At 39.4% G+C, this 251,079-nt stretch overlaps 1 protein-coding gene and 1 pseudogene across 3 annotated transcripts; both read left to right on the top strand.

The window, feature by feature from the left end:
• Nucleotides 1-69,915: 69,915 nt before the first annotated feature.
• ALDH1A2 (aldehyde dehydrogenase 1 family member A2) lies at nt 69,916-188,501 on the top strand. 3 transcript variants are annotated; one of them, XM_010374260.2, is made up of 13 exons: nt 69,916-70,805; nt 120,511-120,615; nt 120,794-120,934; nt 124,013-124,142; nt 145,474-145,535; nt 147,840-147,968; nt 148,096-148,209; nt 176,289-176,391; nt 178,026-178,210; nt 179,556-179,720; nt 180,442-180,599; nt 180,899-180,973; nt 186,625-188,501. In XM_010374260.2, the coding sequence occupies exons 1-13, from the start codon at nt 70,689-70,691 to the stop codon at nt 186,695-186,697; spliced, it is 1,557 nt and encodes a 518-aa protein (XP_010372562.1). In that variant the 5' UTR covers nt 69,916-70,688; the 3' UTR covers nt 186,698-188,501. The 3 variants fall into 3 exon arrangements, with proteins under 3 accessions (XP_010372562.1, XP_030786265.1, XP_030786264.1); XM_030930404.1 differs by lacking the exon at nt 120,511-120,615 and having other exon boundaries at nt 70,656-70,805; XM_030930405.1 differs by lacking the exons at nt 176,289-176,391; nt 178,026-178,210 and having other exon boundaries at nt 70,584-70,805.
• LOC104670916 lies at nt 159,546-165,153 on the top strand (annotated as a pseudogene).
• Nucleotides 188,502-251,079: the final 62,578 nt, after the last annotated feature.

Raw genomic sequence — 251,079 nt, 5'->3', positions numbered from 1 at the left:
CTTCCAGTATCATTTCAGTGACTTCATGATACCACTCTGAGGTTAGTAAGAACCACAGAGGCCATCCTAGAGATAGAGAAATTAACATACAGGGAGACCATTGCAAGTTTCACACTGCAAGTCACCTCTTTGGTTATGAAACTGGGCTTCATTTGCTAAAGATACTTTAGGATCCAAGAATGAGAAAGATGGAGGAGTCACCTTTTTGGGTTTCTTCTGAAGAAGTATTCCAGTTTGAAGACAATCACTCTTCTTCATTTACCATGAAATATTTAGACATAATACATAGGAAATAAACAATAGCAGCTTGAAATTCTATACTGCATGGAGATTACTGAGCTGGAAAGAGATCTATCAGCATGTATGCCATCCTAATCAAATAAGAAAGTACACCTAACCAAGGGTCCTAGGTTATACCCTTTAAATTTGATAAATTGACATCCTTGCTGGCAACAAACTGTGTTTGGTACTAGCTTCTTGTCCTGCCAAATATTCAAGCCTTGTTTTTCAAAACTGGCTTATCTGAAGAAATAGAATACAGCATTAGTTTCTAAACACCAAGGCGGGCCTAGTTTCTGATTACCAGTGTGGATTCATGGAATTAGTACCCATGCTGTGTGGTTCCTTCCAGTCCTCCCACAGGGAAGCCAGCTCTGCATCAGGCCCTCCCCTAGCTTTGCAAAAAGGGAGGGAGGAGAGGATATGGAGAAAGCAGCTGATGAGAGGCCAAAGGCAGAAGGAGACTTCTGATCTGTAGGTGACATTTAGAATTTAGACTTTAAAAAGTTATAACTTGCCTGAGGCCACACCACTGCGGAACCAGGACAAAACCTCAGCATTTTGGCTTTAATTCCTGGTGAAGTTATCAAAACTACCATTGTCTAGAAGGGTTACCTATGACCATACCATTACCAAGTCCCAGTGGATGGACCAGAGAAACAGGACTTTCTTACTGTGACTACAGCTAATAACATGCAAGAGTGTTCTCTGGTCTTCCCATTCACTCATCTAACAACTATTTATTGCACACTCAGTACATGCCAAGCACTGCACTTAGCAAGAGCACATAGGGTTCTTGCCCTTCACAGAGCCTAGAGTCTAGTGAAGCAGACAGATGTAAGTGAAATAATCCCATACACATAAATACAAAATCACAACTGAGATGTATGCTGCAAAGATGGGGGCCATATTTCTATAAGCAAATATAACAAAAGGATTTGACTTTGTCAGAGAGATCGCTGATGGCTTCTCCAAGGAAATCATGTATGGACTGAGATCAGAAAGAAGTATGGGTTTAACTACATGAAGTGGGGAAGAAAATGCATGTACAAAGGCCTTGGTGGGTTTGGGGGTAGAGGGTAGGGGACAGCATGATGTCTCTCAAAGAATAAGAGAAATTTACTGTGGTTGGCCCCAGAGAGAGTGAAGGAGTACAGCATGCAAAATGAACCCCGAGGTGTGGGCAAGGGTCAGACCTTACTAGGCCTTGTAAGTGGTAGTTAGGGCTAAAAGCTTAAGTCATTGAGGTGGTTTAAGCAGAAATATGACACGATCAGATTAGAGTTTTGAAAAGATCCTCCGAGCTGTGAGGTAGGGAGGGGACTGGAGGGGACTTGGAATGGTCATAGGTAGATCCATTTGGGGGTATTACTGAATTCCAGAACCAGGTGGTAGCTTTGATAATGGAGAAATGGAAGGATCCAAGAGTTCTTTATATCTTAAAATTGGAAGAATTTGGTAGATCAGATGTGGGAGATGAGGAAAAGAGACTGAGAAAGGTTGGTTCCTGGTTCCTAACTTGCTGGGGAAGATGTTGCTGAGCCCTGTGAGAGGAAATCCTGGAAGAGAACCAGAAGTGCAGTGGAAGATCGTTAATTCTGCTTGTGCAAAGTTGAGCCTCAGGGGCTTCTGAGTGACGTAAATTAGGAAGTGATATGGGTCCAGATGAAGAAGGAATGTCTGTGTGTTCATGGTAGTGATAACTGCAGCCTGGAGTGAAGAGGCTCCCTAGGGAGAGAGTTTGAAGAGAGCTAAGAGTTTGATATGGAACATTTCATGCTTAGGTAGAGGAGGATGGAATCTTCATTATTTCTGTTTTTCTACCTTCAATTGACAGTCACACTTCTCACCTCCATCATCACAAACAGCTCATCATCAAACATAGGTTACTCATATAAAATATTCACTGAACAAAATGTTCCAGCCACCTAACAAAATGTTCAAAAGCATTCTAAGAGGGTAAGCAATGAATAGTATTCCTCCTTTCTTCCACCTGAGAGGAGGCCTTTGTCAAAATAGCCTGACTCCAAAGTGCTAACTGGAAGCATAAGGGAGCTTTTAAATTTCGTTCACTCAGAAAAAGTTTTCATTGAATATGTACCGTGTGTCAGGCATAGCATTAAGCAGTGGGAATTTAAAAATGAAAAAAAAAAAAAAAAAAAAAACTCTATTATTAAGGAATTAATAGTCTAAGTGACAAAGACATCTGAATGAATACACCATAGAGTAGAACAGAGTTGTAAGCAAGATACTGAACCAAAATTTCTGTCACCATAGGGACATCTGAGCGCTAACTGCGCATTTGCCAACATACAGAGGAAAGAATGAGTACGGTGACTGCCATCAACAGTTCTCAAGCTGATGAGCTTTCCTGGATGCACTGCTATACTGATTCTCCAGGGCTGGCGTATGCTGTTCTTTTATTAATAGTTCCCTTGGCTCTGCCCCTTCCTACCTTGTCTTCTCCCCAACATTCCATTCTGTGTTTATCTACTTTTGCCTTGCGTAACCATCTTTGCCTACACTCACGCAATCCCAAGACAGAAGCCTGGTGTTTATAAGCATAACCACCTCACACCCTGACCTCACTTCCCCTACACCTCCTCATTCTAAATTCCAGTCCCTCAAAGCCTTCCTCTCCACCTAGTTATTACCTCGTGATTACCCAGGTTAATGATGCACTTCCCAGCATCTCAGGTTCCATTGACCCAGTGACTTTCTTCTACACCCATGTTGCCAAAGCCCAACTCTGGGTATGCCCAACCATCTTTTCCCCCCACCCCCTCAGAATTTCTCTTCCCAGGCTGCTAAATGTTGCTGAAGAAAATCACAAATGTATTGATTGACTCTATTGCAGATAATTGTGATGTAGGATCAGCAGTGGCCCCATGTTCTTAATCTTTTATTTCCAGGTTTCCAGATTTTAGCATGCATTAAAATCAGCTTCACTCAGAGACTGGTTCTGTAGATCTGGGATGGAGCCCAGGAATCTCACAAGCATACTTGATAATTCAGAGCCCATTCTTTGCCCAGCAGCAACCACATACCTCTTCTATGCCCTCCAGCTCACAGTCCCAACCTTCCCACTCAGATGATTACTTTTTTCTCCAAATCCACTGGGAAAGTATAGGTTTCATTGACTGTAAGTCCTTTTATGCTCTTACTCCTAAAAAATTTGCCTTATGTCCTTTAAGTTAAGATACATTGTTTTCTCTGTTGTGTCTTCCAAATTCTTGTTAAGCTTATTTCTGGGCATTTGATATTTATTTGTATTTATTTTTGAAGTTAGGTTGAGATCTCTTTTTTTATTCTATTTTCTAACTGATTATCACAAGCAAAACTCTATTTCTGTGTGTATATCTTCTATCTGCCCACTCTAATTAACTTTCTTTATAGGTTAAAATGGGTTTCTAGTTGATATTGTAGAGAACATTGTTAGTTTTCTACTTGGCATCTATTAAAACTTCTTTCTAGTAGACCAAGTTTTCATTTAAAATATCTGCCTTTCTTTCTATGCAACTGGGCTTTTGGTGGAAGACTGACCATTCTCAGATCTAAGGGTAAACACTGATTAGTCTAAGCCTACAATAATGACTTTCCTCCCCTTGAAAACATGACAAGTTCAAGAAAAATGTGATTTAATTTGGGCCAATGAAATTTGAGAAGATATTAGCTGGGGTTTTGGAAAGAAGGTCCTCATTTCTGTGAAAGCTACAAAAACCCAGTTCTCTGTCATCTACTGGATATGAGCAAGGAAGCTTGTGGCTATTAAAGACAGCCATCCTGAAACCATGGATAGGCAGAGGGCATGAAGGGGAGGAAGGATGACTTGATACAGAATCTAGCAGGGCATGAAAACAGGACATACTTGCATCACTGATGATATTACTTCTGGATCTACCAAACTTGAGGCCTACTCTACCCCAGGGCTTGCAATTATTATATGAACCAATAATAGTTAATATTTTCAAAGCCAATTTGAATGTGTTAATTTCTGTTAATTTCAACATTAAAAGCCTTAACTGGTTTATTAGCTTAGATTTTTGAAGATAGAATATAATATGAACTATAACAACTCATTTTACCTCTTCTAATACTTCAATTTATTTCTTTTTCTTGTCTTATTATATTGGCTGAAGCCATTACAAAAATATTTAATCTTAATAATGAAAATTAGCATTTTTCTATTGTTCCGAAATTTAAAGACAATGCCTCTCTGTGTCATTCAGTAAGTATCATATTTCCTATTATCATGGTTAGTTTTTTGTTAATTACTGAGATTTTTAAAAACAGTAATGAATATGGAATTTTTATCAAATGTCTTGAATATTTAATGAGAAGTTTTCACTTTAAAAACTTTCATTTTTCTTTATGTCATTAGTTAGTTACATTACATTTTAAATGATCTACTGTTGAAACAGCCTTACATTCCTGAAAAGTCTCCTGCTTGGTTGTGATATACATATACTGCTAGATTTAGTTTTCCAATACTTATTTTCGATTTTTTTGCTTGGATATTCATAAGCAAAACTATACAAGGATAGTTCGTGTTGCACTTATCAGACTTTGATATCAGACTAACACTAGCATGTGAACAAATGAACTGCATAGATTTCCATATTTCTCTACCCTATGGAACAGTTTAAATAACCCAAGAATTATCTGTTGGTTAAAAGTTAATGGGTTTTATGTACATGCAAATATGAGCCAAGTCCTCTTTGGCTAGTAGATCTTTGAGAATATTTTAATATCTACTATCATTACTGTCATCTATAGGTCTTAGGTACATTTTAGTCATTTATGGTTTTCTAGAATTTGTTCTACTCAATCTAGAATCTCAGAATTAATAAAACACATATAGTGTATAATGTAAAGCATCGTTTTTCATTTCAAACGTAATCTATTTGTACTTTTCTCTTTTTTCTCCTTGGTCTCAATTGCCAGAAGTGTATCATTTTTATTGTTATTTTTGAAGAACCATGTCTTGATTTTATTTGTCAAAAATAGTTTTGTTTTATTTAAAATTAATTAATATATGATATTCCCTGAATTCCCTTTTCTGTATATTTCTGATTAGGGTGGACCACAAGAGAGATTCTTTTGCAAGGCATGAAGGACAGGTTTGAACAGCAGCCCTGTTGTAGCTCACACATGCCATCACCTATCTGCTTGCTCACCTCTGTGGTGTAAGGCAGCAGGCACACAGCGAACACACCCAGGCCTTCTCCACCTTCCCCTGGGTCCTCCTTCAGTTTCTCTGGCTTCTACACTAGATGTGTACATGTTCAACATCAATATGAAGGGTTCCAGTTTCTGTAGGACATGCATACCATCAAAGTCAGAGGCAACAGGAACCGACACAGGTTTTGACAGGTGTCAATCTGAGACAGCCAAGTATAAGGAGGTCCCTGGAGAACCTCTAACTGGCCTGCACACTGGGAGGAGTGTACACTGAGGTGGAGCCTTGGAAAGTTTGTACCATTTGCAGAGAGGAGGATCTTGGTCTCTCCCGTTCCAGGGTGGTAACCTGGGGATTCAATCTGTGATATGGGGGCTTGTTAACAGGAACCCCTTTCCCTTTGCTGAGTTTTTTCCCTTTTGCCCAATAAATTCCTTTTTTTTTTTTTTTTTTTCACCCTTCAAAGTATCTGTGAGCCTAATCTCTCCTGGCCATGTGACAAGGACCCCGTTTTTAGCTGAGCTAAGGAGAAAGTCCTACAACAAGTGTGTCCTCACGAACTCCATACTGTGTTGGTAGGTTCCGGATTCTTCTTGTTCCCCTTCAAATTACATCCATCTTCTCTTGACTGCCCGCCCTGTGGACATCAAGCATCAGCATCAGACATAAAAACAATAGCCTTATAAGAGACTGCTAAACCATCTCTCACAATTGTGTAAGGTCAATCACTGTAACAGACTCCTTTATACATATATACACACATATATATGTATTTGTATACATATATATATAAGACATATATGTGAGATCCTGCTTCTGTAATTGAACCCTAAGTTATTTATGTAGGCATTTTCACAGCTGTGCAGGCATTTTCATGACAACTTCCTTAAGAGCTACATCTTTTATCAAAGTAAATTGTTATTTTTGAGCTACTAAATGCTTTTTTGTTGTATACTATACTTTGTGTGCCGTTAATATTGTCAGTCCTACTTTTGTGTTTGTTTGCTGTATCTTTGTCCATCCCTCAATTTTAAATTTGTGGAATAAAAATTAGATCTACATTATATTTTATAGTCAATCTTTTAGAATCACCTATTTAGTTTACTAGCAAAATATCATTTTACAAGAGGCTGATATGTATTTAGCTATGTTCCTGACTCTGAGTGAATCTCTACATAATCTATTTCGTTTATTTTTATTTATTTATTTATTTTTAAGACAGAGTCTCACTGTGTCTCCCAGGCTGGAATGCAATGGCACGATCTCTGCTCACTGCAACCTCACCTCCTGGATTCAAGAGATTCTCCTGTCTCAGTCTCCCAAGTAGCTGGGATTACAGGCGCCTGCCACCATGCTCAGCTAATTTTTGCTTTGTTTAAATGGAACTAGATGAGTGAAGTCATGATAAGCAGGTTAATCAGCATATGTTAATAAATAATAACTTTGTATTGCCATTATAATTTACAGAGTTAGTACATAAATAAAATTTTCAACAAAAATTTTAATACATGCTTTTCATTTAACAACCATTCATATTCTAAATGTTACAAATCAACATCTTTGAAACTTAAAAGAAACCTCTCAATATTGTAGGAAAGTTTTTGTCCTTTTTAGTAAACAAAAAAAGCCAACCTTCTGATGACAAGATTTAGAATAAGAATAGATGTAATTTAAATTTTTGTAGCTATAGGCAGTCTTCCCCATTAGCTAGATGAACAAAGGTGACCTGCTACTCCAGCATTTGATATTCTCAAAATTACTTATGGCAAATTTCTGCTACTGAAGTTTGGGAAATTTGGTCTCAATTTTAATCAAAGCTAAATTACATATATTTGGAAATTTTAATAATTTATTTCTAGAAACGTTTTTAGTGTTTTCTGTTTGAATGGTTAAAATTAATAGTGACTGGGCTCCCTATCGTCAGACTCTCCTTCTCCTAGACTGTTTTCAACCATCATCCTAATGCACATATCATTACTCATTTCTCCTTCTTTCATAAACTGTAGAAAAAAGTCAAAATACTGTAGGCCTGCCATCTGTTGTTAGCATAAGATAGATTTCTGAAATAAGACACAACATGCATAAACCATAGAAGAAAATGTTATATTTGACTGTATTAAAATGAAACAATGCCTTTTTATCAAAAGACAACAAAAAGGAGAAAAAAGAGGATATTTGCATCATATATAGCAGACAAAGGCCAATATCTAATATACACATAAAGGAAAAGTAGGCAACCCAATGGGAAGATGGGCAAAAAATCTGAAGAGGCACTTCACAAAGAGGAACCTCAAATAGCCAATAAACATGAAAAATATTCTCTGCTTCACTAGTAATTAAACAAATGCAAATTAAATCCCCAATGAGATTACATTTTATACCAACTGGACTGGCAAAAGCCAAAAAAGAAAAGAAATTGCAGTATCAAGGGTCAGCAAACATGTAGAACTACTACAACACCAACACATTTCTGGTGATAGTGTAAACTGGTAAAATATCTTTTGAATGAAACTAAACCCAATTTGCCAATTTGGTATTACCTAATACATTTTCAGGTGTGTGTACATAATGATCCAGCAATTTCACACCTGGGAATCCACCCTAGAAAAATTATTGCATACATATACCTAGAGAAATATATAAAATGATTCATGACAACACTATTTCTAGTAACAAAATAACTGGAAAAAAATATGTGAATCAACGGTTAAATGAATAAACAGTACATTTTTGTAACAAAGTGCCATAAAGTAGTTAATGGCTTACAATTACACATGACAACATAAGTGAATCCCAGAAATATAACATTGAACAAAAAACATGTTGCAGAAGAACTGTTGGTTGCCATAAACTGAAAGGTGGGTTCACAGGTGTTAATTGTACCATAAATTATTATGTCTTATATTTATTTTATTAATAAAGAGAAAAAAATAAAACAACATTGAAAACATAGCAGAATAAATAAACTTCCTGCTCATGATTCACCTTGTGTCACCTTGTTTGGGGGAGAAATCTTTTAAAAACATAATTTAGTTAGAATATTCCCATTTGTTTATTTATTTAGAGGTGGAGTTTTGCTCTTGTTGCCCAGGCTGGAGTGCAATGGTGCAATCTTGGCTCAGCAACCTCTGCCTCCTGGACTCAAGCGATTCTCCTGCCTCAGCCTCCCAAGTAGTTGGGATTACAGGTGTGTGCCACCACTCTTGGCTAATTTTTGTATTTTTAGTAGGGAAGAGGTTTCACCATGTTGGTCAGGCTGGTCTTGAACTCCTGACCTCAGGTGATCCGCATGCCTCGGCCTCCCAAACTGCTGGGATTACAGGTGTGAGCCACTGCACCCGGTTAATATTCCCTTTTTTAAAACTCAGTAATTCCCCTCTACGTAATAGGTAATGTCCAAACTTTCTAGACTGATATTTAAGTTCTGTCATAAATCTGACTCCTCCATAGTTGCACAAATATGTATCTCAATATTCCCAGCATGAAATACTTCATTTTATCTGAAGGGTGCATATAGATTCTTCCACAGCACTCCTTATTCATTTCTGCCTACAAGTCTTTGCTTGTGCTGTGTCCTCTCATCTGGAAGGCTCCTCTACTGCCTCTCTTTCCATCCAAATTGTACTCACCTCACCTTTTGAAGAATTGGACTTACTAATTCATTTATGAGTCCTTCCCTCACAATTCCATTGAACAGGGAAATCTCCCACAATCAAATATGTATACCACTCACTGTATGAATTACTCACATAGTTTAATCACATCAGTTTCTTCTCTCTTCTTGTGTACTTGTACATATGTATGTATGCATATGTTTTCTCTCTCCAAATAGATTATAAATTCTTCAGAAAAACGAACTATGTTTTATACTTTTTTGGTATGGTCGAAAGGGCTTAGTACAGGTAATGTGTAATACAAAGAAACAAAATTTACCAGTAGCTTGCATAGCAGACATGGTCTTTTCCTTCCTTCTGTGTCCCGAGACTCATGGATCTATGATCCTTTGGTCAGGGGTTGCAGGAGCAACGAAAGGAAGTGTGTGTCTTAGAGGCTGATGAGAGATGGATAAGGCTTTGGGAAAGGATAAGAGAATACAGAGCCACATCCAGGTGGTCATGTCAAATCTTCTGCTTTAGAAAGATCACCTCATTTCAATGTATTCTATTTTCATGAACTAAGAAAACCTAGAAGATTGTTTTTACCAAACACACAAAATATTTTCACAAAAAAATGATAATCACAGAAGTACAATTTAATAAATATGGAGAACCAAGTATGGACAGAATGCTGGGCCTTTCATTAAAATAAATAGCTCTTCACGGTTTATCAAACATTCGCACCAACTATTTTATTTGTATCTCAAAACAATCCTATAAAGTAAAAAGAACAGATATATTGCATATTATATGTATACACGTATATGAATTTCTTGTTTCTTGCCTGTCTCTCCTACTACAGTGTGAATGCCTAAAAATAATGTTGACTGTTAGACTGTTAGATACCCAGTGCCTAATCTTTTTTTTTTTTTTTTTTGGCAGAATCTCACTCTGTAACCCAGGCTGGAGTGCAGTGAGCATGATCTAGGCTCACTGCAACCTCCGTCTCCCAGGTTCAAAATATTCTCGTGCTTCAGCCTCCTGAGTAGCTGGGATTACAGGTGTGTACCATCACGCCCAGCTAATTTTTGTATTTTTAGTACAAATGGGGTTTCCCCATGTTGGCCAGGTTGGTCTCAAACTGACCTCAAGTGACCCCCTTGCCTCAGCCTCCCAAAGTGCTGGGATTACAAGCATGAGCCCCCACACCTGGCCTGATGTGTAATCTTTAATAAACACATGAGAAATTGTGAAGCAAACCCTCACTATACAGTTGAGGAAACTGAAGCTCAAGAAAGAGGACTGACCTGTCGAAAATCATGCAGTTAGTGGAGAGCGAGGATTCAAATCTACACCTCTGGAATCCTGTTCCATTGTACCTTCTGCCATTGCTCAACACAATGGGGAAATCCCATTGCCAAAATTGAAAGGACATTTTGATCATAACTTTTTGTTTGTTATGATTTTTTAAAAAATGTTCAACTTTTTCTAATTTCTTTATGATTGTGCTATTTACATAGAATGAATACACTAAAACTGGGAAAAGGTACCTTAGGTAGAACTGCAACTCTCTGTGAGGGTAAAGCTGAGGCCAAGAGCTTGGTCTTTGTCACTTGGCCTAAATGGACTTCGCAGGCCCAGCCATGTGCGTCTCCCAGTCACACAGCTGATCACACAGGCTGGGAGTGATCCAGTCAAAACTCATCTTCAGAACTGCAAAAACACAAAAGCCTGTGCCTTGATGACAGGGCATTAGCAACAACTGTGCATAAGGTGCCTAGTATTACAACTGCAGTGTTAGTATTTCAGGAGCCTAAATTATTTACCAGGTTACCTGGGAGTTGGGTTGAGGAATCACATTTCCCACACATTAACAGTGGACTAAAACATCTAGGACTTCCATTCTCTGTAAGTCACTGCATTTTTCCACTTCCATTCCCCAACTAGCAGGGGTGCTGAACACAATATCCTGAGAAAGGCATTGAAGTTCCCCTAAATTTCTGAGCATCAGGACAGGAGTACATTGCTCGCTTTTGAAGCTTTGGTAGTGGAAAGCCTCAATGCCTACTGCTTGCCAAATATTAGTCCCGTGTACTCTCTGTATAGTTCTGAGAATCTGGGGATTCCTTCTGGTCCTAGCAACTATCACTCTTTCAGTTGGTTATATTGCCATTCATGTCTGTGAAGGTGCTAGATCATAAATCTCTCCTTCCAGAAGGAACTCAACAAATTTCCATTCCAACTGTTCCATTGAGCAAAGAGGACACAAAAATCAATTGTTATGGCTCTTTTCAATAAAACCCTCCTCTTCTGCTGTCGTATTTGTAACACAATGGAGAGAAACAGCAATGGCCACTGATCTCAGTTAGGTGAACTTTACTTCATCCTCGGGAAAGATGCCATGTCTTTCCTGGTGCCAATATCCTGTGGCTCTCCATAGACTTCCAGGAGACACTGAAGCACATGGGCAAGGAAAGCTTCTCTCATCTCCCAAAACCAGCAAGGCTTATATTATTAATATTATTATTACAATTTAAAAATTAATTTGGAAGCTGTTGAAAATATACTACAATGACCTGTAGAAAATGAAAAACAAAATAATGTCATTTCAAATAGACCATTATCTAGGAAGTCACTGCAGAATATGCCATTGGTACCAAAACCTTTGTTCTTGGTAGTGAATGAAAGGTGTGTTTTTAAATGCCATATTTCTTGATGGAAATACACTCTCAAAAACACCTTGAAATACCTCTGGCTTGATGCAAAGACTTTGGAGATTTTGACCATGTTTGCTCAGGTAGATCTTTTGTAGATGAATCTCAGAATAATTGATCAAATTCCTACAAACCTGAGTGGCTTCAACAGTTAAAATGATAAAAATAGCTAATCAATTAATAATTGTATAAGCAGTAGGAAAAAAATTTAAGTCAGCTCCATTTTGACTGAGTGATCTGAATTGAACATAGTCATGACTGATGTGTGCTTGCCAAAGGGCTCCTTGACTCTGACTTTTATGTCCTCTATGATCTGAGTTCATTGATCTTTTGGGTACAAAGCTGAAGACCATTTGTTTACCCAAACATTTGTTCAGAGAGAATTCGTTTAAGGGAAAGTGAGTTGACTAAATGAAGCAAGGTCACTTTTGGTTTTGTTTGTTTTTGTTTGATCCATGATATCAAAGAGACTGTTGAAATTTGGTATGCTACTAAAGGACATGAAGAAAAACATTGCAATCTGTTTGAAACTAAATGGAAGTCAATAATACCTTTCAAATGAGCATTTTATCTATAATTTTAAAATATTTATTATGTTTGGTACATGAAAGAGGTAAAGTGACATCTTGAAAGTGGTTTAATCCACTAACTTAAAACAAATTGACTGAATGGATTTCCTATATTGTCTATATTATGATATTTTTAAAAATTCATATTGACTCAGTTCAGTTCAGCAAACATTTTTTGAATGTATGGATGCTTAGCACTACGCTAGGCCCTGAATACAGGAAGATAAATGAAAAGCAGCCCTGGCTCTCAAGATGATTTCAATCCAATTAAGAAAACACTTACAGTGTTGGTAAATTTGGTAAATGTATAGAACTTCTATTTTATCAAATACCCCAGGGTGAAATTAGAACAGAGATGAGGACTTGCTGGTTAATAAGTACTCATCTCTTTGTTTAGCAAATGCATTTGCAAAGAAATTAATATAACATTATCTACTTTCTTGCAGAGAGATTCACAAGATCAGAATTTTAGAATTGGAAAAAGTGGTAACATACACATAACCCAACTCCTTTATCATCAATAAGGCAAGAGAGGCTCAGTGACTTCCCTGGAGACAGCTCATGGGGAACCAAGACTAGAATGCTAGAATCAAGGATTCTAATTTCTTTTATTCTTTTGTTTTTGTTTTTGAGACAGAATCTTGCTCTGAAGCCCAGGCTGGAGTACAGTGGCACAATCTCAGCTCACTGCAACCTCCACCTCCCAAGTTCAAGCAATTCTCCTGCCTCAGCCTCCTGAGTAGCTAGGATTACAAGCGTATGCCACCACTGCCCAGCTAATTTTTGTATTTTTAGTAGAAACAGGATTTCCTCTTGTTGGCCAGGCTGGTTGTGAACTCCTGACTTTGTGATCCGCCTGCCTTGGCCTCCCAAAGTGCTGGGCTTACAGACCTGAGCCACCGCACCCGGCCCCTAATTTCTAGTCCTCTCTTCTTTCCTCCAGAATGTGCTGTCCCTCCTTGTTCTGCTATTGATTTTACTCATGAACAGTGGGGCCTCAGGGTCAAAAGTCTGGTTGGAAGAAGAGCTGGGGGACTTGCCTTGGAGTTGTGTTGAGTGCATGACACGGACCCATAGTACTGTTTTGTGAATATACTTTACATAAGATTTGAAAAATGTCAGTTACACTCCTCCAAAATTGGTCCATTATAATTACATTTGGGGAGGATTGAAGGAGATGATGGAAATTGGGAGATTCCTAAAGCCCTACAAGCCACCTCTTGGTGCCACTACTGCTTGTAAAATATAATATTGTCATTTAATTTGCATGCAGTTGAATTAAATGAGCTCTTAGTACATAGAATTTATGGAACTTCTTGCCTCTAAAAAGATGTTAAGGTAAGACTGATTAACTCTCTTACAAAAGGGGATAGGATTGTCCTTTGAGTGGAATCAACTGAGACCCAGGATGTCTTCAGCTTCCCAGATCTGGAAGCTTAATTTTATTGTATTGCCCAAATGTGACTGAGCCCTGGAGAACTGAGTCGTGATACAATATTCACCAGATACTGACTGGCAAACAAGATGACCATTTATTAACTCACATTGTGCAGAACAACCATGATTACCCTGTTGGCTGATCAGTACATGCTTCCTTAGTAGTAAAGTCTATCAGAGAAGCCAAATTACTCTTGGAATCTTGGAAAACATGGATTAGAGTGGAGGGAATGGCTGCCTTAACAACTCACTGTTATTACTGAACTGCTCCTTCCACCCACAGACAGGTTCCCTTCAAGAAAGAACTTGCTCCCCATTCCACTCTCACAGATTCTCTCTCCAGGTTCCAGATCCTCCTGAACTTGATGACTCCGTCTGGTGGCTTTATTTCATACTCCCTTTTCCTCGGCCAGGTTTTCACCTTTCAGTCCATCTGCTTTGGGATTGATATTTCTTTAGATGGTTCCTGGCTCTCAACCCAACTTTCACTCCTGGCTTCTGTCCTTCAGATAACTCTTGGAACTTGTCCCTATCCATTCTGACATCTAGCCCAGCAAACAGAATCTTTCTGTGTCAGAAACGCTAGCATCCTCACTCCTATCATTCTGTTCCAGAAAAGATTCAGACAGTAACCTGATTGATGTACCTATTTCTACTGTGGGGATCTATCTATGGAAGGTACCAGAACATTGTGTTCGTTGGTCATGACTCCATCACCCAAGTGGTGCTGGAGACCATTTCTTTACTCGTGAGAGAGAGAAGAGTATAGGGTTGAGTTCAAAAACCCCCAAGTTAGAGGGCTTGGGTTTCTATTAATATTTCTCTTTCACTACTTAATAGCTATGAATCTTAAGCAAGCTATTAACTGCTTTGCACCCAGTTTCCTTATAGAACATATGAAGATAATAATGGTCCATACCTCATGGGACTCCTCTGAGGAGTAAATGAATTATTTCATATAACACAGTCCATATGACAAACAGGAAGGACACAATACTTGTTACTCTTCTTTTTCTATACTTTTTCTAGATTCCAAGCAGCCCCTTTTCTTTATGACAGCACCATGACCTCAGACATTTCACAATCCTATGGAGTGGGTTATAGTTTCAGAGTAACACCCCCTTGATCTGATGTGGAAGTAGATTAAATTAGATTAGATTAGAAGAGATTAGATAGAATGTGATTGTGGAGGAGCACAATCATATTGTGTAACATCTCCAGGACATACCGCCTAGCAGCTGTCTTAACAAATGACAACAGACACCCCTTACTGAGCATTTTTTTATGTGTCAAGTACTATGCAAATTGCTTTATGAAAATTGTTTTGTAATCTTTTATATGATGATCAGTCAGGTGTGGTCACAAGAGGAGATGCAGGAGAGGCTCAGGGGAAAAAAACAAAGTTTATTATACTCACAGATCCTAGAGACAGACAAGAGGCATGGCAGGCCATGCTACCCCACAAAGTGCTATATACAAGGGAAAGACACTAGGGTGGTTGGGAGGCAGATGACAGTAACAAGGAGAGGGTTAAGTCTTTTTTTTTTTTTTTTTTTTTTTGAGATGAGGTCCTGCTCTGTCATCCAGGCTGGAGTACAGTGGCATGATCAAAGCTCACTGCAGTGTCCAACTCCTGGGCTCAAGCAATCCTATCACCTCAGCCTCCCTCACAGCTGGGATTATAGTCATGTGCCACCACACCCTGCCAATTTTTAATTGTTTGTAGAGACCTTATGGAGGCAAGGTCTCACCACATTGTCCAGGCTGCTCTTGAACTCCTCAGCTCAAGTGATCTTCCCACCTTGGCCTCCCAGTGTTGGGATTACAGGGGTGAGCCACTACAGCCCTAAATGAAGATTTCCAAAGAAAGGGAAAGGCAGGACAGGGGGTACAGTTTAGCATTGGTTATTTTGATAATTTCAGTGGGCTTTAGGATATACAGGGGGTCGTGAGTTGCCTGGCGCCTGGTCCTGGGATGATTAAGGCAGATAAATCTTGCCTCTTGGAGTGTGTGGACCAGATAGAGAAGGTATGGCTCTGGATTGGTTAGTATATCAAAGATGTGCTCCTATGTGAGCCATTTGTTAATCTTTAAGAATTGGCTAGCCCTGGGGGAGCAGTCTCTGCTCAGCTAGCAAGGTTTTCTTAAGATATCAAAAAATCATAAATATGGAAAACTAAAAATAATTTACAATATAAATATTACCACACATAATCTTAGCAATATCTTTGTAAGGAAATATATTGTTATTGCAGTTCTAAAGATAAGAAAAGTAGACTTCCAGGCATTAGGATATTTACCTGGGTGGGCAGTAATTGGAGGAGTCCTGATTTGAATTGAGGTCTTCCTGGTTCTATGTTGGGAAAAGCTGAGTGTTGGGGCAAGCTTGCATGTCTGGCAAAGTAAAAGAGTCTTAGAACATGTCCAGGGTCCAGGGTCTAAAACCTTTTGTGGCCTTTGGAACACCAAGCTCTGTGCTAAAGAGTGATGTACCATAATCTAAGCCTGGGGCATAAAACCCCTTGTGGCTTGGATAGAATCCAGGGCTTGTAGCTCTGGAATGTGTCTAGACTTTCTGGCTCCTTGCTCCTTGCTCTCCAAGGATTGATTGTATCTTGAGTTAAAAGAACCTGCTCTCCATTATCTCAAGTGGCAGAGCATATGCTAAACCATCACAGCTGTAGATCATGTGCTTAATGCAACACTCCCTTTCAACCCCACATTCTCACCATCTGTTTCTTTGTTTGATCACCAATAAATAGTCTGGGCTTCCAGCGCTTGGGGCCTTCACAGCCTCCACACTCCAATGGCCCCCTGGTCCCACTTTATCTCTCAAACTGTCTTTTCTCATTCCTTTAACTCCACTGGACTTCATCACCCCCACGACCTGGTGTTGGGTCCAATCACCCCAACAGTTCCAGGGCTCATACTTTTCTCCAGAATGTTCTATTTTTTTCTGCATACAATTTAGAGTGATCCTTTCCTTAAACTATCTACCTATTGTAGGGGTACCTTTGTATAGACTCCTAAAATAATGACATAGACCTCATTGTCCATTATCAAGTTAGACCAGGTATCTGGAATTTCCTGGGACAGCCCTGGTTGTGTTTTTTCACATTACATTGTCCTGCACTTTGTTTATTTATTTTGCTTCTGTTGTTTATTGTTATTTTGGCCCCGATTCTGAGCCAATGAATTATATTTTTCCATCTTAACATCCCTCTGGCTGAAGACGAACTTACCAGCCTTCCTAGGAACTGAACTGATCCTGGGGTTGAACCTCAGGTAGCAGTCAATTATTATATTGATTAGAAGAACTGGTGGGTACAGATTGGGGGCACCATCCTCACGCCCACCTCTGTGGCATCCATGATGATCCATTTCCAGTCCCTTCCGTGGCTCTACTCAATTCCTTGCTGGGGTAGCCATACCCCAAGTTCTGTTCTTGGCCTCTCTCTTGCTCATTCATGTTTCTCTTCAAGGCTGAGCTCTAGCCTCTGGTTTGCCTCACATGAGTGTTCTCCTTGGGCATTCTAGGTCCTGAGATGAACTGAAGACCTTGAATGGTAGCCTCTGTATCACAGGCTGTACCCCACATTTTTCCCTGCAAACTTTCCTGTCTTCTCACCTTCTCCATATCTTGTTGACATATCCTATTCTCTTGGTCTCCCAGGTTTGAAATCTTGGAGTCACTTTTAATGTAGCCCTGTCCTTAGACTGCAAATTTAGCCATCTACCATAATACCTCTTAGATTTACATTATCTTTCCCTGTCTTACTGACACAGCCCTAAACCTTTTCATTACATGTGTTAAGTATTAAAATAACCTGTCAACTCCAGGGTTTATTAACCTAGGAACTAAACACCCTCTATAAGGTCCACAGATGAGCTTTGATGTGACTACAAAACCCCTGAAATTATTTTTTAAATTCTTGTGTGTTTGTGTGCATACATGTATTTCCTGTGTAAAATAATACTTTTCATCAGCCTCTTAAAGGGGCTTGCATCTGTTTCCTAGTACCAACGTAACAATCACTAAAAATTTAGTGGCTTAAAACAACATAAATTTATTTTCCTACAGTTCTGGAGGACGGAAGTCTAAAATCAAAACTTTGGGAGGGCTTCACTCCTTCTGGAGGCTTCCGCTTCTTTGACCTTCCCAGCTTCCGGATGCCACCAGCATTTGTCAGCCTGTGGTTCCCTCCTTGCAATAGTGCAGCCCTTGCTGATATCGTTACATTGCCTACTCGCTCTGACCTCCTGCCTCTCTCTGATAAGGACCTTTGTGATTACATTGGCCCCACTCAGGTAATCCAGGATAGTCTCCCCATCTCGAGATCCCTAACATTTGCAAAGTCCCCTTTGCCACATACAGTAGCATTAAGGGGTTCCAGGAATTAGAATGTGAATATCTTTGGGAGGCCATTATTCAATCTACCTCAGCAGTCAGTGCCCCAACTACATTCCGAGCCACTGGCTTACCTGATTTTTTAACAATCCAGAAAATTATTTCTCTAATGTCACTCTTATCTTGCCATTCTCTTGCTACATTTACAGTGTCTTCTCTTACCTATCAGATCAATCCACTCTTTGCACCAAGCATTAAAGTCTGTCAGCCAACAAGACCCACTTTATCTCTCCAATCTCATCCCCAACATTCCCCAGCTGGCACATTCTAAGTCATTCCCATGAGAATGCATTGTCACTCTTAACTCTGTGCCTGTTCATGCTGTTTCCCTGCTAAGAATGCTCTGTTATCTCACTTCTCTCCACCAGTGTAATTTCCTCCCTTTTATCAAAGACTTTCTTCCATGTAATTTATCCTTCATGTTTTCCTTTATGAAGTCTTAGAGTTATTACTGACTGATATTATAATCATTTATTATTTTGAATCATCCTCTTGCTGGGGGTGAGTCAATATTCTGAGGGAAAAAGCTTCTTATACGTTCCTTGGAGCACCTAAAGGAGCTTATGAATGAATAATTCCTTTTTATCTGTTTCATCTTTTCTCAGAAAACAATTATCTACCTCAAAACACATTGTGTCCTTCATTCTGGCCCTTTGTCCACCATCTGATGATAGCCATTCTGAAATATGGTCCACCACGTGACCTACACAAAGAAAAAAAAAATGTTCAATGGACAAAATTTTTAAAAGTATTTAACTAAAAATATTAACTTTATTTCAGCTCTTGATATTTAAAAGCCTGAAAGATATTTTGCAGGTATTTCCCCTCATAAAAGACTGAAAATGGCATAACTTAGAGGGCTTTAGAAAGTGAGATTAGGACTGGGTGTGGTGGCTCACACATGTAGTCCCAGCACTTTGGGAGGCCAAGGTAGGTGGATTGCTTGAGCTCAGGAGTTACAGACCAACCTTTGCAACATGGTGAGACCCCATTCTCTGCCAAAAATACAAAAATTAGCCAGGCATGGTAGTATGCACCTATGGTCCCAGCTACTTGGGAGGCTGAGGTGGGAGGATCGCTGGAGCCTGGGAAGTTGATGCTGAAGTGAGTGTGATTGCGCCACTATACTCCAGTCTCAGTAATAAAGCGAGATCCTGTCTCAATAAATAAATAAATAAGGTAAGATTATTTAGCCTATGGTACAGATGGAAAGTGTTGTTTATTTATAGTGAGCTGGAAATACTCCATCTGTCTTTTCCTCTTTCCTGGGGAAAGTCTGTGATTAATAATAGGATCCTTCTACCCTCACCTTCTCCATTTCCTTCTCCTTTTGGCCCCAACTGTAAATTGTCTTATTGTCTCTCTTCTGGTAACCAAATGTCTTTTGTGGCTCTATTTTCAATGGTTCATTCTTTTATATCTCCTCTCCTACCTACATCTCTGGGACAAGAGAAAGAGACCAACCTTTCTGAGTCCTCACTATTTCCTCAACCCTCATTCCTTTGAATTCCAAACTCTTTGGCCACATTGTCCTTCACCTTTTCTAACTTCTTTCATGCTGTGGTCACGGACCTTATATGAATGTCCCAAGAACACCTCAATTCATTCATATAGGAGTTCGCCCTCTTTCCTGTAAAGCCTTTTCTTCCTCCTGTATCCCCAGGGGTCTCCCTAAATGGCATCACCATGACCCAGCCATTTCATCCAGAAACATCTGTAAACTCCTCTCTCCTGCAATCCTCGTATGCAATCCATTAACATGTTCTCTCAATCCTCCATTATTCTTCTAGAATGTTTTCTCTTCTCTTCAGCCCCGCTGCCACAGATATAATCCAGACTCTCAGACTGTCTTGCATGGGCTTAGTACCAAGGTTCCTAATGAATCCTCTGGTCTTGTTCTGCTCCAGCCTGTCCTGCATACTGTTGGAAGACTGACTTGCCAAAGTGCAGACTAGATCATAGAGGTCTTCTGTAGTCATCCTCCCTGCCCACTCCCCTCAATTGGTCGAATCAGTTTTTGTCTCAGTTGAGAGATTAGGTCAAGTGGGACAGAGTAGAGTCTCTGGGTGACTTTTTTTGGGAACCTTTCTCAATCCTTTCCAGATAGAATACGCCACTTCCTCCATTGTACCTCCTCCCACACGTATACTGTATATTCTCCTACCATAGCACTCACAATACCACAACACTCTATTTGTTCACATGCCTGTCTCTGTCTACTAGAATAAAACCTCTTGAAAGCAAGGACTACACAGAAGACAGTGTCTATGCTCTGCCCTACATCCCCATGCTGACTTCTGAGCTTTTCTGCAACTGCAGATGATAGTTATAGAGCATGCTGGCACCTTCCTAGCTCAAGTATTGGTCCACCTGCTTTGCTGGCTGAGGGCTTTCTCCAATGCCATGGGAACTTGCTCTGCACAGCTGCAGAGCAACTCAGAAGTGCCAAGAATGTATTGCTTCCAGGACAAATATCAACCAATGAGAGATAGAAATATGTGGGAAAATACCGCAGCTTCGTGGCCCTTGTTAACACCATTTTGAGGCATGATTTCGTAGAGGATAATCAGAAGAACTGGGCCCCAGTTGTCCACAATGACACAGTCATTAATGCATCCCTTGCTAGCTTTTAATTCCTTCCCTCTCATGATTTCCCCACTCCTCCTCCTGTGCTTCCTGGGAGCACCTCCTGAATAAACTAACTACAGCCTAACACTTGTCTCAATATCTAAGTTAGCGGAGATTCCAAACTAAGACACACAATTTCTTATTCATCTTTTTGGTACATTTTAAATGCTTAATAATAGTTGATCTATAAACAAAGGAATACATTAATGAGGGGTGTAATGATTCCAGAAGCCAGATGGGAAGTTGTCTTAGAGTCAGGGATGATGAGATGGGATGGAACAGTGGGAAGTCAACAGAACTGCCCAAAGTATAACAAGTAGTCAGAAAGAGGCTAGGAACAGAGATTGTACAGAAGAGAGTTGGGGCAAAAATCTAAAAAATGAACCAATAGACAAATTAGTTGGATAGTTGAAGATTAGTATGAACCACAGGGGTCTATTTAGACTGGAAGGGGTGAGGATCACAGTTGGAATGATTTCTTTGAGCAACAGGGCAGAGCAAGGCACACTATGAGACAAGATCTCTTGTTTATAACTGATGCTACATGCATTTCACAGCTTACAACCTCAACCTTCATGAATTGCCCCACTCATCTTTCTAGGCTCATATCTCATCATTTCTCTTAAGAACCCAGCTCTCAGTCCCTGTACATCTATAGTTCAACATATGGTATCCAACTATGTTCTACTATCTCAAGCTTCCACCCCTTTGCCCATGTGATTTCCTTGGCTTAGAAGAGACTTCCCCAACTCAATCATCCTAGCTAACTTATAATTGTCCTTCAAAGCTCAACTCTAATATTATCTCTTCCAGAAAGGTTTTCCTGTTCTCTTCCCCACTATCTCACAAAACCAGGCAACGCTCTTCTTGCACACATAGTACCTGTGCACGGAGCCGAGTGCACCCTCATTGTGGTCTGCTTCTCTGTCTCCTTTACTAAACTGTTCTCTTTCTTGGGAACTTTGCACAAAATCTAACACATTTGGAATGTTTAACACAGAGGATTCTGGATAAATGGCAGCAGCATGGCAGGATAGCTTTTGTCTTCCTAAATCACCACATAAAAACAAAGAGTGGGCCAGGCATGGTGGTTCACGCCTGTAATGCCAGCACTTTGGGAGGCCTCATTTGAGGTCAGGAGTTCAAGACTAGCCTGGCCGACATGGTGAAACCTTGTCTCTACTAAAAATACAAAAATTAGCTGGGCAGGATGGTGCCTGCCTATAATCCCAGATACTCGGGAGGCTGAGGCAGGAGAATCACTTGAACCTGGGAGGCAGAGGTTGCAGTGAGCTGAGATTGCACCACTGCACTCCAGCTTGAGCGGCAGAGCGAGACTGTCTCAAACAAACAAACAAACACAGACTGCCTAGCTAGCAAAACCAAAAATTCATGATCAACAGTTATAGCAAAACTGAGTGACAAGATTTCCCCGACCCCCAAAATATAAACAGGTGGAACAAGCCACTAACCGCTACAATGCTTGAGTCTTATGTGCTTCTGTCAGGGAGGAAGTGAAGCAGAAAGAAGCAAGAAGCCATCAAAACTTGAAAAGAGAAAAACCCTGAATCAGCCAACAGATATCCAACAGAAAACATGGGAAAAGAGCGATATGAAGTCAGCAGCTGACACTGGGAAATTTCAGATCATCTCTAATAATAGGTGAGTGTAAGGGGCCCATGGTGAGGGCCTAGGGGATGGGGAAAGTCCAGCCCCTCATACACTCTCCAAACTGACCCATCAGGGCTCCCTTCCCATTTAAGATCTGACTCCAGGAGAAAGTGCTAGGAGTGGAATCAAAATAGAGATGAAGGCTCAGATAAAAGTGAGTGGGCGGAACAGAATCAGAGTATCCCAGAAGGCAAGCCTTTATATATTTTTTAACACCACCTGAAAACAGCAAGAAGGAGCTTTGTGAAGTTTAAAGAGCTAGCTGAACTTCTTTCTTCTAAATGTTCTTGAAAACAAAGTTGGCCAATCAAATTCACACAGAAATTAATAACAGAAAACTACTGAGGTCAAATTCTATACAAAATTAGTATGAGAAAATGAGATACCCATTTATTAGAAAGGGGGAGATAGCAACTTGAAAATGGAGGAAACTAATGTAATTGTGGAGGTGAGGAGTAATTCATACTTGAGCCAGTGATATAGGGTCAGAACTGAAAAACTGGAAATGTAAGACGTATCGGAGGAATATAATTTCTAGGATCTAAGAGAAGGGCTATATTTGGAAGACTAAGTAGATTTTAAATCTCTCTCAGGTAGGTAATGTGTGATAGGAAGTGTTGTAGTGTTGTTGTTTAGAGAATTTTCCTTTTCTCTTTGAGATGAGGCCTTGCTTTGTCATCCATGCAATCTCAGCCTCCCAAGCAGCTGGAAATACAGGGCGGGTCACCATGCTCAGCTAATTTTTAAAAAAATGTTTGTAGAGATGGGGTCTCCATATGTTGCTCAGACTGGTCTCGAACTCCTGGGCTCATGTGATCCTACTGCCTTGACTTCCCAAAGGGCTGAGACTACAGGCATGAACCATTGCGCCTGACCTAGAGAACTTTCTATGTGCCAGGTACTTGCTTTATACATTTAATTAATATTTTGAAATTCAAATGAAATAAAAATAGTATAGTATATGTAAATAATAATATATGTATTTATTGATATATGTGAATTTTCTATTATAATAAAATTTTAAATTATTGTAAGATTATTGCAAAAGCAATATATAAACATATTAAAGTACTTAATTCATTAATTCAGTTAATTCACAACAGCCTTTAGGAAGTAGATACTACTATTATCTCTACTTTATGGATTATAAATCTAAGGGTAAGGAGGTTAATTCATTTGCCCATAGTCACCCAGAAAACAAGTTGAAGAGCTGGATTTGAACACAGGTAGTTTTGCTACAGAGTCCAAATAATGACACCTGGAACCATTACTTAATAGTTCTGTGATCTCTGGCAATTGTAGCTCTAAGTCTCACTTTTCTCATCATTTTTATAAAATGGGAATAAGAATCCATACATTTTGTGGAAACAATGAAATGAGAAATTGTAGGAAGAGCAGTGCTCACAATCTGTTTCTTTAGGTCTCCCTGCCAGACTCAGAAAAAATGTTCTGTAGACCCATGGTGTTCCTTTGCCTGATATCTCTTCCCCTCTCTTTTTCATCTATTTCAAGTCTACCTGCCCTTCCACTTATTTTCTTCAAGCTTCCTTGACTACACAAGCACTAAATCATCTATGTCTCAGAAAATACAGATCTTAGAGTTTGTGAAGAAGTTAGAACCAAATACTTTGATACTTCTCTATATTAATCCCATTTCATCTGCATGATTCAAACTTATCAGAGCAGTGCCATATATTAAGCACAACATGATAAATAGAGCCAGGCTTCACACGTGCTCTGTAATGAATGCACAGTCCTACTGCTAATCAGCTACCTGATTGTGATCATGTACCAAATAAGTTTCAGTTTCTTCATCTATAAAGCCAGAATAAAAACGAATGCCTTGATGGAAATAAGTTTCATAAAGTATAAATTGATATGCAAATGTCAGGTCATGATTAAATGCTGGTAACTTACCAAAAATGTTAAAAATGAGGCTGGGAGAGGTGGCTTGTAATCCCAGCACTTTGGGAGGCTGAGGCGAGTGTATGGTTCGAGCCTAGCATTTCGAGACCAACCTGGGCATGGTGAAACCCCATCTCTGCAAAAAAAAAAAAAAAAAAAAAAAATTAGTCAGGCATAATGGCACATGACTACAGTCCCAGGTACTCAGGAAGCTGCAGTGAGAGGGTTACTTGGCCCCAGGAGGTTGGGACTGCAGTGAGCCAGGATTGTGCCACTGCACTCCAGCCTGGGTAATCAAGCCTGTCTCAAAACAAAACAAAACAAAAAACTAAAAATGTTTGTTAGTGAAAAAGATGAAAAAAGGACCTCTGAAAATTGTCTCCTCTGTAAAAGCAAAAAGAACACTGGCAAAAATGGTCAGAATCAGCTTTTTACGGGACTCTAAAGTTAACAAGATTTGCAGCAATTCAGGTAAGCATTTATTTAAGAAAAATGGACACATCTCGGTAAGAACAGGAGGCTTGTGGCATTTTAATTTGGACTATTTTCGGCCCCCTTAACAGGTATGTGGTAGTCTTAAAAACCAACAGTGCACAATGATGGTAAAAAGCAGCACCTGGTGGCTACCAGAGAATGAGGTTCTTCAAAGTCCCATTCCCAGAAAATTGTTATTTGATTTTTTTCTGTGGTTTTTGGGCTAATTTTGACGCTCTGTACAAGCAAGAAGTGAAGATAAAAGTGGAGTTGTAACTTTTAGGATGAATGTTAAAGGCATGCTACCAATAAACATACAGAGCCACTAGGCAAAGACTGGGAGACTTAACTGGTTCCAGGCATCTAAGGAAGTTTATTTCCAAACAATGGCTGACCACTAAGATAACTGAGCAGAGACTTCAGGTGGCCATACACAATAAATAATATGGACTTTACAGAATTAGTTCAGAAAGTTTATCAAACAAACAACAATAAATATTGATGAGGGGAGATAATCTGCTTTCTAGAATTTTCACATTATGTTATTTGAAATGTCCAGTTTGCAACAAAAAATTATTGAACATGCAAAAAAATCAAGAAAGTATGGCATATAAATGGGGATAAAAAAGGAACTAATAGAAACTTTTCCTTAAGGAAGCCCAAACATTAGCCTTACCAGTCAAAGACTTTGAATCAGCTATTTAACATGTATCCAAAGAACTAAAGGAAACAATGTCTAAAGAACTAAAAGAAAATATGAAATGACATCTTATCATATAGAGAATATTGATGAATATAGGAATGATAAAAAGAAACCAAATAGAAATTCTGGAGTTACAAATTACAATTACTGAAATGAAAAATTTACCTGAAAGAATCAACAGCATATCTGAGTAATAGAAGAGTCAGTGAACTAGAGATAAATCAATTGAGATTACACAGTCTGAAAACAGAAAGAAAAAAACTGAAGAAAAATGAACAAAGCCTCAGAAACCAGTGGACACAATCAAACATACCAGCATATGCATAAGAGGAGGTCAAGGAGAGAAGGAGAAAAAGGGGCAGAGAGAATATTTAAATAAATAATGTCTATAAACGTCTCAAATTTGTTGAAAACTATTAATATATGCATCAAAGAAGTTCAACAAAGTCCAAATAGGATAAACTCAAAGAGATCCACATCTAGACACATAATTAAACTGCCAAAAGACAAAGACAAAGCAAGAAGAAAGACAGAAGTGACTCATGGTGTCCAAGTGAGTCTCAAAAAGATTGATGGCTGATTTCTCATCAGAAACCAGGGAGGCCAAAAGGCAATGGAATGACATATTGAAAATTCTAAAATAAAAAAAAAAAACTAAGAATTCTTTATCTGGCAACAATATACTTCAAAAATGAAGAAAAAATTAAGATATCCCCAGATAAACAAAAACTGAGAATTTGTTGTTAGAAGATATGCCCTACAAAATACACTAAAGGGACTCTTGCATACTAAAATGGACAGATACTAGATAGTAATATCAATCGACATGAAGAAACAAAAAACCTTTATAAAGTCAACTTAATAGGAAAATATAAAAGGCAGGATAGATATATTTTTTGTTTATAAGTCATTTTTTTTCCTATCTGGTTTTTAAGGCAGCTGCATAAATCAATAATTAAAAATCCATGTTAATGGGCATATAACATATGCATATGTAATTTCTGTGATAATAACAGCACAAAAAAGAAGAGAATAAAGCTATACATGAAAAAAGTTTTTTGTTTGCTAATAAAATTATATTGGTATTAATCTGAGCATTATTGTTATAAATTATGTTAATTGTAATCCCTAGGACAATCACTAAAAATAAATTTTAAAATATAGTATGAAGGAATTAAAATGGTACAATGAAAAATATCTACTTAACACAAAAGTAGGAAGTAATGGAAGGATAAAGAAAGAAAAGAAGGCATAAGACATACAGAAAACAAATAGCAAAATGGCAGACATGAATCCTATCTTATCAGCAATTACATTGAAGGTAAATAGATTAAGCACTCCAATCAGAAGGCAGAGATTGGCAGAATAAATTAAAATAAAACATTAACCAACTGTGTGCTGTCTACAGGAGATATACTTTAGATTCAAAGTCACAGATAGGTTGAAAGTAAAAGAATGAAAAAAGATAAACCATGCAAATAGTAATAAAAACAGAGCTGAAGCAACTATACTAATATCAGATGCAATGGACTGAATGTTTATGTTCCCTCCAAGTTCATATGTTGAAATCCTAACCCCCAAGGTGATGGTATCAAGAGGTGGGGCTTCTGAGAGTTATTAGAGCATGAGGGTAGCATCTTCATGAATAGAATCAATGCCCTTATGAAAGAGACCACAGAGAGAACCCCCTCATCTTTTCCACTATGTGAAGACACAACAAGAAGACAGTTTTCCATTTTCAAACCAAGAAGTAGACTCTTGGCAGACACTGAATCTGCTGGTGCCTTGATCTTGGACTTCCCAGCCTCTAGAACTGTGAGAAATAAATTTCTATTGTTTATATGCTATCTAGTTTTGAAAGTTTTAGATACTAGGATGAAATCACTTTTTTGTTAGACCTCCCCCCCGACAAAAAAAAATAAAGCCAGGAGAGCATGAAGGGGGAGAATTAATGCTTGCATGTCTATGGTAAAAAGTCTGTTTCAACAACTTTATGCAATGACCCCACCAGAAATTCTTTCTTTAGGGCTGTGGAAATTTAGATAAGATGCTCTCAAAAGAACACCTGGCCAGTAATAGCATCTCCACCAATGAACTGACACCAGCTCTGCATTTTTGAGTATTCAAAACCAATAAACTGTGTTTCCAAGCAGTTTATGTGAACTTCCCTTTTTGCTAATCAAAGTTTTTCTTTACTCTCCCCTCTTCAGACATATACGTGGCTTGGCATAGCTGTGCATCTTATAATCCTCATTCTAATCTCAAGTAAATTCAACATATTTGGAGACATTTTTGTTTGCTGTTTCATGTTTGTTGGTTTGGTTTTTTTTTTTTTTTTTTTTTTTTTTTTGGTTCACATAGTCTAGGACAATATATTATAGAGGTCTAAAAGGACTAAGACATTAGAGAAATTAGACTTTAAGGAAAAATTATTGCTGGAGACAAAGAAGGATATTTTACAATAATGAAATTATCAATCAATCAATAAGACATAACAAGTATAAGCACATATGTATTTAGCAATAGAGTCCCAAAATACATTAAGAAAAACTGACAGAATTCAAGAGAGAGATACACATTTCAACAATAATATTTGAGGATATCAGTACCTCACCTTCAATAATGGATATAACAACTAGACAGAAATCACCAAGTAAATAAAAGACTTAAACAACACTATGAACCAACTAGAACTAACAAACATCTGTAGAACACTCAACCCAGCAGCAGATTACACATTCTTCTCAACTGGGCATGGAACATCATACAGGATAGACACTAGGTCAGGTCACAAAACAAGTCAGAAAAAGTTTAAAATGACTGAAAGCATACAACAAAATATGCTCCTCAAACACATTTGAATGAAATTAGAAATCAGTAATATAAAAGAATTTGGAGAATTCATAAAAATTGTGGATCAAACATACTTCTTTTTAAAATTTTCAACTTTTATTTTAGATTCAGGGGGAATAAGCACAGGCTTGTTACAGGGGCATATTGCATGTTGCTGAGGTTTGGGGCATGGATGATTCTGCACTCAGGTAGTGAGCATGGCACCTGATATGTAGTTTTAGCCAATTTCCCCCTTCCTCACTTCCCCCAATAGTCTCCAGTGTCTATTTCTTCCATCTTTATGTCCATGTGTACTCAATGTTTAGCTCCATTTATAAGTGAGAACATGCAATAGGTGGATTTTCAACAAAGTTGACAAAAAATGAGTGATGGGGAAAGGACTCCATATTCAATAAATGGTGCTGGGATAACTGGCTAGCTATATGAAGAAGAATGAAATAGGACCCCTACCTTTCACCATATTCAAAAAATAAGTCAAAATGAATTAAAAATGTAAATGTAAGACCTCAAATTATAAAAATCCTAGAAGAAAACCTAGGAAATTACCTTTCTCAATATCAGCCTTGGCAAATAATTTATGCCTAAGTCCCCAAAAGCAGTTACAACAAAAACAAAAATTGACAAATGAGACCTAATTAAACTAAAGAGCTCTGCACAGCAAAGGAAACTATAGGCAGAGTAAACAGACAACCTACACAATGAGAGAGAATATTCACAAACTATGTATCCAACAAAGGCCTAATATCCAGAATCTATAAGCAACTTAAATAAATCAACAAGAAAAAAAACAAACAAATAATCCTATTTTTAAAAATGGGCAAAGGACATAGACAGACACTTTTGAAAAGAAGACAAGTGGCCAAAAAAAACACATTTAAAAAATGGGCATCAATACTAGTCATCAGAGAAATGAAAATCAAAACCACAATGAGATACCATCTCTCATACCAGTCAGAATGACTATTATTAAAAAGTCAAAAAACAACAGATGCTGGTGAGGCTGTGGAGAAAAGGAAATGCTTATATACTGTTGGTGGTAATATAAGTTAATTCAGTCACTGTGGAAATCAGTTTGGAGATATCTCAAAGAACTAAAAACAGAACTACCATTGGACCCAGGAATCCCATTGCTGGATATATATCCAAAGGAAAATAAATCGTCTACCAAAAAGACATGCACATGTATGTTCATCACAGAGCTATTCACAATAAATAGCAAAGACATGAAATAAACCTAGCTGGATAAAGAAAATGCGATATATATATGTGTGTGTGTATATATAGATATTATACACACCCACACACCATGTATATGTATATTTATATATACACACACACATACTATGGATACCATGGAATACAACACAACCATAAAAAAGACCAAAATCATGTCCATTGCAGTAACATGTATGCAGCTGGCAGCTGTTATCCTAAACAATACACTCCTCGATAATCAATGGGTCAAAGCAGAAATCACAGGGATGTTGGAAAACACTTTGAGATGAAGGAAAACCAAAACACAACATTAAACTTATGGAATGCAGTGAAAAGAGAGGAACTTATAACTACAAATATCAACATTTAAAAAAGAGAAAGACCTCAAATTAATAATTTAACTTTCCATATTAAGAAATTAGAAAAAGAAGATCAAACTAAACATGAAACAAATGCAAGGAAGGAAATAATAAAGATTAGAGCAAAATTAATGAAATAGAGAATAGCGAAACTAGAGAAAATCTATGAAACCCAAAGTTGGTTCTTTGAAAATAATCAATAACATTGAGAAACTATTAGGAAGAATGACCAAGAGAAAGAATCAAATTACTAAAATCAGGATGAATATAAAACATTATTACTGATCTCACAGAAGTACTTTAATATTATGATCAATCATGTGCCAATTAATTAGGTAACCTAAAAAAACGAACAAATTCCTGGAAAGACACAAACTACCAAAACGTATTCATAAAGAAATAGTAAATATGAATAGATCTATAACAAGTAGAGATTGAGTTAGGAAAACAAACAAACAAACAAACAAACAAAACTTCCCACTAAGAACCAGATAACTTCATTAGTGAATTCTACAAAGCATTTAAGGAAGATTAACACCAATTTTTCACCAACTCTTCTAAAAAATAAAACAGGAGGGAAGATTTCTCAAGTCATTTTATGATACCATTATTATCCTGATACCAAAACCACACAAAGACATCAAGAAAAAAAAAAAAACTATAGACAAATATCCCTTAGGAATATAGACACAAAATTCGTCAACAAGTACTAGCATGTTAAGTCCAGAAACATATGAGAAGGATTTATCTCAGGAATACAAAGTATTTTAACATATTAAAATCAAGGTATTTTAAAATATTAACATCAATCAGTGTAATGAGCCATGTTAATAGAATAAAAGATCCAAAAAGCTCAATATTTATCTCAATAGAGGCAGAAAAAGCATTTGATAAAATCTAACATAATACAAATATTTGATATTTTGTAATAAAAGTACTCAACAAACAAGGAACAGAAGGGACATTTATCAATTTCATAAAGCTGAAAAACCCACAGCTAACATCATACTAAATGGTGAAAGACTACGTAGTTTTTCCTTCTAAGTTCAGGAATAAGACAAAATGTCTACTCCTGCCACTTCTATTCAACAGTGTACTGGGGAGTCTAGACAGAATAACCAGGCAAGAAAAAGAAATAAAAGGCATCCAGACTGTAAAAGAAGAAGCATAACTCTCTCTATTCACAGATAATAGGATCTTGTACATGGAAAAGTTAATGAATTATGCACTGAAAAAAATCTATTAAAACAAATAAATTCAGCAAGTTTAAAGAATATAGGATCAACATTAAAAATCAGTTGTATTTCTATATATAACCTATGAACAATTTGATGATGAAAAAGAATTCAATTTACAATAGCATGAAAAATAATTAAATGCTTGGGAATAAATTTAATAAGCAAGTGCAAGACTTGTGTACTGAAAACAACAAAATACCATTAAAACAAACTAAAGGCCCAAATAAATAGGAAAGACATTCTATGTTCATAAATTATAAGATACAACATTACGATGAAAATACTCCCTGAATTGATCTATAGATTCAACACAATCCCTATAAATATCCAGGTCTTTTTGAGCAAAATTTACAAGCTGATTCCAAAATTCACATGATAATGCAAGTGACTCAGAATAGGCAAAACCATTTTGAAAAAGAAGAACAAAGTTAGAGGACTCACATTTCTAAACTTCAAAACTTACTTCAAAGCTACAGTAATCAAGATAGTGTGGGATAAAGATAGATAAATGGGGGCTAAGGATAAGGATAAGATACATAAATCAGTGGAAAAGAATTGAGATTCTAGAAATAAACCCATATATCATGGCCAGTTGATTTTTGACAAGGATGTAAAGACAATTGAATGGAGGAAAGAATAGGCTTTTCAACAAATGGTGCTGAGACAATTGGATATCCACATGCAAAAAAATAAAGTTAGATTCCTACCTCACTTTGCATACAAAATGAGTGATAGACCTAAATGCAAGACCTAAAACTATAATAATCTTGGAAGAGAACATAGGTGTAAATCTTCCTTACCTTGGATTTTGGACAATGATTTCTGAGATGTAATAGCAAAAGCACGATAGACAAAAGAAAAATAGATAAATGTCAGCAAAATTAAAACCTTTTTGCATGAAAGAACACTATCAAGAAAGTGAAAAGACAACTCACAGAATGAGGGAAAATACTTGAAAATCTTATATCTAATAAGGATTTAATATCCAGAATATATAAATAACTCCTACAAATCATCATTAAAAAGGTACCCCAATTTAAGAGTGTGCAAAGGGTTTGAATAGATCTTTCTCTAAAGAAAATATGCAAATGGCTAATCAATGAAAAGATGCTCAACATCATTAATTGTTAGAGAAATGCAAATCAAGACCCCATTGAGACGGCATTTTAATAGCACTAGGATGATGATATAGTTTGGCTCTGTCCCTACCCAAATCTCATCTTAAATTGTAGTTCCCATAATCCCCACGTGTTGTGGGAGGGACTCAGTGGGAGGTAATTGAATCGTGGGAGACTGTTACCCCCATGCTGCTGTTCTTTTGATAATGAGGGAGTTTTCACGAGATCTGATGGTTTTATAAGGGGCTTTTCCTCCTTTTGTTTGCCACTTCTCCTTGCTGCTGCCATGTGAAGAATGATGCATTTGCATTGTAATTATAGGTTTCCTGAGGCCTCCCTGGCCCTGTAGTACTGTGGGTCAATTGAATCTCTTTCCTTTCTAAATCACCCAGTCTCAGGTATGTCTTTATTACCAACGTGAGAATGAGCTAATACAGATGGCTATAATCACGAAAATGGATAATAATAAGTGTTAACAAAGATATGGGGAAATTAGAGCCTTCAAACATTGCTGGTGGAAGTCAAATGGTGCAGCTGTCTTGGAAAACAGTCTGGAAGTTCCTCAACAGCTTAAACATAGAGTTACTATATGACCTGACCATTCCACATCTAGGTCTGTATCCAAAATAATTGAAAATATAAGTCAACACACAAATTTGTACACAAGTATTTAAAGGAACATTATTCATAATAGCTGAAAAGTGGAAACAGCCCAAATGCCCATCGATTGATAATGGATAAACAAAATGTGGTATAATCATACAAAGAAATATTATTCAGCAATAAAGTATGAATGAACCTCAGAAACATTATGTGAAGTGAAAAAAACCAGTCACAAAAAGCCACATGCTGTATGATTCCATTGATATGAAATATCTAGAATAGTTAAATTCATAGAGACAAGAAGCAGATCAGGGGACGGGGAAGGGGAAATGTGAGTTGATTCTAATGTATACACATTTCTTTTAAGAGTGATGAAAATGTTTGGGAATTAAGGAGTGGTGACAGTTGCACAATTTTTAGGAATATACTAAAAATAACTAAATTCTATACTTTAAAAGAGTGAACTTTATCGTATGTGAATTATCTCTCAATTTTTAAAAAATACTTGCTGGATGGCCTGGACCACCTATTACTAATTAATCCACTTCCAAATATGTGTCCCTGAATGTCCAAAGGCACCTTGAATGTCTCTGTTCCAGTGGAAAAAGTGCCTGGTGTATAGCCTGCCTTTAGAATATCTCTGAGATCAGAACCTCCCTCCAGCTCTCTGTGAATTTCAAGTCAGTGTCTGCTCAGATGTGCAACCAAGGTAAGCCCAAATTGAATACAGAGTAATTGGACTGGCTGCTATGGGAACACTGATTGCCCAGGGTCAGATAAAGGTGGGCAGAAACAAATTAAGCACTTGGTTTGGGAGTGTGTTGCAAATCTAGTACACACCTGTGACTCCAGCAGTCAGGAAACCTTGTCCCAGAGGCACCTTCCTGTCAGAGCAGGGCAGGAGCCAACAAGCCAAAACAAAGTCCAAAACATCGCTTTACTAAGGAAGACTAGCAGCCAGAACAAAATCAGAGAAAAAACACACTTAGGTAAATACAGAGCGTGGGGGAAGGACCTGAAATGAGGGATGTGGACAGATGTACTAAAAACCAAATATTATTTACCATGGGAAAAGTACAAAGAACACTAAGTTTGGAGTGGAGAACCTCTTTTACTATTAACTTTGAGTAGTCTTAGGCAGTCCACATTGAGCCTCAGTTTTTTCATTCTGAATTGGAGAGGCTGGACTAAATGATCCCTGAGAATTCTTTTGGCCTTTGGTTACTAAATTACAGGGCATAGACTTGAGAGCCAGACAGCTTGGGTTCAGGTTGTGACTCTTCCACTTACTTACATGTGTGACCTTGGGAAAGTCACTTAACTTCTCTGTGCCTCAGTTTCTTATCTATAAAATGGTAATGGTTATAACACCTGTGATTGTTGCAAAGAATAATTAAATAAATCTAGGTAAAGCACTAAAAATAATGCCTGGCACACAGTAGGTACTGGGCACACATTAGGTATTGTTAATTACCTTCTGCAGTTCCACACGATTCCCCTGCCAGAATTAAAGTAGCACTGAGGACAACTCACCTTCTACTGTGTTTCTTTCTGACATGTACTGCAAAGAAGATACACGAAAGATAAAGGGGAAATCTCTGTTTCCAAAAGCACCATGCTGAGAGAGTACTCTATATCCTTGCATGGAGGCAGAGAAGTCAGGGATTCATTATTATTGACTTGGAGAAATATCTTAAATCGGCATAATTTTTTTTTTTATTTTTATTTTTTAAGAAGGCATCTCACTTTCTGGCCCAGGCGATCTCACTGGGTTCACGCAAGTGAACTGCAAGCTCCGCCTCCCGGGTTCACGCCATTCTCCTGCCTCAGCACTGCTGAGTATCTGGGACTACAGGCGCCCACCACCACATCCTGCTAATTTTTTGTATTTTTAGTAGAGATGGGGTTTCACCGTGTTAGCCAGGATGGTCTCGATCTCCTGACCTCATGATCTGCCCTTCTCAGCCTCCCAAAGTGCTGGGATTACAGGCGTGAGCCACCGCACCCGGCCAAATCAGTGTCATTTTGCTAATAGTTCTATGATGTTGCCTAATTATTTTAAGAAGCCAATTATCAATAGATGCCAAATTTAGTTGTAGTAGGAAACATGCTAAGTGAAATGAGGTATGAAAAAATGGTCTCATTTCAGGGCCTAAGAGTTAAAAAAGAGAAAGATGTCTTTGTGCATGGAAAATGAGGGAATCACGTCCAGCCTTTTTGATCATAGCCTCAATGGTCTTGAGTTGGTTCTGGTTTTGTTAGTTATGTCATTTCTGACCATGGTTTGAGATCTGAGTCCTACGTTCCAGTTTCTTCCACAAAATGGTGAACTGTTGTATTCATGAACAAATCAAAAGGAATAGAAGCCCTTGTTAAAAAGAGATGATGATATCCTTCTTGAATTGAGAAACAGGAGGATCTCAATGACATTATTACAAACCTCAGAGTTAAGAAAATGGAAGCGGCGCCAGGCGCGGTGGCTCACACTTATAATCCCAGCACTTTGGGAGGCCGAGGTGGGCGGATCACGAGGTCAGGAGATCGAGACCATCCTGGCCAACATGGTGAAACCCCGTCTCTACTAAAAATACAAAAATTAGCTGGGTGTAGTGGTGGGGGCCCGTAATCCCTAGTTACTCTGGAGGCTAACGCAGGAGAATGGCTTGCACCCAGGAGGCGGAGGTTACAGTGAGCCAAGATCATGCCACTGCACTCCAGCCTGGAGACAGAGGAAGACTCTGTCTCAAAAAAAAAAAAAGGGGGGGGAGCGGAGCAAGATGGCCGAATAGGAAGAGCTCCAGTCTCCAACTCCCAGCGTGAGCGACACAGAAGACCGGTGATTCTGCATTTTCAACTGAGGTACTGGGGTCATCTCACTGGGGAGTGCCGGACAATTGGTGGTGGTCAGCTGCTGCAGCCCGACCAGCAAGAGCTGAAGCAGGACGAGGCATTGCCTCACCTGGGAAGCACAAGGAGGAAGGGAATCCCTTTTCCTAGCCAGGGGAACTGAGACACACAACACCTGGAAGATCGGGTAATTCCCACCCCAATACTGTGCTTTAAGCAAACGGGCACACCAGAAGACTATACCCACACCTGGCCGGGAGGGTCCCACGGCCACGGAGCCTCCCTCATTGCTAGCACAGCAGTCTGCGATCTAACCGAAACGGCAGCAGCGAGGCTGGGGGAGGGGCGCCCGCCATTGCTGAGGCTTAAGTAGGTAAACAAAGCTGCTGGGAAGCTCGAACTGGGTGGAGCTCACAGCAGCTCAAGGAAACCTGCCTGTCTCTGTAGACTCCACCTCTGGGACAGGGCACAGCTAAACAACAAAAGGGGAAGCAGCAGAGGCCTGTGCAGACGTGAACGACTCTGTCTGACAGCTTTGAAGAGAGCAGTGATCTCCCAACATGGAGGTTGAGATCTGAGAACGGACAGACTGCCTGCTCAAGTGGGTCCCTGACCCTGAGTAGCCTAACTGGGAGACATCCCCCACTAGGGGCAGTCTGACACCCCACACCTCACAGGGTGGAGTACACCCCCGAGAGGAAGCTTCCAAAGTAAGAATCAGACAAGTACACTCGCTGTTCAGCAATATTCTATCTTCTGCAACCTCTGCTGCTGATACCCAGGCAAACAGGGTCTGGAGTGGACCTCAAGCAATCTCCAACAGACCTACAGCTGAGGGTCCTGACTATTAGAAGGAAAACTATCAAACAGGAAGAACACCTATACCAAAACCCCATCAGTACGTCACCATCATCAAAGACCAAAGGCAGATAAAACCACGAAGATGGGGAAGAAGCAGGGCAGAAAAGCCGGAAATTCAAGAAATAAGAGCGCATCTCCCCCTGCAAAGGAGTGCAGCCCATCGCCAGCAACGGATCAAAGCTGGTCAGAGAATGACTTTGATGAAATGAGAGAAGAAGGATTCAGTCCATCAAACTTCTCAGAGCTAAAGGAGGAATTACGTACCCAGCGCAAAGAAACTAAAAATCTTGAAAAAAGAGTGGAAGAATTGATAGCTAGAATAATTAATGCAGAGAAGGTCATAAATGAAATGACAGAGATGAAAACCATGACACGAGGAATACGTGACAAATCCACAAGCTTCAGTAACCGACTCGATCAACTGGAAGAAAGAGTATCAGTGATTGAGGATCAAATGAATGAAATGAAGCGAGAAGAGAAACCAAAAGAAAAAAGAAGAAAAAGAAATGAACAAAGCCTGCAAGAAGTATGGGATTATGGAAAAAGACCAAATCTACGTCTGATTGGGGTGCCTGAAAGTGAGGGGGAAAATGGAACCAAGTTGGAAAACACTCTTCAGGATATCATCCAGGAGGACTTCCCCAACCTAGTAGGGCAGGCCAACATTCAAATTCAGGAAATACAGAGAACACCACAAAGATACTCCTCGAGAAGAGCAACTCCAAGACACATAATTGCCAGATTCACCAAAGTTGAAATGAAGGAAAAAATCTTAAGGGCAGCCAGAGAGAAAGGTCGGGTTACCCACAAAGGGAAGCCCATCAGACTAACAGCAGACCTCTCAGCAGAAACTCTACAAGCCAGAAGAGAGTGGGGGCCAATATTCAACGTTCTTAAAGAAAAGAATTTTCAACCCAGAATTTCATATCCAGCCAAACTAAGTTTCATAAGTGAAGGCGAAATAAAATCCTTTACAGATAAGCAAATGCTTAGAGATTTTGTCACCACCAGGCCTGCCTTACAAGAGACCCTGAAGGAAGCCCTAAACATGGAAAGGAACAACCGGTACCAGCCATTGCAAAAACATGCCAAAATGTAAAGACCATCGAGGCTAGGAAGAAACTGCATCAACTAACGAGCAAAATAACCAGTTACTATCATAAGGGCAGGATCAAGTTCACACATAACAATATTAACCTTAAATGTAAATGGACTAAATGCTCCAATTAAAAGACACAGACTGGCAAACTGGATAAAGAGTCAAGACCCATCAGTCTGCTGTATTCAGGAGACCCATCTCACATGCAGAGACACACATAGGCTCAAAATAAAGGGATGGAGGAAGATCTACCAAGCAAATGGAGAACACAAAAAAGCAGGGGTGGCAATCCTAGTCTCTGATAAAATAGACTTTAAACCATCAAAGATCAAAAGAGACAAAAAAGGCCATTACATAATGGTAAAGGGATCAATTCAACAGGAAGAGCTAACTATCCTAAATATATATGCACCCAATACAGGAGCACCCAGATTCATATAGCAAGTCCTTAGAGACTTACAAAGAGACTTAGACTCCCATACAATAATAATGGGAGACTTCAATACTCCACTGTCAACATTAGACAGATCAACAAGACAGAAAGTTAACAAGGATATCCAGGAATTGAACCCATCTCTGCACCAAGCAGACCTAATAGACATCTATAGAACTCTCCACCCCAAATCAACAGAATATACATTCTTCTCAGCACCACATCGCACTTACTCCAAAATTGACCACATAATTGGAAGTAAAGTACTCCTTAGCAAATGTAAAAGAACAGAAATTATAACAAGCTGTGTCTCAGACCACAGTGCAATCAAACTAGAACTCAGGACTAAGAAACTCAATCAAAACCGCTCAACTACATGGAAACTGAACAACCTGCTCCTGAATGACTACTGGGTACATAACGAAATGAAGGCAGAAATCAAGATGTTCTTTGAAACCAATGAGAACAAAGTTACAACATACCAGAATCTCTGGGACACATTTAAAGCAGTGTGTAGAGGGAAATTTATAGCACTAAATGCCCACAAGAGAAAGCTGGAAAGATCTAAAATTGACACTCTAACATCACAATTAAAAGAACTGGAGAAGCAAGAGCAAACACATTCAAAAGCTAGCAGAAGGCAAGAAATAAGTAAGATCAGAGCAGAACTGAAGGAGATAGAGACACAAAAAACCCTCCAAAAAATCAATGAATCCAGGAGTTGGTTTTTTGAAAAGATCAACAAAATTGACAGACCGCTAGCAAGACTAATAAAGAAGAAAAGAGAGAAGAATCAAATAGACGCAATAAAAAATGATAAAGGGGATATCACCACGGACCCCACAGAAATACAAACTACCATCAGAGAATACTATAAACACCTCTACGCAAATCAACTAGAAACTCTAGAAGAAATGGATAATTTCCTGGACACTTACACTCTTCCAAGACTAAACCAGGAAGAAGTTGAATCCCTGAATAGACCAATAGCAGGCTCTGAAAATGAGGCAATAATTAATAGCCTACCAACCAAAAAAAGTCCAGGACCAGATGGATTCACAGCTGAATTCTACCAGAGGTACAAGGAGGAGCTGGTACCATTCCTTCTGAAACTATTCCAATCAATTGAAAAAGAGAGAATCCTCCCTAACTCATTTTATGAGGCCAACATCATCCTGATACCAAAGCCTGGCAGAGACACAACAAAAAAAGAGAATTTTAGACCAATATCCCTGATGAACATCGATGCAAAAATCCTCAATAAAATACTGGCAAACCGGATTCAGCAGCACATCAAAAAGCTTATCCACTATGATTAAGTGGGCTTCATCCCTGGGATGCAAGGCTGGTTCGACATTCACAAATCAATAAACGTAATCCAGCATATAAACGGAACCAAAGACAAGAACCACATGATTATCTCAATAGATGCAGAAAAGGCTTTTGACAAAATTCAACAGCCCTTCATGCTAAAAACGTTCAATAAATTCGGTATTGATGGAACGTACCTCAAAATAATAAGAGCTATTTATGACAAACCCACAGCTAATATCATACTGAATGGGCAAAAACTGGAAAAATTCCCTTTGTAAACTGGCACAAGACAGGGATGCCCTCTCTTACCACTCCTATTCAACATAGTGTTGGAAGTTCTGGCTAGGGCAGTCAGGCAACAGAAAGAAATCAAGGGTATCCAGTTAGGAAAAGAGGAAGTCAAATTGTCCCTGTTTGCAGATGACATGATTGTATATTTAGAAAACCCCATTGTCTCAGCCCAAAATCTCCTTAAGCTGATAAGCAACTTCAGCAAAGTCTCAGGATACAAAATTAATGTGCAAAAATCACAAGCATTCTTATACACCAGTAACAGACAAACAGAGAGCCAAATCATGAATGACCTTCCATTCACAATTGCTTCAAAGAGAATAAAATACCTAGGAATCCAACTTAAAAGGGATGTAAAGGACGTCTTCAAGGAGAACTACAAACCACTGCTCAGTGAAATAAAAGAGGACACTAACAAATGGAAGAACATACCATGCTCATGGATAGGAAGAATCAATATCGTGAAAATGGCCATACTGCCCAAGGTTATTTATAGATTCAATGCCATCCCCATCAAGCTACCAATGAGTTTCTTCACAGAATTGGAAAAAACTGCTTTAAAGTTCATATGGAACCAAAAAAGTGCCCGCATTGCCAAGACAATCCTATGTCATAAGAACAAAGCTGGAGGCATCACGCTACCTGACTTCAAACTATACTACAAGGCTACAGTAACCAAAACAGCATGGTCCTGGTACCAAAACAGAGATATAGACCAATGGAACAGAACAGAGTCCTCAGAAATAATACCGCACATCTACAGCCATCTGATCTTTGACAAACCTGAGAGAAACAAGAAATGGGGAAAGGATTCCCTATTTAATAAACGGTGCTGGGAAAATTGGCTAGCCATAAGTAGAAAGCTGAAACTGGATCCTTTCCTTACTCCTTATACGAAAATTAATTCAAGATGGATTAGAGACTTAAATGTTAGACCTAATACCATAAAAACCCTAGAAGAAAACCTAGGTAGTACCATTCAGGACATAGGGATGGGCAAGGACTTCATGTCTAAAACACCAAAAGCAACGGCAGCAAAAGCCAAAATTGACAAATGGGATCTAATTAAACTAAAGAGCTTCTGCACAGCAAAAGAAACTACCATCAGAGTGAACAGGCAACCTACAGAATGGGAGAACATTTTTGCAACCTACTCATCTGACAAAGGGCTAATATCCAGAATCTACAAAGAACTCAAACAAGTTTACAAGAAAAAAACAAACAACCCCATCAAAAAGTGGGCAAAGGATATGAACAGACATTTCTCAAAAGAAGACATTCATACAGCCAACAGACACATGAAAAAATGCTCATCATCACTGGCCATCAGAGAGATGCAAATCAAAACCACAATGAGATACCATCTCACGCCAGTTAGAATGGCAATCATTAAAAAGTCAGGAAACAACAGGTGCTGGAGAGGATGTGGAGAAATAGGAACACTTTTACACTGTTGATGGGATTGTAAACTAGTTCAACCATTATGGAAAACAGTATGGCGATTCCTCAAGGATCTAGAACTAGATGTACCATATGACCCAGCCATCCCACTACTGGGTATATACCCAAAGGATTATAAATCATGCTGCTATAAAGACATATGCACACGTATGTTTACTGTGGCACTATTCACAATAGCAAAGACTTGGAATCAACCCAAATGTCCATCTGTGACAGACTGGATTAAGAAAATGTGGCACATATACACCATGGAATATTATGCAGCCATGAAAAAGGATGAGTTTGCGTCCTTTGTAGGGACATGGATGCAGCTGGAAACCATCATTCTTAGCAAACTATCACAAGAACAGAAAACCAAACACCGCATGTTCTCACTCATAGGTGGGAACTGAACAATGACATCACTTGGACTCGGGAAGGGGAACATCACACATCGGGGCCTATCATGGGGAGGGGGGAGGGGGGAAGGATTGCATTGGGAGTTATACCTGATATAAATGACGAATTGATGGGTGCTGACGAGTTGATGGGTGCAGCACACCAACATGGCACGAGTATACATATGTAACAAACCTGCACGTTATGCACATGTACCCTAGAACTTAAAGTATAATTTAAAAAAAAAAAAAAAAAAGGAAAACAAAGAAAATAGAAGAGGCCTAAGAAGGAAACAGAAATGTATATATGTCTAGAATACTGTCTTTAGGAATAAACTTTGCTTAGGAAGGAAAGAATGTATTATTGGAAAGCACTTAACTTCCATCCAGTCTTTGTGGGGACTGAAGTGATACAATTTGGGGACCTTCTCTAAGAAAAATTATACAAAATTAATGCCCCAAAATTTTGATGGGGTCCAATTGATCAGTCTTTTCCTTTACGGTGTTGTATATCTTGTTTAAGAAATCCTACTGAAACTTTGAGGTCATTTCTCTATACAATCTTCTTAGATTTTATAATTTTGATCATTAGGTTTTTAATCATCTAGTGCTGACTTTTATGTCCGGTATAAGATAGGAGTTGAATTTCATTTTTCCCCATTTGGACAACAGTTGTTCCAGCCTCATTTGTTTTCTCACTGTTACCACTGCTCTGCAGCACCCCTCTGTCATTCTTCATGTGGAGGTGTTTCTGGACTCTACAGTCATTTCCAATTGTCTATTTCTTTATCCCTGAACAAATACCACATCAACTCAATTACTATGCCTTTATAATAAATTTTGACTTGTGGTCAACCAAGTCCTCCCATCTTGTTCATCTTCAAGCGTATCTTTGACTTCCTGGGTGCTTTGCATTTCCAGATACATTTTTAGAATCAGTCCCTCAAGTTCCACAAAAGTACTTATTGGGATTTTTATTGGAATTTCATGAATGTTAACCATATGGGGCAAATTAGCATCTTTACAGTATTGTCTTCCAAACCATGAACAAAATATCTCTCATTTAAATGTCTACTTCAAAATCCTTCAGGAAAGTCTTATAAATCTTCCTAAAGTGGTTCTATAGAATCTTTACTTAAATTATTCCTAGGCATTTGATATTTTCAGATTACTAATGGTATCATTTTAAGCATTTTTAATTTTCTATTTGTTGCTAATCTATAGAAATGTATTGATTTTGTATCTATCAACCTTATTAAGTCTAATATTTTAATCATAGATTATTTTGGATTTTATATGCCCAAACATAATACCTATGATTACGTAACTTTCAAACCCTTGTACTTTTTATTTCTTTTTCTTGATTAGTGTACTGCTAGGCCCACAGAAGCCATCTTTTTTTGCTAATGGTCTTAAAGAGAGAGATTTAACTATTTCACTATTAAGTATAATATTGGCTCTAGGTACTTTTTAAAAAGTAAACTTTTTAAAATTAAGAAAATTTCCTTTTATTCCTCATTTGCTAATTTTTCATGATGAATGGATGTTAACATTTATCAGACACTTTGTGCAACTACTGAGATGGTCATATGATTTTTCTTCTGTAATTTGTTAAGATGATAACTTTCGTTATACCGTTTACTAATTTTAAGTTAGCCTTACATTCTTGGGAAAGCTCAACTCATAATTCTTTGAATATACTGCTATATTAAGTTTGCTAATATTATATCTAGAATTTTTGAAACTATATTCATTGGTGAAATTGGCCTATAATTTTTCACTTTTGTAATGTGGTTTTGGGATTTTGGCATTAAAGTTACAAGCTCAGAAAATGAGTCTTTCTCATTTTCTGGAAGCGTTTTTTCCTTGGATGTTATGCAGCATTAGCCATGGGCCTGGACTTTTCTTTGAAATAAGTTTTTTAGCTACTGATTTAATTTCTTTAGTGGTATAGCAACATTCAGATTTCTGTTTCTTCTTAAGTCAATTTTGGCAATTTATGGGGTTTTTAAAGATATTTATCTACTTTATCTACATTTTCAAATGTATTGCAATAAAGTCATGTATAATATATTCTGACGCTTCAAAACCTGCAGCAACTAGAGAAATAACACTTTTATTATTCCTGGTATTAGTTATTTGTATCTTCTCTCTTTTTTCTTAATTAATCACATTAATGGTTTGTCAATTTTATTAATCTTTTCAAAGACTGATCTTTTGGTTTTGTTGACTTTATTGTATGTTTATTTTCTATTTTATTAATGTCTGCTCCAATCTTTATTACTTATTTCCTTCTACTTTATTTGGGTTTAATTTTATACATTTAAAATATTTCTTAAGAAAGATGCTCTCTACACAGTTCCAGAGCCTCTGTTTCCTGGTAGCTTCACTGTGTGGGTTCCTCACATGGTATTTCTAGCAGGAGAACTGGACATTTTAAATGGAATCTCAGAGCTTCAAAAGAGGGAAAAGCAGAAGTTTCCAGGCCTTATTAAAACCTGCTCCCAGAGCTGGCATAGCATCACTTACACGGCCATTTCTTGAATATAGAATTACAAAGCCAGGGCAGATGCAAAGGGAGGGGAATAGCTCTACCTCTCAATGAAATGATTGGTAACTCATTTGTGATTACCTTCAGTTTATCACATTTATCATACATGTATTTTGCTGCACATGTGCATGTTGCTGTCTTTTGTATATACCCATACTCAATATATCCAATTATAAGGTATTTATTTATTTAACTCTATTAAATTAGACTAAACTATTCTCCAAAGTGTGGTATTAATTTACACCATTAATAATGTTTCAGAATTCCTATTGATGAACATCCTTACCAACACTTGATAGAATCAGTCTTTTTTCATTTTAGCCTTTTGGGTGAATATGTAGTAGTTTGATTGTGGCTTCAGTTTACATTTCTCTGATTACTAATGAGGCTGATTCTCTTCCCATATATTAATTAGCTATTTGGATTTCCTTTTTTGTGAAATGTCTTTTCAAGTCTGTGACTCAATTTTTGTTAGATGATCTGTCTTTGCATTTATTTGTATAAGTTCTTGATATATCTGGATATGAGCTTTTACCAGTTATGTATATTGTAAATATCTTCCCTTTATTTTGTGGCTTACCAATGCATTGTCTTCACTGTGTGTCTTCTGATGAATAGTTCTTGATGCTAGTGTATTTCCATTTATTCATCTTTACTTTATAATTAATGCTTTTTGCCCACGTTTAGTCTTTCCCAACCCTAATATTATGAAAACATGAAGTTTTTTTATATTATCTTCTCAAACCTTGATTTAACTTACACATTTAAATCTTCAAACAACCTGGAGTTAATTTCATGTGTAATGTGAGATATTTTTCATCCTGTGTGAGTATCTGTTTGACTTAGCACTGTGTATTAAAAAAAGTGTTGTTTCCCTCATTGCTTTATCATAAACCAAATGTCCATATAGGTATTGATCTTTTATGGTTAGACCATTCTCTTCCATTGACGTGCTGGCATATCCTTGTATCAAGACCATAATGCCTTCATCCTGTAGTTTTAAATAAGTCTTGCTAACTGATAGAATAAGCATTTAATGTCATAAATTTCTTTGTAGGTATAGTTTTAGTTCATCTGAAATTTTTTATAACACTTATTTTTTGGTTATAGGTTAGTTCTATTAGTTACTATTTTTCATTATGATTTTATTTGATCCATTAGTTGTCTAGAGGGGTATTTCAAATGTTAAAATGTAGGAAAATTTAAAAGTTATTTTTGTGTTAATTGCAGAAATTCATTACTCTCTGGTAAAAAAGCATGATCATAATATATCTCATTTAAATTTGTTAAAGCATCAATGTGTGTTCTCCAAATAACCTACCGATTTTTTTTTTTTTTTCTGGATCTATCAATCTGAGAAATTGAGAGTTGTGAGAGAGTTGTGTCAAAATCTCTTACCTTGATGGTGACTTTATCTATTTCTCTTCATGGTTTTGTTAATTTTTACTGCATATGCATTGAAGCCTTACTTGTATATATAATTTTGGAAATGTTATTTTCCTGATGAAATGAACTATTTGTTGGTTAATCTATTTTACTCTGGCATTTTTTTAAAAAAGTCAATTTTGTGTGACATTCTTCTCAGCTAAAAATCCAGCTTCCCTTTGGTATTTCCCTGACCTTTTTTGACAATTTAAAAAAATAATTATTATCTTTCTACAAGTCTTGGAAAATTCTCAGTCAATATTGCCTCTTTCCAGTTCTCTGTTATCCTTTTATGAAATTCCAATCAAACATGTGCTAGTTCTTCACTCTCTAAGCTCCATCTTTTTACCTCTTTCACATACATCATTTTTTGACTCTCTAAACTACAGTCAGGAAATTTTCTTTGATTCTGTCTTTAAGTTTACTAATCCTCTCTTGGTCTATGTCTAATCTATTATTTCAACTTCAAATATCAAATTTTTATTTTCAATTATTATATTTCTTTTCTAAAATTTTATTTGATTTTTTCTGCTTGGTTTTATATAATAGTATTTTTAATTAGTAGTATTTTTAATAGGTGGTATGTTTTTTATATATATATATATATATATATATATAAAACCAAAGTATGTATGTATGTGTGTGTACATACACATATACCTACCTATAGGTATATATATACACACACATACATATACACACACCTACCTATTCCATTCAACTGGAGTGTGTGTGTGTGTGTGTGTATGCATGCTCAGAAAATATTTTATATATGGTATTATATATATATATGCCATTCACTACACGACAATGTTTTGGTCAACAATAAACCACATATAAAATGATAACCCCTTAGATTTTGGTATGTTCTCTTTTCATTTTCATTTGTTTAATTTCCATGTGTTTGTGTATTTTTTGAGGTTCCTCTTGTTATTGATTCTAGTTTTATTCCAATGTGGTCAGAGAAGATACTTGATATAATTTGAACTTTTATGGGAATTTGTTGATCTTGTCTTGTGGCCTAAGATATGGTCTATTCTGGAGAATGTTCCATATGCTGAGAAGAATATGTATTCTGCAGCAGTTGAATGAAATGTTCTATGAACATTTGTGAGAACTACTGGGTCTAGTTTGTAGTTTATCTCCAATATTTCTTTGTTGATTTTCTGTCTGGATGATCTGTCCATTACTGAGAGTGGGGTGTTGAAGTCACCTACTACTGTTGTATCACAGTCTCTCTCTCTCTTTAGATTTATTAGCATTTGCTTTATACAATTGGGGCCTCCTGTGTTGAGGGCATATGTGTTTATACTTGTTATATCCTCTTGCTGAATTGACCCTTTATAAAGTAACCTTCCCATGTTTCTTTTGGTAGCCTTTGATTTGTAGCCTATTTGATCTGATAGAAGTATAGCTACTTCTGCTCATTTTTTGGTTTCCAGTTGCGTGGAGTATCTTTTTCTGCCCTGTCACTTTCAGTCTATGCATGCCTTTCTAGATGAAGTGAGTTTCCTGTGGACAGCATATAGTTGGGTTTTGTTTCCACATTCACTCCGTGCCTTTCAATTGGAGAATTGATAAGCAAAGGCTTACTATTGCCATTTTGTTGCTTGTTTTCTGGTGGCTTTGCAACTACTCTCTTTGTTTCTTACTGTCTTCTGTGGTTAAGCAATTTTATCTGGTAGCATGTTTTAATTTGTTCCTTTATTATTTTCAGTGGATCTATTATAAGTTTTTGCATTGTGGTTACCATGATGCTTACAAAACCATGTACTTTAGTATTGCCTGCACACAAGGATATCCTCCCACATGTATGCGCTATAACCATCAAAATCAGGACATTAACACCAATACATTATTACTGTCTAATCCTCAGTCCCCATTCAGATTTCACTAATTGTCTCAATAGTGTATTTTATAACAAAAAAAGCCATTCTAGAATCATGTGATACATCTAATTGTCATGCTTTCTTAGTCTCCTTCAAATGGGAAGAGTTTCTTGGTCCTTTCTGGCTTTTCTTGATCTTGACACTTTTTAACATTACAAGCCAATTATTTTCTAGAATGTCTCTCAATTTGTGTTAGTTTGATGTCTTTTCATAGTTCAAGTCAGCAAGGACACAATAAATGAGGCAAGATTCTGAGGCTAAGAGTGGAAAGTGAGCTCAAGAATGTAGGTGGAAAGACAAGCCCCAGTCCCAAAGAATGGTTTTCTTAGGAAATGAAAGGTACAAAGAAGATTTTAAAAACAAATGTTGAGACTGATTACAGGGAAGTTAGAGGAGCTTGTGTCCCATGGCCTCATTCTTCATGGCCAGACTTCCTGAAAGACAACTCTGCCTCCACTTCCTCTTCACTCATGCACTCCTGCCCCCACAAATTTAGAGAAGCAATTCCCTCTTTAAAGGTCACCAAGGAATTTATGATTGTAAAATTCTATAGTATTTTCTCGGTATTCATCCTTCTTGACCTTCCTGCAATAACCACGTTATTTTTTTTTCTTTAAATAGCTATATTGAGATAAGATTGAGATAACATATTTTTTCTTTAAACAGCTTTATTGAGATAAGATTTACATATCGTACAATTTATCAAGTAAAGTGTACAATTTAATACCTTTTAGTAAACCTATAGAATTGTGCATTCACTACCACAATCTATTTTAGAATACTTCAAGGAAACACTGCTCTCCTTAGCTTCCAATCCCCAATTCCTCCACCTTCTCCCCCGCCCTGCCCAACCTCTAATCTACTTTCTGTCTCTGTGGAACATTTTATATAAAGGAATCATATAATATGTAGTCTTTTGTGACTGGTTTCTTTCACTTAATGTAATGTTTTCAAGGCTCATTCATATTGCAGTATGTATCAATCCTTCATCTTTTATGGCTAAATAATATTCCATTGTATGGCTATACCACATTTGTGTATCCAGTCATCACTCAATGGACATCTGAGTTGTTTTCACTTTTTGGCTACTGCAAATCATGATATTTCTGTTCATGTTAAAATTCTTCTTTCGGCATTGACACCATTGTATGCCATCTTACTTTGATGATTTTCTGATAACTTTTGAGGAAAGAAAGAATGAATGAAAGCTACCTGACCAGCCTGATATTCAGAAATCTGCATAATATGAATTCATTTTTCTGTCTCTCTTATCTCTGTTACATATTCCCTTAACTAGAGGCAAACCATATTCAGTGATTGGAAGCCTCTGAATTTTTAGATGTTTTTTCCATTTGTCATTCTTGATGACAAAGATATCCTTTCATCTTTTATGGACTAAAATATCATACCAAATCTTTGAGACTTATTTCAAATGCTATCAATAACTTTTCCATAATCCTTCTAAACTAACTTTTACTAAATGTTTATGTTCTTTGTTTCTGCCACTGCTGTACTCTCTTTACTACCAAACTGTTAGTCCTTGAGGACATGGGTTATGTCTTCCCTTTGTGTATCTAAAGCCCCTTGCAAAGTTGATCTATTTTAAATAGGGACCCAATAAATACTTTGAAACATCTAGGGGAAATCATATAAATTGACTCAATGTTTCAAAAGAATATCCAGATAATTGGGGGAAAGTTATTTGGGGATTCTGACTTATCCAGAATCTGAAACTTCAGTTATCTTTAAGTTAAGGCATGACCACAGAAAAGATGATTATTATCTTCTGAATAATTCCTATTATATTCCATGTGAGGTAATGACTCATTGTTTTAAATATACTGTGACTCAACACTAATTCTAAGTCAGTATCTACATATATGAAGCAAATGGTGAGTGACTTTAAAAAATCATTGATTCACTAGACTTAGGGGCACATCATTTCCAAAACAGTACTTTTATTGAAAATAAACAACAGCAACAACAAACCAGTACGACTACACACAGCAGGTAATGCAAAGTGAGGGAGTTCTATAGTCAACTGAATGGAACTACCACGAAGGTCATGATATGCCTGGGTTTGCGGCAGGGGAAGATTTCTAAGACTGATTTTAAAACAGTAAAAAATACATCATTATTCATCCTCGAAAGACTGCTAACTATAACACCACTTATGAGGTATTCTGGCCTATAAAATTTGAACATAAATCTCATCAAGACTCTAGGTCAAGCCCCCATTTTACATGAAATACAGAAGATAGAGGAACAATGGAAAGAAAACTGTAAGTAATCAGCTAAATCCTGAATGTAAACATTCCATGACACAAATATCGTTTTTGTTTTTGAACAAATCAATGTCATAAAGAAAATAACAAGAGATTGAGGACTATTTCAAAACAAAAAAAAACTTAAGAGATATAACAATAAATGCAATATGTGAACCCTGTTTGAATTCTAATTCCAAAAATTGACTATAGAAAGATACCTCTAAGACAACAGAGAACATTTGCATATGGACTGGGTTATAGATTATATTAAGGAATTCCTCTTAATTATGTTAGATAAAATAATGTTCTGGTGGTAAGTTAGAGATACATACTAAAGTTTTAACATGTGGCATAGCTTAATTTTTAGGATTTGCTTTAAAATACTGCAGATAAAGGCTGGGCGCGATGGCTCATGCCTGTAATCTCAGCACTTTGGGAGGCTGAGGCAGGTGGATCATGAGGTCAGCAATTCAAGACCAGCGTGGCCAACATGGTGAAACCCCGTCTCTACTAAAACTACGAAAATTAGCCAGGCACTGTGGCAGGCGCCTGTAATCCCAGCAACTCGGGAGGCTGAGGCAGGAGAATCGCTTGAACCTGGGCTGCAGAGGTTGCAGTGAGCCGAAATCGTGCCACTGCACTCTAGACTGGGTGACAGAGAGAGACTCTGTCTAAAAAAAAAAAATTACTGTAGAAAAATAGTGAAGAGAGGTAAAATGTATTTGGCAAACTGTTGACAAAGGTGGGTAATGGGTACACTGGGGTTTATCAAAATTTCACTCTTCTTTTGAGTATGTTTGAAATTTAACATAATAGAAACTTTTCTTTAAAAAGATTACTAATATGAAAAATTTGGATTTAAGTGAAATATGCCAAGTACTTACTGTGGGTGAGATCCTGTGCTAGGTGTAACATTTTTATACATGATACTTTATATAATTGTCAGTATAATCCTGGGTGGGAGATATTCCTCTCCCTCATTTTATATATGAGGAAGTCAAGGCTTAGAGAGATGGAAGAATTTACGTGGGCTCACAGAGTTGGTCAACAGTGGAATTAGAATGCAGTTGGCCTCAATGACTCTAAATCCAAAGCTCACAGCTATATCACAGCTATTTCATAATCTTATCAATAATCTGAACGTGATTTTAGCCAGATAAATTAAACTCATTATTCTCTTATGTTATTACAGGGAGATAGATCAGACAAGAGGAAATGAAAAAATTGAGGGATTCACTTCTTTCTGTAAGTGGATAAAAATCTTACAAAGAATAAAAAAGTGAAGCAGCAGCAAGTATTACTGATCGAAAGGGACATCAACTTTTGGAAAGGAAAATGTTTTAAGGTAAATAGTAGGACAAGAATGTGTGAAGTTGGTGGATTTTGGGGAAACTTAGAGGAAATGAGACCAGATCATTTTGAAGATTGCTGATACTGAACTGCACTGCCCCATTGCCCCAGTTACACAGCCTTCTCCTGACATTAATAATATGTTAGTGAGAAAAGTCAGTTGCAAATTAGGTAAAACTTTACTAGGGGCCAACCAACATGTTATCTAGCTACCTCCACCTTGGGGAAGGTCTAGGGAGGAGTTTCAGAAGATTTATGCAGTAGACAAAAGATAAGGTCAAATGAAGATGTACTTGGTTTGTAAATAAAACTAACAATACCATACCAGCAAGTCTGAGAATGATTTGGTTGCGCAGTTCTGCCAGACCTTCCACTAATGCAGTCATAATCACTTTAAATAAGCTTAGTATTTGTGAATCCACCTTAGCCCATAGGCTAAAAATAGACCACTGATGCATGGGAAGCAATGCTAGCATTGGAACACTTTCTCCTGGTATGACACCCTTGGAATTAGTTTAGGTTATCAATAACTGATAAAAGTTCCTTTGTGTAACCTTAGGCCATTAATAACTAATAACCAATGTTAGTCTCCTGCCTTAATTTAACCCTGCTGATGACTGCTACCAAGGAGAGTCAAGCCCCCAAAGGTGTTACGACAGGCAGAAGACTGAGTAACAGAATGGTTAGAGTCAGTTGATTAAGTCCACTGCAGGAGTTTGTACCATTATATAAACTTTCTTGCACGTCAGAGCTGAAAGATAGAGAAGATATGAATCAAGGCTTTACTTGCTCTGTCATCCCATTCTTAGCCATTCCTTCCAATTTTCTTCCTTTTCTTTCTATTCAGGTACTCTAATGACTGCCTTGAAAGAGTCAACTTATAGAAATTTTCTTTTTCTTTTTTTTTTTTTTTTGAGACGGAGTCTTGTTCTGTCGCCCAGGCTGGAATGCAAGCTCCGCCTCCTGGGTTCACGCCATTCTCCTGCCTCAGCCTCCCCAGTAGCTGGGACTACAGGCGCCCACCACCTCGCCCAGCTAGTTTTTTTTTTGTATTTTTTAGTAGAGATGGGGTTTCACCGTGTTAGCCAGGATGGTCTTGATCTCCTGACCTTGTGATCCGCCCATCTCGGCCTCCCAAAGTGCTGGGATTACAGGCTTGAGCCACCGCACCCGGCCTAGAAATTTTCAAGTTAAATGATCAGAAGAACCCTTTGAAGTAAAACCATAGGCTGGGCGTGGTGGCTCATGCCTGTAATCCCAACACTTTAGGAAGCTGAAATGGGAGGATTGCTTGAGGCCAGGAGTTTGAGACCAGCTTGGAAACATAGCAATGCCCTGTCTTTGTAATTCTTTTTTAAATTAGCTGGGCATGGTGGTGCATTCCTATAGTCCCAGCCATTTGGGAGGCTGAGGTGGGGGGATCACTTGAGCCCAGGAATTTAAGGTTACCAGGAGCTATGATCGCATCACTATACTCCAGCCTGAGCAACAGAGCAAGACCCTAACAACAAAATAAAACCACAGAAAATGTACGGATTACCCTTGGTATTTTCCAGCAGATCCACTTTCTGGGTTCCACCTGGTTATACGTTGCATGTATGCACATAGGACGATGACAAGTTGCACAGGTGTTCTTCAGGGCTGGCTCTACTTTTCACTTATCTTCCCCTAGAACTCAGCAATCCAGCCGAAAAGACAAGAGGATTTTAAAAGCTACCATATTTCAACCAGGTGTCTATGCAAATCTCCTCCTGCCACAGACAATATCCTTGGGTGATCCTAGGAAATTATATAACACTAGTGAAAGATTACAGCTCCCACCCAGTAGACACATCAAAATAAAATAGGATAAACAGACATGTCTGGACTGAATTGTGCCCTTCCCTTCACCTTAGTTCATGTGTTGAAATCCTAACCCCACTATCTCAGAATGTAACTGTGTTTGGAGACAAGACTTTTAAAGGAGTGATTGAGTTAAAATGAGGCCCTTAGGGTTGCCCTAATCCAACCCGACTGGTCTCCTTATAAGAAGAAGAAATCTGGGCATACAGAGAAATACCAGGGATGTATATGCCCAGAGCAAAGATCACGTGAAGAGGCACAAGATGGTAGCCATCTGCAAGCCAATGAGATAAGCCTCAAAAGTGGCTAACCTGGCCAACTCCTTAATCTTGGACTTTTAGCAAGCAGAATTATGAGAAAATAAATTTCTGTTGTTAAGCTGTCCAGACGATGGTATTTTGTTATGGAAGCCCTAGCAAATCAGTACAAGTCATCACTTATTTTGCCTAGTGACCATAATGATCAAAGAGAGAAAGAGATTCTTCAAGTATTCAAGTATCAGTCAATGGGAACCCTTAAATCTTGATTGGAAAATTAAGATATAAAAGAAAACAAAACAGTTATATATACATATATCCACATATACATATATATGTAAATGTGTGGTATTAAATTGCCATACTGATTCCATAATTATTCAATTAATTTATTATTATTATTTGAGACAGAGTCTTGCTCTGTTGCCCAGGCTGGAGTGTAGTGGTGCAATCTCCACTCACTGCGACCTCCACCTCCTGGGTTCAAGCAATTCTCCTGTCTCAGCCTCCCAAATAGCTGGGATTGCAGGCACCCACCACCATGCCTGGCTAATTTTTGTATTTTTAGTAGAGACAGGGTTTCATCATGTTGGCTGGGCTGGTCTCGAACTCCTGACCTCAGGTGATCTGCCTGCCTGGGCCTCCCAAAGTGTTGGGATTACAGGTGTGAGCCCCTGTGCCCAGCCCATAATTATTTATTTACTGCTGTTAGCTCCCTGGAATTGTGGCAATAATAACAACAACAATAATAATAATGTCTAATGCTTAAATAACATTTACTATGTGTCAAGTACTATATCCACTTATTTAACCTGAGAGAGAGAGAGAGAGAGAGAGAGGAGAGAGAGAGAGAGAGAGAGAGAGAGAGAGATAGGCACTATTATTACCCACATTTAAAAAACAAAGGAACTGAAGCATAGGGAGGTTAAATAATTGTTCCAGGTCACAGAACTAACAAGTGGCAGGGTTAGGATCTGAGCCCAAATAATTGGTTCCAGAATCTGGGTTGCTAAGCATCACGACACCCTGTCAAGTTTTCGCGACCTAGTAGAGAAGGATTGAGATCTATGGTAGGACCTTGCACAGGTCTAGTGAAAGCCTGCCCATGTTAAAAGACTTAGCAGTTAAGATCTAAACAGTCACCCAACCGTTTGAATATGATTGGTCAGTATGTCACTTTGTAGATAAAAACAAATTCAGTAATTATACCTGTGCAGTTTGCCTTCAATTACTGTCTCTGTAAAGCTATGGCCTAAATCTGCCACATTTTCTGGCATATAGCAAAAAGAATTCTGAATTGGAAAGTCAAAATATCTAGCCTCAAGGCTCTGCTTTATCATTATGAGCCACTTAACCTTGAGCATGTCACTTAACTTAGATTGGGGAAGATTGTCTTAACTGTAAAATGAAAAAAAAAAAAAATAAGACTGTGGACTTGATGTGAGGATTGAGTAAGATAATGAGTAAGATTCTGGTAGAGAGAAATTGCTCAATAAATTCCAGAAAAGTTTAATGAAACATCCTACTAAGATGAAAAAGAATGCATGACAGTGAATTTAAGATTTTATTGCCAACGATTCTTAAATTTAGAGATGAGTCTAATATTTGGCAGGAAGAATAAAACATAAATGAGGTGGAGGAAAAATTTTAATTCATTTTCTTTTTGGCCTGCATCACTTTCCTAAATATCCCTTAGATGTTTGCACTCTACCATGTTAAATATGGCAATTAAAGAGTCCTGCTCTAGGTGGTGAAGGCTATCACACATTTAACACTACTTTATGCAACTAAATCATTTGTATTAATAAATACATGGTTATTCCTTCAGTATTTACAATCATCTTTGGGGTCAAATAGTATGCAGTAATGTCAAAGGCATGTGAACCAGAACAGCTCCATTTTGAATAGGAGCTGGGTAAAATGAGGCTGAAACCTACTGGGCTGCATTCCCAGACGGTTAAGGCATTCTAAGTCACAGGATAAGATAGGAGGTCAGCACAAAACACAGGTCATAAAAACCTTGCTGCTAAAACAGGTTGCAGTAAAGGAGCTGGTCAAAACCCACCAAAACCAAGATGGCTACGAGAGTGGTGACCTCTGGTCGTCCTCGCTACTGCACTCCCACCAGCACAATGACAGTTTACAAATACCATGACAATGTCAGGAACTTACCTTTTATGGTCTGAAAAGGGGAGGCATAAATGATCCACCCCTTGTTTAGTATATCATCAAAAAATAACCATAAAAATGAGCAACCAGCAGGTCTCGGGGCTGCTTTGTCTATAGAGTAGCCAGTCTTTTATTAATTTCCTTTCTTAATAAACTTACTTTCACTTTGCACTGCAGACTCATCCTGAATTCTTTCTTGCGAAGATCTAAGAACCTTAGATCTTTGCAAGATCTTAGGTCCCTGGATCACGACCCCTGTCCTGTAACAGTATTAACTATAGTATAGAACCCCAGGACTAAGGTTCCTCCTGAACCTGGATGCTGATGAGCTAGAGGAAGCAGAAAAGTCTAGATAATGAGACTGACATCACGACCTTCAAACGTGGAGAGAAGAAAAGGAGAAAGAAACTGATTAAGAGAAGTAGGATTTTTGCCACTAGACGTCATTAGGGAGGAATGAGGGCATCACGACAATAGACTCTGAAAGTCTAGGATCTGGATATAAGGGAGCAGAAGAAAAGGATGAGTCTCCACAGTGGGGAGTGGTAGAGAATCAGCTCAAGCATTTTGCCTCTCACTTTTTGGTTACATGAAAGTAAAAGAGTTCCAAAACAAAACTAAAATTAAGAAAGTATTCCTTTAAAATGGAAATTGCTTTCCTGCCCTACCATCCCTCCTACATGGCCTGGATAACCGACAGCCTCCTTGAGGTTATCCCAGCCTCTAAGCAGCCCTTCCCCCACCACCTATTTCCATATTGCACCAGGCCTGTCTTTCTCATTTGCAATTCTTAGGCCATTCCCTGATAAACCAAACAAACAAACTAAAAACCACTTTCACTGGTTCCTCAGTGTTTGTTAGTTTTAATTTATAAAGAAAAAAAATTTTTTCTCCCAGCAAGCAATTCCTTGACATGACTTGTATCTGTTATCTTATTGCTGTTTAAAAAATTACCCCCACACTTAGTGGCTTCATACGGCAAGTCATTTATTATCTCTCATGTTTACTGCGGGTAGACATTAGAGCAGAAGACAGTAGGGATGACTTGTTACTGCTCTGCGATGTCTGAAGCCCTGCAAGAAGGCCTCACCTCTAGATGAAGGAATGTAAGCTCCATACTGTGGGATGGAATATGTATCCATGAGGCCATCTTTGGAAAATACAGTCTGTTACATTACTTACTTACCAGCCTACCTTTAAGCATCATTTCCATCTATTCTTTACCATTCATTCTACTCTCTTTCCATACAGTTCTTCTGTTTTTTTTTTCTTTTCTTTGAACATGAGAAACTTTTCAAAGTCTCCTTTCCTTTGTATATGTGGCTTCCTTCACCCTGTTAACACCCAAGTGAAAACCTTCTTATGCTTCCAGTTCAAATTCAATTGCAGCCTCTCTGTAGAGGCTCGTCCTGGCCCAGAGGTTAACAATGCCCTCCCCTAGGCTCCTATCTATGTTATGGATGTCTCCATCATACCGTGTTATCTCTTAGATTTTTTATCCTCACCAGACTGTGGGCAACTCAAAGGGAAGGACCAGGCCTTGTTCATTTTTCTACGAATTCCCCTTTTTCTCTCCTGAATGCCAAATATTTAACACAGTGCTTTGTACAGGTACTGCTCATTAAATGTGTGTTGAATGGCTGAACAAAATTTTAAGGCAATCTTAGGAAAATTATAATTTCAAGGGCAAGTCGGGATTCTTGGTCTTCTATTACAAAAGTTTTTTCACTGCTACTGTTATCTGAAATACTTTATTCTTTTAGGCCTTATATTAATACTTAAGACAGAGCGGAGGGAAAGGCTGGAGAGAACAAATAATGAGTCCAGCAAAACAGTTTTCAGTCAAAGTATGGATGACAACTGCAGAGACATTTCTATGGATCTAGGAAAGAAAGGACTGAGCACAGGAGACCCTGGGGGAAGACCCTGGGGGAAGAAGAGGCAAGGACACTCATGGGAGGAGATAGAAAACAAAACGGGAGGTTGGAAGCACCAGGGATGAGTGCTGCTGGGCTCACAAATTTGCCCTTAGGCAGATCTTGCTCATTTTCAGCTGTCTCTGGACAAATAGAAGCTGGATGCAAAAGTACCCCATGCTCTGCCTGATCCTGGTTCCTCAGCGGCAACACAGTCCCGGATTTTCTTCCCCTCTCCTTCCTTTCTTCCTTCCCACTGCTCAAGAGTTGCAGCTGTTGTGACCTCACAGGGCTGAAGGAGTGGGAGGGAGGCCCCCCACTGCCTGGATCCCACACTCCCAGGAGCCTCAGGGTGAATCTCAGATGGGGCTGTGGCACAGATACCAGTGAGGTGATGATAAGGTCTGCAGTTTCATCCACAGCTATTCTGCTTTCCGGTATCTCCATTCTGATTCTAGCCCTAATTTTCCGGACTTCTGTAACTGATGTGTCTCCCAGGATCTGAGTTTCTTCATCTGTCATAAAAGGTGATGGGCTCCATCAGTGCTTCCCCAAACTGCCTGAGCACAGGGATCCCCTGGGGGATTTCAAGTCATTAAAGACACGGAATCCTGGGCCCTTCCTTGGAGACTGATCCAGCAGGCCCAGGAGGAACCTGGGAATCTCTTTTATTTGCAAGCGATGACATAAGTTTGGGAAAGCCTGGAAAAGATGACTTCTGAGTCCCTGGTTGGACTTGATTGAATCACCTGCTTTCAAATTTTCTCTTTTGGCAGCATAAAGGGTGGACTGAAGTCGGTCAAGTCCAGAAGCAGTAAGAACAAATTATTCCAATAGTCCAGACATCCTCTCCTCCCATCAGTGGCTTAGAGCATTCTTGTTTCTCATATCCTACAGGAACTGATCTGGTGCCCTTTAACTGAAATTCATTCTCATCAGTACATAACTTTGCAGAGCAGCGTATGCTGCTCAAGAGATGCAGAGGACTACAACCAAGGCAGTAGCATTACTGGAGAGAAGGGACTCCATAGGGGGAATAATAGTGAAACAGAAGATGCAGGACTTGATGAGGAGAGGGTTAACAGAGACCACTTTGTATCTTGCAGGGTGTTGTAGCCACTGCAGTGTGAGTGAGCATCTTCAGGCATCTCACAACCCTTTCTTTTTCACCTTCCTTTTCCTATAGTTCTAGGAATTTCTCCCATGCCTAAGGATCCTTTGATTTTATGCACAGACCTTTTGGACCTTTTTCTGCTTTTACCTAGCTGTTTACAATGTTGAATGACAGTGACTTACACATCACACTTCTCTAGGACTTGCTACCATCTAACACCTGTAATACCAGTGTAAACAGGAGACAGAGCATGTGAACTGATTTGCTCTAGCTCCCCCTTCTGCCTAAACAAATTTCTTAACTTGTCATCTGGGCTGGCTTATTTCCTAGGTTTTGCTCCACAGGTGTGCCACACTGTAGCCAAACTTTTCTTTTCCAAAATTTGCCCCAGTCTTCCGACCAATACCCTAATCTTGCCTATGTCCCTTCCTCTCTATCATGCGGGTCCAGGTAAACTCCTTCTGATCCCCACGGGGACATACCACTTTCTCTTTTGGCTCTCCATAGCACTGCACAGCTATTTAGGGACAAGACCATCACTGTGCTCCCTGCTGGCCTGCACAGAGAGCTCCTTGATGTGAAACAATGATTTAAGCATCTTTATACTTTGCAGTACCTAACAGTGTGCTGTGGTTGTTTTTGTTGGATGATGAAGATGTAATGTAATAATAATTTCTCACTTATCCTACAACTTGTTTAGCTCAACTGTGCCCTGATTCTTTATTCCATAGTTTTGTGAATAGCTTTGTAACATAGTTATTTTCCTTTTATATTTTAAAAAAAACCCTAGATCCTCTAATATAAACTTTCGCATATTCTTATGGAAATATGCTGATATTAACATTGACATTTTCTATTGGGAAATGACAGTTTCTCTTGGGAAGCTGGGGACATTTGCAGTGGTTCAACACATTGAATAAGAGAATAATCAGGAATTGAGTTTTGGTTTCCTGGGTCCTGATCCAGTGTCCTTTCAATTATTTAATAAGGTGAACAAACACAAAATTATTGAGATATGGAAACATCAATAATGTGGACACAGCCTGCTAACAATACATGAACACCACTTAAAAATGAAGATCCAATTAATTAATGTACTGAGTTCAAAGTCAAACATGTTTCTGGAACTACTTTGCATATCTTTTCAGAGAGAACTTAAAAAATATTGCGGGCCCTCTCTATCCACGGATTCTGTATCCGTGGATTCAGCCAACCTTGAATGGAAAATATTCTGCAAAACAAAAAAGGATGGTTGTGTCTGTCTTGTCTTTTCTTTTTTTCTTTTCTTTTCCTTTTTCTTTTCTTGAGACAGGCTCTCAGCTGCCCAGACTGGAGTGCAGTGGCACACTCACGGCTCATTGCAGCCTCGACCTCCTGGGCCCAAGTGATCCTCCCACCTCAGGCTCCCTGGTAGCTGGGACTACAGGGATACACCACTATGCCCGGCTAATTTGTGTATTTTTGGTAGAGACACGGTTTTGCCATGTTGCCCAGGCTGGGTGTCTGTTTTTTCTTGTCATTATTCCCTAAACAATATAGTAAAACAACTCTTTACAAAGCACTTACATTGTGTTAGATATTATAAGGAATCTAAAGAAGATTTCAAGTATACAGGAGGATGTGCATAGGTTTTATGCAAATACTATGCTAATTTCTATCAGGGACTTGAGCATCCATGAATTTTGGTATCACTGGTCCTGGAACCAATCCCCTATGGATACCTAGGGACAACTGTATGCAGGAGGGTTATTATAGGACAGTCAACAAAGGAAAACAGTGCAAACTGATTATTTCTGAAAAGGTACATGGAATTGACACAGAGAAACATCAATCTCTTGAGCCTACAGAGAAAAGCAACTCCTTTTATCTAGGCCTACTCCTAATATTTGTGGAAAAAAACCAAATGGAGACCCAGAAACCAGACATTTAAATATTTTACAATCTTAAACTAAACTTAAAAACTGTTAAATATGGCCGGGCGCGGTGGCTCAAGCCTGTAATCCCAGCACTTTGGGAGGCCAAGACGGGCGGATCACGAGGTCAGGAGATCGAGACCATCCTGGCTAAAACGATGAAACCCCGTCTCTACTAAAAAAATACAAAAAACTAGTCGGGCGAGGTGGCGGGCGCCTGTAGTCCCAGCTACTCGGGAGGCTGAGGCAGGAGAATGGCGTAAACCTGGGAGGTGGAGCTTGCAGTGAGCTGAGATCCGGCCACTGCACTCCAGCCTGGGAGACAGAGCAAGACTCCGTCTCAAAAAAAAAAAAAAAAAAAAAAAAAAACAACTGTTAAATATAACGTCCTCTTCTGCTTTGACAAATAGAGCTTCATGTTGGTAAAATGTTTAACTATGTAAAGCTATACTTTTTACTTGACTGAAAACAAAATATCAGGATTGTTGAATTTAATTATGACTGTGTATGTCCTATTGTTCTGCTGATGTGCCAGGATTGTTTGGATAAATAATAAAATAAACATATATATAACTCATAAATTACATATTTATTTGATAAAATGCAATTGTTACATTTATTTCATCAAATCACAATATTGTTATAATCAAGGTTTTCACATAATTTGGTGATATTGACAGTAATACTTTAAAGGATCTTTAAAAAATGAATTATATTTGAAGTATACAAATATGAAGATATTTTCATCAGCAATGTAAACTAATTAAAATGGAAACATTATATTACTTCCCTCATAGTTTTTAAAGTTATCCTTTCTAAAATATTTAAAAATTTTTTTAAATTAAAAGGTAAAATAGAAATTAAAATTAATGAGTACTAAACTTTTAAATACAATTATTAAAATGTTATTTATTCGGTTTTTTAAAATGCAAGTACTTCTTTTAAAAATTTTTATAAGAATAAAACTGTTAGCAATTCTAGAGTTTAATGTGTACCTAGTTGCCCATGTAAAAGGTCAAATTCACACATGTCTAGATCTACATATATAAAAATGTAAGAATATTTTGTTGTTTAATATTGCAAAATATTCCTCAGTCACCATACGGAACTATTGAGAAAACCATGTTAATTTGAGACCACCCTAGAAACTATCAACTAGAACACAAAGAGAAGCAAGAAAATCTAGACACTCAGCATGGCACCTCTGGGAAACAGTTCTCCCACTTTGGAAGAATTGGGTGCATTCATGCTATCTGAGAGGAAGGACGTGATAAGTTCATTAATGTGTCTTTCTCTCACCTTTGTACTCGCACTGCTCAAATGGTGACACCCCATACTCTAATGATGCCAGCTGCTTGACATACTGATCTTCCCAGTATTCCCTGCAAAGGACGCTGTCTTTCTTTTTCTGAACACAGGGCCAGAGATGAGGAGGAGCACTTCCTTCGGGCCTGAACAGTGTTAGTTGTGACAGTGATTGTTTAGGGTTAGAGATGGTGCACACATCTGAAACAGCCTGTGTCAGATCGCAAGTGACAGAGGGTCCCACGTATTCCTTACTGAATTTGCTTTTTGTGTATTTATGACTGCAGGACCCTCTATAGCATGAGTACCAGGGCAGACACACTTCCTACTCAGGTACTACTTGTACCTTCCCCTTCCAGTTCCTCTGAGCACATCAAGTGCCATATTTTTTTGTCTTTTGTTTTCATTTCCTGTGCTCCTTACTAGTGAGAGCAGCATGGGAAAGATTTACTCACACGTATACTTTTTTTTTTTTAGATACTGAAAAGGGTAAAGCACAGTTAAAACACAGTGAATCTAATCTTGTGGGCATAGGTGTATTTGTAAAGTCAATTATGAAGACTTATTATGACAAACAAATTGCAAATTTCTTCAGTCATAAGCAGAATTTATGTTTTCTTTTTCATAACCCCAGGGTATCTAGCCAGTGCTAAGCACATTGAGAGTCCCTCAATATCAAACACATGAATATAGCAGTAATTCATTTTTAGAATATTTGATAACGTGCACTTGACACAAGGATATTGGCACTTTGCATCTGTATAATTCAAGGGAAGAAATACAGACTTTTTATAATCCAAGTGTCACCTTGAACGTAAGGAGTATAAAAATCAACAACAAACTTTTCATGCCTCAGTAGAGTAGCACATACACGACCTCAAATTCTCTTTCTGTCACACTGCAGACATCAGGCCAAAGTGACTTGTTCACCTTCTGTTTTGATGTCGAAGACATCACATACTTTGAAAATGATTTCTGATTATTTTCCCCACAGTTTTGCCATCCTTAAAAACAGTTTTTCAAGTGAATTCTAGCTCTTACCCACCTTTCCTGAAGTGGGTGGCTTTTTATAATTACTAAAAATGATTATTTCTTTATAACCAGAGAAACAAAAAGCTAGAATTTTAATAACTGATATTACACAAATTCATTTTAGATCTCTGAATTATCTAGATTCCAAATATCGCTGACCACAGAACATTAAATTATTCAAAGTATCTGGACATATCTTTAAATCATGAAATCAAGGGAGTTTTGGAGTGATCCTAAGGTATACTAAAGATTTTGTTTGATTTGTGATATTAGTTTTCTCATTTAGTTTATTTTTTCAAGCATTTGTTATGAAAAACACAAGTTAGAAAAACTCCATAATCTGGAGTGACCATCTAGATTTGTACATTTTTGTACTAAAAAATGTCTTTAGATGTTTTTTTTTTGTTCGTTTGTTTGTTTGTTTGCAATTTTGAATTTTGCATTCCTCTACAAGGGCAGGTTTCTCTGGACAACATATTGTCTTTCCTATCTTGGCAAGTCCATAAAACTCCTTAAGAGCAGTACAGTACTCAGAAATGTGAAAATGGAAAATTCGAGCTATTTAATTTATAGAACAGACTCTTTCCTTTCTTCAGAGCAGAAAAGTTTCAGTCATTTCAACTGGCAGGCAGATGTTGCCCTAGTGCTGCCTCCATATTCATTAGCCCATAATGAATCTATTAATTGAATATGTAAGTTTGGCTAATTAGATGTAAGACATTACTTCAGATTTAAAGGGTAATAATAAAAAATTTAAACTGCAACACCAGATCAAGCATTTAAGAGTTGATAAATGTGAACTGGAAAGTGCACAATTCCAATATAAATTAGCTAATTGCCTCTGTTAATTTAGGTGAAATACATTAGCAGAAAGGTCAATCCATTTGAGGCTGGATGTGTTTTTCAAATACTAAATTAAAAATAGCAAATCAAAGAGCACTACAAAGTGGGAAGGCACAGAATCCATTTGCCCAACCCAGAGGTTTAGAGTAGATTCAAGTAACCTCACATGGTTAACTTTCTGGGGGTTAAACAGTGGTTCTCAAACCAGGCTGTGCCTTACTAGACATCAGAAAGTTTGTTTAAAATATCAATGCCTTGGGCCACATCTTAAATTAACTGAAATCTCTGGAGGTGGGACCGGGCATCCATATTGTAAAGCTCCCTAAATTACAATTGGAACCTGGTTTGAAAACCACTGGTCTATTCCATGAAAGTCTGACCCCTTGACTAAACAGGAGTAGGTGGCAACATCTCTCTACAGTAGGTGTGTATGCACTAGAAACATGACATAGTGTTATATGTAATATTCTTAAGTGGAAAAAAAAATAAGCTGCCCTTATTTTCACCTCTATTATCTCTTCCAGCTAGGTCTGTATCAAAGGGTATTATACTTGAGATCATATAACTTGAATTTGGGAAGTGGGAGGTAATCTCAGCTCCAAGTATTTGCTTTTGGAAATTCCAATTTTACAAATTGCTAATTTGGTAGATACCATCAGTTACCTTTACACTAAAAAATGTCAATAAGTTCTTTGTTGGGCTATGCTCTGGAAAATGTTCTCTTTATCTTTTGTGTCACATGTTCCTCATAGCACCCAGAAGATTATAAATGCCCATGCGAGGCCCCTCCAAAAATACTTGTGTGTGGGTTGTGGATGGGCTGTCCCCTTTTAGACATTCTCTTTCACTCTCATTCTGCACTGGATATTCTGATTTCTTTCTTGTCTCATATGACCTGTGAATATTTTCACAGATTGGATTACTGTCATTCCACAGCCTCACTGTGAATTTGAGGGTAGGGATGTGCCACAAAGTTTCTCTGTGTTCTTCATAGACTCTATGTCAATGCTTGGCACGTAATACATGCTCAATGAATGTTTGTTCAATTGAACTTAGTTGATTGACAAACAGAGAAAAAAAAATCCAGGTTCAGGAACTGCAGTCTGAAAGACACAGATGCTCTAAAAGTGGGATTATACAGCCTGAAGCAAGACCCCTCCTTGCCATTTGGTGGTAGATGTCCAAATTGGGTACCTACCCCAGCCCTAAATGCCTCACAGTTTTACTCTATGCCTTTCACACAGCAAACTGTTTGGTTGAGATAAAAGAGGCTGCCATGCCTCCTCTGTTGTCAGGACATCTAAAGTGTTCCTCGTTAGTTATCTTTTCAGTGGCCCATTTCAGCATGTAAAAAGAGTGAGAGACAGTTCACTTAGCCTCATATTCTAGTGAATATAAATACAGATCCCTGCCCCGAATAGTGCCAAAGTTCATGTGAGAATTCCTTATGCCCAAAGATCCTGTAAGTTGAGTGGCTGTATAAGCACAGATGGACTTGAGGAGGAACCTTAAGACTGGGAGGGTCCCATGTTAAGTATTAGGTTGATGCAAAAGTAACTGTGGCTTTTGCCACTACTTTTAAATGGCAAAACTCGCAATTACTTTTGCACCAACCTAATAATAACAGGAGTTATTTGTAGAATTGAGGAATTTTAGAAGGGTAAAAAGAAAAAGGAAAGCTAAAAAATGTGAAATAAAGAAAAACAGCAGACAACTTAGTTACATGCCAAGTACTTATCTGGGCAAAAAGAGAAATAAATTCTGGAATCTGCCTTTTAATAATTCTTCCTCACTCACATGATAAAAACAGCAGCTTCCAATCTGAGACACACTAATGCAAAAATGCAACTTCTTCTGTGACAGAGTGCTCTGAACACTATGTGAGTGGGACCACAGTGTTCTCAGTATTGCACTTTCTATGGTAAATTTGGCTAAGAAACACTTTTGTTCTTTTCCTATAAGTCAAAATAAAGTCCTTCTCCTAAACTAACTAAAATCTAAAATTTGTCTGACTCTAGGAGATTATTTTTTCTCAAGGCAAATTCAAATTAAATGATAACATCTCTTAAGCATTTCTCACCAGTATCAGATAAAAATACATTGAATCCAAGCTATTATGTTTAAATGGACAATACTCACTTGCACATACACACCATCGGCTGTAGGGGGCGCCAATGCATTTCCCTCAGGCCCTTCAGAAAAGGTTGTGTAGCTGGAATTTTAATTTCTTCCTGTGTCTGTTAAGTGTGATTATTGATGAAGTACTGAGCTCATCCCAGTACCCAAATTGAAGCTTCTCGAACATATACGAAATGGAACTGGGCTTTACAACAAAGGTACATCTAGTTCCCAAGTTTAAAATAGTCTCCTGGGGTCCCTGAAAAGTAGAGGATTTAATATATAAAGAAAAGAACTGTGTTTTGTATCAAGACATAGTTTTTTGAGTCATAATAAATTAGGACTCTACTCCCTGCAACTCCAAATACCTCTTCTCATTGAATATAGTGACCAGAGGCCACATCAAGAAATGAGGAACTTAATATGTAGAGAATTTTTATGGTTAATAAATACCACAGTCTCAGCCTCTTTTCTTCTGGATGTTAGAAGGAATAGGATAATTAAATGAGAGGTTAGATCTCGCATAAAAAGTTAATATACAAGTTAAATAAAAATATAAGTAGATTTATTTTATAGAAGTTTTCATAATGGGTCCCAAATACTTCATTAAGCATTTCTGGATAAAAATATGTAAAGCTCTTTATAAGCTTTTGTTAATAAATTAAATACCATTTCTCTATAAATATACCTTGCATTAAGCTTTCCTGTTAGAGTTTTCAGGAAACATTTCAAATAAAGTGGCCAGGCATATCCCATTTGAGATGAATGAGATCATTAGGAAACACTTATACCTGAAATAAGCACTGAGATCATTCTGCATACAACCTAAGGGCCCTAATTTTTTAAATATTTCAAACAATGTGCCTCTTTCAAATCATTACATGTAGAGACATGTAAGGAACTGATTCAATTAGCCCAGAAGAGGGGAATGCTATAATGTGTGATTTATTTTTGAAGATAAATTAAAATGCAAGTGTATCTGTTAGGAAAGGTAGGTTGTCATCATGGTTAGTAATGGGAACAGGAAAGCAATTAAGCAGGGCCACCTGAGGCTGAAATAGCCCCTAAACACAGAAGCTTGATGTTCAAGCTGGACATTCGGTTATTGTCAAAATCAAAAGTGTATCTTCTTTGAGAGGGACCTTTGAGCTACATTTAGTTCCCTTCATTGATTTCTAAAGCACAGTTCTCAACTTACATACTTTCCTCCCCTTAACCGCAGCTAACAAGAAGCCTAAATTGTTATGGTTTCATAACTTAAAGCCGAACTTCACATAAAGCTGATGCCCTAAAATTACAACTTTGCATTCTATTATTCAGGTGAGGAAATATGAGGCAAGAATTTATTTTTCTCCTCTGCAACTCCAGGATATTGGCTCCACCAGGCCTAGTAAATTGTTTTCATAAGGAAATAAATAGAGCATGCTGCAGCTTAGGTTCCCTTATGCAAGGGGTTTCAAACAAGATGTATGCTAAGCAATAAATAATTACAGATGGGGGTGTGGGAGGAGAAACACTGTAAGGGTGGGGAAAAAAACAGTTTCTTAGCCAAATTGGGGGAAAAAGACTGAAATTCAAATTGTTAGAAATCTGAAGGTAGTTGACTGTCATTTTAGAGACAGGGTCTCACTCTGTCACCCAAGCTGGAGTGTAGTGGTGTGATCATAGCTCACCATAACCTTGAACTCCTGCTTCAAGCGATCCTCCTCCTTCAGCCTCCTGAGTAACTAGGGCTAAAGGAATGCACCACCATGCCTCACTATTTTTTTTGGTAGAGGCAGGGTCTTGGTATGTTGTCCAGGCTGGTCTTGAACTCCTGGCCTCAAGCAATCTTACCACCTTGACCTAATTACAGGTGTAAACCACCGCATCTGGCCAAAGATGTCTTCTTAACTACTGTGAAATCTGTAGAGAATATGAGAAAATGCTAAAACAAGATGATAAAAGAAAGAGAAGAGGAAATAAGGCGAGAAGAGGTGTTAAGGCAGCCTTGAAAGTAATAGCCATGTAAATCTTACAAACTGAAACCAAGAAGATGAACACCAAAGAAGCATTTATAATTCACTGTTCTTTTCTGCTAAATCTTGTCCCCACCTTGATTTAAAAAGCTTGAACAACGACCAGGCATGGTGGCTCATGCCTGTAATCCCAGCACTTTGGGAGTCCGAGGAGGTTGGATCACTTGAGGTCAAGAGTTCGAGACCAGTCTGGCCAACACGGTGAAACTCCATCTCTACTAAAAATACAAAAATTAGCTGGGCATGGTGGCGGGTTCCTGTAATCCCAGCTACTCAGGAGGCAGAAGCAGGAGTATCGCTTAAACCCAGGAGGCAGAGGTTGCAGTGAGCCGAGATCATGCCATTGCACTCCAGCCTGGATGACAGTGTAAGACTCTATCTCAAAACAACAACAACAACAACAACAACAACAACAAAACACCTACAAACAGATGGGGAAAAGCAAAACAAAATTTAAGATCAAGAGGAGAAAATGTTCCCTAATCAGAGTGAAGGAAGTTACTTTCACTTATGGTGGAAGTTGTAAAAAGTGCTCTTTTGCTCACATCAACCAACAAAAATTCTTATAAAATAGTTATTATGTATTCTACACTGTTTTAGGAACTGAGGAAGGCACAAAGGAAACAGACTGGAGTGCAAGATCTCCGCTCACTACAACCTCTGCCTCCTGGGTTCAAGCGATTCTCCTGCCTCAGCCTCCTGAGTAGTTGGAATTACAGGCGCCTGCCACCAGGCTCAGCTAATTTTTGTATTTTCAGTAGACATGTGGTTTCACCATGTTGGTTAGGCTGGTCTCGAACTCCTGACCTCAAGTGATCCACCCACCTCAGCCTCCCAAAGGGCTGGGATTACAGGTGTGAGCCACTGTGCCCAGTCTCTATACCTTTTCTATAGTGTTCTTTTTGCTCTTGTTGAAGCCTCCCTTCTCCCTTAAGATCCAGCCAAAGGTCAACTTTCCCAGGGAGTAGGAGTTCTCCTTGGCCGAGCACCCAGCTCATGTTGTTATGGCTCTTTTTTATGTTTTCCCCACAGCCTCTCATAACTAGTGATACGTTTTTCCACAGGTATCACTGTTCCCCCTTGCTGGAACCTTCTCTTTCTCCCCAATGAACTCTAAGATTGTACTTTTTTATTTCTCAATTGTATCTCTAACCTTCTAAGGCTTTGATAAAAGTTTATCTTATGAGCATACACTGTTATTAAGTCATAATTTTTGGCCATAGAAATTCCCTGAGATCCCTCAACCGCCCAAGCTAAGGTCTGTAGTTTCTCCATGAAAACAATTCAGCCAGGTCACTTTGGGTTCTGAGAGGCTGGAACTTATTTCTATAAACCTAATACTAAAATGAAATATTTTTGTCTGTTTTCACTATTGCTTAGCATCCGAGCGCTGAGCATTAGGCAGTTTTAGTTACTGAAAGTATCTAAGGAAAGAAGTTTTCTGGTTGATGCTTAATGTTTTCTTAACACCCAAGAAATGGGACTCCAGCGGGTCTGAAAATGGCATTTTAGACGAGAATCAGGCCGGGCGCAGTGGCTCATGCCTACAATCCCAGCACTTTGGGAGGCTGGCATGGTAGGGTCACTTGAGCCCAGGAGTTCAAGATTACAGTGAGCTATGATGGCGCCACTGCATTCCAGCCTAAGTGAAGGCGTGAGACCCTGTCTCTTCAAACAAAACAGAAAGATGAGAATCAGAGTGTTGCTTGGTAGTGTAGAAAAAGCGTTTATCAACACTGTAGGCCCCTGTCAAGCTTACATTTGGAGTGAGGAGTAAGGAAGGGAAGGGACTTATGCAGGTCTTTGCATTCGGCCCTGATTTAGTCCACGGAGTTCAAAGCCCATTCTGAGGCAAGGTCTCTAGGCTCTTGGTTTACACATGCAGGCTGACCCACAGACTAGAGGGCAGCTTGTTGGACTTCGGAAACACTTAAATTAGGGGGGAGATGGAAGTTCAACCTTAAAGGGACAGTAAAATGAGCCTAAGGTCTGGCGGGACGATAGCTCTCAGCGTGTAAGGAACAGAAAAACAAAATAGGGTTTCTGTAGGTGTGCTGGGGTGAGGAGGGGAAACAGCCGGAAGAAGGGATCCGAGAAGAACGAAAGGAGCCCACGAAGTACGCAACTCCTCCAAAACGCCAGGGACGACCAAGGCCCACATCCTCCCGCCACAGCGCAGGCCGCCCGGGCGGTCCCAGCCGGCAGAGGGCAGCAACTGGGCGGGCGACGCCTGGCAAGGGCCGCCCCGCGCTGACCCGCTAGCGGGGATCCTCATTCTGAGCGCGGGGCGAGGGGGACTCGCACCCACCGCCACCTCTCCCCGACCCTCTGGCCGCCACGCACCCCGGCCCGGCTGAGGGGAGTCGGGAAGAAGGGAAAGAGGGCGTCGCTGCCGAGAGCCCGGCGCCCCTGCCCGGAGGAGAAGAACGGAGGGCGCCCCCCGGGTCTCCGGAAAAGAAGGGGGACGGCGTTCCGTGGGCTCTGGGACGGGGATGGGAGGGACCGTGGGCGACCTGGGAGCCGCCCTCCGCAGTGTGAACTTTCCCGGCCGCTCTCCGCTCCGAGGCAGCACCCGACCGCTCCGGTCCCAGCCAGCCCGTGCCAGCTCCGCTTCCGGGGGCCACGACCCCCTCCCGACTTCGGCCGCGGTGCGCCTCACGCAGACTCTGACCCAGGGAGCCGGAGACCGAGTCCGGTTGGCCGAGGCCCGCGGGCGGCGGCTCAACTTCACGCTCCCGCCGTCGAGGACTGTGGAGGCAGCGTGGGCGTGGGCTGGTCCCAGTGGCCGGGGGGCTGGGGAGCCGGGCGGACTTGACCGTGGGCGCCAAGCGTCCCCTGCCGCGCGGCGCGGGCTTTATGTAAATGGAGGCTGCGCCGGGCGTCCTAGGTAGGATGGACCAGCCCCCCGCGCCTCGGCCCTCACGTCCAATAAGAAGAGCCCCAGCTTGACACCTGCCTATATACAGGCGAGCGCGTCCCCGGTCCGCGGACCGCGCACAGTCCGCACTGCCCCACGCCGCGGGCTAGGGACACCCAGCCTGCCACCATGACTTCCAGCAAGATAGAGATGCCTGGCGAGGTGAAGGCCGACCCGGCCGCCCTCATGGCGTCCCTGCACCTCCTGCCGTCGCCCACGCCCAACCTCGAAATCAAGTACACCAAGGTAAGCGGCCGCCGAGCGTCCGTCGTCCACGGAGACTTTCTAGAACCTTCTTTCCTCTCCCGGATCTCTTTAGCGGATGAGAGCGGCGTGATGGGGACGGGGGGGGGGCTGGGGTCGCCGGGGCCAGCCTGTCATCCCTGCTCAGCAGAGGGACCCCCTGCCTGTCTTAGGGACTTGGGCGTTTGAAGCGCCTCCGCGGCCTTAGGACGCCTTGGGGACTTTCCCCAAACTGAAACGCAGCGCTGAGCGGCCGCCGTCAAAGGCTCCTGCCCCGGACTCGGTCTGAAGTTGGTTTCTGTCCGATTCTCCCGGTCCCGACTGCCGCGGGGAAGAGGTCGGAACCGCTTCGTGTCCTCAGATGGAGGCCGGGGTTCCCCGTCCGCTTGGCCACGCCGCCTGGCAGTCGCTTCTCTGTCCCTTTGAGGCCGCTCGGCTGCTGGTCCCAATCAGGTCCTCCGCAGCCCGGAGGGTGCTGAGGGGCTTTCCCGTAAGAAATTGTCAAGATACCAGCGCTCAGGCCGGTTTGACAAATTTCACAGAAACCTGACTGATAAGTACAGTAGATCCAACGTCAGCGTTTCGTGTGAATTTTGTAGGCAGTGGCAGTTTTCCTGGGAAACTTAAAAGGTTTTAAAATTTGTTAGCATGTTCGGTTTTAAAGTGAAGAACTTATTTTTTTTTTATAACGAACTTTGACATCTTGGGTTTGCTAAGGAGGATTTTTGTTGTTGTTGCATCGCATAAAAATATGCGTCTGCTACCTAATGTAAAATGAATATACTTTCCACAAATTCGGCATAGAAAAAAATGACCAATTACAAACATGGGTGTATTGTAATGCTACAACATTTTGAGGGAGGTGGTGAGAGAGAGAGATGGGATTCAAAACCACGTTTCTTGGAGTTCATTTTGTAGTTCTCTGGTTTGATTTTCTAGTCCTTTCAGTACATTTCTACACCCAACTTCTCCCAATTAACTCAAACGCGTGGACGCACATGCATATGGTTAAAGGTTGATTAAAGATGTATTCCGTCATGCTTTTTTACAAGATAAATTTTGTAGAGAAGTAAATTGTTTGCATCTGGCTTAATGGTTGAACGAGATATACAAGAAACAACATCAGAATATTGAGATTTTACTTGCATTGAGTTTTAGCTTACAAATCAGGGCGATTTGTGTTTTCAATGTCGATTTAGATGGATTTAAGGTACCTGCTAGCTTTTTTAGATGGTGTGACAAATTTTTCAAAGCCGTTTTAATGAGAGGTCGTTAATGGTTATAGCCTTTTAGGCATTGTTTGCATAACAATAGTGCCAATGTGTGGCACTTCTCTGGGTTTAGGAACGAGCAGGGAAAGCAAGCAGCTTAAAAGTTTTGTTTTATGAGGGTCTCTAACCTCTTCAGGCTCTTTTTAAAGGTTAAAATGGAAGGTCTACACTTAAGACCTAACCCTCAGATTTGGGAAGGTTTGATTTTAGTCTTATTTTTGATGGGATTTTCCTAACAGCCTCTGAAAGAACTTTTAGGTATGCAATAGGTACGTTTTTCAGAATTTAATTTGGAAGCTCTTCCAGTTCTCTTATTCCCTAACTACCCCCTCTCTCTTTTCTCTCTTGTTCTCCCCCAGTAGGAAAGACAACTGATTTATAGCTAATTGGAGCCTTTAATGTGGAGTCTTTTAGCTCGGGGAACTTTTATCCAGTATCCACTTTCCCACTTAATACAAAGAAAAACAATCAGAAATGAAATAATGGATTGTAACTCGATTCTTTAATTTGTGGGGAGGAGGTACCTTATTTTTGTCTTGACAAACAACCCTCATAAACACTGAGTAACACTCATCTAAAGGCGAGCTCTTTCCACAAAAACTTGTAAAATCAGGTATCTGTGAACATTCCCAGCAGTTTTCCTCCTCAGCTCTTTAGTGAGACTTCTAAATTTTCTAAGACAAGCTTGGTGGACAAGCAGTATTTTTTAAAAAACATGAAGAGCAGAAGCTGCTCTTTTGGTAGCCCAGGGTAATGATTTTTTTACTTAAAGGAAAAATAAGATTAATAGTGAGTTTTTAAAGAACATGACCAGAAGCTAGGGAAATTATATTAGCAATTTCAAACAGAAGAACGAACAAGATAGAATTGACAGTCCTTTAGGATAGTGATACCATGTTCATTAGGGGATTTTAAAAGGGTAATGGCAACAGAAGTATTATGCTTTAGGGCCTGTTAAATATCACATTTGAAACAAACACAATATTTGCATCAGAAAATGATACTATACTACAATATGTTATTAATTTTTTTTTGTCTTGCTAAGCATACATCTTTAGTGAAGGATATGACTTTCTGTATGATTTTTCATTGTGGTACTGGGACCCACATAAAGTCACTACTTACTAATAAATGACCGGACTATGAGAATTTCAAGTAATGTGCACTTAGAGAACTTTGTACTTGTGATCTTTTATTTTTCTGTATTTTTGCTCCAATTTCCTTCTTCTTCTGGAAGTATTTTACATCTTTTAATAAAGGGAATGGGGGAGATGACCAGAATTAAAAGTTAATTGCCTTTGCTTGCCAGAGGTCCAGTGGAAATGCTCCAGAATTAAAGTTCATTTCCTAAGGATGTTGAAAGGGCTAAACTCATGGTTTTGTATGGACTTTTAGGCAGTTACATTCCATTTTTAAAAGTACGCTTACCACTCTGAAATTCCAGTATCCATATTAGACCAATGATCAATGGCAATACCATTTTTGGAACGTGTCTGTTTCTATTTCCCTAATACAGAAAGCTGGACCCCGAGTTTTAAAAGTGATCCCTTATTAAGGAATGTGCTTTTTAAAACAGATAGGGTTAGTCAAGGAGGAGTGAAAACTGACATGAAGTATTGAGGGGACCAATTTGGTACCAAGAGAATGTGCTCTCCTTTGCTTGTATCCTAAGAAGACTGCATTCTGATTGCCTTGAGCGATGTGTTTATGAATTAAACATTTTCTGAGTTGTCTATTTTATTAGTCTGACTTTTATAATTTTGTATAGCTGATATAGGAATACGCACATTACAAAATCAAGGCTCAGCACTTTACTGACAGCCCCTGTCTGCAGGGGATACCTCTTAACATATTCCCAGGTCTTTGGAAACTTGCCCTCTGTATTCCACTTCCACCTTCTTTCTTGGCTCTATATTCTCTTCTGGCTCTACCGGTCTCTCCTTTCCTTCCTCCCTCTCCCAGATTGTTGTGCTGCGTTTCTATTGGTCACTTCTTCAATGAGAGTTTATGCCCATAACTAGCAGTAGCAAAGAGTTATTTTTTTTCCTACATCTGATATTATACGGAGCTAAAACAGAGGGAGGAGGGGGATATTTATCAGATACTGACCTGCTAAAATAGAAGAGGCAAAAAGGCAACCAACTTAAAACCCAGAGCTAATGTGCACCGTGAGTCTAGTGTTTGTCCTTTTATTTATTCATTTAAACTTCTGTTTTCTGGGGTCGATTTCAATTAAATTCAAAAGGCATTTGAGTGGCCGTGTTCCTAACAAGGGTGCTTTTCACTGTGTTAGACTAGAAACATCTGCCTTCTAGGAGATTAGGGTCTTATTAGAAAGATTGTATGCCAAAAATTGGTTGTTAGTACAGCAGTAGTTCAGTTGATCAATGTAATAATAATTATGATGATAATACTTATGCCACTTACATTTTTATAGGGCCTAATGGTTTGCCCAGCACTTTCATATATATCTTGTTTGATCCTTGCAGAACCTTTTGAAGGAGAGAGAGTAGAAATAAATATAATAATTCATAAGGAAGACATTGGCCTTGACTTTAAAAAAATTGATAGTTTTCCTCACCATACACTTTTTCTAATGGTCTGTGGCACATTATTTTTTCATCTTGTTTTGTTCTTTTTTTTTTTTTTTTTTTTAAAGGGAAGGAGTTTAAATCTTTATTTTTTTGTTACTTTTCTCGCAACCATGGAGAGAATATGAACCAGTCTACCCCTCTTAAGAAAGAGCTGCCTTTTGTGACTTTTGATTCTAATACTTTAAATGACTATTTTTTATTTTTCTATGAGATTTTTTTTTTTTTAATCTAGGGCAAGATTCTTGCCTATGCCAGGAATAATTTCTTAAAAGATAGGTGTGGATCTAGATCCTTCCAAACCTTTACTCGAGATTGTCTGTTTTGGTCATAAATTGTCAGTCAAACTACATGTTAATAGAGGACTTCAGGTGTTTTTTAAAATACTTTTTCATAACTATACAACTTTTTGATGTTTGTATAATCTCCATTTACAGGGAAGCTGAACAACTTCATCACAGGACTTGAATTAGATAATTCTCCTGGGGGTCCAGCCCTGATCCCTTCTACTACATGGGCTTATGTTACCATGTGGAATTATCATTTGCTGAGGGACTCCTCGTTCTTTATTTCTATAAAATGATGAATGATAGTTTTTCAGTTTCAGAGTAGGGGATTCTCTGAGGAGACTGTTTTGTGAGGTCTGACTTCCTCATAGCCAGGCTTAAGAAAGGTAAATCATGCATAGTTAATTCTCCGTTGCATCGGTGAAGCACCATGATCTAACCATGACCATATCAGTAAATATCCCAAGTCCCATCACAGAGTTATCAGTTCTGAGTCTTAGTTAGACAATAACGTGCAGATACTGATGGGTATTTTTGTCTCTTTAGTTATCTTAGTGACAGTTTCAGGGGTCAGCAAACTGTGGACTGTCTGTCTGGTTTTATAAAGTTTTATTGTAACACAACTGCACTCATTCAGTTACATACTGTCTGTGGCCACTTTCTGACTAGAATGGCAGAGCAGAGCAACGGAAACCATGTAGCCCACATTTTAGAAGAAACTTGCATGCCCTTCCTTGATTTGGAAAAAGAGAGACTCTGAGTTAAAATAGGTCTTTGATCAAGGCCGGGCGCGGTGGCTTAAGCCTGTAATCCCAGCACTTTGGGAGGCCGAGACGGGTGGATCACGAGGTCAGGAGATCGAGACCATCCTGGCTAACACGGTGAAACCCTGTCTCTACTAAAAAAATACAAAAAACTAGTCGGGCGAGGTGGAGGGCGCCTGTAGTCCCAGCTACTCGGGAGGCTGAGGCAGGAGAATGGCGTGAACCTGGGAGGCGGAGCTTGCAGTGAGCTGAGATCTGGCCACTGCACTCCAGCCTGGGAGACAGGGCGAGACTCCGTCTCAAAAAAAAAAAAAAAAAAAAAAAAAAAAAAAATAGGTCTTTGATCAAATCCTGGTCAGAAAGATGCTTATTAGCTATGTGGACAGTTAACATTTATTTGACACATAGTGCCTGGTATAGTGCCAGGTCCTAGGGATGCAACAGCACATACACCAAAAGATATGTGTGGCATCTTAAGGAGTTTCTTCACTGAGTTTCAGTTTCTACATTTGTCATCATTGAAATAATAGTATCTACTTTATGGGGTTAAAAGGACTAAATGAAAAGTATGTTGAAGTAAGTGGCATATAATGATAGCCAATACTCATTCTATTGCATTTTTGCAAAGTGATGAATATATATATACACACACACACACACACACACACACACACACACTTGGAGATCTAAATTAATGGAATTCAATGTTAAGGAAGATCAGAACTATATGATCAACTGGCCGGGTGCAGTGGCTCACACCTGTAATCCCAGCACTTTGGGAGGATCACCTGAAGTCGGGAGTTTGACACCAACCTGGCCAATCATGGTGAAACCCCATCTCTACTAATAAAACAAAATTAGCTGGGCGTGGTGGTACACGCCTGTAATCCCAGCTTCTTGGTAGGCTGAGGTAGGAGAATCACTTGAATCCGAGAGGCAGAGGTTGCAATGAGCCCAGATCACGCCATTGCACTCCAGCCTGGGAGATGAGTGAAACTTCATCTCAAAAAAAGAATTATATGATCAGCAAAGTTTTATAAAACAGGCCATGTATTATTATTTTAATTACTTTTATTACATTTATTATTTGCATTACTCATAAGAGTTCAATATTCAGGGTAACTATGGAATCCTCCTTATATAGTTACACTGCATTTTTACCAAATTTTTCCAGCAAGGTCTTATCTTTACTAAAAAGTTACTAAAGCGATTTCTCAGACAGTATTTTAATAATAAAATTAGATATCTTGACGTTTGTGCCAAAATGTAGCATGAATATGCCTCAGTATGCTCGATTAGCTGAGCCTAAACTCCAGGTTGCAAATAGACATTTCTGGTATTTTAAGTAGTTTGGATAAAAATACTAACAAGATATTGGCACATAAATGGGGATGTATGCAGCATACAAGGACATTCTCAGAAGGTAGATAGATACCTTTTGGCAGTGGGAAGGTATCTTACTTTATGTAATTTAAAAAGCGAAGAAACTTTACTAGTCCTGACTAAGATAACACATGGAATTTTAAGAGCGTTTCCCAGGAGCAGTCACCTTCCAGAAGGTAAAAGCACCAGGCAGTGGCTATTTTGAAAGCCCTCCTAGCATTTCCTTAATTTCTTTATTAGCTGTGACAGGTAATTTCAAAGCCATTCGTTTCCCCCCAGACACCAAATCTAATTCACATAGAGGTGATTGCTCTAATGTCACCTGGGTTAATTTTTAATTGCCTTTAATTGTATCTCTGAGATCCATTTCATTTAACCTTTAAAATATATGAGATTATGCATATTGGGAATTACTTATCTTGGCATTTCTCTATTGTCTGCCTTTAAGATTGAGTTATGTTTAAATTGTTTTCCTTCAAAATCTTAGAGCTTATTTACAGCAGGTTTATTTACAAGTCTGTTGGATCACATGATTGAAAACACTTCCAGGCTTTCAAAATTCCAGTTGGAATAATAATTGGGTGATTTCACCACCTAGACTTCTGTTGGGCTCTAAACAACACTTCCCTAGGGCTAAACGTGGGAATTAATTGACCTCTGTAGAATGTGGTTAAAAATTAGAATGTCTGTGTGTGAACATTCTAATTTTTATTATAGAAGGAAGCCTTCTTTTACTCCAGTTCAACTCTGTTACCTCCAGAAGTAGTTATCTGCTCTATTTCCTTTCCTCATCACTGTCTGACCTTTGGAGAGCCAAAGTACTGTTTCTTTATCACTACAGCTCTGGAAAGAGAAAAGCTTTTGTTTAGGTCTAACTGGAAACACCTGTCTCTTATCTAGAAGAATTTAGCATATCATGAATCTGAAAACCCTTTCCAATCTTGATTATAAACGATAAGGAAAATTTTTCAAAATAATTAAAAGATAATATTTTAATATCTCTTATCTTACATTATTTTCATCCATCTATTCATTGGACTTCGAATTTCAAGTCCAGTGACCTTAGGGTTTTTTTTTTTTTTTTTTTGGACTATCATTTCTAGGGTTTTCTTAAAGATTAAACAATCAGAAAGTGGTATAGGTTGTGTGACTCTTCCACAAGAAGAATGGAATTACCTTCCTGTAAATGAATCTGGCAAAATAGTGTGAGTTTAGGAAACCCACTAATTATTTAGCAAACCCACAAGATATGCAAAAATAACCTATTTTCCCTTTTCCCCACCTCTCACTCCTAACACTCATATACCAGATCTCCAGACTCAGATGTGTGTGATAGTGGCACGATTTCAGGTGGGAAGGAGAAGGAGGAGGCTTTGCCTGGGAAGGTGAAATTATGAAATGCTTATATGAATTTATGGAGAACAACTGAAAGTCATATCTCTAGGTGTGAAAATTGGACTTGCTCACAAAATCCTTTTTGGGAGGAGATAATCAGTGTGAGACTATTTGGTTAAATTCCCCAACAGAACTGAAACTGGTAAATTCTGCCTCATCTATGTTTTACAGTTTGATAATATAATTGTATTAATTTTATTATAATTGTATTTTATTATAAAATTTAATTTTAATTTTTATTATCTCAGGGTCATTTTTATTTTTGGCTATAGCCAGAGCTACTCTTTTGCTTCCCTGAATTTATTTATTCATTTGTTTATTTAACATTTATTAAGGCCTTTTTTGTACATATTGTGAGTCACTCTCTGGCAGAGAAAGATATATAGGTGTGGCCCCTGCTCTGAAGAGGCGGGAGTGGATTCCCATTTGGATGTGGAGTGGGGTCATGCACACAGTAACTATCGTTCATGATAGAAGATGTTAAATGCTTGAGATGAATGAGGATTCAGAAGATAAAGAGATGTTTCCAGCTCAGCAGAACAGCACATTATTGCCAGACATATTTGACAGAAAATGAATTGCTTTAATCATACAGAAAAGTAAAGCAATAATATAACAAATGTGTGTACTTACACCTAGATTTGTTCTTAATGTTTTGCATTATTTGCTTCTAATTTTTTAAAAGGATTAAATTGAAGCCCCCGTTTCCTTCTCTTTCTCTTCCTTTGTTGTAGGCATTTATCTTTCCCATAGGTATATGTATCCATAAATAATACGTGCTATTGTTTTGCATGGTAACATTTTTATATAAATGTTTTGTGTATATATACCATATATATATATCCTTCTGTAATTTTATTAGCTTGCTAAGCGTATGTTCAGTGTTCATCCATGTTGTTGGATATACTTGTAATTAAGTGATCATAATTGTTGCAAAGTATTCCATTATTTGAATATATCCTAATTTTTAGTTCATTCTAGTATTGACAGTTATGATACATCCAGCATTTTGTTATTGCAGTAATGCTGCATTGAACATTCCTGAACATGTCTCCTCATATACCTGGTGAGAGAGCATCTAGGATGTATACTTAAAAGTGATATTGCTGGCTCATGGAGTATATGTATCTACAACTTAATTAGGGATTGCCAAATTTCTGTCCAACATGGTTATACTAGTTTCCACCACCAGTATATTCCCAGTATGTACACCTCCAGTATGTCTCACCGGCAGTGTATCAGAGTTCCCATTAGTCTACATTTTCACCTAACTTGAGATTCTCATACTTACTAAATTTTGCCAGCCTGGTAAGTGTGAAATGGCATCTCATTGCTACTTTAATTTGCGTTTCCTTGATTTCTTGTGAGATTGAGCATCGTTTCATGTTGGCCATTTGGCTGTCCTCCTTTGGCTAATTTATCATTTGCTGATTTTTCTATGTTGTATTTACTGATTTATCAGTTTTTATAAATGTATTTTATAAATTTTATCAGTTATTTACTATACAAACATTTTCCTTCCTCTTGTAACTTTCCCTCCTTTCTTTTTCTTGTGTAATTGTCATACAGTTTTAAATGCAAATGAGGAAGGATTTTTCCTTTAGGGTCTTGTTTCAGAAATCCATTCTTACTCCAGATTGTTCAAGGCATTCTTTTTGTAGTCTTCTGAAAGTTTATTATTTTTGCTTTTTACATTTCTATCTTTACCTCCTAGAATTGGTAATGCATGGGGACAATAATAAATATTAAAGACAAATGGTGTAGCATTGGAAAGTCAAACAATATTGATGTTTAAATAATTTTAAAAAATTGTATTCCCTGAAGTCTTAGAATCAGATTAGGAATTCTAGAATGTGTGGTCTTCTCTATAATGGGAAAATATGAGAAACTGGTTCTACTTTGTTGGATAGTTTTAATACGTATTAGTTTCCCTAAACTAAGAACAGTACCATATTCTGTAAACCTACCTCTAAGCGACCACTGTATAAAACTCTAGGAAACATGATTATTATAACCTATTCATGTCAATACTTAATTTCCCTACCTTTCTTAGATTATCTAGAACAGAATAAATACTTAAATGTTAGCTACGGTTGTACTCTTGCTCATGTGCGTTCGCACGCTCTCTTTCACACATGTACACACACTCATTTTTGAAGGGTCAAGATAAATTGATGAATTCTTTACTCTGTGCTGCCTATAGATTTGGAGAAAACATGGATAGGTAGCAAATAAAAAGAATTTCTAAAAGAAAGAACTTTTTCTTGAATAAGTCTTTTCGAGAATACTATACTTCATCTTGTTAGTGAAGAGGATTTAAATTATTCCTTAGCGCCAGGTCTGAAAATAACACTACTTATTTTGTTAACATTTTAACTTATGTATTAAACCCAAAGCTGGTGTATATATTTACCTTTGTGTTTGAATTTCATCAGTGATTTGGTTCATGCATGTGTATCTCTCATTTTAAAGAAGATATTGTGGAAGTCTGAAATTCTCCAACCTTAAAACTACCCTTTTTGTGTATGTAATCACATGTAATACCCAACAATTTTGGCTACATACTTATTTTTTGATAATGAATGTATTTTTTCTGAGCATTCATATTACTTATTTGCATTTCTCCTCAGTGATAACATTTTTAAATTGCATTATATTTTTCTGTGTAACTCCCTACTTCTAAACTGTACTAGATTATAAACTCTTACTTATTATGGTGTTTCTGAAGTACCTAGCTCAATGTCTAACAATGTAGATGCTTCAAGAATGTTTTATTAACAAATACTTATTATATTTTAATAGCTACAGCTTTTATTAATACTACAATATTCAAAGTACTTTTCACATATGATTACACTAAATTCTTGGGGCAACACTATGATGTGAATATTATATTAATATCTTCATTTTATAAGTGAGAAAATCAAGCATGTTAAAGTTAGTTTTTTCAGGCTCAATAGCAATAGTGGGTGACAATTCTAGGACTCAGTGCTCCTCCTTCTCATAACAATAAGGACAAGTGTAAGAACCACTATAAAGACAATACAATTTGGACTATTAGCCTAAAGCCTTGCTGAGTGTTTTTATAGGAAACCCCAAGCCCAGTTCTTCAACTACAAATCCCATATTTCATTCAGATCCTAAGTCTAATTCCACTCAGTATTGTCTGTAGCTATCATAAGCAACAATTCTAACCATACAAAAAATGGGAGTATGCATTCAAAAAAAGGGGAGAGAATTGATACAATTTGACACTTCAGGTATAGGTCACCTGGGAATATGTGATTATTTAGGTTATGATAAAGAACTGTGGTTTTCGATTCTCACTGGTTGGGTAGTCACACACTGCCCTTAATAACACCTGTTTATTTGGTCTGTTTTGTTTGCATTGAAAAAGTGTTTTCCTTTTTTTATGGCTGTTAAGATTGACTTGGGAGTGAGGATGTGTGAGGCTATTGAGGATAATATATTTTACATTCTTTCTAATGTTTTCTGTGCCCCAATGGGCCATCATTTTGTGTAACTGGGCTATAATTTCTGTGAGAGAGATGCTTCCCAGAAAGAGTTGGGTGGATATGTTCCATCTTGTCTCATGAGCAATCATCTTACCAAGGCTTAATTACTATCAGATCCCTCTATTACCTGTAATCTCACTAGGGAGGCATAATAGAGGAATTCATGCAGTACTCAAACTGAGTTTCAGCAACACAAAGATGGGGCATTTGGGGTGCACAATTAATGTTTCATTATAAATGATTCAAAAATCCTATCCAAAGAAACTGCTGAAAGGTTGTCTCCTTTAAGCCAGATCTTGCAGCCTTCGGATTTCTCTGACTTCACTTTTAGAGAGAACAGATCTCTCTTTTTACTTCCCAAACTTATGCCTTTTCTCTCCTTTTTTTATTCCTCTCCTTTTGTGCTTCTCTTCTGCTTCCCTAGGTGTTTCTCCTAAGACAGGCACTTGATGACTCTTATTTCTCGTTTAGACTCATTTACCTGTTTTCATGAAATGGTTGGTTATGCCTGGGAACCTTTGTAGTTGGCTCTCCCAGCTGTTGGCCTAAATGGTCCTTTGGGAGACCAGAAGCAATGAACCTGGAATAACCACATTTGACTTCTGGGAGCCCTCTTGAGAATTTAGTAATTACTTAATGGATTGAATTGGCGACATATACTATTCCAGATAACAGCCTGGGTTGCATTAAATTAACCTTCACAAATGGGTATTTATTGGTGTACTCTTAAAAGACTACACGTGTTGGCTGTAATTGCTCTTCCATGTTTCTCCATGCTGATAGGTATTTGTACTGAGTGAAAAATTTCTGAGATTAAAGCTTGGGTGGTAGTTGTAGCCATTTAGTGATGTGTGTCATTGTGTTCAGCACATTGAGCATAAATCCTGTCTTGTAAACAGCAGGGAGACTAATGAGTTTTGCCCACATTCTCGTATCATTACCAGGAATTCCAACAGAGAAAAAGAGAAGGCTGAGAAAAGAAGTACACAAAATAGTGATTTTTGGAACTCTTGATGATCTGAATTAAGGATAAAGATTATTGCTCAACATTTAGTATAGGCATGTATACGCAAATAGGAGTACATAAAGTACACTTAGCCAAAAAACAAACTAAACATTTTGCTTTTCCTGAACACTTGCAAAGTCATTAACTTACTGCTACGGAGATGAGGGCCTTGTAATTCTGAGTGGTGCAAAAGGGACAAGTACTGAAATAATGCAGCTGTTAAAATGACAGCATGCTTCTTGCTTTTTTGGAACACCTCATAATTTCAGTGAACTAAAATTTCACACCAATTTTAGTTTTACAATTTTTAGAGTATTTCTGCTGTCATTTTCAGTGATAGGCACACATGACTTCAGAACACAACAAATCTCTTACAAGAAGCGTTTTAAATGTGGCATTTTAGGTTTATTTCAAACTTCATTATTACTGTTAAGTAATGTGTGTTTTATAATGTCACACCAAGGGATCCAATTATTGTTTAATGCCTAGACTGGTTCTTTTCTTCGACTTAAATTTTTATGAGAGCCGATATCATGGCTGCCTTGACACAGTGTGGTCCATGAATCTTCGTGTTTGAATGAATGAGTAAATGAATACATACTAGACAATAAGTTGACTGATTTCATTTCCAGAGTCATTAATAGTTACAATGGCAGGACTAGAAAGTGAATTCCAAGGTAAACAGTTTTGAAATAACTTTCTTTTATGTACTTCTTTTAAAGAAGTTAGACACACACAACTTTGGAAAACTCTTCTGCTTCATTCCCACACATTTACCCCTTCCTTTGAAATAGAAACCTTTCACAGTACCTTGCAGAGCAGTGAACAAGGCAGTAGACAGGGCGTTAGAAGAACCGTGTTCTGACCCCAGCTCTGCCACTTATGTATGTTCATTTAACAGTTTATTGGATATGCAGGCATTGAATAAATACTTATTGAATTGGTGAATGAACAAAATAACTTGATCATTTATTATCTCATCTATAATGGGACCTGGAGATATGAAAATGCTTTGTGATACTGGGTACGCCACTTAAATTTCCCAGTAACAGGAGGCAGAGGTTGCAGTGAGCCGAGATCGTGCCTCTGCACTCCAGCCTGGGTGACAGAGCAAGACTCTCTCTCAAAAAATTAAATCAATCAATCAATCAATCAATCAATAAATCCTGGTAACAGTTTTATTACTTATAAAATGAGAGACCAGAACAAGATGCTTATTAATTAGTCCACCTACTTTTTTAAAGTGTTGGATTAGAAAAACTATAAGATTTCTTTACCCCACCCTGACTAATTAGACCTCTTTACTTTCCTGGGCACAGAACCTGGGATTATGAGCATCCAAAAGACAATACTGAACTGCTTGCATGTTTAGTTGTAGTCTTTCGAAGACCCAAAATTTGCACTCAAAACATTTTGTTGAAAACATTGTTTCAACAATGTACTCAGTTACCAAAAAGTAATCCACAGAAATCCCTGTTAATGATTCTCGTAATATAAATGAGTGGCTAGCAGTGTCACAAAGATCCAGTGGGAATCAAAATGTTTCATGTTTGCTGAAGACTTACCATACTAGAAATTAGAGCAATGACTCCCAAGAGACTTCCTCCTTTGAGTCTTGGTGAAAATTGATTTTAATACTTTGTAATAGTAGTAGGCAGAAAATATTTGTTGTCATTTCTCCTCCAGACCATTTCGGCAGCGTTCCTGCCAAGCTAAGCTCATGAAAACCATGGACGGTGAGGAAGCGCGGTGGCAAGGGAACTTGTCAGAAGCTTACAGCTTTTCACTTGAGTCTAATAGAGACTTAGCACTTTGCAGGTCAGTGCCACTGCTATTTGTCTCTGACCTGAGAGATCTGGAGTTCTTCACATCAAAACCACATCTTGCTGAGCAGAGATCAAACGTAGGAAGGTAAGAATTCTGCCAGTGATTTATCATGCCAGGGAGAGTGATCAGGCCATATGGGGCCACTGCAAATGAAGTTGACATTCTGGCAGTTTCTCATATAGGCCTCTCATGTAGTTATGGCTAGTTTTTCTTGTAGAGGAATTCCGGGTCAAGTGGCAGCTTTCAGTGGTATTTCTTAGCAGGACTGACCTCCAACATGAGGTTTATTTCAAAATGAAGTCCTCGCAAGAGTTTTCTAATATTGTATTTAAATGGCAAATAGGGATTTTGATCAAATATTTGATGGCTAATTTGAGCTTTTCATTTGTCTTCTTTCCTCCTTTTTTCTTTCCTGGGAAGTTGCCTATCTAGAAAAATAAAAAGAGAAAATTAAGTTTTAAGATCTACCAAAATTTCTCAAAATATTAGATGTGCTTTTAAAATGAACTCTATAAATTATGCACAATTAGGCTTATTAGTTTATCATCACAGTTCATTAAGTCAGGGGCCTTTAGGAATGAATTACTGCAAATAATCCAATTCCTGGGGTAAGAGGAAGCATCACATTTAAGGAATAAATTAATTCTTTAAATACAATTCTTTAAATACAATTCTTTACTAAAATCTGAGTCAAGTGCAAACCTTTTTATTTGACAGAAAAAAATTCAATAATTCCTCTTTAACTATTTATATCAACAGATATGTAAAAATGATTGTGCTACATAAAATTCAGCTTTTTGTTTACTGTCACAAGCAAATGTTTAGTCTCCTGTGGAGAAATGACTCATTTATTGGTTCAAAGGCTTCTTCAACCTTAGGATAAGCACTGGGGTGTTCGAACCCTTACTTGCACAGATGTTTGCTTTGTAGCATAAATGAAAGATGATATTCATGTTTAAACATAGTGGTTCAAGACATTAACTGCTAATTCAACTGAAGATGCTAGTTGCTACTTCCGGTTTTACTTTTTCTGTGATGAGAAAAATTTCCATAATTGAAATAGGCTTTAGTGACTAGAACTAGGTCTTAAGCTACTGTAGTAAAAATTCACTTGATTTGTTGAATGATCACTTTATCTGTTTATAAACTAGAAATTAATATTCTGGTTGATGAAGTACTTCAGCTCTGCAGGGAGCAAGTGTAAGTGCAATAATGAAATGGAATTTGTCCTAGTTTTCACTTGCCATTCTTGGAACATGTACGTCAATGAAAACATGGTATCACTGTCAGATAGAATATGTGATTTTTAGTGAAATGTGAAGATTAAGTAAATAATGGATTAGTTTTTTTAGTATAAGTATATCCTATGATTTCCCATACTTAGACTGAAATTTTATTTACTGTTTTTCTGAAATTCATATTTAATTATATTTTTATTTGCTAAAACTGGCATTTCTAAACTGTTAAATCATTGGTGATTTTTATCTGTGGCCATTTAATAAACATCATTTTAATGTAAAATTAATTAGCATTAAAAGTGAAAACCAAGGAATTCTTTAAAACTGGTACATTGGAATAATGAAGAGTGCAGTAGAAAGACTTTTTTTTTTTAAACCCTAGCAATACTATTGAATAAATAGGGCAACTAAGCCCATTGTAAAAACAGCTTAATCTCCTAAATGAATTGCTCCAACCTTCTAATTCAAAATCATACAAACAAAAACATTGAGATAAGCTGGGTGCTTTTTCAAATGGGGACCCCCGTGGCTTTGAAAATAAACACTTCAGCCCCCTTCCCCCTCAAGACCCACACTCACACCCACTAGCCTTTCTGATGTCTTCCATTTGCAAATGAACAGGCTGAATTCTGAGAAAGACAGAAGACTAATTAAACCTAGGGAAGATAGGCAGAGGAACATTTGTTTCCAAGCAGAAGACAAAAAGAAACCATGTTACATTCTCAGTTTTCAAGACAGGAGTACATGAAAGCCATTTCTCTTGAGTTTTCTTCCTCCAGAGTACATTTCCCACACGCTGTTCAGACCCTCTCAGGGCCAGACAGCCTTAGCATGTTTGAACCAGCCTGCATTAGCCTGTCCCCATGGCAGTGTCAGAAGTGGGTAGCGATCAGACATTTGGGGAGACCAGTTAATGTGTTGGACGGCTTTCACCATCTTTACCTCTTTCCCGGCCTTGTGTGTCTCTGCTGGTTTGGCTAAGGGGTCTTAGTAGCAACAGATAATAAGTGAATGAATACTCAGAAGAAGGAGTGACTAGCTCTTTAAGAGTACTAATAAATTGCCTTGAATTGATTGCTTATATTCAGAAGCAGAATGAATAAAAAGTCTCAGTGCATACAATGTTAGGCTTTTCAGTACTCCAATACCTTATTTAATCCTTACAACCACTCAATAAAGTGGTTTTTATTATCTTATTGTACAAATGAGAAAATTGAGCCACAGAAAGTTTAAATGACACATCTAAGTCACACCATCTAGCAATCTTTGTACGCATAGGAATATGACCCATTAAGAAATTATGTGAGAGGAATAGAGGCACAGCTGGATCTTAGGATACCTTCATCAAATTTTTGTGGTTAAAGAAGATGTGGTATATTCCTAACATGGAATACTCCTCAGCAGTAAAACGTTCAACAACATGGACAAATTGTCAGATATGCTGAGTGAACAGAAAAGGGTACATACTATGTGATTCCATTCATATGAAATTCTAGAAAAGGCAAAATATAGTGACAGAAAGCAGATCAGTGGTTGTTTGGAATGTCAGGGTGAGGGTGGGTAAGAGGGAGGGATTACAAAGGGAAACAAGGACACTTGTGGGGTGGGATGGGGAATGGATATATTCATTATTTTGATTGTGGGGATGGGTGTACATATGCTAAAACTCATCAGATGCATACATCTTATTATTATACCTTAACAAAGTATTAAGATTTTAAACCTTTAAAAAATAGAGTCCAAGAAGACCTCCATGAGACTCAGCTCATGGTGTTAGTCATACCTGTCATTTGATTAAGGGGGACTGGGAAAATTGGACATTTGAGATCTGTTGTGGGGGTATCCTGCTGTAACCCATGGAATCCTGAGTCAAATGGAACACTAGGTCTGCATCATAGGTCCCTGTGATTCCCCCGGACCCTTTAATCTGAATGACCCAAAATAGCACTGACTGTCTCAAGCAGCATCATTCTGGGAAATGGGCCAGATCCCCCACCCATACTTCCCTTCTCAATTCATTTGGATCCAGCCTTGTCCGTCAGAGGCTGACCAAACTGTCGTCTGGGGAACCTGACTAGTGACCTTTTGTCTCTGTACTCTCATCAGTGTCCTTTCACTTTTAGAAACAGACCTTGAGGTTAGATGGATATGTGAGAAGCTAGGTGGATCTTGGCTACCTAACTGTTAATGTCCTAAGTTATTTCCATTTACAACATTAACACCGTTTGTGTAATCATTGCACATTAGTACAATGTGTTGGGCAAACAACACTTTGAAATACCCAGCCGCTTACTCTGGCACAATCACTTTCTATTAGTATTTTAAAGCTGTTTTAAAATGTTACCTTTAGTTTTACATTTTTTTTTGACCTGTACTGTCGGAATACTTGGGCAGTCTAGTTAGCAGCCTTTTCTAGTGAAGACTTTTCCTTTTTCCTGACTTTCAGCTTAGGACTCAGCATAAGTGGGGTTCAGGGTCTGCAATATTGGGTCCATTATTTAAAACTGTTAATTGATTTAAAATTGTGATTGATAAATTAGTGCTTCTCAAAGCAAGCTTTCTAAAACCATACTTTCTGCTGGTAAAAGATTATGCTTATTGAACAAAGCCCCTGTCTCTATAATATCAAAACATTGACTTTAAAGTGAAAAATGCAATCAGTCATCTAGGTGCTTTTTCTATACAGTGCCATTTGGGTGTTTTTTCACTTTTTAGCCAGATGTTTTGGCGTGAAGCAAAGCGAATGAATAATGGAAGTAAACAGAACCACTCTTGCTCTAACCGTATAACCATTTCAGGAAAAAGTTTTTTCCCCTCTCTGATCTGAGCACTTGCCTTATCATTTTACTCTAGAATAGGTAGACTCTTAATTAGATATAAAATAAGGTGGGGCTATTTTTTTCAAAGTTAAAAATGCCTTGATTACCTTTGATTATAATGCTCAAAGGACACTAGCCTTACAGAGTGCCATACTGAGGTGATCATCAATACAGTTTTTTTAATGTTCTATAGGTCAGTGATAGCGCAGTCATTTTTTGGTTGTTCATAAATCTCTTTAAAGTAGAAACAGTGGGACAATCATGTAAAAGGAGATAACTATCATAAGTCCTCAAACTACTTCGTTATATTGTTTAACTAAAAATAATTGAACTTTTTCATGTAAATAGATCATTCTGGATATTGATTTGCTATCTGGTACTCTCTTATGAGGAATGAAAAGCAGTTTAATGGCAAGTTGAGTAAAATTGAACTCTCCAAGGCACAATCTACTGCAGAGTTTAATGCAAATCATTTGAAGCATTTACTATTAAAAAAAAAAAACATTTTATTACTGAAATAAAACATGGCAGATTTATGTCAAAGATTCACTGAGGATAGGAAATTATTTACATCTAACTCTTCTCAATACCTGCTGCTTTGCGAATTCCTCAGGCTTTAGATTCCCCAATTAGAAAATCCATGGCAGCCTGTCTGTATAGTTACGGCCATTTTGCTGTGGGCTGACAAGTGTGATAAGCCTAGTTTGTCCTCTCTTGTTTTCCTACTGCAAAAGTGGCCAAGCAATGCAGGCTGTATGGCTAGTAAGCCTCACTTTTTTGAATCTTTATCCAACTAACTGTTAAGATTTTTACAGCAACTTAAAGCAACTTTTAGAAGAATCTGATCCTGTTGACAGCCAATCTTAATTCCTTATCCCAGCCCCGCTTCTTTTTCTGGAAACATGATTATATCCTTTGAGCACCTACTGCATGTTAAGTGCCATGTTAAGATGTGGGGGAAACCAAGTGAAGCCAGGAGACCTTTCTTCAAGGAACTTAGGGAAGAGAGAAACTCCCATTTCAACCAGCTATACCTTAGGGACATTTCACATTTTATCTCACTAATTGTGCAATAGCCCTGTAAGGTAGACTAGGTCTTATTTCTGCTTTTACAAAGGAGGAAACTAAAGCTCAGAGAGTTTAATAGCTTGCTCAGGATTTACACAAGTGGCAAAAGGCAGACTGGCATTAAAATGGAGATCTTTCAACTCTACCTCCCCCGTTCTAGGTTGTTCTTTGAGGAAGATGAAGGAATACATACATGATTAATCACCTCAATCTTTAATGAATTTCTTGATTTCTTTACTTTGTTTTACATACATAGACACGACCCTTGTAACATTTAACCATCAAGCTTGAATAAATTAAGCAACTCTACACCTGTCTTGGGGGAACAGACTTGCTTGTTACCTTGCTATCCTGATGCTCTCTTTTGAAAAGTAAAATTGTATAAACCAGCATAGTCACTTTTAATTGGCTTTCAAAAAGCCCAACTTTGTGATCTTACTGTTTCAACACAGGGATACAACCGTCTGCACCATTCACATGTCAGACTACCTTCCTTGGAGACCGTGAGATATCTATTCCTTTGTGGGTTGGGAAGGGACATTTCTTATTGGCAGGAAGCCTTTGTTGCAGGGAGTATTGTCCTTATTAAAGTTCTTAAAAGCATTCCCCCAGGAAGGTGAAATTTCTGAGATTAGAAAATATATGACATTTCCTGCCGTGGTGCCCAGAATCTAAGATGCTTTGAAATATTGACTAAAGGAAGTTGTACTTACAGATTTTTTTCAAATGCATGTGTAGAGTGTCTCTAATAAAGTACCATTATGAATTTTAATTTTAATTCCCTTAGGTGGAAGAAGAAATTGTGGGCCAAACAGCAGTGACCATATTCTTTTTTAAATTATACTTTAAGTTCTAGGGTACACGTGCAGAACATGCGTTTTTGTTACATAGGTATACACGTGCCATGGTGGTTTGCTGCACTCATTAACCTGTCACCTACATTAGTTATGTCTTCTAAGGCTTTCCTCCTTTAGCCACCCATCCACTGATAGGCCCCAGGTGTGTAATGTTCCCCTCCCTGTGTCCACGTGTTCTCATTGTTCAGCTCCCACTTAGGAGTGAGAACATGCGGTGTTTGGTTTTCTGTTCTTGTGTTACTTTACTGAGAATGATGGTTTCCAGCTTCATCCATGTCCCTGCAAAGAACGTGAACTCATCCTTTTTTATGGCTGCATAGTATTCCACAGTGTGTATGTGCCACATTTTCTTAATCCACTCTATCATTGATGGACATTTGGGTTGGTTCCAAGTCTTTGCTAGTGTGAATAGTGCCACAATAAACATACATGTGCGTGTGTCTTTATAGTAGCATGATTTATAATCCTTTGGGTGTATACCCAGTAATGGGATCGCTGGGTGAAATGGTATTTCTGGTATTTCTAATTCTAGATCCTTGAGGAGTCACTACACTGTCTTCCCCCAATGGTTGAACTAATGTACACTCCCACTAGTAGTGTAAAGGTGTTCCTATTTTTCCACATCTTCTCCAGCATCTATTGTTTCCTGACTTTTCAATGATTGCCATTCTAACTGGTGTGAGATAGCATCTCTTTGTGACTTTGATTTGCATTGCTGTAATGACCAGTGATGATGAGCATTTTTTCATATGTTTGTTGGCTGCATAAATGTCTTCTTTCGAGAAGTGTCTGTTCATATACTTTGCCCACTTTTTGATGGGGTTGTTTTTGTCTTGTAAATTTGTTTAAATTCTTTGTAGATTCTGGATATTAACCCTTTGAGTAGTGACCATTTTATAAAGACTTTGGCATTTGCTCTGCTTTTCTTTTTCAGTCTGGGATACCGAGATTCTACAGAGAAGGGAACATACGAAAAAGGACTCACTTTGTTGCCATGAAATTGTAACCAGCTCCTAAATCAGTTAGCTTGGCCATTCCCTTTTTCCTGCTCATCCAAAACCAGCCCTCCTGTGGGAAGTCATTATGATAGGGATTGGTTTTGAGGTCCTTTTCCTGAATCCTCAAATATAGTCCTGTTGGTTGTAAGAGCACAAAGCTATTCTTTAATATGCCTAGGAAAATAATTTTCTATTTGAGGATTGTAATAGTCTGGTTGTTGACTGTCCTCTGGCAGAAGCTCCTGCTTCTGCACCTGGGAAGACTGCAGACAGTGTCCCAGGACCTCCATTCTAAGTAGTGTTTCATTAGGAATATAAATCAACAGTTTCCCTAACATATTTTGCTTTCAGGAAAGAAAATGAAAAATTATATTACTGCCACCTGTGTTGATTGTGCTGAAGTAAAAGGACTCAGAATTCCTTGTGCTGAACAGTATCTAAGAAGCATTATGATACAGGAATAGAAAACCAAACACTGCATGTTGTTACTCATAAATGGGAGTTGAACCATGAGAACATGTAGACATGAGGAGCGGAACATCACACACCGGGGCCTGTCGGAGGGTGGGGGGCAGGGGAGGGAGAGCATTAGGACAAATACCTAAAGTACACGGGGTTTAAAACCTAGATGACAGGTTGATAGCTGCAGCAAACCACCATGGCCCATGTATACCTATGTAACAAATGCACACATTCTGTACCTGTATCCCAGAACTTAAAATAAGTGAAAAAGAAGCATCATGATGGAGCTGCAGCAAGGATCGCTCAGATCTGGTCAGCCGTCAAGTCCTATTTTCAAATAAACGTCAGCAAAAATTAAATTTAGAAAAAGCACTGAGGTGGGAATCAGGATATAGGGGTTCATTCTTTATTCTGCCACTAACTGGGAGTATGTGGCCTTGGTCAAGCCCTTGGACTTCTTTTGACAAGTTTATTTATCTAACACTTGCATTTGCAGAAATTATATCTAAGACCCCATACAGCTCTGTGAATCTGTCTTTTCCTAACCAAAGGAGCCTCTACTATGTTTAGACCAAGAAAAAGATTCTCATTCATTAGAGCAATTCACAATTTTAAAATTGTGCTTTAATAGGACTTGACTGTTAAAGTATGATCTTGGTGTACTGAATAATTTCACAACAGGAAACTAAAATCATTTTTTTTTGGCAGGGAGGGAGGGTTTCCAGCCATTCGTGGTGATGATTTGGCATAGGTTTAAAAATGTTTGCTGTAGGACTCTTTTCCACCTGAAGCTCACCATTTCAAATGATGTCTTTGTAGTATATTCATTGTGTGTTAAAATATTAGACATAATTGGAAAAAAAGGCAGTCGCTTTTGAGAATGCAGAGGGCATCCTCTGCAGCAGTCATGGAGATTCTGTTATTCAAATGGCTATGAAACGTTAACGTACACTTTAGAAAAGGAGCAACTCAAACCTAGATTATCACAGAACTTCTGATAAACTTTCTTATTGAGCGCCCACTGGTGGCCGCATGTGTTCTATATCCACTAACCCAGATGTACAGAATATTAGAACTCAAGGGTTGTTAAGGTATCGCAATAGATTTAATAATAAATGACATCTTCCATTTGATTGATAGTAGCTTTCTGAAGTGCCGTATTGAAAAGTATTCAGAAAAGTTTAGCTGTAAGTGTCATGATTCATTATTAATGTCTGTCAAGAGCCTGGAAACAAGATTTGTATTGTAAGTGCCACAGGTTAGCCTTCCTTCAGTCACCACGTCTGGTACCCTCATAGACAAAGAAATTGAGGAGTAGAGAAGCTGAGTGACTTGCCAGATATTTAGCATGAAACCAGGACTAAAACACAAGCAACTTCACCTCTTCCTTTTCCTCCTCCTCCTGTGCTATAGAAGAAAATAAGACTTTTAAAGTGGTATCCCCTTATAAATAAGCCCCTAATGCACAGTCAGCTTAAATAACAGACTATAAAAATGGCTATACTGCATCATTGATAGTGGCCAGGTGAGAAGAGTGCAATTCCAATTTGGCCTTTCAGACTGCAGGTCACTCAGGAGAACTCCAGTGTTATGATCCAGTGCCCCAAAGAAAAGCAGTTCCTTGTGAACCACCTTCATTTGTAAGGGCTTTAGCAGGATACCAGTGGTACTGCATCCTTTTTAGTAAATAAGTCCCTAGTCTTGGTGGCCACAGTGTCTTTATCTAGAATCATGTTCTGGATGAAAACTATTTGTCTTCAAAGCAGACAAGAAAAACCGTAGGAAGCCTACAGTATAAATGAGAGGGTATTCACTGTAGATTGAGAGACAGCTTTTCTGGGACATGAGATGAAAGTGATTCTAGGATTTCAAGAAACTTGACTCCTAGAATTCAACACATACATTGTTTTGCTTTTAGCTGGAAGAAACAATGTATGTTTTTAATTCATACTTGCTGCTTATGTAATACCAATACTTATCAAACGTTTATTGAGCATCTACTGTTTTACCGTTCCTTAGGTAGATGCTGGTTATACAAAAGTAAAGATGACATAGTGGCATAGTATTTGTTCTTAAGGAGCAAGCAATCTAGTGGGGGCTTAGGTAAAGTATTATAGGACAGTATGATAGGTAGGTATATGTCTGAGGACCTGCAGTTAGTTCTGTATGAAGGGATTTAGGAAGGCTTTACCAAGAGTTCATATTTGAACTGAGTTTTGAAAGATGACTAAGATTTTACTGTTTTGTCAACTAAAGAAGGGAGGAAACAGTATGTTCAAATATCCTGACTCACAAAAGTTCACGTCATGTTTAGAAACTGGTATAGTTTTAATATAGAATTTGAGAGGGGTTGGGACTTCTACAGTCTGAATGTTTGTGTCTCGCCAAAATTCATATGTTCAAATCCTAATACAGTAGTCTCTCCACCCCATTCATGGTTTTGCTTTCCGCAGTCAGATGCGTACAGTATAGTAAGATATTTTGAGAGACATCACATTTACATAACTTGTTACGGTATGGTGTTGCAGTTGTTCACTTCATTATTAGTTGTTAATAATGTCTAGAGCCTGTAAATGGTAAGCACTCAAATGTTAACATTTATTATTATCTTGCTCAATTTGATTTTCAATTCTGACTTTATAGTAAATTTCCTATTTATATTATTTCTACTGCCTTTGGCCCAATAGAACATAGATCTTTAATTTAAAGTTACATATTAGCAGAGGAGAGGGGGAACAGCCACAGATATTGAGAGGAAAGGTTCAGGTTTTTTGCCCTGTGAATTATTTGTGTTGTGAACTTGCATTTACATAATAAACTTTAGCTTATTCGTCTAGACAGGGAATAATGCCTACATCATAGATTTGTTATCTAGATTAAATGAAATAGTGGAAGTTCACAGTACATGGTAGGCCCCTAATAACATTAGTAGTATCTGAATTATTTATTGAATGTGTGTTATCCATGTACTTTGGGTTAGAGCAAATTCTTCTCCGTAGATTATCTGTCTGCAGGTTGTTTTATGATTCGTGGTATAGTTGGATCTGAGTAAACGTGTCCTGTTAGCACAGCTCTTGAAAAACAACACACTTACCAAACAATTCTGCCTCTTCAGCTGGGGATTCAGAGAGCCAGTGCTTTCTTTAATGAAGGCCACTTCATCAGAACGTTCAGAAGAGTCAGAATATTCACAGAGGTGTTCTGTTGGCTTCTGTCAGGCAGGTGTGGTTGCTTTCTTTGGTTGGAATTCTTTAAGACACGCAAACTGCCTCTCTGATATTTTATACAGTTAGAATATAAAATATATTATCTTTGGAGCATATTCATAGCAGGTATTCAATAAATGCTTGTGAATGTTGTTCCCACATTTATTATTGGAACTGTGACCGTGTTGATCTCCCCCGCCACAGTACTGAACACTTATTTCAAGGGCAAAGAGCTGATTCTTATTTATTTATATATATCTTCCAATACCTAGCACAGTGCCTGCCGTAAAATAGATGACTAAGAAATGATTGCAAATAAAGGAAGAATTAATGACTTCTAGGGAGCTAGGACAAACATGCCAAATGCCTCTCCTTTTACTTGTAACTCCCCTCCCTTTTTGTTCTCTCCTTTTCTCTCTTCAGCTCCTCCCTTCCTGTTGATAATCAATGTTGTGAGTCACTTAACTAGCTCTAACTCACATTTTTAGAATACAGTATTTCTTTCCTCTCTTCACAAAAATGAAAGGTGACATGTCTCTATTATAAAGAAATGGCCTCAGCAACTTCTGGAAAAACTCTAGTGGTTAATCAGTTACTTTTAATTTAAATATATATGCTTAATGCTGAATTACATTGTAAAACTCCCAGGCTGATTTATGGTCTCAGTCTGCCTTAATTAACATCGATTCCAGGGGTATAGTAAATGGGAATGGCCTTCACAATTGAGGTTGAACAATGAACTCTCTGGGTGTTGTCCAATTTGTAACATGATTTACATGGAAGCAAGCCCTTCCTTTCCCGGGGTTATCCCTTTTTCATCTGGTGTTTAGGACGGGTTATATATAATCCATAGATAGGAACATTTGCTGTCAAATACTTCTGCTGATTTAGAGCTAGGCCACAGAGTGGTCACTATTAATAAAGAAGGAGAAAAAAAAAAAAACTAATCTGAGACTTTGCAGGGATTCCAGGTTCTTGCTATGTGTCATCGCTTGTCCAGTCTGTGGCGGTTTTACGAAGTGGCCATAATGAAAGTCAGATTAAATGCACAGGATATATACATTTAATCAACAGCCATTGGAGTCTGTGGTGCTGGAAGAGTTATAAGAGCCCCATGAATGCAAATTTATTGCAAAAGAATTCAAGGGGTGGGGGAATGAATGTCTGCTGAATGGTACTACCTGACACAGGACACCAAAAAACTTTCCAGAGTGAATGATTTAAGTGTAAGGTTTGGCTTGTAAAGCTGCCAGCTGCTTGGTTTCAAAACTTGAAACATTTCCAAAACATTGGATGAGGCACTTTATATGTGCACTAGAGTAAATACTCTGGTTTTACTGCCAATTTAAATGTGCTCAGTTTACAGTAATGAGCTTGTATAGGCATTACCTTGTTTATAGAAAGTGGAACAGGAAGAAATGAACATTAACCATTACCAGTAGCAATTCCCATTGCCTTCTACCACAATATTGATGGCAAGTTTAATTTCTTCCAATTTGGGACTGTGTCACAACTGACATTGGTGTGTATTTGGCTTTAATGTCATGTTGCTTCAGCAGAGGAACACATGCTGTGATTCAGCTTGCCTCTGTCAAGGCTGATCAGACCAGTTAGTTGTTTCTTATTATTTTTCCTAAAACAGATGTCAAAGGCACAGATACGGGAATTCTGGGACAGTAGACTAGGTAGGAACCCTGATTACACATAACTGGGTCTGTTTTAGCCAAGTCTGTTTTCTACAAATGGATCACTCATGGGAGCCACTTATTTTCCCTTAAAAATTATTAGGGTGTATTTTTATGCTGTACATGAAAGCAGTGGTCTCTCTCTCTTGGGATGACTGGCACAGAAATATCCTTATCCCTGTTTGACTCCTTGGATCATCTCCTAGAGATAGAAAGATATTTAGACTGAAAGACATAATTTATTTGGCCTGGAGAAGAAAGAAAATACAGAAATTTAAGAAGACTCCAGCAAATACAATGCCTAGAAGAGAGAAGTTACTCAGTAAATACTGTTGAAGGAGATAAGAAAGGAAGGGAAGGAAGTAGGTAGGGAGGGGAAGAGGGTGTTAGTAGGAAGATTCCGGGGAAACCCATATCTTAAGAGACATATCCTCATGATTTCAGAGATTTAGATTTCATGAGACAGGAAAATAGAGAAAAACAGAAGGGGAAGGCCGCATGGGGGAAAACTGAGGTTAACGGATGTTAGCAAACTTGGACAGAGAGACATTAATCTCAGGGGAGATAGAGAGATTAGGGTGTGTGTTATTAAAAAAACGCAAAGTGTATCTTTTGGGGTTCAATTGATTTCAAAGTCCTTTTTATACATTGTCTAGGTGGATCAAAGACTGCCGGTTGCCAGGGAACTCTTACCTTTATTTCTGCTTTAATTTGCATGACTTCTTAGAACCTTTCGGCCTAAGTACACATACGAATATAGGGATGATGCTACCCAAGGATTTCCACACTTTCAGACAGTACAATTTCTTCTGCATTGTGTGGGATACTAGCTACATGCAGAAACTGACCAAAACCGAAAGCATAATCTAGGTCTGCAAATAGAATTATGATGCACAAGAATGTGAATATCACATTTATTTTTTCATGTCATGGGCTGTCCATGTTTTCAGGTTGGTTTTGCTTTAACGGTTTTTCTAACAGTATTTTCATGATGAAAAAAAAAATAAAGTTAGTTATTCAACATTTAATAGTTTAAGTATTAAATGCCTAAATTTTGAAGTTTCATGGGAGATGAGTTTCACTTCTTTCTGTTAGCCCTATCAGTATTTATTTTCCTTGGCTTTTAAAAGTCTCCTTTTCCCGTTTCCTCTACAGTATTTTTCACTCCATTTTATAGTCGTCCTTCCTAAATGTGTGGTTAATTTATAACATATCTTAAAATTTCTTTCTCTTTTCTCGTAATTCTTTTTTTTTTTCTATTTTCTCAGGTCTTCTTTCTATAACTCTGTAGACTACCTTTATGAGTTTTCTGATTTATTTACTCTCATTCTTTTTTTGAGTTTTTGTGATTTGGGGGCCTTGGTGCTTGAATACATATTCTACTTACTTTGAGGACAGTGCTGTGGTAGAGGCTGTTGTTAAGAATCCAAGGGGCACCTTCATCATTTGAGTTTTTGGTAGAAGGGGAGAAAAGCTAAATGTCCATTTCTTTCTTCTCTGTCACACTTCTTAAACCAGGGTATCAGATAATCTTCTGAGAGAAGCCAAAGTAAAGAAGGGTTGATCAGGCCAGCTGAATAATTCTACTGAGGATAGAGTTTTTTCTTCTACTTTCCCCATTCCCTACTCCGGGTCATACTTCCTCATTATTTCTTATTTTCCCAAAGTGTTCTTCTAACATGTCAGCCACACAGATTTCTCTTTTCTCTGAAGCAAACTCCTGCACTGCTTATCTACACTATCCATCTTGGCACTAAATCACAGTGTCTTTTGTTATTTAACTTTCCTTAGAGTAATCTTGTCATTGAAACATTATTATAAGCTCCAGGACAGCAGAGTACACGTCTTCTGTGGATTTTCAGTCATACTTACAATTTCATGCTCAGAAGAGGCCTTTAGTGAATATTTTGCAGTGTCTTCTGTGAAGTCACATTTCTGCTCAGGTATTCTTTTCCTTCTTAGTTCCAACTGGTGCTGTTCATGTTATATCAACCTGTTTCACAGGGGAAGATGTGGGAGGGAGTTGTGCAGGTCCCTTAATGTTAAAAAGTGGTTGCATTGCCACTGAGAGCCATAACTATTTCTTGGACATTTCTGTAGACTATTATTTTTAAGTTTATGTATTTTAAAAGGTTAAGAGTTGTTGCCAAAAGTTGCTGCCCAGTGTTTTTCTATCATAATGCAGCTAGATCTTGGATAAATATGTGTATGAACATGAATATGTGTTTGTGTGTATATATGTGTGCGTAAATGTTTTAAATTTTATTTTCCAGTGATTCATTGATAGTATATTGATTGTATGTTGATCTTGTATCCTGGAACTGTGCTAAATTTTTACTTTTAGCAATTTTTAAAGATTTCTTACAAATTTCTACATGGACAATGTCATCTAAAAATATAGTATTCTTTTATTTTGAAACTTTGGCCACCTTTTTCTTTATTTAATATTGTAATAGCAAATGTTATTATAATATTAAATAGAATTAGTAAGAGCTATCCTTGCATACATTATTTTTTAATGTATTAATTAAAAGAACAGTGATCTGGAAATGGATAGGGAGCTAAAGGAAAATGCAAAATCTGGGTTTACTCTAGAGGTGAATGCCAATACCAGTTCTGGGACTAGCAAATCTGTGTCCAGCATCAGCAAAATGCACATTTTTCTCCAGCTGTCACAAAGCAGTCACCGAGATAGACCACACTCTGGGATATAAATCACAGTTTACCAAGTTTAAAAAAGTAGAAATTATGCAAAAAAGATATTCTCAGATTACAATGGAATTAAACTAAAACAGAAAGATAGCTGGAAAAACCAAAAATATTTGGAGATTAAAGAACACACTTCTGAGTAACACATGAGTTAAAGAGTAAGTCTCAAGAGAAACTAAGAAATATTTTGAACTAAATGAAAATACAATTTAAAAAATTGTGGGATGCTGCTAAAGCAGTATTTAGATAGAAATGTATCACACTGAATGCATATATTTAAAAATAAGAAATAGTCTAAGCTTCTTTTTTTAGGAAACTAGAAAAAGAAGAGTAATAGAAATAGAAAAAAAATAACAGAAATTATAGCACAAATCAATTAAATTGAAAACTAAAACAATAAATACAATAAAACTATAGACTGCTGCCTTGAAAAAAATTAATAAAATTGCTAAACATGTAGCCTGGCTAACTAAAAGAAAAAGAGAAGACACAAATTACTAATATCAGAAATGAAAGAGGGACTATTGCTGCTACTGCCATGGACAGTAGAATAATAATATAGAAATATTTTGCACAACTCTTTGTCCACAAATTTGATAATTTAGATGAAATGGGCCAATTCTTTGAAGGATGCATTCTACCATAACTCAAGGAGAAATGTGTATGAATAGGCCTATATCTATTCAGGAAATTGAATGAACAATTAATAACCTTTCAAAAAAGCACCACGTCCGGATGGTTTCACTGGTGACTTCTGCCAAACAAACATACCAATTATCTACAGTCTCTTACGGAAAGTTGAAGGAGAGGGAACACTAACTCATTTTATGAGACCATCATTACCATAATATCAAAACCAGATAAACAGAGTACAATAATGGAATACTACAAACCATTATCTCTCATGAACATAGATGCAAAAATCCACAACAAAATATTAGCAATTTGAATCCACCAATGTATAAAAAGAATTATACACCATAACCAAGCAGGATTTATTTCAGGCATACAAGGCTGATTTGGCATTCAAAATTCAATTAATGTAGTTGGTCTCATTAGTGGGCTGACAAAGAAAAAAATCAGGAGATCATGTCTGTACATGCAGAAAGAGTATTTGACAAAATTCAACACCCATTCATGGTGTAAAGAAAAAGAAATCCTCTCAGAAAATTATGAATAGAGGAGAATTTCCTCAAACTGATGAAAAACATCTACATAAAACCTATAGCTAACATAATACTTAATGGTGAGAAACTAAATGGTGAGAAACTAGATGCTTTCCCTCTATGGTTGGGATCAAGACAGGCTATCTCCTCTTGCCGCTCCTATTCAATATTATACGAGAAGTTCTAGTTAATGCAGTAAGAAAAGAAAAGAAAAAAGACTAGGAAGGAAGGAATAAAATTTTCTTTTTTCATAGATTACATAATTGTCTATGTAGAAAATCCTTAAGAATCAATCCTTCTCCAAAAAAGAAAAAAACTAGAACTAACGGGATTACAGTAAGTTTGCAGGATTCAATGTTAATATACAAAAGTCATTTGATTTCTTACATACTAGTAATGAACATTTGGATTTGAAATTAAAAACAGTATCATTTACATTACCACTGAAATGTTTAGGAATAAATAAAATATGTATATTTATAAGGGAATCCACAAAACTTCAATGAAATAAATCAAAGGAGATCTAAATAAATGGAGAGATACACTATCGATAGGAAGCCTCAATATTATTAAGATGTCATTTCTTCCCAAGTTAATATGTAGATTCAGTGCAATCCCAATCAAAATCCTAATAAGTTGTTTTGTGCATATTAACAAACTAATTATGAAGTTTATCTGGAAAGGCAAAAGACCTAGAATAGCCAACACAATATTGAAGGAGAAGAACAAAGGAGGAGAACTGATATTATCCAATTTTAAGAGTTACTCTAAAGCTGCTGTAATTAAGACAGTATGGTACTGGCAAAAAAAATACAGAAAAATAAGTGAAATAGAGAAGAGAACCAAGAAATACATTCACACAAATATAGTCAACTGATCCCTGATAAAGGAGCAAAAGCACATAGTGGAGAAAGGATTGTCTTTTCAACAAATCATGCTGGAAAAACTAAACATTCACGTGCAAAAAAAAAAAAAAAAAAAAAAAAAAAAGAAAGTCCCAACACTGAACTTAAAAAAATTAACTCACAATTTAATATTGAGTTAATTGAGAAATCATTTTTTTTGTATAAAATAATTTATGACAAACTTCTGAAAAAGAGTGATTAGATTTAGTTGTATGGTCATTGTATTGTTTTGGGGGAGGGTTAAGATACTGACTAACTTTAGTGGTCAAGTTGTTAAATATGCATAAAATACCATGAATAAACAAAAAAATACAATGCACAACTTCCAAACCAATAGAAGGGAGTAACTGCATTATAAAATGAGCAACAATAACGACATACTTTAATCAACTAGAACTAAGAGGCAAGAAAGGAGAAAATAGAAGGTAAAATAAAGCATGTCAAATAGAAAGCATCAAATCTTGGCCGGGCGCGGTGGCTCAAGCCTGTAATCCCAGCACTTTGGGAGGCCGAGACGGGTGGATCACCAGGTCAGAAGATGGAGACCATCCTGGCCAACCCGGTGAAACTCCGTCTCTACTAAAAAAAAAAAAAATACAAAAAACTAGCTGGGCGAGGTGTCGGGCGCCTGTAATCCCGGCTACTCGGGAGGCTGAGGCAGGAGAATGGCGTGAACCCGGGAGGCGGAGCTTGCAGTGAGCCGAGATTCGGCCACTGCACTCCAGCCCAGGTGACAGAGGGAGACTCCGTCCCAAAAAAAAAAAAAAAAAAAAAAAAAGAAAGCATCAAGTCTTAATATAACAGAATATAGAACACTAAATATAATCCCAATACATACAAATGTGTTTTTTATTTGTACATATTTATAGGGGTACATGAGATGTTGTGTTACATGAATATAATGTGGTAATCAAGTCTGGATATTTAAGGTATCCATCACTTAAATACATTTTTGTAAAGTATAGTCATCCTAAGCTATCAAACCATGAATTTATTCCTTCTATCCTACTATAGGTACCCTTTAACCTACCTCTTTTCATCCTTTCCCCTCACCCCCACTCACCTGTCCCAGTATCTGTGATATATTTTACACTACCTCTATGTGTTCATAATTTTTAGATCCTACATATGAGAACATGGAATATTTGTCTTTTTGTGCCTGGCTTATTTTACTTACAATGACTTTCAGTTCCATCTGTGTTGCTGCAAATGACATCATGATTCCTTTCTTTTCTATGGCTAAACAATATTCCATTGGGTATGCGCGCGTGCGTGTGTGTGTTGAAGGGGCACTTTGGTTGATTCTGTATCTTTGCTATTGTGAATAGTGCTACAATAAACAGGCTAGTGCAGGTATCTCTTTGATATATTGATTTCTTTTCCTTTGGATAGATAACCAATAGTGGGAATGGTAGTTCTATTTTTAGTTTTTTGAGAAATCCACATATACTCTTTTCCATAGTAGTTGTATTAGTTTACATTCCCACCAACCGTTTACAGGAGTTTCCTTTTCTCCACGTCGTCACTGACATCTGTTATTTTTGTCTTTTTATCAGTAGCCATTCTGACTGGGGTAAGTTGATAACTCATTGTGGTTTTGATTTGCATTTCTCTGATGATTGTGATGTTGAACATTTTTTAGTGTATCTGTTGGCTCTTTTTCCTCTTTTGAGAAATATCTGTTCATGTTCTTTGCCTACTTTTTAATGCAGTTTTTTGGGGTTTTTCCTGTTAAGTTGTTTGAGTTCTTTGTATATTCTGGCTACTGGTCCCCTTTAGGATGAATAGTTTGCACATATATTCTGCCATTCATCAGGTTGACTCTTTACTGTGATGATTATTTCTTTTGCTGTTTAGGAGCCTTTAGTTTAATTAAGTCCAATTTGTCTGTTCATATTGTTTGTGCTTTTGAGGTCTTAGTCATAAATTCTTTGCCTCAACCAATGTCCTGGAAAGTTTTCCCTAGATTTTCTTCTAGTGTGTGTGTGTGTGTGTGTGTGTGTTTAATAGCTTTGGGTCTTATGTTTAAGTCTTTAATCTATTTTGAGTTGACTTTTATATATGGTGAGAGAGAGAGGTCTAGTTTTATTCTTTTTCATGTGACTGTCCAATTTTCCCAGCACTGTTTATTTAAGAGGTTATCCTTCCTCCAATGTAAGTTCTTGTCAGCTTTGTTGAAGATCAGTTGGTTGTAAATGCATGGCTTTATTCTTGGGTTCTCTGTTCTCTTCCATTGATTGGTCTATGTGTCTGTTTTTATACCAATACCATGCTTTTTGTTACTGTAGCCTTATAATATATTTTGAAGTCAGGTAATGTGATTCATGCAGCTTTGTTCTCTTGGACCAAGATTGCTTTGGCTCTTCAGGTTCCATATGAATTTTAGGATTTTCTTCTAATTCAGTGAAAAATGACATTGATATTTTGATAGGGATTGCATTGAGTCTGTAGATTGCTTTGGGAATAATTGTATTCCTTCAATCCTTGAGCAATGAAAGTTTTTCCATTTGTGTCATCCTCGGTTATTTCTTTCATCAGTGTTTTGCAGTTTCTTTTTATATATCTTTCACCTCTTTAATTTGAATGTATTCCTAGGTATTTTTATAGGTATTATAAATGAGATTGCCTTCTTGATTTCTTTCTTGACTAGATCATTATTAGTATATAAAAATGCTACTGATTTTTGTGTGTTGGATTTGTGTCCTGCAACTTTACTGAATTCATTAATCAAATCTAAGTTTTTGGATGGCATCTTTAGTTTTTTCTAAATAGAAGATCATATCATCAGCAAAAGGGACAATTTCACTTTCTCTTTTCTAATTTGGACACCTTTTATTCCTTTCTCTTGTCTGATTTCTTTCTTTATCTAGGACTTCCATTACTGTGTTGAATAGGAGTGACTAAAGTGGACATTCTTGTCTTATTCCAGTTCTGAGAGGAAAGACTTTCAATTTTCCCCATTCAGTATAATATTATCTGCGCATTTGTCATATATGTCCTTTATTAATCTGAAATATGTTCTTCTATGCCTAGTTTGTTGATAGATTTATCATGAAGGGTTTTTTTTATTATTACTATACTTTAAGTTCTAGGGTACATGTGCACAACGTGCAGGTTTGTTACATAGGTATGCATGTGTCATGGTGGTTTACCGCACTCATCAACTCATCGTTTACATTAGGTATTCTCCTAATACTATCCTTTCCCCAGGCCCCTACCCCCTTACAGTCCCCAGTGTGTGATGTTCCCCACCCTGTGTCCATGTGTTCTCCCACCTATGAGTGAGAACATGTGGTGTTTGTTTTTTCTGTCCTTGTGATAGTTTGCTGAGAATGATGGTTTCCAGCTTCATTCATGTCCCTGCAAAGGACATAAACTCATTCTTTTTTTATGGCTGCATAGTATTCCATGGTGTACATGTGCCACATTTTCTTAATCCAATCTATCATTGATGGACATTTGGGTTGGTTCCAAGTCTTTGCTTTTGTGAATAGTGCCGCAGTAAACATGCGTGTGCATGTGTCTTCATAGTAGCATGATTTATAATCCTTTGGGTATATACCCAGTAATGGGATCGCTGGGTGAAATGATATTTCTAGTTCTAGATACTTGAGGAATTGCCACACTGTCTTCCCCAATGGTTGAACTAATTTACACTCCCACCAACAGTGTAAAAGCGTTCCTGTTTCTCCACACCCTCTCCAGGATCTGTTGTTTCCTGACTTTTTAATGATTGCCATTCTAATTGGTGTGAGATGGTATCTCATTGTGGTTTTGATTTGCATTTCTTTAACTACCAGCGAGGAGCATTTTTTCAGGTGTTTGTTGGCTGCATAAATGTGTGCTTTTGAGAAGTGTCTGTTCATATCTTTTGCCCACTTTTTGATGGGGTGGTTTGATTTTTTCTTGTAAATTTAAGTTCTTTGTAGATTCTGGATATTAGCCCTTTGTCAGATGGGTAGATTGCAAAATTTTTCTCCCATTCTGTAGGTTGCCTGTTCACTCTGATGATAGTTTCTTTTGCTGTGCAGAAGCTCTTTAGTTTAATTTGATCCCATTTGTCAATTTTGGCTTTTGTTGCCATTGCTTTTGGTGTTTAAGTCATGAAGTCTTTGCCTATGCCTATGTCCTGAATGGTATTGCCTAGGTTTTCTCCTAGGGTTTTCATGGTTTTAGGTCTTACATTTAGTCTTTAATCTATCTTGAGTTAATTTTTGTATAAGATGTAAGGAAGGGATCCAGTGTCAGCTTTCTACATATGACTAGCCAGTTTTCCCAGCACCATTTATTAAATAGGGAATCCTTTCCCCATTTCTTGTTTTTGTCAGGTCTGTCAAAGATCAGATGGTTGTAGATGTGTGGTGTTATTTCTGAGGCCTCTGTTCTGTCCATTGGTCTATATCTCTGTTTTTGTACCAGTACCATGCTGTTTTGGTTACTGCAGCCTCGTAGTTAGTTTGAAGTCAGATAGCAAGATGCCTCCAGCTTTGTTCTTTTTGCTTAGGATTGTTGTGGCTATGGGGGCTCTTTTTTGGTTCCATATGAACTTTAAAGTAGTTTTTTCCAATTCTTTGAAGAAAGTCATTGGTAGCTTGATGGGGATGGCATTGAATCTATAAATTACCTTGGGCAGTATGACCATTTTTATGATACTGATTCTTCCTATCTGTGATCATGGAATGTTCTTCCATTTGTTTGTGTCCTCTATTTACTTGAGCAGTGGTTTGTAGTTCTCCTTGAAGAGGTCCTTCTCATCCCTTGTAAGCTGGATTCCTAGGTATTTTTTTTTCTAGCAATTATGAATGGGAGTTCACTAATGATTTGGCTCTCTGTTATTGGTTTGTAAGAATCTTGTGGGTTTTGCACATTTATTTTTGTATTCTGAGACTTTGCTGAAGTTGCCTATTAAGGAGATTTTGGGCTGAGACGATGGGTTTTTTTAAATATACAATCATGTCATCTGCAAACAGGGACAATTTGACTTCCTGTTTTCCTAATTGAATACCCTTTATTTCTTTCTATTGTCTGATTGCCCTTGCCAGAACTTCCAATACTGTGCTGAATAGGAGTGGTGAGGGATGGCATCCTTGTTTTGTGCCAGTTTTAAAAGGAAATGCTTCCAGTTTTTGCCCATTCATTATGATGTTGGCTATGGGTTTGTCATAAATAGCTCTTATTACTTTGAGATACAGTCCATCAATACCTAGTTTGTTGAGAGTTTTTAGCATGAAAGGCTGTTGAATTGTATCGAAGGCCTTTTCTGCATCTATTGAGATAATCATGTGGTTTTTGTCATTGGTTCTGTTTTTGTGATAGATTATTAATTTGTGTACGTTGAACCAGTCTTGCATCCCAGGGATGAAGCCAATTTGATCATGTTGGATAAGCTTTTCGATGTGCTGGTGTATTCAGTTTGCCAGTATTTTATAGAAGATTTTCGTATCAATGGTTCATCATGAATATTGGTTTAAAATTCTCTTTTTTTGTTGTGTCTCTGCCAGGCTTTGGTATCAGGATGATGCTGGCCTCATAAATGAGTCAGGGAGGATTCCCTCTTTATCTGTTAATTGGAATAGTTTCAGAAGGAATGGTACCAGCTCCTCTTTGCTCTTTGTACCTCTGGTAGAATTCAGCTGTGAATCCATCTGGTCTGTACTTTTTTGGTTGGTAGGCTATTAATTATTGCCTCAGTTTCAGAACCTATTATTGGTCTGTTCAGAGATTCAGCTTCTTCCTGGTTTATTCTAGGGAGGGTGTATGTGTTCAGGAATTTATCCATTTCTTCTAGTTTTTCTAGTTTATTTGCATAGAGGTGTTTATAGTATTCTCTGATGGTAGTTTGTATTTCTGTGGGATTGTTTGAGATATCCCCTTTATCTTTTTTTTATCCCATCTATTTGATACTTCTCTCTTCTTTATTAGTCTTGCTAGCAGTATATCTGTTTTGTTGATCTTTTCAAAAAGCAGCTCTTGGATTCACTGAATTTTTTTGAGGGGATTTTTATGTCTCTATCTCCTTCAGTTCTGCTCTCATCTTAGTTATTTCTTGCCTTCTGCTGGCTTTTGAATTTGTTTGCTCTTGCTTCTCTAGTTTTTTAATTGCAACATTAGGGTGTTGAGTTTCGATCTTTCCTGCTTTTCCTTGTGGACAGTTTAGTGCTATAAATTTCCCTCTACACTCTGCTTTAAATGTGTCCCAGAGATTCTGGTATGTTGTGTCTTTGTTCTCATTGGTTTCAAAGAACATCTTTATTTCTGCCTTCATTTCGTTATTTACCCAGTAGTCACTCAGGAGCAGGTTGTTCAGTTTCCATGTAGTTATGCTGTTTTGAGTGAGTTTCTTAATCCTGAGTTCTAATTTGATTCCTCTTTGGCCATCTTGGAGGCATACCGATAGGAGCGGTATGTTGATTGTATCAAATGCTTTTTCTGCATCTATTGAGATGATTATGTGGTTTTGGTACTTCATTCTGTTGATTTTCAGTGTATCATGTTTGCTGATTTGTGTGTGTTGAACCATCCTTGCATTCCTGGTAAAAATCCTACTTGATCATAGTGTTTTATCTTTTCAATATGCTGTTGATTTAGGTTTGTTAGTATTTTGTTGAAGATTTTTGTGTCTATTTCATCAGGGATATTGGCTTGTAGTTTTCTTATTTTGTTGTTGTTGTATCATTGTCTGATTTTGGTATTAGGGTGACGCTAGCCTTATAGAATGATTTAGAGAGAATTCCCTTGATATGGTTTAGATGTATGTCCCCTCCAAATCTCATGTTGCAATGTGATCCCTGTTGTTGGAGGTGGAGCCTGGTGGGAGGTATTTGTGTCATGGGACGGGATCTGTCAGGAGTGGCTTGGTGTACTCTCTGAGGTAATGAATGACTTCTTGCTCTGTTAGTTCACGTGAGAGCTGGCTGTTTAAAGAAGCCTGGCATTTCCTCTTTTCTCTCTTGCTCCGTCTGTCACCATGTAACACACCTTCTTCCCCTTTACATTCTTCCACGATTGTAAGCTTCCTGAGGCCTCACTAAGAGCAGATGCTGGCACCCTACTTCTCATATGGCCTGCAGAATCATAAGCCAGGATAAATTCTTTTTAAATTACCTATCCTCAGGTATTCCTTTACAGCAACACAGAACAGACTAACACATTCCTCCTCTTTGATTTTTTTGAATACTTTCAGGAGGATTGATATTAGTTGTTATGTATGTTTGGTAGAATTTGGCTGGATTCTTACCTTGGGCTTTTCTTTGTTGAGAACCTTGTTATGACTGATTCAATCTTCTTGTTATTGAGCTATTCAGGTTTTCTATTTCTTCCTGATCCAGTCTTGGTAGCTTATATGTTTCCAGGAATTTATCCATTTCCCCTAGGTTTTCCAGTTTGTCAGTGTATAGTTCTTCAGAGATTACTGTGGTAACCATTGTAATGTCTCCATTTTCAATTCTGATTTTGTTTATTTGATTCTTTGCCCTTTTACGTTGGTGTAGCTAGCGTTTTAACAATTTTGTTTATCTCTTCAAAGAACCAGCTTTTTGCTTTGTTGATCATTTTGTATTCTTTTTAGTCTCTGTTTCATTTAGTTATGTCTGATCTTTTTATTTTCTTCTGCTAATTTGAGTTTTGGTTTCTTCCTGCTTTTCTAGTTTCTTGAGGTACCTTGATAAGATTATTAATTTATAATCTTTCTACTTTTTTAGATGTAGACATTAATTGCTATAAAATTTCCTCTTAGCACTGCTTTTCCTATTCCCAAGAGTTTTGGTATGTTGTTTCTCTTTTCATTTGTTTCAAGAGTTTTTAAATTTCTATTTGTATTTGTTGACACAGTGGTCATTCAGGAGCATGTTGTTTAATTTCTATGTGTTTGTATAGTTTCCAGAGTTGTTCTTGGTATTGATTTCTAGTTTTATTCCATTGTTGTCTGAGGAGATACTTGATAAGATTTTTAAAAAATTGCTGAGATTTATTTTGTGATCCAACATATGGTCTCTCCTATAGAATATTACATGTGCTGATGAAGAGGATGTATAGTCTACAGTAGTTGGATAGAATGTTAGGTCTGTTTGTTGTAAAGTCTAGTTTAAATCCAGTGCTTTTGGTTGATTTTCTGCTAGATGACCTGTTTAGTGCTGACAGTGCAGGTGTTGAAGTCCCCCACTATTGTTGTAGTCTGTCTTTTTAGATCTAGTAATATTTGCTTTACGAATCTGAGTGCTCCAGTGTTTGATACATATATATTTAGATTTTATATTGTCTTGTTGAATTGATTCCCTAATATTATATAATGACCTTCTTTGACTTTTTTTTTTTTTTAAACTGGTCTTGGCTTAAAATCTGTTTTTATCTGATATAAATAAAGCTACTCCTGCTCACATTTGGTTTCCATGTGAATGGAATATGTTTTTTCATTTTTTTTTCATCCCTCAACTTTCAGTCTACATGTGTCTTTACTGGTAAAGTGAGTTTCTTCTAGGCAGTATAAAATTGGATCATTTTTTAAAAAGTCATTCAGCCATTATGTCTTCTCTGTTTTTTTATATATTCTTTGCGTTTTTTTCTTTTTCTTATTGTTTATCACTGTAGTTTGATGGAGTCCTATAGTGGTACCATTTGAGTCTTTTCCTCCTTTGTGTGATTGCTTTACAAATGAGTTTTATACTTTCGTATTTCAAAGTTAATATTTTGAGCATTTTTGTTTTTGAGATGGAATTTCAGTCTTGTTGCCCAGGTTGGAGTGCAATGGTGCAATCTCAGGTCACTGCAACCTCCGCCTCCCAGGTTCAAGTGATTCTTCTGCCTCAGCCTTCCCAGTAGCTGGGATTATAGACATGAGCCACCATGCCCGGCTAATTTTGTATTTTTAGTAGAAACGGGGTTTCTCCATGATTTGGTCAGGTGCATCTTGAGCTCCCGACCTCAGGTGGTTTGCCTGCCTCGGCCTCCAAAAGTGCTGGGATTACAAGCATGCGCCACCCCGCCCAGTGCTATTTTGAGCATTTCTTGTAGGGTCAGTCTAGTGGTAATGAATTCCTTCAGTCTTTGCTTATCTGGGAATCAGTCTATTTTGCCTTCATTTGTGAAGGATAATTTTGCTAGAGATAGTATTCTGGGTTGCCAGTTCCTTTTTTTTTTTCCCCCCCCAGCACTTTGAATATACCTTCTCATTCTCTTCTGGCCTGTAAGGTTTCTTTTGAGAAATCTGCTGTTAGTTTGATGAGGTTTCCTTTGTAGGTGACTAGATGCTTTTGTGTTGCTGTTTTTAGGATTTCCTCTTTATCATTGACTTTAGACAGTCTGATTACAATATGCTATGCACAAAACCTTTTCATATTGTATCTGCCTGAGAATCATTAAGCATCCTATATCTGAGTGTGTTAATCTGTTGCTAGACTTGGCAAGTATTCCTCTTTGTTTCTTCTTTCTTGATTATACTGATAACTTGTAAATTTGGTTACTTAAAAATTGTCCCAAATGTCACAAAGGCTTTGCTTATATTTTTTAAATTCTCTGTTCTTTATTTTGTTTTACTGGATTATTTCAAAATACCTGTCTTGAAGATTTGAAATTCTTCATTTTGCCTGATTCTAAGATTTTAAATGCATTTTGTTCCCTTCAATGAATTATTCTGTTACAGATTTCTGTTTGGTTCTTTAAAAAAAATGTATCTCTTCAGTAAATTTCTCATTTATTTCCTGAATTATTTTTCTGATTTTTTATATTCAGAATTCACTTGTATCTCACTAAGATTCTTGAAAGTCAATATTTTGAATTCTTTATCTGGGATTTTGAAATGTTCTGATTAAGATATATTGATGGAGTATTGTGTTCCTTTGGAGGTGTCATATTTCTTTGCTTTTTCATGTGTTCTCTCTCCTTATGTTGATATCTGCACATCTGGTATAACAGTTGGTTCTTCCTATTTTTGAATTTACTTTCATAAGGAAGGACTTTTTCCTGAAGGTGTATCTATGGTGTTGGTTGGATGGGGTACTTTGGCTTTGATTCTGGGTGGATGCAATGGTGTAGTCTCTATATGATTTTTTTTGGCAGTAAACAACATCAGTGATATCTGTGATTCCCTTGGTAAGTTAGAGTGCTGTTATTAGCAGAGGCTGTGGTGAAGTGCTGAGGACTGGGATGCCAGGTAGGCCAGTCTTTAGACCCCAGTAGTTGCAGTGGTGGGTTGAGTGTGCCTGTCTTTGTGCCCCAGTGTGGAATACCCTGGCACCTGTGTTGGAGCAGGCTGATTCTTGGCTTTCAGGTGGCTTTCTTACCTGGAGGTAGTGGCAGCAGTGGACCACGTGGTTGGATGTTCTCGGGCCCCTAGGCAGCTCGTGTGGCATGGCAAGAGCAGTAGCAGTGGTAGGATGATCCTCTGCATCCTGAGTAGTGTGCATGGATATTTCGAGTGGCTGTGCTGGGCTGGACAGGCAAGTCTCCAGGCCCGAGGTAGCACTTTTAGGTAGATTTCAGCTTATGTGGTAGTGGCTAGTAAGGTAGGCCCAACCTCAGTACCCTGTGAGGAATGTTCAGGTACCCAAGATGGTAGACTGGATTGGACAGTCTCCAGGACCTCAATCTATGTGCTCTGTCTTGGGAATGGAGAACAAAGCGAGGCCAGGTAGGCTTTTGTTCAGCCTCCACAGTGGTGAGAGGAGGCACCAGCTGTGATGGGCAGGGGTAGGGCAATTGTTAGGCCCTAGGCAGAGTGCTTGAGTGAGGGGCAATAGCAGCTGCATCGAGGCCCTGCCACTGGAGAGGATGTGGCCATCATCAGTGGCCACAGCCTGGACTGGCAGGTGGGGAATGTGTGTCTCTTTCATGCCCCAGTTTTAGTGAGGCTTGATGCCCTGCCCTCGTGGCAGTAGCCTGCACCTAACTCTTCACCCTGCATCAGCTGCAGCAACCCCTGCCCAGCTCATCACCAATTTCAGCAGCAACTTGTGTCTCCATCTTAGATCTCAGCAACACATGCCTACCAGCGCTGGGTGCTTCAGCTCGTGTCTCACTGACTTCTTAGCCTTGGCTGCAGGAGCACTCCCAGCTTGCCCCACTGTCCCAGCAGTAATAGCCTGAGTTTCCTTAATGCCTCAGTCCTGGTACTGCTGGGCCCCAGGACAGCAAGCAGTTTGTCGAAGGCTAGGTTTGGAAATAACACCTTGGTGTAGCTGCTTAGGTCTCAGAAAGGATGTGGGGCCCAGTGTTGAGTTCTCTCTTAGGAGCAGTTCCATCTCATGGTCTCCTGGCAGCTCCCTGTGTTAGTTTCAGGGCCTGGGGGCGGGGGTGGGGGTGGGGTTGAGGGGTTTTCAAGTGGCCAGGATTACACAATTCCATGGTGGGAATGTTGGCTGCTGGAAGTCTCTCATCCATTTCCTAGTTGGGGAAATCACTCCTGGCTCCCAGCTGATCCCAGTCAGGGAGGATGCAAGAGGCTACCTGTTTCCCTGTTTTTGGTGCTTCCTGTCCCTTCTTTGTTGAATTCCATTGTTCTCTTGGATAATGTATTTGAAATGTGACTGTCTATATACTGTTCCGGTTTTCCTAAGTGGAGGAGTCAGGCATATAAAATGCTTCTAGTGAACCCTCCCCCACTCAAAAAGTTAGTACAAATGTATTAAACTTGCTAATTAAAATACACATTTTCATATTAAATAAAATCTAACCATGTATCACAGAGACACATCAAAATAATAAAGACACAGTTGAGAGCAAAAAGATAGGAAAAGATTAATGAGACAGATACTGGAGAAAGGCTTAGGTAGCTGTACTAATATTAAACAAAATAGGCTCTAAAATACAAAACTTTATTAGTAATAAAGAGCATCACTTCATATTGATAAATGGTTTTCCAGAGAGATCTAATGGTTACAGACTTATATTCACTAATAAAATACCCTGAAAATTATAAAGGTAGAAATTTGGAGTTAAGGAATATGTTGATAAATCCACCACCAAGGTGGGAAATTTCAGCATGGCTTTCTCAGTGATCACAGTACAAACATAAAATGTTAATAACAATCAAGATGACCTTAATGCATTTCACAAAATTGATACAATAGACACATACAGAAACGTGCCCCAAATAAATACTACATTTGGGCAAGAAAAAGAAAATATCTAAGAATAAATAAATTAAAAATATAGGTTAGTGGTTACCTCTAGCAGCAGGGTGGGTCAAGCTGGAGGATGGGATTAGGAAGAAACACACAAGTAGCTTCAGTAATACTAATAATGGTCTGGTGCTTGAATGATGTGTTCATGGTTTATTTTAATATGGTAGACCTTAACTTGCTTTTATATTACATGTATTTTTACTGCATCTATTAAATATAACATAAGAAAATTTTGTTCCTCAAATATTCTCCTCATTCTTCAGTGTGTTTCAGATTTGTTCTTGGTGTGGGAGGTACTGTATTCTGACCATATCAGGAAAGATGTCAGAAAGTGATTCATGTCGATACCGTTTGACCTGGCAATGCCATTACTGGGTATACACCCAAAGGGATATAAATCATTCTATTATAAAGATACATGCACACGTATGTTCATTGCAGCACTGTTCACAATAGCAAAGATGTGGAATCAACCCAAATACTCATCAATGATTGACTGGATAAAGAAAATGTGGTACATATACACCGTGGAATACTAGGCAGCCATACAAAGGAATGAGATCATATCCTTTGCAGGTACATTGATGGAGCTGGAAGCCATTATCCTCAGCAAACTAACACAGGAACAGAAAACCAAACACCACATGTTCTCACTTATAAGTGGGAGCTGCACAATGAGAACACATGGATTCAAGGAAGGGAATAACACATGGTGGGGCCTGTCGGAGTGGGGAGGCAGAGGGAGAGCACCAGGATAAAAGAGCTAATGCATGTGGGGCTTAAACCTAGGTGATGTGATGAAGGTGCAGCGAACCACCATGGCACATGTTTACCTGTGTAACAAGCCTGCATGTCCTGCACATGTATCCCAGAACTTAAATAATATTTAAAAAATAAGAGGAAAGAAAGTGATTTATGTCTTCTCTCAGCAGACTTTCCATTCCAATTAATGTTAACTAAGTGCCCACCATTCTGTCTGTTTAATACCAACAACAACCTATAATATGTCAGTGGACAGTTAGTTCTTCACAATCACAATGGAAAGAAAGTTAGGTATATGTACTAATCCCACCAATCTCTGAGAAACCTGGAGTAGATAGGTGCCTTCTTTTATGGACCATCTATTCCTCTTACCTTCAGTTACAGCATCACAGAAGTACATGATTTTGATAAGTCAGTATTTGTATAGTTTCCAAATGAAGAAACTGAGCAACAGTCAGGTAACTTAGGGTCAGATATATTTTCTACTTTCAAAGACCTCTATAGTAAAGCCCACATTTTTCCTCATACTAATTCCGAAATTCAGTAAACTACAAAGCAAAATTTTCTGGTTTCTTATACTGATATTAACATGGCTTTGAGTTAAACTGATTTGGTATAATTGGGCCATGTTAAGACAGCTTGAATGGCTTATTTTGTTTTCCACAAAGTCACATTTAAAGAAACTTTTGTGAAGATAATGAATCCTCATTTAACAAATTTGTTTGGGCCATTTAAAATATGAAAGGTGGGCACCGAAAGATGACACTGACATTTAAACTTTTTTTTTTTTTTTTTACTTTCCATTTTGAAGTAATTTCAGATTTACAAAAATAAAGTTCAAAAATAGTGCAAAAAATTTCTGTATACACTTCATGCAGATTCCCCAAATGATCTTACAAATATAAAAATGATAAAAATCAGGAAATTAACATTGATACAATATTATCATCTAACCTAAAAATCTGATTCAGATTTCACCAGTTGTCCCAATAATATGTATTTTTTTCCTGGCTCAGCAGGGAATCCATGGTTACATGATGCATTTAATTTTTATGTCTTATTAGTGACCTTTTTGAAACAGTTTTTTAGTTTTACTAGTCTCTCTTGACCTTGGCACTTTAATAAAACATGGGACAATGATTTTGTAGGATATACTTTAGTTTGGGTTTGCCTGTGTTGTATCCTTGTGATTGAATGTAGATTATGCCTTTTGAGTGAGACTACCACAGAACTGATCCTGTGTCTTTCTCAGCATATCATATCAACTGCACATGGTATCAATTTGTCCCATTGCTGGTGACGTCAGCTTTATTTATTTGATTAAGGTGGTGTCTGCCAAGTTTCTCCAACATAAAGTTATTGTTTTTTCTTTATAATTAAGTATCTTGAGGGGAGATACTTTGAAACTACATGAACATCCATCATATATTTTTCATTGTATATTTGCCCACTAATTTTACTATCTAGTGATGATTTTTACCTGAAGCAGTTATTACTATGGTATTTTACAAATAATCATCTAACCCCATCATTTCTTTACATCTAGTAGTTGGAATTCTACTGTGAAGAAGAGCTCCTCCTTATCCCACATTTATTTATTTATTCATTAAAAAATGTATATCATTATGAACTTTTGGATGTCTTTTTCATTCTATGGGTAATAATCTATTACCAGCATTATTTATTTTTTGTTTAAATTATTCCAGTATTGTCCATTGGTAGCCTCTTCATGTTGACTTCTGTATCTTTTTATTATGTTCCTATCGATTTTTAAGTATTTACTTGATTTCAGGCACCACAGCGTTTCAGGCTCATCTTGTACTTTTCCTGCTACAGTTCTGAAATAAACCATTTCTCCAAGGAGCCCTGGTCAGGGAATAATGCTAAGGAACAGGATTCAAAACTTTTGAAATTGCCCAGAGAGCTGCAGATGTTAAAGTATTGACCATGGAGATATTTGTTATTCCATGTACCAACAAAGTTGTCTGTATGATTTTTTAAGTGTCATTTTATAAGACTAGGTCTACAAAAACAATGATGAAGTAAAATTAAAATTTTAATTTTGGCACACCAGGAAAAATAGCCATCACATTTACCATCTGGTTTCAATGTATTCATTTTATTTTTATTTTATGAATAATTTACAGAAGTAAGAATAAAGAGATAGTAAAAAAAAAAAAAAAAAAAAAAAAAAACCAGCAAAATAAGAATTTAAACATAGCAAACCAAATTTTTATTTCATGTTTTCCTGATTTTGGAGGTAACGTAACTTGAAATTGGCAATGCCTTTGAATGCAAATAACTGCTCGTGAGCTGTCATATATGAACCTGGAACGTAATCATCTCATAAATACTGGCTCCAGATTTTAAACAGATCTCTAGAAGGTTATAGCTCATCATTACCTCGGGTTCTTCTTGCATATGTGTTATTACCACAGTGTAATGCTGTGGAAAAATTTGAGGGTTCATGATTTTGTAGAAAAGGTGGTCATCTTTTTGTTTCACAATTACAAATATTTTCATTTTTACTTTTATAAATGTCAATCAGATTGATCAACCCAAGGAACTTTTAAAATTTCTACATAATGTGTTTTTTCCAGTCACCTTTACATATATACCTACCTTCAGCATTTGTCCATTTATGAATATAAAGTAAATTTTTACCAACAAATATTATAAAATATAAAATAAATGTCATATGTCCTTTTACCAAAGCAGGATGGTCCAGGTTTTTGTTGCAAAATATTAATGATGAAGTCCTTCCTATTAAATAATTAGTGGGTTAGAATATCATGTTTCCTTTTTGTCTTTGTAAATGTATTGTTTACTCTGATTCTCAAGTCTGACAGAATTGATCTGAAAGACTCATAGCCCAAGATTTTGCTTCTATGGTCAGTTTTACCTCATCATTATAATCTCAAGTGCTCTGTCTTTGCCTTCATTTTCTCACTCATCTAATTATTGTGAAATATCTTTCTCTTAAGAATTCTGAATTCTTAACTGTATTCAATGGAAGCTGAAAAGAATATGGCAAAGATGGCATCTCTAGACTTCTTTTATAACTTTTTGAAAGATGATGTATTAGACAACACAGTTAGAAAACTGAAGGATGATAGACTGGTGACATTCTATGGTGACATTTCTAGGCAATTTTGTAATTTTTTTTTGTTTCTTTATTATTTTAGTTGTTTAGCATAGTTAAAAATAATTGATGAATGATGATGAAGTAATTCCTGGCATGATGAAATAGCAAAATGTTTTAAAATACAGGAATATAAGATCACTAAAATCTCATAATGTATCTTAGATCCTATAATGCTTCTTAGGTTTATAAAATGATCGATAGACTAAGTGATTAGGAAAATGAGTTTAACTTACTAAGTATTTTTTCCTTTTGATTTTTGGAAAACCTGTGAGAAACAAAAATCATGAAATATCAATCTTTACAAATAATTAAAACTGCTGCACAGAGAAACTTAAAAACTGAACTTGGGGCTGGGTGTGGTGGCTCACACCTATAATCCCAGCACTTTGGGAGGCCAAGGCAGGCGGATCACTTGAGGTCAGGAGTTCATGACCCGCCTGGCCAACAAGGTGAAATGCCATCTCTCCTAAAAATACAAAAATTAGGCTGGGCGTGGTGGCGGGTGCCTGTAATCCCTGCTACTGGGGAAGCTGAGGCAGCAGAATCACCTGAACCCAGGCGGCGGCGGTTGCAGTGAGCCGAGATTGCGCGCCACTACGCTCTAGCCTGGGTGATAGAGCAAGTCTCCATCTTGAAAAACAACAACAACAACAAAAAACTCAAACAAAAAAAACACTAGGATCAGTGGACTCCGGTGATATTGCAAATGTTAAATAGTTTGATTCAGTCACATGGTGAATAAAAGGATAGGGAGATTGGTAAGACCACTTTTTCCCTAAACCCAATAATACTCCAGAAGTGGATCCTTCATAAAACTAACTTTTAATTTTCTGCTCTTGTTACCTGGACATTATACTGTGTTCAAAGGAGCATGCAAATGTAATGAGCTATCAGCTGTGAGCAAGTTTATTAAATAGAGTGAATGAAAAGAGAACCAGACCAATAATTCCAGAATTCTAACTAGCCCAGGCTTGGACATTAACTAGTTCTGTTTCTTTGGGCTAATCCTGGAAATTACGTATATTGGAAAGAACAGTAGTAGCCTTTGAGTCAGCCACAAGAAGAACCTGCTTCTTTGGACTCAAACTCCCTGCCTCTCAATTTTCTCATGTTTAATAGAGATGATAAAACCCTGCTTCACAGGGTTATTGTAAGTACTAAATAAACTACTAGAGACCGTCAGACTCTGGAGGGCTAGAACTCTCTTAGCCATCTTTGTCTTTCCTGTGACTAAAAGTTACGTGAGTATTTATTGGGTAAATTATGTTACACATGTTTATGAACTGTGTATTATAAACTGTAAAATGTACAATTATAAGGTCATTTTGTTTGTATCAGTACAGCTGTATTAAGTGCTCTACAAATTTAAGGTCTTTTCCTTTATCTTAAAAATCCTTTGGGAAAAGAGAGTTCTAGTTTAATCAGTGCCTCCTTCTACATGGGCTCGTTGTTTTTATCAAATCAAGGAAAAATTGTAAAAAGAAAGCTTTGGGACATTTTCTAGAATTTGATATTTACCAAGTGTAGATTTATATTAATCATCTCTGATTAATTTTTAAATGGCAGGCAATAAATCAGTTTATTATTGTGTTTGTCCTAAATTGGATGACTGACTGGTTCATAAGTTAAGAAATTTCACTGTGGTGCTGTAAATTTTGTAGAGTAAAACATCGTTGTATGTCCTCTAAGATTACATGGTCTAAAAATACTAGTTTAGGTTTCTCAATAACAATTTAAAATTTTTCTTGCCTTATCTTTTCCCTTTCCCTTGTCATTTAATTCATTTATTACAAATCTTAAGAGAAATTGACTTGAATAATTTCTCAAATCTTTGGTCTCTTTGCCATTTTAATATAATCTCAATTTCATATATAGGGAGATCCAGCCTTTTAAGAAATCCTGGGGTGATCATTTGAAAGTTATACCCCACCTGCCAACTCCCCATCCCCATCTCTTTTGGCTCTGTAATATAGCCTGTTCAGCAAAGGGAAATAAATCTAACTGGATTTACACATATAACTTGTTTAACTCACTAGTTAGTTTGGTTAGAGTCATTTTTCAGGACCTGACTATAAATTAGGTGAATGCTTATTGCAGCACCATTAAAGTTTCCTTGGGAAGTCACTTAGGCCTCTGGCAGAGAAAGTAGGATCTAAGGCTTGATGACTGTAAGTTTGATCTACTGTTTAACCCTCCTGGATCCTGGCCAGAGCTTGGGCTATCAATAACTGTTGCCTTAGCATCAGTGTATGATTGTATGTATGTGAGACACTATCCTTATTTGTATCTTTTGTTAGTTGACAGGCTCACGAAAGGTAAGAATTGTAGTTAGCCTTCGGATGATACTAAAGCAAAAATATAGAGGAAATTCCTAAATTGGGGTTGAGTCTAGAAGGGTCTCTTACAACACTTCAAATTCTATACTTTTATTATATAGCAAGTGTTATTACCATAGTAGTTCCATAACACTTGGCCATTGACCGGCTGCTTATCACCTGTGTCACAGATCCCATTCTGTTATCTACTCCCTTAGATCTTTATAAACAACGAGTGGCAGAACTCAGAGAGTGGGAGAGTGTTCCCTGTCTATAATCCAGCCACAGGAGAACAGGTGTGTGAAGTTCAAGAAGCAGACAAGGTATGTCTTTTTCAGAAAAAGATGCCCTATGAAATAACTGCCTTCAAACAGCAGAGCAGTAAACATATGCTCTCAATACACAACTACATGCTCATGCTTCACTTTTTTCATGACAGCAGATAAGTTCTTCCTTTCTTTTGAGTGTTTTTCTTCAGTTGTGCCTCTTCCTCTCTAACAGGCAGATATAGACAAAGCAGTGCAGGCAGCCCGCCTGGCTTTCTCTCTTGGTTCAGTGTGGAGAAGGATGGATGCTTCAGAAAGAGGACGTCTGTTGGATAAGCTTGCAGACTTGGTGGAACGGGACAGGGCAGTTCTTGCAGTAAGTAACCCAAGAAAACATTGTCTTTACCCTACATTTACCATTCTGCTGAAATTTGCGTTCCTCGGTTTTATTTATTTATTTATTTATTTATTTATTTATTTATTTATTTTGAGATGGAGTGTAGCTCTGTTGCCCAAGCTGGAGTGCAGTGGCACGATTTCAGCTCACTGCAATCTCTGCCTCCCAGGTTCAAGCGATTCTCCTGTCTCAGCCTCCTGAGTAGCTGGGACCACACCTGGCTAATTTTTGTATTTTTGGTAGAGACAGGGTTTCACTATGTTGGTCAGGCTGGTCTCGAACTCCTAAAAGGATGCTTTGAAGCAGACCTGGGGAAAAAGCAAAGGAATAGGTAATACATATGAAAAATTAGACATGTTTGGATTTGGGGATCAGATAGAGAAGTGGAGGATCAGCTGAATATCTTCTCTCTGAATTTTGAAGAGAAAACTAGAGCTTTCCATGACTGATAAGGACCTTCCTTTCTACAACTCCCCCTTCCCATGACAAATTAAAAACAGTCAAGCAACAAGAGAGTCACCATGCTGCTTGGAGAAAACCAATCTGAAATGATTCTTTTGAGAATGAAATAGAACAAGTGTTTACCTCCCCAGAGTTAACCTCTCTTGACTAAAGAGAATCCTTCAGAAGCAGAGGGGATGGTACGGACCTCCCATACGCTTCTGCTCCGTTTGCCCTGTCATTCTGTGAGCCAATAGAAAGGAGAGACAGCAGGAGATAGCAACTTTCTTTCACTAAAACAATGATTTTCCTCACATAAGGAACTTCTCCTGCCCTAATGGGTTTTGTTGTTGCTGCTGTTTTTAAAATAAAAGCCAATTTCTTAGAGAAGATAAACTTTTTGGAAACTGGAACCATTTAGGAATGTATGCACTATATACTTGGGATCTCCACCTAGGATCAATGAGTATTTAGGGTTTCCTTGTTCAGTCAGGGCATTCAAGCCATGAGTAGTGTATCCTTCCCCCTACTTGGGAAAATAGGTCATTATTGGGCTTGCTTTCGGGGAAGGAAGCATTTTTTCTTTCCCTTTGTCAGTGTCCCTCCTACCATCCCCCTCAGGAATCTGTTGATAGTATGGGAACAAAATGATTCCTTTATGGAAATGGTTTGGGATTCTAGCTATATATAACATTTATTTGTATATAAAAACATTTTCTAATCTGGCACTCTAGGGAATACTGTTCCAATGAGGTGTTTATACATACTGTGAAAAAGGTGTTTCATGATGAAGAAACTCCTTGCAGATTCGCAAGACACTGGGCATATTAAAGGCTCAGGAAAAGCCTACTAAATGCTTCTCAAGCTTATTTGAGCCTCATCACCATTTTTCTGGCTAACATACCAATATCATGCAAAACCAAGTGTTTTGGGACACATTAGAGAATGCTGATTTTATACTTGTCTCTTCACTGGATTATCATTTTCTTGAGAATTGAACTTGTATTTTACCTTTTTTTGGTAATCCTAGCATGGTTCTTAGCACATAAATGGCAAATGAGGGCACATAGGTGGTCAATAAATAGACTGTTTAATTGAGCTAAAGATATATGATATCTATAGTATTGGATTAACACCATACTAGAAGATGATTAATTTCTGCAGTTACATTTTCATATAATAAAACTCAAATGCCTTTCTTTTTCTTCTCTGTGTCCCACTGATCAAGTCTCTTTTCCTACCACACCTAAATGAGATTCCTGCTTTTAAACACTCTCAAGCTATGAGAAAAGTGAGTTTTAGTAAAAGGTAGCTTGTGGAAGAAAGGGGTGCTCCTGACTGGAAAACTGAAGTTAATACTGCATCCAAAGTAAACACAGTTGAAAATAGACCTAGAGCTGGCAATTCTCAGTGGATTTGACTGGTGTCAGCCGCTCACAGGGACCATTTAGGCAACTCAAATTCTGGTTATTGACATTATTCACTCTATGCTGTGTAGATTTTGGTGCTGTGCTAGCTGTACAGAGAATGTAATGCCTATCTTGTAAACATATACATGTTCTAAAAAGTACTAGGAAATAGTTTGATTCCCTTTTTTAAGGGTGAGCCAATATACAGTGATAAGTAACATATTTTTAAATAAGTTTCATTTTACACACATACTAAGTACATAAATTGTACTGGAAGTCATAGTATTTTCATCTCACTGATTGGATAATATTTTAAGTTTAGCTTTGTCAGAGATCAAATAATTTTCACACCAGTATGTCTTATGAAATATACTTGTAGGAAAAAAAGATTACAAATATGTTTTTGTTTATTTCATTTGTTGAACTTGTAACACCTTTAATATTTCTCAAGTCAAAATACTCTTCTCATTTCAGTGTATTCATTTTTCATTGTTTTTGTTACAGACTTAGCCAGTTCAGGAACATGTCGTTAAAATAATATTGTTGATAATGTAAAGCAGTTCAATATTGCTACTTTTATTAAATGGAGCAGATACTTCACTCTTAATAGGTAATGGTTGTTAATGTAAATGTTTACAAAAAAACCAGGCTTTAAGTTGTTAACATCTGGGCTTCCCTAGAGGAGATCTTGTTTATTTGGTAGTAATAAATAAACTTGCTCTGCACTGTGGATATTCCATTTCTCAGCAGGGGTCTTGGCAGCTGTGGAGAATACTTTCTATTCTCATCAGTTGCATAAAGAGCCCATGTTTCTGCTCCTCTTTATGGATTCATATTACTGGTGTAGATGCCAAAAAATCCCCAATGAGCTCTGATCATTAATATAATGGAAGCTGTTTTGACAAGCAGAACGTTTCTTTATCATTAAATAAATATTGTGTTAATATATTTGGATAGTGGTTACTGGAAGCACACAGGCATAGGAACATGCACATACATACTCATTGTGATTTGTACTAGGAACTAAACCAAACTGACAGTACTAGAAATTTTTTTATTTGAGAATAAATAAAAAGATTTATTTGACCAGGTATGCATCTCCATATTCATTTGTATTCTGTCTCTTTCTTTTTTCTTCTGCTCTAGAAATTAGTGTATCACTGGAAAGTTCTGGGGACTTAATATCTCTCCATTTCTTTTCCAACAGACCATGGAATCCCTAAATGGTGGCAAACCATTCCTGCAAGCTTTTTATGTGGATTTGCAGGGCGTCATCAAAACCCTTCGATATTATGCAGGCTGGGCTGATAAAATTCATGGGATGACCATTCCTGTAGGTATGTGAAATCTGAGTATGTTGAAAAGGAAAATGAGACCACCAGAAATGCACTTTGGCTACCAAACACAAACAGTAGTCACATAGAATACAGATATGAGCATTCTTACAGCAGTTAGAACTGAGTGAAGAACCAACCAAATTATGTCACTGACTCTGACAGCGTCCCTTTTTCTATAGATAGTCCACATATAAGTATAGGGGCATGCCACTTCATTCATCTAAGGAACAGATACGTATTTGTCAGCTGGTAAGTGGTCAGCATTGTGCTAGATTAGGTGCTGGTGTAGGTATGAAGGGGCATTATTGGATGGAGGGAAGTCAAGGAAAATTCCAACAAGGTTAAGGCTTGCTCCTTGCCCTCCTGAAACTTAAGATCTACTCATTGGAAGGAAATACTCTTAAATGTTAACAGTTGTCTCTGGTGAGATTATGTCTGATTTTCAGTTTCTTTTTTATATTTTTCTCTACTTTCTATATTTCTCGAATGGCCATGAATTACTTTCATAATCTAAAAACAACAGTAATCCTAACCCTTTTTATTATTAAGATTCACCTTAGATGACAGAACCAACAAAACAAAAAACTTAAAGGCCCCTTTAGGAATGTTATAATTGGGTGCTAAGTTGTGTGCTTCACCTGTCAGTGCTGTAGCCCTTTAAATGAGAAGAAAAGTATCCAAGACTAAAGCAACTAAAGCAGTCGGTGAAGAGATGTTGATCTGTGCTTGAATACTAGTGATAGCTAATACCATTTGAGTGCTTTCACAGCAACCCCAAGAGAAAGGCACTGTTACATACATCTTCAGTTTACAAAAGTGGAAAGAGGTCTGGTAAAGTAAAATTAGTCTTCCTAATTCACAGAGCAAATAAGTTTTAGAGCTAAAACTTTGATGTTAGAACCTAGGCTTGTAACTGCTTCACTAGAGAATTCAAAATAGAGCCTAGGAGGAAGAGATATCCTTATAGGAAAGGGATGGACTGAAAGAGATAGGGAATGGTGAATAGACATAAGGAAAGGAAATGCACATTTACTGAGGTAATGTAAAACAGCATGGAGATTCCTTAAGGAACTAGATGCCACTTAGCACTGTGCCAGGTGCTCTACCTCTGTTCTCCAGAAGGCAGTCTGCTTTCCATGGAGAGTGCATAGTAGCAGGAGTGGAAAGTAATGCTGAGGACTTTGAAGTGTCTTTTTTGGGCCTTCCTAGCCAGGCTGAGCAGTATTGATTTACTACAAAAGGGAGTGGTTTGGCTGATAGTGTGGATGGCTGGGAACAGTGCTTCTCGAATTTAATGTACGCATAAATCATCGAGGGTCTTCTTCAAGTGCAGTTTTTGACTGAATAGGTCTGGGATGGGGCCTGAGACTCTGCATGTCTAACCAGCTGCTCATCCTCTGCATTGAGTAGCAAGGAGAGGACACAGCAGAACCAAGTTAGGGGGCTGTTGTGATGCCTCGTGTAGGTGTGGTATGAGAAGGGACGAATAATATACAGTGAGAATGGAGGTTTAGAGACAAGACTTTCAAGGATTATTTTTTACATCGCCCCCACAAATGATGACATGTGGAATGTTAGTTTTAGAAAAACGGGTTTGTGATTGTAGGGGCTTTTCCTTTCCATCCAGAGGTTTTTCGCTTCTTCAACTGACTGAAAAGGATGGAGAAGATTGCTCTTGGGGAAAGTCCGAATCTTAGTTCAGTTCTGACTCTAAGGATATTATAGAACAGCTCTTCCCCAGCATCACTTGCAGGATGTGGGGATGGCTTCAGTGAGGTAAAAAGTCACTATTCGTTATGAGCATTCCTAGTACAGGGCCTAAGAATGAAAACCTTTGTTAACAATGGGATACATGTCACTCTTCTTAGGTGGGTCTGTCCTGTATCAGTACAGAAGGTAAATTAGGTAAATTAACAAACTCAAAGTCCCTAGTTGGGTGTTTTTTGTTTTTTTTTTTTTTTTTTTTTGGCCCCACCCCACCTGCCATTTCATTATTAAAACAACAGATATGTTTTATGCATTTAAATATCTTTTCAAACTATTTACAAATCTCTGAAAAAGATTGTGAAACAGAAGGCAATACACATAGATCTCTTGGTTTTCTTTTACTTCCTCAGAAGGGAAGATCCTGATAAGATAAAGCTAAATATTGATTTGCATTCCTGATTATGTTTGAAGCTTTAATGTAACTTGATCTGGCAGTAGAGGTGGTTGGCCCATAAGCCTTACTGTTTTCATCTGATGCTTTTTGGAGATCCTGTGGATGCTTACCTACAAGTTAGAAATACAGGGCATAGAAAAGGCTCTCACAGTAGTCTTTCCCAACTTTACTCATTAACTGTTGTTCAGCCAATGAAGGAAAAAAAAATGAGGAATTCTCTTAAATTCTAAGTAACTTTTTGTTTCCCAAAACCAAAAAGTTTTTCTGAAAGTGCATTTAGAGGCATACTGGGATGAGGGACTCTACCTGTCATCAGGCCTGTAGGCAGAATTCCCCGGAGGCTGAAGTTTGGGTCATAAGAGCTCTCTCTCTATGGTATGTCAAACAGATGAGGGAAGGATGGAGATAGAGGTTAACTTGGCAGCTTTCCTCTGTTCCAGTTTTAGATACATTTGGGTTTGCCTAGAGGTCACTTAGAATTCAGCCAACAATGTCTTTGGCTCGTCTAGTACTTAGTGAATGTAGCTGGACTAAGTCAGGGGTGTCACAGGAGATCACAGAAAGGGGTATCATAATCCTAATTATTCACTTATTCTCAGATTTGTTCAGTAAATTAATCCATTTGTATTTGTCTTTTGTAACTCCATAATGTAACATCAGCTTCATTTTCATTTTGTCTCTGCATACTTGGCTTTCTTTTTTTTCACAGTGAAGTCTGGAATATAGAAAGTCCATTAGTGTTTAACCATGAGATCTTTATTGTGCTACATACATTTTCCTTCAAACAACCTAATTTTATGTTTAGAATTATAAATAAATAATGTACTTTATATTTACATAGAACTTAAAAGTATAAAACATTCTTGCATGTACAATATCTATGTGATTCTGTGCGTGATCTGATGAGATAGTCTGGATTTTAAATGGTATTTTACCCATTTTATGTCTAAGAAAATAAGACTCTAAGGGTTTAATGTCTTGAAGAAGGTCACATGGCTAGTAAGTGGGAGACCTGAGATTCAAACCTAAGCATTTTTCTGTCTAAGCCATGATAAGGTATCTTCTTATGGAGATTGGTTCAGCAAGGCAGGAAGGTGGCCCTGGTGATGTCTTTACCTCTGTGCAGATTTTTATAATAATATACAGTTTATTCTCATCATTCATGGTAGTTTTATAAAGTCATGAACACTGAATTAGCAAATACTGAACTATTTCTCCTAGGGGAAATATAAGGTTAGGTTCCTGCAAGCTTCTTATCACAACATTCTTGTCCACTGATGAGAGCATGGCCTTGTTTTATGTTTTTCTGTTGAAAGATCCTTTGTTTAATATATATTGTTGATTTATGAATGCTTAACTCATGACCAGCCAGACAAAAGTACTATAACTGATGCCTGAATGAAGCTTGTGTGACACATGTATTTTGTCTGTAAGGCACATCACAGCCTTCTTGCACTTAGGAACACTAGACAGCACTCAACACTATGCTTAGGGGCCATTTTAAACAGCAAAATCATGAACAAAAAGCACAAAAATATGAAAAATGTGGCACTAAACAGACCACAAAAAGGACTTTTTTTTTTTTTTTTTTAGCAATATAAGAGCTGAAGCAAGAAGGCAGTGTCACCTTGTTCAACCTCAGCTGAGAATATGTGCGTCAGGTGACTCAAAATTTTCCCTGCTTTGGGGAAATGCAAATTAAAACCACAATTGAACCACCTCACTACTGCAAAAAAAAAGTCCATAATTTAAAAATAAAAAATATAGATGTTGCCATGAATGTGGTGAGAGGGAACACTTTCACACTGCTGGTTGGGAGTATAAACTAGTACAATCACTATGGAAAACAGCATGGAGATTCCTTAAAGAACTAGAAGTAGAACCACCATTTGGTCCAGCAGTCCCACTACTGGATACCTACCCAGGGAAAATAAGTCATTATATGAAAAAGATACATGCACATGCATGTCTGTAGCAGTACAATTTGAAACTGCAAAAATAATGGCTAACTGCCTATCAGCCAACAAGTGGATAAAGAAGATGTGGTATAAATGCACCATGGACTACTACTCTAACATAAAACAGAATGAATTAATGGCCTTTGCAGCATCTGGGATGGAGCTGGAGGCCATTATTCTAAGTGAAGTAACTCAGGAATGGAAAACCAAATATCATGTGTTCTCACTTCTAAGTAAGTGGTAAGCTATGAGGATGCAAAGACATAAGAATGATATACAGTGGACTTTAGGCAAGGATGGGAGTGGGGTGAGTGATAAAAGACTTCATATTGGGTACACTGTACACTACTCAGGTGACAGATGCACCAAAATCTTGGAAATCACCACTAAAGAACTTATCCATGTAACCAGGCATCACTGTACTCCCAAAAGTATTGAAATTTAAAAAAAAAAAAAAAAACCCTGCTTTGGATATATATGCCCATAAATGACTGAGAACACTCCATACTTATTGTTGGGTTACAAATAAATTTTAGGAAGTAGGCAAGTTCTTAAATATGGAATCCACAAATAATGAACATCAACTGTATCTAGAGCCTACTTTTCTCAAGATAGCATTTATGAAGCTTAAATGTTCTGGAACACTTAAGGTGTGGATCTGCCTGCCTAGATCCTATTCATATGGGTAAAGGGGGCTTTCGTAGTGAGTGTCAGAGATAATCACAGAGTTCTGTTTGGTCACCCATAAAAAAGAACCTGAAATGTGTTTTTTTGTTATTAAATTTTTAAATGTAAGACTGCTTTGCAACACTGAATTATACTCCATGGTTCATCCAGCATAACATCTCTAACATTAAACAACCAAAAAGAATGGGAAGAAATATGCCATTTATCTCTTTCACTCATTCCCATTTGGGAAGGCTAAGGAAAGGTATCTTGTAAATGGAAGGGATTTTCTTTTACCTCCTTTCTGTGGCATCAACTTCGATCTCTTACTCATTCACCCATTTCTCCATTCAACAGATTTTTTTTAGCACCTGCTATATTTCAGCTCTTGTATCAGGCATTGGGGTTACAAAGGCAAATAACTAAGATGTTTACAGGACAGTAAGAAAAACAAGTAGACAAGCAACTGCAATATAGTGTGATCTATTTAGATATGAAAGCATGAAATTTGGTGGGACACCATAGGAGAGACATCTCCTAGTATTAAAGCCTCCTGGAGAAGGTGGTGGGATGTCTAAGTGATAACCTTGAAGGACAAGTTAAGTGAAGATGGAGACAGGGACATCACAGGCAGTGGGAATAGCTAGAAGAAAGCATGAAGGGAGGAGAGTACCATGTGTTAATGGATCTGAAAGTATAGGCAGATAAAAAAGACAGTAGAGCTCTGAGTCTGGGTCAGCCATACTACAAGTTTTATTCTGTGGGCAATAGTGAGTCACCAGATTATTTTAAATATGTGAGTGCCTTGATGAAAATTACATTTTAGGAATTGCATCAAATCTGTATATTGCTTTGGACAGTATGGTCTTTTTAACAATATTGAGTCTTCTAATCCTTGAACATGGGGTGTTTTTTCCATTCGTGTCAACTGTGATTTTTTTCATCAGTGTTTTGTAGTTCTCCTTGTAGAGATCTTTCACCTCCTTAATTAAATATTCTTAGGTATTTTGGGGGGCTGTTGTAAATAAAATGAACCTAAGTGCATTCAATGGATGATTGGATAAAAAAGATACATACACATCATGGGATACTAAACAGCCAAAAAATTATGAAATCATGTCTTTTCAGCAACAGGAGTGGGGTTGGAGGCCATTATACTAAGTGAAATAACCCGGAAACAGAAAGCAAATACCACATACTCTCACCTATAAGGGAGAGCTAAGCAGTGGGTAAACATGGACGATACAGAGAGACATAATAGACATTGGGGCCTTTGAAAGGAGGGAGAGTGAGAGGGGGCTGAGGGTTGAAGACTACCCGTTTGGTACCACGTTGACTATTCTGGTGACGGGCCCACTAGAGCCCAAACCTCATAGTTGTGCAGTATATCCATGTAACAAATCTGCACATACACCCCTTGAATCTATTTGAGAAATTGCATTTTAGAGCACTTTTACTGCAAATGGATAATCAGTTGCAGAGAGCAAGTACTTGCTTAATTTCTTCCCATAAAGGATAGCCTTCACTTTGACTACAAATGAATAATAGAGAGGGCAAATGCCTGCTTAATTTCTCCCCATAAAGTGTAGCCTTCAACTAGGAATATTTGGGAAGGAGAGAAAAGGGTTATCTGATGACCACTTTTGAGCAATGAACTGGGTGGCTGCTTCTCTCTCTGAATTGGAAATTTCTTCCACCACTCTTCATTCTGTTCCACTCAAGGCCCACAGCTGGATGTTATTGCACAATTATGCCATACTAGTTTGATTCACAAGAGTCTTGATGTTGTTTCCTTTAGAACACTATCCATTATTTCCTGCCATGGTACCCAATGGAGCCATTGTCTGTGACCATAAATCCTATGCCTTGACCCTTTTACGATGGCAGTGCCTAATTATGATGATAAATAATAATCATTACTATGACCTATGGAACACTTTTTACCTGTTATATTATTGCTAATGTTATAGCAGCCCTAAAGCAAAGTACTGTTTTCCCCATTTTGAGTATTTTAACCAGTATTCAAATCCTCTTCTCCTCTCACATCTACAACCTTTGTGATGAAGGAAGGATCAAAGCTTGTTTTTCGTTTACTTAGGGAGAAATAGAAGTTAATTTGTATTGCCTTAGATTTTTCTGTGTAGCAAGTGTTGATTTTGATTTTATGTAAGCAGAAAAAAATGTCCACGTTTTAAGCTGAATTCTGACATTAAAATGGACTTACGATATATTAGCATATAGAAAAGGTTAAACACTACCCAGGTCAGATATAATTATCCATTTCACTCTCTTCCAGTTAGTTTCACTTGTTAAATTAAAGAGTAGGATACAAATACACAAAGATATTGATTCAGATCCTAAGATTTTGCCTTGAATCAGCTTGATCTGGTTTATTGTCATTAACAACAAATGCATAGGGTGAAATCTGAAATCTTCTTGTTCTATCAGAATAAGAGTGAGGGGCAATTTGCTCTGCCCACCTAAGAACAACCAGGGCTTGCTTGTTAGTGGGACCTGAATTGGTTGTGACAGGAGGCCATGAAGTCAGCTTCACAAGGAACCTCTTTAAGAGGTTGAAGCTGAAAAGGACCTCAGGGATCCCTAAGGCTGATCTCGTCATTTTACAGAGAAGGTCCAGAGAAGTAAACTAACCTTTGTTAAGATCATGTAGTAGAATAGTCGTAGAGCTAAGCTATCTTCATGAAAGACTCAGGAACATAATCTAACTTCTTAGAAACCACCACCAGCCTTCTGGGAAGAAAAGCATCAGTACACTTCATACTAACATACGATTTCAGCGTTTGTATAGGCGTTTATAGAGTTTATCATCATAGTTATAAAATGTTCGGTGAGGTCTATTCAATGTCAACATGATGGGAATCTGCTACAGTACATACATAATGGAATAGTTCAATGTAATTTTCTCATTTTTTAATAGTGTGCTCATCAAAGATTGTCAGCTCCTTGAAAGGTAATTCTGTATACAAATTAGAGATTGGAAGATGACCTTCATTCACTGAATTGTTACAGATTTTTATGCTATTGAATAAAATCATTTTCATTGTTACTAGGTATATAAAATTTGCTACAGTTCTTGTAGTGTTCTTAGTGTTATAATTGAAATCTATTTCTTGAGGTCCATATTTGACAAATTTCTCAATTTCTGGCACATTTCAGATTCTTCTGATTTTATCACTATTTACAGATTGCTTAACCATACTCACTCTAGTTTATATTAATATATAGGATGTGCCAATGCTAGATATTTTTATGAGACTAAAAATTCTGTCAGGTTTTTTTGGCAACTATAAAATCTGAATCAAGAAGTAATGCTTGCCTTGAATGAGTTATCCAAATAATTAAATTTTTCCAATTAACGAAATATTGCTGTCTTTTCTGTGTAGTTTGATAAGCCCCCATCAAAAAACATAGAACAGTGGCTCAGTAGTTCACAAATATAGAAGAGGCTTATTGTACTGTTCATCTCTAGGGACAAACGCTTTTCTTAATATAATTACAGAAATGGCTCAATGCACATATACTCACTAAAATTTAATTCACAGCTCTGCCAAATTCATAGCATAATGAAGTATTTAATTGTGATATTTTTATATTTTTCACAACTTGTAAACTACTCTTTGGCCATTAAAAGCACCCAGGTATCAAAACTAATCAGAAAAGTTATCTCTGACTGGGTTTTAAAATAACCCCCCTTTAAGAGCAATATCTATTATTCTCTGTTTTACCTTCTGAGTGAAAGGGAAAAGAGACAGAGATCAAAAGTCCAAACATGTGATTTAATATTTGTTTTGATCTCTCATCTCTTTAGCTTTCTCCATCATAGTTATGTTGTAACCTGTTGACCTAGAATGTGGTATCCAGAACATTTTCTGATGTCCTCATCAAATGCAATCCTTTTTTATGCTGAGTCTGAGCGCTCTCTGTAATCTCTCAGGTTTGGTGAGAAGACCCAAAACCATTCATAGCCTACAATGGAGTATCTCAATTTGGGTGGAGACTGTTTTTATATCAGGCTGTTGAGCTTACGGCACAAAGCTAGTGAAATGAAAGAAATAACCTTTTAAGTCACCCTGCTGTATTGAGAGAGCGTTGTTAGCATAAAAGATGGAAAAGTGGCTTTAATTTTTTTCTATTTTAATTATACTTCAAGTTCTAGGGTACATGTGCACAACATGCAGGTGTGTTACATATGTATACATGTGCCATGTTGGTGTGCTTCACTCTTAACTCGTCATTTACATTAGGTATATCTCCTAATGCTATCCCTTCCCCCTCCCCCTACCCCACGACAGGCCCTGGTGTGTGAAGTTCCCCTTCCTGTGTGCAAGTGTTCTCATTGTTCAGTTCCCACCTATGAGTGAGAACATGCGGTGTTTGGTTCTCTGTCCTTGTGATAGTTTGGTCAGAATGATGGTTTCCAGCTGCATCCATGTCCCTACAAAGGACATGAACTCATCGTTTTTTATGGCTGCATAGTATTCCATGGTGTATATATGCCACATTTTCTTAATCCAGTCTATCATTGATGGACATTTGGGTTGGTTCCAAGTCTTTGGTATTGTGAATAGTGCTGCAATAAACATATGTGTGCATGTATCTTTATAGCAGCATGATTTATACTCCTTTGGTTGTATACTCAGTAATGGGATGGCTGGGTCAAATGGTATTTCTAGTTCTAGATCCTTGAGGAATTGCCACACTGTCTTCCACAGTGGTTGAACTAGTTGACACTCCCATGAACAGTAAAAAATGCTCCTATGTCTCCACATCCTCTCCAGCACCTGTTGTTTCCTGACTTTTTAATGATTGCCATTCTAACTAGTGTAAGATGGTATCTCATTGTGGTTTTAATTTGCGTTTTTCTGATGGCCAGTGATAGCATTTTTTCATGTGTCTGTTGGCTGCATAAATGTCTTCATTTGAGAAGTGTCTGTTCATATGCTTTGCCCACTTTTTGATTAGGTTGTTTTTTTCTTGTAAATTTGTTTGAGTTCTTTGTAGATTCTGGATATTAGCCCTTTGTCAGATGAGTAGATTGCAAAAATTTTCTCCCATTCTGTAGGTTGCCTGTTCACTCTGATGGTAGTTTTTTTTGCCATGCATAAGTTCTTTAATAGATCCCATTTGTCAATTTTGGCTTTTGTTGCCATTGCTTTTGGTGTTTTAGACATGAAGTCCTTGCCCATGCCTATGTCTTGAATGGTATTGCCTAGGTTTTCTTCTAGGGTTTTTATGGTTTTAGGTCTAACATTTAAGTCTTCAGTCCATCTTGAATTAATTTTTGTATAAGGTGTAAGGAAGTGATCCAGTTTAAGCTTTCTCCATATGGCTAGCCAGTTTTCCCAGCACCATTTATTAAATAGGGAATCCTTTCCCCATTTCTTGTTTGTGTCAGGTATGTCAAAGATCAGATGGTTGTAGATATGTGGTATTATTTCTGAGGGCTCTGTTCTGTTCCATTGATCTATATCTCTGTTTTTGTACCAGTACCATGCTGTTTTGGTTACTGTAGCCTTGTAGTATAGTTTGAAGTCAGGTAACATGATGCCTCCAGCTTTATTCTTTTGCCTTAGGATTGACTTGGCAATGTGGGCTCTTTTTTGGTTCCATATGAACTTTAAAGTAGTTTTTTCCAATTCTTTGAAGAAAGTCATTGGTAGCTTGATGGGGATGGCATTGAATCTATAAATTACTTTGGGCGGTATGGCCATTTTCATGATATTGAATCTTCCTATCCATGAGCATGGAATGTTCTTCCATTTGTTTGTGTCCTCTTTTATTTCGTTGAGCAGTGATTTGTAATTCTCCTTGAAGAGGTCCTTCACATCCCTTGTAAGTTGGATTCCTAGGTATTTTATTCTCTTTGAAGCAATTGTGAATGGGAGTTCACTCATGATTTGGCTCTCTGTTTGTCTGTTACTGGTATGTAAGAATGCATGTGATTTTTGCACGTTGATTTTGTATCCTGAGACTTTGCTGAAGTTGCTTATCAACTTAAGGAGATTTTGGGCTGAGATGATGGGGTTTTCTAAATACACAATCATGTCATCTGCAAACAGGGACAATTTGACTTCTTCTTTTCCTAATTGAATACTCTTTATTTCTTTCTCCTGCCTGATTGCCCTGGCCAGAACTTCCAACACTATGTTGAATAGGAGTGGTGAGAGAGGGCATCCATGTCTTGTGCCAGGTTTCAAAGGAGTGCTTCCAGTTTTTGCCCATTCAGTATGATATTGGCTGTGGGTTTGTCATAAATAGCTCTTAGTATTTTGAGATATGTGCCGTCAATACCTAATTTATTGAGTTTTTATTGTGAAGGGCTGTTGAATTTTGTCAAAGGCCTTTTCTGCATCTATTGAGATAATCATGTGGTTTTTGTCTTTGGTTCTGTTTATATGCTGGGTTACATTTATTGATTTGCATATGTTGAACCAGCCTTGCATCCAAGGGATGAAGCCCACTTGATCATGGTGGATAAGCTTTTTGGTGTGCTTTCAGTTTGCCAGTATTTTATTGAGGATTTTGGCATCCATGTTCATCAGGAATATTGGTCTAAAATTCTCTTTTTTTGTTGTGTCTCTGCCAGGTTTTGGTATCAGGATGATGCCGGCCTCATAAAATTAGTTAGGGAGGATTCCCTCTTTTTCTGTTGATTGGAATAGTTTCGGAAGGAATGGTACCATCTCCTCCTTGTACTTCTGGTAGAATTCGGCTGTGAATCCATCTGGTCCTGGACTTTTTTTGGTTGGTAGGCTATTAATTATTGCCTCAATTTCAGAGCCTGTTATTGGTCTATTCAGGGATTCAACTTCTTCCTGGTTTAGTCTTGGGAGGGTATATGTGTCCAAGAATGTATCAATTTCTTCTAGATTTTCTAGTTTATTTATGTAGAGGTGTTTATAGTATTCTCTGATGGTAGTTTGTATTTCTGTGGGATCCGTGGTGATATCCCCTTTATCATTTTTATTGTGTCTATTTGATTCTTCTCTTTTCTTCTTTATTAGTCTTGCTAGCAGTCTATTAATTTTGTTGATCTTTTCAAGAAAAACAGCTCCTGGATTCACTGATTTTTTGAAGGGTTTTTTATGTCTCTATCTCCTTCAGTTCTGCTCTGATCTTAGTTATTTCTTGTCTTCTGCTAGCTTTTGAATGTGTTTGCTCTTGCTTCTCTAGTTCTTTTAATTGTGAAGTTAGGGTGTTGAGTTTCGATCTTTCCTGCTTTTTCTTGTGGACATTTAGTGCTATAAATTTCCCTCTACACACTGCTTTAAATGTGTCCCAGAGATTCTGGTACATTGTGTCTTTGTTCTTATTGGTTTCAAATAACATCTTTATTTCTGCCTTCATTTTGTTATTTACCCAGTAGTCACTCAGGAGCAGGTTGTTCAGTTTCCATGTAGTTGAGCAGTTTTGAGTGACTTTCTTAATCCTGAGTTCTAGTTTGATTGTGCTGTGGTCTGGGAGACAGTTTGTTGTGATTTCTGTTCTTTTACATTTGCTGAAGAGTGTTTTACTTCCAACTATGTGGTCAATTTTGGACTAAGTGTGACGTGGTGCTGAGAAGAATGTATATTCTGTTGATTTGGGGTGGAGAGTTCTGTAGATGTCTATTCGGTCTACTTGATGCAGAGCTGACTTCAATTCCTAGATATCCTTGTTAACTTTGTTAACTCTGTCTTGTTTATCTGTCTAATGTTGACAGTGGGGTGTTAAAGTCTCCCATTATTATTGTGTGGGAATCTAAGTCTCTTTGTAGGTCTCTAAGGACTTGCTTTATGCATCTGGGTGCTCCTGTATTGGGTGCATATATATTTAGGATATTTAGCTCTTCTTGTTGAATTGATCCCTTTACCCTTATGTAATGGCCTTCTTTGTCTCTTTTGATCTTTGTTGGTTTAAAGTCTATTTTATCAGAGACTAGGATTGCAACCCCTGCCTTTTTGTTTTCCATTTTCTTGGTGGATCTTCCTTCATCTCTTTATTTTGAGCCTATCTGTGTTTCTGCACGTGAGATGGGTCTCTTGAATACAACACACTGATGGGTCTTGACTCTTTATCCAGTTTGCCAGTCTATGTCTTTTAATTGGAGCATTTAGCCCATTTACATTTAAGGTTAATATTGTTATGTGTGAATTTGATCCTGTTATTATGATGTTAGCTGGTGATTTTACTCGTTAGTTGATGCAATTTCTTCCTATCATTGATGGTCTTTACAGTTTGGCATGTTTTTGCAGTGGCTGGTACTAGTTGTTCTTTTCCATGTTTAGTGCTTCCTTCAGGAGCTCTTGTAAGGCAGGCCTGGTGGTGACAAAATCTCTAAGCATTTGCTTGTCTGTAAAGGATTTTATTTCTCCTTCACTTATGAAGCTTAGGTTAGCTGGATATGAAATTCTGGGTTGAAAATTTTTTCTTTAAGAATGTTGAATATTGGCCCCCACTCTCTTCTGGCTTGGAGAGTTTCTGCTGAGAGATCCGCTGTTAGTCTGATGGACTTCCCTTTGTGGGTAACCTGACCTTTCTCTCTGGCTGCCCTTAACATTTTTTCCTTCATTTCAACTTGGTGAATCTGACAATTATGTGTCTTGGAGTTGTTCTTTTTGAGGAGTATCTTTGTGACATTCTCTATATTTTCTGATTTTGAATGTTGGCCTGTCTTGCTAGGTTGGAGAAGTTCTCCTGGATAATATCCTGCAGAGTGTTTCCAGCTTGGTTCCATTCTCCCTGTCACTTTCAGGTACACCAATCAGACATAGATTTAGTCTTTTCACATAGTCCCATATTTGTTGGAGGCTTTGTTCATTTCTTTTTACTCTTTTTTCTCTAAACTTCTCTTCATTTCATTCATTTGATCTTCAGTCACTGATACCCTTTCTTCCAGTTGATCGAATTGGTTACTGAAGCTTGTGCATTTGTCACATAGTTCTCTTGCCATGGTTTTCAGCTCCATCAGGTCAATTAAGGACTTCTCTACACTGGTTATTCTAGTTAGCCATTTGTCTAATCTTTTTTGCAAGGGTTTTAGCTGCTTTGTGATGAGTTCGAACTTCCTCCTTTAGCTCGGAGAAGTTGGATCGTCTGAAGCCTTCTTCTCTCAACTCATCAAAGCCAATCTCTGTCCAGCTTTGTTCCATTGCTGGCGAGGAGCTGCATTCCTTTGGAGGGGGAGAGGCGCTCTGATTTTTAGAATTTTTCATCTTTTCTGCTCTGTTTTTTCCCCATCTTTGTGGTTTTATCTACCTTTGGTCTTTGATGATGGTGATGTATAGATGGGGTTTTGGTGTGGATGTCCTTTCTGTTTGTTAGTTTTCCTTCTAACAGTCAGGACCACTCAGCTGCAGGTCTATTGGAGTTTGCTGGAGGTCTACTCCAGACCCTGTTTGCCTGGGTATTAGCAGCGGAGGCTGCAGAACAGCAAATATTGCTGAGCAGCAAATGTTGCTGCTTGATCATTCCTCTGGAAGCTTCATCTCAGAGAGGTACCCAGCCATGTGAGGTGTCAGTCTGCCCCTACTGGGGGGTGCCTCCAAGTTAGGCTACTCGGGGGTCAGGGACCAACTTGAGAAGGCAGTCTGTCCGTTCTCAGATCTCAAACTCTATGCTGGGAGAACCACTACTCTCTTCAAAGCTGTCAGACAGCGATATTTAAGTCTGCAGAGGTTTCTGCTGCCTTTTGTTTGGCTATGCCCTGACCCCAGAGGTGGAGTCTACAAAGGCAGGCAGGCTTCCTTGAGCTGCAGTGAGCTCCATCCAGTTCGAGCTTCCTGGCCACTTTGTTTACCTACTCAAGCCTCAACAATGGCAGTCCCCCAGCCTCGCTGCTGCCTTGCAGTTCGATGTCGGACTGCTGTGTTAGCAATGAATGAGGCTCCGAGGGCATGGACCCTCTGAGCCAGATGCTGGATATAATGTCCTGCTGTGCCGTTTGCTAAGACCGTTGGAAAAGTGCAGTATTAGGGTGGGAGTTACCCGATTTCCAGGTGCCATCTGTCACAACTTCCCTTGGCTAGGAAAGGGAATTCCCTGACCCCTTGCGCTTCCTGGATGAGGCGATGCCTCGCCCTGCTTTGGCTCACGCTCGGTGGGCTACACCCACTGTCCTGTACCCACTGTATGACAAGCCCCAGTGAGATGAACCCAGTACCTCAATTGGAAATGCAGAAATCACCCATGTTCTGCGTTACTCACACTGGGAGCTGTAGACTCGAGCTGTTCCTATTCAGCCATCGTGGAACCGCCACTCTTTAATTTTTTTCTAGGCAGAGAAGAGTACTCATTATGTACCATGTGAGGTATAGATGAGAGGGAGAGTTAACACTCTGTCTCCCGTTTGAGCTGGCTCTGCCTAGATGAAAGCTGAGAGAGGCACTTAGTCCCTGGGCTCACCTATTCCAGGGAATGTTTCTCCGTAGTGTTCCCATTATAACTTTCTAACAAGTTTCCATGTGTTCTGTGTTCATATTCACAAAAGAGTTGTCATTGGGGTTTTTTCTTTTCGTTTATTTTTACCCCATTTATGATCCTTCTTGACATTATACTCTAATTCTGTGATTTGTGATTATCCATCTAAATCCAATACCTTCCTCACAAGAGTCACTAATATGTTTTTATGGGGAAAGAACTTGAAGTCTGAAGACCCAGATCCAAGTCCAGGAGCCTCAACTTAATCACTGGTACCACTTTGGACTTAACCTCTCTGTGCCATATTTTTCTGTTTATAAAATGCTGATAATGATAGTTGCTTTATTTTTTTCAGAGTTTTGAGTGTAAAATGAGATAAAGATGTGAAAATTATAAGGCTCTACAGAAATTGATACCATGTTTTCATTCTTTTTTAAACCATTGTAAAGTTTTAAAAATACAAATCAGATTCTCCTACACTATATACTCCTTTCAGGAAAATTAGTATAGTTATTAGACAAATAAAAATAAATAAAAATGAAGTCAGACAATTGTAAAGCAACCGTAGGGCATCATAATACACATGGACTCCCCTTTATCCTCCTGGTCTTGCTACTCAGATTGTGGTCTATGGATCAGAAGCATGAGCCTCATCTGGGAGCGTGTAGAAGTGCAGACTCTCTGGTATCATCCTAGACCTGTTGATTCAGAACATGCATTTTCACTAGATCTCCAGGTGCTTAGTGTGTACATTGAAATTTGAGAAGCACCATATAGTATCTCATGTACCACTGGTAGCATTCAAGATGATTCTATGCAGTAAACAAGTAAACTTTTTTTAATTTTAATTACTTGGTTTGAAGAATATTAGAAGAACATATTACCAACCCATGAAACCTGTTATTTTATAGATTTTCCTTGTGGTAAGGCTAACAGATGAGTTAAGTTAACACAGATTATTAAGTAAATGATAGAGCAAATGATTCTTGGAAATGGCAAAAATTATGAAGGTGGCTTTTGTAACTGGTCTTAGGATAACCCTGATCTAGAAGCTCAGTGGGATTCATAGCAGGGTCTTAGTAGCTGTGAATGACTTCTGGGGTGCTGTTAGCCCTAGCTGAAGGTGCCCCCAGAAGGCTTAGCTCTTGTATTTGTCACGCACCCCAGGTCAGACTAGGGTTGTCATCTTCCATCATCCACTGAAAATGCAAACAGATTACAAGGTCTAGGGCCCTTTATTTTATTTCAGTTCTGGATTACATGTGCAAGATGTACAGGTTTGTTACATAGGTAAACATGTGTCATGGTGGTTTGCTGCACCTATCAACCCATCACCTAGGTATTAAGCCCAGCATGCCTTAACTGTTTATCCTGATGTTCTGCCTTGCCCTGCTCCTCCCCAGAAAGGCGCCAGTGTGTGTTGTTCCCCTCCCTGTGTAGATGTGTGTTCAGCTCCCCCTAATAAATGAAAACATGTAATGTTTGGTTTTCTGTTCCTGTGTTAGTTTGCTGAGGATAATGGCTTACAGCTCCATCCATTGTCCCTGCAAAGGACATGATTCTATTCCTTTTATGGCTGCATAGTATTTCATGATATATATATTTTTATATATATGTGTGTGTATGTATATATGTATGTATGTGTGTATAAATTTGTGTGTGTGTGTATATATATAAAATATATATACCTACATACACACACACACACACCCCACATTCTCTTTGTCCAATCGGTCATTGATGGGGATTTCAGTTGATTCCACGTTTTTGCTATTGTGAATTGTGCTGCAGTGAACATACACATGCATGTATCCTTATAACGGAATGATTTATATTCCTTTAGGTATATATTCAGTAATGGGATTGCTGGGTAAAAGGGTATTTCTGGTTCTAGGTCTTTAAGGAATTGCCACACTGTTTTCCACAATGATTGAACTAACTTACATTCCCACCAACAGTGGGATATTAGCCCTTTGTCAGATGAGTAGATTGCAAACACTTTCTCCCATTCCGTAGGTTGCCTCTTTACTGTGATGGTACTTTCTTTTGCTATGCAGAAGTTCTTTAGTTTAATTAGATCCCATTTGTCAATTTTGGCTTTTGTTGCCATTGCTTTTGGTGTTTTAGACATGAAGTCCTTGCCCATGCCTATGTTCTGAATGGTATGGCCTAGGTTTTCTTCTAGGGTTTTATTGTTTTAGGTCTAACATTTGATTCTTTAATCCATCTTGAATTAATTTTGTATAAGGTGTAAGGAAGGAAGTGATCCAGTTTTAGCTTTCTCCATATGGCTAGCCAGTTTTCCCAGCACCATTTATTAAATAGGGAATCCTTTTCCCATTGTTTGTTTTTATCAGGTTTGTCAAAGATCAGATGGTTGCAGATATGTAGTCTTATTTCTCATTTCTCTATTCTTTTCCATTGGTCTATGTGTCTGTTTTTGTCCAAGTACCATGCTGTTTTGGTTACTGTAGCCTTGTAGTATAGTTTGAAGTCAGGTAGCAAGATGCCTCCAGCTTTGCTCTTTTTGCTTAGGATTGTCTTGGCTATATGGGCTCTTTCGGTTCCATATGAAATTTAAAGTCATTTTTAAAAATTCTGTTAAGAATGTCAATGGTAGTTTAATGAGAATAGCATTGAATTTATAAGTTACTTCAGGCATTATGGCCATTTTCATGATGTTGATTCTTCCTATCCATGAGCATGGAATGCTTTTCCATTTTGTATCCTCTCTGATTTCTGTGATTGGTGGTTTGTAGTTGTCCTTGAAGAAGTCCTTCACTTCCTTTATTAGCTGTATTCTTAGGTACTTTATTCTCTTTGTAGCAATTGTGAATGGGAGTTCGTTCATGATTTAGCTCTCTGCTTGTCTATTGTTGGTGTATAGGAATTGTTGTAATTTTTGCACATTGATTTTGTATCCTGAGACTTAGTTGAAGTTGCTTATCAGCTTAAGAAGATTTTGTGCTGAGACAATGGGGTTTTCTAGATACAGCACCATGTCATCTGCAAACAGAGACAGTTTTACTTCCTCTCTTCCTATTTGAATATGCTTGCTTTCTTTCTCTTGCCTGAGAAATAACTGGCTAGAACTTCCAATACTGTGTTTAATAGGAGTGGTTAGAGAGGGCATCCTTGTCTTGTGCTAGTTTTCAAGGGGAATGCTTTCAGCTTTTGCCTTTTCAGTATGATATTGGCTATGAGTTTGTCATAAATGACTCATTATTTTGAGGTATGTTCCATCGATACATCTAGTTTATTGAGAGTTTTTAACGTGAAGGAATGTTGGATTTTATTGAAAGCAGGCTCCTTTCTTTGTCCCTTCAACTCTTCCCAAAACAGTTTTGGGAAGAGTTCAGCACAAAAATAGCCTTTATTTTTAAATTTACTACTTAGACTAACTGTAGGGGCTAGAAGATTCTGTCTCTTTCCCTGTGTTAGCCTATAGCTGAATGTTTATAAAATATGTGAACAGTTTATCCAAGAGACTTTTAATTCCTCCTAACTCAGTTTCTCTTGAGACACAGTTATAGAGTCAATTCCTCATGAGGTCAGATTTTTAAGATTTTTGTCTGCATTTTCTTCCCTTTTACTTTTTTCAGTAACTTGTGACATTATATAAGTATAACAGCTAAATTTTAAAGCATCTAGAATGTGTAGGAGGAAATGGTTTATGAATTGCCATGCCGTGCTTGTGTAGTTGCCTTGTGAGTTTTTTTCTGAACCATTCCAGGTTCCTACACGTGCTGCTAAAGTAAACACCTGTGCTCTTCTGTTCATCTTCCCATTTTTTTCCTCAGTCCCATTTGCACTCTACCTTGACATTACTCTCTGATTCTGTGGTTTGTGACTATCCACCAGAACCTATCACCTTAACCAACTTAGAAAGTTCTGTTGCAGAAGATTTTCTTGCAAATGAAACTCTAGCTTATTGATCAGTGGTGTTGCTCCTCATGAAAAACCTTTTCAGAGACTTTTAAATTGAAAAAGCATGGTAACTTGTAGTCTTGTAAAGAATGATATCCAGAAGATTCTTCAGTTGTCTGCATACAAAGGTAAATAGTTAATTTGATGTTTGAAGTATTACTCAGACTTCATATTGTCATCCTATGGACAGTTGCAACGTCTTCGCTATTTTTTGTTGTAATAGATATTTTAAAATAATTTCATACAGTTGCAGAATCCAGCCTACTTCTGAATTTCTTCCATTTAGAATAATATACATAAAACAAAGTCAAGAGATAAGTAGCAGATTGGGGAAAAATCTTCACAATATTATGACAGAGGCCTAATTTCTTTAATATCCATAGAGCTCTTCAAATGGCTAAGAATAACCCAATAGAAAAATAGCAAAGAATATAAGCATGAAAAGATGTTCACTCTCATATATCATTAAACATAAATCAAAACAAGTTGCAGTTTTCCAGCTGTCAGATTAGCTGAAATGAAAATGTTGGAAAAACCTCAGGGTTAAAGAGTAGGAAGAATAGCATGTTGTTCGAATTATGAATTGTTAAAATTTTCTGAAGGGTGATTTGGCAATATTTATGAAAATGTGAAATGTACTTACACTTTGATCAAGAAATTCCACAGATAGGAAAAGATATATATGTAATGATGGTCTTTGCAGCATTATTTATAATATCCTAAACTGAAAGTGACTTCTGTGTCTCTTAAGAGGATTTACAGTAGTAACATTGTTTATTGAGCCCATGGAATAACCTGCAGCCACTAAAAAGATGTCCTAGCTTTACAGGAAACAAAAAAGGGGGAAAAACAAAATATAAAAGACTGACTAATATGATCCCATTTGTATATTAAAAAACAGGAGGATAAGAGGATCCTATAAAAACTTGTATGTGAATAAAAGTTCTTGAAAAGAGGAAACAGATAGTTAATTATGGAAAGAGGGGGTAGAGAGATCAGAGATCCAGAGGATAGAAAGTGACAGTGGGAGAGTGAGAGAGAGAGACCAAGACTGTAATTATTTAAAAAATAAATAATTTTGAATTTGTCAGAACAATTTTGTATGATAAATGTGCTTTAGATGTGTTGAGAGACTGATAAACAATCTGATTCATATCAATTCTCTTTTCCCAACCCACACAGTCCTCCTGTCCCCACCTTCATTTCCACCCCTAGTAGTTATGCTTTCATGAATATTAGCTGAGTGTTTTTACTTCCCTTGGGGGACTGCTTTTGAGAGAGAAAACAAGTATCGGTGAAGTGGCCAAAGGGCCGGCAATGGAGGGAAAAATAAAGACTTTGCCCAGTATTGAAAATGAAAAGCTATCTGCTAAAAATGAGCCATTATTTGGTAATTTTAATTAACCATTTAAAATAATTCAGATAAAAGCAGTGACATTTTCCTGAAGAAGAATTTGGTTTGCACTTCCTATCTAATTATTTCAGTTGCCTATTACTCCTGTAAGGAAAATAAGGTTATTAAGCTTGTCTCAAGCTCTTTTTCTTTTAGCCCCTAGGACATTCTCATTTCTATGTCTAGTTCAGGGGCAGATGCTTTGGATTATTGATGGAGGTCTTTTTAGAAATGGACTTTTACCTTCTTTAAATAGCCCTAGACATGCGTATGTCTCACCACTACCCAGGAAGTACATTTTGACACCTGGATTGAGTTTTGAAATTTATCTTTTACTCCTCACTTTTTCCAGTTGCCGCGCATTTTAAATTTGCCCAATAGCATTTTACTTAGTTTATTTTAATACTTCAGAAAGTTATTTAAAGGTTTGTTGACTCAGTTTTTAAATCAAACAACTGTTCTACATGTTATTTTAATATTTAACATAAAATTCAGTTTTTTCATGTTTTTCAGCTCTCCCCTCTGCCACCCTGAGGACTTCTAGTATCATACATTTGTCCTTCATTTTGCCTTAGAGATCCTTTCCTCAGTACTGCGTTTGGGTGTCTGATAGAGATATCCAGAGATATCCTGTGCCCAGTGTTAGGCTTCTACAAGCTTTCATGCACAGCTGAGTAGGATGTTTTTCAACTTAATTTCTGTTTTTGTTTTGTTTTGTTTTGTTTTTGCAGCCACCGAACTTCTCCCTCTGCAATATTTTTTTCCTGATCTAAACTTTCTGGGAGTGATCAAGCTTTTTTCTTTCAGATGGAGACTATTTTACCTTTACAAGACATGAACCCATTGGAGTGTGTGGACAGATCATCCCAGTGAGTGTATCTCCTCGCACCTCGTATTTATTTTCATTTGACCCAGTTCTCTTAAAGACACATAAAACGTGGTCCTCAGCGATGTGTGTTTTCCATTACTGGGGGAAAAAAAAAACTGAGCTCATGTTGTTGACATATCTTTAACAGCCTCCCTGCAAATGCTTATTTGAACAGGTTAATAGGGTTTCAGCTCTGTTACCAGGAGTTGAATTCTCAAGTCATGGAATTCTCATGATTAAAATAAGCAAAGCACAGTGTATTAATAACCTGCCCTTCATTATTATGTCCATTCTGCTTATGGAAAATTAATGCTTTGTTATATTTGTTTATTTTTTAGAACTGTGACTCACCATCCTTCCAAGCATATTATTTTATATGATCTTTTAATCCCATTCTTTCCCACTGTTTCTTTTCACAAGAATCTAGATAGAAGATGCTACAGAAGACACAGCAGTACAGTTAACGTCACAGTCATAATTGAAACCATGCCGAGCTGCTGTGTGTCTTGTAAAGAGAAATAGATGTAGTGCTTAGTGTTTGGATTGGAACATTAAACATTGTGCTTTTGTTCCTCTCTCTCATGCACAACCTTTGTACAGTACAAAACATGACCAAAGCTTCTAAAAGTACTAGCTAATAGTTCTGGCAGGGATTTCAAGGGGATGCTCAAAGTAAACTCTTATAGTATAGACAGGAAGTTTTCTTTTTTCAAAATATAGTAGTATAACTGAAGATAATCTTTGGCATTGGGAACCAAAGATGTGGGGAAGGTATAATATTTGTTTGAATAATTGATAAATCCCAGATTACTGTGAAATTTATTAGAGAATGCAAAGGTAAAAAGAGAGGTTTGGGTTAAGTTCTTTCACTCCTAAAGGCCCTAGGGAAATCCCACTTGGATCAGCTCTGGGATGAGGTCTGTCACCTTCCTCATAGGATTCAAACTTCCCTTTCTTGCCCTTGCCCACACTCTCAACGCTGCAGCTTCACTGACAGGACAAGAGTTGCTTGTCAGCCAGCTCTGGCTCAATTACTGCACTTCAAGATTTATACACTGTAGATGGAATTAAAACATTACTGTGGACTCCCAAGTTTATAAACAACTAAGGGGAAAAGAAATTGGGTGTTTGGTGAAGGCAAGACACTTGTATATTTTTGCAAGCTTGCCAGAGCCAGTGAGAAGCCTTCAAGGATGGCAGCTGAGATGCTTCAGGCAGAAACACATTGTGGTCAAGGGCTGAAGCCAGGGGATGTGGATTTCTGTTTTCTTTCTTAATGAAATTATCAATGACACCTGATAGTACTGAGGTTCATGCCTGATCTTGTGACAATACAAGCTTAATATCCTTTTAAAATCAGTTTAAAACATTTTAGACCCCAAGCTCATCTACTCATGAAATGTACTGTAGTCTCCAATAGCTTCTTTTACAGTGGAAAACAGACAAATGAAAATTTTTGCATACTCATAAGTATATGCACTTTATTTTTTGTAATCATGTATGTTCGTGACAATGCATGTATCTAAAGAAAAAGTACTACCTTGAAATACACATTGACTTAACTATAACTTATAGTTAGAATTTTCTCTTCTAGTTCTTCCATGTTGAAGAGCTTTTCATACCAGTGTGAAAATTCTCATGTAAAAATCTGAGATGCAGGAAAAAGTTTTCATACACTAGAACTTATTGGAACCAAAGCCTAATTTAAAAATACATGAAAACAACAGTGACAAAAAAAAAATAATAACAAAACTCCCTTTTCACCGTGGGATTTCTTTTGGTGGGTAGTTGAAATACAGTAATTGGTTGGTCAAAGAGAAAAGGAGAGATTTCCAAGGTCAGTGCTATTCTATTCTTTTTTTTTTTTTTTTTTTTTTTTGAGACGGAGTCTCGCTCTGTCACCCAGGCTGGAGTGCAGTGGCTGGATCTCAGCTCACTGCAAGCTCCGCCTCCCGGATTTACGCCATTCTCCTGCCTCAGCCTCCCGAGTAGCTGGGACTACAGGCGCCTACCACCTCGCCCGGCTAGATTTTTGTATTTTTTAGTAGAGACGGGGTTTCACCGGGTTAGCCAGGATGGTCTTGATCTCCTGACCTCGTGATCTGCCCGTCTCGGCCTCCCAAAGTGCTGGGATTACAGGCTATTCTATTCTTAATGAAGTAATTGAAAATCCAAACATCTATACTTTGTAGTGGTCAAGATTTATGTTGAGGAGTAGTTTGAGAAGTATGAGAAGTCACAGCTTGAAAACAAAGTAGTGGAGGAATATTTTTCCATCTATCAACTTTGAGATTTTTCCTTTCAGTGGAACTTCCCCCTGCTGATGTTTGCCTGGAAAATTGCTCCAGCCTTGTGCTGTGGCAATACAGTAGTTATTAAGCCAGCAGAGCAAACACCACTCAGTGCACTCTACATGGGAGCCCTCATCAAGGAGGTAAGAGAAACGGACTTAAGGAGTGCTTCTGACTCCCCTTACAGCTGGAGCCTACTAGAGCATATCTCATTTAACATGAATGCATCAGCTTTCATCAGCCATATTTCCTCCTATTCTGTTTTCTTAGGCTGGCTTTCCTCCTGGGGTCGTCAATATTTTGCCAGGATACGGGCCAACAGCTGGGGCAGCAATAGCTTCTCATATTGGCATAGACAAGATTGCGTTCACAGGGTCTACTGAGGTAGGTATCTGAAAAACCAGGGATTAAAGAACAGTCTTGCGAATGAGTTGAGGGGTTACAAAAACAATAAAACTAGTACCTATAGGCTAGACACCAAAGGGGCAGTGAGTACCCAAGCCCACAGAGGATAACATCGGTGTCATAGAACACTGGTGGATGTGAAAGCAAAGGCACACAGGGACCATTTGACCCCACAGATCTCTGAGCATTTTTGTGATACCATCTGTGTAAGAACTATCCCAGAATCAGGGGTTCTAGCCACTTTGTTGAGTCAAGAACAGTAGTGGCAGAAGCAAGTTAAGAAGCTGGAAGTCTAAACTAGTCTCTGGTAAGGATAAGAATGGAGACACAAGCTTTCCCTTCTCATTGTTTGGACAGATCCTTTAAGTGCAATTGGCAACTCACTATGCCCCATGAACCATAAGAGATGATGTAGAGCAGGGTTCAGCACATTTTTTTCCTGTATAGGGCCAGATAGTAAACGTAGATTTTGTAGGCAATGTGGTCTCTGCTGCAACTACTCAGCTATACCATAGTATCACCAAACAGTCATATATAACACTGAATGTGGCTATGTGCCAATTAAAGTTTATTTATAGACATGGAAATTGGAATTTTTACATAATTTTTATGGATTACAAAATAGTAATCTTTTTATTGTTTCTAGACATTTAAACTTGGAAAAACTGCTTTTAGCTTGTAGGCCATACCAAAACAGTAGGATTAAATTTGACCCATGGGCCATAGTTTACAGATCCCTGTTACAGAGTCACAAGTCAGCTTAGGAAGATTTATAAATGTTACTCAAATGTCTTTGGTTCAGGTAACATATGATAAAGTCTTATTCATTGTTTGAAGTAGAACCTCACAGATGACATCATCATTGAACAAAGGATGTCTGCAGGTATAGAGCAGTGCTGTCTAATAGAATGAGAGCAACATTTGTCATTTAAAATAGGCTAGTAACCACATTAAAAAATAAGTGAAATTAGTATTTTCAAAATATTTCAACATATAATCACTATAAGCTATTAACACAATATTTTGCATTCTCTTTTTCATATTATTTCTTGGAAATATGGTATGTGTTTTACACGTACAGCATCTCTTCAGACTAGCCACATTTCAAGTTCTCCATTGCCATGTGTGCTACCGTATTGGGCAGCACAGATCTGGAAACGTTATATCAGTTGATACAGAGTTAATTATACTTGGTTAAACTGACTCACAGTAGTAAATTTAATTAATAAAAGATTTATTAATAAACTTGAATATCAATTCACAGATTACTGAGTTTTGTGTTCGTCAAGAGTTAACCTTGTTTCCAAACATTTTATTCTAGTTGTACTTGTTACTGTAATTTTGCAGTTTAATGAAATATTTAAATCAAAAAGTTTAATGCTTTGAAAATATTTACTTAGGGCTAGATACTAAGAAAAACTAAACACGCAGTCAGTTAGGAGTAAGCAAGGCAACTGCAAAAGACTGGGGAAAAATAGAATGGGCACCTGGAATTGCTTTGCAAATGTTTTTAAGTCCCTATTTCACTTTAAAGAAGTTGAAACCAGAAATCATAAATAATAATTTAGGGGTGTGATTTAATCAGAAGAGACAGTTGGACCCATAATTAAAGAAAAGTTATTGGTTCTATATCAAAAGACTGGAGAATGAATATACATATTTTTGAAACCAAAATGAAATATTTAACCTTTTTCTGCTGACCCACCAATAGTCCTGATTTAGTCAGTCAAGAGGCTTCTATTGTGTAATTTTTTTTTTTTTTTTTTTTGAGACGGAGTTTCACTCTTTTGCCCAGTCTGGAGGGAAGTGGCACAATCTTGGCTCACTGCAACCTCCGCCCCCCATGTTCAAGCGATTCTCCTGCCTCATCCTCCCAAGTAGCTGGGATTATGGGCATCCACCGCCATGCCCGGCTAATTTTTTTATTTTTAGTAGAGACGGGGTTTTGTCATGTTGGCCAAGCTGGTCTCAAACTCCTGACCTCAGGTGATGGTCTCCCAAAGTGCTAGGATTACAGGCGTGAGCCACAGTGCCTGGCCTATTGTGTAATTTTTGTAAATAAAAATGACAGCATAATACATCAAACAAGAGATAACACCTTGTCATGTCAGTACCTGCATCTCTGCCGTTTATTTTTAATAGCTTTATAGAATACTCTTACGTCAGTATATCATAATTTAATCCTGTATTAATGTACTCTTGAGGGTGTTTTTTCCACTTATTTTTCCTATTAAACAGGCTACTGAAATAAAAACCTTTGGAGACCCAAGAAAAATTTTACTTGTGCATGTGTATATGTATTTATAAATCTTTAACTGTATACATGTATGTATATATGTATACACACGTGTATAAATGTATATATTAGACACTCAGTTGGAGATGGTTCTAGAAGTGGAATTGCAAAATAAAAACATTTATAACTTGCTTACCAAGAAGGCCTTAGAGTAATGGTTTCATTTATAAGAGGTCTTTTTATGTTAGGTATGTTAATCTTTTGTTTGTTGTAGAATTTGAAAATATTATTGTTTCTTTGCTTTTTAATTGTTTTAAAACAGTTGTTTGCCATGTGCAGATTTTAAATTTACGTGTAGTCCTCTCCTTTAGTCTTTCTCTGACAGCCTGTGGATTTCCTGTCATTTTTGAATGACAGGAAATGTAGGTACTGACATGACAAGGTGTTATCTCTTGTTTGATATATTATGCTGTCATTTTTATTTACAAATCTTTAAGATTATACAAATGGCTCTTAATATTTTCTCTCAGTACTTTTATGGTTTTGTTCTTGTTTAAATCTTTAATCTGGTTGGATTTATTTTCATGTATAATGAAATGTGAAGGTTGTTTATAAATGAATGTTCAGTTACTTCAAAACAATTTATTAAACAGTCTACCCCTTTGTAACGCATCAGAATATAACATAACATTACATGATACGTTTCCATATGTGATACATTTCCATATATACATGTTGGCGTAAACGTAATTTGATTAAAAGTAATGGCAAAAACTGCAATGACTTTTGCACCAAACTATACAGGAAATTTCTGTTTTAGAGCTCATAATTTTGTCTGTTCTTTCACTACTACTAGACTGCCTTAATTACTAGGTTTTATAAGATAGTTGTTACCATAATGTAGGCAAGATACCTTCTTATTTGGTTTTTCAAAGCCCATTTATTCTTTTAGAAGACATTTCAAATCGATTTTCTAAGCACCTTATGTTACTCTAAAAAAACTTTCATTGGAATTTTGATTGGCATGACATTACATGTCTATATTAAAATGAGGAAAAGTGTTGTCTTTAGCATATCTTGTAGTGCAGGTCTACTAGTGATGATTTCTCTCAGCTTTTGTCTAAAAAATGGCTTCATTTTGTCTTCACTTTTTACTAACTTTTTTCTGGATATAAAATTCTAATGTGACAGTTTGTGTTTTGTTTTATTTTACTTTCAAGACTTTAAAGATAACATTCTGGCATGTTTCTGACTTTACTGTTTCTTATACAGCAATCATTCTTATCTTTATTTTACTGTAAGTAATGTTTCTTTTCCCCCAGACTGGTTTTGAGTTTCTTTTTGTCAGTTTTCAGCAATTTGATTGTGATGTGCTTTTGTGTATTTTGTTGGTTCGTTGAAATTTCTGCATCTGCGAGTTTATAGTTCTCATCAAATTGGGAAACATTTTGACCGTTATTTCTTCAAATATTTTTTTTGCTTTCTACTTTCCCCTTCCATTTACAGATACGTTAGATCATTTGTCATTATCTTAAAGGTCACTGGGACTCTTTTATTCCTTTGTGCTTCCGGCTCGGTAACTTTCATTGTCATCTTTGGAGTTCATATATTCTTCTGTAATGCTTAATCTGCTTCAGAGATTTCATTTTTAAGTTCTAGAAATTCCATGATTTTTAAAATATAAGATACTTTCTTCCTCACTACACCCCCTCATTCCTTTAAATTTGTGTAGAGATATCTGTTTTATAATCCTTGTCTGTGGCCGGGCGTGGTGGCCCACACCTGTAATCCTAGTACTCTGGGAGGCCGAGGCAGGTGGATCACCTGAGGTCAGGAGTGCGAGACCAGCCCGGCCAACATAGTGAAACCCCAGCTCTAGTCAGGCATGGTGGTGCACACCCGTTTTCTCAGCTACTCGGGAGGCTGAGGCAGGATAATTCCTTGAACCCAGGAGGAAGGTTGCAGTGAGCCGAGATCACACCACTGCACTCCAGCCTGGGTGACTGGAGTGAGACTCCATCTAATAATAATAATGAAATCCTTGTCTGTTTTAACTTCTCTGTCATTTCTGGATTTCTTTCTTTTGACTGGCGTTTTTCCTGTTTTGGGGTCATTTTTATTTTGTTTATTTTGAAAGGATACTGGACATTGTGAACATTATATTGTTGAACATACAAATTTTGTTTTTCTTTAAAGAATGCCAAGGTTTGTTTTTTTTTTGTTGTTGTTGTTTGTTTTTATCAGGTAGTTAATTGTCTCTTTTGGAACTTAATTTTAAGCTTTGTTAAGACTAGTTTATTCTTATTAATAAGTAGAAATCCTGCTGAGGTTTCTATTGAATGTTTCCAGTGTTCCAGAAGATCTTTCTTATCTGTCTGGTCAGAACTCAGTGAGACCATCATATTCTCCTTTGGTCTCCTCATCTCCTATTGCAATCTAGAAAGTTTTGGCAAAAAAGGATTTCCTTTGTTTTCCTTTTCTCTAGATTCATAGTCCAATACTGCCTGATATCCAATGGTTGAATAAAACAAGTTCATATACTTTTCTAGTTGTTTATAATGGTAAGACAAGTCCAGTGTTGGTTGCTCTATTACAATTAGAGGCAGAAGTCTCTCTGGCACCTTTTGATTAATTTTGATATTGTTCTTTGATTTTCCTTAGGTTTTCTGCAGATCGTCTTTACAGTTAATGGGGTTACTATTTTATTTACTTCAGTTGGTCAAACCAAAGTATTAGGAGTACAACCATAAGGACATACTGGATTTGAAAAAGCCCTGGATTTAATTAATAATTGAATATTTAAGAATTACCTTACTTTCTTAAGTAACTCCTTTTTCATCTTTGAGCTGATTTGCTTATCAGTTTAGTCTTGATTTTATAAGTTTTACTTTCAGAAGATGGCATTTTCTGGTCATATATGAAGATTTGTGGGGAGAACATTCTCTTAGGAGTCTATCCCTTAGGCCTTTTCAGTACCTCAAATAGTATCTTATGTGTGGTAAACATACATTGTAAATATTTGTTGCTACATGAAGGAGGAAAGACTGAATTTGGTAAATAAAAACTTAATCTCAGAGGTAGAAGGTGAGGTATCAGTAGAACCCTTCCCTTCTTTAAAATGCCACCGTAAGCATAGGGTTTACTGTTTTTTACTTCATAGCTATACAGTTATGGACCAGCCACTTGGTTTTGTACAAAATCGGTTTAATAATAGCATACATACCTGTTTCTCAGGGTCGTGAGAATGAAATGCAGTATGAGTTTGGGAAATTTTAAGCAGTAAGCAAAAGTTAGTTTGTAATGTGACATCAGCATCTCAAGAAGGGAGAGATCTCTAGGGGTTGGGTGGTCTCAAGGTTTCAAGACAAAGAGAGATTTGGTGGATCTGTAGGATATGGGTAAGTAGAGTGAATTGGGAAGAAGGGGCAGTGTTAGTCAACAACTAGAAGAGGGGAACACAAAGTCTTAGTGGAACAGCATAGGGATTGTGAAGGGACTGAGGAGAAATGTTGGGAGTCAGATGAACTGGAAAATAATATGGTACAAATCAAGGCATTGGAAAGAATTCTGGGTCAAAAAATTGTGGCCAACATGTAGAAGATATCACAAGAAAACTATATACCAACATCTTATGAGTATAGATGCAAAAATCAAAGCAAAATACTAGCAAACGAAATCCAGCAATATATAAAAATGATTATATACCATGACCAAGTGGGATTTCTTTCAGGAATGCAAGGTTGGTTTTATATATGTAAAAAAATCAATGTAAGTACGCCATAGTAATGAAATAAAGGACAAAAACCAAGTGATCATCACAGAAGAAACATGTAGAAAAATGTTCACAGCAGCATTATTCCTAATTGCCAAAAAGTGGAAACAACTCAAATGTCCATCAAATAAGCTGATTAACAAAAAGTGGTCTATCCATACAGTGGAATATTATTCACCTATAAAAAGGAATGAGGTATTATACATGCTACAGCCTGAATGAACCTTGAAAACACTATACTAAATGAAAGCACTATACTAAATGAAAGAATCCAGTTACAAAAGCTATATCATGTGACTATATGAAATGTCCAGCATAGGCAAATCTATAAACAGAAAGTTGATTAGTAGTTGCAAAGGACTGGGAGAATGGAAAGGGACTGCTAATGGAATATGAACTATCTTTTGGGGTATTTATGTCCTCAGATAGAAGTAATGGTTGTGATGGATGCACAACTCTGTTAATATACTAAAATCCACTGACCTGTACACATCAAAAAAGTGGATTTTATGGTGTATGAGTTACATGTCAAGCTGTGAAAAATCAATTTTATGAAGTATTAAAGGCTTTACGTTTTGGATATTAATAGCCAACATTGATTTAGCACTTACTTTGTGTTAAGTACCTGCTAAATACTTTGAATCCATTATTACAACAACCCTACACCACAGAGCAAAATGTGGCTAAGAGGGGTTAAACTACCTGCCCAGGGTTACATGCTCGTAAGTTGTAGGGCTGAGAGTCACACACCACCATATTCCATGTTACAGTGGTACACTGCCTCTCAGGCTAAGGGACTGTACACCATCCCATAGGAGGAGGGAGCCATTAAAATTCAGAGTGACATATTAATGGGGGTACTTAGGAAGGATAATTTCTCAGTGCAACATGCTTTGCTGAATGAATGGTCAAAAAAGAAAGGTCATAGACACACTGTAACTCCATTTTTCTCCTTTTTTTTTTTTTCTAAAATTCACTTCAAAATTGCATGGTTAGCCTCTTTAAATTTCATTTGTTACAATATAAGGTTTCCGTTTGACACTGTCTGATATAGGACTTGAAAGTTTTAAACTTAGGTTGTTTCAAGTCAATTCTACAAACATTTATTGAGCACTTACATGTCTAGCACTGTGCTAGATCTTGGAGAGGCAAAGGTATTGTTTAGTATGACTCAGTCTAGCCCAGGCAATAATCTGTGAATATGTAACTATTATAGTGTGGTGTGTTATGGGAGCATGGAGGAAGATGAGAATTCTCTGCATCATTACCTAAAAATGTCGTGATTTTCAAGATGCTAAGATCAAGGATAGAACTAAAGTTCTGTCATTGAATATAATTTTCAAAAGTATCTAGGAGAAAGGCATTAGTTGAAAATATTACATTTGAATGAAAAGCTACTTTATTCAAAGATAAAAGTTATTTTAAGATAAAAGATAATTCTCCATCTTAATTCCACAGTTGTTAATATTCACAACCGGGAAGAACTTAAGACTGTCTTTCTTTTCTCTTACCACTAATCTCTTTGGAGAAAATGGAATTGTAGTTGTATGGGAACCAAAATACAAAAAGAACTTCGAGGAAAGGAATGCTAGCTGTGAGGACCCTTGTGAGTAATGTGTTGTTTGATATTGGCAGATAATCAACAAATACTGGTATCATTTATTCTCAAAATCATTTTCTATGCCAGATATTAAAGAACCAGTACTTTGTAAAAGCTCAATACATATTTTGCTGGAAGGTAGGATGGGATATTAGGTTTCACTGCTTCCTTTCAATAGCAAATGCAGTTTTTTTTTTGTCATTCCTGCAGTTGTACTTTTAACAGGCATTTAAACACCAGAGCTGCAGATTTTATGTGAATTCAGTGTCTATCCTTAGAAGTCTCTTTAATAGGATGTGAAAACCCTTATAGAGATTGGGAAATAAAAACAACACAGCCCTAAGAATCTAAATCATACCAGATGGGACATGTTGAGAAGGGTAGTGTGTGTCTGATTTCCTAGGGTCCTTAACTCTTGGTAGGTGAGCCAACACTGAACATCACATGCTCAATGACTACTAAACATGTAGCTTCAGTGTTCTAGTGAGAGTAGTTAGTAGTCAGGTGGTGCAAAAGCCTGTAAAAGCTGGAGAAAATAATAGGTTTTCTTTAACAGTGATTTCCCATGAATCGTCTTTTTACACTTCAGATTATATTCTTAACCACATTCAGGGCAAGTTTTTTTTGTTTTTTTTTTTTTAATTATACTTTAAGTTCTAGGGTACATGTGCATAACGTGCAGATTTGTTACATATGTATATTTGTGCCATGTTGGTGTGCTGCACCCATCAACTCGTCAGCACCCATCAATTCATCATTTATATCATGTGTAACTCCCCAATGCAATCCCTCCCTCCTCCCCCCTCCCCCCTCCCCATGATAGGCCCCAGTGCGTGATGTTCCCCTTCCCGAGTCCAAGTGATCTCATTATTCAGTTCCCACCTATGAGTGAGAACATGCGGTGTTTGGTTTTCTGTTCTTGTGATAGTTTGCTAAGAATGATGGTTTCCAGCTGCATCCATGTCCCTACAAAGGATGCAAACTCATCCTTTTTTATGGCTGCATAGTATTCCATGGTGTATATGTGCCACATTTTCTTAATCCAGTCTGTCACAGATGGACATTTGGGTTGATTCCAAGTCTTTACTATTGTGAATAGTGCTGCAATAAACATACGTGTGCATGTGTCTTTGTAGTAGAATAATTTATAATCCTTTGGGTATATACCCAGTAGTGGGATGGCTGGGTCATATGGTACATCTAGTTCTAGATCCTTGAGGACTTGCCATACTGTTTTCCATAATGGTTGAACTAGTTTACAATCCCACCAACAGTGTAAAAGTGTTCCTATTTCTCCACATCCTACCATCAGAGTGAACAGGCAACCTATAGAATGGGAGAAAATTTTTGCAATCTACTCATCTGACAAAGGGCTAATATCCAGAATCTACAAAGAACTCAAACAAATATACAAGAAAAAAACAACCCCATCAAAAAGTGGGCAAAGGATATGAACAGACATTTCTCAAAAGAAGACATTCATACAGCCAACAGACACATGAAAAAATGCTCATCATCACTGGCCATCTGAGAAATGCAAATCAAAACCACAATGAGATACCATCTCACACCAGTTAGAATGGCAATCATTAAAAAATCAGGAAACATCAGGGCAAGTTAATGTCCATATACAAAACTATGCAGATTGCTTGTCATAAGCAAAGATAATTCCCAAGCTGAACAGTAAATGATCAATCTGATTAAGCTAATGATCAACAAAGACCAACCCATACAATTTAACATTACTTTAGGATTTTTACAGCTTTAATGTAGTTCAGCCTGAGTTAATTTCTCTTCATCCTTTGTTTACTCTCTTAAAAGAAAATAAAGTACTCCTCAGTGCTTTCCCAAAATGAAAGTTTGACAGAATAGTATATCACAACTCTATACTTGGCCTCTCTCTAAACCAACTAAAGGAAATCATCACTTTTTCAATAAGTTCTGAACACAGTCTTCAAATCATGCTAAAGGAATCAAGATGAAATATGTCAGAGTCGTATCAGAAAACTAGACAATTTAAACATCTATTATACTTGAATGGATTCATTCACAGTACATGTTGTTATTCTCTCCAGACCTCAGATATCCCGGCTGTAGATTAGAGATGATTGTACCTACCTCATGGATTGTGAGGATGAAAGATGATTTGAACGTGTTCCCCGGAAAGTGTGTGGAGGTTATTTAATCTACAGTGCAATAGTGTTGAGAAAGGGTCACTAGTGAGAGGTGTTTAGGTGGGTACTAATCTGTTAACCCACATTAATAGATTAATGCCATTATAAAAGGGCTTGCGGTTACACATTCAGTCTTGTGCTCTCTTGTTCTTCCATCTTTCACCATGGGATGACACCACAAAAAGTCTTTCACCTCGTGTGTGTCTCAACCTTGGACTTCCCAGCCTCTGGAACTATAAGAAATAAATTTCCTTTCTCTATTAGGTATCCAGTCTGGGACATTTTAGGTAAACTGAATGGACTAAGAAAAGCTAGTATATCTAGTATGTTTAGCACAGGATCTAATTCTTAGTAAAGTGTCAGTAAATATTAACCATCATTGTTTTATATTTATTTTTAAAATGAAGTTTACGGGACAATTAATGCTTGGGGAAGTGTGGTATAATAGATGAGGCACTGGATTTGATCCACCAATCATGGATCAAATCCCAGCTTTCCTGCTGTGTGACTTTTGGTGAATTATTTAGTCTCTTCTTTCATGTCTTCTTCCATTAATAAGGCCTATGAATCACTCCCTACAGGCTCATTTGAAGATTAATGTATTTAAAAGTTCCAAGCATATTGCTTGGCATATTGTAAGAACTCAGTAAATGGTAGTTGAATCTGAAACTTCCATTTGCATATAATATTTCCATTATTATATGCAAACTTCCATTTGCATATAATATTTCCATTATTATATGCAAACTTCCATTTGCATATATTTATTATTATATGTAGCAGTACCTACATTCTGCTGTCCTCTGGCAACTTTACTCTCCTTTTGTTTATTTTGTAGTTTTTGTAAATATTTTACGAATAATTTTGGCTACCAATAAGTTTTTTTGTGTATGTTTGCTCTTCTATTTCACTTCTTGGAAGACTGCCTGGGTGCTTGCTTGGATAAACTGATTAGGAATCCTTTTTCTTTTTTGGTGAAATAATGTACTGGATTTAGAATATGGTGCAGGAACCCAGGAGCTGATTTTTTGAAAAGATTAACAAGATAGACCACTAGCCAGACTAATAAAGAAGAAAAGAGAGAAGAATCAAATAGACACAATAAGAAATGATAAAAGGGATATCACCACAGATCCCACAGAAATAAAAACTACTATCAGAGAATACTGTAAGACTAAACCAGGAAGAAGTTGACTTCCCGAATAGACCAATAACAAGTTCTGAAATTGAGGCGGTAATTAATAGCCTACCAACCAAAAAAGCCCAGGACCAGACAAATTCACAGCTGAATTCTGCCAGAGGTACAAAGAGGAGCTGGTACCATTCCTTCTGGAACTATTCCAAACAATAGAAAAAGAGGGACTCCTCCCTAACTCATTTTATGAGGCCAGCATCATCCTGATACCAAAACCTGGCAGACACACAACAAAAAGAGAAAATTTCAGGCCAATATCCCTGATGAACCATACAGCAGCACATCAAAAAGCTTATCCACCCCCGTCCTGCGCAACCCCATCCCGCAGCCCCCCAGCCATGAGTTACACACAGTTCAACAAGGGCCTCTTGTATGGGCTGTCAGCCGAGGTAAAGAACTGGCTCCTGTCCAAATATGACCCCCAGAAGGAGGCAGAGCTCTGAAGCTGGATCAAGGGACTCACCAGACCTCTCCATCGACCCTGACTCCCAGAAGAGCCTGAAGGACGGGATTATCTTATACACATGAACAAGCTGCATCATCAAGGCCATGGTCAACTATGGCATGAACCCCGTGGACATGTTCAAGGCCAACAACCTGTTTGAGAGTGGGAACATGAAGCACGTGCAGGTGTCTCTTTTTGCTCTAGCAGGGAAGGGGCCGTGGAGCGGGGTGGACATTGGCGTCAAGTACTCAGAGAAGCAGAAGCAGAACTTCAATGACGCCACCATGAAGGCCGCTCACTGCATCATCAGGCTGCAGCTGGGCACCAACAAATGGGCCTACCAGTCAGGCATGACCGTGTATGGCATAAGGAGGCATCTCTATGACCCCAAGAACCACATCCTGCCCCCCATGGACCCCTCGACCATTAGCCTCCAGATGGATACAAATAAGTGTGCCAGCCAGGTGAGCATGACGGCTCATGGGACGCGATGGCACATCTATGATACCAAGCTGGGAACCGACAAGTGATAATTCCTCCAAGTCCCTTAGATGGGCTACACCCAGGGTGCCAACCAGAGTAGCCAGGTCTTTGGCCTGGGCCAGTATATATATGACCCCAAGTACTGCCCGCAAGGCACAGTGGCCAACAGGGCTCCCTTGGGTGCTGGCAACTGCCCGGAGAGGTCCCTGAATATCCCCCTTACTACCAGGAGGAGTCTAGCTACGCTAGTGAGGCTGCCAGCACTCTCTCCCCACATTGTCCCCCTGTCTGGATTTTTTGGGTTTTTCTATGTTTTCATCTTCTTTTTTTCTTTCTTAACCTGTTCAATGCTGCCAGTCAACCAAGGGTCTCTGAGTGGCAAGATAGAATCAGGCAGCAGGGCTTTTCCCCCCCTTGCCTTGGTCCCTCGCAGGACTGAGCCACCAGGCTGTGGGGGAAGGGGTCAAGGCCATATCCCAATATGTGTAGGGTAAGGGTCCCTGCTGGCACGTCCAGGCTGTCAGCAGAGCTGTGCTGGGGAGAAGAGACATGGGCTTGGAGGGAACCAGTCCCCGAAGGTTTCCAGTTGCCTCACCTCTTCCCACTTTTGTCAGCTGATCAGTTTATTGTTTCTATAGCTGCAAAAGTTTCAGGAAGTATTAACAAAAGAAAAATACGTATTTTCCCCCAAGGAATGGGGTGAGGACAGTGGGGAGGGTGCTGGGAAATGAGTCCCTTGGGAAAGGGGACCTGGCTATGATACTAAATATTTCAGGCTCCCAAGTGGCTGGGTTTCCCTAGGACCCTCAGACCAACAGACCTCAGACCTGCCTCAGGGCCCAGGTGGGAAAAGTGAGTTCCATACAAGGAAGTGGAATGCTGAGTTGTTGGGGCTAATCCCAAATCCCCACCCCACTGTAGCCTCAGTAGGTTTTATTTTTAGTTGTTGTGGCCCAGGCTGGAGTGCACTGGCATCATCTTGGTTCACTGCACCTCCACCTCCTGAGCTCGAGGGATTCTCCTGCCTCAGCCTCCCAAGTAGCTAGGATTACAGGCATATGCCACCATGCTCAGCTACTTTCGTATTTTTAGTAGAGATGAGATTTCACCATGTTGGCCAGGCTGGTCTCGAACTCCTGGCCTCAAGTAATCCACCCGCCTCGGCCTCCCTAAGTGCTGAGATTACAGGCGTGAGCCATTGTGCCCGGCCCCTTAGTAGGCACCAGCCCTTCTCCCCTTCTGGGCCTTGCCAGCTATATTGCTCCATCTCCCCTGGCCACATGCCCCGCCAAGTACTGCACAGGGACCCCCCACCCAGGGGCCCTGCTCCATGAGATAATGTAAAATACGACTGTGGACCAAACACAAATAAAACCTCTGTCTGTAAGGACAAAAAAAATCTTATCCACCACAATCAAGTCGGCTTCATACCTGGGATGCAAACAGAACCAAACAGAACCAGTGACAAAAACCACATGATTATCTCAGCAGATACAGAAAAAGTCTTCAATAAAATTCTATACCTCTTCATGCTAAAAAAAAAACTCATTAAACTAGGTATCGATGGAATATATCTCAAGAGCCATTTATGACAAACCCACAGCCAATATACTGAATGGGCAGAAACGGGAAGCATTCCCTTTGAAAACCAGCCCAAGGATGCGCTCCCTCACCACTCCTATTCAGTGTAGTATTGGAAGTTCTGGCCAGGGTAGTCAGGCGAGAGAAGGAAATAAAGGGTGTTCAGATAGAGAGGAAGTCAAATTGTCTCTGTTTGCAGATGACATGATTGTGTTTTTAGAAAACCCCATCATCTCATCCCAAAATCTCCTTAAGCTGGTAACTTCAGCAAAGTTGTAGGACACAAAATCAATGTGCAAAAATTACAAGCATTCCTATACACCAACACTAGACAGCCAACTCATGAGTGAACTCCCATTCACAATGGCTACAAAGAGAATAAAATAGGAGTAAAACTTACAAGCGATTCAAAGGACCTCTTCAAGAACTACAAACCACTGTTCAATGAAATGAGAGGACACAATAAATGGAAAAACATTCCATGCTCATGGTTAGGAAGAATCAATATCACAAAAATGGCCATACTGCCCAAAGTAATTTATAAATTCACTGCTATCCCTATCAAGCTACCATTGACTTTCTTCACGGAATTAGCACAAACTACTTTAAATTTCATAAGGAACCAAAAAAGACCCTGTATAACCAAGACAATCCTAAGAAAAAAGAACAAAGCTGGAGGCATCATGCTACCTGACTTCAAACTTTCCTGTAAGATCACATACAGTAACTAAAACAGCATGGTACTGGTACCAACACAGACACATAGACCAATAGAACAGAATAGAGACCTCAGAAATAACACCACACATCTACAACCATCTGATCTTTGACAAACCTGACAAAAACAAGAAATGGGGAAACAATTCCCTATTTAATAAATGCTGTTAGGAAAACTGGCTAGCCATATGCAGAAAACAGTAACTGGACCTGTTCCTTACACCTTATACAAAAATTGACTCAAGATGGATTAAAGTCTTAAACGTAACATCTAAAACTATAAAAATCCTAGAAGAAAACCTAGGCAATACCATTCAGAACAGAGGCATGGGCAAACACTGAATGACTAAAACACCAAAAGCAATGGCAACAAAAGCCAAAATTGACAAATGGGATCTAATTAAACTAAAGAGCTTGTGCACAGCAAAAGAAACTATCATCAGAGTGAACAGGCAACCTACAGAATGTGAGAACATTTTTTGCAATCTATCCATCTGACAGAGGGCTAATGTCCAGAATCTACAAGGAATTTAAACAAGTTTACAAGAAAAAAAAAAACCATCACGAAGTGGGCAGAGGATATGAACAGACAATTCTCAAAAGAAGACATTTATGTGGCCAACAGACACATGAAAAAATGCTTATCATCACTGGTCACTAAAGAAATGCAAATCAAAAGCACAATGAGATACCACCTCATGCCAGTTAGAATGGCAATCATTAAAAAGTCAGGAAACAACAGATGCTGGAGAGGATTTAGAGAAATAAGAATGCTTTTACACTGTTGATGGGAGTGTAAATTAGTTCAACCACTGTGGAAGACAGTGTGGCGACTCCTCAAGGATCTAGAACTAGAAATACCATTTGACCCAGCAATTGCATTACTGGGTATATACCCATAGGATTATAAGGCATTAAACTGTAAAGACACATGCACTCGTATGTTTATTACAGCACTATTCACAATAGCAAAGACCTGGAACCAACCCAGATGCCCATCAGTGATAGACTGGATAAAGAAATGTGGCACATATACACCATGGAATACCATGCAGCCATAAAGGATGAGTTCCTGTCCTTTGCAGGGACCCGGGTGAAGCTGAAGCTGGAAACGGTCATTCTCAGCAAACTAACACAGGAACCGAAAACCAAACACCGTATGTTCTCACTCATAAGTGGGAATTGAACAATAAGAACACATGGACACAGGAAGGGGAACATCACACAGTGGGGCCTGTCAGGGGTTGGGGGGCTAGGGGAGGGATAACATTAGGAGAAATACCTAATGTAGATGTGGCAGGTTGATGGGTACAGCAAACCACAATGGCATATGTATACCTATGTAAAAAACCTGCACATTCTGCACATGTATCCTAGAATTTAAAGTATAATTTTAAAAAAGAATACAGTGCTAGAAGAAGATGCCTGGTACCTATTAAGGAACTCACTTACGATTTCTTGCTGTGGCCTAGAGTAGTGGCTACTCCTTCAAACTGAGTTTGCCAGAATGGAATTCTGGTGTAGGGAGAAATTTCTTTGCAGAAAAATATTATGTAGTTTCCTTTGTTTTTCAGTAGTTGTGTAAAGACCACCTCACCTACAGTGGTGAGGTTGGAGGTGCTTATTAAAACAGATTTCTGGACTCCACTCAAGATTTTCTGAAGTTAGAATTTTGGAAATAGGTCCAGGAATTCCCATTTTACTAAGTTTACCCAGTGGTTCTTACATTCATTGACATTTAAGAATCACTAGTTTACACATAATTTGAATAGTTGGGTCATACTCCAGAAGATGTTTCCAGGCCCATTTGAGAAAAAAACCACAGTTCTGAGTTTGTTAACCTGTGCTAGAATAAAGCACTGGCGTAAACTGAAAGATACCACTCATATTGTTTGCTATGTCTATAGTTGGTCAAGAGAGAGATAATTGATGGAATCCACCTTAAGGAAAAAAAATGAATTCACAGTCAGCTTAGCAAAGCAAGGACATGGTCCAGTGTATTCCCTGTAACCATAAATTAACCAAGAAACAAAAAACTGCCAGTATTAAAAGTTTGCAGACATTTCTAAAAGCTCACACATACTATAAAACTATACAGAACTGGCAATATAGTAAACATCTGACTTAAGACAGGGGTACATATGGGCATGTGAGCAAAGTTCTACTTTGATTCTATTTCTCAGAAAGAAGCTCTGGCTCATACAGTGCAGCTGTAAAGTAAAAAGACATATCTATAAGCCACACTGCTTAAACAAGTAATACCATTGCTACTCCTCTGCCACTTTAATCTGTTTGTAGTTACAGTTTCCCCTCACTCCTGTGGCTCTTATAGTGGAGCAGCCCTTGGACCCACAGAGCCACTAACAAACTGTTTAGCTGTAAAAGACAGATGACTTTGAGAATCTTAGAACTGAGATTTCTCTTTCATTGCATAAGCATTTTTATTTTCCCACTGTGTACCAAGCATTGGTGTGTATAAAGATGCCCTTAAGTCACTCCATGTTTTACCAGTGAAGCCATCGAGGCTCACCTAGCATACAGCAAATAGGGCTGATTGTTGGTAAAATCACCTGAGTTTTTCTCTATTCCTTCTCTTCTTCTGTGCTCCAGCCCTGGTCCCTGATTTTGTAGGTTTAGCACAGCTAAACACCTCCAGTGCCCCCAGGACCCTTATGTTCCCCCTGCATAAGTTGTTCAGGGGAGCCTGGGGAATCAGCTGAGGAATTCATAGGAAATTTTATCTTCCATACTTGGCTGATGAGATTTTCTTCTTAAGCAATTTTTGGTGATTTGGCTGTTACCTGCTTAAAGTGATATTCCTTAGGGAAGGCCCATGGTTAATTTCAGTTGTAACTATTGTAAGTGTTGGTTTCTAAACATGGAAAGTAACCACCATTTCCAAGCTAATTGATTCAATTATTTGTTTACCAGTATGGAAGTAATGAAATGGGTGAATCAACACACTATGTCAAGAGATTTCCCTAAAATAGCTTGCTTTAAATTAACAACCTCTCTTTTGAGCACTAGACTTCTAACGGTAGTGTGGACATCTCTACCTGGGTATCCATCATATACCCAAATCCAACCTTCTTAGGGTAACAGATTGATTCATGACCTGACCCCTACCTTTCTCATCACCTTCATTTCCTACACCTGCCCATTGTATCCTTGCCTTACTAAACTGCTTGTGAAACCCCAAAGGAGGCATGCCTTTCACAGTTCTGTGACTTGACACATGCCATTTCTTCTACCTGAAATGAACTTTTTTCCCTTATCTAGCCAGGGAAGCCTTAGCTCAATATTTTTTTTTTCTAACTTCTATGCATATAAATAAGAACTGATCAACTTTATAGTGACTATGATGCTTTATTCTTTGGATTTGTAATCTCAAATATCGCCTCCTTTTCACTCCAGTCATCAGACTTTATTTTATTGGCCACTGATCTGTTTTTCACCAACTTTTCCTTGGAAGTTTCTTTTAATTCACTATTTTTGCCTGTTGGACTCTAATTATTTCAAAATATAATAAATTTATTTCTAATGAATTTTACTTTGATTATAGCCATTATATCATGTGTTAAGTCATCAGGTAGATTGAATGTAATTTTCCTGCCAGTAGTCCGCAAAGGACAACAAAGAGATATATGGCATAATTTCTGTAATGAATTAACATTTTTGCTTAATGTACCTTTATTAACAGCTTTATTGAGGTGTAATTGATATACAGTAGATTTCACATATTTAAAGTGTAAAGTTTGATATGTCTTGGCATGTGTATCCATCTACCTGTGAAACCATCAGTAGAGTTCATGGTGAATATGTCCCTCACCCTCACGTTTCCTAGTGCCCCTTTGTAATCTCTCTCTCCACCCCCACCCCCACATTCCCAGGCTTTCTGGCACTATAGATTATTTGCATTTTCTAGAATTTTATATAAATGGCAACATATAGTATATACTCTTTTGGCCATTTTTACTCAGCACAGTTATTGAGATCTATGTTGTTGTATCAGTTCATTCCTTTTTATTGCCAAGTAGTATTCCATTTATGGGTATACAGTTTAAGTATTCTGAATTCAAAAAATCTGAAATCTGGAATGCTCCAAAACCTGAAACTTTTTGAGCAACAATGTCATGCTCAAAGGAAATGCTCATTGAAGCATTTCCTTTTTTTGGATTTTAGATTTCCAGATCAGGGATGCTCAACTGGTAAGTGTAATGCAGATATTCCAAAATCTGAAAAAATATCCCAAATTCAAAACGCTTCTTGTTCCACACATTTTGATAAGGGATATTCAACCTGTATCAGGTTTAATATCCATTCAGCCATTGATGAACATTTGGATTGTTTTCAGTTTTGGGACTACTACAAATAAAAGCTTCTATGAACATTCATGTGCAAATATTTGTATGGACATGTATGTCCTTTTCTCTTAGGTAAATACCTAAGAATGGAATGGCTGGATCGTGTGGTAGGGCAGGAAACTGCCAAATTGTCTTCCATGTCGGTTGTACCATCTTACATTCCTACCAGCAACGTGTAAGACTTTGAATTCCTTCACCTCCTCACCAACATTTGATGTGGTTAGTCTTTTACATTTCAGCCATTCAAGTAGGTATATAGTGTTGTCTCAATGTGGTTTTAATTTCCAATTCTCTACCATTGACTGTCCTTTCATTTGCGTATTTGCCTCAGTGTATCTTCTCTGGTGAAGTATCTTTAAATCTTGGCACATTTTGGAGACGAGGGTTGTTTGTTTTTCGTATTGTTGAAGTAATGAACATTGTTTGTATATTCTGGATAAAAGTCATTTGTGCTTTCCAAATATTTTCTCCCAGTCAGTGTCTCTTAAAGAGAAGTTTTTAATTTTGATGATGTCCAGTTTATTAATATTTTGTTTTATGGATCAGGCTTTTGGTACTGTGTCTAAGAAATCTTTGCCTAACATAAGATCACAAAGACTGTCTCGTATGCTTTTTTCTAGAAATTTTATAGTTTTATGTTTTACATTTGGGCCTATGATCTACTTTAACTTTTGAGTATGTTAAGAGGTAAGGATCCAAGTGCTAGACAGATGGATAGATAATGACAATAGTTCCTGCACCATTTCTTGAAAAGACTGCCCTGGATCCATTGAATTGCCTTCGTGATGTCTGCCTTTTTCAAGCATAAGTTTTCCATATTTATATGGGTCTTACTTCTTTTTTTTTTTTTTTTGAGACGGAGTCTCGCTCTGTCACCGAGGCTGTAGTACAGTGGTGCCATCTCAGCTCGCTACAATCTCCGCCTCCCGGGTTCATGCCGTTCTCCTGCCTCAGCCTCCTGAGTAGCTGGGACTACAGGCACCCGCCACCTCGCCTGGCTAATTTTTTGTATTTTTAGTAGAGACGGGGTTCCACCGTGTTAGCCAGGATGGTCTCGATCTCCTGACCTCGTGATCTGCCCGCTGTGGCCTCCCAAAGTGCTGGGATTACAGGCATGAGCCACCACGCCCGGCCCTATTGGGTCTATTTCTATACTCTGTTCTTTTCAGTAATCTGTGTAACTGTTACATCACAAGTACCACACTATTTTGACTACTGTAGCTTTATAACAACAGGAATTTTTTTTATCTTCACAAATAAAACATTAACAACTACATATGCAATCTTCCAATACTGAGATACTCAATAGGGAACTGAGAGAGAGAAGGGAGAATTTGGGAAAGAGAATAGGGTGGAAGGTGGCTCTTTGAATTGTTTTGCTTTTAGGAATACTTAAAATATTAAGTAGCCTATTGCAGTGTGAATAGAGCAAGTTTCAGCTACATTTTCTGACAGAATCTACATTTGATTCTTCTCTCTCTCTAGAGAGGCTTACATTCATTTGGAGGGGAACTAATCCTGTGACGTCTAGGTTATCTCTTAGTTTCTTCTCTGGAATGGCATTATTGGCAGACACTAGAGGACTTAAGGGAGAACAGCATTGTTCTAGAATATAAAAGCCAACTTGTAATTTCCATATTAGTTGTGGATGGAGAATTTTCACAGGCAAATCAAATGATCACATAATCCCCAAACCCCTTTTCAGCTGTAGTTATTTACTTCTTTATCCATTTATTCTTTTCTAACTTTGCAAGATACTTGAGAAGTTATGTAGATTCTTCCAGAGTGAACATGTCCGTTAAATATGGATTTGAACATGGCTTCTGCTGTGATCACCTTAGGGAGATGGGACCTATTGGTACATTACAAAGTATATGGAACAGTTAACAACAAGAATCTTATTTGAGGTAGCTGCTTTCCACTTTACTAAAGCAAAAGGCCTATAGAAAGCCAACAACTTTACTCAGATTAAAGATGGGATTAATTTCTCCTTATGCAGCTAAATACATAAGCAATGCATGTAAATATTTAATAAATATAGAAGAGCTCTTATAAACACAAGTCAATAAACAACCTCAATAAAGTGCGGGAAACAGTATGCATTTTGGTTGGGATAGTGTTTTCTTTACTCAGTGAGGTTAACAAACAATGATCTCATCATTAGTCAACAAGATAGTAGAGAGACCATCAAAGCAAACTACAGGAGAGTCCGGATTGATTCGTGCCAAACAAATGTTTGTAGCTAACAGCTGTATTATCACTCATTCTAATTTACGCAGCTGGGGTTCTCCTTTCATTTCCTAAGTGAGATAAATGTCATGTTGCATGATACAAGCACCATCTCTACTGCTTGAGTCATGAATCAGCTCAGCTCCCTCCTAGTTAGCTTCGCCCCTCATTGTAGGTTGGGGGAAGTGGCTTGCTACAGTTATAGCTATAAATAGCTAATAAGCTTTTTTCTAAGGTTGTGTGAGTCCATTTGTGAATCATTTGCTATTTTATTAAAAAATATCGGTTTGATTGAATGTCATAAAGGTATTGAAAAAACCAGTTTCATGTGAAAAAACATTTGGTTTTGTAGGTTTAAAACTATTAGCATAAAACTACTCTTTTTAAAAAATTCTTAAAACTTGAAGACTGGAGAATAAAAAAAAGTATGGTATAGTCTCTGCCTGCTGGATGAGATTCCATGATTTATTCTCTAAGTCAAAGATTCTGCAGTTAGCTTTCTCCTCAATACTCAGGCTGAGTTTGAACAGGTCCTAAGGTGTTGATCCCTTTAGCTCACCTAGTTAATGGGACATAGAGTACTCTTGACTACTCCATGCTTTTTCCTATCAGAGCAGACCAAGACAATCAAAACCTTGATTTTTAAAACTTATCTAAAATAGAAATGGCAGAGTATTATGTAAAAAAGGATGGCTAAATGTACAGGGTAGTTGATCCTAGAACATGTTAGTGGTAAGTGATGCGTTTAACTGTCAAAATGCTGTTCACAGCAAAGGGGACCCAATCCCCAAGAGGAGGTCTGGAAAAGAGGAGAGAAAAGAACCTGAGGTTTGATGTGCACATTCTGAGACCAGTCCTGGCTCTGCCACTCAGTGGGTGCCTGTTTGCAAGTCATTACTTGATCTCTGTGAGTCTTTTTTCCAATTATAAAGTAGGATAATAATTCCTGCCTCCCAGGATTGTCATGAAGATTAAATAAAATGTTTGTGAAAACAAGTCAACAGAATAGGTGCTCAATCAACAATAACATTAGCTGGACACAATGGCTCACGCCCATAATTCTAGCACTTTGGGAGATGAAGACCAGAAGATTGTGTGAGTCCAGGAGTTCAAGACCATCCTGAGCAAGATGGCAAGCCCTGGTCTTTGCAAAACTAAAAATAAATAAAAGAAAGTAGCCGGGCTTGGTAGTGTGCACCTGTAGTTCCAGCTATTCGAGAGGCTGAAAGGCAGGATTACTTGAGCCCAGGAGTCCAAGGATGCAGTGAGCCGTGATCACACCACTGCTCTCAAGCAATTTTTATATTCTGGCTTATTGACTTAACGCATTATTTAAGGTTCGTCTGGGTCCTGGTGGCCCACGCCTGTAATCCCAGTGCTTTCAAGGCCTAGGCAGGAGGACCCCTTGAGGCCAAAAGTTTGAGACCAGCCTGGTCAACATAGTGAGACCCTGTCTGTACCAAAAAAAAATTTTTTTAATTAGCCAGGCATGATGGCAAGTGCCTGTGGTCCCAGCTACTCAGGCTGAGTTGGGAGGATTGCTTGAACTCAGAATTTCAAGGATGCAGTGAGCCATCATCATACTACTACAGTTCAGCCTTGGCAGGAGAGTGAGACCCTGTCTTAAAAGAAAATCTTCTGTGTGTAGATACACATATTTTTTTAAAAGTCAGTCATTGTAGTGGGGGAGACAGCCATTAAGCACAATGTGAGAGTTATGTACATAGCACTGTGAGATCAGAGAAGGAACACCAAACCCTGCAGGGAAGGCAGGGAGGAAAGCCACCTTCTCAGAGGAGGTGAAAGTCGTATCTCTGTAAAAATGAGTTTATCATCAAGTAAGCAAGGCGTGAAAAGGCTTTGCAGGTAGATGGAGCAGCTTATACAAAGGCACACAGGCATGTTCCAGGAAGGGCAAGTGGTTTTGTGTGGTTAGAGTCGTGGGCGTGTGGTGGTGGGAATGGTGGGAAAGAAGGCTGGAAACATAGTGGTTATATTGGCCTTCATAATCTGAATTCCACAGATAAAGGTTTAAACTGCTGTTACCACATAAAGGAACTGCTTCAGTGCCTTGGGTTTGTTTGTTTCTGGTGGAAATCTGGACAGATTAATTTGGCCTGTTATTTCTGGGTTCTTCAGAAAGACAAATACCCAATCCTCATATTTTTGGCATTTCTATTCCCAACACAGTTGGAACCAGGAATCATAGCAATGAAAATTAAGAAAGGAGAACAGGGAAGAAGCAGAGAGTAGATCTATTTGGGATTTATGAAAAGATATTACAAAAAGCAGGCATCTTTGACTAGTTTACTGGGATCTCTAGTAGAGATTTATTTTTCTATTTTTAAAAAGGTATTATATCTCTGAGAAGATATCTACCTTGATATGTGTAATAAAATAGCTCTGACAAGGAATTCACCCTAATATGAGTAATTAATAAAAAGAAACATTTTACCCAACTTTCGAAACTGTTCAGGGAGCAACTGCCCTGAATAAAGAGGGCATGAAAAGCCTTTTGTGTTCCTTTTTGTCTTGTATAACAAATTATTTTTCTTGCAAAGTCCCAAATTGCTTTCCCCTACATTGCCGCATTGCTGTGAACATGATTCCAGTACACTGTGGCTCTTCCAGGGATACTCCTGGTATCAATCTTGAGGCCTATTCAAACGAGGATGGGAGTCAGAGTTGAACTGTGCCAACATTCCTGCTGAGAATTAGCCCAGTTTCATTATGTGTGGAGAAGCCCCCAGTTCACTGCCCTTACATGTTTGGGGTACCCGGAGCTGAGAGGCTCTGCAGGGAGTACAAAGTTAAGAAACTGCGTGATAGAACACTATCACTTACTCTTTCATAATGAGCTCTGTGCAGGGAAACTAAAAAATGAGGTTTTTCTGTCATTCAGTGCAGCTGTGGTGTTCTACTTGTAGCAAGCTACTTCTGCTTCACAAGGCAAGAAAAACACAAGAATTGTGGACAGACTCTCAGAATGAGCAGAGTCCCCAGGAGTCCTATCTGTCTTTTTTAACTCCTTCAATTAACTGGAGTACTAAGGGAGAGATTTGTTACTTGGCCTGTGCCTTCATTCTACAGATGAAGAAACTGAGACCCAGGAGGAGGTGAAGTGGCTTTCCCAAATTGAAGATTCATTAGAAGCTAGAGTTTGTAGTACCAGGTCTTCTGACTCCTGTGGGTCAATTGGGGCAGGAGGTATAAGACTCAATGTGGGCTTATAAATATATAAGCCTAAATATGGTTATAATTAGCCAGGTTGTCAGCAATGGGGCAGAAGGTATCACACGAGTGCATTGTAAAATCTTTTCTGCTTGGAAGAAAAGATGACAGCGAACTAAAACTTTGATCTCTGTGCCTTTATGTGCGTTTATCCTATTTAATCCATATTACATCATATACAGGATTTGATTTCTCAAACTGTATGTTTACCTGTTTTATTTTACAAATTGCCAATTTCATCAGAATAGGACTTGGTATCATCAGGTACATCTCTATCAACTTGCCTTTTAACCACTTGGAAGACCTGTGCACCCTTGCAGCCTCCTTTATCTTGCCATGCACTCCCACCTTCTGGTCATGTCGGGAGGGGCAGTATCCCTCAGGAACCAAAGTGAAACTTTTTCATTTTAGAAGATTGGTCAATCCTAGGCTTTTGTTTTAAGTGTAATTTGTTCTTTCTTAGACTTTCGAATGCCACAGACTTTGACTTAGGAAACCTTTGAGTTATAACAAAGTACTGAGGAACTATAACTTAATCTGTTCCGATCTAATATTAAATGAGACCCAGATTTTTTCCCTAGTGAACTGCAAAGCCACATTTATTGAACACCTACTAGGTTTACATGGGAGTCCTTTTAGCTGTGCATTCCTTATTGGTAAGGCACTATGCCCAAGAGTGCACCTGGCACATAGGAGAACTATGAATATGTGTTGAATGAGGAGCATTGGTGAAAGCCAGGGTTGTTCAGGAGTGTCCTGTCCTGTCCTGTCCTGAGGCCACTCCAGATGGAAGTGGTTCTCCCATAGGCTAACACATCCCATTCTGTCTTGAACTGCAACTCGACTTTCTTTCAAAGATGAAGGGGAAAGGTATTATTCATCTGAGATTTGCCTTGTGGTGTTTAGCACAAATTTGATTTCTAAGGAAAGGCTGGTAAAGCATTGATGCAGGGAAAATTATTCTTAGGTATTCTTCTCTGATGATCATAGACTGAGTGGAACTTTTACTTTTATATAGGTACTGTAGCCATGAATATAATCACTGGCCGACATTTCTAGTGGCAAAAAAATAACCTCTAGAATGGTCTGATGAATATCAGGGAGTAGGGCTAACAGAAATGTAATGCCAGCTGAGCCAGCAGTGTCTGCCAACCCCACGTATTTATTTGGTATCTTACTATGTGTAAAACTCATGATTTTTCCTTGCTTTTGCTTGTGTCTTGAATGTAAACCTGAAGGCAGAATCTGTGTTCTGTTTTGTAACTGATGATATATGAACATTATTTGTGTCTTCAAGAGGTGATATGCCTGCCTACTTTGAAATCAGCTTGGAGTGCAGGGATAAGATTTTGATGGTATGTGGCACACATTAGTGCTCAGTAAATGTAGAAAAGAGAACAGAAAAATGACAGAATGCTGGGAGGAAGGAAGGGAAGGAGAGGGAGTAATCCAAGCCTGGTCCCTGGTATCAGCCTGCAGATAGTCCAACAGGTTCTGTCATGAACCAGCTGGGGAGCCTGGTGACATTCATTAACTTCTAACTCAAGTTTGCTCACCTCTAAAGTGAGATAAAACCTGTTTTGTAGGGTTTTTGAGAGGCTTAAGTGACGTAATGCTTGTAAATATCTAACATAGACTACTCAATAAATATTAGTTTAATTTAATGAATAATATGTTTGTGAATTCCAGTAATTGTCTTGCTGAGAAAGCAGTTACCTCTTTATCTTCCTGGACTTTAAAATGAGTCCACATCAGTTAATTTGGATTCCCCAGAGCGGAGCGAGCAAGCACACTAACATTCTCAGAAGAGCAGACAGTCACAGACGACAGCATCCTCAGGGAACACCCCTCCCTGAGTGCTGGCATTAAGTCAGAGGATTGCTGTTTCCCCAACTGCCCTTCACTGTGAGTTCCCCCTCTTACCAGTCATAATTTTCACCATTCCCAGAACAGAGGGCCAGATTCTCCTTCCCTTTGTGTCTGCCTATTTTCTTCTCAGAGGAACATGTCTGTGTGAGAACGGGGCCTTTACTGAGCCCAGGTCTTCCTGAGGCCTTTGCCTGGAAGTGGAAGAGACACAAACTGACAAGGGAAAGGCAATCTGGCAGGTTGGCCACAGCTCACCCATCAAACTTCAGGGCCAGGTGTTAGCATTTTCCAACACCTTGATAAGTAATGTTTTCAGCAAATCAAGAAACTCTAGTTCTGCCTCTTTCAGAGACATCACTTTTCCCCCCGTAAGGTTGGCTTTTCTCAGGATGGGGATACATTTTCAAAATCTTTTTTACAAGGAGACAGAGTTACAGGTAATGAGTGACATTGGAGACTGAGGAAAAGTTGGAGTTTCCCCACTGTTTTTCTGAAGGAGTTAATAGCATAGGCAGTTTGGGAGATCTAGAGGGAGACCTGTTTTGGAAGGTCCAGCCATCTCCTTAACATCACCCCCATTTCTCTCCATTGAACATGGAAGAAAAGGGGAGGCCCTCACTTCTCACACTTGCTCATGGTTAGCATGTCTGCACACTCACTATGTGCCAGACTGGGTTCTAAGTGCCATATATGGTACACCACTTAATCCTTAAAATAGAATTCTAAAGTACATAGTATTTTTATCCCCCCTACAGAGGAGGATCCAAGGCTCAGAGATAGTAAATAAATTTCCTAGGCTGAAACAGTTATTAAGTGATAGAACTGGTTAAAAAAAAAAAGAATCCGGGCAGCCTGGTTCCAGAGCCTTTTCTCCTACCCAGGATTCTCTGCTGTCTGCAAAGTCGTTAGTCCCACTGGAGGATCTCAACAAAGGACTGAAGGAATTGAAAGTAAATGTAGCGTTTCTCTTCCCCAGGCTTTTAAAATATTTAATTTTCAGGAAAATTTCAGGAACAAGTAGCATTTCTTCATCTCAACAAGACCAAATTGCCTCTATGGGCTATATGGTGGCTCTGCTCTCCTTTTTCCGTAAAGTGGCGTATGCTGTCCAGTAGAGTCGCACCCCGTTGCAGGTTAGATTCCCAGGGAGCATTCACAGAGTTGTACTTTAGCTTGCAGGATTTGACTAGGGATCCCTGCTGAAGGGGAGTGGCCATGGGGAAGTGGAACTGCAATACAGGTCTGACGCAGCCTCTGCCAGTCACGTGGGTCATCATGGAGTATATACGGCCCCTCAGAGCCCAGTCCTGTGCTAGGCTGAAAGGGTAGGACCTTTAAACAAACCCTGCCACTACCAGTGGGTGGATATGGGCCACTTGGAAGAGGGCATCTCCTTGGGCAAGGGAGCTCTTTTCAGCTGAAGTGGACCCAAAGGAGGTGACAGCACTCCCCATCACTGAGGTAGAGTTGTGCCTTGAGCAGGGGCTCTAAGTAGTGGATCTTTGTTTCCATTGTGAGACTTTCATTTGCATTGCCAATGTGAGTGTACTCATTGGCAAGTGCTTTCTCCTAACTCAGCCTCTTGTTTTGTTGGATTCAAGATAAACGGCATTTACAAGATTGCACAAAAAGAGACAGATTCTCAACTGGTATCCTTTCACTGTAGCTCTAGGCAGAGGCAGAGGTATAATATTGATGGTATCTTTGGAGCATGTAATAAAAGTCATGCCTGGCATTTCAGGAGATACATGAACAATTTATTTTACCCTCATGATATCTTTAAAGTGGCACCAGTTGACTTTTTTTGGAGCCAGAGTCCAAAGCTAAAGGCCACAATACAGTGATGGAAATCTCCAGTTACGTTTTGCTTGCCAGTTGTCTTTAGAGAAATCTTTCAGTGATGAAGATTCCAGATTTAACTCCCTTTTCCTTACTCCTTCCATCATGAAACTAAAGCTATCTTCCAGTTCACTCCAGCATGGACATTAAACTGTACCCCACTAACTTATATCTTGTACACCCAAGTTAATGACAAGAGCTGGGTTGGTTTGCCTTTTAGCGTTTGTTACTGTTGCATCCCAATGTTACCCTGAGCTGGCATTGACCAGTGACTGTCTCAGCTGCAGGGTGTGCAAAACCTGTCTCCATTTCCCTTCTTTCAGGTTGGAAAGCTTATCCAAGAAGCAGCTGGAAGAAGTAATTTGAAGAGAGTAACTCTGGAACTTGGAGGCAAAAGTCCTAATATTATTTTTGCTGATGCTGATTGTAAGTCAACGACAGGTCCCATACATGAACCAGCATACACCCTTTGGTACTCTCTTTTGTATCTCCCCTTTTTATAGGACACTAGCAAAAGATCTTTGAAGCTAAAGGCAATCAAGAAGATCTCTAAAGAGAAAATAGTTTGATAATGGGGAAAAAGCACTTTTCAGTTGACGACTGAACCGTTTTCTAGACACTAATGAGCCATTTTGAATCTGTGAATGGGGGATGAGATGAAGGCTTGTTCAGTGGCATATGCTTAAACAGCAACGGTCTCAGCTGCTGAGCACCTGAAGGATAGTCTCTCTGCCTAGATACAATAAATCTGTAACTTTTCAACTGTGCCTGATGGCTGGTAGACCATTATAAATCAGTCCAACTTCATCAGCCCTGCCAGCATTTTCCAAACCCACAGCCCCTTTTCTGTTTAGTCAGTTCCAACCCCTTCCTGCTAGTCCCATGACTTTCAGTCAGGATGACAGCACACGTGGGTCAGTTCGGTATGTGTAGTCCTAAAGCTGGGATGATTCCACCTTGCCAGTAGGACCTTACAGAGGCTTAGAGCGGTAACTGAGAAACCCCATGTCTCTAGGAAGGATGCCACCTGGGCCATTCTGCACAGGTGTGACCTTTCCGTTTTGAAAAGCTCTCCAGGTAAGGAAATCCCAACATCTCAACATCTCATTCAGTGATTCTTTTTTTTTTTTTCTTCACATTTTGCCAGGCAGAGCTGCTTTCCCAGTTTCACCACCAGAGAGATCAGAAAACCGAAAGCAGATTGCTTGAATTTCAACCCCAGCTTGGAATTTGCAGAGTTCAGCTTTAGCTCTATGTTAGTTGTCAAGAAAATCAGAATCCTTATGCCTGTTCCTCTTGAGGAATAGCAACCCCATCGCCCTCACATTGACTGATTCATTTATTCAGTCAGTCGGTCATTTAGCAACTAATGCATGTCAGATTAAGCTATTTTGAAGTGTAAGATAGAAGGGATGAATATGGAAGAGTTATCATATGATTTTACACAAGTCCATGTCAATCTAGAGGCAATTTAGTGTCTTCAAAGAAGACCCATTGATGTTACGGTTTAATCCCCCAAATACCAAACATACCGCTACAAGGCCCTGTACATTAGGAGTTGTAAATTGGCCAAATACAAAATATAGACATGTTTACCTGTCTAAACATTACACTATGTTCAAAACAAAAACTGCATATTAAAATACTGATTTCTGTGAAAATTGAGAAGATCTGACAACCTGGGGCTCATATTTATGCATGACAATGATTAAATATAGTGACTTCTTAGCGTCTCCATTACATTGCTCCATTACCACCTGGTAGCCTCATACCTTTACCTTGTCTGCCTAGCCCTGTGGTGTATTGGGGATTGAGACTCCTGTTATACCTGAGGTTCAGTCCCTCTGTTTGCAGAATAAGAAAGAGACCCAAAGAAGGGAAGTCGTTCAAGTTCACATAGCATGTCAGGGTGTAGTTAGAACTGGCACTAAGTTGCATTCCCAATCCAGTGCTATTCATGGTTATGTCCTGCAGTGAGCACACTATACCTGGGGCTTTGGAGAGGGGAGGGAGGTGGCTCCATAGATAAGCAGTGGCAACATGGCTGTTTCCTCTTGTAGTGGACTATGCTGTGGAGCAGGCCCACCAGGGTGTGTTCTTCAATCAAGGCCAGTGCTGCACTGCAGGCTCTCGCATCTTCGTGGAGGAGTCCATCTATGAGGAGTTTGTGAGAAGAAGTGTGGAGCGGGCCAAGAGGCGCATAGTGGGGAGTCCCTTTGACCCCACCACTGAGCAGGGTCCCCAGGTAGAAAAATCATAACCATTCCCTTTGTTTACTTAATTCTTGGCTGGCACAGAACTGTGTGCACTCTAGTAGGACCCAGCAAGGCAACATCTTTCTTTTCAGCTGCCTCGTTTATTCCCCACCATGTCTTCATGGCTGGAAATGTAGCCAGAGAGGGACTGCTTATTTCTTATGCTTCTCTTTCCCTTTCTAAGTTGTATCTCTGAAAAACTAAGGGATTACTGTTACTTTAAGAATATTCTGACCTTTGGGACTAAGCTGGAATCTCTCAGTTCTAAAGAAAGCCCTGAGTATGACAAGATGGGTCTCGACACTAGAACCCAGTCCCAGTCCTTCCAATCACTGAACTTTAGGACATCCCTACAGATGCCACAGTCAAGGACGGTAGATATCTTTCTTTCCTAGAGCCATCTATCCTTTTATAAGCTGCCAAGGAGTCTGTCCAGCAGCCTGAACCAGTCTGGACATATCACTTGTAGCTTGTGAATGTGTAGGAAATGAAGGGCTGGCTCACTTCCCTTTTGCTGTATGGTTATTTCTTAATCTGAATGCCTCATGTACTGTAGTGGGGTGGGGAGGGCCACAAAGTCTCTCATAAGCAGCCAGACTACACTTTTCACCTCTTCAGGTTCACCGTAATCATCAAAGCATATTTCTAAAGGGAATTCTGGTTTTAATCTGTAGACAGGTTCTGAGACTTTTTAGAAGGAACTTGGACCAGCTCCTATATGGGTCACTAAAGCATGGGTTTTCCTGTTAAGGGACAACATCTCCTCAGTTTAGGGACTATTCAAGAAAAGACTGATGTTCTGGCTGAGCCATTCAAACTTGGGTGAATGTAGGTTTTTGTATTACTTACCTCTGTCAGTTTTTGGGGGGAAGACTGACCTTATTTTTTTTGGACTAGGAAGCTAGTCCTTCACTCTTTACTGTTAATATTTTTCTCTAAAGTTCCTCTAAAAATGTAATAGGAATTCCTTTAAAAACAAACCACAATAAGATTGGGTGTGTAGCACTATCCAAAGAGGCTGTGTGCCAATTTTTGCCTCTTTTTTACTATCAATACAACTTGCTAACTTACTCAATTATAAAGGTCAGTTTTCCCTCATATGAACAATGAATAGTAAATTAGCTGGTGTCTCCATCATTTTGAAACATTTTTCTAAATGTTCAGCTGGTACTTCTGATGAGGCAGTATCATCAGAGCAGTACATTTATTGGAATCATTGATAAATTAGGATTAACCATACAAAATTGCCAATTTTTTGTAGGTCAAAAATTGGTAAGTAACAGCAGTTTTAGATTTGACTGGGTGTAAACTTTGAAAAAATCATGTTTCCCACAGATTGATAAGAAACAGTACAACAAGATCTTAGAACTCATCCAGAGTGGTGTGGCTGAGGGCGCCAAACTGGAATGTGGAGGCAAAGGACTGGGCCGAAAGGGGTTTTTCATTGAGCCCACGGTGTTTTCCAATGTCACTGATGATATGCGGATTGCCAAGGAGGAGGTATCAAATATGCTGTTCTTACAAAAGCCACATCTTTCTTGGGATCGTTTCTAGAGCATTTCTAGTGGATGATATTAGAGTTTTAGCTCTTTGTATTTTACATATATTCATTTTGCAATAGTAATGAACATGGCTATGAAAATTCCAGTTTCCAGAAGAAAAGTAAACCAAAAGACAAGCAAGCTAGGTGGAGGCCAGGTGACATGCTGTATGCTTGTGATTATTTTTAGCCAACAGAACAATCAGAATATCCTACCATTGACCTCAACAACACACTGGCACTAGTTCAGTTCTCCTAAATGTGGGTCACTAGGATGTTAACCATGAGAGAGAATACACTGAAGCATCTTCACATCTGTGCAAGAGAGGGACCAGGAGCAAGTCAGCCCACAGTCCAGAGCATTCAGTTCTGGAGCAGGGTTTGCAGCATCATGGAGGATGCCACTTCCTCTTCTCTACCTAAAGAAGACACCCCTAGTATACAGAGTGGAAACAAGTGATGCTGGAGAGGTTGGGAAATTTGGGGATGTTAAACAAACACTAATGTTAGACTTTTCTTGCATAATCTTATCCTAGGAAAGGCTGGGACATTTTACAGTTTTGTACTGCTAAACTTAAATGTCATTTAAGTAATCAAGGCAGAGTAAACGTGCATTGAAATGTGGAAAGCGGGTAAAAGAATGACAGAGCACCCATGTTGAGTCATACTATCTTTTTGCAGATCTTTGGCCCTGTTCAGGAAATTTTGAGATTTAAGACGATGGATGAAGTTATCGAAAGAGCCAATAACTCAGACTTCGGACTCGTAGCAGCCGTCTTTACTAATGACATCAACAAGGCCCTCACAGTATCTTCTGCAATGCAAGCTGGGACTGTTTGGTAAGATCAGAGTCAGTCTTGTAACAAATTCCACTGGTGGTATAGGGACCAGGGGGAAATAAACAAGTATCTTCTTGGAAGGATGGGGAATACCAAAAGCAATCAAACTTCACCAGAAAAGGGGTACAGTCTGTACTGCTTAGATCCAGAAATCAAAGTAGATTTTAAATTACAAATTTTTCCTCTGGAGGAAAGGAATTTAAAAATCAAACTTGTAAAAGAAATGCCATGCCAGTCAGATTCTTTCCGTGTGGCCAAACTTTACATGAACTCACAGTAACTATGTTTTCTTCTTTCAGGATCAATTGTTACAATGCCTTAAATGCCCAGAGCCCCTTTGGGGGATTCAAGATGTCTGGAAATGGGAGAGAAATGTAAGTCTCAAAGTTGCTGATGCCTGCAGAGAAGTAGATGGCAAATATCAGCACAAAGCAGTGCTTTACAAATAGTTTAATTATCTTACACACATCCATTCATTCAACAAACATTTTGTTGAGCACATGGTACTAAAAGCTAAGTACCACTACATGTTACAGAGATGAATGAAACACAATTCCCTTTCCCAATGTGAGAACAGAAAAAATTACTGTACAGGAAAAAATTCCCTGTAATAAAGGCTATGATAGAAGTATGTTAAACATTTTGTCAGTACAGAGAAAAATTTTTGACTGGTGGGGTCAGAGAAGACTTCACAAAGGAAGTAACATTTTTTTCCTGGAAGTAACATCTAGGAAAAAAACCCACTTTCCCTCCTTTTGAAAGAAACTGATCTATATTTTCCAAATCCTGTGGCTCACAGAGGAAACCTGTTTCATGCCCATTCCCTCAGCCATTACTGAATGCATGTTCCTTTGAGCAAATGCCTAGTTCACAGTTAACAAGTATTGAGCATAAACTATGTACAAAGCACTGCGCTTGGTCTGTGGAGGAAGATGCAGGCCCTTAAGGCATTTAATATGTTTTGGGGTACATAAAACTAATAACATTGAAAGAATCAGAGGAATCGCAGAAAAGACTGAAAAGCAATGGAGGAGCTCAGGGATAGGGAAGATCATTGTGAGCTGGAGAAGTCTGGGAAATCTTTAGATGTGATCCGCTACAGGGGTTTGAATCAGCCTTTCAAGAAGAGGAATGCTTGGATCGAGAAGGGGGAATATATTTTCAAGGACGGTGAGCAAAGCAGGGATAGCAGTGGGGGAGAGTGAGTAAAGGTATTGTGGTAAAAACAACTGTGGTGTTGGTGGGAGAAATGCAGTGAACCAACAAGACAAGAGCAGAGGATTTACATACTGCAGATAGTTTCACTGGTAATCTCAAGCTCCCAAGCACTGAACTATAAAGTAGGTATAGCTTGGAGATTAGAGCAGTTTCTAGAATCACACTGCTCGGATTTGAATCCTGCCTATATTACTACCTGTACAAGCTTGGACAAATTCCTTAATCTAAGCCTCAGTTACCTCATCTATAAGATGGGAATAATTATACTACCTACCTCAGGGTTACTGTGAGGATTGAGTGTAAGAATTAAGTACGCAAACATCCAACAGAATGTCTGGCAAGCCTTCAGAAAATGTTAGCTGCACTCATAACATTATTCATCAAGCAGATTAGTGTTATATAGATGATCCCTCTTTTTCTTAACCTGTAACTTTGGCAGAAGTTTCCCTAAATCTCAGCCGGTGTCACCGACTTCTGTTCTGTATCAGGTGATGCCAGGGAGAAGCTGTTCTCACTTGAACCTTTTCTTCCGGCCTCCAGTACCCCTCACTTACTTTACAGCCAGAACCTATAGCCAATCTGGATCATATTTGTTCAGTTCTTAGTATTCCTTCAGCTTTTACAGAGTCTTCATGTACTCCAGGTATCTCTTCATTTGCTTTTGACCTTAACTGTCTGCTTCCACTTTTCAAGATGCAGTCCGCTTCTTATTTCATTTCCTTCCTCTATGTCTGTGCTCTCCCAGTCTCTGAAATGCTGGGGGTAGTCACTGGCTCTGGGAATGCTGCTTGCATTGAGTGTTTTGTTACAGATCATTAACAGGGTGAATCATGAGCATAAACTATACTTTCAATAAATGATCGCTGGTTGATGGAGCATAATCCCAGGTTAAGCTGTGGTCCCTCATCATGGGCAGGCTTGTGACATTAGCTGAGTCTAGTCTATTCCCATCAGAAATGTTCTCCTTGCCCAGAAAGATGGTCCAGGAGACAGTTTGGCTGTATCTGAACCTCACATAACGGTGCCCAAGAGACTGAAGAACCATTTCTCTCTACTTGTCTTGCAGGCACTGTGGTGATTATACCTTCCCAGTGGAGTTAAAAAATAATTAGGAAATGCTGTTCTTTGATGAGACTCACTTCATCTTGTCTAGATTGCATGGTTTTTTTTTTTTTTTTTGGTTTTTTTTTTGTTTGTTTTTGTTTTTGTTTTTTTTTTTTTTTTTGGTCTCTACTTACCCCCAAAACATGTTTTCTCTTTCTTAAATGACGCAGAGCGACAGAAAATGCTTTCTTGGTCCCCAACTCTTCCACCTCATTTGATATAACCTCAGAAACTCCACTTAACCCTCCATCTAGACAGAATTGTTCATCTCATGGTCTGCAAATGCCATGCAGCTTTGGTCCCTGACAGCTCCCTGTCTATCCCTAAGAGGAGCAGAGACGTGAAGTGGCACTTCCAGAAACATCTGGAAACTTCAGGGAGGGCTGACCTAGCCCATGAGGTCTCCCCACAGAGAGCTGCAGGGAGGGTTGCCCTCTGTAGGTTATCTGATGGGCTGCCCTCTTAATTCCCAGGCTCAGAGACAAGCTTTTCTCAGGTCCTCCTGCCCACCGAATTCCGCCTGTTTGACTTCTCCTGTCCTTTTACTTACTTCCTCATCAAACTCCCCTGAGATAAGGGGTGGCAAAGCACAAGCCATAAAATGTCACAAACTGAGGAGATGGAAAGAATGCTGTGAACCTCAGCATTTTAAAAACTCAGGACACTGGCTTTGAAAATGAGAAGCATTGTTAGATAATCTAAATCAGGGCTTGTCAAGTTTGTGTGTGTGTGTGTGTGTGTGTGTGTATGCATGTGTGTGCACGCATGCATACAGAGAAGTCACCTCCAGTCTAGGTGATGGTTTTGTTAAGCATGTGTATCTAGGGACCCACTCTCAGAGATTCTGAGTTAGGTGATCTGCGATAGGACCCAGGACCTGCGTTTTTAACAATCTTCCAGAATGACTCCAGTATAGATCACTGCCCAGGACCCACAGAGAAGCACCTCCATTCCAGCAGCGTTTTCCATTGCATCACACACCCAAACACTGGAATCCGCCAGTCACCCTCGGAAGCAACCTGCTTTCTAGTGACCTGCTCCCACCCTCCCTCTCAGTCCCCACCACCTGCAAGCTCCTCTGATGCAGGTGGTCTGGAGACCTTACTCTGAGAAGTGCTGCTGCAAGTCAAGTTAAACAGCAGGAAAATATATACCCTAAACAGAAACTCTTACTTGTTTTATGAGCGAGTCTGAGTGATTCCTAAAAATGGCTGGCCAAGAGCTACCAATACTGACAGGTTACCTTAAAGCCTCTAGGCGTGCCAAGTTTGATTTTTCTTAGGGACTAGAACCTAGTCTGCTGAGAAGCAGGAATATAGGCTTCTAAATGTGATTGTGCCTTGCTGTATCTTCCTGCTGTGAAAGTGACCATGTAGAGAGATTGGGCTGCATCAATAATGATATGCATATCTTTTGTGCATCAGTGGGCTTCTTCCCTGTTAACTGTATGTGCCACAAAATTTAACTAGAGTAAATAAATTTGAGACAGAAATTCTGGAACAAGATGGTGAAATTGCTTAAGAACCCAAACTTCAGGGCTTAGTGACCTTTAAACATTGTTTCCCAAAGTGTGACCCAAATGATCATCTATCTCAGTCTCCTGGTCCCTCCCTAGAGCTTCTGAAACTGAATCTTTGTGGGGTAGTGGTAGCATTCTAGAATCAACAGTTGAAGCAAGCTTTTTGGGTGATATGTATGCTGAGGTTCAGGAACTGACTGGAGAGATGACTGCACCAAGAGGATGGCAGTGACTCAGCTGGCATCTCTTAGCTGGTTCATGGCAGAGCTGAGTGGGCACTCCTGTCTCTGACCCCAGCTTCAGTGCTCTTTGTCTCCTCCATGCCTTCTCAGTTGTGCCACTAAGACCTCTTACTGGCTTTCCTTCATGTCCTGGGCCCAGAGCAGTTCTTTTCATATCAGATTTGAGTCCATTTCCCCTGTGCACAGATTGCTGCTCAGGACCCAGAGAGGAGCACCTCTGCTCCAGCAGGGTTTTCCATTGCATCACACACCCAAACAGTAGGATCCAACAGTCACACTTGAAAGCAACCATAATTGCAAGGTTTCTGACTCTGTAGACTTCCTTACATTTCTCACAACCTAGTTAGAGAGTCACATGGGAGTGAAGTGTGGCTTGGGACCTGCCCCAACAAGTGCATGCAAAAGCCAGGAAACAAGGGAGTAAATTCACTTCAAATGGGATGCACATGGTGTCCGTGATGAAGAGACACATTCAGAATTGCCCAAGGACAGGAAAATGACCAGAGAGAGCCAAAGCTGAGCTGGTAATAAAGAGACTCTAGGCCTGGATGGAGTTAATGAGGGAAGCATGAAACGAGTGGGGCGATTTCAGTGGGTTTCTCTCATTCCTCTAAGCGAAATGAACTATACCGACAAGAGAACAGCCTGCTTGCCCCAGTCTCTCGTTGGCTGCCCTCTGTTGTCCCTGTCAACTCAGGTGCCCATGGTGCTCAGAGGAGCTGCTGGCAAAGCCACTGGAGCCTTGTGTAGGCCATGGAGGCTCCTAAAAGGAACCCGAATGAATCACTTACAGCAGGTCTCTCTTGTAAAGCCCAGCCACAGTAACTCATACACTGACTTTCAAAAGACAGCCTTTCTTAATCATTTAATCCTTTCATATTCAAATATATCTCCTAAGCGTTCTTTTATTTTTTCCTGATCTCGAAGATATGACGAAGATATGACAGCAGGGTAGAACTAGGGAAGGGAGAGTAGAAAGCTTGTGCTTCCTCCTTCCCTCTTCACTTCCCTCCCTCCGTTCCTTCTTCCCACCTTCCTTTCGTCATCAGGTACCTTCTTTGTGCCTGCTGTTGTAGGTATACCCAAGTTTGGTGGAAGGCAAAAAGAAAAATCAGTAGGATACAACTCAATAGGGAAGACAGAGATATTCAAGCCCTTTGTCCTCCCAGTGTGTTAAGTGTTGTGGCTGAGGTGTCAACAAGGGGCTATGTGAACAGAGAGGACTAAAGAGGAGCTCCACCTGAGGCTGTTGGGAAAAGCATCACCGAAGAGTGACTTTCAGAAGAATAGAAGAAAAAAAGTTGTTATTTTAAAGAAAAATAGTTAGGAGAACATACTTGATTTATATAATGAAATAGATAAAAGGAAAAAAAGGCATTTAAATAAGGTGAAAAGAACAAGAGAATAGAGAAGAAATGTGGAGGAGGAGGAGCATTGTAGTAAGCACCCAGAGGGACAGGAACACTTAGACATGTGACCCGCTCCCACCCTCCCTCTTGGGGGAGGAAAGCACACTAGGGTCCCAAAGAACTAATACTGAACCAGTGCTGCCTTGTAGAGAGAGGCATGGCCAGGGTGTTCAGAGACCTGGGCCTGGTCCCACTGCTGCCCACAGCACTCAGCCTCTCAGGACAGCCTGGGGTCGTTTGTGTGCCCTCTGGCCAAGGCTGACAGTGGGTCTCTGAGTAGTTGAGAGTCATTGCCTTTCTGTGCAGTATTGTGAAAACAAATCACCTTTTAACTATAAAAACTACTCATGAGATGACAGTTTCTCTGACCCTCAGAGGAAGGCTGGGCTGCCCATACATGAGGAATTTTTACATGAACACCCCAGGACTTGCTGTTCGCAGGTGATAAACTGCACCTCCTCGGGACTCCCGCTGCACTCACATGCAGCTCCCTGGACTTCTGGTATCTGACCCGGCCCATTTCTGTGTTTCAGGGGAGAATTCGGCTTGCGGGAGTACTCAGAAGTTAAGACTGTGACAGTAAAGATCCCCCAGAAGAACTCCTAAGAAGGCCAAGAAGGAAGATGAAGCTCAGCCTGCACGTCTCTCCCTCTCTGCTTTCTCTGAGGGCCCAGCTCTCAGGAATACAAAGTTGAGCCACGGTCCTTATTTAAAGATTGAAAAGATAACATGTAGGTCAGGCAGGTCACTGCACAACTAAAGCCAACCAGCTGGGTACAGTTTATTGGCACTCTGTAAGGGGCCACCTTAATCATACCAAATATTGGGGAAAGTGGGATAAAAGGAAGAGGAGGAGCTAGCAGACACTTCCGGTAAGTCTTTCTGGAGCACAGGATGAAATAAGGGAGCTGTATTATTTCATGCCTTTGTCACAAAGAACTTTCCTCTTAAGGAAAGGTGACCTTTCTACTGTCTTAATTTTCCTCCTTTCAGGCCCTCTTCGCTCACCCACCCTCCCTCTCTTCCAAGGAGATCTCAGCTGAGCTCATTTTGGGGCAGATGTTTGGGCCGGGAACAATTTTCCAAGGTTTTAAAGCCAAATTACCATTTCATGTTATCCGTTTCTCAAAGCAAAACATGAAATGGTTTTAGCTAGAGTCAGACCAGAATGAAAATGCCAGAAGCTGGTACACTACAGATGTAATAAGTACCTGGGATATTCCTGACCCAGTCTGGTTTTCTTTTACACATAAATAACATGAATGAAAAAAGATTGGGACAATAGAGATTGGAAGTCATCATGTGCAGTTCACAGCTTCTGAGTTTGCTGCACAGTTTTGGGGTGTCTCTGTGTGTATTTGTGTGTGTGTGTGTGTATTTGATTCCTTCCTTCTCAGTTATTCTGGAATAAGGCAAGGGGTGGGTTGTTTTTCATAGCTAGATAAGATCTTTTCCAAAATTTTTCTTAGAACCAACCAAAAAACAATTCAGGTAGGCCCAAGAGTTTGATAATGCTGGATGCCGTGCAGATATCATTCAGTTTCTAATATTGGGCAACAATTACTATTAAATGAATTATTTCTGTAGTTGGAATCTGTAGCTTCTTCTTAACCTCTACACCAATACCTGCTATTCCAGTGCTGCAGGTGTGATTTTAGTCTGTCATACTGTACCAATGTGCCCTACATCTATTGGAAGTGACCTTGGAATATCTGGCCAAGCCGAGGAGTTTCCTTTTCCATTTGCCGAGTTCCACTGTGCTAGGACTGCTGTGCTCCACCGAGCTCCTCTGTCACACCCAGGGGCTCATCCACATACCATTCTTGCACCTCACTGAGCAGGCCGTGGCCTACAGTGTCGGGGGAGTAAAGCAGGCTCGCCTCCCTTTCTTCCCAACCACGTACTCTTCTGCTTTCCGGTGACTCCACCAGTTTGATGTGGGAAGTGTTAGCTTCCTTTCCTTCTATCTTTCCAGCTGTCAAATCCAATCCAGTCTCTAACCTAGATACAGATCATTTATTTAAAAGTACCAAACATAACCTAGAGTATGTGGAATATGGGCAACATATGTCTAGCCTTCTGTATTTAACGATTTTCTGCTTCCTAACCGTACCAGTTTTCTATTTATAACTCTTATCTATCCATGATGTTTTAAAGTCTCCACTTGCTGTTATTTACAAATGACAGTGCATTCAGCAGCCCGATGCCATGAGCCCTGACAGATGCCATATTTCTGAGTGCTTCCATGTGAATGCCACCCTCCTCCTGTAGCATGTGTCCAAGTGGACATAGCCACTAACCAACTAGTTACCTTTGGACTGCAATATAAAATGTGAAAATGAAGATTTATTTCTTTTAATTTACTTAAAAAGAAACCTCCGTGCTAGCAATAAAGCATTTATATTGTGTACTCCGTGGGATTGTTTGGCTGTATTTGTAAGTCTTTGTGTCATATACTGAGTCTGTTTGGGTCCTTCCCTCAGCTGCTGGGTTTTTCATCTGTGTTGCTCTCTTGGGTAACTGAGCAGAGGCCCACAAGGGTATTTTTACAGAATTCATTAAGGTAAATGGTATTCAGGTAAACAAAAACCTTGTTTTCCAACACTGTTTAAAATCTGTGTGCACGTGTAGTTTGGCTGGCACGTAAGTATAACCATGTATGAAATATATGAAATAACAAGTTTCCTTTAGAATAGTCTCCATGAAAACAAATGCAGAGGAGTCTGTAGGGTCTGTTTTCACAAATGTGGACTACACACCGCAAGCTCACATTGCTGATGGCATTTCACAGTAGCTTTATTTTTATTTACCAAAGTGAAATGAAGTCAAAGGCTGATAACCTGATGAAGTATTTTTGCAGCTGTAAAAAGAAATCTGCAAGTGGTGACTGTACTACTACCAAGATTGAGCTTGTTTTCTCTCAGTGTGTTCTCAGAGTTGAGCTTTCGAGGAGTGGTTCCAACCCTTTAGAACCGCACATCTCCCCACCTTTCCTCCCAACCTTTGGAATCTCCACCCAAGTTCCAAACAAGTGAGACAAAAGCTAAACCTAATGTCTTAGCCCCAGAGCAGATCTCGCTTGGGTGATGAGACGCATTGCTGTGGACTGGGGTTCACTGCTCTGTTTGCCAGTAGCTTATCTTTCAGAGAAACAGATGGAGCATGGGAGAATGCAGCCCCTGCGGCACCAGATGGAACTCTGAAATAGAAGATGCGGGACTCTCTGAGACTCCACCTCATGTCCTGTCCATTGAGCCATCAGGAAGAACATGAGAAAGGCCTGGACATGAAGTAATCATTTGAAAGTCTTTTAGAAAGGTGCCATTGTTGCATGTATAGATAGCAGGAATCGGGAATCCGATAGACATGCAAAAACATTTCTGATAAAAGGAATAACCTACAAAGGCAGAGAGGAGAGGCCAAGCTCAGCATACTTAATATGACAGTGAAGAGATGGGCTGGCAAGAGCAGGCACTGCATACTGGCAACTGGTCGGACTACAGAGGGTCTTAGGTCAGCCAGAGCTGTTCCCTAGTAATGTAATAGAAAACACAGACACTTGTAGGCTTTGAGTTGAAGTGTAATGGAAGCAGTGGTTGGAGTATACTGGTCTGGAGCAAAGTGGATGAAAAGAGAGAGACTGATTACAGAGTTTGTTTGCCATAAAACTATGGATGCCATAATGCTACGGGGAAGGGAGGGGAAGGAAATCATTGGAGAAGTCACTGGAACTTAAGGAATGAATATGAAAGAATGAAAAAAGTTTATTAACGAGGGCAAGTAGGAAAATGGTAATGCTACTGCCACAGAAGCTATAACATGAAATGCAGTTTTGGGGAGAGATCTTGACTTCAGGCTTTTGACATGTAAATTGTGGGGTGATGAAGGGACATTCAGATAGAAATCTCAAGCAGGCAGTTGGACATAGGAGATTCAGACTTGGCTCAGGTGGACCGGATTCTCGCATGAACATAAAAGTGATGGCTGCAGATCCAGAGAGGGTGAGAATAAAATCAAAACCAGGGCCAGGGAGAAAAAGCCCAGCGAAAGAAATGGAGGCTGTAGTCAGAGAAATAGGAGGCAAGCTCTGCAGGTGGTAACACCCCAGAAACAAGGGAGAAAAGTGAAGGAGCACAGGCAGCAAAGGCTTAAGAAGTAGAGGGTGGTGTGTGGAGCCCGTGCATTAGAGGCTTTTGATCTCTGTCTTGATGAAGTAGAAGTTGATGGAGAAGTTGATGGTGTGCATTAGCTGGGAGGGGTGATGGCAGGGCCCTGCTCTAAGCTGTGAGCCATGTAGCCTCCCCCATGCTCGGGGACAGCCCCTTGCTGTGTCAGGCCCTCGTCCTGAGCCTTCCCACAGATTCCCCTGCCACGAGCCAGGACATATGGAATGCCTGCTCTCTTTTGCTCTCCACCCGATGCTCTTGCCCACCCAGAACTCCAATAGAGAGGGAGGGCAGGAGCTCACGGTTGATAACGGCCTCATGAGTTAGAAGAAATAAGAGCTTACAGTAGCTGGGGCGGGAGGAAACTGGTCTCAGAATACATGTTAAAGAATGGGTAGATTTAGGAACGTGTGAAGAGGAGGAATACAAGACGGCTAGGGAAAAAAATCTCAATGCAGACTTCGCTAGTTCTGTACTGGCAACATTCTTTACAGGGAAGGAGGGAAGGTACAGCCAAAACAGAAATGCCCATTGCCACTTATATGTATTTATACAGTCATTTATTTTAGTTTTTCTTTTGGTTGACTAATAATTCAGAAATACTAAAATCGGTCACAAGAATGCTTAAAAGGTAAGAACAATGATAAAAACAAAGTCCCATGAATTAAAAGTTAGAGTTTTAAAAAAATGAAGATAGAAAACTAATGAAATCAGAATGGGGCTAGAAAAATACATACGACACGGTCTTACCACGCTGCTTCTATGGCCCTGCTGCCTCCCTCATGAGGGAATGCTGACACTGCATACCCATTGGTCCTAAGAAATGAACCTCCCTTCCACACTCCCTCTCCGCCTTCCCTCCACAAATGTTTATTCTGCTAGTCACTGGCACAGGTGCTAGGAATACAAAGCAAGCCACACATGGCTACTACCCTTGTAAACCACGTAGTCTAAGGTCACTCATAACCGATAGTCAGCAGGTTCCCTTGCCATCCCCCTGTACCTCCTTCCCACACACAGACACAGGAGCTATGGAAGAGTAACGTGTTACCTTTCCCAGGTCTGCTTAGTGGGTAATCCAGAGTGACAACTTTGCCTGTGGCGTCAGCTGACTAGCAGTGTGGCAGAGTGTGATTTCAGCATGTTGTATCAGAGGGTGAGAAGTGTAGTCAGAAGTCCTCACCCATTGTCCCTTAGCAATCATTTACAAGATGTATGTCTTAACTTCCACGGGCCTCCACTTCCTCCTCCGTAGGATCAAGATGATCATTCCTGTGCTACCTGCTTCACAGAGGTGTGTGGGGATTAAGCAACATGGTGGATGATATTTCCTCAGTTAGTCTGAGACATGATATACACACACAACTCCAAACAACTACAGAAAGCAAAAGCAGGATGCTCTTTGACGTTTCCTCATCAGTCTACAAGACATCAGAATTCACTTCTCACCCAGTGTTGAGGCCTTCATGTAGGCCTTAACTCTAGTATAGTTTCCTGCGGGTATCCAGTGGGGCTTCCTTGCCTGGAGGCCAGACCTCATCTGAATACCTCAAGCCAGCTAGGGGCCAGAGGGACGCATGCAGCTGTGACTTTCTTCCCAGTTTCAGTCGCCTGTACATTCAACACATTGTTCAGACCCTCTGTAGAGCGATCATCTGGCCCATGGCCCTGGCCACGCTGTCTGTGCCACCCAGAATGTCTTATACAGCAACTGCTCCTCCGTGGGACCAGCTGGGAGTGAGAGCATGGGAAAGTCCACTCTGGAACGGCATGAAGCCCTCTTCCTAAACATGTACACTGTCTGATTTTCACTTGGTTATTGGCCAGCTTAAAAGGATGACCAGCTTGCCATTTAGCCTTTGATGTGAAACGGCTGGGATAATGTTTCCTTTGGCCATTTATCTATGTAGCGAAGAGGAACCTGAAACCAGCACAGCCTACCCCCATTCCTGCTGGAGTATGCACACCTCTTAATGGTTTCAAGGTCTTTTGGGCTTGCTTGTTTTTTTTGTTTGTTTGTTTCTCTAGAGCAGCCCCCGTCCTTCTCCTCAAGAAATAGATGTTATCAAGTCTATTGAGTTGCCCAATTTCTTCTACAACATGGTTTCCCCAGTGTGTTTTCAGAAAGGTGCCTCTGGTTTCCTGCTTTAGTGTCTAGACAGGAGAAAATCAAACCAGCTCAAGCAATCCCAAGGTGGAAAGAGGAGAGACCCCTCCTACCCCACCTGCAGTCATATGTGGGGATTCTAGGACCCTGTGAAGACCTCTTTCTCTCTAATCCCAGGCAGTTACATCCAATTTATGGACCAATAATGTAGTACCTTTCTCCAGTTTCTCTTGGTTGGAAATGTAAAGTGACAGCTTTCAAGACTGCCATTGGGGGTAGCTGAGTAGCAAGGAACAAGAACCTATAGTGCTCTCTGGCTGGCCAGAGCTTGGCATACCCAAGGGGAAGGTCTGTTTGTTAAACAGTGGAGGCCCCAGTCTCGATTTCCCGAGTTAGGTTCATTCATAAACAACACAGGATTCGTGTAAAATGGAATAAAATCCAGATGCCACTTGTTAATACAATTAGTTCATGCTCCCTGGTGGCCCTGGGGGAGGTTTGATGCCCACAAACATTCTCAGAGCCTGCAACAACGTCTGCTCCCAGCCCTGAGCTATGTGTGCCAAGGTGGGTGGGGACAGGGGCTTGTAAGGCCAACGCTGGGGAACGGGTGTGTGTGTGTGTGAAGGGGGTGTCTACCCCTCACATGTCTAGTCTTTGAAGCTTCAATCTGACATGCTCTAATTCCAGAAAGGGAGGCCTGTCGGTAACATCAAGGCCTCCTCAAATGGGCAAAGGAACAGAATTCCAAAGTGCTCCATCACTTACCAGCTATATGCCCTTGGAAAATTAATTAGCCTTCCAAATTCTCTATTTTCTCCCCTGTAAAATGGGGCGATAAAATTACCTGCGCCTACACTGTTGTCATGAGGGTAGAACAAGAATGCGTATAAAGTACTTAACAGCCCCCATTGTAAGAGCTTAAACAAATGACAACAATTGATGAAAAGGAATAAATAAATCGGTATTTACTGGAGGCTGTAGTCCCAAAGAGGTTATAAATTTCACATTCCCTTGGGGTCAGTTTCTATGTGGAAGCCAGGCAGGCGGACACCTACATTAAGGTAGACTCAGATGGTGGGACTGGAGCCAGTAATTAGGAGAATGCTAGGAGGCTGGAAGGATAATGACCATTTAAAAATTACATGTCTGTGCCCAGTCAGCTCTGCTCCACCTGCTGAATCACTGAGACACAGAGAGTTTTTTTGACACAAAATGTTGGGCTGGCTCTCGTTTGTTTAAATGAACAGATAGCAAGAACCGGTGAGGGATAAATTGGTGCAGCTAGCAAATAAATACTAAGTTAGAGGAGGGCTTTCCCAATTCATGCTATATAAATGTTAGCTGTATTAAGATTTTTATTATTATCATGGTCACCAAGCTTGAGGAACATGGTGGCTTTTGGCCTGGGAGAGAAATGACTTGCCTGCTTTAAATATTTAAATGGAACCACAGCAGTCCTCAGGGGGTGATGAGAATGCCTCTGGAAGAACAACATTCTGCAAAGGCCTCTCCCCTCCCCAAAGCTGCAAGAGGAACAGGGCTGCCCTGGCCAGATGCTGAAAGCAGGAGCCCTCTCCCAAGCAGGGGCTGAACTCAAGTCAGCTCCGCCTAAAGGACAGCAGAGAGAAAACTGGAAAATGCTCAGAACAATTCTTCTGTTGCTTATTTGTTCTGTTTCATTCCCACAAGAAACTGTTATTCTTGCAAACTAGATACAAGAATTGCCCACAAGACCAACTGATAACCTTTTAAAAATCTAGAAAAATAAACCCACGCTGGAAACCCACCCAATCCTGAGGTCTCAGCTTGGGGTGTGATGACCCAGGATTCTGACTTAGCTTTTTTTTCCCTCCACTTTTCTTCCTCTCAAAGATAACAAGTAATGCGAAACGCCACATACATATTGGAAACACTTGTCATTTTTTTCCACTTACCCTGAGCAATATCAAGGACTATAATAAATAAGCCTGTCAGGAATTCTTGTCAGGAAACTAAACCACAGTTTTTAGTCTTGCCTATTCAACACACTGTTCAGAAATGTTTTGGTAACCTTTAAAGCCCTACTCCAGGAGAGAGCTTCCCATACCCTCCAATTCAATTCTTTCCTATTTTGAAGGTCATGGACACTTTGGGAGACGTGCTTATTTACATGGGTTTGAGTCATGCATCCAGGTCCTCTGTTGAGGAGGCAGGAAGGCACACTGCTTGTGAGGAAAAAGTGTTCCACAGAGCCACTAAATTGTGTAGTTCCAGCCCTCCTGAGAGGAAAGGAAAGCCTGCGGGGTGTTGCTGCCCGCTAGGGAGGGCTCACCAGTGTGTGGGGCTCAGCTCACAGTGCATCAGGAGGCGAGATGATCTCAAGTGATGAGCACAGGGGCCCAGCTCCATGGGAAGGCTGTGTACAACCATGAAGGAGGCAAGTTTGTCCCCAGTGCCCAAACCTGCCAGATATGGTCCTCTCACTCATCCCTGTCTAAACCTGCTCGTAGCTGGGACTTGAACAGGTATTTCTATCATGTTCATGATAGCCAAAAGTGTCCATCAATGGATGAAGGAATAAACAAAATGTGGCAGGCATTTATATGTATAATTGCATATATGCATAATTTCTGGTATACTCATTTTCTTTTAGTGAGTCTCAAGCTACTCTTCTTTCTTCTGATCAAAACTGAAATTTCACTGAATGGTCCCCTTGGCCACCCACCTAATGCTGACATGGCTAAAACCATACTTTTGGTGCTCAGAGCTACACACACACACACACACACCACACACACACCATGCACACACACACACCAGACACACACACAGCCACACAGCCCCATATACCCCACACACCCCCACACACACACCACACATATCCCCCCACACACACCTAACACACACCCCACACATTCACCACACACACAATTGTTTTTATATACGTATATATACACAATTGCATATTATTATATACTATGTAACATATTAACACATAAATTTTTTCAGCCTTAAAAATGAAGGAAATCCTGTCACATGCTACAACATGAAAGAACCTTTAAGACATGCTACATGAAACAAGCCTGTCACACAAAGACAAACATTATAGAATTTCATTTATATATATGAGGCTCCACTTACATAAGATGCCGCTTGTATGAGGTGCCTAGAGTAGTCAAATTCACAGAGACAGAAAATAGAGCCGGGCGCGGTGGCTCACGCCTGTAATCTCAGCACTTTGGGAGGCCGAGGCGGGTGGATCACGAGGTCAGGAGATCGAGACCGTCCTGGCTAACACGGTGAAACCCCGTCTCTACTAAAAATACAGAAAATTAGCCGGGCGTGGTGGTGCGCGCCTGTAGTCCCAGCTACTCGGAGGCTGAGGCAGGAGAATGGCGTGAACCCGAGAGGCAGAGCTTGCAGTGAGCCGAGATCGTGCCACTGCACTCCAGCCTGGGCAACAAAGTGAGACTCTGTCTCAAAAAAAAAAAAAAAGAAAGAAAGAAAACAGAATGGTGGCAGCCAGGGGTGAGTGGGAGGGGGAGTAAGTGTTAGTGTTACGAATGAATATGGAGTTTCACATGGGGAAAATGAAAAAGTTCTAGAGATAGATGATGGTGACAACAGCGTGAACGTGCTAAACGCCACAGAACTATGCACTCAAAAATTGTTAAAATGGTAAATTTTATGTTATGTATATTGTACCACCATAAATTTTTTTAAACCTGCTCATTAAAAGATTTGAAAAATTCATATACACTCAGGATATACGGCTGATAAGACTTAATATCTCTCTCATGCATTTTAGTAGGGGAGAAACCTTAAATCAAAGCTCCTTGTCCCAGTTTGTATAGTAGGGACTGCAAGGAAATGAAAAATAGAAAATCTCTTAATGACCATCCCTTTCTTTGACACATATCTTGCTTTCCTCCCTCTACAGGAACAGAAATCATGAGGGATCAGGCATGTTCATGCTAAAATACAGCGTTCCTTGCTGGGATTCTCTCCAATTCTAACAGGCTATTTTCTCTTCCTTAACTTATGTTTGGTCACTGCTACTCTTCTTTCTTCTGATCAAAACTGAAATTGCCCTGAACAGTTCTTTTTGTTGCCCACCCAATTCTGAAATGGCTAAAACCATGCTCCCAGTGCTCAGAGCTACAAAATTTTCAGTGTTACTGGGAACTGTTTTCCAAAAGGACAATTATATCTTCCTATCACTTAAAAAATATAGATTCAAACAGATAAGAAATATTTAGGTAGGGATTATAGATAGAATTTTGAGAGGTAAAGGGGGTCTTTGAGGTTTTGTCTTAGTCCATTTTGTGTTGCTATAGCAGAATACCAAAGACTGGTGAGTTATAAACAATAGAAGTTTATTTGGCTCACTATTCTCAAGGCTGGGAAGTCCAAGAGCATGGCACCGGCATCTCGTGAGGGCCTTCATGCCACATCATCTCATGGCAGAAGGCAGAAGGGCAAGAGAGGCCAAGAGCAAGCCAGCAAGGGAGGGCTAAACTTGCTTTTATAACAAACCCACTCCCATGATAACATTAATACATTCATGAGGGCAGAGCCCTCAAGACTTAATTGCCTCTTAAATATCTCACTTCTCAACACTGTTGCTTTGGGGATTCCATTTTCAACACATGTGCTTTGAGGGGTACATTCAAACCATACCTGGGGGCCTTTCAGATTATTCCGTCTAATATCCTTATTTTACAGATGTACAAAGTGAGCCAAAATGACTTCCACAGGATAAACCTTTAAATCCAGATCTTGGGACTTAAGTCCAATGCCTTTTCTCCTCTGCCTCCTGGGGTAGAATTTTGGGAAAACTGCTATCCTACTGGATCCCCTATATTACTTTACAGAAGTAAAACACAGTTGTTAATTGCACATGGCTCCAGAAAGCTTCATGAAGCATCTTTTACTAGAGTACATTAGCCCATTAGTACCCACTAAACACATCATCACTCCGTTTACCAGATTAGCTTGAAGAAAGCAGGGTTTGAAGGGCAGGGGACCTGGGGCAAGAAGTAGAATTGAAATAAAAAGATGCTCGGGGCTGCAGTGAAGTTAGGGTGAGGGTTTTCATAGTTTGGAAATCTGGCATTGAAAACCTGAATTTTACTTGCTATTCTGTTTCTCAGCAACTCTATAACTTGGCTTAGTCAGTGCTCCTCTCACAGCTCAGTTTTCTTATCTGTAAAATACAGGGGTCCTGAGTAAGGACAGAATAGTTGTCCTTGAGGGTAGTGGTTCTTGAATCTGGCATCAGAACCACTTTGGAGAACAGATTAAAAATGGCTGCGCCATTTCCTCTCTGAATATTCTGATTCAATTTGACTGCAGTAGGCCCCGAAATCTATATTTGTTGTTTGTCTTATTTTAAATGTAAATTGTTTTAGCTATTTTAAAATTGTTTACTGCATGCATTAGGTTGAAAATTCTAAAATAAATAAGTAAATAAAAGTATATGTATATTGGAAGATTTCCTTCCAATGCCTTATCCCTGTGTCTCAGTCCTCAGAAACAAATGTGATTACTGTTTCTTGGTATCTTTCCAAACATGTCACATACATGTTTAACATAAAGCACCAGTGCTTGTGCTACAGCTGGTCTCAAGACAGGCATTGGGGGGCCCTCTAGGGTCTCCTTATCTCAGAGATGGAGAGCTGAGGCTTTGGGTTTTGCGAAATGACAGCACATCATGTATGCAGTGCTCTTAGTTCTGTGCTTGGCGTGTCCTAGAGGCCCAGCTTATGTTGCCTGTTGTCATCTTACTGAAGACCTGTGCAATTCTGGGACTGGAGGGCTGCAGCTCCATTCTTCCCCAGACCCTCTCTCCTCCTGCAGGGGGAAAGCAGAATTCTTTTTCTGGCACGGAACTGTCCCAGGAAGGGCTTCTGCCAAGCCTAGAGCCTGCCCGCAGAGGCTCGGGGCTGCTGGATGAATGGCTCTGGGGACCCCTAGGGTGTTGCCTCAGAAGGGGAACCTGTCAAGGTAAATGTGCCTCTCTGCTGGCCCCTCTGGGAAGATGCAAGCCCTGCCCTGTGTATTGCCTCTTTCCTTACTCCCTCTGTCATTTGCACATCAAAAATTCAAACAAAAAGACAGTTTTCCAAAGTTGACTGATTTCATACCAGAAAGACTGCCCCATAAAAGAAGCTGGGGTTTCTAGAAAGTAAAGGCCCTTCATTCCTGACATTTGAGTCAGTAATGGCCATAAAGATCTTCTATTAATGGTCCCAACAACCCTTCATTTCCACGTACTCCTAACCCTTAGCTAATAAATAGCACAATGAAGCTTCACCAGGGGTCTGGTTTTGGACAAATTATCTTTTCAACACTTGGATCAGTTTTCTTCATAGCTTGGTTGTTTCCTGTTTCTTAGCATCCAGTTGGCTTGCCTTGGAGCTGGACATGAGTACGGGCTTTGTGTGCAAGCATATGAAGAATTCCTGTGCATTTCTTAAAATTCAATGTTCTCCACTCTGGCGCTCCCACAGGGACAGCTCGATGTGTTGGGAGGGCTCTTGACTAGGAGTCCAGGCACCTGGGTTCTGGTCCCAGCTGTGTGCTGACTCCACGCCCTTGAACAAGCGATTTAAGCTTCAGAATTAGCTTCCTCTTCTCAACATCCTTTGCATTTGTGAAATTTCTTTGTTACATGGTTCCACTGAAAGTCCACCACTGCCCTGGTGAAAGATATGATTAATCCCTGTTTTGCTGATGGAAGCTGAGATTTGAGAGGCTATCAGAAGTGGCAGTACAGAAACTAGAATCTCGTCTTCTTCCAGACCTTGGGGTAGGGCATCAGTAGAGGTGACAAAGCCCCCAGTCTCAAGCCCCTGCAAAACCAGTTCTCACTGTCCACTCCTCTCCTCTTTCAACTCCAGCTTACCCATTTGGAATTATTCCCACTCTGCTCACTGGTGTCTGCATCCACACTTTCCCAGATCCCTTTTGTCATTCCTTCATTCATACTTTCAGCAAGGATAAATTGTCCTGTGCTCAGTGTTGGGCATTGCACTACGTCGCGAGACTACCTAATGAACAGGAAGTACTGGTCTTTGGGAGCTCCCAGCCTATGTGAGAGACAGAGAAATAAATCCCTATAACATCATCTATAATATAATATCACTATAATATCATATGAAAACTATAGGAAGAAGAAAACCTGCAATGGGAAGGCAGAAGAAGAAAGTGATACATTTTGATGGGGAGAAGCAGCTAGGGGGAATTTTAGAGGAACTTTTATAGAAACTCTGATATTTAAGTTTTTATAATGCCTCTCTGCTTCCAAAAAGTACATTAGAAGGATGAATGGAGGAAGGCGGTCAGAAAATGAGAGATTATTTATTATGTAGCCTACAATGTATCAGGAAGCTTTTATTTGCTCAGTGGCACACAGCTAGGTGCTTCAAATGCATGTTCAAAGCTCAGAATCTTACTTAACCCTGTAATGACTCCCTCTATGATGGTAGCTTCTAGAAAACAGTGTAGACAGAAGTAACAAAAGACAACAGAAAGTACATGGAATCCACTTCAAGGGGAAGATACCTATCCATTAACCAAGGTCGATCCGTGAGTGTGGGTAAGAAAAGTACTGAGGTACTTGTAGGGCCTTGAAAACTGATTCAGAAAGGGAGGGAAGGGGACTAGGAGTCTTTTCTGACAACATATGGAAATGATGACTGTACTGCTCTCCTCTGAACTTCTGAATGGAATTTACAAGGAGGTGGCTGAGGCATAATATGGAAGAGAGGCTCTTGAAAATAACTCAATACCAGGATTTGCTTATTTGCTCTATGACCTTTAGACTGATTTCTAAAGTGACTTCTCTAATGTAGCAGGCGGGCCAGTGGACTGAAAGCTGCTCTGCTGGAATCCACAAGAAGCAGTAATGGTAAGGAAGAGGGAACCCATTACAGGGCAGGGCAGGGCAGGTTTGCAGGATCTAGCCACACAGCTTTGAACCCTGGATCAGGGTGGGGGAAGTATAGTGGTGGAAAGACATTCCCAAGGACCCCGAAGAAAACGGATCCTTCCACAGCCACTGCCATCAGGCAAGTAGAAACTCTGCCTGCTAGAGACAGGACCTTTCATCTCATCAATTCCCAGCACCTCCACGTGCCTGGCTGTGATACAGCACTGTGAGCAAGACTTGGCTCCTGTCTCCAAGCGGCTTGTGGCTTCATTTGTACTGACTGGGCTTGCTTGCATATTGCCACACCAAATGGCATTGATGGACAGTAGATGAGAACTTACTGGTTGAATTAAAGAGTTTATATTCTTAGTCTATTATAACATGATCTGAGGTTTAAAACATAATCCTTACATTTGGTCAAGCGGGACCATTAGACTAGACAAAGGTCAGGAGTGATAGTAAGACTGGATCTGAAGTCAGACAGACAGTCTTCAGATTCTGGCTCTGCCATTTATGTGGGACTTGGGGTAAGGTGCTTATTTTTTGCAACTCATTTTCGTCTGCTATAAAACTGAGAGGGAGAGTAATATGTGCTATGTTGACAATGTATTCCGACACCTAGAACATGGTATTCAGTTCATAAGTGGTATTTTTAAAAGTATGCACACAACAGATATGAGAAAATATTTGCAATGCATTAACAAATTATCAAGATCCAGAGTGTATAAAGATCTTCTAGGAATGAAGAAGAAAAAGACAAGCCAAAAGAAAACTGGGCAAAGAATATGAAAAGGCAATTCAAAGAAAAATGAATATAAACAGCCAGTTAACATGGTAAAAGTTTCTTATCCTGGCTAGTAATCACAGCAGTGCAGATTCACAATCGTGAGATGCCACTAATACTTTTAAAATATACTTTCATAAAGCTCTACCATAGAATAAACTACATTTATTGACTCTTTTCCATGTACCAGGAAGAGGGAGAATGATTAGTTTCAAACGTAACTGTTAAGTGAATAAGGCCTGTTGCAGAAAAATATATAAAGCATGATACCACGTAGGTTAAAAATGCATAGAAGGCTGGGCGTGGTGGCTCATGCCTGTAATCCCAGCACGTTGGGAGGCCGAGACGGGTGGATCATGAGGTCAGGAGATCAAGACCATCCTGGCTAACACAGTGAAACCCCGTCTCTACTGAAAATACAAAAAATTAGCCAGGCATGGTGGCGGGCACCTGTAGTCCCAGCTACTCAGGAGGCTGAGGCAGAAGAATGCCGTGAATCCGGGAGGTGGAGCTTACAGTGAGCCGAGATTGCACTACTGCACTCCAGCCTGGGTGACAGAGTGAGACTCCGTCTCAAAAAACAAAACAAAACAAAACAAAACAAAAAAAAGCATAGAAAGGGGGATGGCCAACATGGCTGACTAGTGTGCACAGCTCTCAGGAAGAGGAACAAAAGGGGAAAGTAAGTACAGCACCTTCAACTGAAACATCCAGGTGCAAACATTGAGACTAATCAAGGAAAAAACCTGACCCATGGAGAATGGACAAAAGCAAGGCAGGATGACGGCCCACCCAGCAGCAACACAGAGCCAGGGGGATTTTCCCAGCCCAGGGAAGCAGTAAGTTAATGTGTGACCCCGGGAACCCTTGATTTTCCCATGGATCTTTGCAACCCTCAGGTCAGATCTCCCTGGTGAACCCACTCCCCCACGGCCTTCAGTCTGACACACAGAGCTATGTGGAGTCCTGGGAGAGCATCCACCCAGGCATGCACAGAGACCCAGGAGCCTTAGATACCTGAGCTTTCCAGGCTTCCCAGCAAAAGTAGCTAGCTGCATCTCTGGCAAAGTGGGAGGTTAGACCCCGGCACATATCCCTAGGAAAGGGGCTGAGCAGCAAGAGTCTACAAGTCTCACTTCCACAGCACCTCACAGGGTAAGACCCACTGCCTTGGAATTCTAGCCTGCCATTTTGTACCTCCCTGAGACAGAGCTCTCACGGGGAGAGATGGGCTGCTACCTTTGCTGTTTGGGCAACTTAGCCATCTAGCCTTCAGGCTTTGGAGAATCCAAGCCAACTGAGGGCAGAAGCAGGCTACCAGCATAACACAGCTGCTCTATGAAAACATGGCCAGACTGCTTTTATAAGCAGGTCCCCAATACCATTCCTCCTCATGGGACAAGACCTTCCAACCAGATCTCCAGCCACCTCCTATGGGTATGTTCAGGGCAGGAACATGTTCATACCTTCCTAGGATGGAGCCCCCAGAGGGAAGGGCAGGCCACCAACCCAAGGAAACTAAGAACCACAATAAAACAATATAGGAGCTGAAAGATGAAATAGCCGGTATAAAAAAGAACCTAACAGATCTGACAGAGCTGAATAACACAATATAATAATTCACAATGCAGTCACAAGTATTAACAACAGAACAAACCAAGCTGAAGAAACAATCTCAGAGCTTGAAGACTGGCTCTCTGAAATAAGACATTCGGACAAAACTAAAAAAAAAGGATAAAAAATGAACAAAATCTATGAGAAGTATGGGATTATGTAAAGAGGTCAAATCTATAAATCATTGGCATTACTGAAAGAGATGGGGAGAAAGCAAACAATTCAGAAAACACATTTCAGAATATTGTTCATGAAAACTTCCCTAACCTTGTGAGAGAAGCCAACAATCAAATTCAGGAAATACAGAGAACCCCTGCAAGATTCTACACAAGATCATCCCTAAGACACATAATCATCAGATTTTCCAAAGTCAAAAAGAAAGAATGTAAAAGGCAGCTAGAGAGAAACGGCAGGGCGCGGTGGCTCAAGCCTGTAATCCCAGCACTTTGGGAGGCCGAGACGGGCGGATCATGAGGTCAGGAGATCGAGACCATCCTGGCTAACACGGTGAAACCCCGTCTCTACCAAAAAATACAAAAATCTAGCCGGGCAAGGTGGCGGGCGCCTGTAGTCCCAGCTACTCGGGAGGCTGAGACAGGAGAATGGCGTAAACCCGGGAGGCGGAGCTTGCAGTGAGCTGAGATCCGGCCACTGCACTCCAGCCTGGGCGACAGAGCGAGACTCCGTCTCAAAAAAAAAAAAAAAAAAAAGAAACGGCAGGTCACCTACAAAGGGAACCGTATCAGGCTAACAGCAGACATCTAAGCAGAAATTCTACAAGGCAGAAGAGATAAGGGGCCTATATTCAACATTCTTAAAGAAAAACAATCTTCACCCAAGAATTTCATATCCAGCCAAACTAAGCTTCCTAAGCAAAGGAGAAATAAGATCTTTTCAGATAAGTAAATGTTGAGGGAGTTTATTACCACCAGACCTAACTTACAAAAGATACTGAAAGGAGTACAAAGCATAGAAAGGAAAGACTACTGCCAGCTAATACAAAAACACACTTAAACTTAAGTACACAGACCAGTGACACTATAAAGCGACTACACAAAAAAGCCAGCAGAATACCAACTAACAACACAATGACAGGGCCGAACCCACACATACTAATATTAACCTTGAATATAAACAGACTAAATACCCCACCTAAAAGGCACAGAGTGGCAAACTGGATAAAAAAGCAGCACCCAATGGTATGCTGTCTTCAAGAAATTCATCTTACATGTAATGACATCCAAAGGCTCAAAATAAAGGATGGAAGAAAATCTACTAAGGAAATGGAAAACATGAAAAGCCCTGGTTGCAATCCCAATTGCAGACAAAACTGACTTTAAACCAAAAAGATCAAAAACGACAAAGAAGGACATTACATAATAGTAAAGATTCAACAAGATGACCCAACTATCCTAAATATACATTCACCTAAGACAGGAACACCCAGATTTATAAAGCAAGTTCTTAGAGACCTACAAAGAGACACAGACTTTCACAAAATAATAGTGGGAGACTTCAGTATTCCTCTGACAGATAAGTGACAGGTCATTCAGGAGATCATTAGACAGATCATCAAGGCATAAAACTGACAAAGATATTCAATACCTGAACTCAACATTGGACCAAATGGATCTGATAGACATCTACAGAACTCTCTACCCCACAACAACAGAGTATACATTCTTCTCATTGCCACATGGCACATACTCTAAAATTGACCACATAGTTGGACATGAAACAACTCTCAGCAAATGCAAAAAACCTGAAATTATACCAAACACACTCCTGGACCATGGTGCAATAGAAAATAGAAGTCAAGATTTAGAAAATCACTCAAAATCATGTAATTACATGGAAATTAAACAACATGTTCTTGAATGACTTTTAGATAAATAATGAAATTCAGGCAGAAATCTAGAAGTTCTTTGAAACTAATGAGAACAAAGATACAACATATCAGAATCTTTGGGAAACTACTAAGTCAGTGTTAAAAGGGAAATTCATCACACTAAATGCCCACATCAAAAAGTTAGAAAGATCCCAGATTAACAACTTAACATTACAACTGAAAGAATTTGAGAAGCAAGAGCAATCAATTCCAAAGCTAGCAGAAGACAAGAAATAACCAAAACCAGAGCTGAATTAAAGGAAATCAAGATGGAAAAAAAAAAAAAAAAAAATCAAGTGACCAATAAATCCGGGAGTCAGTTCTTTGAAAAAATTAATAAGATAGATACACCATGATATAGTTTGGATTTATGTCCTTGCTCAAATCTCACATAGAATAATAATCCCCAGTGTTGGAGGAGAGGTCTGGTGGGAGGTTATTGGATCATGGGGGCAGATTTCCCCCTTGTTGTTTTCATGATACTGAGAGGGTTCTCACAATATCTGGTTGTTTAAAAGTGTATTGCACCTCCCCCTTCACTCCCTTCCTCGTGTTCTGGCCATGTAAGACGTGCCTGCTTCCCCTTTAACATCTGCCATGACTGTAAGTTGCCTGAATCTCCCCAGCAATGCTTCCTGTACAGCCTGCAAAACCATGAGCCAATGAAACCTCTTTTTAAAATAAATTACTCAGTCTCAGGTATTTCTTTATAACAGTGTGAGAACAGACGAATACAGACTGCTAGCAGATTAATAAAGAAGAAAAGAGAGAGCAAAATAAACACAATTAGAAATGATGAAGGAAATGGTACCACTGATCCCACAGAAATAAAAATAACCATCAGAAACTATTATGACCACCTCTGTGCACAAACTAGAAAACCTAGAAGAGATGGACAAATTCCTGGACACATATGACCTCCCAAGACTGAAGGAGAACCAGGAAGAAATTGGTTCCCTGAACAGACCAATAATGAGCTTTGAAATTCAATCAGTAACACATAGCCTACGAACCAAAAAAAGCCCAGGACGTGATGGATTCAGAAATGAATTCTACCAGATGTACAAAGAAGAGCTTGTGTCATTCCTACTGAAACTATTCCAAAAAGTTGAGGAGGAGGGACTCTTCCATAATTCATTATATGAGACCAGCATCATGCTGATACCAAAACCTGGCAAAGACACAACAGAAACAAACAAACAAAGGAAACTTCAGGCCAATATCCTTGATGAACATCTACATAAAAATCCTCAACAAAATACTTACAACCCGAATCCAGCAGCACATCAAAAAGCTAAGCAACCATGATCAAGTAGGCTTTGTCCCTGGGATGCAAGGTTGTTTTAACATATGCAAATCAATAAATGTAATTCATCACATAAACAGAACTAAAGGCAAAAACCACATGATTATCTCAACAGATGCAGAAAAGGCTTTTGATAAAATTCAACACGTCTTCGTATTAAAAACTCTCAATAAACTAGACACTGAAGGAACATATGTCAAAATATTAAGAACCATCTATGTCAAACTCACAGCCATTATCATACTGAATGGGCAAAACCTGGAAGCATTTCCCTTGAACACCGGCACAAGACAGGATGCCCTCTCTCAATCTACTCCTATTCAACATCGTATTGGAAGTCCTAGCCAGAGCAAGCAGGCAAGAGAAAGAAATAAAGGGTATCCTAACAGGAAGACAGGAAATCAAACTATCTGTTTGCAGACAACATGATTCTATATCTAGAAGACCCCACAGTCTTGGCCTTTGGCTGATAAACAGTTTTGGCTGATAAGCAAGATCTTTCAGCTGATAAACAACTTCAGCAAAGTTTCAGGATACAAAATCAGTGTACAAAAATCACTAACATTCCTGTACACCAATAACAGCCAAGCCAAGAGCCAAATCAGGAAGGCAATCTCATTCACAATTGCCACAAAAAATAACAAAATACTTAGGCATACAGCTAACCAGGGATGTGAAAGATCTCTACAATAAGAACTGAAAAACATTGCTCAAAGAAATCAGAGAAGACACAAACAAATGGAAAACATCCCATGCTCATGGATAGGAATAATCAATATTATTAAAATGGCCATACTGCCCAAAGCAATCCACAAATTCAATGTTATTCCCATCAAACTACCATTGACATTCTTCACAGAACCAGAAAAAGCTATTTTAAAATTCATATGGAACCAAAAAAGAGCCCAAATAGCCAAGGCAATGCTAGGCAAAAAGAACAAAGGTGGAGGCATCACATTACCCAACTTAAAACTATAATACAGGGCTATAGTAACCAAAACAGCATGGCACTCGTTAAAAAAAAAAAAAAAAAAAAAAAAGAAAGAAAGAAACAAGCAAACAGACCAATGGAACAGAATAGAGAGCCCAAAACTAAGGCCACATACCTACAACCATCTGATCTTCGACAAAGCTGACAAAAACAAGCAATGGGGAAAAGACTCCCTAATTCAATAAATGGTGCTGGGATAACTGGCTAGCTGTATGCAGAAGATTGAAGTTTCCTTATATCATATATAAAAATCAATTCAAGATAGATTAAAGACTTAAGTGTAAAACCCAAAACTATAAAAACCCTGGCAACAACCTAGGGAATACCATCTTGGACACAGGAATGAGCAAAGATTTCATGACAAAGACACTAAAAGCAATCACAACAAAAGCAAAAATTGACAAAAATTATTTAAGAGCTTCTGTATAGAAAAAGAAACTATCAACAGAGTAAACAGACAACCTACAAAATGGAAGAAAATATTTACAAACTATGCCTCTGACAAAGGTCTAATATCCAGCATCTATAAGGAACTTAAACAAATGTACAAGTAAAAAGCAAACATCCTCATAAAAGGAAGCAAAAAGCATGCACACTTTTCAAAGGAAAACATGCATGCAGCCAACACATAGGAAAAAAGCTCAGTATCACTGATCATTAGAGAAATGCAAATCAATTACAGTTTTAAGTCAGGTAATGTGACGCCTCCAGCTTTATTCTGGAGATACCACAATGAAATACCATTTCACACCAGTCAGAATGACTATTATTAAAAAGTCAAAAAAATAACAGATGCTAGCAAGGTTGCAGAGGAAAGGAACACTTACACACTGTTGGTGGGAATGTAAATTAGTTCAAGCATTGTGGAAAGCAGTGTGGTGATTCCTCAAAGAGTTAAAAGCATTCAACCCTGAGTTAAATGCTCGAAGAGTTAAAAACATGTTAAATTCCTCAAAGAGTTAAAACCATTCAACCCTGCCATCCTATTACTGGGTTTATACTCAGAAAAATATAAATTATTCTACCATAAAGACACATGCATGTGAATGTTCATTGTGGCGCTATTCACAATAGCAAAGACATGGAATGAAATGCCCATCAAGGACAGATGAGATAAAGAAACACCATGGAACGCCATACAAGCACAAAAAAGAATGAGATCATGTCTTTTGTGGGAACATGGATGGAGCTCAAGGTTATTATCCTCAGCAAACTAACACAGGAACAGAAAATCAAATACCAAATGTTCTCACTTATAAGTGGGAGTTAAATGATGAGAACTTAGGAACACAAAGAATGAAACAACAGACACTGGGGTCCACTAGAGGGTGGAGGATGGGAGGAGGGAGAGGAGCAGAAGCGATAACTACTGGGTACTGGGCTTCATACATGGGTGCTGAAATAATCTGTGCAACAATCCCCCATGACATGCATTCACACCTCTGGAACAAACCGCCACCACATGTACTCCTGAACCAAAAATAAAACTTAAAAAAAAATGCGGCAAACATATGAGATATGTTTATGAAGTTCTTGTGTTATTGCAACTATATAAAGATTTGGAAGGATTCACACCAAATAGGTATCATGTTAGGTTTATCCAGAAAACTTCAATTTCTCTTAAGACTGTATTCCCAGATTAGTTTAAATGGGTAAGTTAAGTGATAAAGAATATATTATAATTTATCTGAACATGCGGTGTGGTTAAAGGTTCCAGCTGTAAACTCAGACACCCTGGGTGTGAATACCATGGCTCCACCACTTAATCGCTGCATGAGCTTGCCCAAGTCATCTAACCTCTCTTTACTTTAGTCTCCTTGTCCTTAAAAGGAAAGTCATAGTAGTACTAGCCAAGGGGAGTAGTTGTGAAGAGTCAATACAAGTATACAACTTAGTGCCTCAGTAATGTAGGTTTTACTATCATTACCCTCCTTCCTCCCATAGAGCAGCAAAAACCATCCCATACTGGAGTTGGAAAGGTTCACACTAAACCCAATGTCATTCTACTGTTAAGGAAACTAAGGTCAGAGATTCAATGATTTGTCCAAGGGACACAGTTAGTAAGCTTTAGACTCCAAGTCCCAATTCCGTTTCCCAAGTCTTAATGCTGTAGTAGTAAAAATCAAGCTTTCCAAGGCGTGAAAACATCCAGACGAGGCTTCATTTCTGTAAAAACGGTAACAGTTCTTTCCTTACACACATCTCACCAGACTTCCTTAGGAGAAGTGCAACTGCAATAAAAGCCTTACTCATGGCCTGAATATTTTGCTTGAGGGCAGAGGGAAAAATCAGTTCTGGTCATGGTGACTGTCTTATTTGCAATCAATGATCCAAGGAAATACATCACTAACAACTAACATTTGTATTTCAAAGCATTTTCACATATTATCTCATTTGGTACCTAAAACTTGATGAGGCAGGATTCATCATTATTCCCAAGGTACAGAGAAACAAACTGAGACTAAAAGAGTTTAAGTAGTTTGCCCAAAAGTTTTAGAGAAGATTTAGCTTTCTACTAATTTTTAAGTAGCAACTCTAAAATTCAAAAAAATAAGCAACTTTTAAAAGTGTGAACTATTTTTTTTTTTTTTTTTTGCAGAACTGGGATATAAGCAGGTTCAAACATGTTTTATGAGCATATATATATGCATGGAAACCACACACATCTCAGATATTCTGTAATAGAACTACTTTCAATCACTTTACCTTATTGACTTAACATGAATCCTGATGTTTGTTTCAGAAAAAACAGTTACTCTTCCTGTGTAAAAATGTTTTCATTCAAAATATACTAAAGATGAAAAGTATCATGATGAAACTGATTGTAATTTCCAACTTTTATAATTGTATACTAGTTTTGGGTGGCAAATAAATATAACTTGATAAATATAGCTACATTTCCTTTTAAGAAGAGTTTCACAAACTCATCCAAACAGAGAGAGAGCTATGTGAGGGGCCCCTTCATGGGGTGCCCATCTGTAGATAGGTCCAGAAGTAGTTGGAGATGACATAGAAATAATAAAGAAAAATACTCCTCTCCATGGGAGTCAGGGCTCATTCCCCCTAGAAAGAGGTCTTTGGAAACAAAAATGCTCAGCTCTCAAACGCTGAGCGTGTATCTGTATAAATGTGGTGGTTTATCACACTCCCTCCCATCAGACCCATGCCCATCTGCAAGTTTATGTGAATTAGAGGCAAGCCCTTAACTCTCTCTACCCAACAAAGGCAAATCAAGGGGGGTTGGTTACAGTTGATAGGAGTGCCCAAACAGGCATAAGCTACTAGATATAAATGAGAAGAAGGGGCTCCAAAACCAAAGGAGAAGATTCCGAGTGGAAAGTCCCATGTCTCGAAAACAAAGTTCCTCCTTGAGCTTCCCCCGAAAAAAATACCTTGGCCTGGGAAGTGGGTCATGTGGGAAAAGGGAACCTGAGGAGGAGGACTGTCCTGGCTGGAGAATGTTTTAATAAACGTCTACTTTTGGCTGCAGCTGCAAGTGGTGAAGTGCAAAATGCAAACAAAACAAAGACATGCAAATGGTCTGTGTGCTTTGCTAGTGCAGCCCACCCAGAAGCGCCCTGCTCAGGAAGTTGCCAGGAAGGTGATGGGTGGAGCCTGGTCTCCCCAGCTCGGCCATCTTTCAGACTCCCCAGTGCCTCCTGGCAGAGTTTGGGTAATCAAATTTTCACAACAGTATCTGAGCATTTTTGCTATTGTGATACAGACCTATCATCTTTTAAATGTAGCTGGGAGAGTGCTCGTGGCCTATCTTCCTTTCACAACATCTGAGGGTCCGTAGCAATGGTAAGCACACTCACCAGTATACAGGACTAACGTTCCACATCTCTCCTCTAACTTTGAAACTCTTTATTGATGAGGTCAGATGTCAGAAATACATTTTTGTATGCTAAAAAAAATTGTTTAAATCTCTACCATAAGAAATAACCTGGATAAATTTGTCCTCATAAGCAGCGAATGCCAACAACAAGAAAATTCATGCGTGTTCATGAAATGAATGTTTTGTGGGGCTGTTGGAGAAACCACATATTGTTGTCATGGCCCTCTCTCACCACTCCTATTCAACATAGTACTGGAAGTTCTGGTCAGGTCAATCAGGCAAGAGAAATAAATAAATGGTATTCAAATAGAAAGAGAGGAAGTCAAATTGTCTCTGTTTGCAGATGACATGATTGTATATTTAGAAAACCCCATCATCTCAGCCCAAAATCTCCTTAAGCTGATAAGCAACTTCAGCAAAGTCTCAGGATACAAAAATCATTGTGCAAAAATCATAAGCATTCCTATACACCAATAATAGACAAACAGAGAGCTAAGTCATGAGTGAACTCCCCTTCACGATTGCTACAAAAAAAATACCTGGAATCCAACTTACAAGGGATGCGAAGGACCTCTTCAAGGAGAACTATGAGCCACTGCTCAAGGAAATGAGAGAGGACACAAACCAACGGAAAAACATTGTATGCTCACGGATGGGAAGAATAAATATTGTGAAAATGGCCATACTGCCCAAAGTAATTTACAAATTTAATGCTATCTCCATCAAGCTACCATTGATTTTCTTCACAGAATTAGAAAAAACTATTTTAAATTTCATATGGAACCAAAAAAGGGCCTGCAAAGCCAAGACAACCCTAAGCAAAAAGAACAAAGCTGGAGGCATCACACTACCTGACTTCAAACTATACTACAAGGCTACAGTAACAAAAACGGCATGGTACTGCTACCAAAACAGATATATAGACCAATGGAACAGAACAGAGGCTCAGAAATAACACCACACATTTGCAACCTTCCGATCTTTGACAAACCTGACAAAAACAAGAAATGGGGAAAGGATTCCCTATTTAATAAATGATGTTGGGAAAACTGGCTAGCCATATCCAGAAAACTGAAACTGGACCCCTTCCTTATACCTTATACAAAAATTAACTCAAGATGGATTAAAGACTTAAATGTAAGACCTAAAACCATAAAAACCCTAAAACAAAACCTAGACAATACCATTCAGGACATAGACATGGGCAAAGACTTCATGACTAAAACACCAAAAGCAATGGCAACAAAAGCCAAAATTGACAAATGGGATCAAATTAAACTAAAGCACTTCTGCACAGCAAGGAAACTATCATCAGAGTGAATAGGCAACCTACAGAATGGGAGAAAATTTTTGCAATCTATCCATCTGACAAAGGGCTGATATTCAAAATCTACAAAGAACTTAAACAACTTTGTAAGAAAAAAACAACCCCATCAAAAAGTGGGTGAAGGATATGAACAGACAGTTCTCAAAAAAAGACATTTTTGCAGCCAGTAAACATGAAAAAAAGGGTTCAGCATCACTGGTCATTAGTGAAATGCAAATCAAAACCACAATGAGATACCATTAATGCCAGTTAGAATGGTGATCATTAAAAAGTCAGGAAGCAACAGATGCTGGAGAAGATGTGGAGAAACAGGAATGCTTTTACAGTGTTGGCGGGAGTGTAAATTAGTTCAACCATTGTGGAAGACAGTGTGGTGATTTCTCAAGGACCTAGAACCAGAAATACCATTTGATCCAGTAATCCTATTACTGGGTGTATACCCAAAGGATAATAAATCATTCCACTATAAAGACACATACACATGTATGTTTATTGCAGCACTTTTCACAATATCAAAGACTTGGAACCAACCCAAATGCCCATCAATGATAGACTGGATAAAGAAAATGTGGCACATATACACCATGGAATACTATGCAGCCATAAAAAAGGATGAGTTCATGTCGTTTGCAGGCACATGGATGAAGCTGGAAACCATTATTCTCAGCAAACTAACACAAGAACAGAAAACCAAACACCTCATGTTCTCACTCCTAAGTGGGAGTTGAACAATGAGAACACATGGACACAGGGAGGGGAACATCACATACCAGGGCCTGTTGGGAGGTTGGGGGATAGGGGAGGGATAGCATTAGAAGAAATACCTAATATAGATGACGGGTTGATGGGTGCAGCAAACCACCATGGCACGTGTATACCTGTGTAACAAACCTGCACGTTCTGCACATGTAGCCCAGAAGTTAAAGTATAATAATAATAACCCTTTTTCCCATTTCTGAGGATGAAAGAATTTAAATATTTAAAATATATCTTAAAATTTAGTATAAAACTGATGATAATGAAGTCCAAAATGCTTAATGATTCATATTAAAGAAAGCAATTTGCTGTCCAGTGGAATCACCTGCTGCCTTGGACAGGAGCCATCTCCCCATAACTTGATACATTTCTGCTGGGTCCAGCTTTCAAAATAAAAGAGTACAGCCATCACTGGATGTCCTAAGGCAACTGTACCACATTCACCTCAAGGAGATTTCTCCCCTGTGAGTGACTTTATCCATCAGCCAGGCCTCCAACCTACAGCTCAGAGAACAGGCTGAGGTATCCAGTTTCTGCTGACTTTATGGAAAGGGGCCTTCGATTGAGATGCATCGGGCCAGTTCTGCACCAGATGAAGAGGACACTCTAGCTTGAAAGTCTCGGTACTCCCCAACCTAATCTGAGGGAAGCTTCAGGATTCGTGAGAGCAGAGCTTGATGAGGAGTGGTTTCACTTAGGCCATTCCACTTCTCTTGCACAAGATAATAACTCCAGAGTAATCTGTGACAAATCACTTACATGTGAAGAGGCTGTTGAGTGCCCACAAAAGCCAAACTCTGGCTCTCTGATGGGTAAACACATTTTCATGTAGCCTGTAGCTTTCACCATAGAACACCAGCAGGCAAGGCATTACCACACACATTTTAGGTCCCTGGACAGAGGTGCCACTTAAGGAATTACGAATGTGCTACCCTAAGTTATACCAGTGCAAGGTGATGGATAAGATGGAGGTGGGCCTCAAATCCATCTGTATATCAGAACCACTTGGGACTTTGCAAAAATGCAGATTTCCAGTCTCTTCCCAGAGACACTAAATCAGAGTATGTATCTGGGCTGGGGTCTGGTAGCACTTTCGAAAATCTATAAGCTGATTGCCCTACACTGTTCCTTGGGTTTGTATTTGGGAACCACCGACCAGCTAACTGTTTTAGGTATAGTAACTTCCCAGAAAATATATTGGTTTCATCTAGAACTCTAGATAAGCCTAATAAATATTTCTAAGAAGAGACTTTCTGTGGAAGTTATTAATTTTAACTTGGCTGAAGATATTGCTGTTACTTTTAACCACATACGATTTAATCTTCATTTGTAATCAGACTAGTAAAAAACTAAGTTAAATATGTTTATATTTTTCAGTTATTATATATGTTGGGTAACAGGGAAAATCAGAATAACTAAATATATATATATTTATACATTTATATATATAAGTGAATATTGGTCAACTGGAACAATTAACATGTCTACAACATTTGTGGTCTCTACACCTAATACAGTGTATCTCCAGAATAGCTGTGGTTAACCCACTGAACTGGAGTAGGTTTTCTTGAAAAAACAATGGACACATGCCCGTGCACACAATTTATATTGTTTCTTTTTGATGGAAAGAAAAACTGCAAGTCTTGCTCCTTTGCATAACAGGGTGTCGTCAACAACGTTCCAATTCTTTTTGTTAAGCCAATGAGAAGAACAGAGTAAGGGGGGTGTGGAGGCCCATTCCCCTGGATTAATGTGCTGGCAGAGATTTTGTTCGACCCTTGTGCTGAACCAAAATCTGTTCCAAGGTTCTTAAGGGTTCAGTAAAAGTGTTTGTTTGAATAAAAACTTCAACTAAAAAAAATAAAATAAAAACATTGTTTGCTTGTTTTAAGACATTTTGCATGTCACACAGTTCCTCAGCTCAGGAAGAATCAGAAATAGCCACATCACATCATGAAGTGAAGAATATGGTTTCTGTGGTTGTTGGAAAACGCGTGAAAAATTGCAGGAGGACACAGCCAGTGAACTGAATAAAGAAAAGAAGAAGAGCCATCTTGTATACAGCCCAATTCCAAATTTAGAGATTCATTCATTCTTTCAGACAACCCCCATCAAGTGACTTCTATGCACTAGACACTAATACTAGAGATTTATAGATGACTAACACACATCTAAGAACCCTGAGGGAAAATGACAGATAATTATAACATTACTGGAGAATTCAAATACAGTACACTCCTACAGTACAGAATATATGAGGATGGATGATTTGTGAGTTGGACTATTGTGGGACGCATAGGAGTTCACTAGGTAAGAAAGGGAAGGACATCCTCTCCACCCCCCAAATATGAAAAGCACAGAGATGAGAGAGAAAATGTCCTAAGTGGAGAATGGCCAGTGGTTCAGTGTGGCTGAAATACAGAAATGTGAGAAGTAATTCACCTACAGTTGTAAATCTTAGCAGAGTCCAGGCCATGAAAGGTAGTTACTCATGCTCAGAAATTAAATGTTCCTCTTCAAGGGGTAGGGTAGTCTTTGGGGAATAAGACTTCTGATGACAGGATGGAGGATGAGCTGGAAAAAGATGAGACTGGAGGCCTCTTTGACAAAGACATCTATGACAAAGCCCAAGTGAATGGTGATGTGCACCTGAACCGAGACAGCAGCAGAGGGAAAAGAGAGAACTATTTGCAGAACGCATTTGAAAGAATGAATTTGAGTGGATAAAGGTATCCGAACATCAAGCTAGGAGGTTAACAGGAAAAATTCTGACCCAAGAATTGCTATTTCAGCATCCTGTTTCTCCTTCTCTCTCCTTGCCACCATATGCCCTTATTTCCTCAGATCCTTTCCCTGTTCTCTTGTTGGTACTTCTTTTTACGTTTTATCCATTGAGACTTGAAATGTCACCACTGCCATTTAGGTGAGCCCCCATCACCATTACCCCATGAACTGCAAGAACTGAGGCCATAAACAGAAGCTCGGGAGGCAGGAGGTGGGTCCCTGTTGTATAGCATTTCTCAGTCATAAGAATAACAGAAACACTTGTGTATTGCTTCACAGTGTCCACAGTTTTTTGTTTTTGTTTTTGTTTTTGTTTTTTACATCTGTGCTTCACTTTCCAACTTATCTGTAGGAAAGGCAAATTTTATTATACCCATTTTCAGGGAAGAAGGAACTGAGGCTGGGTTCATAGCACACTCTCAGGCAAGCAGTGTCGAGTAGCCCATATACTTGCTGTCCCAATAATCCCAGACTGGTTTCCTCCCTCTTCTTCTAGGACCTTAGGCTGTTACCCAGACGCTTGAAGAGTCAATTTCCTTCTCTGAAAATGAGGACAATAAAAGTATCTGCCTCCTGGGATCATTGCACATGCTGAAAGAAATCATGCATACAAAGTGCTTAGCATAGACTTGATGAAGTCTCTATAAATGTTAGCCATTGCTTTTATAGGTCTTCTAGCTCCAAAGTCCCAGCTCATTCTACTGTATCACAGTGTTCCTTGCTCCTGGGAGCGGAGACATTTTTTTCAGAAAGCTGTAGTTTGCCTTACAGGCCACTGAATGGATTTCTGCCTGCTGACAAAAGAAAAAAAAAAAATGCCACAAATGAAGCAGGAACATTTCACTGGCCTGGTGTGTCATTCAATAGCCACAACTCATGCCCTGAAGTTATTTAAAATACAAAGTAGCCCGGGCACAGTGGCTCACGCCTGTAATCCCAGCACATTGAGAGGCCGAAGTGGGTGGATCACAAGGTCAGGAGATCGAGACGATCCTTGGCTAACATGGTGAAACCTGTCTTGACTAAAAATACAAAAAATGAGCCAGGTGTGGTGGCACATACCTGTAGTCCCAGCTACTTGGGAGGCTAAGGCAGGAGAATTGCTTGAACCCAGGGAGCAGAGGTTGCAGTGTGCCAAGACCATGCCACTGCACTCCAGCCTGGGCACCTAAGTGAGACTCCATCTCAAAAAAAAAAAAAAAAATACAAAGATAGATAGACAGTATCAATGGAGAGATACGCTAATTTTTAAAGATCCACTCCCAGTCCCAATGGAACCTCCTATACTTGGACCAAGTGTAAGTCTGATAGGGTGAAATGTTGACATGGCTATGTGTCTTACAAGGACACCCGCTACTGGGTTTGGGTGGAGTTTTTGGCTTGCATTTCCTGGCAGTTTCAAGTAGAAATTACAATCGGAAGTATCAGGGTGTTTTTGAGATCCTGGCAGTGCTGGGTATCTGCATTGGTAACAAAGGCAAGGAGCCAAGCAGTGTGTCCTCCAAGTAGCTACTCACTGGCTGGAAGACTTTCTCAAGAAAAACATATTTCCAGTTCCCACATCAGGATCTACTTCTACCTCCTGAGACTTTTCTACACACTTCTCTCCAGTGCTGATGCCCTATAATGAACAATGTGAAGGTGGTGGGGCACAGGGAGGAGGGCAAGAGGATGGGCACGGTATTTGGGAGCATCATGGGAATAGATATCTTAGGGAAAACAAGAAGAAAGGAAGAGGGCTTCCACTCTGCCTGGCTGGATGGAATAAATGTTTGAGCAGCATTCTGTCCAGCTGGGGAAAGGCCAAGACTAATTTAACCTTTGGTCAAATGGTTGGGAGTTAGCTAGTTTCCTTTTTCCTCTTACATCACTCCCAGAGATTCAGACAAAAATAACATGGTCCCGATTACATGACATTATGGGCTCTGAAAATACACCAGGGAGGATAGTGTTGAAACCCCTCAGAGGCAAATTAATCCGAGCAAAGCAACAGCTGTAAGACTGATACAAACGGGAGAAACAACAGCATATTGGTTCCAGGTTTGCTTAAAAGTTTATTTTAATCCAAGTAATTTTTTAAAAAGGGTTAAAATCACTAATTGGGAGTGTTTCTGTTACTTGAAAATGGAGCTTTATGAAATACTTATCAATCCTCTATATGCTGCTGTCCACTGGCATACTTTTGGATTTAATTTCCAAATTCTCTTTTATATCCTCATTGTTTAAAGCAGAAATAAATGCCATGTTGAGGAAGAGCTTGCCTCTGCTGAATCACAGCTTCCACACCAGGCCTGCATCGGGGAAGTGAAGGTGTGGGAGTTGCCTCTGTCCTGGGCTGCTTGCCCAAATCTGGCAGGCAGGAGCTGGGCACCTGCCCCTCCTCCCTGAGCTGATCCTATCCAGAGTGGACACTTGAGTGTTTCCTGAAAGCACAGCCTGCAGCCCCTGGAGGACAATCTGCAGAACATCTATGCACCATTTACACTCAAAAGTCAAAATATTTCTTCTCCCCGGGACACAGCAGCCCCCTCCACACCCGCCCACTTTGCAATTGGGCATTACTTGGAGACCCAATATGAACCCTAGAATAGAGATCTCACAGCTGGAGCAGAACTTAACCAAAAGGAACACACTTTTAGGACAAGAGGAAATTGATCGTAATGGTTATAGGCATGGTCTCTGTACTTAGGCTGCCTGAATCCAAAGCCAGCTCAGCCCATTGCTGTTTGTGTGACCTTGGGCAATTGCCCCTCTGTGCCTCAGTACCCTCGCATGGGAAATAGAGATAAGAACAGCATCTACACCGCAGGGTAGGATGGGATGGATGAATGATACTATTTGGAAGGTACACAGCCTAACAAATAACAAGAACAAAACAATCAAGCTGCTCTCATTGTCAGAACCACAGTGGTATTGGAGGTCTCAGCAAACTTACTCTAGAAATTCAGTGGTGGCTAATGGCCTCAAGTAATCTTCGGGACTGGCCTAATTTCTAACTCTTCTATCATAAAGGTAAAGACTCTCAGGACAGCAGCCATGTAATCCATGAACAGTCCCAATGTCCTGTCAGACGAGCAAACAGAAAAGATCCATGTTTTTCTCTTGGGAACAGAGAAAGTGGTTTGGGCTCTGCTTGGATAGGGGCTAGGGGTTAGTTGCTGGAAAAGAGGGAGCAAGGTCATTAACACATAGAGGCAGATGAGCCATTTGAAGGGAATGTTGAAGCATGAGAACCATGGCCTCCATGCATCCATCTATGCGTTAAGTCATTCAACAGATCTCCATTTAATCTGTGCCTGGTGAGCACTATGCTAAGGTCTATTTGCAGAGTGTGTATTTCATAAAGCTTATAGAATAGTAGCAGGGATACATTAAAATTTAATTACATGAATATTTAACTTAAAATTGTGTGGTTTTTATGGGTTATTTTTAAAAACAGAGCATTATGATAGGAAATAATGAGGGGGCCACAGAAATGATCCCAGGGGATTGAGCAGCTGGAGGTTTGAACCTGTTCCTCATAGGGCCTCCTGGACAGGTCAACAGCCTCATTTCACCAGCTTTGGTCCTTCTTGACTTTGGCCTTGTAAACTATCACCCCTTCTGCCTCAGCAACAACTACCCTCAACCCCACCAATGCCCACTTTCACCTTGGAAATAGGCATTAGATTAGCACACTACTTTTATTAACATTCTCTCCATGCAGAAACCCAGGCACGGGTAGGAGGTGGTTGTTTGTCCATCGCCACATGGCAGGTTGGGAGTAGAACCAGGACTCCTGAGTCTGGGTTAGTTGCTCCTCCCCTACACCCTGTGACTCAGAGCTCATATGCTGACCCCTCTGGCTCTGACTTCTTTCCCAAGAAATAATGATGAGAGGCAAATGTCTCTTACACAAACATCTCCTAGAGAAATGCATCTTGGGGCAGCCCTACTGTTAGAGGGAAACTTGGTCCTTTTTTGGAGACCCCGATGTGTTCTGAGGTCCCTCCAGGATCCCATCACACAAAAATAACAACAACAGAATGAAATAAAATTAAACAAAGTGAAATAAGCCATTGCAGGGCATGCTGGAGATAACACCTTCAGAAGGATGACTGCTTTGGCTCAGTTTGCTGTGGCTTGTATTCTGACTGGCCTGGCTTTCAGGTCACTCTATCAACGAAGGAACATATTTCTGGGTATTTCTGACTCATCTGTAGACCTTTTGCTAGCACAGCACATAACTAGTGGGACTTCAACCCAGGTCTTTTGACTCCAAGCCCAGTGCTTTTCAACTCCAGCATGTGCAGTTAGTAACAAATTCTGTTTGGGATGCATGGAGGTTGCAGAAATTGTGAATGTTTCAAATGGTGATTTCCCATGGGTAGAAGGAGCAAGGCAGATGGTCACTGATTTATTCAACAAAGATACGCTGCATGCCAACAAATCAGGCCTTGTGGATTTCCTGGTGAACAAGAGAAATTCAAGCCCCACCCTCATGGACCTAATAATCATTCAGGAAATTCACATAATAAATGCAGAACTACTCAGATAATGATTAATTACCAACAGTGCTGTATGCTGTGACGGTTTATACAGGGAGTTCTGGCCTAGATAAGAGGGAAGGCATAATAGAACTCAGGATCTGTCCTTCCAAATCAGGGCTTATTTCAGTCCTACCCATCTCAGAGAAGAGCACTGCCCCCTCCCCCTCATCCAAAGTCGAAGCCAATGACCAGAGAATCCTCACATCTGCTCATTCCTTTTTGCCAGCCTTCATCAGATCCCCTTAGCTTTGCTCCCAGGTATCTTTGGAATTTTGCACCTCTCTTCATGTTCACTGCCACTATCTCCACTAGCACGTCTTGAATGCACCACTGTAGTACCTGCTATGAGGTTGGCTGCCACCCACTTTGCACTCCACCGTACACAATGCAGTGCAGTGATATTCTGAAAAGAAAACCCGACTATGTCGCCCTTTACCCTCACCCTCTACTCCCCTGCCCTTTGACGTCCTCATCCCCATCCCACACTTAAAACCTCCATGTCTTCTCTTTACTTTCGGAATCAAAGCAAAATTCTAGAGGATATCTACAAAATCCTGGGTATTCTGCCCTTTCCTCTCTCTGCAACTCATTCTGAACACAGCTGGTGCTTGCTCTGCTCCAGCCACCCCAGCCCTCTTTCCAGCTCGAATACATGTTTTGTGACCCTTCCATGGGCTGTTTCCATGCTTGGGATGCTCGTATGTGTCCCTGGTTGCCTAAAGCAATTTTCTCAGACCTCCCTGACTAGGTCCAGTTCCTCCAGTTATGGTTCTTTATCGCACATGTACCTTGCATATTTGGAGCTTATCACAGCTGCATTCTTATGTTTACCAACTTTATTGTCTGCTTCCCCTACCCCAGATGTAAGCTCCATAAGGACAGGGACATGTTTGTTTTGACTCATGATTAATCCCCAACATCTGGCTCAGGGTCTGGTACACAGTAAGTAAGGAAACAAAGAAAGAAGGGAGAACTCCCTGATGAAGTTTGAGCTGAGAGCTGAAAGACAAGAGGCATTCAGTTAGAGTCTGGGGAAGAAGGAATGTTCCAGTCTGAAGGAAAAGCATGCCCATGGAGAGAAGAATTGACATGAACATGAACCCTCTCTCACTTTATAGGGAGAAATAAGAGGCATCAGAGAAGAACTATATGGAGGGGCAGTGCCTTCCATCCTGAACAAGTCAGACAGATGGAGTTTCGGCGAATGTGGGGATGGGAGTCGAGGCGAGGGGCTGTTTATAATGAACATGGTCACAAAGTAGGAAAATATATATACATTGTATGCCATATATACAGCGTATTTTATACAGCATTGAAAGGCCAGAGTTACTTCACAAGGTCAGGGTCACGTAAATATTTTAAAGGCTTTCTTCATGAACTAGACTATGGTGTTCTCAGAAAAAGATTAAATTTTCACAGTGGCACATTCCCCTAGGTAACCCAAGAGGAAACTAGTGACAGGTGTCCCCCAGAGAACAGAGACAAAATTGCAGATGAAGCAACCATAGTTGCTGGCTGTGAGGCAGAGCTGCCCACTGCCCCTCTGAGAGGGAAGAAGCAGAGGAATAGACCATTAACATCTTTGAATGTCTAGGGAGGCACAGTGGGCAGGACCAGGGCTCTGGTTTGTGGTTAAACGAGTGAGGGTCCTGAGGAGTGGGGGCTGGGCTTTGGATGTTGGGAGTTGAAAGAGGGGCCTCAAAGTGATCACAAAGAAGCTTGGGGAGGGCGTAAGGGTTGGGGGGGTGGGGACCATCCACTCAAAGACCAATGTGAAACCTTACAGCCCGACCCTCACTTCTGCCCAAGGGGCAAGTTAGCCTGGTAAGTTAGAACCCTTTGTTCTTCCATTGGGTACAGTTTGGGGATGTTCCCTTGAACCTTCAGGAAAACAACTGCTTACAACTAATTTGCACGCAGCCTGTGAACTGTGTGTGGGAGGCAGACATGGTGGTCAGGAGGTATTGGAGCTACTAGATTTCCAAGGACCCCTGATTCCCCAGTATAATCACCTCGGGTTACATTCTGCAATTATTATGGAGGGTGAAGACTGCAGACCAGCAGAGGACCCCAGAAGTTGAGCAGACTATATGGCCCCTTCCTTTGATATTTCCCTTTCCTCGGCAGGTTCTAAGGGAGGATCGTTGTGCCACAGAAAGGAGGGACCTGTTACAGGTAACAGGTGCTAAGGCCATGTAGCAAAAGGGAATTTTGTGTTCATAAGATAGAAAGAGATGACCAGATGGCTCACACAGAGTAAGTGGGGGAATTGCAGGGTAGGGCTCCAGAGACCATGGAGATCAATCAGGTGGCTTTTTTCATCCTTGCTCAATCCACTGGACTCCATTCAAGGGTAATGAGAAGCCATCAGCAGGCTATAAGCAGTGAAAGCCACAATCTGATCTGCATTTTCAGAGCATCTCGGCTCTGAGTGAAGAACGGATTGTAGGAAGCACAGAGAGGCCAACAGCAAGCTGGTTGCTGCTGTACCTAGGTGAGAAGAGACGATGCCTGAGCTGGGTGATGGCAGAGGACGTGGAGAGAGGAAGTGGCTTCCTCTTCCATCGCTCAGCAGTGATAAATCGTCATGGCAGCTGGGAGGAGTAGGTTTCTGACTTGCACAAACTGGATAGTGGGTGGCGCCATTGCCTGGGCTCTGGGACACTGGAGGAGGATCAGATACAAGGTGAAGGGGAGCTGTCAGGTCCCATACTCTTTGGTGGAAACTATTTATGTGGCTATTCCTCAAGAGAATCCCACAAGCAGCTTCCTGGTGGCAGCAATCCCCATTGATCTTAGTAACTCCCCTCCTCTGCACAGCTTGGTGTGGAAGTGGGTGCCCATGGGACTCACGGCTGCTCCTTTGCTTGTGAAAGGTTTGGTTCTCATTTTCTCCTCGGCAGGCTCTCTGAACTGGCATGTTTGGGAATGCGGCATAACGGCCCTTCCTCGTCCCTCTTGTATTTATCTTTGCCTATGGATCACCCTCCCCAACAGGATGGTGACCACATCGGTTTCAGCAAAATAAATTTGCCAAGTACCTGGCTTGGGGTTCAGGGCTGGGCTTAGTTCTCTACCATTGCTCAAAAGCCGACAGAAGACTGAGTCCTCCCCTTCCTTAAAAGGTTTAGATCTCTGTGACCGCAGGTACATTCTGGGGATAGGCCTTCTGGTTAGTATGATAAAGAATAGGATGAATAGTTAAGAACACTATATTAAAATTGTCTGACGAATGCCAAACAAGAACCAGCTTACTTTGTTGTAGTTTTTTGTTGTTTTGTTGTTGTTTTGAGACAGAGACTTGCTCTGTCGCCAGGCTGGAGTGCAGTAGCGTGATCTTGGCTCACTGTAAGCTCCGCCTCCTGGGTTTAAGCGATTTTCCTGCCTGAGCTTCCTGAGTAGCTGGGACTACAGGCCTGTGCCACCATGCCCAGCTACTTTTTGTACTTTTAGTAGAGATGGGGTTTCACTGCCTTAGCCAGGATGGTCTCGATCTCTTGACCTAGTGATCTGCTCGCCTCAGTCTCCCAAAGTGCTGGGATTACAGGTGTCAGCCACCGTGCCCGACCTGTTGTACTTTTTTGACCCAGAGCCTGAGCACTTTGTCTTTTGCTGTTTCGCATTTCCACACACAGGTTGCACCTTCTCTCCGAGGCCTCCCCATTCTACTTTAGCGGCTTCATCCATATGCCCTTCCTTCATCCTTCCTTGGCATCTTTTGGGTTTCAGGTCTCAGTGGCCGTCTCCCTGACTTCCAGATCCATCCTCTCCTCCTCCAGCCCTCCCCTCCCAGGCCCCTCCCCTCCCCTCCACACTTTCCTTCTCTCCTGTCACCATTTGTTCTCTATCACCCTCCTTTCTGGCTGGCTGATGCTGGAAACATTTCAGGAATTTTTAATTGAAAATACCATGAGAACTGTTATCACCTCAGTTTCACCAGGGAGAGAACCCGCAACTCAGGGATGATGACGGGTCACTCCCAGGGCTGGGGGAGTTTAATATCTCACCCAGGTTAACCGGGCAGCTGGGCTGCACGAACCTGGGCCCTGGGTGGAATGTGAGAATGAGGTACAGCGTGACGGGAAAGAGGGTGTGTTGAACGACCAAAAATTCCTATACAGGCTGAGTGAGTGGGAGAGAAGTCCAGGAAGAGGAATCCATTAAAAAGAATAAAACAAAGAATTCTACCACCCCCCCACAACTGCCCACCACAGAAATGACTATGAGGGGAAACAGGTGCCACGTGAAACTGGAACAAGGCTCTGGGGGCTCTGTCCTCCCTGCCTGGAGTCGTCGCTGCCCTCCCTCTGCTCTCGCAGCTGTCCCAGCCCCTGACTCTGCGCAGCCTGGGTCAGATGAGCTCACCCTCCTTTGATCTCCTCCCCTGTGAGGTCACCAGCTCCCCCGCCACCACCCCAGGTCCCAGATCAACCTTCACATCTGCCAGGATCACAAAAACAAGGAGGCCAAGGCCGAGGAAGGCAACAGTGGCCACGGCAGGGAATGGGCTGGTCCAGTTCTTACATAACTCTATGCCAGAATCAAAGTACCCTGTTGTAACCCCTGTGGAACAGGGCAGGCCGGCAGGGATGCTGGGATAGCAAGGAGAGCTGGTGATACTGTGGTTCTTCCCTCCTCACTGGCATCCTCAATTAGAGCAGAGGTCTATGGCTTGAGAATCCTAGATTACCAGAACTGGAAGGAGCCCGAGCAGGCCTGGGTCCTCAGCCTGCGAGCTGGATTCGGAGGAGGTGTTGGACGGGCAAGCCCTCCAACCAACCCCCCTTCAGCCAGGGTAGCTCCATCTTTATCTCTTTCCTAGAATGAGTTCTTGTGCAAGATGTTGAGACAGGATTCCACTGCTGAAAAAATACAAATAGCAAAAAGTCCAAGCCTTTCATGTCTATGCATACACTTAGGCCCAGAGAAGTTCGGTGACTAGCCAAAATAATACAGCAGTAACTGTGTAGCCAGCCCAGCCTTGGATCTCCTGCCCTCAGCTGATCTCTGCTGTGACTGAAGATTACGGAGGAGGAGCAAGGCCACAGCCTGGGCAAGGCTGATGGGAGGGAATTTGCCCACCTCCAGCCTCCCACATGGACCCTCTGAGTTGCAGTGACTTGAGGTAGGAATGAAGACCCAGAAGGCCTGTTTAATTTCCCAGAGGTTTGAAGCTAGGACTTTTCAGGTCTAGAGCTGTCAGTATCACTTTTGTGATGAAGCATTATTGATATTTCCCTCTGAGCTGCTGGGATTGATAAAGCCACTTATACCAACGCATAGATTATCTGTACCTATAAGGTCAGCAACATTATTCCCAGAGCTAAGAATCCTGGAAATCATAAAAAAAAAAAAAAAAAAAAAAAAAAAAAAAAAAAAGGTAGAAAGAGAGAGAGAGAGAGGGAGGGAGAGAAAGAGGGAGGGAGGGAGAGAGAGAGAGAGGGAGAGAGAGAGAGGGAGAGAGAGAGAGGCAGAGATGGGGAGGGAGAAGTAAGTAAGGAGAAGTAAGTAAGGAGAGGGAGTGAGTGAAGAGGGAAGGAAAAAAAACCATATGCCTAATGGGCCGTATGACCCTCTTATTCCTGAACAACCATCTGAAAAATGGGGAGGTGACTAGATGCATGTAGCTGGCTCTCACCGTAGGCCCAAGCTAAATTCTGAGCTCTCGTGGGGTGTTTTCGTCTGATAATTTTCTAAAAGGAGATATAAAAACAGAGAAAATGAAAACCCAGGAAGAAGACATAAAGCTGAAAGGGTGCTGTGAAAGATGTCAGGAAAGGCCAAACATCTGGGAAGGGAGATGGCGGGACCCGGGGTGTTGGTGAAGACACTGCCAGCATGTGACTGGAAAGGGTGAACGCTCCTCCCCAGGGCTGGGGCCAACCCAAGGCAGCCCTCACCTCCCTCTCCCCCAGTCAGTCCTCGCCCGACCCAAGCATGAGCAACTCTGCTAGCACATGGTGTTTTCTTTCTCCTGAAATAAAATATCATCACCTGATCTTAGCTAAGTAACTGTGAACTTGTAAAAGTCTGTTTGTTGTTCCCCAGAGACCCATTCAAGTAGTTTTTCAGATGAATTTGTTCATGCAAACACTTTGCAATGTTTCTCTAATTGTTTCTCACAACTCCCCTACACAATCCTGCCACAGGTGAGTAAACGAAGGCTCATACAAGGAGTGACATGAGTGGCAGAAACCTCCGCTGGTCCTTCCTTCCATCCTTGGACATTGCGGGCATTTTCCAAATCTAGAATGCTTGCAGAACTCACACACTGGATGTTTCCAGCTCAACCCAGACCGTCAAACCCAGGTGTCTATTTGGTTTGCCCAGGAAACAGCATCCTGTTGATAACCATTAAGTACTTTTACAACTTGTTAGGAGCTAGTACATTTCAGTTCAGAAAACTAGGAGTTCAGGAGACTGAGTGAGGCCTAGAGTTCTAAGGAGTCTAGAGTATTTTGAGAAATATATTTGGGATTTAGCTTTCATTCTGCTAACTAATATGTTGTTCTAGCTCCTTCTCTGTCTCCCTTGAGGTTTGGTCCTGCACAGGTATACAGGGTGTGTTAATTATTTAATTACTCAACTAATATTAATAACATTTAATGTTACATAGTATAAAACATTATATGTAATGCAATATCTTATGTAAGCATAATATATCTCTTATATAATTACAAATATATTAATAAATATGTAAATAAATACAACTGTCATTAATAACCCTCTTATTCCTGAAGAATCATCTCAAAAATAGCGAAGTAACCAGATGCGTTTAGCTGGCTCTCACTGTAGGTCAAAGCTAAATTCTGAGTTCTTGTGGGGTATTTTCATCTGATAATTTTCTGAACGGACATAAAAACAGAAAATGAAAACCCAGGAAGAAGACAAAGCTGAAAGGGTGCTGTGGAAGATGATATCAGGAAAAGCCAAACATCTGGGAAGGGAGATGATTAAATAGTCCTTATAATAAATATTAAGCAAATATCTAGCACTATGCGCAAAGCAGGGTTCCCGGTGCTGCAGATATGTGTTGGGGTGGGGAGTTGCCAAGCTGAATGGGAGCCTTTAAGATGGGTATTGGCTGAGGGTCAAAGGCAGGAGGAAAGCATGCAGCCACCACTGCCCTGTTGTGATGATTGAGCTGGAACTGCCCCAGGGAGACTGCTTCCAAGGCGTATGCCACCAAAGTGATGATGTGAAGGACTCTTGTGGATAAATGGTGAAAATATTTTAGAGTTACGGAACTGGCCAGAAGGACACTTCCTTTCCTCACCTCCACCCGCTCCCTGCGCATTTCTACTCTGTAACAGATTATGATCCTTTTCCTTTTGGACACAGTCTTAACTACAGTGACTTTCAACCAAGTGCTGGAGCAGGGACGGAGAAGGAAAAACACTGCTGCTGAGAAGCAGGTGGATTAGAAAGGAGGCCACTTGCTTCTAAGGGATGAGCTGTCCCAGGGCAAGGGAGGATGTCAGCGAGCAAAGACTCAGGAATTTCTCAAGGTACAAAGTTAGGATCAGCCTAGGCTGGGGGCTAAGCTGAGGAGGATGGTTCAAGGAGCTGAGAAGGGAACATACTCAAATAGAATGGAAGACTGCTGCCCTGGAAACCAAGGGGCTTTGGGTGCATCCTATGTCTGCTTCTAACTAGCTGTATAATGGAGGAATAGTCATTTCTCCCTGGCCTCGTCTTCCTTGGTGAAATGTAAAACTTTATTCTTTGGACTGGGCTCCTTCCTACTCTAAATTCTGAGATCCTTTTTAGACCCTAGCAAGAAAGGATAACAATGTCTGGGCCTAGGAAGGAGGAGAGACACACTGCAAAACTCTGGCTCAACAACAGGTTTGGGTAACAAAGAGAGAGCTGATTTGGAAGCAAGAGAAATGGGTTCCGGCCCCACCATGGCCCTGTACTCAGTCTGAACTTGGGCAAATCAACTTACCTCTTTGAGTCTCTGTTTACTTATCTGAAAAATTAGAATAGTGATCTCTAAACATTTTGCAGCTATTTTCAAGACTTTTTTAAAGCAAGAGAATTTTTTTTTTTAACTAATTACCCATATATGACAGAAAAAATAGAACTTTCCTGGTTGAAGTGATGGGGAAGGTTCGGGAATCCTCTCCACTAATAGTGCTGCCTCAACCCAAAGACAACAGCCAAGGTACCTTCAAGCAGTTTGGAAACACAGAAAGAATCTGAGTCTAGCCCTGTGGCTTCGGTGAGTCATTCCACTTTTCCTGGGTATCCCTTCCTTCATCTAACACGGGGATAAGAATTCCTGTTCTAATGAGCGCCTGGTGACTAGAGTGAAAATGAGACAAGGTATGTGAAAGGCTTTTCAAACTCTCCAGTGCTGTATAAATGTATACAGTCAATTCAGGCCTATTTTCAACCCCTTAATCATTTCTGCTGGTCTAGAAACCAAGTCTTCTCAAGAGCAGCCCCAAAGTACATGGCTAAGAAATGAAAAAGGTGAAAAATACAAGCAATACATATCATTTCTTTGTCCATTCTGCTCCAGCCCAAAGCATGGTATAAGGCAGATAGCCCCAGAAACCAGAGGCAGCACCCATCAGATCGGTACATGAGGCCTAGAGCAGCCATGCTTAGGGCTACACAAAGACAGAAAATGGGGCTCTCTTGCCCACACACTTACCCATGCAGGGGTCAATGAATAGTGCAGATAAAAGAGACCCTCCTGCAGGAGGAAAAGGCTTATCTGGGCTTTGGCAAGGGAGTAAACCTTCTAAAAAGAGGTCAGGTAGCTGGCCAGGTGCAGTGGCTCACGCCTGTAATCCCAGCACTTTGGGAGGCCGAGGCAGGTGAATCACCTGAGGTCGGGAGATCAAGCCCCATCTCTACAAAAATTAGATGGGCGTGGTGGTGGGCACCTGTAATTCCAGCTACTTGGGAGGCTGAGGCAGGAAATACACTTGAACCCAGGAGGCGGAGGTTGCAGTGAGTTGAAATTGCACCGTTGGACTCCAGCCTGGGCGACAAGAGTGAAACTCTGTCTCAAAAATAAAAGATAAAAAATAAAAAAATAAAAAGTAAGATAGCTGTGTCTCGCTTTAAAATATTTCCAAGTTCCTTTGATGAGCACTTCTGTTTGGCATTCCTGTGTCCCCTGACTCATATACCCCAGCTGGTTACCCAGATGACTACTAGCAGCTCTGCACTGGAAACAGTTTCCAGAAGAAGAGATGAGATTCCCTAGGGTCAACCTTCTTGCCTTCCTGCCTGGACCCCCTCATTTGCCTTCCTGGTCTTTACCCACTGTGTTCCTCGTGCTGCCCCTCACTCATCATGTGTATTGGTTATGACTGAGCTCAAGCTTGTAGGACTCCCAGAATGGGAGGAGGTGGGTTTGGCTTAGCCTGCTCTTTGCTGCCCTCACTCTTTTACTCCCTTTGCTTCAAACAGGCTCCTGCTGGCTTTAATTAAGCCTGTGGAGCCTCCCCCAGGGCGGGCCCTCATGAAATGAGGTGACCCAACTCACCAGGGCTGCTCCCCAGAGGCCCCTCAGCTCCAGGCTTATCACAACAATTTCTGCTTCACATTTTCCACAGAACATTGCAACCTGAACAGGAAAACATTGTCTGCAAGTGCAGGAGCCAGCCAGGGCACTGGGTCTCAAACAAGAAGGCTCCAGATGCTCTTGTGGCCCACAGGGCTCAGCTGTTGGAGAGATTGCCAGTGAGGAACTTAGCTTTTCCATACCAAGGAAACTGGCTCCTGGGCAGAGTCATAAAAGGCCAAGTCCCACAGTCAGCAGAGCTTTGCAACTGGGCCACTACTTTTTCATGGCTCTTTAAGAATGAATCCATGAAATCCAGGTATATGGGAGTCCCAATCACCTACTCAGTGAAGCCTCTACTTTCAAATCAGGAATTTAAGACCCTCAACAGTTTTCTTCCCTCTTCTGTTCCAGAGTTTTAACCTAAAACTCTTGTGGAGATTCTTACGTTCTGCAAAAGGAAGCAACTGGGGAGTGCAGTTTAGTGGTTGTATCAATCAGAACAGGATACATTATGCTGTAGTAACAAATAGCCCCACAATCTAAGTGGCTTAACATGCAAGAGTTTATGTTCCAGACGTGCTCTTTGTCCCATATGGGTTGGTGGGGCCACTGTTTTATATAGATATGCAGGAACTCAGGCTGACAGAAGCTCTACTCTTTTGTGATGGGATCATATGGAATATACACAGTCTCTTTAGCCATCATAACAGGGGAAAGACTGGGGGATTGGGAATGTGAATGCCACTGCCTCTGCCATGGTACTTAAGAACACAAACACTGGAGTCAGAACAATTTCACCACTCAATAATTGTGGACCTTGGTCCACTTAACCTCTCTGATTTTTTTTTTTTTCATTTTAAAAATAAGATATCATATACATACCTTAACCCTCTTTAGTGCACAGTCTTGTGAGTTTTGACAAATACATACAGCTGTATAACTACCATCACAATTCAGATACAGAAAGATTCTATATCCTCAATGATTTTTCATGCCCTATGGTAATGGACTTCTCCCCACTCCTCAGCTCCTGGCAACCACTGATTTGTTTCCTGTTCTTAAACCACTGATCTATTTCCATAAATGGAATCATATATCATTTAAGTCTGGCTCAACATAATACACCTGAGATCCATCCGTTTTGTTGTATTAGTAGTATATTCCTTTGACTGGCTCAGGAAGTAGCGTTCCTTTGCATGGATGTACCACAATTTGCCTACTCATTCATCAGTTGAAGGAAATTAGGTTTCAGTTTTGGGCAATTAACTATAAAGCTGTTATAAACATTTGTGTGCAGGCTATTGTCTGTATCATTTCACTTGGGTAAATATCCATGAGAAATATTTCTGGGTAGCCTAAGTATACATTTAACATTTTAAGAAATGCCAAACTGTCTTCCAAAGTGGCTGAACCATTTTACATTTCTATGAGAAATGTATGAGAATTTCAGTTACTTGGCATCTTTTCCAGAAGTAGTTTTTGTCATTGCTGTTAGCCTCTCTAATAGTGGGTAATTGTATCACATCATGGTTTTAACTTCCATTTCCCAAATGATTTATGATGTTAAGCATCTTTTTATGTACTTATTGCCACCTGTATGTCTGGTAGGTAAAATATCTGTCAAATCTTTCCCCCAACTTTTAAATTATTTTTTAATTATTAACTTTTGTGAGTTCTTTGTGTGGATTTAAGTCCTTTAATCAGACATATGACTTGCAAATATTTTCTACCAATTCATGACTTGACACAATCTTCTGACAGTGTCTTTCAAAGAGCAAAAGTTTTTTATTTTGATTAAGTCCAATCTATCATTTTTTTCTTAGCTGGATCATGCTTCTCAGCGTTGTATCTAGAAAATTCAAGTTAGCAAAGATTTTCTCCTAATTTTTCTTATAAAAGTTTTATAGTTTTAGCTGTTACATTGTCAATTATCAATTGTGAGTTAATTTTTATGTCACAATATATGGATCTAGCTTCATTTTTTTCATATGGTTATCAGTTTGTACAGTACCATTTATCTGAAACATTAAATTGCCTTTGCCCCTTTAAATTGCCTTTGCACTCTTATAAAACCAATTTATGTAAATATATGGGTCTATTTTGTTTTACTGGTCTGTTCTTCCATCAATACCATACTATCTTGATTATTGTAGCTTTATGAAATGTCTTGAAATCAGTTTAAAGTAAACATTCAACTTTATTTCTCTTTAAAAAAATTGTTTTGGCAATCCTTGTTCATTTGCCTTTCCATAAAAAACTATTGAATAAACTTATTTCCACACACACAAAAAAATTACTGATATAGATTTTGATGCAAATTAGCCTATAGATCTATCTGGAGTAAATGAACATCTTAACAATAGCGAGTTTTCTAATCCCTGAACGTGGTATATATCTCTCCATTTATTTGGGTAGTCTTTGATTTCTTTTGTCAGCATTTTGTAGTTTTTTGTGTATTTTATAGCTTTTTGCATGCTTGCACATACAGATATTACACATATTTTGTAAGATTTACATATATATTTTTTATTATTATACTTCAAGTTCTAGGGTACATGTGCACAATGTGCAGGTTTGTTATATATGTATACATGTGCCATGTTGGTGTGCTGCACCCATTAACTCGTTATTTACATTAGGTATCCAGAACCTACAAAGAACTCAATCAAATTTACAAGAAAAAAACTACATATATATATTTTACTGTATTTTAGTGATATTACAAACTCACTTATTAGTCTCCTGGTTTTTAAAGTGTATGTAGCATCTTCTAAACAAATTATCATACTTTCTGAAAATAGTTTTCTATCTGTTTAACTTCTTATATTATTGCACCTTCAGTAGAATCTGAATAAGAGTATTCAAAGCAGACATACCTACCTAATTTTTAACAAACATTCAGTCTTTCACCCTTAAAGTCAGATGGTAGCTATTGGTTTTCTCCATAGATGGCTTTTATTAGGAGGAGAAAATTACTTTCTATTCCTAGTTTATTGGTAGTTCTTATAATAAATTATGTATTTGTCAATTTTCTGTGTGTATGGAGATGATTATAGTCTTTATTTTTCACCCTGTTAATAATTACATTGATTTTTTGCATTATCTTGCATTCCTGAAATAAACCTCAGTTTTAAAATATTAAGGTTTTTACATCCATGTTAATGAGAGTATTGGTCTGTAGCTGTGTAACGTCTTTTTTTTTAGTTTTCGTATCAGAGTAATCTTGGTCTCATAGATTGAATTGGAAAATGTTCCCTCCTCTTCAATTTTCTCAAAAAAATTTATATAGAATTTGTACTAGCTTTTTTATGTTTAGTGGAATTCCACAGTAAATCCATCTGGGCTTTGAGGTGTTTTTGTAGTAGGAAGGTTTAGAACTACAAATTCCGTTTCTTTTACAAATGTAGATTTTCAAGTTTTCTATTTCTTCTTGAGTAAGCTTTAGTTATAGTAGTTCTTCAAGGAATTTGTCCATTTTATCAAAGTTGTCAAATATATTGGTACAATTTTGTTCAAAAAATGTATTATTGTTTAATGTCATTGAACCTTGATGCTGTCATGCCATATTTATTCCTGGTAATCTTAATTTGTGTTAGCATTGTTTTCTTTTAATTAGTCTGGGTAAAGGTTTGTTACTTTTATTGATCTTCTCAAAGAACCAACTTCTGTTTCATTGGCTTCCTCTATGTTTTTTTCTCTTTTCTATTTCATTGATTTCTATTCTTATCTTTATTATTGTTTGCTCTTTTTTCCCCTGGTTTTCTAGTATAGAAGCTGAGGTCATTTATTTGAGGTATTTTTTTCTAATATATGAATAATAGCTTGTAATATTAGCATGCAAATACCCCTCTAAGCACTGATTTAGCTACATCCCACGAATTTTGATATGCTGTGTTTTCATTTTCATACAGTTGAAATACTAATTTCTCTTTTAATTTCTTCTTTCATCTATGGACCCATGCATTATTCAGAAGCGTGTTATTTATAGCTTCCAAATATTTAGGGATTTTTTTCAGCTATTTGTTATTTCTGATTAATTTCATTGGAATCAGAGAACAAACTCTGTAGAACTGTACTCCTTTAAAACTTATTGAAATTTGTTTAATGGCCCAGATTGCAGACTGTCTTGGTAAACGTTCCACATGCACTTAAGAAGAATGTATTTTCTGCTATTGTTGGGCTGTTGTAGTGACATGTGAGGCATGTGAGGCAGAAAATGTACAAATGAGCCTAAGCCTGGCAAAGTAGTAGGTAATGAAATAATGAAAGAATTTTCCAAACTATAATAAATTATGAATGTCAAAGTCTCTGTTGTAATTCAGGAAAATGACCAGGAATTTTGTTTTTGTTTTCTTAAGAAAGGCATAAAGGACTTGGAATTGTAGCTATGATAGACTGAGCATTCCTAGATATTATCTCGTTTAATCCACAGAAGACTTTCAAGGGTACGAACTTCTCTCCTCATTTTATTGATGAGGATATTCAGACTTGTAGAACTTAAATAATTTTTTCAAGTTTACAGAAGTTCCAAGTTAGTACTCCTAACTACAGTGCTATAGTACTTGGGGTACAGGGAGAGCACCGAATTTTGAGTCATAAGTGTATTCTTGGGAAAGTCACCTCACCTCTCTCTGATCTGTACAATGAGAAAGATGCTCTTTCCTAACAGGATTACAGTGGGACTTAAATAAGATGAGTTATAATAAAATAATCTGAAAGCTGTAAAGCTAATTATATAGTCATTGTCATCACTACCCTAACAACAATCTCAGAGAAGGACATATGATGAAGGAAGTTGGGCTGGATGTAAACAGACAAAAATATTGATTCTCAACTCTGCAACGTTGAAGGCTAGGGAAAAAGTCTCTAAAATCATGAAATGTGTGAATCCAAAATTCTAAAATTAAGAGTATCTTTTGAAGCTTGAAAGAGACAAATTAGTGCAAGTAAAATAAACTAGTACTTTACTAGTAGATGATAGATAAAAATGTATGTAATATAGATAAAAATGTATGTAATATATTACCCCAGAGGTATAGAGTACTTGCTGAAAACAAAGTGGGTTCAAAAAAAGTTTAGATTAATTTACATGTAATACTTAAATAATTATTAGGAGATGTTATGATTCTTTGATACAAACTCTTAAATGATTTCAAGATGAGAATCAAGGAAACGACCCCCCGCCCCGCTCCCTCCAAAAAAAACCTCTTAGTACCTTTGCTATAAATGGGAATCTGGGCTGGATGGGCAGGGCCTACTCTGGAAGGACTGGATTAGGCCCGAGTCAACTCAACAATGCAGAGTAGATCCAAGAAAATCATATTTGCAAAGGCTGTATTGACTCTTAGCCTCTGTCACAGGACCCCTATGACAACATTAATGATAGAAATTTGAATTTTAATCATCATCACAAGAGAAGAGTAAAAGGTAAGACCACCATACTCCCCACACTAAGTGGGATCTGCGTAGAACCCCCAATTTCCCAAAGAATAATCTGTGGGTAAATTGTTGGTCTCATATTACACCCCTCTTTAGTCACCCACTTATGAGGCCACACTGGAGACTTTCCGATCTCCCAGTGTGAACTGCTGCACTTCTAAATTCTCAAACCCATGTGTCTCAGTGTCTGAACACAACATGCTCACTTTGAACCATCAATCCTTCACCTTCTTCATGACATCAGCTTCTTGACTCTTCCATTTCTCCCTGTCTATCAGTCTCCTCCTGGCTCTATTTCTTCCTCTCTCAGTCTAGATTCTTCTTACCAGCAACTTCAAGTTGTTTTTGTTTTTGTTTTTGTTTTTTACCACCTCGTTAATTACTCCTTCCTGAAAACTTCCAACTTTGGGTTACCCCAGCCAGCCTGAACCTGGGTTTCTGAATGATGCTAGAAAATATTCCATTACCTTGGATGGAAATCACTCCTCACTGGCTGCCTCTAAGTAGCACCAGTCTTCCGTTCTGCTCAGCAAGCCTCCTCATATCCTAGGTAACGCTCTCTCCCACTCCCACAGTAGCCAGTGAAAATCTTCACTGCTCTCCTCCAACCCCCTGCCAACCCTTACTCCTCTTGCTTGGTGGATGACTTTGACCCTACTCTCAGGTAGGCTCCCTTGACTCCCAACTAAAAGCTGTCTGCATCCAACACCACCTTTACCTCTTCCTGGTTGATCTCAAAGGAGACAATGTCCCTCTGACATCCAAGGCTAATCCCTCTGCCTGAGTCCCATAGCAAAAACCATCCTATTTTCTCCAGGTACTTGCTCCAGTAATTAGTCCCTCTTTTTTCTTTCCTGCCCCCTAATTTTATTCAACCTTGCCCCCTTCACTGTCTCCATCCTCTTACCCCATAAACAACTTTCTATCTTAAAATTAAACAAGTAGCCTCTCTTCGTTCCCAGACATCTTTTAAATACTGTGGAAATTCATGTCCCTTCACAGCAAATATTTTTGTTCTTGTTCCCCACATTCACTGTTTCTGCTTTTTTTTTTTTTTTTTTTTTTTTTTTGAGATGGAGTCTCGCTCTGTCACCCAGGCTGGAGTGCAGTGGCATGATCTCGGCTCACTACAAGCTCCACCTCCCAGGTTCACGCCATTCTCCTGCCTCAGCCTCTGAGTAGCTGGGACTACAGGCACCCGCCACCACGCCCGGCTAATTTTTTTGTATTTTTAGTAGAGATGGGGTTTCACCATGTTAGCCAGGATGGTCTCGATCTCCTAACCTCGTGATCCACCTGTCTCGGCCTCCCAGAGTGCTGGGATTACAGGCGTGAGCCACCACGCCTGGCCTGTTTCTGCATTTTAACCTTCTTTTCACTTCTCAGTACTTTGATGACATAGAAAGATGATTGTTCGGGGAGTCACAGAGATCTGGTCTCTTGTGTCATTAAGGCTAGTCCACAATTGTAGGACCTTGAGAAGTCATCTCAAGACCTAGTCTTCCACTTTCTCATCCATGAAATCAAGCATTTGCTTTACACTAGGCATTGATCAAAGGGCTTTGACACATATCAATTAATTTAATCCTCCCAGCAATTCTATGTGGAAGGTCCTTTTTATTCCCATCTTACTCTGAGGCACAAAGAGGTTGAAAAACTTGTCCAAGGTCACACAGCTAGTAAGTACAGAAACATATTTTAAATCCATCAACCTAGCTCCTCCAACATCCATGCAATTTGTGTGTGGTGGGGTGGGCAGGGGGTGGCGGTGGGGCATGGTCTTTCTCTGTCACCCAGGCTGAAGTAGGGGGGCGCTATCATGGCTCACTGTAGCCTCAACCTCCCAGGCTCAAGTAATCCTCCCACCTCAGACTCCTGACTAGTTGGTACTACAGGTGCACACAACCACGCCCAGGTAATTTCTTGTAGTTTCTGTAGAGACTGGGTTTTGTTATGTTTCCCAGACTGGTCTCGAATTTACAGGCTCAAGTGACCCTCCTGCTTTGGCCTCCCAGGGTACTGGGATTACAGGTGTGAGTCACCACATCCGGCCTATTCACGCTCTTCACATCTCTCCTCGATGACCACTGTCCACTTCCTTTTCTGCTCTCCACAATTCCAGAGTGAATCCCAGGAAGTACCACCTCAGCTGGTGTTCCAAGTTCCCTGCTGCTTCACTGCAAAGCAGTGGACTTACCTACTCTTCTCTTGAAGCTTCTTACTCCAGGCAAGAAGCTCCTGGAAGGTATTAGCACTCCTGAAGCTCTGCTCTCTCTCAGTGCAACTGACATACACACTCACTCCTGTAAGAATCCAGGAGGTCAGGGACAGTACTGCAGTGAGGAGAAACTGAGCTAAGTCATCAACAAGCGGGGAAACCTATGCGGCAAGGCTCAGTGACTTAGACCAAATATTTAATCCCCCAGTCCCCAAGTAATGAAGATAACCTGCTTGCCCTGCCTGTCTCTCCAGGAGAGAGTAGACAGAAGAGCACAGGGAAGCAACAGAAACCAGTATTTTTTTTTAATGAAGTCATCTCTTCTTTCTTGATCCTGAATGGAAAATATTTTGGAAATGGACCACCAATAGGGTTTTTGTAAAATTGGTGCCTAGAATATTTCAAAACAAAGTTTGCAATCTTAACGCATCATGCTGCCTGAAGGCAGAGGGATCAACCAGATGACCTCTTGGGGTCCTTTGCAGTATGCCGCCCCTCTGAACTCAAGGAGCGAGGGCTGGGGAACAAGACACAGTGTGAAGGAAATCTTGTTCACACCTGTCCAATTTGGGGACAGTCTGCTAAAAGGTGGGACCACATTGGAGAAGTCGGGAAATGGCTTCAAGTTTTCTTCTTTTCCATCCATTTTGTATCCTGGCTCCATGTGATGGGGGAGCAGGAGCTCAGATTTCACAAACAGGGTCTGGGGAGGCAGGAAGCTCGCTGGCTATGTGCGCCGTTTTCTTCCCTTGCTTGCCCACATCTTACAAATCTCTTTCATCCTTTTCCTTTCTGGTTTCTTACCCCCTTGCCTCTGGCACTGTAAAATCTTGGCAGGCCCTGAAGCCAAGTTTATTTGGGTTGAACGAACAGTTAGATGAGGTTTTATTTTCTTGTTTCTGCCCTGAATTGGAGGAAGGGGAGCTACAATGCAAAGCTGGCCGCTTGGGAAGCTGTTACATAATTCTGCTATTCCTCCAGGGAGAGTTCTTATTAATAACCTTTATTTATTTATTTATTTATTTATTTATTTATTTATTTATTTTATTTTATTTTATTTTATTTTTTTTTGAGACGGAGTCTCGCTCTGTCACCCAGGCTGGAGTGCTGTGGCCGGATCTCGGCTCACTGCAAGCTGCGCCTCCCGGGTTCACGCCATTCTCCTGTCTCAGCCTCCCGGGTAGCTGGGACTACAGGCGCCGCCACGTCGCCCGGCTAGTTTTTTGTAGTTTTTAGTAGAGACGGGGTTTCACCGTGTTAGCCAGGATGGTCTCAATCTCCTGACCTCGTGATCCGCCCGTCTCGGCCTCCCAAAGTGCTGGGATTACAGCCTTGAGCCACCGCGCCCGGCAATAACCTTTATTTATAATAAATCAGCAAGAAGTTGAGGAAAATCAGAAGGTCACTTCATACAAGAAAGGTGAGTTGCCAGGCGCAGTGGCTCACACCTGTAATCCCAACACTTTGGGAGGCCAAGGTGGGAGGATCATTTGAGTTCAGGAGTTAAAAACCAGCCTGGGTAGCATGGGAGACTCTATCTCTACAAAAAATCTAAAAAATTAGCCAGGCATGGTGGTGCCTGCCTATAGTACCAGCTCTTTGGGAAACTGAGGTGGGAGAACCACCTGGAGAATCACCAGGAGGCTGAGGATGCAGAAAGCCATGATTCAGCCATAGCACTCCAACCTGGGTAAAGGGCAAGCCCCTGTGTCAAAAAAAGAAAGAAAAGAAAAGGAAAGGAAAGAAGGAAAGAAGGAAGAAGGAAGGAAGGAAGGAAGGAAGGAAGGAAGGAAGGAAGGAAGGAAGGAAGGAAGGAAGGAAGGAAGGAAGGAAGGAAGGAAGGAAGGAAGGAAAGAAAGAAAAGAAAGAAAGAAAGTTGAGCAAATTGAATGAAATGAGCCCAAGATCCAAATTTGAAGCTGAACACTTCTCTCCTTTTGCCCAGCCAGTTCTTTGGAGCAGCCACCCTAGACTACTTCCTTTGTCCCTTTTTCTGAACAGAAAAGCTGCCTTTGAAATGCATCACTTTGGCCTGCTTGATCATTGCAGCTAAAAAATAACACTCGTATTTCTTTTAAAATGCCCACCAAAGAAGTGACTTGGGTGATGTCTCTGGGGACATACTTGCCTATTACTCATATTTGGTTTAAAAATCATCATTTAAATAATTTTGTAATTAACAGTATTTATTAATCAAAGACTCAAAGGGTTAAGGATACATCCAGGGATGATCCCACGTACTGGTTTCCAGCTGTGCCTTGGGACACCAGAGACTGTTTTGAGTACATAGATCCTAGGTGGTTTTGCTTCTCTTTGAACATTTGTGATGATGGAATAAAAAGTAAAGAAGTTGGATGGGGATGGGGGTGTGTGTGTGTGTGTGTGTGTGTGTGTGTGTGTGTGTGTGAAGATGGATGGATGTACTGGGTAACTCCACTGAACAGGTGACTTAGCCCCTACTCAGAGAAAAAGTTCCAAAAACACAGCAGGATCACAGGTGAGATATCATACAAAATACTAGAGAAGACAAAATAATCTGCATGCCTCTCTCCATCCCCATCCCTTCACTCTCTTGAGCTTCTTCATCTCATGACTGGGAAATCATCCAATAAACAGATTAAATACCCAATACATAGATATTTTTCGGAAAGGAAAAACCTCTCCACAATTCTTGCTAGAGTCTAACAACCCACACTACCTGAAGAATTTTCAGTAGAACTGATCTGCTCTAAAGTTCACTAGTCCCAATTCTGTTTTCAAGGTAAAGGCTGAGTATCTGTTTCCCAAATATTTATGTTATGTCAGATAATGGACTATAGACCCAAGCCTAAGAACCAAAGTGAAGAGTTTTGAGTCATTAAAAAGTATAATCCCGGCTGGGCGCAGTGGCTCACGCCTGTAATCCCAGCATTTTGGGAGGCCGAGGCAGGCGGATCACGATGTCAGGAGATCGAGGCCATCCTGGCTAACATGGTGAAACTCAGTCTCTACTAAAAATACAAAAAAGTAGCCAGAAGTGGTGGTGGGTGCCTGTAGTCCCAGTTACTCAGGAGTCTGAGGCAGGAGAACAATGTGAACCTGGAAGGGGGAACTTGCAGTGAGCCAAGATGGCACCACTGCACTCCAGCCTGGGCAACAGAGCGAGACTCCATCACACACACACACAAAAGTGTAATCCCAGTTAGGTAGCTTCCCTTTAAGGGTGAGGGTGGCCTAGTTAAAGCCTTCTTAACCAGTGAGGGAGGAAGTAGAAAGGCCAAGTCCAGAGTTCTAGTTTGAGTTCTTCTACAAGCTAATACACCAAAAAGTCCCTGGGGCCTCAATTAATTTCCTTGAGGGCAAAGACAGAGGAGGCTTGGACCTGACAGTCTCTAAGGTCTCCTCCTCTTCTAACATTCTACAGTTCCAGAAAATCTTCAAGGCCTAGAGATCTCATTATTTTTGTGTGGAAAAAACAATGACAGCAATTGATTGCTATTGTATTGGTTCAATCTCCACAGCTTTTTGAGAGCCTTTAAAAAGTTCTGTCATCTACTTGGCTAAGGAAAGAGACAAATGGCATCCCCTGACCCTCTGCTCCAATTTAGTCCCATCTGTCCCAAGAGTCTTCTACAGAGACCTCTATTAACGTCTCCTTGATTTGTCCAATAATAATGATGGTAATGATAATGATAATGTAATTATCCCAGTTTATTGATGTCAAGTGCATGTTGATTACAAATGGAACAGGAAGTATTTACTTGCCTCCCTCTTCTCCAAGCTGGTTGTGAAATCAGAGCCCAGCTTTGGCGCAAGCATGAAGCCTGCACCTTTCATAATTGTGATGGGATCCAGATGTGGCTCCATCCCATGAAGGCAAGTGATGAAAGCAGTAAATGGGTCCCATGCACATACGCTCTGCCCAGGTGGGGTCTACTCCCATCTCCCTCTCTGTGAAACAATCCTGTTCTGCATTTCCTCCAATTAACTCTGATGATGTAAAAGGTTAAAATACATCCCCCATGGCAGCTTGCACATAGTAGGTGCTTGGTTTATATTCAGTCATTTATATTCCAGTGAGGGCAGAGCATCCCACTGAAAGCAACCTGAAGGCAGCTGAATATGTGGTACTCTTGGGGTGATGCTGGGTGACACAGAAATGTATTGATATAAGAATGAGCCATTATCAGGAAGCAGAGGCCAACACCGCAGTGAAGGAAGGGTCTTTTGGAAGAACCGTTGCAGAGTGAGTAGGATTGACCTGCAGGACTCCATGGTGAAAAGAACGTGAACCTGTCCGATTTGGAGAGTCAAAGAATACCTCATCCTGGAAGCCAGGAGGTCAGAGTGTAGGAAGGGAAAGGTGTTCTTGTCACAGCACTCAAAGGTGTTTCTTGGCATCCACAGTCCTGCAGTTCTCAATCTCCCGTTACATCCGTTTGTGGTTATGGTGGGATGGGCTTTCTGTTTCTCTCTTTTATTTTCCTCACCACTCACTGTCCCTTTCTCTTTACCCCACCCAACCCTCCAAAATTACAAAGTGTATTTACACAATGTTAAGCTCACTGTTTAAAAAAATTTTTGTTTCCTCACCTGAATAGAATAAGAAAAAGTTGTGTTTTTGTGAGGTTTATGGACAGGCAGATCTTCATTAAATTTTTCTGAGCACACATCCTTAATGATAATGGAGACAAGTGAGTATTCTTAACACAGTGTAGGAACAAGCACTCTTAGAGAGTAATTAACAAAAACATTACTTTTTTAAACCGAAAAATGTAAGACATTTAAACAGCGTCTTTTACTTCTCAATCACAGGGGACCAATTGTTATATAATTTAAAAGTGGCATAGTTTGAAAACTACACTCTCTTGGGATCTGAATATTTTTTAACTGTGATTTTCATTTTTTCCTCAAATGTCCTGGAGTATTTTTACATTATATGTGTAAACTGCATATGATTTTCATTTTTTAATACAAAACTATGGATTTTTTGTTTGTTTTAGAGACAGAGTCTTGCTCTGTCACCCAAACTGAACTACAGTGGTGCAGTCAGAGCCTACTGTAACCTCAAGCTCCTGGACTCAAGTGATCTTCCTGCCTTAGCCTCCTGAGTAGCTAGAACTACAGGTGCACACCTCCAACCTGGTTAACTTTATTTTTATTTTTGTCGAGATGGGTCTCAATATGCTTCTCAGGCTGGTCCTGAACTCCTGGCCTCAGGCAAACTTCCCATCTTCATCTCCCAAAGCACTGGAATTAAAAACATGGGCCACCATGCCCCAGTTTTAATATAAAACTCTGTGTTTTAAAGGTTAATTGCAATGTGTAGGTTACTAGCAGGAAATGAAATGATTCATATACAGTAACTGAATCTCCTGAACAATTGTAGCTGATTTGGTCAAGAGCCAATTTAAAAAATTTTTAAGCTGTCAAATTAAAACAAAACAAAAATCTTTTTTTTTTTTAAAATGAATCCAGGAACTAGTGTTTTGAAAAGATCGACAAAATAGACCACTAGCCAGACTAATCAAGACAAGAGAGAACAATCAAATAGACACAATAAAAAATGATAAAGGGTATATCACCACCAATCCCACAGAAATACAAACTACCATCAGAGAATACTATAAACACCTCTATGCAAATAAACTAGAAAAATCTAGAAGAAATAGATAAATGCCTGTACACATATACCCTCCCAAAACTGAACCAGGAAGAAATTGAATCCCTGAATAGACCCATAACAGGCTCTGAAATTGAGGCACTAATTAATAGCTTACCAACCAAAAAAAGTCCAGGACCAGACGGATTTACAGCCAAATTCTACCAAAGGTACAAAGAGGAGCTGGTAGCATTCCTTCTGAAACTATTCCAAACAACAGAAAAAGAGGGAATACTAACTCATTTTATGAGGCCAGCATCATCCTGATACCAAAACCTGGCAGAGACACAAGAAAAAAAAATTTAGGCCAATATCCCTGATGAATATTGATGCGAAAATCCTCAAAAAAATACTGGCAAACCGAATCCAGCAGCACATCAAAAGGCTTATCCATCACAATCAAGTCGGATTCATCCCTGGGATGCAAGGCTGTTTCAACATACACAAATCAATAAGTGTAATCCATCACATAAACAGAACCAATGATGAAATTCACATGATTATCTCAACAGATGCAGAAAAGGCCTTCAACAAAATTCAACAGCCTTTCATGCTAAAAACTCTCAATAAACTAGGTATCAATGGAATGTATCTCAAAATAATAAGAGCTATTTATGACAAACCCACAGCCAATATTATACTGAATGGGCAAAAACTGGAAGCATTCCCTTTGAAAACTGGCACAAGACAAGGATGCCCTCTCTCACCACTCCTATTCAATGTAGTATTGGAAGTTCTGTCCAGGGCAATCAGACAAGAGAAAGAAATAAAGCGTATTCAAATAGGAAAAGAGAAAGTCAAATTGTCTGTTTGCAGAGGACATGATTGTATATTTAGAAAACCCCTTCATCTCATCCCAAGATCTCCTTAAGCTGATAAACAACTTCAGCAAAATCTCAGGATACAAAATCAATACACAAAAATCACGAGCATTCCTATACACCTATAGTAGACAAAGAGCCAAGTCATGAGTGAACTCCCATTCACAATTGCTACAAAGAGAATAAAATACCTAGGAATCCAACTTACAAGGAATGTGAAGGACCTCTTCAAGGAGAATTACAAACCACTGCTCAAGGAAATAAAAGAGGACACAAACAAATGGAAAGACATTCCATGCTCATGGATAGGAAGGATAAATATTGTGAAAATGGCCATACTGCCCAAAGTAATTTATAGATTCAATGCTATCCCCATCAAGCTGCGATTGACTTTCTTCACAGAATTAGAAAAAACTACTTTAAATTTTATATGGAACCAAAAAAGAGCCCACATAGCCAAGACAATCCTAAGCAAAAAGAACAAAGCTGCAGGAATCATGCTACGTGACTTCAAACTATACTACAAGACTACAGTAACAAAAGCAGCATGGTACTGGTACCAAAACAGATATACAGACCAATGGAACAGAACAGATGCCTCAGAAATAACATCACACATCTACAACCATCTGATCTTTGACAAACTTGACAAAAACAAGAAATGGGGAAAAGATTCCCTATTTAATAAATGGTGTTGGGAAAACTGGCTAGCCATATGCAGAAAACTGAAACTGGATCCCTGCCTTACACCTTATACAAAAATTAACTCAAGATGGATTAAAGACTTAAATGTAAGACCTAAAACGATAAAAACCCTAAAAGAAAACCTAGGCAATACCATTCACGACATAGGCATGGGCAAAGACTTCATGACTAAAACACCAAAAGCAATGGCAACAAAAGCCAAAATTGACAAAGAACTCTAATCAAACTAATGAGATTCTGTGCAGCAAAAGAAACTATCATCAGAGTGAATAGGCAGCCTACAGAATGTGAGAAAATTTTTGCAATCTATCCATTTGCCAAAGGGCTAATATCCAGAATCTACAAAGAACTTAAACAAATTTAAGAGAAAACAATAAACAACCCCATCAAAAAGTGGGCAAAGGATGTGAACAGACAATTCTCAAAAGAAGACATTTATGCAGCCAACAGACACATGAAAAAATGCTTATCATCACTGGTCATTAGAGAAATGCAAGTCAAAACCACAATGAGATACCATCTCACATCAGTTAGAATGGCGATCATTAAAAAGACAGGAAACAACAGATGCTGGAGAGGATGTGGAGAATAGGAATGCTTTTACACTGTTGGTGGGAGTGTAAATTAGTTCAACCATTGTGGAAGACAGTGTGGTGATTTCTCAAGGATCTAGAACCAGAAATACCATTTGACCCAGCAATCCCATTACTGGGTATATACCCAAAGGATTATAAATCATTCTACCATAGAGACTCACGCACACGTTTACTGCAGCACTGTTCACAATAGCAAAGACTTGGAACCAACTCAAATGCCTATCAATGATAGACTGGATAAAGAAAATGTGGCACATATACACCATGGAATCCCATCCAGCCATAAAAAAGCATGAGTTCATGTCCTTTGCAGGGACACGGATGAAGCTGGAAACCATCATTCTCAGCAAACTATCCCAAGAACAGAAAACCACACACCACATGTTCTCACTCACAGGTGGGAATTGAACAATGAGAACACATGGACACTGGGCAGGGAACATCACACACTGGGGCCTGTCAGGGGGTGAGGAGCTAGGGGAGGGATAGCATTAGGAGAAACACCTAATGTAAATGATGGGTTGATGGGTGCAGCAAACCACCATGGCACATGTATACCTATGTAACAAACCTGCACATTCTGCACATGTATCCCAGTACTTAAAGTATTAAAAAAACAAAAAACAAAAATAAACAAACCTTTTTTCCCATTACACAAATACGCATGTTCATTGTACAAGATTTAGAAGATGCAGACAAATTAAAGAAAATAAAAACAAATCCATAACCGCATCCTTTATAAATTATTTTTTCAAAAATATTTAATAATTGGGTGACGCGTTGGAGAATGAAAGAAGTGTTAATGGATCAGCATCCTGGACAACAGGCATAAATGGGACTGTCCTGGGAAAACCGGCACATCTGTGTATCCTATTCACTGAATACATACTATGTCCCCAAATTGTTATTGTTGTGGGGAAATCTTCAGTGAGCAAAAATATAAAAATTGCTATTCTCATGGAGCTTATACTCTCGTCTTAACAATGACCACAGTTAACATTGGGGAATGTATTGTTCTAGTCATATAAGTGGACGTATTTTTTCTTTCTTTAAGTAAAGATATTGTGTTTTCATCATTTTATGAGAACATTTTAAATGTACTATCTGCCTTCCTGACTTTTTATATAGAGGGTCTTCAGTGTAATTTTGCATTTTCTAAGGAGGTAAACTGGTATGTTAGAAAGGGGAGTAAACCAAGAGATGTTGCCCAGAATTCATGCCCATTCTTCTACCAACTGGCCATCAGATATTGGCCTGATAAATCTTTCTCTGGCCTCAGCTTCTTCATCTGCAAGATTAGGTCAGGATGATCTCCACAATACCTTAAAGTTTTAAATCTGTGACCGCATAGTTCTATGATTTCCTTCTAATTAATATATGTCAAATTTGGACAACTGGGTAAAATCCTGTGATTTTTCTGAGAAAAATAAGACAGAAAATATTTCTGCATTGATATACTTTATACTCATGAATACAATACTTGTATGATAGAAATGTTCATATTTTGAATATATTTATGTGGTAAATATGTTAGGGAAGCTTTGTTTCCCAAAATGTTTGTTGAACGCTTGAATGAAAACGTATTTCTTAAGTTATCCAGTAAGGTAATTTTTTAAGTAAAATGATCAACAGTTTCAGATGATTGCAGCTCCTGAACTCTGAAGACAGACTGTTCTGTTCTCCAAAGTAAGCACAAAATATCTTTCTGCCTCTGGGAGCATTGCAGAGCTCTTATATTGTCCTTGGTTATGGTGTTTTAATCTCAACACTAGTGAACATGTTCCTTTCTTCTGAGTCTTCACAGAGGAAACATAAAATTCCGCGTGCTTTTTGTCAATGTTTTCAGCCTATTACTCATATATTGCAAAAATGAAGAGACACTGGATTCCATGCAGCTCAGGTTGTACCTCCGTTAATAACATTACGAATATCTTGTAAATTCAATGAGCAAATTTATAGCTATTTATCAATAAAATTTCCTTTACATTTAATATAATATACTTTTACAATAAGACTATATTTTATAGTACTATATTGACTTTAAACCTCTAAAGAACAATCAAAATAACCATATACATATATCTTAATCTTCCTAGAATTTATATTTCTGGTCAACAATGAAAATAAATGGTTTCCTGTACAACTGTTGTAACTACTCATTTTTTAAAATGCTATAAATTTGCCTGGTTCTTAGCCTGTCATATAATGTTTATCAGGAGTTCATCGATAGTCTGCCATCAGGGTGTTTGAGGGCTAGAATTCTCTAGTGAAAGGCTGTCAGTCTCTGCAGGGGCCTTGCAGGAAACCACAGGAGGGAGGTGGAGATCCAGGGAATGTAGGTACCATGTAATAGGGGCAGCCTTACCTTGCAGAAATGAGGGCCTAGGGGCACCAGATCTTTTGAAAAGCCACAGACATGGGTTATAATCATGCTGAAATTTTAAATGTCAACTAATTTTTAAAATACACTGTACAATCTACTCCCCACCCAGCCACCTCAAAAATCTGTGGTGCAGGATCTCCCAGTGGCTTCCAGGAGACAATCATTATCCTCAAGTGCCCAGCAAAGTGTGAAACCAGGCCAGTGGACATCAACAGAAATGGAAAGCTGTAATACTATTTAATAGCTGTGTGGGGAGATGTGATGGTTAATACTGAGTGTCAAGTTGATTTGATTGAAGGATGCAAAGTATTATTCCTGGGTGTGTCTGTGAGGGTGTTGGCAAAGGAGATTAACATCTGAGTCTGGATTGGAAGAGGCAGACCCACCCTCAGTCTGGGTGGGCACCGCCTGATCAGCTGCCAGTGCAGCAAATAAAACAGGCAGAAGAACACGGAATTAGGAGACTTGCTAAATCTTCCGGCCTTCATCTTTTTCCCATGCTGGATGCTTCCTGTTCTCGAACATCAGACTCCAAGTTCTTCGCTTTTGGACTCTTGGACTTACACCAGTGGTTTGCCAGGGCTCTCCAGTCATCAGCCACAGACTGAAGGCTGCACTGTCGGCTTCCCTGTTTTTGAGGTTTTGGGACTTGGACTGGCTTCCTGGCTCCTCAGCTTGCAGACAGCCTATTGTGGGATTTCACCTTGAGATCGTGTGAGTCAATTCTCCCAATAAACTCCCCTTCATATACACATATATCCTATTAGTTCTGTCCATTTAGAGAACCCTGACTAGTACAGGAGGGTCAGACTCATAGATGGTACATGGAGAATTGAGAGAGGGTCAGAGGAAGAAACATGTTTGTAGTTACCCTGGACTTGGGGCTTGAAAAGAAGGACCCAAAATGGTGGTGAGAGAAGAGCGTTTGCTCTGTTTTCTGAGATGAATGATACTCAAACTCGAAGGTGGGTTACTGCAGAAGGGGCATCTCTCCTCTGGCAACAGCTTTATGCAGGGCAGTGGTGTGGGGCAAAGGCAGAATTTGGCTTTTCAGTTAAAGGGGAGGAGGAGGGAGATGACTGATGAATGAGCCTCACTCTTGGAAGGAAAGGAGGTAGCCTGCAGCCTGTGAAACTGAGGAACTTCTGGCACCACCCTACGGGGACTTCTAGAACCAGTTAAATACTTGGGATGGAGGTGGGGGGAGGTGCAGGGGCGGAGGTAGGGGTGCCAAGAAAGCAGGAAATAAATACCAAGAGAACTTTGTAATCATTTTGGAAGCTCTGTGATTTTTCCTTGCTTATTACTCCTGTTACTGCCCCTGTTCATGTTCTTGAAAAACCCATAAAGAGAAGCAAGCACGTATGCTTATTTTGAAGGCCAACAAAAGGAAGCCGAAAGCTATGAGGACTCTGGGTAACTCTTCCACTGGGCTTGGGAAGTGGCGTCAATGAAAAGGGAGTCTGGAGATTCGAGAAATTTTGGAATGGGGAGGACTGAGTGAAGAGCCAAGCTGGGAGGGAGGGCAGAGCCCAGCCCTGAGCTGGTAGAAGGCAGGAATGGAGGCCCCCACAGGAGACCGCCACTCCACTCTCATGGTTCCAGACAAAATACAGGATGACCAGGTAAGTTTCAATTTCAGACAAACAACAGCAATTTTTGGTATAATTATGTTCCACGCACTCTTTGGGATATACTTATACTAAGAAATAATCTGCTGTTTCTCTGAAATTCAAATATAATCAGGCATCCTACATTTTTATTTGCTAACTCTGGCACCCTTGTTCGCATTTTTTTGCTGGTCCTTCAACCTCATTGCACCACAGTGTGATCAGGGGCTGCATCAGTCCCATTTAGGATAGGAGGGTGGCCCAGAAAGCAGCCAGCTATATTTGAAATGAACTCCTACCAGAGGTCTGTGGGCCCCAGGACAGAATCGTTATCTAGGCAAAGAAGTGCTATATGGGAGAAGAATGCTTCCAACCTTAGAGCTACTCTTTGACTCACTTCCTAGGCAATCCTCAGCCAGTTGTATGGTAGCACTGATACAGGTTTCTTTTTTTTTTTTGAGACGGAGTCTGGCTCTGTCGCCCAGGTTGAAGTGCAGTGGCGCGATCTCGGCTCACTGCAAGCTCTGCCTCCCGGGTTCACGCCATTCTCCTGCCTCAGCCTCCCAAGTAGCTGGGACTACAGGCGCCCACCACCACGCCCGGCTGATTTTTTGTGTTTTTAGTAGACATGGGGTTTCACTGTGTTAGCCAGGATGGTCTCGATCTCCTGACCTCATGATTCACCCGCCTCGGCCTCCCAAAGTGCTGGGATTACAGGCATGAGCCACCACGCCCGGCCTCCTATTTTCTCATCTGTAAAATGGAGAAAATGATACCTCCTACTCTGCAAACGTTAAATGGCATTCCAAGCACGGTGCCAAGATAAATTGCTTGATAACATGATAGGGATAGTTTCTACTATTCTGTTCATAGGGTATACTTCTTTTTAGGGCACAGTCCCTTGGGTAATGCTCGACAAATGAAAACCAGCCGCAGTGCTTTCCACTGGATATTCCAAGGAGTGTTTTGAACTAATCTTGTTCCCTTGAAGTTCCTGGAGTTTGTTAGCAGATGTAAGTAGTATGTAGTAAGTTCATACCTCTCAAAAAGCACTATAATTTAGGACCTGCTTGGTCATTTTCCTAAAACACACCCAAGAAAGCACCTAACTCCTCACCCCACATAGACCAGGGAGAGACTCAAAGTAACACTGAGTCTCATAGTTGTAACACCTTGAACAAAGAAGTGCAGACATTCTTCTGGCTAAATCTGAATCTAAGCTGGGAGGGCATGTAGCCTGCTTCCTCCCTACATTCCTCTAATGAACTCAGATTCCCCAAGATTAAGTGTGTTGCCAAAGAATTTCAAGGCACATAAAGGTGAAGCTTGGCATTTGCAAAGGAGAAATTACTTTGAGCTTGTTTTACTAAAAAAATTGGTTTTGCTTAAATCTGTCCATCTTTATCTGGACCACTGTGTTACAAAAACACACAGATTATCAGAGTTGTAGCTACATTTCTTTGGCTCTGGTTTTAGTGGGAACAAAGAGAAGTTCATCTGGAGATGGAGGGCAGTCAGCTACAGGCAGGGTGATGATGGGAGTCATCAAAGATGCTCAGACTTGTGTTCTTGTGCTCCATCCACAGCATGCTAAAGAAACCCAAGCTGCTACCAACTTTTCTTCCACTCTCATATGTTAGGAAGGAGTTGCCAGAGTGATCATCAAAAATGCAGAAAGAACAGAAGCCCAATAATACCGGTACTTTATTTCTCTCTAGAAGACCATGTCACAGAGTAGTAGTGTTGCAGAAAGAGACACCAAGAGGCCTATTCTTGACTTTGTTCTGTGAGCCCTCAGGAAAACCCCACTTTCTCAGAGCTCCTCATCCCTCATCTGTAAAATGAGACTCCAGTAATCTCCGTTGTGCCTACTGCAATGGTTGTGGCGAGAATCAAATGAGATAATGTATGCAAAATGTTGATATGCCCCAGAACTCCACCCTCAACCCTGCTTTTTAAATCTGTAGTCTCTGTATGTCAACTTGTCACCGTTATAAATGATGGGCCGCTAAATGACTGATCAACTGTATTTCCCACTGCCTAA

This window comes from Rhinopithecus roxellana, chromosome 5, assembly GCF_007565055.1.
Source record: "Rhinopithecus roxellana isolate Shanxi Qingling chromosome 5, ASM756505v1, whole genome shotgun sequence".
Lineage (NCBI taxonomy): Eukaryota > Metazoa > Chordata > Mammalia > Primates > Cercopithecidae > Rhinopithecus > Rhinopithecus roxellana.
Note: the sequence above shows the minus strand (reverse complement) of the source record. Positions and strands in the feature narration are given on the sequence as shown.

Coding starts and splice junctions, on each gene's coding strand:
- ALDH1A2 (XM_010374260.2), top strand. CDS start 70,689: ATGACTTCCAGCAAGATAGAGATGCCTGGCGAGGTGAAGGCCGACCCG. Junction 120,616..120,793: donor AAGTTCAAGAAGCAGACAAG/GTATGTCTTTTT, acceptor CCTCTCTAACAG/GCAGATATAGACAAAGCAGT. Junction 145,536..147,839: donor TGTGTGGACAGATCATCCCA/GTGAGTGTATCT, acceptor TTTTCCTTTCAG/TGGAACTTCCCCCTGCTGAT.